Source organism: Phyllobates terribilis, unplaced genomic scaffold, assembly GCF_046119375.1.
Source record: "Phyllobates terribilis strain yellow unplaced genomic scaffold, ASM4611937v1 Scaffold_12__6_contigs__length_324123572, whole genome shotgun sequence".
NCBI classification, from domain to species: domain Eukaryota; kingdom Metazoa; phylum Chordata; class Amphibia; order Anura; family Dendrobatidae; genus Phyllobates; species Phyllobates terribilis.
The window spans coordinates 298,760,947-299,023,575 of record NW_027362772.1 but is presented as its reverse complement, the minus strand read 5'-3'; the positions used below and the strand labels follow the sequence as shown (position 1 = coordinate 299,023,575).

The window sequence follows — 262,629 nt, the reverse complement described above, 5'->3', positions numbered from 1 at the left end:
TTGCCCTAGGAAGCATTTCTGACCCCCAGGTCACTGCTGTCAACAACGTGGTCAGAGGTATTAAGCCACTTTTACGGGCTCACAATAAAACGTTCAAAAACAAAACTGAAACTGTTTTCCTGTGAAATATGTTAAGGAACATCCTTTCCAGGGTAAAGACTTGTAAATAAGGTAAAATAAATAACCCAAAACAAAAATACTCCTCCACACCTTGGGCTATGTTCACAAGTAGCATTTTTTATGCGTTTTTACACTTTTGTATTGCTTTCAACCGTGACAAATGCATTCACCGGGAAATGTCATTTTAACATATTACAACCTTATCTGGCCATGTGCTGTGTGACACATGCATACAGTGCTGAAAAGACATGGGAACAGCATGGGGAAGACCCCTGGAAGCATATCTGACACCCAGGTCACTGCCTAAAAGTGTGCCAATCAGAAGTGATCCTTGCCGCATCAGAAGATGCAGACTTGCAACTATCCCCATGCAAGTCCTTGTCCCAGGGCAGTGTTCAATTGTACCTCCCCCATTCCTTGCAATACAAGCGCAAATATGCAGCCAACCACCCACCCGCAGGGTGCAATACTAAACTGCTAGCTTGCACTTGAAATGGGGCCTTTTAGTTTGGAGGAGGCCGAAGCTGGCCACTACCTCATGGCGAGGTCTCCATACTCAGTCCCCAGCAGCCACTATTTGTCCCGGTAACCTTCCCCACACTTTTCTTAGCCTGGCCTGCTTTAGGACAGCATAGGACGAGCCCACCAGACAACCAGACTCCTCCGGTGGGCCCTGGCTTCTCCATCAGGGGAGTTGAGAGTGCCAAGGTGAGGAGCATGATGATGATGATAGAAGTTAGCATCTGCTTTGTTTTCTTGGAATGCAAGCGTAAGTGTGCAGCCTGCTACCCACCCAACCCCAGGCTGCAATACCATACTGCTAGCTTGCTTGCACTTGAAATGAGGCCTTTTAGGCTTGTGGAGGCAGATGCCGGCCACAATGTCATAGCTGCGTCGGCGGCCTGGTATACATACTCAGTCCCCAGCTGCCCGGCGGCCGGGTGTCCACACTCAGTGCCCAGCCGCCAGGGGGCGGCCGGGTGTCCATACTGGGTCCCCAGCCACACCTATTTGTCCCAGTGCGCCTTATGCACAAGCGCTCATACCAAAACATTACCTGTGCCCTCCCCAGTGCATTTAGTGGGAAGGACAGCCTATTCCGCTGTAGTGTGTGCACGCCAACCTCCTGTTCATGGAACATGCGAAGATTCCTCCCACCCTGCACCTGTCGTTGCAGATTTGCAACTATCCCCGTTCACATCCTTGTCCCAGGGCAGTGTTCAATTGTACCTCCCTCATTCCTTGCAATGCAAGCGCAAGTATGCAGCCTGCCACCCACCCACCCCCAGGCTGCAATACCATACTGCTTGCTTGCACTTGAAATTGGGCCATTTAAGCATGTGGAGGCGGAATCTGGCCACCACGTCATGGCTGCGTCGGCGACCTGGTATCCATACTCAGTCCCCAGCCGCCTGGCAGCCGGGTGTCCACGCTTGGTCCGCAGCCGCCAGGGGGCGGTCAGGTGTCCATACTCGGTCCCCAGCTGCTCCGTGGCCGGGTGCCCACACATGGTCCCCAGCCTCCTGAGGGCGGCAGGGTGTCCATAAACGGTCCCCAGCTGCTTCTATTTGTCCCGGTGCGCCTTAATCACAAGCGCGCATACCAAAACATTACCTGTGCCCTCCCCAGTGCATTTAGTGGGAAGGACAGCCTAACCACAAACATGTGGACAAGTGAATGTGGCCAGGGATAGTCCATCTCACTGACGCCTTCACACTGGGTTAATATTGTGGAAGCCGGGACACAGTTGGACACTGGGATGCAACACGTCCTCCAGACATAGAGGATTGCGGGTCCTGGGTCAATCAGGCTTCAACACAAAGTTCAGAAGGTAGACAGCAGCAGTGGTCGGTCTCCTACGCAACAAGTAAATTATTCATGATCATGAGGCCATCCATCTCCTAAGCTTTCTGTTCCTTGGAATGCAAGCGCATGTATGTAGTAGCGGCTAGGACTGAGATGGTCAGCGTTTTGGCGCATATCCTACCTCCTCCGAGGATTGCTGGATGTTTTCCTGCTACTATCCCAGTTCTATAACTCACGTTAAAACTAAGCTTCAGGTGATGAATGATGGATGAGGTGGTGACAAAGGAGAAAGAGCAGGAGGAACAGGGACCATTCACATCAATATCAGGCCAGTCAACCACACATGTCTTGTAGGATTTGTTTCTGTACCAAAAGGAGCAGTTCAGCTGCACAGTTATAGGGCATGCAGCGAGTGCAATGCCTAACAAAAATTTCGAGGCACTCCAATGCCCCTTGGAAGTGACATGGATGTCAGAGGGCATTAACTAAACTGTTTTTTCCATTTATAGCAACTGGGTCTACTGTACACTGTTGGCCTAAGCAGTGAATGGAAGGCTTTCCAAAAATTATGAGGAACTGCAATGCCCCTTGAAACAGGCGTGGATTACAGCGTACTAAAAACCTTCTACTTATTATTGGGGAGTGGGTCTCCCTTAGTGTTCGCCTATGCATTGAAAAGCAAAAGCTGACTAAAATTAGGAGGAAATGCAATGCCCGTTGGAAGAGTCGTGGAGGTTAGAGGTAATTAAAAACAACATTTCAATGCCCCTTGGAAGAGCTGTGGAGTTCAGAGTGGTTTAACAAGACGGTTTTAATGCCCCTTGGAAGAGACGTGGAGGTCACAGTAGCTTAACTAGACGGTTTTAATGTCCCTTGGAAGAGTGGTGGAGGTTACAGTGGAATAAAAAGACAATATCAATGCCCCGTGGAAGAGACGTGGAGGTCACAGTAGCTCAATAAGATGGTTTTAATGCCCTTGTAAGAGTGGTGGAGGTAGCAGTGGAATAAAAAGACAATATCAATGCCCCTTGGAAGAGTGGTGGAGGTTACAGTGGAATAAAAAGACAATATCAATGCCCCTTGGAAGAGACGTGGAGGTCACAGTAGCTTAACAAGATGGTTTTAATGCCCCTTGGAAGAGTGATGGAGGTCACAGTGGAATAAAAAGACAATATCAATGCCCCTTGGAAGAGACGTTGAGGTCCCAGTGGAATAAAAAGACAATATCAGTTACTATTGGAAGAGACGTAGAGGTCACAGTAGCTTAACAAGATGATTTTAATGCCCCTTACAAGAGCCATGCAGTACAGCATATTAAAAACATTATTCCCAGTATTGGGGAGTGGGTCTCCCATAGTCTTTGCCTATGCCTTCCAAGCAAAAGCTGCCAAAAATTAGGATGGAGGAACTTGCAATGTCCCTTAAAAGAGCCATGCAGTACAGCATATTAAAAACATTATTCCCATTATTGCGGAGTGGGTCTCCAAAAGTCTTTGCCTATGCCTTCCAAGCAAAAGCTGCCAAAAATTAGGACGGAGGAACTTGCAATACCCCTTACAAGAGCCATGCAGTACAGCATATTAAAAACATTATTCCCATTATTGGGGAGTGAGTCTCCCATAGTCTTTGCCTATACCTTCCAAGCAAAAGCTGACAAAAATTAGGACAGAGCAACTTGCAATGCTGGCAACACAGACCATGGTCCCTCTGGTGGTATAGTGGTGGCAGAGGCTGAGGATAAGGAGAAAAGCAAAAAACAGCCGAAATGAGGAAGCATATACCCATGTGTGGGTGTGAAGCGGTGCATGGGAATACACCTGCCAAAATAACACAGTGGATTTGACTTTATGTAACTCTGCTGTCATTTGGTGGTGATGAGAAGTCTGGCCCAATACAGCCCTTGTTCATTTTGATAAGGGTCAGCTTGACAGCATTGTCAGTTGACAGGCGAGTGCGCTTATCAGTTATAATTCCCCCAGCGGCACTAAAAGCACGCTCCGATAACACGCTAGAGGCAGGGCAGGCCAGGACCTCCAAGGCGTACAGAGCGAGTTCATCCCAAGTGTCCAGCTTGGATACCCAATAATTAAAAGTCACAGAGGAATCACGGAGGATGCTGGTACGGTCAGCAAGGTACTCCCTCACCATCTTTTGAAACTTTCCACTCCTTGTGAGAGTACCCCGCGCCTCAGGGCCTGTAAGCTGGGCGGGTCTCAGAAAACTGTCCCAGAATGTTGACAGTGTTCCCCTGCCTCTGCTGGATTGGAGTTGAGTCTTTTTCGCCTGTACGCCTTGATTGGGCAACGAACTGTGACCTCTGACGCTAGCATGTTCAGATGGGAATTTTTTTATCAGTTCTGAAGCAAGGGCCTTCTTGTACTGCCCCATTTTTGTAGACCTCTCCACCTCAGGAATAAGAGAGTGAAAGTTCTAGTTGTAGCAGGGGTCTAAAAGTGTCACCAACCAGTAATGACTGTCACCCAACATTATGACAACACGAGGGTCACGGTTAAGGCAATGTAACATAAAGTCAGCCATGCGTGCCAGACTGGTAATGGGCAAGACTTCCGTGTCCTCACCAAGATGACGACTGACCATGCTCTCCTCCTCCTCCTCCCCCCTGTACTCAGGCCACCCACGCAGAACCAACGGTGTGACAGTTTTACAGGTACTACCGTCTACAGCACATGATACCTGCTCCTGTTCTTTCTCCTCCTCCTCCTCTCCCTCATTGTCCCGAAATGCACGTTGGGATAAGATGAAGCTGGGCTGTGTGTAATCGCCCGCTACGGCTTCTTGATCCATCTCATCATACTCTGGCTGCAATGCCTCCTCTTTAATTCTCTGCAGAGAGCGTTGCAAAAGACAGACAAGTGGAATGTTGACGCTAATGATGACGTCATCACCACTCACCATCTTGGTGGAATCCTCAAAGTTTGTCAGGAAGGTACATATGTCAGACATCCAGGTCCACTCCTGAGGTCTTATGTGTGGAGTTTGACCTGAATATCGATGGCCTTGTTGCAGCTGGTACTCCACAACTGCTCTCTTCTGCTCACAAATCCTTTGCAACATGTGGAGGGTAGAGTTCCAACATGTGGGGACATCACACACCAGTCGATATGCCGGAAGCTGCAAATGCTGCTGCAACACAACAAGGGCGGCGGAAGCTGTAGCCAACTTCCGAAAATTAGCTGACAGGTGGCGTACTTTGACGAGCAGATCTGGCAACTCGGGGTTCGATTTAAGAAACCGCTGAACCACGAGGTTAAGCACATGAGCCAGGCATGGTACGTGTGTGTTCTCGACTTGCCTCAGAGCTGCCACCAGGTTACGGCCAATGTCACACATGACCATGCCTGGATGTAGGTTCAGCGGTCTCAGCCACAGATCTGCCTGCTCTTTCACAGCTGTCCATTACTCACAAGCAGCGTGAGGTTTATCACCTAAGCTTATGAGTTTCAGCACAGCCTGTTGCCGCTTGCCTGAGGCAGTGCTGCAGTGCTTCCAGCTTGTAACTGATGTGGTGATATCTGAGATGGAGGCTGAACATGAGGAGGAGGAGGAGGATGATGCACAGGAGCTGTACACTGTGGGGGCAACTCTGACTGACATAGGGCCCGCAATCCTCGGTGTGGGGATTATGTGTTCGGTCCGACTGGGTCCCGGCTTCCACTATTTTTACCCAGTGTGCCATCAGAGAGATGTACCATCCCTGGCCACAAGCACTTGTCCACGTGTCCGTTGTCAGGTGGACTCTCCCAGTAACTTCGTTGTTGAGGGCACAGCAGATGTTTTGGGACACGTGCTTGTGTAGTGCTGGGAAGGCACACCGGGCAAAATAGTGTCGGCTGGGGACCGAGTACCGAGGGACGGCCACCGCCATAAGGTTGCGGAAGGATTCCGACTCCACCAGCCTAAAAGGCAGCATTTCCAATGCAAGCAGTCATGAAATGTGCGAATTTAGGACTGTGGCCTGTGGGGCATTGGCTGCGAATTTGCGCTTTCATTCAAAGGTCTGGAATATGGACAATTGAACGCTGCGGTGGGACGTGGACGTTGATCCTGTTTCTTGAGAAACTGCCATAACAAGTGAAGACTGAGAGGAGGGGGCAACTTTGCATGCAGTATGGACAGGGGATTGCCTTGCACGCACAACAGGGAGTTCTATTACACGCACAACAGTGGAAGAAGCAGTGGTGACATCCGCTGACACTGGTCGTGGACCCTGGGGTTTGCCCCACAAAGTCGAGTGCTTTGCTGACATGTGCCTGATCATGCTGTTGGTGGTCAGGCTGGTAGTTTTGTCACCCCTGCTGATGCTGGCCTGGCAGGTGGTGCAAATGGCCTTTTTGGGGTTATCAGCAGAGTCTTTAAAAAAATTCCAGACTCTGTAAGACCTACCGGTTGTACTGGCAACATCCCTCATGTTGTTGTTACGGGGAATGGTTGCCCGCATTCTGTCTGCGGCCACCACACTGCTTCTTCCTGCCTGTTGGGGTACTCTGCCTCCCTCCCCCTGTGTGCTGCTGGCCTCGCTCTGCGTGACCTCCTGCCACGTTAGGTCAGTTACTAGATCATCCATCACCACCTCCTCTTCCAATTCCGCACCACGGTCCTCCTCCTCACTTCGTGGCAATTGTGTCTCGTCATCGTCCACCTCTTGTGACAAATTGCCAGCGTCGACTTCCTGTGGCCGTGGCTGTTCAAATATTTGGTGATCGCTACATGGGATCTCCTCTTCCACCACTTCAAGCATTGCAGGCGAGGGGCCCAAATATGGAAATGGACCAGTGAACAGCTCTTCAGAGTGTCCAACTGTGGGATCAGTTGCTGTCTGACGACACTCGGCATGGTGGGAGGAAGGAGCATCAGGGTGAGGAGGAGTATGCGGTCGAGACTCACGGCTACTAAGACTTGACCGTGTGGAAGACAGACCAGAGGTGGTGGTGCTCAGGTGACTGGAAGTATTATCTGTTATCCAATTAATAACCTGTTCACACTGATCAGTTTGCAATAGTGTTGTTGTGTGCTTCCCTAGTAATTCGGTTTTGAACTGGGAGTGAGAACATGTGGCTCTTGGTTGTGGCACATTTTCACCTTGGCCACGGCCCCATCCTCTTCACGCACCATCTCCAGAACGTCCAGTTCCACGTCCCTTGCCACGCGCCTTGCACATTGTAAATGAAGTAAAATAGCTTACACTTGCACTATCAATGTCAAAAGGGTAATTAAAAGGAGATTAGAACCGTGGAAGAGGAAAGCCACAGTTCTAGTTCTCTGGCCTACACCAGAATCTTTTAAACAGAGATATTTGTGTCTGAATAGTCAGCGAGACACTAAAACTGATTTTTTTTATGTAAAAAAGGCAAAAAGGTAAATTACACCCAGATTTGAACCGTGGAAGAGGAAAACCACAGTTCTAGTTCTCTGGCCTACACCAGAATCCTTTAAACAGATATATTTGTGTCTGAATACTCAGCGAGACACTCAAACTGATTTTTTTTATGGAAAAAATCCTAAAAGGTGGATAACACCCAGATTTGATCCGTAGAAGAGGAAAACCACAGTTCTATTTCTCTGGCCTACACCAGAATCGTTTAAACAGATATATTTGTGTCTGAACAGTCAGCGAGACACTCAAACTGTTTTTTTTATGTAAAAAAGGCAAAAAGGTGGATTACACACAGATTTGAACCGTGAAAGAGGAAAACAACAGTTGTTGTTCTCTGGCCTTCACCAGAATCTTTTAAACAGATATATTTGTGTCTGAACAGTCAGCGAGACATTCAAATGTTTTTTTTAATGTAAAAAAGGCAAAAAGGTGGATTACACCCAGATTTGAACCATGGAAGAGTAAAACCACAGTTCTATTTCTATGGCCTACACCAGAATCTTTTAAACAGATATATTTGTGTCTGAACAGTCAGTGAGACACTCAAACTGATTTTTTTTATGTAAAAAAGGCAAAAAGGTGGATAACACCCAGATTTGAACCATGGAAGTGGAAAACCACAGTTCTATTTCTCTGGCCTACACCAGAATCTTTTAAACAGATATATTTGTATCTGAACAGTCAGTGAGACACTCAAACTGTTTTTCTTTATGTAAAAAAGGAAAAAGGTGGATTACACTCAGCTTTGAACCGTGGGAGAGGAAAACCACAGTTGTAGTTCTCTGGCCTACACCAGAATCTTTTAAACAGATATATTTGTGTCTGAACAGTCAGCGAGACAATCCAACTGTTTTTTTTTTATGTAAAAATGGCAAAAAGGTGGATTACACCCAGATTTGAACCGTGGAAAAAGAAAACCACAGTTCTAGCTCTCTGGCCTACACCAGAATCTTTTAAACAGATATATTTGTGTCTATACCGTCAGCGAGACCATCAAACTGTTTTTTTTTATGGAAAAAGGCAAAAAGGTGGATAACACCCAGATTTGAACCGTGGAAGAGTAAAACCACAGTTCTATTTCTCTGGCCTACACCAGAATCTTTTAAACAGATATATTTGTGTTTGAAAAGTCAGCGAGACACTCAAACTGTTTTTTTTATGCAAAAAAGGCAAAAAGGTGGATTACATCCAGATTTGAACCGTGGAAGAGGAAATCCATAGTTCTAGTTCTCTGGCCTACACCATAATCTTTTAAACAGATATATTTGTGTCTAAACATCTGAACAGTCAGCGAGACACTCAAACTGATTTTTTTTATGGAAAAAAGGCAAAAAGGTGGATTACACTCAGCTTTGAACCGTGGGAGAGGAAAACCACGGTTGTAGTTCTCTGGCCTACACCAGAATCTTTTAAACAGATATATTTGTGTCTGAACAGTCAGCGAGACAATCCAACTGTTTTTTTTTTATGTAAAAATGGCAAAAAGGTGGATTACACCCAGATTTGAACCGTGGAAAAAGAAAACCACAGTTCTAGCTCTCTGGCCTACACCAGAATCTTTTAAACAGATATATTTGTGTCTGTACCGTCAGCGAGACCATCAAACTGTTTTTTTTTATGGAAAAAGGCAAAAAGGTGGATAACACCCAGATTTGAACCGTGGAAGAGTAAAACCACAGTTCTATTTCTCTGGCCTACACCAGAATCTTTTAAACAGATATATTTGTGTTTGAAAAGTCAGCGAGACACTCAAACTGTTTTTTTTATGCAAAAAAGGCAAAAAGGTGGATTACATCCAGATTTGAACCGTGGAAGAGGAAATCCATAGTTCTAGTTCTCTGGCCTACACCATAATCTTTTAAACAGATATATTTGTGTCTAAACATCTGAACAGTCAGCGAGACACTCAAACTGATTTTTTTTATGGAAAAAAGGCAAAAAGGTGGATAACACCCAGATTTGAACCATGGAAGTGGAAAACCACAGTTCTATTTCTCTGGCCTACAATAGAATCTTTTAAACAGATATATTTGTGTCTGAGCAGTCAGCGAGACACTCAAACTGTTTTTCTTTATGTAAAAAAGGCAAAAAGGTGGATTACACCCAGATTTGAACCGAGGTAGAGGAAAACCACATTTCTAATTCTGTGGCCTACACCAGAATCTTTTAAACAGATATATTTGTGTCTGAACAGTCCGTGAGACACTCAAACTGTTTTTCTTTATGTAAAAAATGCAAATAGGTGGATTACACCCAGATTTGAACCGTGGAAAAGGAAAACCACAGTTCTATTTCTCTGGCCTACACCAAAATCTTTTAAACAGATATATTTGTGTCTGAAGAGTCAGCGAGACACTCAAACTGTTTTTTTTTATGTAAAAAAGGCAAAAAGGTGTATTACACCCAGATTTGAACCGTGTAAGAGGAAAACCATAGTTCTAGTTCTCTGGCCTACACCATAATCTTTTAAGCAGATATATTTGTGTCTGAACAGTCAGCGAGACACTCAAAGTGATTATTTTTATGGAAAAAAGGCAAAAAGGTGGATAACACCCAGGTTTGAACCGTGGAAGAGGAAAACCACAGTTCTATTTCTCTGGCCTACACCAGTATCTTTTAAACAGATACATTTGTGTCTGAACTGTCGGCGAGACACTCAAACTGTTTTTTCTTTATGTAAAAAAGGCAAAAAGGTGGATTGCACCCAGATTTGAACCGTGGAAAAAGAAAACCACAGTTCTAGCTCTCTGGCCTACACCAGAATCTTTTAAACAGATATATTTGTGTCTATACCGTCAGCGAGACCATCAAACTGTATTTTTTTATGGAAAAAGGCAAAAAGGTGGATAACACCCAGATTTGAACCGTGGAAGAGTAAAACCACAGTTCTATTTCTCTGGCCTACACCAGAATCTTTTAAACAGATATATTTGTGTTTGAAAAGTCAGCGAGACACTCAAACTGTTTTTTTTATGCAAAAAAGGCAAAAAGGTGGATTACATCCAGATTTGAACCGTGGAAGAGGAAATCCATAGTTCTAGTTCTCTGGCCTACACCATAATCTTTTAAACAGATATATTTGTGTCTAAACATCTGAACAGTCAGCGAGACACTCAAACTGATTTTTTTTATGGAAAAAAGGCAAAAAGGTGGATTACACTCAGCTTTGAACCGTGGGAGAGGAAAACCACAGTTGTAGTTCTCTGGCCTACACCAGAATCTTTTAAACAGATATATTTGTGTCTGAACAGTCAGCGAGACAATCCAACTGTTTTTTTTTTATGTAAAAATGGCAAAAAGGTGGATTACACCCAGATTTGAACCGTGGAAAAAGAAAACCACAGTTCTAGCTCTCTGGCCTACACCAGAATCTTTTAAACAGATATATTTGTGTCTGTACCGTCAGCGAGACCATCAAACTGTTTTTTTTTATGGAAAAAGGCAAAAAGGTGGATAACACCCAGATTTGAACCGTGGAAGAGTAAAACCACAGTTCTATTTCTCTGGCCTACACCAGAATCTTTTAAACAGATATATTTGTGTTTGAAAAGTCAGCGAGACACTCAAACTGTTTTTTTTATGCAAAAAAGGCAAAAAGGTGGATTACATCCAGATTTGAACCGTGGAAGAGGAAATCCATAGTTCTAGTTCTCTGGCCTACACCATAATCTTTTAAACAGATATATTTGTGTCTAAACATCTGAACAGTCAGCGAGACACTCAAACTGATTTTTTTTATGGAAAAAAGGCAAAAAGGTGGATAACACCCAGATTTGAACCATGGAAGTGGAAAACCACAGTTCTATTTCTCTGGCCTACAATAGAATCTTTTAAACAGATATATTTGTGTCTGAGCAGTCAGCGAGACACTCAAACTGTTTTTCTTTATGTAAAAAAGGCAAAAAGGTGGATTACACCCAGATTTGAACCGAGGTAGAGGAAAACCACATTTCTAATTCTGTGGCCTACACCAGAATCTTTTAAACAGATATATTTGTGTCTGAACAGTCCGTGAGACACTCAAACTGTTTTTCTTTATGTAAAAAATGCAAATAGGTGGATTACACCCAGATTTGAACCGTGGAAAAGGAAAACCACAGTTCTATTTCTCTGGCCTACACCAAAATCTTTTAAACAGATATATTTGTGTCTGAAGAGTCAGCGAGACACTCAAACTGTTTTTTTTTATGTAAAAAAGGCAAAAAGGTGTATTACACCCAGATTTGAACCGTGTAAGAGGAAAACCATAGTTCTAGTTCTCTGGCCTACACCATAATCTTTTAAGCAGATATATTTGTGTCTGAACAGTCAGCGAGACACTCAAAGTGATTATTTTTATGGAAAAAAGGCAAAAAGGTGGATAACACCCAGATTTGAACCGTGGAAGAGGAAAACCACAGTTCTATTTCTCTGGCCTACACCAGTATCTTTTAAACAGATACATTTGTGTCTGAACTGTCGGCGAGACACTCAAACTGTTTTTTCTTTATGTAAAAAAGGCAAAAAGGTGGATTGCACCCAGATTTGAACCGTGGAAAAGGAAAACCTCAGTTCTAGTTCTCTGGCCTACACCAGAATCTTTTAAACAGATATATTTGTGTCTGAAGAGTCAGCAAGACACTCAAACTGTTTTTTTTTTATGGAAATAGGCAAAAAGGTGGACAATAGTGTTGAGCCACCCCCGTAGTGTTCGAGTTCGGTTCGGTTCGTCGAACACCCGTGTGTTCGCCGAACTGTTCGTCGAACTGTTCGTCGAACACCTTCGAACACCGTTAAAACCAATGGCAGGCAAACAAAAACACATAGAAACACATAGAAAACACCTTCAAAGGTGTCCAAAAGCTGACAAACTGCTCAGAAGACACAACTAACACATGGAAAAGTGACAAGTACATATAGTCATGCGAAAAGAAAAGAGGTGGAGGAGTAAAAGGAGGGGGAGACACAGATATAGGCATGTCATGCCCTTCTAAAATCCAAAAAGTGAGAAGCCGAGACGGCCAGTCCGCTCCTGCCCGTGCCACCTCCGTGTCGCCGGGTTTGTGCCAGAGCCGCGGTGAACCCTGACGGCCAGCCCCCCTCTCCCAATACTGGTGCCTGTCCGCTGGTGGGTCGAGAGAGCCCCCCTGTGGTGGAGGCAGCTCTAAGCTTTTTAATTTAAATTGTCCCTCTAATTTAAATGAATACACTTTAAATCCATTTACAAGGATCTATTGGAGGGCAAGTCTCATGCCAGCAGCCGCGTAATTCCAGCTCCAGTAGTGTCCACTAAAGCTGCTGCAGGTAAAAAGATTTTATAAGGATCGAGCTCGGCTGTCCACCGCAAGGCATCCTAGTGCCAGTCCCAGCCCCTATGCCTTGGGGTGCCTCCTGATGCTCTTCACTAAGTATCCCGTGGTCCCGAAGCATTTCCTTTGAAAAAATTAAGTGTCCAAACTACAGGTGGTGTAGCTTGCTTAACAGCCGGGATAATCCGCTGACTAGCAGACACTGCTACTAGGCACAAAGTATTTCCTGGGCTAGATGCAGTTAAAAATTTGTAAGTAGATACTCTCGTTGGATGCTGAGAAAGCATTCCATAGAGTCTCCTGGCACGCCATATATGATTCTCTTAAAAAGCTTGGGGTAGGGGTCTAGGGGACCCTTTTATAGCCAAAATCACGGCCCTGTATCACAATACGTCACCTAGGCTGAAGATAAATGGAACTGTAGCACCGAGGGCTCGGTTGCTACAGACGTATTGCACCTCACCCAGAGGTGTGATATCTCACTCTCAGATAAGGATGGAGTGTGGATCAGGACCCGACACCTGCATGCATTACACCACATTGCCGTGGGGCAGGGCGACCAATATGCCCCTGAGATGGGCACGACAGTCCCTGTCCCTGGCTGGAGTGGGGGGAGGGAACACTGAGGAAGGGGAACCCTGCAGTGCAGGAGCAGGGAGGAAGCAGTTCCTGGGTGCATTGAGAAGGGAGTATAAAAGGTGGGCACCATCTTAGTTCAGTGCAGAGAAGTCTGAGCAGAAGTGGCAGGGAGCAGGGGCTCTGCATGAGCTCTGCTCCGGAGGCGGGCCTAGTAACAGAGGCCCAGGCCTGCAAGAGGGAGAAGGAAGGAAGAGGAGCGGAGAAGGCTCCAGGAACGAGGAATGAAGGGATCCCAGGGGTGCGGACGGGCGAGTCGCCACCGCACGCCCGAATCCACCTGCGTGGAGGGGTCAGGCCAAAGGGGGAGACCGGTCCCCGAACTAGTGGAGGCAGGAAACGACCCTCAGCTAGAAACCGGAGGCTCTGACATTTTATGTGGCGCAGCCCCTTGCTCCACCCGCTAGGAAGGCACCACATAGGGTCAGGGAAACTGGCGCCAAGTTTACCAAGAGGAGGCCCAAGGCAGCCGGACAGAAGTGTTGGTAAGAAAGGCCAGACAAAGGACACACAAAGGGGGTCCTGTGAAGCGCTCCAAAGTTATCTGGGAGTTGTCTGAGCCCCTCACCTGGTGAGCACAGTACGACGTGGGCAGCCGTTACCTGCAGACGTGGTCTGGATAATAAGAACTGTGAGTAAAGGCCCTGAACTGCATCACGGACTCCGTGTCGTTACTGCTGCTGCCCTGCACCATCACCCCCATCCTCCGCATACACTGCCCTGAGGCTATACTCCTCCCGTGGGGAGTTATGCTACGCTCTGCTGCACCCACAACACCAGCCTTAGCGGTCTGCCCTGTAGCGGCGGTTCACTCTGACCGCAATCCACGGGTGGCGTAGTCAGACATTTAAACATCAAAACCACATAAATAGTTCCGCCACTGGTTTGACCGCCCTGAGCCACGGAACCGGATCGCCGCCACGAAGACTACAACCACCAGCATCCACCAAAAAGGGTCCGGCTCCGGGTGTCCCAAGGCCCAGGGGGTGCGTCAGAACATTTTCATAGCCTTTCACAATCACCAATGGGACAAGGCAGGGATGTCCTCTGTCCCCTCTCTTATACATCCTAGTGACGGAGCACCTGCTCTCATCAATTCGCCATAACCCCAATATTAGGTGGATTGAGGTGGGAGGCACCGAGTACAAGTGCTCTCTATTTGCTGATGATGTCCTAGTATATATCACTCAATCACATATATCCATCCCTGCTGTTATGGCTGAAATAGATCACTTTGTTACATGGTAAAATTTTAAAATCAATGCAGCGAAGTCTGAGGCCCTCGATGTCTCCCTCCCTAAATCCATATAGGATTCCATCCAGTCCAACTTTCCCTTTGCCTGGCCCTCACAGGGTATCAAATACTTAGGAATTCCTATTCATAGAGACCTCTCCCATCTATGTTATCTTAATTTTGGGCCCTTTATTGAACAATTCCATACAGACCACGGTTGGCAAGTTAGAACTGTAAGATTCACTACGTGAACCACTGGTGTTTTGTGGAAAAGCACATGTACACCGCGTTCCAAATTGTAACGGGTCCGGGAGGCGGAACCTCTGAGCTACTATACAAGGGGGCGGCCATTGTAAGGGAGCGGGTGGCAGTCTCTGGGTGAACGGACAGGGAGTTACGGCAAGTGATCAGGGCAGTCTCTGGGTAAGGGGTAGGTACGACCTGTGATGGCAGAGCCTCCGGGTAGGCTAGCAGGCAGATGGTAGATGTGTGCTCCCAGGTGAGCAAGCGAGAGTCTCTGGAATAGCAGGTGGTCACGGCACGTGACGGCGGAACCTCCGGGCTGGCAGGCAGGTAGGTAACGGAGAAGCGCTCCCAGGTGAGCGGGCAAGAGTCTCTGGAATAGCTGGTGGTCACCGCACGTGACAACGGGACCTCCGGGCTGGCAAGCAGGCAGGTAACGGAGATGCGCTCCCAGGTGAGCGGGCAGGAGTCTCTGAGATAGCTGGTGGTCACAGCACGTGACAACGGAGCCTCCGGGCTGGCAAGCAGGCAGATAACGGAGAAGCGCTCCCAGGTGAGCGGGCAAGCTGGTCCATAGACAGACTGACCGGAGTAGTAAGGCAGACCGTCGGACCTCAGGCAAGCAGGCAGGTAGCTGATATGCGCTCCCAGGTGAGCGGGCAGGCTGGTCCTTTAGACAGACTGACAGGAGTAGTAAGGCAGACCGTCGGACCTCAGACTGGCAGACAGGTAACAAGTATTCAGGCAGGAATCAGGCAGGTAACTGGCAGGTAACTAGCAGGAAACTGGCAGGTAACTGGCAACGGGACCTGAGGGCTGAAGCACAGGTGAGACACAGGTGCAAACAACATTGCTCGGGCACCTCCATTTTGGAGGAGGTGCCTTATATATGATGAAGTCCTCCGGCCATTGGCCGGGGACTCCTTAGGACGGCGCGCGCGGCCCCTTTAAGAGGAGGGGAGCGCGCGCGCGCGCGCCCTAAGCACAGGGGCCGGGAAGGAGCGCGCGCTGAGAGCAGAGCGGGAGGAGGACGCCGGGAAGGAGCGCGCGCTGACAGCAGAGCGGGGAGAGGACGCCGGGCACGGAGCAGAGCGGTGAGGGGAGCAGCGTCCCTGCCTAGCAGAGGGCAGGGACGCCAGCGCTACAGTACCCCCACCTTTAGGCCCCCCCTTTTTTAGGCCAGACAGAAATTTAGCTAGGATGAGAGGGGCATGGATGTTCTCCCGGGGCTCCCACGTTCTCTCCTCAGGACCAAACCCCTTCCAATCTACCAGAAAAAAGGTCCTTCCTCTTACCCTTTTGGTGGCAAGAATGTTCTCTACCTCAAACTCGTCCTCAGCAGAAACCGGAGCAGGAGGCGTACCTGTAGACTTGGAAAAAGAGTTAAGCACCACAGGTTTGAGGAGAGACACATGGAAGGAGTTAGGGATCCGTAAGTTGGCCGGGAGTTTCAATTTATAGGCCACCGGGTTGATCTGACTGATGACCTCCAGTGGGCCGATGAACCGAGGCCCTAATTTATAGGAAGGGATCTTGAGCCGGACATATTTGGACGAGAGCCAGACTTTATCCCCAGGGCGGAATTGAGGAGGGTCCAGACGTTTTTTGTCAGCGTGTCTTTTCATACGCTCGGATGACAGAAGGAGTGCGGACCGGGTACTCTCCCATATGGAGGAAAATTTGTTAACAAGAGATTCCGCAGTCGGATTGTCCGCCGAGGTGGAGACGGGAAACGGGATCCGAGGATGCTGACCGTAGACTACAAAAAACGGGGATTTGGAGGAAGACTCGCTCTCGTGATTGTTGTACGAGAATTCGGCCCATGGCAGGAGATCCACCCAGTCAGAATGGTGGGCATTAACGAAGTGCCGAAGGTAACTGGTCAGGTTCTGATTGATCCGCTCCACTTGACCAATAGACTGTGGGTGGTAAGCGGAGGAGAAGTCCAGGGTGACGTCCAGCAATTTACAAGTGGCTCTCCAGAAACGGGAAGTGAACTGTACCCCACGATCCGACACGATGTGACGGGGCAGGCCATGAAGACGGAAGATGTGGCGGATAAAGTCTTTAGCCAGCTCGGGTGCAGACGGAAGACCTGGCAGTGGAATGAAGTGAGCCATCTTGGAGAAGCGGTCAGCGACCACCCAAATGACCGTACAACCGGCAGAGATGGGCAGATCAGTAATGAAGTCCATCGCTATATGCTGCCAGGGGGCAGCAGGTACTGGCAGAGGTAGGAGGCGGCCGGCCGGCAGGTGTCTCGGAACTTTGTTGCGGGCGCAGGACACACAGGCAGAAACAAAGTCTATTACATCTTTGTGCAGGTTAGGCCACCAGTAGTGCCGGGTAATAAGCTGGAGGGTCTTTTTCTGACCGGCGTGGCCAGCTAGTTTAGACGAATGACCCCAGTGTAGGATCTTCTCCCGATCAGGTACTGGTACGAACGTCTTACCAGGAGGAAGACGATTTAGACTCACGGGAGCCACCTGCATTACTCTGGCGGGATCGATGATATGTTTCGGATCCTCCTCGAGATCAGACACCAGAAAGGACCGAGACAAGGCGTCCGCCTTGACGTTTTTGTCAGCCGGGCGAAAATGAAGGACAAAATCAAAACGAGCAAAAAACAAGGACCACCGGGCTTGGCGCGGGTTAAGTCTCTGGGCATGCTGGAGGTAAGCCAAGTTCTTGTGGTCAGTGTAAATTATTACCGGGTGAAGAGCCCCCTCGAGCAGGTAACGCCACTCCTCCAATGCCAGTTTGATGGCCAATAACTCTCGGTCTCCTATGGAATAGTTGCGCTCAGAGGAGGAGAAGAGTTTAGAGAAGAAGCCACAAGTTACCATCCTCCCGGAAGATGATTTTTGAGTAAGTACCGCTCCGGCTCCAGAGGAGGAGGCGTCAACTTCCAGGAAGAACTGCTTGTTGCCATCTGGGCGATGCAGCACCGGGGCGGAAGAGAAGGCCTGTTTAAGGGAAAGAAAGGCCTCCTCTGCTTCGGGTGGCCACTCTTTGGGATTAGTACCTTTACGGGTGAGCGCAGAAATTGGGGCCGTCCGGGAAGAGAAGTGTGGTATGAAGAGGCGGTAGTAGTTGGCGAAGCCCAGGAATCGCTGAATGGCCTTCAACCCCTCCGGTCGGGGCCATTTCTCGATGGCAGACAGTTTCTCAGGATCCATTTGTAGGCCGGTCTGAGAGATAATGTAGCCCAGAAACGGAAGCGAGGTCTGCTCAAAGAGGCACTTCTCAAATTTAGCGTAGAGATGGTTCTGCCTTAGCCTGAGCAGGACCTGACGAACGTCCCTCCGGTGAGTCTGGAGATCCGGAGAGAAGACCAAGATGTCGTCCAGGTACACCACTACGCAGGAGTAGAGAAGGTCCCGGAAGATGTCATTGACCAACTCTTGAAAGACAGCAGGAGCGTTACAGAGACCAAAGGGCATTACCAGGTATTCATAGTGGCCGTCTCGGGTGTTGAATGCCGTCTTCCATTCATCCCCCTGACGAATACGAACCAGGTTGTACGCCCCACGAAGGTCCAGTTTGGTGAAGATCCTAGCCCCCCTCAGACGATCAAATAATTCTGGAATGAGCGGAAGGGGGTACTTATTCTTCACCGTGATCAGGTTTAGGCCTCTATAGTCTATACAGGGACGGAGAGAGCCGTCCTTCTTTTTGACGAAAAAGAAGCCTGCTCCCGCCGGGGAGGTAGATTTCCGGATGAATCCTCTGGCCAGATTCTCCTCAATATATTCGGACATTGACCGGGTCTCAGCAGCGGATAAAGGATAGATACGCCCACGGGGAGGAGTAGTACCGGGTAGCAGATCGATGGGACAGTCGTATGGTCTATGTGGTGGTAATGTCTCTGCCTCCTTTTTATTAAAGACATCTGCATAAGACCAATAAGGAATCGGAAGTCCAGGTAGATTAGCTGGAGTAGGAGAGGGACGGACGGGATGGACGGGAACCAGGCAGGTTTTATGACAGTCTTGTCCCCAGCGAAGGACCTCTCCGGTTTGCCAGTCTAGCACGGGTGCATGTCTCTGGAGCCAGGGCAGACCTAGCAAGAGGGTGTGAGAGAGTCCAGGCAGAACATGAAAGGAGATACTTTCAGAATGCAGCATTCCCACCTGCAGGGTAATGGATTCGGTGATGAGTTGAATGGGGCGAGGTAAGAGGCCCCCATCCACAGACAAGGGTACAGCCAGAGGTTTGGTGGGGATGCGGTATTTCTCAACCAGGGACTGTGAAATAAGGTTCCCGGCTGCTCCAGAGTCAAGTTGGGCTAGTTCGAAATAACGGTTCTCCCCGTAGATGATCGAAACTGACAACAGCAGGGATGGAGAGGATTTATTCTTGTCTAGGTGGACCTCTCTGAGCGAACCTAGACACAGGCGTTTCCCGACCTCTCCGGGCAGGCACGGATCCGGTGCTCCTTACTGCCACAGTAGAAGCAGCTCCACTCGGCACGGCGTGAGTCCTGACGGGTTTTGACCATCTTGGTCTGGTCGACCTGCATAGGCTCAGGAGAGTGTACCTGGGAAGAGATGGAGGGAATGACGGGTTTCTGGAAAGTAGGAGCTAAACGTGGAATCCTTCTCTCACGGGTGACCTCTTTGGCACGCTCCTGGAACTGTAGGTCAATCCGGGTGGCAAGGGTTATTAGATCATCGAGAGAGGTAGGAATGTCCCGACCAGCAAGTTCATCTTTAATACGACCGGACAGACCCTCCCAGAAGACGGATACCAGAGCGTCGTTATCCCAGGCCAGCTCCGAGGCAAGGGTGCGGAACCGTATGGCATATTGGCCCACGGTGAGACCCTCCTGACGGAGGCGTAGCAGAGAGGATGCGGATGAGGTCTTCCGTCCGGGTTTGTCGAAGACTTTCCGGAAAGCCGAGAGAAAAGCAGGCAAGTTGGACACCAGGGGGTCTCCTCTCTCCCATAGAGGATTTAGCCAGGCCAGGGCCTCCCCGGTGAGATGGGACATGATAAAGGCAATTTTGGCCCGGTCGGAATTAAACTGATGGGACAAAAGTTCAAAGTGCAGGGTGCACTGATTTATGAAGCCCCGAGCCTGGACGGAGTCGCCTCCGAAGCGAGGAGGTGCAGACAGCCGGGGACCGGGATAGGTTACCATGGTATTAGTGGGTAGCGGAGCTGCCGGGTTGCGAGTCATGGTACTGGCAGTGGCTGCAGGTGGTGCAGTCAGAGTGTCCAGGCGAGTATTGACATTCCGCAGGTGACCCAGGATGGACTCCTGTTGGGACCTTTGACGGGACAGTTCATGACACAGGTCCGTGAGCGAGGGAGCTTGGGTGCCACCGGGTTCCATGGCCCGAGCAAACTGTAACGGGTCCGGGAGGCGGAACCTCTGAGCTACTATACAAGGGGGCGGCCCTTGTAAGGGAGCGGTTGGCAGTCTCTGGGTGAACGGACAGGGAGTTACGGCAAGTGATCAGGGCAGTCTCTGGGTAAGGGGTAGGTACGACCTGTGATGGCAGAGCCTCCGGGTAGGCTAGCAGGCAGATGGTAGATGTGTGCTCCCAGGTGAGCAAGCGAGAGTCTCTGGAATAGCAGGTGGTCACGGCACGTGACGGCGGAACCTCCGGGCTGGCAGGCAGGTAGGTAACGGAGAAGCGCTCCCAGGTGAGCGGGCAAGAGTCTCTGGAATAGCTGGTGGTCACCGCACGTGACAACGGGACCTCCGGGCTGGCAAGCAGGCAGGTAACGGAGATGCGCTCCCAGGTGAGCGGGCAGGAGTCTCTGAGATAGCTGGTGGTCACAGCACGTGACAACGGAGCCTCCGGGCTGGCAAGCAGGCAGATAACGGAGAAGCGCTCCCAGGTGAGCGGGCAAGCTGGTCCATAGACAGACTGACCGGAGTAGTAAGGCAGACCGTCGGACCTCAGGCAAGCAGGCAGGTAGCTGATATGCGCTCCCAGGTGAGCGGGCAGGCTGGTCCTTTAGACAGACTGACAGGAGTAGTAAGGCAGACCGTCGGACCTCAGACTGGCAGACAGGTAACAAGTATTCAGGCAGGAATCAGGCAGGTAACTGGCAGGTAACTAGCAGGAAACTGGCAGGTAACTGGCAACGGGACCTGAGGGCTGAAGCACAGGTGAGACACAGGTTCAAACAACATTGCTCGGGCACCTCCATTTTGGAGGAGGTGCCTTATATATGATGAAGTCCTCCGGCCATTGGCCGGGGACTCCTTAGGACGGCGCGCGCGGCCCCTTTAAGAGGAGGGGAGCGCGCGCGCGCGCGCCCTAAGCACAGGGGCCGGGAAGGAGCGCGCGCTGAGAGCAGAGCGGGAGGAGGACGCCGGGAAGGAGCGCGCGCTGACAGCAGAGCGGGGAGAGGACGCCGGGCACGGAGCAGAGCGGTGAGGGGAGCAGCGTCCCTGCCTAGCAGAGGGCAGGGACGCCAGCGCTACACAAATTATTATGCAAAAAGTGTTTAGGAGTGATAAGGGAAGAATTTGGTTGTTTGTCAGTTAAACTCATTGATGGTGATGTGTGTCAGGGCTCTTTATATCACTGTAAGCAATTGCAGACACCTGTGCTAATTAGTTTGGCAGGTGTGTCCAATGAAAGGCAAGACTACTTAAGAAGGCTCTCTCACATTATTAAGCAGATTACATTTTCTGCCAAAATGGGAAAGAAAAAGGATGTGTCGGCTGCTGAGAAGCAACAAATTGTGGAGTGTTTAGGTCAAGGCATGACTACAATCAACATTGTGCGATGATCAGGATGAAGTGTCTTGGCAATCAAGAAGTATGTAGCTGATTCACAGTACACACGTGTGCGTGCTGATAAGGGCAAATTGAGGACTCTTTCCTACAGGCAATTACGTCAGGTTGAAATAGCAGCGGCAAAAAAGCCTTGTCATAGCAGCAGACAAGTTTTTGAAGCTGCTTGTGCCTCCAACGTCCCCCGAACAGCAAGATGCAGGGTCCTTCAGAGGTTTGCAGCTGTGCATATGCCATCCTGTCGACCTCCTCTATCCACTTCACACAAGCAGAAACGGCTCCAGTGGGCCAAACATTACATGAAGACTGATTTCAAAACTGTTTTGTTCACGGATGAGTGCCGTGCAGCGCTCGATGGTCCAGATGAATGGAGTGGAGGATGGCTGGTTGATGGACACCCCACGCAAACATGGCTACAGCGCCAACAAGGAGGAGGTGGAGTAATGTTTTGGGCTGGAATCATGGGGAGAGAGATTGTCGGCCCCTTTAGGATCCCTGAAGGCGCTAAAGATGAACTCCATAATGTATGTGGATTTTCTCAAACAGCACTTCCTGCCATGGTTCAAGAAGAAGAACCGTGTATTTCACAGCAAGATCATTTTTCTGCATGATAATGCACCATCTCATGCTGCACATAAAACATCTGCATCTCTGGCTGATATGGGCATAAAAGGGGACAAACTTATGGTGTGACCCCCATGCTCCCCTGACCTCTACCCCATTCAGAACCTTTGGAGCATCATTAAAAGGAGTGTCTATGATGGCGGGAGGCAGTTCACATCTAAGCAACAGCTCTGGGAGGGTATTCTGTCCTCATGCAAAACAATTGAAGCAGAAACCATCCAAAACCTGACAAATTCAATGGACGAGAGAGTTCAGAAGCTCCTTTCGAACAAGGGGTCCTATGTGAAAATGTAACATCACCTAGAATAAAGTTTTGAGTTGAAAACTGTTTGATTTCAGTTTCTAACAACCTGCTAATGCTTATAATTTCAAAAATGACCATTTTTTTGGTCTTTATTAAAATGAAAAGGTTGATCGAAAAGTTTGGGGGATCTAAGAGTGTGGCAACCCAGTAGTCATGATTACTTCGAATTCTGACAATATGAGGGTCATGCTGCAGGTAGTGCAGCAAGAAGGCACTTATGTGTCTTGCGCATCTCGGAGCCCCAAAATTATTTTCCGGGCTAGATGCAGCTAAAAATTATTTTTAATTTTAAATCTGGTGAAGCTTATTATAGATGGCCTAATAGGATCAGTGCTGCACACTGCTACAAAGCCCAAATTATTTTCCAGTCAAGATACAGATAAACATGATTAGTAATTTGAAAGCTTAAAACGGTTGGTAGGGTGATTTTAACCAATCATCAAGCTTTTACTCTCCCCAGGATGACACAGGGGTAGAAAAGTCGTTTCGGATCCATGATTTGTTCATCTTTATGAACGTGAGTCTGTCTACATTATCAATGGAGAGCCGCGTGCGCTTATCTGTCAGCACACCACCAGCAGCGCTGAACACACGTTCAGACAGAACGCTGGCTGCGGGGCATGACAAGATCTCCAAGGCGTAAGTGGCTAGCTCCGGCCATTTATCCAGATTGGAAGCCCAAAAAGAGCAAGGGTCCAGTGACACAGTCGTGGCTTCAATGTTTACTTGGAGATACTCCTGTACCATCGTCTCTAGGCGTTGACTATGTGTCAGACTTCTTGACTCCTGTGGCCTTGCAAAGGATGGGCTAAAAAAGTGGTGAAATGATTCCGCAAAATTGATGTTACCAGCAGATACTGTGGTTCTGTTACGGTTTGAGTGCTGAACACTTGACGGTCCCACGGTTGGCAAGTTGGAACTGTGAGATTCACTACGTGCACCACTGGTATTTTGTGGAAAAGCACATGTAAGATTCTGCAACAGTCTCTGCTGATACTCCTGCATGCGTGCATCCCTTTCTATGGCAGGAATAATTTCTGCAAATTTACTTTTGTACCGGGGATCTAACAGTGTGGCAACCCAGTAGTCAGGATTATTTCTAATTCTCACAATTCGAGGGTCATGTTGCAGGTAGTGCAGCAAGAAGGCACTCATGTGTGTTGCGCATCCAGGAGCACCAAGTCCCTGTTGTGTTGGTGGCGAGGTAGCAATCATGCTTCCTTCCTCTGTCCTCTCCCCCCAACCTCGCACAACAGAAATGTGATCAAGGTCTCCCTCATCTGATGAGTCTTCCATCAGTTCGTCCTCCACTTCTTCCTGGGCTCCTGCACCTTCCTCACTAGTTTGGCTGCTACCATGCGCCCTGGTAAAATCATCTCCCCCACCCTCACATGCCTGCCGCCTTGGTGCTGCCGACCGTCTGGACCTTGCAGATGTTAGCCCTTCCGCATACAACTCCTCCTCCTCTACTTCCTCCACCTCCTCTTGTGCCACCACCTGACTCCGAATTCTGTTTAACATGTGCTCCAGCATGTAAATCACCGGAATAGTCATGCTGATAATGGCATCGTCAGCACTAAACATCTTCGTCGCCATTTCAAAACTGTGCAGAAGGGTGCATAGGTCCCTGATCTGAGACCACTCCTCCAGCGTGATTTGCCCCACCTCTGAATCTCGTTGGCCCAGGCTATAAGTCAGAACGTATTGCACCAGGGCTTGTCGGTGCTGCCACAGTCGCTGCAACATGTGCAGAGTTGAATTCCACCGGGTAGGCACATCGCATTTTAGCCGGTGAAGTGGCAGGCCCAACGACTTCTGTAGAGATGTAAGTCGCTGAGCTGCGGGATGCGAACGGCGGAAGTGAGCACACAGCGACCGTGCCCTCTGCAGAAGGCCATCTAGTCTGGGATAGTGGGCTAAAAATTGCTGGACAACCAGGTTCAACACGTGAGCCATACAAGGCACGTGTGTGACATTGCCCCGGCGAAGGGCCGCACCCAGGTTTGCAGCATTGTCGCACACGGCCTTCCCTGGTTTCAGGTCCAGTGGAGACAACCATTCATGAAATTGGTTCTCCAGAGCTGACCACAACTCCTCAGCTGTGTGACTCACATTTCCCAGACATTTCAATGTAAAAACCGCCTGATGACGTTGAGCCCTACTGCCAGCATAGTAAGGAGGTGTGCAGGATCCCTTCTGCGCAGTTAGAAAGCTTGTGGCATGACCAGACAGGCTTTGGGTGCAGGTGGAAGACCGAGAGGAGGTTGAGGAGGCAGAAGCAGTGGAGGAAAAATGACATAAAGAGGATTGACGCACAACTCGTGGGGACGGCAAGACTTGGACAGCAGCCCCTTGTCCTGCTGTCACCATAGTTACCCAGTGCCCAGTCAGCGACATGTAACGCCCCTGTCCATGCCTACTCGTCCAAGTGTCTGTGGTGAAATGCACCCTGTCACACACAGAGTTTCTCAAAGAAGCGGTGATGTTGTGTGCGACATGCTGGTGGAGCGCAGGCACACCTTTCTTTGAGAAGTAGTGCCGACTGGGCATCTGGTACTGGGGCACTGCGACGGACATAAGGTCTCGAAAATCCTCTGTGTCCACCAGGCGGAAAGGCAGCATTTCTGTAGCCAAGAGCTTGCAGATGGTGAAATTCAACCTCTTAGCTTTCTCATGGCTAGGAGGAAATGGTCTTTTACTTGTCCACATCTGAGGGACCGAGGGCTGGCTATTGTGCTTAGACGGGGTTGATAAGGGTGTCCCCGGCAAACTGCCGGTCTGTGAGGAAGATGCAGGCGGACATGTTAGGTTGCCTTGATCCAAAGGTGGTGCTATCGATGTCGGACAGCGCTCAAGACCAGCTGGTGTTACCACCTCCAAAGAAAATGATGACCTGCCAATCACGCTGGCTGTTGCGGGTAAAGAGGTGGCAGGTCTGCGCCCCAAAACAGATGTGACTGCTGTCCCCCCAGTCACAGAGGATGAAGAGGCCGCGGATGCACAAGATATGGCAGACGGTGGTTGGCCCGGCCGGCTAGACCGCATTGTAGCACACTGAGCTTCCCACTGCAACTTATGCTTCATGTCCATGTGCCGGTTCATGCATGAAGTACTCAAACTATGTATTTTTTGGCCTCTACTTAGCTTTTGCTGACAAATGTTACAGATAACACGAGTTGGGTCATCTTTATCGATCTGAAAAAATGCCCAGGCTATGCAAGGCTTAGCACCCATGCGACCTGAAGAGCCACCACGACTTGTGGTGAGAGGCAGAGTTGTGTTTGAGGATGCAGTTGTTGACGTGCTTCCAGTACTACGTCTCTGTCCAGGAAGGCGCAACCTGACCTCGTCGTCACTAGCATCTTCCTCCACCTCCTCTGCTGACCTCATCTCTTGGCTGACTGTGGGTTGACAGTAAGTGGGATCTCCGACCTCATCATCATCACCCTGTGCGTTATCACACCCGTCGTCCTCAGAGCCAACCTGTTCCTGCCCTGACAAAAAACTAAAGTTGTCGCTCCAATCAGGTATTTGAGTCTTATCATCGTCTTCCTCATTGTCTCCACCAACAGGAGTTACAGTTTGGGAATGAGGGTCTACATTATGGTCAGAACCTTCTGCGTCTGGTCCTGGATCCGACTCATAAAGATTCTGGGCATCAGTGCAGATCATTTCCTCGTCTGGATTCACAGAAGCGCTGGAGTCGACCTCTGATTCCCAGGCTATAGTATGAGTAAACAGCTCTGCAGACTCAACCATCTGTTCTACCTCATACTCAGACGGGCAGCTGGAGATTTGGGAGCTGTGAGGAAGCAAGTGCGATTTGGGTGACACCTTTGAAGACTGGAGTATTTGTGATGTTGAAGTTGATGTGGAGGAGAGCCCACTTAAAGGAGCACTTGATATCCGTTGAAGCACCTGCTGTTTTTGTGCCTCATCTGGAATTTGTAGCGATTGGCGTGGCCGTAAGAAAGGGATCTTATCACATTGTCCGCTAAAAGAAGTAGACATTTTAGTTTGGCTGGAAGATGGTCTTTCTTCTGCACCTACCCCACGGACACAACCTTTTTTCCCCTTCCCAACACGCCTATTCCCCTTTCCACCAGCAGCAGGCCTTTCTCCACTCATTTTGGTGGTTAACTAATTCACAACTCTGGAGTTGTTTGCACAAAAAAACAATGGATGGTAACCGAGCAGAGCTGAGTGGCCAAACTGTGGTATTAGGCCAAAACTATTGGCTGGGTTAGATGCAGAAAAAAATTATTTTTAATTTGCAACCTGATGGAGGTCAGTATAGATGGACTAATAGACCAAGTCCCACACACCGCTAGAAGCCCAAATATTTTTTCAGAGCTAGATGCAGAAATTTTTTTTATTCAATTTGCAACCTGATGGAGGTCAGTATAGATGGACTAATAGACCAAGTCCCACACACTGCTAGAAGCCCAAATATTTTTTCAGAGCTAGATGCAGAAAAAAATTATTTTTAATTTGCAACCTGATGGAGGTCAGTATAGATGGACTAAAAGACCAAGTCCCACACACCGCTAGAAGCCCAAATATTTTTTCAGAGCTAGATGCAGAAATTTTTTTTATTCAATTTGCAACCTGATGGAGGTCAGTATAGATGGACTAATAGACCAAGTCCCACACACTGCTAGAAGCCCAAATATTTTTTCAGAGCTAGATGCAGAAAAAAATTATTTTTAATTTGCAACCTGATGGAGGTCAGTATAGATGGACTAATAGAACAAGTCCCACACGCTGCTAGAAGCCCAAATATTTTTTCAGAGATAAATGAAGAAAAAAATTATTTTTAATTTGCAACCTGATGGAGGTCAGTATAGATGGACTAATAGACCAAGTCCCACACACTGCTAGAAGCCCAAATATTTTTTTCAGAGCTAGATGCAGAAAAAAATTATTTTTAATTTGCAACCTGATGGAGGTCAGTATAGATGGACTAATAGACCAAGTCCCACACACCGCTAGAAGCCCAAATATTTTTTCAGAGCTAGATGCAGAAAAAAATTATATTCAATTTGCAACCAGCTGGAGGTCAGTATAGAAGGACTAATAGAACAAGTCCCACACACTGCTAGAAGCCCAAATATTTTTTCAGAGCTAAATGAAGAAAAAAATTATTTTTAATTTGCAACCTGATGGAGGTCAGTATAGATGGACTAATAGACCAAGTCCCACACACTGCTAGAAGCCCAAATATTTTTTCAGAGCTAGATGCAGAAAAAAATTATATTCAGTTTGCAACCTGATGGAGGTCAGTATAGATGGACTAATAGAATGATGCTATGCCCAAAAGATTTTACTTCACTAGGTGCAGTAAAAAAATTGGTATTCTATACACAGGTGGTATATCTTGCAACACAGATAGGCTACTCCACTGACTAACACACTCTGCAATAGGCCAAAAAGGATTAGCTTTGCTAGATTCAGCCAAATGCTGTGAAAAAAACTTGCACAGCACTGGCACAGACCTGCCTGGCAAAAACTGATAGGAACTGATGTAACCTAGTCCTGAAAAGGACTCCAATTACAATTAGTCTTTACTCCCACAATCTATCTATTTAAGAGCACAGACCTGCCTGATAAAAGTCGTAGGAAATGCTGTAACCTAGTCCTTAAAAGGACTGCAATCACAACTATTCCCTACTCCCAAGCTATCTGTATATTTGTGCGAAAATTGGCTTGAAATTAACAAGGTATAGCGCACACAGCAACAGCGGTGCCGTCTAACACGCAGCTGCAGCAGTGAGAAAATGGTGGCGACGGGGAAAATGGCTTGGTCTTATAGGGCAAGGACATGTGACATACACTGCCAATGACACATGCCCTTGCTTGTGTGAAAAAAAGCACTTCGCTCCGTGTGTGCGCTGCTGATAGTCTGACAGATTGCACCTCCCCACTGCAAATGCGGGAAAGAGAAAAAAAAATGGAGATCTTCATTGTTCCTGCAGAGATCCATCCCCTGCCCCTCCCCCTGCCCCGCTGTACAATCAAACTGCGTATTAACATTAATTTTCATCATTACTGAGAAAAAATCCAGTTATGATTTTGGTGCACGAACAGTTATCGAACATAACCTCGAACAGCTGAATTTTTCTCAAATTGTTCGTGTTCGCCGATCGGCTCGAACACCGCCCAAAACAGCTCGAATTTGAGATTGGCGAACAGTTCGAGTAGAACAACGCTCATCTCTAGTGGACAACACCCAGATTTGAACCGTGGAAGAGTAAAACCACAGTTCTATTTCTCTGGTCTACACCAGAATCTTTTAAACAGATATATTTGTGTCTGAAAATTCAGCGAGACACTCAAACTGTTTTTTTTTATGTAAAAAAGGCAAAAAGGTGCATAACACCCAGATTTGAACTGTGGAAGAGGAAAACCACAGTTCTAGTTCTCTGGCCAACACCAGAATCTTTTAAGCAGATATATTTGTGTCTGAACAGTCAGCGAGACACTCAAACTGTTTTTTTAATGTAAAAAAGGCAAAAAGGTGGATTACAGCCAGATTTGAACCATGGAAAAGGAAAACCACAGTTCTATTTCTCTGGCCTACACCAGAATCTTTTAAACAGATCTATTTTTGTCTGAACAGTCAGCGAGACACTCAAACTGATTTCTTTTATGGAAAAAAGGTAAAACGGTGGATAACACCCAGATTTGAACCATGGAAGAGTAAAACCACAGTTCTATTTCTCTGGCCTACACCAGAATCTTTTAAACAGATATATTTGTGTTTGAAAAGTCAGCGAGACACTCAAACTGTTTTTTTTATGGAAAAAGGCAAAAAGGTGGATAACACCCAGATTTGAACCGTGGAAGAATAAAACCACAGTTCTATTTCTCTGGCCTACACCAGAATCTTTTAAACAGATATATTTGTGTTTGAAAAGTCAGCGAGACACTCAAACTGTTTTTTTTATGCAAAAAAGGCAAAAAGGTGGATTACACCCAGATTTGAACCGTGGAAGAGGAAATCCATAGTTCTAGTTCTCTGGCCTACACCATAATCTTTTAAACAGATATATTTGTGTCTGAACATCTGAACAGTCAGCGAGACACTCAAACTGATTTTTTTTATTGAAAAAAGGCAAAAACGTACCCAGATTTGAACCATGGAAGTGGAAAACCACAGTTCTATTTCTCTGGCCTACACCAGAATCTTTTAAACAGATATGTTTGTGTCTGAACAGTCAGCGAGACACTCAAACTGTTTTTCTTTATGTAAAAAAGGCAAAAAGGTGGATTACACCCAGATTTGAACCGAGGTAGAGGAAAAACACATTTCTAATTCTGTGGCCTACACCAGAATCTTTTAAACAGATATATTTGTGTCTGAACAGTCGGTAAGACACTCAAACTGTTTTTCTTTATGTAAAAAATGCAAATAGGTGGATTACACCCAGATTTGAACCGTGGAAGAATAAAACCACAGTTCTATTTCTCTGGCCTACACCAGAATCTTTTAAACAGATATATTTGTGTTTGAAAAGTCAGCGAGACACTCAAACTGTATTTTTTTACGTAAAAAAGGCAAAAAGGTGCATAACAACCAGATTTGAACTGTGGAAGAGGAAAACCACAGTTCTATTTCTCCGGCCAACACCAGAATCTTCTAAGCAGATATATTTGTGTCTGAACAGTCAGCGAGACACTCAAACTGTTTTTTTTATGTAAAAAAGGCAAAAAGGTGGATTACACCCAGATTTGAACCGTGAAAGAGGAAAACCACAGGTGTTGTTCTTCGGCCTTCACCAGAATCTTTTAAACAGATATATTTGTGTCTGAACAGTCAGCGAGACATTCAAACTGTTTTTTTTATGTAAAAAAGGCAAAAAGATGTATTACACCCAGATTTGAACCATGTAAGAGGTAAACCACAGTTCTATTTCTCTGGCCAACACCAGAATCTTTTAAACAGATATATTTGTGTCTGAATAGTCAGCGAGACACTCAAACTGTTTTTCTTTATGTAAAAAAGGCAAAAAGGTGGATTACACCCAGATTTGAACCGAGGTAGAGGAAAACCACATTTCTAGTTCTCTGGCCTACACCAGAATCTTTTAAACAGATATATTTGTTTGAACACTCAGGGAGACACTCAAACTGTTTTTTTTAATGGAAAAAGGCAAAAAGATGGATTACACCCAGATTTGAATCATGGAAAAGGAAAACCACTGTTCTAGTTCTCTGGCCTACACCAGAATCTTTTAAACAGATATATTTGTGTCTGAACAGTCAGCGATACACTCCAATTGTTTTTTTTTTTATGTAAAAATGGCAAAAAAGTGGATTACACCCAGATTTGAACCGTGGAAAAAGAAAACCTCAGTTCTAGCTCTCTGGCCTACACCAGAATCTTTTAAACAGATATATTTATGTCTGAACCATCAGCGAGTCCATCAAACTGTTTTTTTTTATGGAAAAAGGCAAAAAGGTGGATAACACCCTGATTTGAACCGTGGAAGAGTAAAACCACAGTTCTATTTCTCTGGCCTACACCAGAATCTTTTAAACAGATATATTTGTGTTTGAAAAGTCAGCGAGACACTCAAACTGTTTTTTTTATGCAAAAAAGGCAAAAAGGTGGATTACACCCAGATTTGAACCGTGGAAGAGGAAATCCATAGTTCTAGTTCTCTGGCCTACACCATAATCTTTTAAACAGATATATTGGTGTCTGAACATCTGAACAGTCAGCGAGACACTCACACTGATTTTATTTATGGAAAAAAGGCAAAAAGGTGGATAACACCCAGATTTGAACCATGGAAGTTGAAAACCACAGTTCTATCTCTCTGGCCTACACCAGAATCTTTTAAACAGATATATTTGTGTCTGAACAGTCAGCGAGACACTCAAACTGTTTTTCTTTATGTAAAAAAGGTAAAAAGGTGGATAACACCCAGATTTGAACCATAGAAGAGTAAAACCACAGTTCTTCTTTCTCTGGCCTACACCAGAATCTTTTAAATAGATATATTTGTGTCTGAACAGTCAGTGAGACACTCAAACTGTTTTTTTTATGTAAAAAAGGCAAAAAGATGGATAACACCCAGATTTGAACCATAGAAGAGTAAAACCACAGTTCTTCTTTCTCTGGCCTACACCAGAATCTTTTAAATAGATATATTTGTGTCTGAACAGTCAGTGAGACACTAAAACTGTTTTTTTTATGTAAAAAAGGCAAAAAGATGGATTACACCCAGATTTGAACCGTGGAAGAGGAAAACCACAGTTGTAGTTCTCTGGCCTTTACCAGTATCTTTTAAACAGATATATTCGTGTATGGACAGTCAGTGAGACACTCAAACTGTTTTTCTTTATGTAAAAAAGAAAAAAAGGTGGATTACACCCAGATTTGAACCGTGGGAGAGGAAAACCACAGTTGTAGTTCTCTGGCCTACGCCAGAATCTTTTAAACAGATATATTTGTATCTGAACAGTGAGCGATACATTCCAACTGTTTTTTTTTTATGTAAAAATGGCAAAAAAGTGGATTACACCCAAATTTGAACCGTGGAAAAAGAAAACCACAGTTCTAGCTCTCTGGCCTACACCAGAATCTTTTAAACAGATATATTTGTGTCTGAAAAGTCAGCGAGACACTCAAACTGTTTTTTTATGCAAAAAAGGCAAAAAGGTGGATTACACCCAGATTTGAACCGTGGAAGAGTAAATCCACAGTTCTAGTTCTCTGGCCTACACCAGAATCTTTTAAACAGATATATTTGTGTCTGAACAGTCAGCGAGACACTCAAACTGTTTTTTTTAATGGAAAAAGGCAAAAAGATGGATTACACCCAGATTTGAATCATGGAAAAGGAAAATCACAGTTCTAGTTCTCTGGCCTACACCATAATCTTTTAAACAGACATATTTGTGTCTGAACATCTGAACAGTCAGCGAGACACTCAAACTGATTTTTTTTAAGGAAAAAAGGCAAAAAGGTGGATAACACCCAGATTTGAACCGTGGAAGAGTAATACCACAGTTCTATTTATCTGGCATACACCAGAATCTTTTAAAGAGATATATTTGTGTTTGAAAATTCAGCGAGACACTCAAACTGTTTTTTTTAATGTAAAAAAGGCAAAAAGGTGTATTACACCCAGATTTGAACCGTGTAAGAGGAAAACCATAGTTCTAGTTCTCTCGCCTACACCATAATCTTTTAAGCAGATATATTTGTGTCTGAACAGTCAGTGAGACTCTGAAACTGATTTTTTTTATGGAAAAAGGGCAAAAAGGTGGATAACACCCAGATTTGAACCGTGGAAGTGGAAAACCACAGTTTTATTTCTCTGTCCTATACAAGAATCTTTTAAACAGATATATTTGTGTCTGAACAGTCAGCGATACACTCCAATTGTTTTTTTTTTATGTAAAAATGGCAAAAAAGTGGATTACACCCAGATTTGAACCGTGGAAAAAGAAAACCTCAGTTCTAGCTCTCTGGCCTACACCAGAATCTTTTAAACAGATATATTTATGTCTGAACCGTCAGCGAGTCCATCAAACTGTTTTTTTTTATGGAAAAAGGCAAAAAGGTGGATAACACCCTGATTTGAACCGTGGAAGAGTAAAACCACAGTTCTATTTCTCTGGCCTACACCAGAATCTTTTAAACAGATATATTTGTGTTTGAAAAGTCAGCGAGACACTCAAACTGTTTTTTTTATGCAAAAAAGGCAAAAAGGTGGATTACACCCAGATTTGAACCGTGGAAGAGGAAATCCATAGTTCTAGTTCTCTGGCCTACACCATAATCTTTTAAACAGATATATTGGTGTCTGAACATCTGAACAGTCAGCGAGACACTCACACTGATTTTATTTATGGAAAAAAGGCAAAAAGGTGGATAACACCCAGATTTGAACCATGGAAGTTGAAAACCACAGTTCTATCTCTCTGGCCTACACCAGAATCTTTTAAACAGATATATTTGTGTCTGAACAGTCAGTGAGACACTCAAACTGTTTTTTTTATGTAAAAAAGGCAAAAAGATGGATAACACCCAGATTTGAACCATAGAAGAGTAAAACCACAGTTCTTCTTTCTCTGGCCTACACCAGAATCTTTTAAATAGATATATTTGTGTCTGAACAGTCAGTGAGACACTAAAACTGTTTTTTTTATGTAAAAAAGGCAAAAAGATGGATTACACCCAGATTTGAACCGTGAAAGAGGAAAACCACAGTTGTAGTTCTCTGGCCTTTACCAGTATCTTTTAAACAGATATATTCGTGTCTGGACAGTCAGTGAGACACTCAAACTGTTTTTCTTTATGTAAAAAAGAAAAAAAGGTGGATTACACCCAGATTTGAACCGTGGGAGAGGAAAACCACAGTTGTAGTTCTCTGGCCTACGCCAGAATCTTTTAAACAGATATATTTGTATCTGAACAGTGAGCGATACATTCCAACTGTTTTTTTTTTATGTAAAAATGGCAAAAAAGTGGATTACACCCAAATTTGAACCGTGGAAAAAGAAAACCACAGTTCTAGCTCTCTGGCCTACACCAGAATCTTTTAAACAGATATATTTGTGTCTGAAAAGTCAGCGAGACACTCAAACTGTTTTTTTATGCAAAAAAGGCAAAAAGGTGGATTATACCCAGATTTGAACCGTGGAAGAGTAAATCCACAGTTCTAGTTCTCTGGCCTACACCAGAATCTTTTAAACAGATATATTTGTGTCTGAACAGTCAGCGAGACACTCAAACTGTTTTTTTTAATGGAAAAAGGCAAAAAGATGGATTACACCCAGATTTGAATCATGGAAAAGGAAAACCACAGTTCTAGTTCTCTGGCCTACACCATAATCTTTTAAACAGACATATTTGTGTCTGAACATCTGAACAGTCAGCGAGACACTCAAACTGATTTTTTTTAAGGAAAAAAGGCAAAAAGGTGGATAACACCCAGATTTGAACCGTGGAAGAGTAATACCACAGTTCTATTTATCTGGCATACACCAGAATCTTTTAAAGAGATATATTTGTGTTTGAAAATTCAGCGAGACACTCAAACTGTTTTTTTTAATGTAAAAAAGGCAAAAAGGTGTATTACACCCAGATTTGAACCGTGTAAGAGGAAAACCATAGTTCTAGTTCTCTCGCCTACACCATAATCTTTTAAGCAGATATATTTGTGTCTGAACAGTCAGTGAGACTCTGAAACTGATTTTTTTTATGGAAAAAGGGCAAAAAGGTGGATAACACCCAGATTTGAACCGTAGAAGTGGAAAACCACATTTCTAGTTCTCTGGCCTACACCAGACTCTTTTAAACAGATACATTTGTGTCTGAACTGTCGGCGAGACACTCAAACTGTTTTTCTTTATGTAAAAAAGGCAAATAGGTGGATTACACCCAGATTTGAACCGTGGAAAAGGAAAACCACAGTTCTAGTTCTCTGGCCAACACCAGAATCTTTTAAACAGATATATTTGTGTCTGAAGGGTCAACGAGACACTCAAACTGTTTTTTTTTTATGGAAATAGGCAAAAAGGTGGACAACACCCAGATTTGAACCGTGGAAGAGTAAAACCGCAGTTCTATTTCTCTGGTCTACATCAGAATCTTTTAATCAGATATATTTGTGTCTGAAAATTCAGCGAGACACTCAAACTGTTTTTTTTTATGTAAAAAAGGCAAAAAGATGTATTACATCCAGATTTGAACCGTGTAAGAGGAAAACCATAGTTCTAGTTCTCTGGCCTACACCATAATCTTTTAAACAGATATATTTGTGTCTGAACACTCAGCGAGACACTCAAACTGATTTTTTTTAAGGAAAAAAGGCAAAAAGGTGGATAACACCCAGATTTGAACCGTGGAAGTGGAAAACCACAGTTTTATTTCTCTGTCCTATACAAGAATCTTTTAAACAGATATATTTGTGTCTGAACAGCCATCGAGACACTCAAACTGTTTTTCTTTATGTAAAAAAGGCAAAAAGGTGGATTACAACCAGATTTGAACCGAGGTAGAGGAAAACCACATTTCTAGTTCTCTGGCCTACACCATAATCTTTTAAACAGATATATTTGTGTCTGAACAGTCAGCGAGACACTCAAACTGTTTTTTTTATGTAAAAAAGGCAAAAAGGTGGATTACAACCAGATTTGAAGCGAGGTAGAGGAAAACCACATTTCTATTTCTCTGGCCTACACAAGAATCTTTTAAACAGATATATTTGTGTCTGAACAGTCGGTGAGACACTCAAACTGTTTTTCTTTATGTAAAAAAGGCAAATAGGTGGATTACACCCAGATTTGATCCGTGAAAGAGGAAAACCACAGTTGTAGTTCTCTGGCCTTCACCAGAATCTTTTAAACAGATATATTTGTGTCTGAACAGTAAGCGAGACACTCAAACTGTTTTTCTTTATGTAACAAAGGCAAATAGGTGGATTACAACCAGATTTGAACCGTGAAAGAGGAAAACCACAGTTGTAGTTCTCTGGCCTTTACCAGAATCTTTTAAACAGATATATTTGTGTCTGAAAAGTCAGCGAGACACTCAAACTGTTTTTTTATGCAAAAAAGGCAAAAAGGTGGATTACACCCAGATTTGAACCGTAGAAGTGGAAAACCACATTTCTAGTTCTCTGGCCTACACTAGACTCTTTTAAACAGATACATTTGTGTCTGAACTGTCGGCGAGACACTCAAACTGTTTTTCTTTATGTAAAAAAGGCAAATAGGTGGATTACACCCAGATTTGAACCGTGGAAAAGGAAAACCACAGTTCTAGTTCTCTGGCCAACACCAGAATCTTTTAAACAGATATATTTGTGTCTGAAGGGTCAACGAGACACTCAAACTGTTTTTTTTTTATGGAAATAGGCAAAAAGGTGGACAACACCCAGATTTGAACCGTGGAAGAGTAAAACCGCAGTTCTATTTCTCTGGTCTACATCAGAATCTTTTAATCAGATATATTTGTGTCTGAAAATTCAGCGAGACACTCAAACTGTTTTTTTTTATGTAAAAAAGGCAAAAAGATGTATTACATCCAGATTTGAACCGTGTAAGAGGAAAACCATAGTTCTAGTTCTCTGGCCTACACCATAATCTTTTAAACAGATATATTTGTGTCTGAACAGTCAGCGAGACACTCAAACTGATTTTTTTTAAGGAAAAAAGGCAAAAAGATGGATAACACCCAGATTTGAACCGTGGAAGTGGAAAACCACAGTTTTATTTCTCTGTCCTATACAAGAATCTTTTAAACAGATATATTTGTGTCTGAACAGCCAGCGAGACACTCAAACTGTTTTTCTTTATGTAAAAAAGGCAAAAAGGTGGATTACAACCAGATTTGAACCGAGGTAGAGGAAAACCACATTTCTAGTTCTCTGGCCTACACCAGAATCTTTTAAACAGATATATTTGTGTCTGAACAGTCGGTGAGACACTCAAACTGTTTTTCTTTATGTAAAAAAGGCAAATAGGTGGATTACACCCAGATTTGAACCGTGAAAGAGGAAAACCACAGTTGTAGTTCTCTGGCCTTCACCAGAATCTTTTAAACAGATATATTTGTGTCTGAACAGTAAGCGAGACACTCAAACTGTTTTTCTTTATGTAAAAAAGGCAAAAAGGTGGATTACACCGAGATTTGAACCGTGGGAGAGGAAAACCACAGTTCTATTTCTCTGGCCTACACCAGAATCTTTTAAACAGATAAATTTGTGTCTGAAAATTCAGCGAGACACTCAAACTGTTTTTTTTTTATGTAAAAAAGGCAAAAAGGTGTATTACACCCAGATTTGAACCGTGTAAGAGGTAAACCAGAGTTCTAGTTCTCTGGCCTACACCATAATCTTTTAAACAGATATATTTGTGTCTGAACAGTCAGCGAGACACTCAAACTGTTTTTTTTATGTAAAAAAGGCAAAAAGGTGGATTACAACCAGATTTGAAGCGAGGTAGAGGAAAACCACATTTCTATTTCTCTGGCCTACACAAGAATCTTTTAAACAGATATATTTGTGTCTGAACAGTCGGTGAGACACTCAAACTGTTTTTCTTTATGTAAAAAAGGCAAATAGGTGGATTACACCCAGATTTGATCCGTGAAAGAGGAAAACCACAGTTGTAGTTCTCTGGCCTTCACCAGAATCTTTTAAACAGATATATTTGTGTCTGAACAGTAAGCGAGACGCTCAAACTGTTTTTCTTTATGCAACAAAGGCAAATCGGTGGATTACACCCAGATTTGAACCGTGAAAGAGGAAAACCACAGTTGTAGTTCTCTGGCCTTCACCAGAATCTTTTAAACAGATATATTTGTGTCTGAACAGTCAGCGAGACACTCAAACTGATTTTTTTTTTTGGAAAAAAGGCAAAAAGGTGGATAACACCCAGATTTGAACCGTGGAAGAGGAAAACCACAGTTCTAATTTCCACACTTTTTTAAATAGATATATTTGTGTCTGAACAGTCAGCGAGACACTCAAGCTGTGTTTTTTTAATGAAAAAATAGGCAAAAAAGTAGATAATAATGGGATTTGAACAGTTGGACTGCAAAACCACAGTTCTAGTTATCTTGCCGAAAGCAGACTCTTTTAAACAGGTATATTTGTGTCTGAACACTCACAGACACACTCATTTTTTTAGGGGGGGGGGAGAAAATGCCAAAAGGTGAATAAGACGGGTATTTGTACAGTCTGACTGAGGAAAAAAAAAAAAAGAGGATTTTGATGAAAAAAAAGGATTTTTCGTGGCCTCTGAGACCTGGGGCTAAGTCTAGCAATTTGAACAGCAGCAGCACACAGGACTGTAATGCAGTGTTTGTTGGTATAACCACTGCGTTTCCTATACAGCCTGCCTGCCTGATTTCTGGGATGGATATTAGCCCTCAGAAGGACTGTTTGTTTGATTTTGCAGGCTTTAGAGACCCTACACTAACTATTTCACAGTATAAATCTCTCCCTAGCTCTGCAGCACTCTCCCTACACTGTCTGATCCGGAGCGACTGTGTCCAAGATGGCGGCGCCCTGTTTTAAATACTCGAGGTGACGCTGTGCGGCCAGCCAATCACTGTAATGCCCACAAGCAACATGGCTGTGGCATTACAGTGACTGGCTGGCAATCCCTGCATTTTCATTCGCTCTGTAAAGAGCGCAAAAGATGCAGGGCGGAGACCCGAGCTCCCGCTCGAGTAACCCGAAAATGGTCAGTGCTCACCGAACATCCCGAGTAGTGAGATGCTCGGGCGAGTACCGAGCAGTGTCGAGCATGCTCGCTCAACACTAATGAGAAAGAAAGTAAAGAAAAAAATAGAAGATGTCTAGTGATAGGCCAGGTGTCCGAGGGGCTGTCTATAAGGTGCTATCCCATTAATTATGTGCCAGCCGTGTGTAGTACACCTGTTTGCAAAAGGGACTTTCGGGTAGTGCACAGTGGAACGCATGTGTGGAATTCACGCGGTCCACATGAGGCGCACCCCTGGAAGTCAGTAGGTGATGTCACACGCGTGTGCGTACAGCTCCCATGGTCCGCACGCCGCTATGCAGTGAGAAGACACCGTGGGGTAAAGCCTATCTATACAGAGCAGTGGAACGCATGTGTGGAAAGCATGTGGACCACATCGGGTGCAACCAAAGAAGTCCATTGCCACTTCATGGACCATAAACCTATAGGATGTGGCACGCATATTAAAAGATGACAAAGGAAGGGAGGGAACGGGGGAGGGGGGAGGAGGATGGAGGGGAAATAAACCAAAAATGAAAGGGAAGAAAAACACACAAAAAGCAATGGAAATAAATGCTGTGGAGGACACCCATTGCCATAGGTGAAATATGAAAAAATAAAAAGAAATAAAAAGAAAAAGAAAAATCATGTGTATGTGAGAATATGTGAAAATATACTATTAATAAAGTGAAATATATAAATGCACAAAAAATGATATATGTGTTTAAAAAAAAAATAAAATAAAAAATAAAATAAATAAAATAAAATAATAAAAAAATTATATGAGAAATATAAATGTGTGTTGAGATATGATATAATCAAAAAAAGTGCTGAAGATAAAAATTTAAAAACTGTTAATTGTGCAAAGGTTTTGTGCAGCATAATCACGGAGAATGAGGTAAAGAGCCTACTATTCTGCAAGTGTTAACCATCGTATATAAAGTACATGTTCTTCCCAAAGGGGACCGCCCAGCTCACTCCTAAAATCGCATATTATAAATAATTCACTTGTTGAAGAAACACAGCGAGTCCAAATTTATAGTCCATGCTTATCATTAATGCATAATTCCAATCCAATATTTCTTAATTAAATTGTCCATCACCATGGATTTCCGTGGGGAGTACCACAAATTTCAAAGATATCCCACATGTTTCAAATTGCAAGAATTTCACTTGTTAAAGAGACACAGCGCCATCCATTATTATAGTCCATGCCTGTCATTAGTAGATAGTTCCAAGCTAATGTTTCTTGATTCTAATTGTCCATCGTCATGGATTTCCATGGAAGGCACCACGAACACCATCCCCTCCAAAAAAAGGAACCAACCAAATCACCAGACTCCACCCAGAGTAGCCAAGGCAAAAGGTAAGTAAATAGTAGATGTGAGTAAGTCTTTAATCTATGGTATAAAAGTACAAATCAATTAGTGATACATAATAGTTTGCAAAGAGGACTACTCATCCTTTACAGTACCCATGATACACAAGTGTGAAAATAGGGGAGAAGGGGGGGGAGGGGACAAGAAGAGGGAGATTGAACCTAAAACACACTCAAAAGCTGGTTACAGCATAATACTCGGCTGCCTTCTGAACGACCTCACAGACATCAGAGAAATTTTTGCTGGGGTTAAAAATGGAAAATTAAAAGGGTATTCAAAATACCATATTAATTAAAAACATTAAAAATGAATTTGGATATTTTGATGAAAGCTCTCAACAATAATAATCTCAACATCAAATTGACGTATCACCATGGTAGAGAGCAGGACTGTTTGGATCTCAAAATCCATATTTCTGATGAAGGACGTGTCATTACGGACATATATTGCAAGTCTACGGCCACTAACCCACAGCTACATGCAGAATTGTCTCTTTGCAAACTATTATGTATTACTAATAGTGTTGAGCATTCCGATACTGAAAAATCGGGTATCGACCGATATTCGCTGTATCGGAGTTCCGATACTGAGTTCCGATACTTTAAGAATATCGAATACCGGAACCGGAAGTTCCCATAATGCAATGAGCCAGTTTCATTTTATTCAGCCAATGAGGATCCTAAGAATTGTGGGCACATCCTGTTATGCATGTTAGGCATGTTAACTAATGGCATGGCTGTGATTGGCTGTAGTGTTGAGCGAGCACTAAAATGCTCGGGTGCTCGAAGCTCAGGCTGAGCTCGCCGTGATACTCGGGTGCTCGACCCGAGCAACGAGCCCAATGTTAGTCTATGGGAGACTCGAGCATTTTTGCGGTGGCACCCCCGGCAGTCTTTTAAAAGCCTAACAAGTGCCCAAAACGATAGTGACAGTGCTCAAATGACATGGGGACAGCATGGGGATCGCCCCAGGAAGCATTTCTGACCCCCAGGTCACTGCTGTCAACAACGTGGTCAGAGGTATTAAGCCACTTTTACAGGCTCACAATAAAACGTTCAAAAACGAAAGTGAAACTTTTTTCCTGTGAAATATGTTAAGGAACATCCTTTCCAGGGTAAAGACTTGTGTATAAGTTTAAATAAATGACCAAAAACAAAAATACTCCTCCACACCTTCGGCTATGTTCACAAGTAGCATTTTTTATGCGTTTTTGCACTTTTGTATTGCTTTCAACTATGACAAATGCATTCACCGTGAAATGTCATTTTAACATTTTACAACCTTATCTGGCCATGTGCTGTGTGACACATGCATAAAGTGCTGAAAAGACAAGGGAACAGCATGGGGAAGACCCCTGGAAGCATCTCTGACTCCCAGGTCACTGTCTAAAAGTGTGCCCATCATAAGTGATCCTTACCGCATCAGAAGATGCAGACTTGCAACTATCCCCATTCAAGTCCTTGTCCCAGGGCAGTGTTCAATTGTACCTCTCCCATTCCTTGCAATGCAAGCGCAAGTATGCAGCCTGCCACCCACCCACCCCCAGGCTGCAATACCATACTGCTTGCTTGCTTGCACTTTAAATTGGGCCTTTTAGGCATGTGGAGGCGGAATCTGGCCACCACGCCATGGCTGTGTCGGCGGCCTGGTATCCATACTCAGTCCCCAGCCGCCTGGTGGCCGGTGTCCCCGCTTGCTCCCCAGCCTCCAGGGGGTGGCCGGGTGTCCATACTCGGTCCCCAGCCACCCCTATTTGTCCCGGTAACCTTTCCCACACTTTTCTTAGCCTGGCCTGCTTTAGGGCAGCATTGGCCGAGCCCACCGGACTATCAGACTCCTCCGGTGGGCCCTGGCTTCTCCATCAGGGGAGTTAAGAGTGCCAAGGTGAGGAGCATGATGAGGATGATAGAAGTTAGCATCTGCTTTGTTTTGTTGTAATGCAAGCGTATGTATGTAGTAGCGGCTAGGCCTGAGGTGGTCAGCGTTTTGGCGCATATCCTACCTCCTCCGAGGATTGCTGGATGTTTTCCTGCTACTATCCAAGTTCTATGACTCCCGTTGAAACAAAGCTTCAGGTGATAAATGATGGATGAGGTAGTGGCAAAGGAGAAAGAGCAGGAGGAACAGGGACCATTCACATCAATATCAGGCCAGTCAACCAGATATGTCTTGTAGGATATGTTTCTGTAACAAAAGGAGCGGTTCGGCTACACAGTTATAGGGCATACAGTGAGTGCAATGCCTACCAAAAATTTCGAGCCACTCCAATGCCCCTTGGAAATGACATGGAGGTCAGAGGGCGTTAACTAAACCTTTTTTTCCATTTATAGCAACTGGGTCTCCTGTGCACTGTTGGCCTAAGCAGTGAATGGAAGGCTTTCCAAAAATTATGAGGAACTGCAATGCCCCTTACAAGAGCCATGTGTGGCACCCCAGGGGTCTGGTCACCACAGTAATAGAGATATTACGTCGGAGAGCAAGTGGGAGGTTTCCTGGTCAGGATCCCTTAAACATGCAACATCCTCCTGCCCCAATCCTGGGAGGGGAGAATTCTGCCCTTATAAACTGGATCTGGGGCGGGGTTGAGTGAGAGAGAGAACAGTCAGAGTCAGAGTGAGAGCAAGGGAAAGTAACAGCAAGGAGCTCTGTAGGAGCTAGGAGCTAAAGACCAGGGGCTGGAAGCTGAGCAGAGCTCGCCCTGGCAGAAGACAATAGGAACCGGACACAGGAGTCCGAAGCTGTGAGGACTTATATATCCAGCAGCAGAAACCAGCCGGCAGGGGATTTCAGGTTCTCTGGCCATAGAAGCTCAGAGGCTCAGTCACAAGCAAGGGACCAGCACCGCCATCGTGGAGCGGAGGCTAACAGAAGGCCCCAAGTCACCAGCCATACGGGTGAGCACTACACGGTACACTCAGGGACGTGGGCTACTTCTACCCGCTTACAGCAAGGTAGCCATGAAGAGTGCAGACAGACGGGGAGGCCTACAACTCCACCTGGCCAGGGGAACTCCTGCTTGCTCACAGACTGACCAGGCCTTTTATGCTAGCCAGTACTCCCGGGAGGGTCTACCTTATAATCATCAGTAAAGACCCTGAACTGCACTGCAAAGACTCTGAGTCATTCCTGCTGCGCTCGTGCACCATCACCCCCATCATCCACACTCACTGCCCTGAGGCTATACTCCTCCCGAGGGGAGTTATCCCATTCTATGCTGCGCACACAACACCAGCCTCAGCGGTCTGCCTCGCAGCGGTGGTACTCCTTGACCGCAATCCACGGGTGGCGCAGTCGGACAATTAACCTCAAAACCTAAGAAAGACTGCCACTGGTTTGACCAGCCTGAGCCACGGGACAGGGTCACCGCCACGGAGACTACAGACCCCAGAGACCCGGCACCGGGTATCCCACACACGTGTACACACGGCCCAGGGGGCGCGTCACATGCAGTACAGCATATTACAAACATAAGTCCCATTATTGGGGAGCGGGTGTCCCATGGTATTTGCTTATGCTTTCCCAGCAAAAGCTGCCAAAAATTAGGATGGAGCAACTTGCAATGCCGCTTACAAGAGCCATGCAGTACAGCATATTACAAACATAAGTCCCATTATTGGGGAGTGGGTGTCCCATAGTATTTGCTTATGCTTTCCAAGCAAAAGCTGCCAAAAATTAGGACGGAGCAACTTGCAATGCCCCTTACAAGAGCCATGCAGTACAGCATATTGCAAACATAAGTCCCATTATTGGGGAGTGGGTGTCCCATAGTATTTGCTTATGCTTTCCCAGCAAATGCTGCCAAAAATTAGGACGGAGCAACTTGCAATGACCCTTACAAGAGCCAAGCAGTACAGCATATTACAAACATAAGTTCCATTATTGGGGAGTGGCTGTCCCATAGTATTTGCTTATGCCTTGCAAGCAAAAGCTGCCAAAAATAAGGACGGAGGAACTTGCAATGCTGGCACCCTGGTGGTATAGTGGTGGTGGAGGCTGAGGATAAGGAGAAGAAGATTAAACAGCCGAAACGAGGAAGCGTATACCCATGTGTGGGTGTGAAGCGGTGCATGTGAATACACCTCCCGAAATAACACAGTGGATTTGACTTTATGTTACTCTGCTGTCATTTGGTGGTGATGAGAAGTCTGGCCCATTCCAGCCCTTGTTCATTTTGATAAGGGTCAGCTTGTCAGCATTGTCAGTTGACAGGCGAGTGCGCTTATCAGTTATAATTCCCCCAGCGGCACTAAAAACACGCTCCGATAACACGCTAGCGGCAGGGCAGGCCAGGACCTCCAAGGCGTACAGAGCGAGTTCATTCCAAGTGTCCAGCTTGGATACCCAATAATTAAAAGGCACAGAGGAATCACGGAGGACGCTGGTACGATCGGCAAGGTACTCCCTCACCATCTTTTGAAACTTTCCACTCCTTGTGAGAGTACCCCGCGCCTCAGGGCCTGTAAGCTGGGCGGGTGTCAGAAAACTGTCCCAGAACATTGACAGTGTTCCCCTGCCTCTGCTGGATTGGAGTTGCATCTCTCTCGCCTGAACGCCTTGGTTGAGCAACGAACTGTGACCTCTGCCGCTAGCGTGTTCAGATGGGAATTTTTTTAAGAGTTCTGCAGCAAGGGCCTTCTGGTATTGCCCCATTTTTGTAGACCTCTCCACCTCAGGAATAAGAGAGTGAAAGTTCTCCTTGTAGCGGGGGTCTACAAGTGTCACCAACCAGTAATGACTGTCACCCAACATTTTGACGACGCGAGGGTCACGGTTAAGGCAGCGTAACATAAAGTCAGCCATGCGTGCCAGACTGGTAACGGGCAAGATTTCCGTGTCCTCACCAAGATGACGACTGACCATGCTCTCCTCCTCCTCCTCCTCTTCCTCCTTCCCACTGTCCTCAGGCCACCCACGCTGAACCGACGGTATGACACTTGTACAGGTACTACCGTCTACAACGCATGATAGAAGCTCCTGTTCTTCCTCCTCCTCCTCTCCCTCATTGTCCCCCAATGCACGTTGGGATGAGATGAGGCTGGGCTGTGTGTAATCGCCCTCTACGGCTTGTTGATCCATCTCATCATACTCTGGCTGCAATGCCTCCTCTTTAATTCTCTGCAGAGAAAGTTGCAAAAGACAGACAAGTGGGATGCTGACACTAATGATGGCATCATCGCCACTCACCATCTTGGTGGCCTCCTCAAAGTTTGTCAGGATGGTACATATGTCAGACATCCAGGTCCACTCCTGAGGTCTTATGTGTGGAGTCTGACCTGAATATCGACGGCCTTGTTGCAGCTGGTACTCCACAACTGCTCTCTTCTGCTCACAAATCCTTTGCAACATGTGGAGGGTAGAGTTCCAACGTGTGGGGACATCACACACCAGTCGGTGTGCCAGAAGCTGCAAACGCTGCTGCAACACAGCAAGGGCGGCGGAAGCTGTAGCCGATTTGCAAAAATGAGCTGACAGGCGGCGTACTTTCACGAGCAGATCTGGCAACTCAGGGTACGATTTAAGAAACCGCTGAACCACGAGGTTAAGCATATGAGCCAGGCATGGTACGTGTGTGATCTCACCTCGCCTCAGAGCAGCAACCAGGTTACGGCCATTGTCACACACGACCATGCCGGGATGTAGGTTCAGCGGTCTCAGCCACAGATCTGCCTGCTCTTTCACAGCTGTCCACAACTCTCAAGCAGTGTGAGGTTTATCACCTAAGCTTATGAGTTTCAGCACAGCCTGTTTCCGCTTTGCGGAGGCAGTACTGCAATGCTTCCAGCTTGTAACTGATGTGGTGATATCTGAGATGGAGGCTGAACATGAGAAGAAGGAGGAGGAGGAGGATGCGCAGGAGCTGTACACTGTGGGGGCAACTCTGACTGACATAGGGCCCGCAATCCTCGGTGTGGGGAGGATGTTTTCCGTCCCAAGGTCCGACTGGGTCCCGGCTTCCACTATGTTTACCCAGTTTGCCGTCAGAGAGATGTACCGTCCCTGGCCACAAGCACTTGTCCACGTGTCCGTTGTCAGGTGGACTCTCCCAGTAACTGCGTTGTTGAGGGCACGGCAGATGCTTTGGGACACATGCTTGTGTAGTGCGGGGATGGCACACCGGGCAAAATAGTGTCGGCTGGGGACCGAGTACTGAGGGACGGCCACCGCCATAAGATTGCGGAAGGATTCCGTCTCCACCAGCCTAAAAGGCAGCATTTCCAATGCAAGCAGTCATGAAATGTGCGAATTTAGGACTGTGGCCTGTGGGGCATTAGCTGCGAATTTCCGCTTTCGTTCAAAGGTCTGGGATATGGACAATTGAACGCTGTGGTGGGACGTGGACGTGGACGTTGATGCTGTTTCTTGAGAAACTGCCATAACAAGTGAAGACTGAGAGGAGGGGGCATCTTTACATGCAGTATGGACAGGGGATTGCCTTGCACACACAACAGGGGGTTCTATTGCACGCACAACAGTGGAAGAAGCAGTGGTGACACCCGCTGACACTGGTCGTGGACCCTGGGTTTCGCCCCACAAAGTCGGGTGCTTTGCTGCCATGTGCCTGATCATGCTGGTGGTGGTCAGGCTGGTAGTTTTGTCACCCCTGCTGATGCTGGCATGGCAGGTGGAACATATGGCCTTTTTGGGGTTATCAGCAGAGTCTTTAAAAAAATTCCAGACTCTGGAAGACCTACCGCTTGTACTGGCAACGTCCCTCGTGTTGGTGTTACGGGGAACGGTTGCCTGCCTTCTGTCTGCGGCCACCACACTGCTTCTTCCTGCCTGTTGGGGTACTCTGCCTCCCTCCCCCTGTGTGCTGCTGACCTCACTCTGCATGTCCTCCTTCCACGTTGGGTCAGTTACTAGATCATCCACCACCTCCTCCTCTTCCACTTGCGCACCACGATCCTCCTCCTCACTTCCTGGCAATTGTGTCTCATCATCGTCCACCTCTTGTGACAGATTGCCAACGTCGACTTCCTGTGGCCGTGGCTGTTCAAATATTTTGGCATCGCAACATGGGATCTCCTCTTCCACCACTTCAAGCGTATCAGGCGAGGGGCCCAAATATGGAAATGGACCAGTGAACAGCTCTTCAGAGTGTCCAAGTGTGGGATCACTTGCTGTCTGATGACTCTCGGCATGGTGGGAGGAAGGATCATCAGGGTGAGGAGGAGTATGCAGTCGAGACTCACGGCTACTAAGAGTTGACCGTGTGGAAGACAGACCGGAGGTGGTGGTGCCCAGGTAACTGGAAGTATTGTCTGCTATCCAATTAATAACCTGTTCACACTGATCAGTTCTCAATACTGGTGTTGTTCTGTGCTTCCCTAGTAATTCGGTCAAGAAGTGGGAGCGAGAAGATGTGGCTGTTTGTTGTGGCACATTTTCACCTTGGCAACGGCCCCGTTCTCTGCACGAACCATCACCAGAACGTCCACTTCCACGTCCCTTGCCACGCGCCTTGCCCATTGTAAATGAAGTAAAATAGCTTACACTTGCACTATCAATGGAAAAAGGGTAATAAAGAGTAGATTAGAACCGTGGAAGAGGAAAACCACAGTTATTGTTTACTGGGGTATACCACACTTTTTTAAATAGAGATATTTGCGGCTGAACAGTGAGCGACACACTCAAACTGCTTTTTTTTTAGATACCTAAGGCCCAAAACTGGATAGTACAGCGATTTGACCAGTGGAACTGCGAAACCACACTGGGATGTTGGGCCTACACAAGACTATTTTCAACAGATATATTTTTGTGTCACAACAATCAGGAGACACTACTGTTTTTCTTTACGGAAAAAACTACCAAAAGCTGAATAATAGAGATTTTTTACCATGGGATAGCAAAACCACAGTTATTGTTTACTGGGGTATACCACACTTTTTAAAATAGAGATATTTGCGGCTGAACAGTGAGCGACACACTCAAACTGCTTTTTTTTTAGATACCAAAGGCTCAAAACTGGATAGTACAGCGATTTGACCCGTGGAACTGCGAAACCACACTGGGATGTCGGGCCTACACAAGACTATTTTCAACAGATATATTTTTGTGTCACAACAGTCAGGAGACACTACTGTTTTTCTTTACGGAAAAAACGACCAAAACCTGAATAATAGAGATTTTTTACCGTGGGATGGCAAAACCACAGTTATTGTTTACTGGGGTATACCACACTTTTTTAAATAGAGATATTTGCGGCTGAACAGTGAGCGACCCACTCAAACTGCTTTTTTTTTAGATACCAAAGGCCCAAAACTGGATAGTACAGCGATTTGACCCGTGGAACTGCGAAACCACACTGGGATGTCGGGCCTACACAAGACTATTTTCAACAGATATATTTTTGTGTCACAACAATCAGGAGACACTACTGTTTTTCTTTACGGAAAAAACGACCAAAACCTGAATAATAGAGATTTTTTACCGTGGGATGGCAAAACCACAGTTATTGTTTACTGGGGTATACCACACTTTTTTAAATAGAGATATTTGCGGCTGAACAGTGAGCGACCCACTCAAACTGCTTTTTTTTTAGATACCAAAGGCCCAAAACTGGATAGTACAGCGATTTGACCCGTGGAACTGCGAAACCACACTGGGATGTCGGGCCTACACAAGACTACTTTCAACAGATATATTTTTGTGTCACAACAATCAGGAGACACTACTGTTTTTCTTTACGGAAAAAAATACCAAAAGCTGAATAATAGAGATTTTTTACCGTGGGATGGCAAAACCACAGTTATTGTTTACTGGGGTATACCACACTTATTTAAATAGAGATATTTGCGGCTGAACAGTGAGCGACACACTCAAACTGTTTTTTTTTTTAGATACAAATGGCCCAAAATGGATAATACAGAGGTTTGAACCGTGGAAGTGCAAAACAACACTTCTGTTTCTCTAGCCTACACCAGACTATTTTCAACAGTTATATTTGTGTCTGAAAAATCAGAGACACGCTTTTTTTTTGGTGGGGGGGGGACACACCAAAAGGTTAATAAGACGGGTATTTGTACAGTGTGAAGGAGGAAAAAAAAAGGAGGATTTAGATGGCAAAAAAAGGATTTTTCCTGGCCCCCGACTCCTGGTGCTAAGTCCAGCAATTTCAGCAACAGGAGCACACAGGACTGTAATGCAGCGTTTGCTGGTATAACCACTGTGTCTCCTATACAGCCTGCTTGCCTGGTATCTGGGATGGATATTAGTCCTGAAAAGGACTGTTTGTTTGTTCTGGCAGCCTTTACAGACCCTACACTAACTATTTCGCAGTTTATATCTCTCCCTAAATCAGCAGCGCTGTCCCTACACTGTCTAATCCGGAGCGACTGTGTCCAAGATGGCGGCGCCCCGTTTTAAATACTCGAGGTGACGCTGTGCGGCCAGCCAATCACTGTAATGCCCACAACCAACATGGCTGCAGCATTACAGTGACTGGCTGGCAATCCCTGCATGTTCATTGGCTCTGTAAAGAGCGCCAAACATGCAGGGCGGAGATCCGAGCTCCCGCCCGAGTAACCCGGAAATGCTCGGTGCTCGCCGAACATCCCGAGTAGCGTGATGCTCGGGCGAGTACCGAGCAGTGTCGAGCATGTTCGCTCAACACTAATTGGCTGCTAAAATGATGTCATGATGCACTATAAAAGCCGCCGCCGCCATTTTGGGTTCACTCTGCTGTGAATTCAGTTAGGGATAGGACGCTGCTGTTCTGAGGGACAGCTTTAGGTACCGATTTGCTTTATTGTGCTTTACCCAGGCTACTTTATAAGCTTTCCTTTGCCTTGCAGCGCTAGTGCACAGTTCTCTGCACTGTTCACGGCTGTCTGCGAGGTCTCTGTGTGTGAGTGCAGGTGATGCTGTAGTGTGTTCTGCAGCCACGTCCGGTTGTAGTCCGCTCAGCGTGCGTCACTGCCTCATACATTGTCCTTTTTTGATTGCTCATTTTTCTTGATTTCTCCTATTAGTGTGGTTCCATCAGTATCCAGCTAGATTGCTTCCAAAAACACTATATAGGAGTAGATAGAGAAGCTTTCTTTTGCCTTGCAGCGCTAGTGCACAGTTATCTACACTGTTCATGGCTGTCTGCGAGGTCTCTGTGTGTGAGTGCAGGTGATGCTGTAGTGTGTTCTGCAGCCACGTCCGGTTGTAGTCCGCTCAGCGTGCGTCACTGCCTCATACATTGTCCTTTTTTGATTGCTCATTTTCCTTGATTTCTCCTATTAGTGTGGTTCCATCAGTATCCAGCTAGATTGCTTCCAAAAACACTATATAGGAGTAGATAGAGAAGCTTTCTTTTGCCTTGCAGCGCTAGTGCACAGTTATCTACACTGTTCATGGCTGTCTGCGAGGTCTCTGTGTGTGAGTGCAGCTCACGCTGCAGTGTGTTCTGCAGCCACGTCCGGTTGTAGTCCGCTCAGCGTGCGTCACTGCCTCATACATTGTCCTTTTTTGATTGCTCATTTTTCTTGATTTCTCCTATTAGTGTGGTCCCACCGTATCCAGCTAGATTGCTTCCAAAAACAATATATAGGAGTAGATAGAGGAGCCTTTCGGCAGCCTTGTGCCCTGCAGCCCCAGCCAGATTAATATTAGCCTATTTTTTGTAGCCTCATCTATTGCATTGTGGGTTACCTTCCTGCATTGTAATAGCTACAAAAAGTTTGTGATACTATTGGTTTTACATCTTTGGGCACATCCAGTGTCTTTTCGTGAAAAAAAAACATAAATAAAGTTCACCAAACACTCCACTTTACAGTTGTGTAGGTCACATTAGCTCATATTAAAGTCTAGTCCACACTTTATAAAATTAGTGTTTCTTATATCTGTTAGCAGCTGTTCAGGAATAAGCACACTAAGCCCTTAGTACTTTTCTGCCTATCTTTATCAGTCTACCAAGAAGAGTAAGGCAGGGAGTAAGGCTCGTGGGCATGGGCGTGGGCGTGGAGTTTCTGCAGGGAGAAGACATGGGGATTCTGTGCCTGCTGCGGGCACCAGTGACTCAGCATCCTCCAGTTTTACCAGGCAACAGTCCTTTATTTGCAGCTTTGTAGGAGCTCGCTCTACTGCACTGCTGCGGGAGGACCAAATTGAAGCCGTTGTCGGATGGATAGCAGCTAACGCATCAACTTCAATTAGTTCCAGATCCTCTCAGGTCCTGAGCACTGAAGAGCACCCATCTGTCTCTTCACTACCTGTCAAATTGCCCAGGCAGTCAGAGAGCCCTGGACAGGAGCCATCTCTACTTCTGTTCTCTGAATTTCTTGGCTTGGAAAGAGGGGGCCAGCCAAGCATAATTCTAGAATTAGAAGAAGAGGTAGTATGCAGTGATGTGCAACTGCTTTGTCTCTCTGAATCTGAAGAGGCGGGTGGGCCAGTGCCTATGGTCAGCACACCTCAGTACGCATCTGATGATGAGACTCAGGTGCCACTTTCTGGTGCGTACTGTGCTCTCGAGACTATCCAGGAGAAGCAGTTGTTTGAAGAGGGTAGTGTAGATGATGAGGTCCTTGACCCATCATGGCGTGAGGTACAGGAAGGTGGTGGGAGCAGCTCTGAGGAAGAGATTCCCCGAACGGCCCAAAAAGGAGGGAGAGGGAGGGGGCAGACTTGGTTGCCTGTAGCCTCCACTTCGGCACCCATTAGGAGCATGCCTCTTCCAAAACCCAAAACGGGCGCTACCAAGACTTGCAGCGCCTGGTCCTTTTTTGACACAGTTGCAGATGACATTTTCTTTGTCAAATGTAAGCTGTGTAATCAGAAAGTGAAAAGAGGGAAAAGTGTCTTCAACCTCAATACCACAAATATGTTGAAACATGTGCGGACCAAGCATGTGGTGGAGTTACAAAGACACACTGAAGACCTAGGCCAACCTACAGTGCCACCTACCACCTCTTCAACTCGTGTTGTAGCCTCTTCCTCCAGCTCACACACAGCTGGTTCGGCTTCCTCACAGGATCACCATGGAAGAACCTCTAGCACTGTTGTACAGAGAAACAGTGTCATTCCACCCACAGCACCATGTTCCCTGTCATCCTCACGCTCCCAGGCCAGTCTACAGCCATCGTTAGCACAGACATGGGAGAAAAGGCGCCCATACTCGGCAAACCAACCCCAAGCACAGGCTCTGAATGCTGACATTGCAAAACTACTGGCCTTTGAAATGCTATCATTCAGGCTGGTGGAGACTGACACCTTCCGTAACTTGATGGCATTGGCAGTCCCACAATACAACGTGCCCAGATGCTTTTATTTCAGCAGGCAAGCCATCCCTGCCCAGCAACAGCATGTGGAGGGAAAAATTAAACATGCACTACAAAACGCCGTCAGTAGCAAGGTCCAGCTGACCACCGATGCGTGGACCAGTAAGCATGGACAGGGATGATACCTTTCCCTCACTGCCCATTGGGTAAATGTTGTGGAGCCAGGTACAGATCTTGAGAGTGGCGCTGTATGTGTTTTGCCAACTCAAAGGACTGCATGAATCCAGTCTGTACACATTGACTCCTCCTCATACTCCAGTTCCTCTGAATCAGCGCTGCAGGAGCTGTCACGGTCTACCTCCACATCGACCCGTGAACGGTTACCTGTTACGACCGATATGAGCACTGCCGTGGCCAAACGTCAACAGGCCGTATTGAAATTAATTTCTTTGGGGAATCGAAGCCACACAGTGCAGGAGCTCTGGAATGCCATCAAGCAGCAGAGCGACGTGTGGTTTGTGCCAGCGAATCTCCAGCCAGGCATGGTAGTGTGTGACAATGGCCGAAATCTGGTGGCACCTCTGGGCCTAGGCAACCTCACTCACATCCCATGTCTGGCACATGTGCTCAACTTGGTCGTGCAGCGTTTTTTGAGGGACTATATGGATCTTGATGCAGTGCTGCACAAGGTTCTCATAGAGTGCTCTCACTTGTGGCGTTCCAGCATCGCAAGATTGCACATTGCAGCTCTGCAGCGCTGATTATGCCTTCCGGAACATCGCATCATATGTGACCTACCAACTAGTGTTGAGCCACCCCTGTAGTGTTCGAGTTCGGTTCGGTTCGTCGAACACCCTTGTGTTCGCCAAAGTGTTCGTCGAACTGTTCATCGAACACCTTCGAACACCGTTAAAACCAATGGCAGGCAAACAAAAACACATAGAAACACATAGAAAACACCTTCAAAGGTGTCCAAAAGCTGACAAACTGCTCAGAAGACATAACTAACACATGGAAAAGTGACAAGTACATATAGTCATGCGAAAAGAAAAGAGGTGGAGGAGTAAAAGGAGGGCGAGACAGATATAGGCATATCATGCCCTTCTAAAATCAAAAAAATGAGAAGCACTTTAAATCCTTTTACAAGGATCTATTGGAGGGCAAGTCTCATGCCAGCAGCCGCGTAATTCCAGCTCCAGTAGCGTCCACTAAAGCTGCTGCAGTTAAAAAGCTTTTATAAGGATCGAGCTCGGCGGTCCACCGCAAGGCGTCCTACCGCCAGTCCCAGCCCCTATGCCTTGGGGTGCCTCCTGATGCTCTTCACTGAGTATCCCGGGGTCCCGAAGCATTTCCTTTGAAAAAATTAAGTGTCCAAACTACAGGTGGTGTAGCTTGCTTAACAGCTGGGATAATCCGCTGACTAGCAGACACTGCTACTAGGCAAAAAGTATTTCCTGGGCTAGATGCAGTAAAAAATTTGTAATTAGATACTCTCGTTGGATGCTGAGAAAGCTTTCCATAGAGTCTCCTGGCACACCATATATTATTCTCTTAAAAAGCTTGGGGTAGGGGTCTAGGGGACCCTTTTATAGATAACATCACGGCCCTGTATCGCAATATGTCACCTAGGCTGAAGATAAATGGAACTGTAGCACCCTGAGGGCTCGGTTGCTACAGAGGTATTGCACCTCACCCAGAGGTGTGATATCTCACTCTCAGGTAAGGATGGAGTGTGGATCAGGACCCCGACACCTGCATGCATTACACCACATTGCCGTGGGGCAGGGCGACCAATATGCCCCTGAGATGGGCACGACAGTTACTGTCCCTGGCTGGAGTGGGGGGAGGGAACACTGAAGAAGGGGAACCCTGTAGTTCAGGAGCAGGGAGGAAGCAGTTCCTGGGTGCATTGAGAAGGGAGTATAAAAGGTGGGCACCATCCTAGTTCAGTGCAGAGAAGTCTGAGCAGAAGTGACAGGGAGCAGGGGCTCTGAATGAGCTCTGCTCTGGAGGCAGGCCTAGTAACAGAGCCCAGGCCAGGAACGAGGAACGAAGGGATCCTAGGGGTGCGGACGGGCGAGTCGCCACCGCACGCCCGAATCCACCTGCGTGGAGGGGTCAGGCCAAAAGGGGAGACCGGTCCCCGAAACTAGTGGAGGCGGGAAACGACCCTCAGCTAGAAACCGGAGGCTGTTAAATTTTATGTGGCACAGCCCCTCGCTACACCCGCTAGGAAGGCACCACATAGGGTCAGGGAAACTGGCGCCAAGTTTACCAAGAGGAGGCTCGAGGCAGCCGGACAGAAGGGTTGGTAAGAAAGGCCAGACAAAGGACACACAAAGGGGGTCCTGTGAAGCGCTCCAAAGTTATCTGGGAGTTGTCTGAGCCCCTCACCTGGTGAGCACAGTACAACGTGGGCAGCCGTTACCTGCAGAAGTGGTCTGGATAATAAGAACTGTGAGTAACGGCCCTGGACTGCATCACTGACTCCGTGTCATTACTGCTGCTGCCCTGCACCATCACCCCCATCCTCCGCATACACTGCCCTGAGGCTATACTCCTCCCGTGGGGAGTTATACTACGCTCTGCTGCACCCACAACACCAGCCTCAGCGATCTGCCCTGCAGCGGCGGTTCACTCTGACCGCAATCCACGGGTGGCGTAGTCGGACATTTAAACATCAAAACCACATAAATAGTTCCGCCACTGGTTTGACCGCCCTGAACCACGGAACCGGGTCGCTGCCACAGAGACTACAACCACCAGCATCCACCAAAAAGGGTCCGGCTCCGGGTGTCCCAAGGCCCAGGGGGCGCGTCAGAACATTTTCATCACCTTTCATAATCACCAATGGGACAAGGCAGGGATGTCCTCTGTCCCCTCTCTTATCCATCCTAGTGACGGAGCACCTGCTCTCATCAATTCGCCATAACCCCAATATTAGGTGGATTGAGGTGGGAGGCACCTAGTACAAGTGCTCTCTATTTGCTGATGATGTCCTAGTATATATCACTCAATCACATATATCCATCCCTGTTGTTATGGCTGAAATAGATCACTTTGTTACATTGTCAAATTTTAAAATCAATGCAGCGAAATCTGAGGCCCTCGATGTCTCCCTCCCCAAATCCATACAGGATTCCATCCAGTTCTACTTTCCCTTTGCCTGGCCCTCACAGGGTATCAAATACTTAGGAATTCCTATTCATAGAGACCTCTCCCGTCTATGTTATCTTAATTTTGGGCCCTTTATTGAACAACTCCATACAGACCACGGTTGGCAAGTTAGAACTGTAAGATTCACTACGTGTACCACTGGTGTTTTGTGGAAAAGCACATGTACACTGTGTTCCAAATTATTATGCAAAAAGTGTTTAGGAGTGATAAGGTAAGAATTTTTTTGTTTGTCAGTTAAACTCATTGATGGTGATGTGTGTCTGGGCTCTTTATATCACTATAAGCAATTGCAGACACCTGTGCTAATTAGTTTGGCAGGTGTGTCCAATGAAAGGCAAGACTACTTAAGAAGGCTGTCCCACATTATTAAGCAGCCTACATTTTCTGCCAAAATGGGAAAGAAAAAGGATGTTTCGGCTGCTGAGAAGCAACAAATTGTGGAGTGTTTAGGTCAAGGCATGACTACAATCAACATTGTGCTATGATCAGGATGAAGTGTCTTGGCAATCAAGAAGTATGTAGCTGATTCACAGTACACACGTGTGCGTGCTGATAAGGGCAAATTGAGGACTCTTTCTTACAGGCAATTACATCAGGTTAAAAGAGCTGCGGCAAAAAAGCCTGGTCATAGAAGCAGACAAGTTTTTGAAGCTGCTGGTGCCTCCAACGTCCCCTGAACAACAAGATGCAGGGTCCTTCAGAGGTTTGCAGCTGTGCGTAAGCCATCCTGTCGACCTCCTCTATCCACTGCACACAAGCAGAAACGGCTCCAGTGGGCCAAACAATACATGAAGACTGACTTCAAAACTGTTTTGTTCACGGATGAGTGCCGTGCAACGCTCGATGGTCCAGATGGATGGAGTGGAGGATGGCTGGTTGATGGACACCCCACGCAAACACGGCTACAGCGCCAACAAGGAGGAGGTGGAGTAATGCTTTGGGCTGGAATCATGGGGAGAGAGATTGTCGGCCCCTTTAGGATCCCTGAAGGGGTAAAGATGAAATCCATAATGTATGTGGAGTTTCTCAAGCAGCACTTCCTGCCATGGTTCAAGAAGAAGAATCGTGTATTCCACAGCAATATCATTTTCATGCATGATAATGCACCATCTCATGCTGCACATAACACATCTGCATATCTGGCTGATATGGGCATAAAAGGGGACCAACTTATGGTGTGACCCCCATGCTCCCCTGACCTCTACCCCATTCAGAACCTCTGAAGCATCATCAAAAGGAGTGTCTATGATGGCGGGAGGCAGTTCATATCTAAGCAACAGCTCTGGGAACGTATTCTGTCCTCATGCAAAACGATTGAAGCAGAAACCATCCAAAACCTGACAAATTCAATGGACGAGAGAGTTCAGAAGCTCCTTTCGAACAAGGGGTCCTATATGCAAATGTAACATCACCTAGAATAAAGTTTTGAGTTGAAAACTGTTTGATTTTAGCTTCTAATAACATGCTAATGCTTATAATTTCAAAAATTACCATTTTTTTGTTCTTTATTAAAATAAAAAGGTTGATAGAAGAGTGTGGGGGATCTAAGAGTGTGGCAACCCAGTAGTCAGGATTACTTCGAATTCTGACAATCTGAGGGTCATGTTGCAGGTAGTGCAGCAAGAAGGCACTCATGTGTCTTGCTCATCTAGGAGCCCCAAAATTATTTTCCGGGCTAGATGCAGCTAAAAATTATTATAAATTTTAAATCTGGTGGAGCTTAGTATAGGTGGCCTAATAGAATCAGTACTACACACTGCTACAAAGCCCAAATTATTTTCCAGCCAAGATACAGATAAACATGATTAGTAATTTTAAATCTGGTGGAGCTTAGTATAGATGGCCTAATAGAATCAGTACTGCACACTGCTACAAAGCCCAAATAATTTTCCAGCCAAGATACAGATAAACATGATTAGTAGTGTTGAGCCACCCCCGTAGTGTTCGAGTTCGGTTCGGTTCGTCGAACACCCGTGTGTTCGCCGAACTGTTCTTCGAACTGTTCGTCGAACACCTTCGAACACCGTTAAAACCAATGGCAGGCAAACAAAAACACATAGAAACACATAGAAAACACCTTCAAAGGTGTCCAAAAGCTGACAAACTGCTCAGAAGACACAACTAACACATGGAAAAGTGACAAGTACATATAGTCATGCGAAAAGAAAAGAGGTGGAGGAGTAAAAGGAGGGGGAGACACAGATATAGGCATGTCATGCCCTTCTAAAATCCAAAAAGTGAGAAGCCGACACGGCCAGTCCGTTCCTGCCTGTGCCACCTCTGTGTCGCCGGGTTTGTGCCAGAGCCGCGGTGGACCCTGACGGCCAGCCCCCCTATCCCAATACTGGTGCCTGTCCGCCGGTGGGTCGAGGCCCCCCACGGTGGGGGGGGGAGTAACATCTGCAGAAGAAAGAGCATCTTCCAGCCAAACTAAGATGTCAACTTCTTTTCGTGGACAATGTGATACGATCCCATTCTTACGGACACGCCCATCGCTACAAATTCTAGATGAGGCACAAAAACAGCAGGTGCTTCAACGGATATCAAGTGCTCCTTCAAGTGGGCTCTCCATCACCTCAATTTCAACATCACAAATACTCCAGTCCTCAGAGGTGTCACCCCAATCGCACTTGCTTCCTCACAGCTCCCAAGTCTCCAGCTGCCCGTCTGAGTATGGGGTAGAACAGATGGCTGAGTCTGCCCAGCTGTTTACTCATACTATAGCCTGGGAAACGGAGGTCTGCTCCAGAGCTTCTGTTAATCCAGATGAGGAAATGAACTGATCCGATGCCCAGAATCTTTATAAGTTGGATCCAGGACCAGATGAAGAAGGTTCTGAGCATAATGTAGACCCTTGTTCCCAAACTGTAACTCCTGTAGGTGGAGACAATGATGAAGACGATGATGAGACTCAAATACCTGATTGGAGCGACAACTTGACTTTTCGGTCAGGGCAGGAAGAGGTTGGCTCTGAGGGCGACGGGTGTGATAACACACAGGGTGATGATGATGAGGTTGGAGATCCCACTTACTGTCAACCCACAGTCAGACAGTCGATGAGGTCAGCAGAGGAGGTGGAGGAGGATGTGACTAGCCCTGGGGATGGGGATGACTCGGTACCCGGGCATTTGCCTGGCCTTGTGGATGTCGCGGTGGTCGGCTCCCTGGCCCGTACCCTGGGGTCTCTCTTTAAAAGGGTGGATAATTGTTAATTTTATAAGAGTTCATGACGCCACCTGTGGTATCTGGTGACAAGCACCAGCGCTGCAGCAGTCCACTGAGGCCGGTGATAAGGCAGCTCGATGGTATAGCTCCCCACAGGTGGAGCTAGGTCTCAGGGCAGCGTATGCAGCGGGAATGCAGGACAGGCGAGACCCAGCTGGGTCAGAGCAAGAACGGGAACGGACACGGTAGTCACTTCAGTACCTTTTACTGGTGGAAATTCAGGCACATCCCGGAGCACTGTAGGGTGAAGGGTGCATATCAGGATCCTCCCAAATGAGCGGGTGTAGGGCCTCCTGTTTCTTGCCTCTGCGTAGTAAGTTTCTGACCTGCCTGGAGCTAGGCCTAACTTTGTCTCTCTCCTGCGCTGGCTGACCTTGTGGTCGGGCCTTCTCTTGGAGTTCACGCTCCCAGTATGCGGGGCCTAAGCGTCTCCTGGCTCTGTTACATATCAGCACCTGAGCGATCCTGGGACTTGTAGTTCTCCAGGGATTCCGGTTATGCCTTACTGGGTCATAGAGATACCGGTAAGCTCGGATCCTGTGTCCGGTAAATGCTTCTGGGTGAGCTGGTTAAGCTCCTCTGCCCCTTATGTACTAACTCGCCACTCGCCTTCGGCCTACTCGGGCCCTCACTAGGCTATACACACTAACAGCAGCTTGCCGCGCTTCACTGATCTTACGGCACCGGCACACCTTAAGCTCTATCTGGGCTCCCTGAATCTAGCAAGCAGGAGCCTCGTGCTCCACTGCTGAACTATTAACTGCGTTCTCTAGACTAGACTGAGCTCCACTGCAGACTGACCTCTCTTAGGCTTCTCTACTGCAGGAACTCTTCAGAGGAACTGAACTGCCTAGCTCCACCTTCCCTATTTATATCCCTAACGAGCTCCCTCTGCTGGTCTGAGGTGGAAGGTGGAGATGTGTGAATGTTTATGGGGGCCTCTTGTGGAGGATTCCATCAATGCACTCTTGTAGGATCTGTGATACCAAGCGCAGCGGGGCATCACAGATGCTATTGAGGACGAGGTTAGGTTGCACCTTCCTGAACAGAGACGGAGTACTGGAAGCACGTCAACAACTGCATCCTCAACCACAACTCTGCCTCTGACCACAAGTCGTAGTGGCTCTTCAGGTCACATGGGCTCTAAGCCTTGCATAGCCTGGGCATTTATTCAGATCGATAAGGATGACCCAACTCGTGTTATCTGTAATATTTGTCAGCAAAAGCTAAGTAGAGGCCAAAAAATACATAGTTTGAGTACTTCATGCATGTACCGTCAAATGGATATGAAGCATAAGTTGCAGTGGGAAGCTCACTGTGCTACAATGCGGCCTAGCCGGCTGGGCCAACCACCGTCTGCCCCATCTTGTGCATCCGCAGCCTCTTCATCCTCTGTGACTGGGGGGACAGCAGTCACACATGTTTTTGGACGCAGACCTGCCACCTCTTTACCCGCAACAGCCAGTGTGATTGGCAGGTCGTCAGTTCATTGGGAAGTGGAAACACCTGCTAGTGTTGAGCGCTCTCTGACATCGAGAGCACCACCTTTGGATCAAGGCAACCTAACATGTCCGCCTGCAACTTCCTCACAGACCGGCAGTTGCCGGGGACACCCTACTCAACACCGTCTAAGCACAACAGCCAGCCCTCGGTCCCTCAGATGTGGAAAAGTAAAAGACCATTTCCTCCTAGCCATGAGAAAGCTAAGAGGTTGAATTTCACCATCTGCAAGCTGTTGGCTACAGAAATGCTGCCTTTCCACCTGGAGGACACAGAGGATTTTCAAGACCTTATGTCCGTCACAGTGCCCCAGTACCAGATGCCCAGTCGGCACTACTTCTCAAAGAAAGGTGTGCCTGCGCTCCACTAGCATGTCGCACACAACATCACCGCTTCTTTGAGAAACTCTGTGTGTGACAGGGTGCACTTCACCACAGACACTTGGACGAGAAAGCATGGACAGGGGCGTTACATGTCGCTGACTGGGCACTGGGTAACTATGGTGACAGCAGGACAAGGGGCTGCTGTCCAAGTCTTACCGTCCCCACGAGTTGTGTGTTAATCCTCTTTATCTCGAACTTCCTCCACTGCTTCTGCCTCCTCAACCTCCTCTCGGTCCTCCACCTGCACCCAAAGCCTGTCTGGTAATGCCACCTGCTTTCTAACTGCGCAGAAGGAATCCTGCACACCTCCTTACTATGCTGGCAGCAGGGCTCAACGCATCAGTGTTTACTTTGAAATGTCTGGGAAATGTGAGTCACACAGCTGAGGAGTTTTGGTCAGCTCTGGAGACCCAGTTTCATGAAAGGTTGTCTCCACTGGACCTGCAACCAGGGAAGGCCATGTGCGACAATGCTGCAAACTGGGTGCGGCACTTCGCCGGGGCAATGTCACACACGTGCCTTGTATGGCTCACGTGTTGAACCTGGTTGTCCAGCAATTTTTAGCCCACTATCCCGGACTAGATGGCCTTCTGCAGAGTGCACGGTCGCTGTATGTTCACTTCCGCCGTTCTTATCCCGCAGTTCAACGACTTACATCTCTACAGAAGTCGTTGGGCCTGCCAGTTCACCGGCTGAAATGCGATGTGCCGACACGGTGGAATTCAACTCTGCACATGTTGCAGCGACTGTGGCAGCACCGACAAGCCCTGGTGCAATACGTTCTGACGTATAGCCTGGGCCAACGAGATCCAGAGGTGGGGCAAATCACGCTGGAGGAGTGGTCTCAGATCAGGGACCTATGCAACCTTCTGCACAGTCTTGAAATGGCGACGAAGATGTTTAGTGCTGACGATGCCATTATCAGCATGACTATTACGGTGATTTACATGCTGGAGCACATGTTAAACAGAATTCGGAGTCAGGTGGTGGGACAAGAGGAGGTGAAGGAAGTAGAGGAGGAGTCGTATGCGGAAGGGATAACATCTCCAAGGTCCAGACGGTTGGCAGCACCAAGGCGGTAGGCATGGGAGGGTGGGGGAGAGGGATTAACCAGGGCACATGGTAGCAGCCAAACTGTTGAGGAAGGTGCAGGAGCCGAGGAAGAAGTGGAGGACGAACTGGCAATGGGCATGGAAGACTCATCAGATGAGGGAGACCTTGATCACATTTCTGTTGTGCGAGGTTGGAGGGAGAGGGCAGAGGAAGGAAGCATGATTCTTACCTCGCTACCAACACAACAAGGACTTGGTCCTTCTGGATGCGCAAGACACATGAGTGCCTTCTTGCTTCACTACCTGCAACATGACCCCCGGATTGTCAGAATTCGAAGTAATCCCGACTACTGGGTTGCCACACTCTTAGATCCCCGGTACAAAAGTATATTTGCCGAAATAATTCCTGCCATAAAAAGGTATTGATGAATGCAGGAGTATCTGTTGCAGAATCTTACATGTGCTTTTCCACAAAACACCAGTGGTGCACGTAGTGAATCTCACAGTTCTAACTTGCCAACGGTGGGACTGTCGAGTCTTCATCACTCAAACAGTAACAGTAACACAGTATCTGCTGATAACAGCAATTTTGTGGAATCGTTTCACCACTTTTTTAGACCATCCTTTGCAAGGCCACAGGAGACAAGAAGTCTGACACATAGTCAATGCCTAGAGAGGATGGTACAGGAGAATCTCCAAGTGAACATCGAAGCCATGACTGTGTCACTGGACCCTTGCTCATTTCGGTATTCCAATCTTGAAAAATCGCCGGAGCTCGCCACTCACGCCTTGGAGATCTTGTCATGCCATGCAGCCAGCGTTCTCTCTGAACGTGTGTTCAGCGCTGCTGGTGGTGTGCTGACAGATAAGCGCACGCGGCTGTCCACTGAGAATGTAGACAGACTCACGTTCATAAAGATGATCAAATCATGGATTCGCAAGGACATTTCTACCCCTGTGTCATCCTTGGGAGACTAAAAGCTTGGGGATTTGGTAAAATCACCTCACCAACCGTTTTAAGCAACAGTGGGGCAATTGATGCCACTTAACGCTAGAACGCATGACCATAAAAATCTACACTTTCACATACCTGGGGCCCTTTAGGCCCGTGTGCAAATAACATGGAATAACTCAAACTCAAATGACAAACAACTATATACATGAAGAATACCTAGAGTTTCAAAATTCTAACTAAAGCAATCTTGCAGAAAATAGAAAACAATTAACTGGGCGGGCCTGCAAGGCCACAGGTATGCGTTCTAGGGTTAAGTGGTGTCTGTGCCACAATTTTGGGAGTCCCCTTGCTGTGTCTTACGTGACGTTGGCATCGTCAATTCCAGGTGGGTTGGGTCGCACCCCCCCCTTTTAACTGTAAGAAACTACATACACTATGGCTTGGGGTAACACAGATGGTTGAGTCTGAAGAGCTTTTTACTCAGAGGTCTGCTCCAAATCTTCAGTGTCTGCTAGTCAGCGTAGAATTTTTAACTGCATCTAGCCTAGGCAATACTTTGGGCGTAGTAGCCCAGCTGCGAAGCAAGCTGCACCGCCTGTGTATCTAATAAGAATTTTTAAATTAATCTAGCCTAGGCAGACTGTGGGGACCCCCAACCAAACCCAGATGCTCAGCCCCCCTACCGCCCCCCTTTCATGGACAACCCAATAATGTAACTCTTACAACTGGATGGGTGAGGATCGGTCACAGCTTTATTAACTCTTTATACTCATTCCATTAGAAAGGCATTTTATTTCTAAAATAATTCAGCTTGTTACAGCATGCCCTGGGTCCCCACTCCGGCAAGTTGGCCAACAAGTGTAACTCTCCAACATGTCCTTTCTATTTCCAGGCCACGGAGGATCCAGCATACTCGTATGCAGGACTCTGACCCCCACCCATCACTCTTAACGCTTGTTCCACTCCATCCTGGAGTCCTGACAGGAATATGTCCAGTCCAATATCTATTAAGTGAACACCGTCGGGCCGTATGAGGCCTGCTTTATCTCCTTCCAGTTGTCGGTGTCGTATCACTACACCGCCTCTGTCTCTTCTAAATTTTGCCATCCGAATATTTATTACCCGCCTTGTCCATTCGATGGCCGTGATGTCTCGCGCACCTTGCTATACCGCTATCGGCACAATCTCTGACCATACTATAGCTAATTTTGTGAAAAATTCTCTGAAGCGCTCATTGTCTAGTTTCATTATTGCCATTAGTTATGCGCTCTTGTGATGACCTAGGTTGTTTCCCCCGGCCTGTATAACTAAGATGACCGGACCTCTTGCCTCTCTCCCTACCTTGATTACCTCCATTAGTACCTGTGGCCATAGCAGGCCTCTAATACCTCTCCAGTTGAAATATGTGTTATGAAACTCTAATTTCCTCCCGCCTGGGCGGACTTTCGCCCTTTTTTGTGCCCAATATATATACGAGTGGCCTATCACTCACACTGTTGGCTTAGCGTCACCTGTAAAAGAAACAAACCACGTTAGGATAACAAGTCCGGTCTTATGTATCTCGCCAAACACGTGGATCGCCATCTCCCTATCCTCTGAACTTCCGTTTCTGACAGTCCTGCTCTTGCTGCTTCCGTGGCCGCACCTATGCGGAATGAGTGTGTCCCGTAATCTTTGGGGTGGTTCTCTGCCGATGTTATGCATTTATTAAATATAGCTTGGAACAGGTATCTTGATAATGGCGTTCCATCAATGTGTGATACGAAGAAATTACTTTGTGATCTGATGGTTAGATATTTTTTTACTATTGTTACCCGACTCAGTGTACCGTTTGTGGGTTGTAGAAGTACCCAAGTACCCCTGCCCGCTGGAACCGTTTTCGATTGGTGTATGCGTACACGTATTGCATTATTGGCTATGACTACTTCCTGGTGTAATAAGCGTCCACTGGTGGTAATTTTGGATTGAGGGACTAATTCGCTTATACATAGCGCCCCGAAGAAGGCGATCACAAATGCAGTAGACATTAGTGTTGCTTCAAATTGTGAGTGTCATGTTAATGGTGTTAGGGATAAGATGCAAGACAATTAAACAAACTTGCTTCCAGGTCATCTTTTTGGCAAACAGTATTCACCATTTGTATCTGTGCCATTTATACTCTGGTTGCTACAATCATCCACATTCACCGTTCTCCCACAAATGCGGCACACTTCATCCATATTAATCCCTCACTCCTCTCTTCTCCTATGTACAGTTGTCATGCTCTCTTCACAATGTTATACCACGCAGATCCATTCATTCCCACCATACAACGCAGGAAACGCTCTCACAAATCACTCAATCATCTGCTCACTCTCTGTATCTTCCTTCTATTAGTCGCAGGTGATATTTCTCCCAACCCAGGACCCTCCAGTAATAATAACACTAACTCTTTCCCTGTTACATTCAGAAACCCTGCTAATCTCATTAATATTCCCTGCATATCTTCTGTCTCATTCAACTGTGCCCTTTGGAATGCACGCTCAGCTTGTAATAAACTCTCTTACATCCATGACTTTTTCCTCTCTAATTCCCTCAACCTTCTGGCTCTCACTGAAACCTGGATCCAGCAGTCGGACACCACCGCCGCTGCAGCTCTCTCCTATGGTGGCCTACATTTCTCTCATACCCCGCGACCTGACAACAGATCAGGTGGAGGTGTTGGTCTGCTTCTTTCAACAAAATGTACTTTTCAGGTTATCCCCCCTGTACCCTCCCTTATCTTCCCGTCCTTTGAGGCCCACACAGTCAGACTCTACCGGCCTTTCTCCCTGCGAGTGGCGGTTGTCTATCGCCCCCCAGGTCCCCTCCGTCAATTCCTGGATCACTTTGCTGCCTGGCTTACAAATTTTCTATCCTGCGACATCCCCACGATAATCATGGGAGACTTTAACATCCCAATTGGCGATCCTCTTTCCCCATCTGCCACGCATCTTTTATCATTAACCTCCTCCTTCGGCCTTTCACAGCTTGCTAATTCTCCTACACATGAGGACGGGAACACATTGGACCTGATCTTCTCCCGGCTTTGCTCAGTACATGACTTTACTAACTCTCCCCTTCCACTCTCTGACCATAATCTTCTTTCATTCTCTGTCAAGAACTGTGACTCTACTCAAGACACTCCCACCGTCCACACTTATAGAAATTTACGCGCCATTAACACCCAGAAATTTATAAAAAGGTTGCAATCATCATTGGCCCCAATCTCCTCCCTCTCATGTCCCGAATCTGCATTGAAGCATTATAACAAAATAATGCTATGCGCCCTGGATGAAGCCACACCTCCTACACAAAGAACAATTCGGCATAGACGGCGACAACCCTGGCACACGCCTCAAACACGTCTTCTCCAGAGGTACTCCAGGTGCGCTGAACGGCTGTGGAGAAAATCAAATCTGCCCGAAGATTTCCTCCACTATAAATTTATGCTGAAAACATATAACTCTGCCCTTCACCTCTCCAAACAAACCTACTTTAACAACCTCATCATCTCACTTTCCAATAATCCTAAACGACTCTTTGACACGTTTCATTCTCTCCTCAATCAAACAGCACAGGCCCCGACCACCGACCTCAGCGCTGACGATCTGGCTAACTATTTCAAAGAAAAAATTGACCATATCCGACAGGAAATTTTCTCCCAATCCCCAAATGTTATGCATGCTCCCCCCCGCCACATTGTATCTTGCTCATTTTCTGACTTCGAACCAGTCACGGAAGATGAAGTGATCAGGCTCCTTGCATCTTCTCGCCCTACCACCTGCACCAGCGACCCTATTCCCTCACATCTCCTTCAGTCCCTTGCTCCAGCTGTCACCTCTCACCTAACTAAAATTTTCAACCTTTCCCTCTCATCTGGTATCTTTCCCTCTTCTTTTAAACACGCCAGCATACAACCATTACTTAAAAAACCATCCCTCGACCAGAACTGCACGGTAAACTACAGACCTGTTTCCAATCTTCCCTTTATCTCTAAACTCCTGGAACGCCTGGTCCACTCCCGTCTAATCCGCTATCTCTCAGACAACTCTCTTCTTGACCCTTTACAATCTGGTTTCCGCTCTTTACATTCTACTGAAACTGCCCTCACTAAAGTCTCTAATGATCTACTAACAGCTAAATCTAATGGTCACTACTCCCTGCTGATTCTCCTGGATCTCTCTGCAGCATTCGACACTGTGGATCATCAGCTCCTCCTCACTATGCTCCGTACTATTGGCCTCAAGGACACGGTTCTCTCCTGGTTCTCCTCTTATCTCTCTGACCGCTCCTTCTCTGTGTCTTTTGCCGGCTCCTCCTCCTCCTCCCTACTTCCTCTTACTGTCGGGGTTCCTCAAGGATCAGTCCTAGGCCCCCTTCTTTTCTCCTTATACACCGCTCCTATTGGACAAACAATCAGTAGATTCGGTTTTCAGTACCATCTCTATGCTGATGACACCCAATTATACACCTCTGCTCCGGACATCACCCCTGCATTACTACAAAAGACCAGTGATTGTCTTTCTGCTGTGTCTAACATTATGTCCTCCCTCTACCTAAAACTGAATCTGTCAAAAACTGAACTACTCGTCTTTCCTCCCTCCATTAATCTACCTGTGCCCGATATTGCCATCTCCGTTTGTGGCTCAACCATTACTCCCCAGCTACAAGCCCGCTGTCTTGGGGTCATTTTTGATTCAGATCTTTCTTTCACTCCTCACATCAAATCACTCGCTCGTTCATGTCACCTACACCTCAAAAACATCTCAAGAATCAGGACTTTTCTCACCTTTGACTCGGCAAAAACTCTTACTGTCGCTCTTATTCATTCTCGTCTTGACTATTGCAACGCTCTACTAATCGGTCTCCCTCTTACTAAACTCTCCCCTCTCCAATCCGTCCTGAACGCAGCAGCCAGGATCATATTCCTCGCCAACCGCTACTCAGATGTCTCTTCCCTGTGCCAGTCATTGCATTGGTTGCCCATCCAATATAGAGTTCGTTTTAAACTTATCACGCTTACCCACAAAGCGCTCCATGCTTCAGTACCCCCCTACATCTCCTCCCTTGTCTCAGTCTACCACCCTACACGTGCCCTCCGTTCTGCAAATGACTTGAAACTAAAATCCTCCATAATCCGAACTTCCCACTCCCGTCTCCAAGATTTCTCGCGTGCTGCGCCAATTCTCTGGAATGCACTACCCAGGACAGTTCGATTAATTCCCAATACCCACAGTTTCAAGCGAACCCTAAAAACACATTTCTTTAGACTGGCGTATCACCTAAACACACTCTGTCCATCCCAGCTTTCCCCCATATTAAAATCTTCTTCAACTTCGGGTTCAAACCAACCATGCACATAAAAGCCTCTGTCAGGACTGCACACATACTGGCTGGCGACCAGTCCATGTATTATTATTTATCCTATTCAGTACATCAAGGCTGCATTATACAATATATGTACTTTTTACCTTTTGTGTCTCCCCCACTTCCTCATAGACTGTAAGCTCGCGAGCAGGGCCCTCGCTCCGTTCAATATGAGATATGCTTATTCTGTATTGTCTGTATAAGTCCCCCCTAAAATTTGTAAAGTGCTGCGGAATATGTTGGCGCTATAAAAATAAACTATTATTATTATTATTATTATAGATGTGAGAAATCAGTTTTAGTGACACGGGACGGGACGTCTACATTCCTGACTTGACTGACCCCTTTTCCACCCTTTTATGGATTGTCTGATGATGAATCTTTGTCACATCTCCCCAATTCAGTAGTTGGAAGTGAAATGCTACTCCGGTCAGACACCGCTGCGCTGACGCCCCTGATATGCCCCTCATCATTAGCTGGTGGAGAAATTCTATGGTGACTTGTGATCTGGCTTGTTCACATTGGTCAACCCGTCTGCCTGCTACTAGTCGTGTCCACTCTTCCCATGCCTTACCGTATGCTTGCCACGTTGACGGGGCAACTGACGCTCTGATTAATGGCATCAACTATTCGCCACTAGATCCCATAGGGAGGGTGGGCAACTGTTGCCCGATGGGTGGGCGTTGTGGAAGAGCTCTGTGAAAATCTGCGAATTGAATTGTTATAAAGCGTTAGCAGCAGCTTTATACCCCTCAGCATAGTGGCTAGTGCGGACCCATACATTGTGTTTTAGGCACAGGAATACTAGCCTGCGTAGTAGGCCTAGCACTGGGAGAGACGATGATGCCATCTTATTAATGCAGTGCGCTAGGCTGGTGTTTTGTGTTATGAAGCGTATATTTTTGTTAGCCAGGCGCGCGCCCCATATTTCTATTGCTACCACTATTGGGAAAAATTATTTTCAGGGCTACATGCAGTTAAAAATTATTATTAATTTCAAAGCTGGTGGAGCTTGGTATAGATGGCCTAATACAATGAGTCCCACACACTGCTAGAAGCCCAAATATTTTTTCAGAGGTAGATGCAGATAAAAATTATTTTTAATTTGCAACCTGATGGAGGTCAGTATAGATGGACTAATAGAGAAAGTCCCACACACTGCTAGAAGGCCAAATATTTTTTCAGAGCTAGATGCAGATAAAAATTATATTCAATTTGCAACCTGATGGAGGTCAGTATAGATGGACTAATAGAGAAAGTCCCACACACTGCTAGAAGGCCAAATATTTTTTCAGAGCTAGATGCAGATAAAAATTATATTCAATTTGCAACCTGATGGAGGTCAGTATAGATGGACTAATAGAGAAAGTCCCACACACTGCTAGAAGGCCCAATATTTTTTCAGAGGTAGATGCAGAAAAAAATATATTCAGTTTGCAACCTGATGGAGGTCAGTATAGATGGACTAATACAACAAGTCCCACACACAGCTAGAAGCCCAATATTTTTTCAGAGGTAGATGCAGAAAAAAATATATTCAGTTTGCAACCTGATGGAGGTCTGTATAGATGGATTAATAGAACAAGTCCCACACACAGCTAGAAGCCCAATATTTTTTCAGAGGTAGATGCAGAAAAAAATATATTCAGTTTGCAACCTGATGGAGGTCTGTATAGATGGATTAACAGAACAAGTCCCACACACAGCTAGAAGCCCAATATTTTTTCAGAGGTAGATGCAGAAAAAAATATATTCAGTTTGCAACCTGATGGAGGTCAGTATAGATGGACTAATACAACAAGTCCCACACACAGCTAGAAGCCCAATATTTTTTCAGAGCTAGATGCAGACAAAAAATTATTTTGAATTTGCAACCTGATGGAGGTCAGTATAGATGGACTAATAGAGAAAGTCCCACACACTGCTAGAAGGCCACATATTTTTTCAGAGGTAGATGCAGAAAAAAATATATTCAGTTTGCAACCTGATGGAGGTCTGTATAGATGGATTAATAGAACAAGTCCCACACACAGCTAGAAGCCCAATATTTTTTCAGAGGTAGATGTAGAAAAAAATATATTCAGTTTGCAACCTGATGGAGGTCAGTATAGATGGACTAATACAACAAGTCCCACACACAGCTAGAAGACCAATATTTTTTCAGAGGTAGATGCAGAAAAAAATATATTCAGTTTGCAACCTGATGGAGGTCTGTATAGATGGATTAATAGAACAAGTCCCACACACAGCTAGAAGCCCAAATATTTTTTCAGAGGTAGATGCAGATAAAAATTATTTTTAATTTGCAACCTGATGGAGGTCAGTATAGATGGACTAATAGAGAAAGTCCCACACACTGCTAGAAGGCCAAATATTTTTTCAGAGCTAGATGCAGATAAAAATTATATTCAATTTGCAACCTGATGGAGGTCAGTATAGATGGACTAATAGAACAAGTCCCACACACAGCTAGAAGCCCAATATTTTTTCAGAGGTAGATGCAGATAAAAATTATTTTTAATTTGCAACCTGATGGAGGTCAGTATAGATGGACTAATAGAGAAAGTCCCACACACTGCTAGAAGGCCAAATATTTTTTCAGAGCTAGATGCAGATAAAAATTATATTCAATTTGCAACCTGATGGAGGTCAGTATAGATGGACTAATAGAACAAGTCCCACACACAGCTAGAAGCCCAATATTTTTTCAGAGGTAGATGCAGAAAAAAATATATTCAGTTTGCAACCTGATGGAGGTCAGTATAGATGGACTAATACAACAAGTCCCACACACAGCTAGAAGCCCAATATTTTTTCAGAGGTAGATGCAGAAAAAAATATATTCAGTTTGCAACCTGATGGAGGTCTGTATAGATGGATTAATAGAACAAGTCCCACACACAGCTAGAAGCCCAAATATTTTTTCAGAGGTAGATGCAGATAAAAATTATTTTTAATTTGCAACCTGATGGAGGTCAGTATAGATGGACTAATAGAGAAAGTCCCACACACTGCTAGAAGGCCACATATTTTTTCAGAGGTAGATGCAGAAAAAATATATTCAGTTTGCAACCTGATGGAGGTCTGTATAGATGGATTAATAGAACAAGTCCCACACACAGCTCGAAGCCCAATATTTTTTCAGAGGTAGATGCAGAAAAAAATATATTCAGTTTGCAACCTGATGGAGGTCAGTATAGATGGACTAATACAACAAGTCCCACACACAGCTAGAAGCCCAATATTTTTTCAGAGGTAGATGCAGAAAAAAATATATTCAGTTTGCAACCTGATGGAGGTCTGTATAGATGGATTAATAGAACAAGTCCCACACACAGCTAGAAGCCCAAATATTTTTTCAGAGGTAGATGCAGATAAAAATTATTTTTAATTTGTAACCTGATGGAGGTCAGTATAGATGGACTAATAGAGAAAGTCCCACACACTGCTGGAAGGCCAAATATTTTATCAGAGCTAGATGCAGATAAAAATTATATTCAATTTGCAACCTGATGGAGGTCAGTATAGATGGACTAATAGAACAAGTCCCACACACAGCTAGAAGCCCAAATATTTTTTCAGAGGTAGATGCAGATAAAAATTATTTTTAATTTGCAACCTGATGGAGGTCAGTATAGATGGACTAATAGAGAAAGTCCCACACACTGCTACAAGGCCAAATATTTTTTCAGAGCTAGATGCAGATAAAAATTATATTCAATTTGCAACCTGATGGAGGTCAGTATAGATGGACTAATAGAACAAGTCCCACACACAGCTAGAAGCCCAATATTTTTTCAGAGGTAGATGCAGAAAAAAATATATTCAGTTTGCAACCTGATGGAGGTCAGTATAGATGGACTAATACAACAAGTCCCACAAACAGCTAGAAGCCCAATATTTTTTCAGAGGTAGATGCAGAAAAAAATATATTCAGTTTGCAACCTGATGGAGGTCTGTATAGATGGATTAATAGAACAAGTCCCACACACAGCTAGAAGCCCAAATATTTTTTCAGAGGTAGATGCAGATAAAAATTATTTTTAATTTGCAACCTGATGGAGGTCAGTATAGATGGACTAATAGAGAAAGTCCCACACACTGCTAGAAGGCCACATATTTTTTCAGAGGTAGATGCAGAAAAAATATATTCAGTTTGCAACCTGATGGAGGTCTGTATAGATGGATTAATAGAACAAGTCCCACACACAGCTCGAAGCCCAATATTTTTTCAGAGGTAGATGCAGAAAAAAATATATTCAGTTTGCAACCTGAGGGAGGTCAGTATAGATGGACTAATACAACAAGTCCCACACACAGCTAGAAGCCCAATATTTTTTCAGAGGTAGATGCAGAAAAAAATATATTCAGTTTGCAACCTGATGGAGGTCTGTATAGATGGATTAATAGAACAAGTCCCACACACAGCTAGAAGCCCAAATATTTTTTCAGAGGTAGATGCAGATAAAAATTATTTTTAATTTGCAACCTGATGGAGGTCAGTATAGATGGACTAATAGAGAAAGTCCCACACACTGCTAGAAGGCCAAATATTTTTTCAGAGCTAGATGCAGATAAAAATTATATTGAATTTGCAACCTGATGGAGGTCAGTATAGATGGACTAATAGAACAAGTCCCACACACAGCTAGAAGCCCAAATATTTTTTCAGAGGTACTGTAGATGCAGATAAAAATTATTTTTAATTTGCAACCTGATGGAGGTCAGTATAGATGGACTAATACAACAAGTCCCACACACAGCTAGAAGCCCAATATTTTTTCAGAGCTAGATGCAGACAAAAAATTATTTTGAATTTGCAACCTGATGGAGGTCAGTATAGATGGACTAATAGAGAAAGTCCCACATACTGCTAGAAGGCCAAATAATTTTTCAGAGCTAGATGCAGAAAAAAATTATATTCAGTTTGCAACCTGATGGAGGTCAGTATAGATGGACTAATAGAGAAAGTCCCACACACTGCTAGAAGGCCACATATTTTTTCAGAGGTAGATGCAGAAAAAAATATATTAAGTTTGCAACCTGATGGAGGTCTGTATAGATGGATTAATAGAACAAGTCCCACACACAGCTAGAAGCCCAATATTTTTTCAGAGGTAAATGCAGAAAAAAATATATTCAGTTTGCAACCTGATGGAGGTCAGTATAGATGGACTAATACAACAAGTCCCACACACAGCTAGAAGCCCAATATTTTTTCAGAGGTAGATGCAGAAAAAAATATATTCAGTTTGCAACCTGATGGAGGTCAGTATAGATGGACTAATACAACAAGTCCCACACACAGCTAGAAGCCCAAATATTTTTTCAGAGGTAGATGCAGATAAAAATTATTTTTAATTTGCAACCTGATGGAGGTCAGTATAGATGGACTAATAGAGAAAGTCCCACACACTGCTACAAGGCCAAATATTTTTTTCAGAGCTAGATGCAGATAAAAATTATATTCAATTTGCAACCTGATGGAGGTCAGTATAGATGGACTAATAGAACAAGTCCCACACACAGCTAGAAGCCCAATATTTTTTCAGAGGTAGATGCAGAAAAAAATATATTCAGTTTGCAACCTGATGGAGGTCAGTATAGATGGACTAATACAACAAGTCCCACACACAGCTAGAAGCCCAATATTTTTTCAGAGGTAGATGCAGAAAAAAATATATTCAGTTTGCAACCTGATGGAGGTCTGTATAGATGGATTAATAGAACAAGTCCCACACACAGCTAGAAGCCCAAATATTTTTTCAGAGGTAGATGCAGATAAAAATTATTTTTAATTTGCAACCTGATGGAGGTCAGTATAGATGGACTAATAGAGAAAGTCCCACACACTGCTAGAAGGCCACATATTTTTTCAGAGGTAGATGCAGAAAAAATATATTCAGTTTGCAACCTGATGGAGGTCTGTATAGATGGATTAATAGAACAAGTCCCACACACAGCTCGAAGCCCAATATTTTTTCAGAGGTAGATGCAGAAAAAAATATATTCAGTTTGCAACCTGATGGAGGTCAGTATAGATGGACTAATACAACAAGTCCCACACACAGCTAGAAGCCCAATATTTTTTCAGAGGTAGATGCAGAAAAAAATATATTCAGTTTGCAACCTGATGGATGTCTGTATAGATGGATTAATAGAACAAGTCCCACACACAGCTAGAAGCTAAAAATTTTTTCAGAGGTAGATGCAGATAAAAATTATTTTTAATTTGCAACCTGATGGAGGTCAGTATAGATGGACTAATAGAGAAAGTCCCACACACTGCTAGAAGGCCAAATATTTTTTCAGAGCTAGATGCAGATAAAAATTATATTGAATTTGCAACCTGATGGAGGTCAGTATAGATGGACTAATAGAACAAGTCCCACACACAGCTAGAAGCCCAAATATTTTTTCAGAGGTACTGTAGATGCAGATAAAAATTATTTTTAATTTGCAACCTGATGGAGGTCAGTATAGATGTACTAATACAACAAGTCCCACACACAGCTAGAAGCCCAATATTTTTTCAGAGCTAGATGCAGACAAAAAATTATTTTGAATTTGCAACCTGATGGAGGTCAGTATAGATGGACTAATAGAGAAAGTCCCACATACTGCTAGAAGGCCAAATAATTTTTCAGAGCTAGATGCAGAAAAAAATTATATTCAGTTTGCAACCTGATGGAGGTCAGTATAGATGGACTAATAGAGAAAGTCCCACACACTGCTAGAAGGCCACATATTTTTTCAGAGGTAGATGCAGAAAAAAATATATTAAGTTTGCAACCTGATGGAGGTCTGTATAGATGGATTAATAGAACAAGTCCCACACACAGCTAGAAGCCCAATATTTTTTCAGAGGTAAATGCAGAAAAAAATATATTCAGTTTGCAACCTGATGGAGGTCAGTATAGATGGACTAATACAACAAGTCCCACACACAGCTAGAAGCCCAATATTTTTTCAGAGGTAGATGCAGAAAAAAAAATATTCAGTTTGCAACCTGATGGAGGTCAGTATAGATGGACTAATACAACAAGTCCCACACACAGCTAGAAGCCCAATATTTTTTCAGAGGTAGATGCAGAAAAAAATATATTCAGTTTGCAACCTGATGGAGGTCTGTATAGATGGATTAATAGAACAAGTCCCACACACAGCTAGAAGCCCAAATATTTTTTCAGAGGTAGATGCAGATAAAAATTATTTTTAATTTGCAACCTGATATAGGTCAGTATAGATGGACTAATAGAGAAAGCTCCACACACTGCTAGAAGGCCAAATATTTTTTCAGAGCTTGATGCAGATAAAAATGATATTCAATTTGCAACCTGATGGAGGTCGGTATAGATGGACTAATAGAACAAGTCCCACACACAGCTAGAAGCCCAAATATTTTTTCAGAGGTACTGTAGATGCAGATAAAAATTATTTTTAATTTGCAACCTGATGGAGGTCAGTATAGATGGACTAATAGAGAAAGTCCCACACACTGCTAGAAGGCCAAATATTTTTTCAGAGCTAGATGCAGATAAAAATTATATTCAATTTGCAACCTGATGGAGGTCAGTATAGATGGACTAATAGAACAAGTCCCACACACAGCTAGAAGCCCAAATATTTTTTCAGAGGTGCTGTAGATGCAGATAAAAATTATTTTTAATTTGCAACCTGATGGAGGTCAGTATAGATGGACTAATACAACAAGTCCCACACACAGCTAGAAGCCCAATATTTTTTCAGAGGTAGATGCAGAAAAAAATATATTCAGTTTGTAACCTGATGGAGGTCTGTATAGATGGATTAATAGAACAAGTCCCACACACAGCTAGAAGCCCAATATTTTTTCAGAGGTAGATGCAGAAAAAAATATATTCAGTTTGCAACCTGATGGAGGTCAGTATAGATGGACTAATACAACAAGTCCCACACACAGCTAGAAGCCCAATATTTTTTCAGAGCTAGATGCAGAAAAAAATTATATTCAATTTGCAACCTGATGGAGGTCAGTATAGATGGACTAATAGAATGATGCTATGCCCAAAAGATATTACTTCACTAGGTGCAGTAAAAAATTGGTATTCTATACACAGGTGGTATATCTTGCAACACAGATAGGCTACTCCACTGACTAACACACTCTGCAATAGGCCAAAAAGGATTAGCTTTGCTAGATTCAGCCAAATGCTGTGAAAAAAACTTGCACAGCACTGGCACAGACCTGCCTGGCAAAAACTGATAGGAATTGATGTAACCTAGTCCTGAAAAGGACTCCAATTACAATTAGTCTTTACTCCCACAACCTATCTATTTAAGAGCACAGACCTGCCTGATAAAAGTCATAGGAAATGCTGTAACCTAGTCCTTAAAAGGACTGCAATCACAACTCTTCCCTACTCCCAAGCTATCTGTAGATTTGTGCGAAAATTGGCTTGAAATTAACAAGGTATAGCGCACACAGCAACAGTGGTGCCGTCTAACACGCAGCTGCAGCAGTGAGAAAATGGTGGCGACGGGGAAAATGGCTTGGTCTTATAGGGCAAGGACATGTGACATACACTGCCAATGACACATGCCCTTGCTTGTGTGAAAAAAAGCACTTCGCTCCGTGTGTGCGCTGCTGATAGGCTGACAGATTGCACCTCCCCACTGTAAATGCGGGAAAGAGAAAAAAAAAATGGAGATCTTCATTGTTCCTGCAGAGATCCATCCCCTGCCCCTCCCCCCACCCCGCTGTACACTCAAACTGCGTATTAACATTAATTTTCATCATTACTGAGAAAAAATCCAGTTAAGATTTTGGTGCACAAACAGTTATCGAACATAACCTCGAACAGCCAAATTTTTCTCAAATTGTTCGTGTTCGCCGAACGGCTCGAACACCGACCAAAACAGCTCGAATTTGAGATTGGCGAACAGTTCGAGTAGAACAACGCTCATCTCTAATGATTAGTAATTTGAAAGCTGAAAACGGTTGGTAGGGTGATTTTAACAAATCATCAAGCTTTTACTCTCCCCAGGATGACACAGGGGTAGAAAAGTCGTTTCGGATCCATGAGTTGTTCATCTTTATGAACGTGAGTCTGTCTACATTATCAGTGGAGAGCCGCATGCGCTTATCTGTCAGCACACCACCAGCAGCGCTGAACACACGTTCAGACAGAACGCTGGCTGCGGGGCATGACAAGATCTCCAAGGCGTAAGTGGCTAGCTCCGGCCATTTATCCAGATTGGAAGCCCAAAAAGAGCAAGGGTCCAGTGACACAGTCATGGCTTCAATGTTTACTTGGAGATACTCCTGTACCATCGTCTCTAGGCGTTGACTATGTGTCAGACTTCTTGTCTCCTGTGGCCTTGCAAAGGATGGGCTAAAAAAGTGGTGAAATGATTCCGCAAAATTGATGTTACTAGCAGATACTGTGTTTCTGTTACGGTTTGAGTGCTGAACACTCGACAGTCCCACGGTTGGCAAGTTGGAACTGTGAGATTCACTACGTGCACCACTGGTGTTTTGTGGAAAAGCACATGTAAGATTCTGCAACAGTCTCTGCTGATACTCCTGCATGCGTGCATCCCATTCTATGGCAGGAATAATTTCTGCAAATTTACTTTTGTACCGGGGATCTAACAGTGTGGCAACCCAGTAGTCAGGATTATTTCTAATTCTCACAATTCAAGGGTCATGTTGCAGGTAGTGCAGCAAGAAGGCACTCATGTGTCTTGCGCATCCAGGAGCACCAAGTCCCTGTTGTGTTGGTGGCGAGGTACCAAGCATGCTTCCTTCCTCTGTCCTCTCCCCCCAACCTCGCACAACAGAAATGTGATCAAGGTCTCCCTCATCTGATGAGTCTTCCATCAGTTCGTCCTCCACTTCTTCCTGGGCTCCTGCACCTTCCTCACTAGTTTGGCTGCTACCATGCACCCTGGTAAAACCATCTCCCCCACCCTCACATGGCTGCCGCCTTGGTGCTGCCGACCGTCTGGACCTTGCAGATGTTAGCCCTTCCGCATACAACTCCCCCTCCTCTACTTCCTCCACCTCCTTTTGTGCCACGACCTGACTCCGAATTCTATATAACATGTGCTCCAGCATGTAAATCACCGGAATAATCATGCTGATAATGGCATCATCAGTACTAAACATCTTCGTCGCCACTTAAAAACTGTGCAGAAGGGTGCATAGGTCCCTGATCTGAGACCACTCCTCCAGCGTGATTTGCCCCACCTCTGGATCTCGTTGGACCAGGCTATACGTCAGAACGTATTGCACCAGGGCTTGTCGGTGCTGCCAGTCGCTGCAACATGTACAGAGTTGAATTCCACTGGGTAGGCACATCGCATTTTAGCCAGTGAAGTGGCAGGCCCAACGACTTCTGTAGAGATGTAAGTCGCTGAGCTGCGGGATGCGAACGGCGGAAGTGAGCACACAGCGACCGTGCCCTCTGCCGAAGGCCATCTAGTCCGGGATAGTGGGCTAAAAATTGCTGGACAACCAGGTTCAACACGTGAGACATACAAGACACGTGTGTAACATTGCCCCGGCGAAGGGCCGCACCCAGGTTTGCAGCATTGTCGCACACGGCCTTCCCTGGTTTCAGGTCCAGTGGAGACAACCATTCATGAAATTGGTTCTCCAGAGCTGACCACAACTCCTCAGCTGTATGACTCACATTTCTCAGACATTTCAAAGTAAAAACCGCCTGATGACATTGAGCCCTTCTGCCAGCATAGTAAGGAGGTGTGCAGGATCCCTTCTGCGCAGTTAGAAAGCTTGTGGCATGACCAGACAGGCTTTGTGTGCAGGTGGAGGACCGAGAGGAGGTTGAGGAGGCAGAAGCAGTGGAGGAACTTCGAGATAAAGAGGATTGACGCACAACTCGTGGGGACGGCAAGACTTGGACAGCAGCCCATTGTCCTGCTGTCACCATAGTTACCCAGTGCCCAGTCAGCGACATGTAACGCCCCTGTCCATGCCTACTCGTCCAAGTGTCTGTGGTGAAATGCACCCTGTCACACACAGAGTTTCTCAAAGAAGCGGTGATGTTGTGTGCGACATGCTGGTGGAGCGCAGGCACACCTTTCTTTGAGAAGTAGTGCCGACTGGGCATCTGGTACTGGGGCACTGCGACGGACATAAGGTCTCGAAAATCCTCTGTGTCCACCAGGCGGAAAGGCAGCATTTCTGTAGCCAAGAGCTTGCAGATGGTGAAATTCAACCTCTTAGCTTTCTCATGGCTAGGAGGAAATGGTCTTTTACTTGTCCACATCTGAGGGACCGAGGGCTGGCTATTGTGCTTAGACGGGGTTGATAAGGGTGTCCCCGGCAAACTGCCGGTCTGTGAGGAAGATGCAGGCGGACATGTTAGGTTGCCTTGATCCAAAGGTGGTGCTATCGATGTCGGACAGCGCTCAACACCAGCTGGTGTTACCACCTCCAAAGAAAATGATGACCTGCCAATCACGCTGGCTGTTGCGGGTAAAGAGGTGGCAGGTCTGCGCCCCAAAACAGGTGTGACTGCTGTCCCCCCAGTCACAGAGGATGAAGAGGCCGCGGATGCACAAGATATGGCAGACGGTGGTTGGCCCGGCCGGCTAGGCCGCATTGTAGCACACTGAGCTTCCCACTGCAACTTATGCTTCATGTCCATGTGCCGGTTCATGCTTGAAGTACTCAAACTATGTATTTTTTTGCCTCTACTTAGCTTTTGCTGACAAATGTTACAGATAACATGAGTTGGGTCATCTTTATCTATCTGAAAAAATGCCCAGGCTTTGCAAGGCTTAGCACCCATGCGACCTGAAGAGCCACCACGACTTGTGGTCAGAGGCAGAGTTGTGTTTGAGGATGCAGTAGCTGACGTGCTTCCAGTACTACGTCTCTGTCCAGGAAGGCGCAACCTGACCTCGTCATCTCTAGCATCCTCCTCCACCTCCTCTGCTGACCTCATCTCTTGGCTGACTGTGGGTTGACAGTAAGTGGGATCTCCAACCTCATCATCATCACCCTGTGTGTTATCACACCCGTCGTCCTCAGAGCCAACCTGTTCCTGCCCTGACAAAAAACTAAAGTTGTCGCTCCAATCAGGTATTTGAGTCTCATCAATGTCTTCCTCATTGTCTCCACCAACAGGAGTTGCAGTTTGGGAACGAGGGTCTACATTATGGTCAGAACCTTCTGCGTCTGGTCCTGGATCCGACTCATAAAGATTCTGGGCATCAGTGCAGATCATTTCCTCGTCTGGATTCACAGAAGCTCTGGAGCCGACCTTTGATTCCCAGGCTATAGTATGAGTAAACAGCTCTGCAGACTCAACCATCTGTTCTACCCCATACTCAGATGGGCAGCTGGAGATTTGGTAGCTTTGAGGAAGCAAGTGCGATTGGGGTGACACCTCTGAGGACTGGAGTATTTGTGATATTGAAGTTGAGGTGGAGGAGAGCCCACTTAAAGGAGCACTTGATATCCATTTTTGTGCCTCATCTGGATTTTGTAGCGATTGGCGTGGCCGTAAGAACGGGATCTTATCACATTGTCCACTAAAAGAAGTAGACATTTTAGTTTGGCTGGAAGATGCTCTTTCTTCTGCAGATGTTACTGTTGCTTTAACACCTACCCAACGGACACAACCTTTTTTCCCCTTCCCAACACGCCTATTCCCCTTTCCACCAGCAGCAGGCCTTTTTCCACTCATTTTGGTGGTTAACTAATTCACAACTCTGGAGTTATTTGCACAAAAAAACAATGGATGGGAACCGAGCAGAGATGAGTGGCCAAACTGGGGTATTAGGCCAAAAGTATTGGCTGGGTCAGATGCAGATGAAAAAGATATTGAATTTGCAACCTGATGGAGGTCAGTATAGATGGACTAATAGAACAAGTCCCACACACTGCTATAAGCCCAAATATTTTTTCAGAGCTAGATGCAGAAAAAAATTATACTGAATTTGCAAACTGATGGAGGTCAGTATATATGGACTAATAGAAAAAGTCCCACACACTGCTAGAAGCTCAAATATTTTTTCAGAGCTAGATGTAGAAAAAAATGATATTGAATTTGCAACCTGATGGAGGTCAGTGTAGATGGACTAATAGACCAAGTCCCTCACACTGCTAGAAGCCCAAATATTTTTTCAGAGCTAGATACAGATAAAAATTATTTTTAATTTGCAATATGGTGGAGGTTCGTATAGATGGACTAATAGACCAAGTCCCACACACTGCTAGAAGCCCAAATATTTTTTCAGAGCTAGATGCAGAAAACAATTATATTGAATTTGCAACCTGATGGAGGTCAGTATAGATGGACTAATAGACCAAGTCCCACACACTGCTAGAAGCTCAAATATTTTTTCAGAGCTAGATGCAGATAAAAATTATTTTTAATTTGCAACCTGGTGGAGGTTAGTATAGATGGACTAATAGAACAAGTCCCACACACTGCTAGAAGTCCAAATTTTTTTTCAGAGCTAGATGCAGATAAAAATTATATTGAATTTGCAACCTGATGGAGGTCAGTATAGATGGACTAATAGAACAAGTCCCACACACTGCTAGAAGCCCAAATATTTTTTAAGAGCTAGATGCAGATAAAAATTATTTTTAATTTGCAACCTGGTGGAGGTTAGTATAGATGGACTAATAGACCAAGTACCACACACTGCTAGAAGCCCAAACATTTTTTCAGAGCTAGATGCAGAAAAAAACTATATTGAATTTGCAACCTGATGGAGGTCAGTATAGATGGACTAATAGACCAAGTCACACACACTGCTAGAAGCCCAAATATTTTTTCAGAGCTAGATGCAGAAAAAATTATTTTTAATTTGCAACCTGGTGGATGTTAGTATAGATGGACTAATAGACCAAGTACCACACACTGCTAGAAGCCCAAATATTTTTTCACAGCTAGATGCAGAAAAAAATTATATTGATTTTGCAACCTGATGGAGGTCAGTATAGATGGACTAATAGACCAAGTCCCACACAATGCTAGAAGCCCAAATATTTTTTCAGAGCTAGATGCAGATAAAAATTATTTTTAATTTGCAACCTGGTGGAGGTTAGTATAGATGGACTAATAGAACAAGTCCCACACACTGCTAGAAGCCCAAATATTATTTCAGAGCTAGATGCAGATAAAAATTATATTGAATTTGCAACCTGATGGAGGTCAGTATAGATGGACTAATAGAGCAAGTCCCACACACTGCTAGAAGCCCAAATATTTTTTAAGAGCTAGATGCAGATAAAAATTATTTTTAATTTGCAACCTGGTGGAGGTTAGTATAGATGGACTAATAGACCAAGTACCACACACTGCTAGAAGCCCAAACATTTTTTCAGAGCTAGATGCAGAAAAAAACTATATTAAATTTGCAACCTGATGGAGGTCAGTATAGATGGACTAATAGACCAAGTCACACACACTGCTAGAAGCCCAAATATTTTTTCAGAGCTAGAGGCAGATAAAAATAATTTTTAATTTGCAACCTGGTGGAGGTTAGTATAGATGGACTAATAGACCAAGTACCACACACTGCTAGAAGCCCAAATATTTTTTCAGAGCTAGATGCAGATAAAAATAATTTTTAATTTGCAACCTGGTGGAGGTTAGTATAGATGGACTAATAGAACAAGTCCCACACACTGCTAGAAGCCCAAATATTTTTTCAGAGCTAGATGCAGAAAAAAGTAATATTGAATTTGCAACCTGATGGAGGTCAGTGTAGAAGGACAAATAGAACAAGTCCCACACACTGCTAGAAGCCCAAATATTTTTTCAGAGCTAGATGCAGAAAAAATTATTTTTAATTTGCAACCTGGTGGAGGTTAGTATAGATGGACTAATAGACCAAGTACCACACACTGCTAGAAGCCCAAATATTTTTTCACAGCTAGATGCAGAAAAAAATTATATTGATTTTGCAACCTGATGGAGGTCAGTATAGATGGACTAATAGACCAAGTCCCACACAATGCTAGAAGCCCAAATATTTTTTCAGAGCTAGATGCAGATAAAAATTATTTTTAATTTGCAACCTGGTGGAGGTTAGTATAGATGGACTAATAGAACAAGTCCCACACACTGCTAGAAGTCCAAATATTTTTTCACAGCTAGATGCAGAAAAAAATTATATTGAATTTGCAACCTGATGGAGGTCAGTGTAGATGGACTAATAGAACAAGTCCCACACACTGCTAGAAGCCCAAATATTTTTTCAGAGCTAGATGCAGATAAAAATTATTTTTAATTTGCAACCTGGTGGAGGTTAGCATAGATGGACTAATAGACCAAGTACCACACACTGCTAGAAGCCCAAATATTTTTTCAGAGCTAGATGCAGATAAAAATTATTTTTAATTTGCAACCTGGCGGAGATTAGTATAGATGGACTAATAGAACAAGTCCCACACACTGCTAGAAGCCCAAATATTTTTTCAGAGCTAGATGCAGAAAAAAATAATATTGAATGTGCAACCTGATGGAGGTCAGTGTAGATGGACTAATAGAACAAGTCCCACACACTGCTAGAAGCCCAAATATTTTTTCAGAGCTAGATGCAGAAAAAAATATTTTTAATTTGCAACCTGGTGGAGGTTAGTATAGATGGACTAATAGACCAAGTACCACACACTGCTAGAAGCCCAAATATTTTTTCACAGCTAGATGCAGAAAAAAATTATATTGAATTTGCAACCTGATGGAGGTCAGTATAGATGGACTAATAGACCAAGTCCCACACAATGCTAGAAGCCCAAATATTTTTTCAGAGCTAGATGCAGATAAAAATTATTTTTAATTTGCAACCTGGTGGAGGTTAGTATAGATGTACTAATAGCACAAGTCCCACACACTGCTAGAAGCCCAAATATTTTTTCAGAGCTAGATGCAGAAAAAAATTATATTGAATTTGCAACCTGATGGAGGTCAGTATAGATGGACTAATAGACCAAGTCCCACACACTGCTAGAAGCCCAAATAGTTTTTCAGAGCTAGATGCAGATAAAAATTATTTTTAATTTGCAACCTGGTGCAGGTTAGTATAGATGGACTAATAGACCAAGTACCACACACTGCTAGAAGCCCAAATATTTTTTCAGAGCTAGATGCAGAAAAAAATTATATTGAATTTGCAACCTGATGGAGGTCAGTGTAGATGGACAAATAGAACAAGTCCCACACACTGCTAGAAGCCCAAATATTTTTTCAGAGCTAGAGGCAGATAAAAATAATTTTTAATTTGCAACCTGGTGGAGGTTAGTATAGATGGACTAATAGACCAAGTACCACACACTGCTAGAAGCCCAAATATTTTTTCAGAGCTAGATGCAGATAAAAATAATTTTTAATTTGCAACCTGGTGGAGGTTAGTATAGCTGGACTAATAGAACAAGTCCCACACACTGCTAGAAGCCCAAATATTTTTTCAGAGATAGATGCAGAAAAAAGTAATATTGAATTTGCAACCTGATGGAGGTCAGTGTAGATGGACAAATAGAACAAGTTCCACACACTGCTAGAAGCCCAAATATTTTTTCAGAGCTAGATGCAGAAAAAATTATTTTTAATTTGCAACCTGGTGGATGTTAGTATAGATGGACTAATAGACCAAGTACCACACACTGCTAGAAGCCCAAATATTTTTTCACAGCTAGATGCAGAAAAAAATTATATTGATTTTGCAACCTGATGGAGGTCAGTATAGATGGACTAATAGACCAAGTCCCACACAATGCTAGAAGCCCAAATATTTTTTCAGAGCTAGATGCAGATAAAAATTATTTTTAATTTGCAACCTGGTGGAGGTTAGTATAGATGGACTAATAGAACAAGTCCCACACACTGCTAGAAGCCCAAATATTTTTTCAGAGCTAGATGCAGATAAAAATTATATTGAATTTGCAACCTGATGGAGGTCAGTATAGATGGACTAATAGAACAAGTCCCACACACTGCTAGAAGCCCAAATATTTTTTAAGAGCTAGATGCAGATAAAAATTATTTTTAATTTGCAACCTGGTGGAGGTTAGTATAGATGGACTAATAGACCAAGTACCACACACTGCTAGAAGCCCAAACATTTTTTCAGAGCTAGATGCAGAAAAAAACTATATTAAATTTGCAACCTGATGGAGGTCAGTATAGATGGACTAATAGACCAAGTCACACACACTGCTAGAAGCCCAAATATTTTTTCAGAGCTAGAGGCAGATAAAAATAATTTTTAATTTGCAACCTGGTGGAGGTTAGTATAGATGGACTAATAGACCAAGTACCACACACTGCTAGAAGCCCAAATATTTTTTCAGAGCTAGATGCATATAAAAATAATTTTTCATTTGCAACCTGGTGGAGGTTAGTATAGATGGACTAATAGAACAAGTCCCACACACTGCTAGAAGCCCAAATATTTTTTCAGAGCTAGATGCAGAAAAAAGTAATATTGAATTTGCAACCTGATGGAGGTCAGTGTAGAAGGACAAATAGAACAAGTCCCACACACTGCTAGAATCCCAAATATTTTTTCAGAGCTAGATGCAGAAAAAATTATTTTTAATTTGCAACCTGGTGGAGGTTAGTATAGATAGACTAATAGACCAAGTACCACACACTGCTAGAAGCCCAAATATTTTTTCACAGCTAGATGCAGAAAAAAATTATATTGATTTTGCAACCTGATGGAGGTCAGTATAGATGGACTAATAGACCAAGTCCCACACAATGCTAGAAGCCCAAATATTTTTTCAGAGCTAGATGCAGATAAAAATTATTTTTAATTTGCAACCTGGTGGAGGTTAGTATAGATGGACTAATAGAACAAGTCCCACACACTGCTAGAAGTCCAAATATTTTTTCACAGCTAGATGCAGAAAAAAATTATATTGAATTTGCAACCTGATGGAGGTCAGTGTAGATGGACTAATAGAACAAGTCCCACACACTGCTAGAAGCCCAAATATTTTTTCAGAGCTAGATGCAGATAAAAATTATTTTTAATTTGCAACCTGGTGGAGGTTAGCATAGATGGACTAATAGACCAAGTACCACACACTGCTAGAAGCCCAAATATTTTTTCAGAGCTAGATGCAGATAAAAATTATTTTTAATTTGCAACCTGGCGGAGATTAGTATAGATGGACTAATAGAACAAGTCCCACACACTGCTAGAAGCCCAAATATTTTTTCAGAGCTAGATGCAGAAAAAAATAATATTGAATGTGCAACCTGATGGAGGTCAGTGTAGATGGACTAATAGAACAAGTCCCACACACTGCTAGAAGCCCAAATATTTTTTCAGAGCTAGATGCAGAAAAAAATATTTTTAATTTGCAACCTGGTGGAGGTTAGTATAGATGGACTAATAGACCAAGTACCACACACTGCTAGAAGCCCAAATATTTTTTCACAGCTAGATGCAGAAAAAAATTATATTGAATTTGCAACCTGATGGAGGTCAGTATAGATGGACTAATAGACCAAGTCCCACACAATGCTAGAAGCCCAAATATTTTTTCAGAGCTAGATGCAGATAAAAATTATTTTTAATTTGCAACCTGGTGGAGGTTAGTATAGATGGACTAATAGCACAAGTCCCACACACTGCTAGAAGCCCAAATATTTTTTCAGAGCTAGATGCAGAAAAAAATTATATTGAATTTGCAACCTGATGGAGGTCAGTATAGATGGACTAATAGACCAAGTCCCACACACTGCTAGAAGCCCAAATAGTTTTTCAGAGCTAGATGCAGATAAAAATTATTTTTAATTTGCAACCTGGTGCAGGTTAGTATAGCTGGACTAATAGACCAAGTACCACACACTGCTAGAAGCCCAAATATTTTTTCAGAGCTAGATGCAGAAAAAAATTATATTGAATTTGCAACCTGATGGAGGTCAGTGTAGATGGACAAATAGAACAAGTCCCACACACTGCTAGAAGCCCAAATATTTTTTCAGAGCTAGATGCAGAAAAAATTATTTTTAATTTGCAACCTGGTGGAGGTTAGTATAGATGGACTAATAGACCAAGTACCACACACTGCTAGAAGCCCAAATATTTTTTCACAGCTAGATGCAGAAAAAAATTATATTGATTTTGCAACCTGATGGAGGTCAGTATAGATGGACTAATAGACCAAGTCCCACACAATGCTAGAAGCCCAAATATTTTTTCAGAGCTAGATGCAGATAAAAATTATTTTTAATTTGCAACCTGGTGGAGGTTAGTATAGATGGACTAATAGAACAAGTCCCACACACTGCTAGAAGTCCAAATATTTTTTCACAGCTAGATGCAGAAAAAAATTTTATTGAATTTGCAACCTGATGGAGGTCAGTGTAGATGGACTAATAGAACAAGTCCCACACACTGCTAGAAGCCCAAATATTTTTTCAGAGCTAGATGCAGATAAAAATTATTTTTAATTTGCAACCTGGTGGAGGTTAGCATAGATGGACTAATAGACCAAGTACCACACACTGCTAGAAGCCCAAATATTTTTTCAGAGCTAGATGCAGATAAAAATTATTTTTAATTTGCAACCTGGCGGAGATTAGTATAGATGGACTAATAGAACAAGTCCCACACACTGCTAGAAGCCCAAATATTTTTTCAGAGCTAGATGCAGAAAAAAATAATATTGAATGTGCAACCTGATGGAGGTCAGTGTAGATGGACTAATAGAACAAGTCCCACACACTGCTAGAAGCCCAAATATTTTTTCAGAGCTAGATGCAGAAAAAAATATTTTTAATTTGCAACCTGGTGGAGGTTAGTATAGATGGACTAATAGACCAAGTACCACACACTGCTAGAAGCCCAAATATTTTTTCACAGCTAGATGCAGAAAAAAATTATATTGAATTTGCAACCTGATGGAGGTCAGTATAGATGGACTAATAGACCAAGTCCCACACAATGCTAGAAGCCCAAATATTTTTTCAGAGCTAGATGCAGATAAAAATTATTTTTAATTTGCAACCTGGTGGAGGTTAGTATAGATGGACTAATAGCACAAGTCCCACACACTGCTAGAAGCCCAAATATTTTTTCAGAGCTAGATGCAGAAAAAAATTATATTGAATTTGCAACCTGATGGAGGTCAGTATAGATGGACTAATAGACCAAGTCCCACACACTGCTAGAAGCCCAAATAGTTTTTCAGAGCTAGATGCAGATAAAAATTATTTTTAATTTGCAACCTGGTGCAGGTTAGTATAGATGGACTAATAGACCAAGTACCACACACTGCTAGAAGCCCAAATATTTTTTCAGAGCTAGATGCAGAAAAAAATTATATTGAATTTGCAACCTGATGGAGGTCAGTGTAGATGGACTAATAGAACAAGTCCCACACACTGCTAGAAGCCCAAATATTTTTTCAGAGCTAGATGCAGTTAAAAATTATTTTTAATTTGCAACCTGGTGGAGGTTAGTATAGATGGACTAATAGAACAAGTCCCACACACTGCTAGAGGCCCAAATATTTTTTCAGAGCTAGATGCAGAAAAAAATTATATTGAATTTGCAACCTGGTGGAGGTAAGAATAGATGGACTAATAGACCAAGTCCCACACACTGCTAGAAGCCCAAATATTTTTTCAGAGCTAGATGCAGAAAAAAATTATATTGAATTTTCAACCTGGTGGAGGTTAGTATAGATGGACTAATAGACCAAGTCTCACACACTGCTAGAAGCCCAAATATTTTTTCAGAGCTAGATGCAGATAACAATAATTTTTAATTTGCAACCTGGTGGAGGTTAGAATAGATGGACTAATAGACCAAGTCCCACACACTGCTAGAAGCCCAAATATTTTTTCAGAGCTAGATGCCGAAAAAAACTATATTGAATTTGCAACCTGATGGAGGTCAGTATAGATGGACTAATAGACCAAGTCCCACACACAGCTAGAAGCCCAAATATTTTTTCAGAGCTAGATGCAGATAAAAATTATTTTTAATTTGCAACCTGGTGGAGGTTAGTATAGATGGACTAATAGACCAAGTCCCACACACTGCTAGAAGCCCAAATATTTTTTCAGAGCTAGATGCAGAAAAAAATTATACTGAATTTGCAACCTGATGGAGGTCAGTATAGATGGACTAATAGAACAAGTCCCACACACTGCTAGAAGCCCAAATATTTTTTCAGAGCTAGATGCCGAAAAAAATTATATTGAATTTGCAACCTGATGGAGGTCAGTATAGATGGACTAATAGACCAAGTCCCACACACTGCTAGAAGCCCAAATATTTTTTCAGAGCTAGATGCAGAAAAAATTATATTTAATTTGCAACCTGATGGAGGTCAGTATAGATGGACTAATAGACCAAGTCCCACACACTGCTAGAAGTACCAAATATTTTTTCAGAGCTCGATGCAGAAAAATATTATATTGAATTTGCAACCTGGTGGAGGTTAGTATAGATGGATTAATATAATGATGCTATGTCCAAAAGATTTTACTTCACTAGTTGCAGTAAAAAAATTGGTATTCTATACACAGGTGGTGTAGCTTGCAACACAGATAGGCTACTCCACTGACTAACACACTCTGCAATAGGATTTACTTTGCTAGATTTAGCCAAATGCTGTGAAAAAAACTTGCACAGCACTGGCACAGACCTGCCTGTCAAAAACTGATAGGAACTGATGTAACTTAGTCCTGAAAAGGACTGCAATTACAATTGTCTTTACTCCCAACCTATCTATTTAAGAGCACAGACCTGCCTGATAAAAGTCATAGGAAATGCTGTAACCTAGTCTTTAAAAGGACTGCAATCACAACTATTCCCTACTCCCAAGCTATCTGTAGATTTGTGAGAAAATTGGCTTGAAATTAACAAAGTATAGCGCACACAGCAACAGCGGTGCCGTCTAACACGCAGCTGCAGCAGTGAGAAAATGGTGGCGATGGGGAAAATGGCTGGGTCTTATAGGGCAAGGACATGTGACATACACTGCCAATGACACATGCCCTTGCTTGTGTGAAAAAAAGCACTTCGCTCCGTGTGTGCACTGCTGATAGGCTGACAGATTGCACCTCCCCATTGTAAATGCGGGAAAGAGAAAAAGAAATGGAGATCTTCATTATTCTTGAAGAGATCCATCCCCTGCCCCTCCCCCCGCCCGGCTGTACACTCAAACTGCGTATTAACATTAATTTTCAGCATTACTGAGAAAAAATCCAGTTATGATTTTGGTGCACGAACAGTTATCGATCATAACCTCGAAGAGCCAAATTTTTTTAAAACCGTTCATGTTCGCCGAACGGCTCGAACACCGCCCAAAACAGCTCGAATTTGAGATTGGCGAACAGTTCGAGTCGAACACCGCTCATCTCTACTACCAACCAGGTGGAATTCAACATTACATATGTTGGAGGTTGTGTAAGCAGCAGGCAGCACTAATTGAGTACCAGCTGCAGCTGGCGCAAACAAGTCGCACTGCGCGCCGTTCACACTTCACCACCACTGAGTGGGCCTCTATGAAGGACATCTGCCACGTTTTGCGTGCCTTTGATTATTCCACGTGGATGGTGAGTGCAGATGATGCACTAGTCAGCATGACTATCCCTCTTATCTGCCTGCTTGAAAAAAACACTGCAGCACTAAGGGAGGAGGTTTTGGAAGAGGTGGAGGATGAGGAGACACAAATGCCATCTGCTTCTGTACAGTCTGCGCAACATGTATCCTCACAAAGGCCTAGGCAGGGGACACTTTGTGAGGAGGATGAGGAGGAGTCAATGGAGGAGGAAGACATCTGTACAGAGGAGGGAGGTACACAATGCTCTAGTAGTCAGTATCTAGAGCGAGGGTGGGGTGATGCAGAGCAGGCAGAGATCATGCCTCAAGCAGGGGACAGAGTTTCTTGGCCAGTTGGCAGTCTGCAGCACATGGTTGATTTCATGCTGCAGTGCCTGAGAAACGACCGCAGCATCGTCCACATACTCAACACGGCTGATTATTGGGTGTCCACCCTCCTAGATCCTTGCTATCGGGACAACTTACAAAGCCTCATAACACCGTTGAACCGGGAGCGTAAAATGCGGGAGTACCAAGACACACTGGTGCATTCCATCATGTTCTCCATTCCAACAGAGAGCAGTGCTGCTAGTGCTTTACAAAGCAGCTCAGTGCGTCGAGGCAGTGGAGGAAGCTCTGCACAAAGAGGGAGCAGAAGCAGAGCCTCAGCACAAGGCAAGACCAGTATGGCCCAAATGTGGCAAAGTTTTGTGTCGGAAAGCGTCTTTAGTTCCTCCGATAACGTTGACTTGCTTACTTTTCTGAAAATGAACAAGGCCTGGATCTCGCATGACTTTGCCAGACCTCTTCCAGATTAAATAATTGGTTGTCAACAGTATCCAGGTCTCCTGTTGTGTTCATGTTTCTACCACCTGAACTGTAATCTCTGGGCTCCAACACCGCCAGTTGCTGCTCAGAAGTGCCGTCTGCGCAGTCAACACTTGCTCCAGTGTTATTGGGGTTCAGTAATGTCAGCTGATCCCCTGCTGTATGTCCGGCAATTTCTCCTGCTCTGTCCAAATTCACACTACTACTGATTTCAAACTTGCTCCAATTAGGCCTCTGGCTCCACTCTGCTTTTAGTATTTACCCTGGGTTCCAGCACCGCCAGCTGTTTCCCAGTAGTGTCTTTTGCACGGGTACTCCCTCCTGCCCAGCCTGGTTCCAGCACGTCAGCTGTTTCCGGGTAGTGTCAACGTCACTTTGCCTCCAATACGTTGTCCTGTCGTATTGCGGTCGGGTTAGCCGACTCTATGGTGCCTGTAGTTTAGGTGACTCCTATGTGGGCTGCAGGATCTCGCAATGAAGGCTGGTTCCATAGTGCCAATAGGACAAGTATCCCCTGTAGGACTGAGGGTTTCGGTAACTCCGGCCGGCTTGCGGCCTTGCAATTTTTTTTTTCATTGGTACCTTCTGCTGCCTATCTGAGTTCCAGTACCGTCAGCTGGTCCTCGGTAGTTCCATTGGCTCTTGTACCTTCTGCTACCCATCCTGGTTCCAGTACTGTCAGCTGGTCCTCGGTAGTTCCATTTGCTCTTGTACCTTCTGCTACCCATCTGGGTTTCAGTACCGTTTGCTGGTTTTCGGCAGAGCCTTTGGCTTAGGTGCCTCCTTCTCGGTATCTGAGTTCCACCAACATCTGCTGGTTCTTGGTAGTGCTTTCTGGCACAGGTACCTCCTGCTTAGTAACTGGGTTCCAGTACCGTCAGCTGGTCCTCGGTAGTTCCATTGGCTCTTGTACCTTCTGCTACCCATCCAGGTTCCAGTACCATTAGCTGGTCCTCGGTAGTTATATTTGCTCTTGTACCTTCTGCTACCCATCCGGGTTCCAGCACCGTCAGCTGGTTCTCGGCAGTGTCTTTGGCACGGGTACTCTCTCCTGTCCAGCCTGGTTCCAGCACGCCAGCTGTTTCCGGGTAGTCTCAACGTCACTTTGCCTCCAATACGTTGTCCTGTCGTTTTGCGGTCGGGTTAGCCGACTCTATGGTGCCTGCAGTTTAGGTGACTCCTATGTGGGCTGCGGGATCTCACAATGAAGGCTGGTTCCATAGTGCCAATAGGACAAGTACCCCCTGTAGGACTGTGGGTTTCGGTAACTCCGGCCGGCTCGAGGCCTTGCAACTTTTTTTTCATGGGTACCTTCTGCTGCCTATCTGAGTTCCATAACCATTAGCTGGTCCTCGGTAGTTCCATTTGCTCTTGTACCTTCTGCTATCTATCCGGGTTCCAGTACCTTCAGCTGGTCCTCGGTAGTTCCATTTGCTTTTGTACCTTCTGCTACCCATCCGGGTTCCAGTACTGTCAGCTGGTTCTCGGCAGTGTCTTTGGCACGGGTACTCCCTCCTGCACAGTCTGGTTCCAGCACGCCAGCTGTTTCCGGGTAGTGTAAACGTCACTTTGCTTCCAATACATAATCCTGTTGTGTTGCGGTCGGGTTAGCCGACTCTATGGTGCCTGCAGTTTAGGTGACTCCTATGTGGGCTGCGGGATCTCGCAATGAAGGCTGGTTCCATAGTGCCAATAGGACAAGTACCCCCTGTAGGACTGTGGGTTTCGGTAACTCCGGCCGGCAGGCGGCCTTGCAACTTTTTTTTTCATGGGTACCTTCTGCTGCCTATCTGAGTTCCAGTACCATTAGCTGGTCCTCGGTAGCTCCATTTGCTCTTGTACCTTCTGCTACCCATCTGGGTTCCAGTACCGTTAGCTGGCTCTCGGCAGTGCCTTTGGCTTAGGTGCCTCCTTCTCTGTATCCGAGTTTCACCAACGTCTGCTGGTCCTTGGTAGTGCTTTCTGGCACAGGTACCTCCTGCTTATTAACTGGGTTCCAGTACCATCAGCTGGTCCTCGGTAGTTCCATTGGCACTTGTACCTTCTGCTACCCATCCGGGTTCCAGTACGGTCAGCTGGTCCTCGGTAGTTCCATTTGCTCTTGTACCTTCTGCTGCCCATCCGGGTTCCAGTACCGTTAGCTGGTTCTCGGCAGTGCCTTTGGCTTAGGTGCCTCCTTCTCGGTATCCGGGTTCCACCAACGTCTGCTGGTCCTTGGTAGTGCTTTCTGGCACAGGTACCTCCTGCTTAGTAACCGGGTTCCAGTACCGTCAGCTGGTCCTCGGTAGTTCCATTGGCTCTTGTACCTTCTGCTACCCATCCAGGTTCCAGTACCATCAGCTGGTTCCAGGCAGTGCCTCAGCCTTCTTGTAACTTCTGCTACATTTCCAAGTTGAAGCTTTTTGAAATGGTTTTTGGTAATCACTCTGGATCTCCCTGACGACGAACCTGAAGACGATGACCCTGAAGACCACCCCGAAGAAGCCGAGTTCCCCGAAGACGTTGACCCTGAAGACGACGACCCTGAAGACCACCCCGAAGAAGACGAGGACCCCGAACACGAGGACCCCGAACACGACGATCCTGAAGATGACGACCCTGAAGACCACCCCAAAGAAGACCATGAAGATGACCCTGAAGAAGATGACCAAGAGGACCAAGAACAAGAAGACAACCACCAAGATACAGAAGAACAAGAGACAGAAGACCAAGAAGCAGAAGAACAAAAAGCAGAAGAACATTAAGCATAAGACTAAAAATCAGAGCAAAAGATATTATCTAAATTATAATCAGAAGAAGACTAAGCAGTGTATGGGAGTGAGTCCGTTCCTCCTCGTGGTGCCCCTGGAAAAGACGGGGACAAATCCTGTTGTAAATCTTTTGTGACAGGCAGAACGGAAGGTGTAATCTTCAAACTTTTATAGATAACAACTACAGCAATGCCTGTCACAAATAAGAATATGATGAAGAAGAAGAAGATGAAGAAGTAGAATATGAAGAAGAATAATAGTTGAATAAGAAGAATATGAAGAATGTAAAAAAAAGAATAATAGGAAGATGGTGAAGAAGAAGAAGATGAATAAGGTGAAGAAGAAGTTGATGAAAAAGATGCTGCTGCTGAGGATGATGAAGGAGAAAGTGTGGGAGAAGTAAAAAAGAAGGTGAAGAGCATGGAAGTAGTGAAACATAAATATCTGACAAAATATAAAAAAGCTTAACATAGTCAATATCTTTGTAACTCCGAACATCTTAAAAAAAATATTAATTCCTGCTATTTCATTTGATTGGGCTAAACCTCTATGCCTTTAATGTCTCCTCCACCTCCCCCAATACATTCTACATTATTATTAGTTGTTTTCCTTCATGTAGAATTAACCTACAAGGAAAGAAAGGGTTTATTTTCATTCCGATATTTGTGTCCCATTGACTTGCATTGGTTTCCGGTATCGGAATCGGCGATATCCGATATTTTTTGGGTATCAATCCCATCCAATCCGATCCGATATTTCCCGATATTGGAAGGTATCACTCAACACTAATTACTTATTGATTTGTACTTTCATACCATAGATAGAGTTTGCCAAAAAATGTTCTCATCTTATTAACATATTTGAATAGCTTGTTGCACATTGGGTATGGGCAAGCAGTTCAGTGACTAAAAGAAATGAGCTAATCATTCTCCAGGCATTTCCTGCTCTGAAGATGCTCCATACTTACAAATCAAGTCAATACCAAGGTTCAACAGACACCCAGAAGATGTTGGGCATCTTTTTAAGCATTTTGCCATCGTTCTTGCTTAAAAAATTGCTAGCGGTTTCTTTATTGTTGGATGAAGTTCAAGAAAATATCATCTTGAAAAAGCCAGTAAAAAGATGCCCCCAAAATTGCTGTAAAAAAGACTCAGGAAATTATCAAAAAACATTAAAAAAGACACTTCAGGAAAAAAAAACTCCCTGGTTTCCTGAAGCGTCTTCCTTTGAAAAATGTCACCGTTTGTCCGGCTGAGAAAAATATTGTTTGCACATACTCTAAAAGCGACTTGTTTATAGAAAGATCATACAGTTTTCATGTGAATGTTTAATCCCATGACTCTACACATTAAAATGAGGTCTCATCACCTGATAATTCTTACAAGCTTTGAAAATTATATAAAGACCTCAAGAGCCAGTGTAGAGAGAAACAACTCATCTGTGACACAAGATTACACAATGGATTCCTGTTACTACAAGATCTACCATGAAGATGGCTTTGATGCCAGACTAAGTTTAGAAGATTATTTTTCAGATAAACCTAAAATGAGTTTTAAAGAGGATTCCATAATATTTCCCATTGAAAATCTTGTAAAAACTTTCACAGAGGGTATGTATCTTATTAATCTTTCTATATTGAATTAGTTTTAAACATTTTTAAATAATACAAATTTGTAAAAAAAAATGTTAGTAGTTTGAGTGAACAGAAGGAGAAAGCACCCTATCGAGGGAGCAGAACAAAACTCCGGTCTTGAATATGATGAAAGTGTAGGGTCCCTGGAATTAGTAATGGAATTGATTTCCCATCTATAATTTCAAGAACCCTGGAAAATATATTGAGGGTGAAAAAATCAAAAATTACAATAGTAGGCGCAATTTACAAATCTAATCTAAGGATACACAGACACAGAATGTTTCACAAAATCCACATCTACGTTGGCAAGAGAACTTGCATGAGAAGCAGATTCACAATAAGCTTGTAGTGTAAATGCAGCTTTACAGTTAGATTAACCCACAGATTGCTGCTGATAAACACCTTAACTCCTTCACGACATTTGACGTACCTATACGTCATGGTCACATAGGGGTTCCTGACCGATGACATATAGGTACATCATGACGATCGTGCGTGGCACAGGAGTGATCACCACCTGGAGTTTAGCATTTACAGCCAGGTCCGCTTCGGCTGTTTAAACCCCTAAATGCTGCAATCGATATCAAACGCAACATTTAGGAGCGTGGAGATGAAAGGGGCTCCCTCTCCCATCTCATCGGTGACCCCACAATGTGATCGTGATGGCCTGATCATCGTCATGGCAACCCGAGGTTGTCATGAAGACCCCTACATCTACCAGCTATAGCAAGTCTGTTAGATCATGCTGAGAGCATGGTCTAAGAGGCTTCTGTCAAAGGTTTAAAGCATTGCAATGCATTAGACCAACAATCAGAGTGATAAAAGTTAAGTCCCATGAAGGGACTTAGTAAAAAAGTTTAAAAAAAGTTAAAAAAAAAATTAAAAATATTTTTCTAAAAAATCACAAAATAATAAAAAAAATGAAAAACAATATATTCATGAATACATATTTTTATGGAAAAACAAAAATAAACAGAAAAAGTACACATATTTAGTATCTCCACATCTGGAAAGACCTGATCTATAAAACTGTCACACTAGTTAACCACTTCAGTGAACACGGTGTCGTTTGTAAAATGGGGTTACTTGTGGGGTTTCTGCTGTTCTGGCACCTCAAAAGTTCTGGCAATGTGACATGGCACTCTCAAAACATTTCAGCAACATCTGAACTCAAATATGGCACTTCTTCCATTCTGAGCTTTGCACTGTGCCTCAAAAGTAGCTTTTGACATTCTCACAAGAAATTGCATAAAAATTGTACTATTCAATTTCTCCTATTATCTTTTTGAAAATGAAAAACTTGGGGCCAAAGCAACATTTTAGTGGAAGAAATTGTAATTTTCCATTAACAGAGCAAAATGTTATACAATTCTGTGCATCGCTTAAGAGTTAACAATTCTCACTACACCCCTTGAGAGGTGTAGTTTCCAAAATGGGGTCACTTGTGGGGGGTTTCAGCTGTTTTTGCATGTCAGGGGCTTTTCAAATGTGACATGACATCCGCAATCTACTCCAGCCAAAATTGTGCTCCAGAATTCAATTGGAGCTCCTTCCCTTGTGAGGCCTGCCTCATGCCCAAACAGTATTTTTTTTGCCACATAATGGGTTATCGGTGTACTCAAGAGAAATTGCACAACAAATTGTATAGTCTATTTTCTTGTGTTACCCTTGTAAAAATTAAAAACTTGGGCTGAAGCAACATTTTTGGGGGGAAAATGTATTTTTCCATTTTCAGAACTCAACATTATCAAATTCTGTGAGGCACCTGTGGGTTTAAGGTGCTCACTACACCTCTAGATAAGTTACTTGAGGGGTGTAGTCTGCAACATGTGATCACTTGTGGGAGGTTTCCTCTATTTAGGCACATCAGGGTCTCTGCGTCCCCTATCTATCCAGTGATTTTTGCACTCCAAAAGTCAATTGGCGCTCATTCCCTTCCGAGAAAGTAGATTTCCACCACATATGGGGTATCGGTGTACTCAGAAGAAATTGCACAACAAATTGCATGGTTCCTATTATTCTGTTACCCTTGTAGAAAATATAAATGCATATATTCTGGGAATCACAGAAGGAAGATGAGGATGAAAATCTGCAATTTAAGTCAAAGCAGGCAGAGGGTGAAGATCCCCAACAGGAATAGGGACCTGAAACACACCTAACATTCAGGACATTTTAGGGAACATGGAAAATAACATAACGCACCCTGATGTAAGTAATGTGTGCTCAAAGGATGTTACGAAAATCATATTAAGCTAAACCATTGAGGGAGGTCTAAAAATTTGTAAGTTATTCACCTTAACTTCTGGGAGGATGTATGGACTTTCCAAAAAGGAATCTGCAGATGTCTATCCCCAGAGTGGTCTTCAACACCAAGCCTAATCCAGGCCCTTGTTCTCAAAGATGAAAAACGGTAAATTTTAGCATGAGTTCTCCAATGTGATTTTTGTTGTCCATTTGTGCCAATGTAAGAAGATTTAACTACTTGACAAATATTGTAGCTGTTCAGTATTTGATGTACCCATTCTGCTTGCCCATTGCCCATTCAGCAGGAGAACTTTGCTGTATGTATTCTCTCTTGTTGCATTTATCCAACATTTGTCCAAAAGAAGTGACAGCACAGCAACCCAATACTGGCCACTGATGGGCTGCGGGTGTTTTTATTTTACAAGGGGTAAACCTCTTTATAAAATGGTGTGTTCAGATAGTGGATAGTCTGTTTAGGAGATGTATAGTGGAAGTAGTGAATATACTGTAGATAATGACGAATCATCACTTTTTCCTCTTGTATGTACATAACAATATTCAGACATTTTTTCTGTAGGTCACAGTCAAGGAAACATTTTGATTGATCTCAGTGCTAGTTGATTTATGAGTAATAATTATATTGAGTTGGATGTACTATGTGAAAGCAGACTGTTTTGCTCATGAAGGTGTAACAAGGGAAGAGACAGTGACGCGCCCCTGGGCCTGTGTCGCGCTGCGTTGCGCACGCGGGAGCTTACCCGGAGCCGGATCTCTTGAGGGTTGTAGTCTCGTGGCGGCGACCCGGTCCGTGCCCAGGGAGTCAAACTGAGCGGCGATGTACTAGCAGTAGATGGTTGGTGACTACGCCACCCGTTGAATGCAGCTATGGAGCTGCCGCTGCAGGGCAGACCGCTGAGGCCGGTGGAAGGATGGTGCAGCGTGGATGGTATAACCCCCAACGGGAGGGGTATGGCCTCAGGGCAGCCGACGTGGATGATGGGGGTAGCAGGAACCACTCAGAGACGGTGCGGTGTAGTTCAGGGTCTTTACTGGTGACAAAGATAGACCCTCCCGGAGTACTTGCTAGTGATAGGGGCCTGGTCAGTCCTTGAGCAGATGGGATTTCCCCTGGCCAGGCGGAGTTGTAGGCCTTCCCAACTAACTGTACTCTTCTGGCTACCTTGCTAGAGGCGGGAATAAGTAGCCCACGTCCCTGAGTGTACCGTGTGGTGCTCACCCGTATGGCCGGTGACTCGGGGCCTTCTACTGGCTTCCGCTCCACGATGGCGGTGCTGGTCCCACGCGTGTGACCGTGCCTTCGGGCTTCTGGGCCAGAGGACCTGAAATCCTCTGCCGGACGGTTTCTGCTGCTGGGTAGGAGTTAGTCCCCACAGCCTCGGACTCCGGGTCCGGTTAGAAATCTTCTCAGTCAGGGCGAGCTCTGCAGCTGCCAGCCCCTGACTCCTTGTAACACTGCTCCCCACAGAGCTCCTGATGTTTCTTGCTATGCTGCTTCTCTTCTCTACTCTTGTTCTGTCTTTCTCACTCACTCTGCCTCAGCCCCGGGTTTATATAAGGGAAGTCCTTCCCCTCCCAAGACTGGGCAGGAGGTGTGGCATGCACAGGATCCCTGACCAAAGGACCTCCCACCTGCTCTCAGACGTAATATCTCTATCACTGTGGCAACCAGACCCCTGGGGTGTCACATTCCCCCCTAGTGAAATTTAGTACTCCGGGACTAAACATATTTTTTTTTAGAAAAACATAACAAGGTATAGCAATAACAATACAATAAGAAAAACACATAAGATGGTTACGGCGTGTCCGCAACCGGGTGCAGTTTTGAAAAGCAAGGTGTCCATTTCACCAAAACAGGGAGACGTAACCAGGTAGGGGCCTGTCCTGCCCCGAGTCCTTAACAGTCTTTAGTCCATCCTGGGTTACGCTCCAACTATGTACAAGGATTCCCGGTAAATCCACCAAGGACTCCTAAAAAGAACTAGAAACACAAAATTATACACAAGCAACTATAAACAAGTAAACATTATAAGATAACTTAAACATTTAGATCCTCCAACGTGCGGGTAGCTGGCCTCTAGTGGCCCTAGTGGACCTACGGAGCTGACTGTCTGGCCCTGAACTACAGGGTGTAGGAGCTGTCAAGGGTAAACTGGGCAGCTGTCTATGGGCCCTCTGGCTCACTAGGGGTATGGCAGGCTCACTATAAGCAGAGGGTTGGTTTTCCGGGTCTGCTTGTGTAGAGTCTTCTGCCTCCTGGACCGGCTGTTCTTCCAGCTCTACCGGTTGCTCCGTAGGTTCTTGGGATGATGGTTGGAGGAAGGTGAGTACGGGTACCACAACTGCACCATTGACTTGAGTCCAAGACCGAGGGAAGTCCCCGAGCACGGTACTAACCATATCTTCCCTTTCCTCTACGGGTCGATGGTCTTCTTGTTCCTCTTCAGGGTTCCTCAGTTGTTCGGGACACTTCTTCAAGTGGTCCCGGGATACAATGGCTGTGGTTTCCCCTCCGTCTTTACTGATGGTACAGACCTTCGGGTTTTCGTGGCTTGAGGGCAGTACGGTGTACGGGTCCTTCTCCCACTGGTCGTCCAACTTGTGGAGCCGTCTCTTCCTCTTCAAGACCTGGTTGTAAGTTTTCTCTTGTCTTTCCCTAGCCTGACAGAGACTTCGCTCCACGCTCTCCTGTACTCTCCGGTACTGCTGCTGCCTCTCTGTGTCCCAGTCTGTTTCTGGTGAAGTGTCCTCGGGTGTCAGGACTCCCATTTCCAGGTCAACAGGTAACTTACCAGGTCTTGCCCTCATTAGGTAAGCCGGGGTACAGTTGGTGGAACCTACCGGGATGTGGTTGTATAGGTCCACCAGATCGGGCAACTTTTCAGGCCACAGACTGCGTTCTTCCAGGGGCAACGTTTTTAGAAGATCCATTACCACCTGGTTCATTTTTTCACAAAGTCCATTAGTCTGCGGATGGTAGGGTGTCGTCCTTATCTTCCGGCAGCCATACAGATTGCAGAATTCCTGGAAGACCTCCGCTTCAAAGGCAGGTCCCTGGTCCGTCAGCACTCGGTCCGGGTACCCGTGTGGACGGCAAAAGTGCTGCTGGAAGGCTCTAGCTGCTGTTTGAGCCGTTAAGTCCTTGACGGGGACGACAACCAGAAACCGGGAGTAATGATCCACGATGGTTAACGCGTAGACGTAGCCACTTCTGCTTGGGGTCAGTTTTACATGATCCAAGGCTACCAGTTCCAACGGTTGCCGGGTGACAATGGACTGCAGGGGAGTCTTCTGGCTGGCGCGGTCCTTCCTTCTCAGGTTGCACGGGCCACAGTCTCTGCACCACTTCTCAATGGTTCCCCTCATGCCTACCCAGTGGAATCGCTCGCGCAGCAGGAACTCCAGCTTCTTCCACCCGAAGTGTCCAGCTCCGTCGTGGTATGCCTCCATCACCATGGCTGCGTCTCTTCGTGGCACCACTACTTGCCAGAGTAATTCATGCGTCCGGGAGTTAACCATTCTGCGGCACAACTTCCCTTTGTAAAGGAACAGTCGACTCTTCTCTGCCCATAGTTGTTTGGCTTCCTCCGGAGCGTCTGGTTCAAGGCGAGCCTCCGGCCGAGTCAGCATCTCCTTCACCAGTCGGACGGCAGGGTCGCTGTCTTGCGTTTCCGCCCAGTTGTAGTGAGGTAAGGGGTTCAACGTAGCAGCCTGCTTACTCCTTACCCGGTGGGAATACTGGATAGTCCCATGACGGTGGAACGCAGGGAGTTCAATCTCTTCCAGTCCCTCCGGATCTTCTCCTTCGTCCGGCAGGTTGGGCATCCTGGACAGGGCGTCCGCGTTAGTATTGGAGCGCCCTGCCCGGTATTTGATTATGAACTCGTAGTTGGACAGACGGGCCATCCACCTCTGCTCCAGGGCACCGAGTCTTGCCGTGTCCAGGTGTGTCAACGGGTTGTTATCCGTGTACACGGTGAACCGGGAAGAAGCAAGGTAATGCTTAAAGCGCTCAGTGACTGCCCATACCACGGCCAGGAACTCTAGCTTGAATGAGCTATAATTCTCGGGGTTCCTTTCAGTGGGTCGCAGTTTTCGGCTGGCGTAGGCGATTACTCGTTCTTTCCCCTGCTGGATCTGGGACAGTACGGCTCCTAGCCCGATGTTACTGGCGTCGGTGTAGAGGATGAAGGGCTGGCTATAATCCGGGTACGCCAAGATTTCATCCCCCGTGAGGGCCATCTTCAGCTGGCGGAAGGACTCTTCTTCTAGCTCTTCCCATTTGAAGGGCGGCTTCTGGTTCTTGGCCTTCCGGGACTGGCCTATCAGGAGGTCCTGCATAGGCGCTGCCTTTTTGGTGAAACCGGGAATAAACCTTCGGTAGTAGCCTACCAACCCGAGGAACTGCCGCACTTCTTTTACGCTGGAGGGGCTTGGCCATCCCTTAATTGCGGTGATCTTATCGGGGTCGGGAGCCACTCCGTCAGCGCTCACCACGTGTCCCAGGTACTGCACCTTTGGTTTCAGGAGGTGACACTTGGAGGGTTTCACCTTTAGGCCGTAACTCGCCAGAGCTTCGAACACCTCCGCCAGGTGTTTCAGGTGGTCCTCATAAGTTTTGGAGTATACGATGACATCGTCCAGGTACAACAGGACCGTCTCGAAGTTTCTGTGGCCCAGACAGCACTCCATTAATCGTTGGAAGGTTCCTGGGGCGTTGCAGAGTCCGAACGGCATGCAGGTGAACTCGCTAAGTCCCATCGGGGTGGTGAATGCGGTCTTCTCCCGGTCCGCCTCTGCTACAGGAACCTGCCAGTACCCGCTAGTGAGATCCAAGGTAGAGAAGAAGTTAGCAGACCTTAAAGCAGCCAATGACTCCTCTATCCTTGGTAAGGGGTACGCATCCTTGTGTGTGATACGGTTGATTTTCCGGTAATCTACACACATCCTCATGGTGTTGTCTTTCTTTCTGACTAAAACTAGCGGGGCTGCCCAGGGGCTACAGCTATCCCGGATTACCCCAGCCTCCTTCATGTCTCTAAGCATCCCCTTGGCATGTTGGTAATGTGCAGGGGGTACGGGTCGATACCTCTCTTTTATGGGAGGATGATCTCCCGTGGGGATGCGGTGTTCTACCCCCTTGACTCGCCCGAAGTCTAACGGGTGTTTACTAAACACTCTCTCATACTCTTGAACCACCCGGTAGACTCCCTGTTTCTGGTGGGAGGGAGTGGAGTCAGTTCCCAAGTGTAGTTGCTGACACCAATCCTCCATTACTTTCTTAGAGCCGTTACCTTCCTCCGGGTGAGATGGAGGCAAGGGTTCCACAGACTGTATAGAGTTTTGGTTGATGGTATATAATTTTGCTAGCGTGGCATACCGGGGCAGGTACACTTCCCTCTCCCCGATATTGATTATGCGAACGGGCACCCTCCCATGGCGTACATTGACCACCCCCCGTGCCGTCAAAATGGTGGGCCTACTGTCTGAGTAAACTGGTTCTACCATTGCCTGGTAATCTCTACCTCTCAGACCAATAGCTGCCCGGCACCAAATCATCATTTCACTTTTTGGGGGCATGGCAATAGGGAAAGGGTCACACATTCTTACGCTACCAATCTCACCGCCGGAGAGTTCCACCTGTTGCCGTCGCATCAGTGCCCGGATCTCTTTCTGGAGCACTCGCTGCTCGCCGGAGCTGGCGTTCTTGGCAACCTGCTGTAGAAGGAAAATCACCTCTGCAAGACAATTCTCAATTACATTAGTTCCTAGAGTTATTTTTGGGTGGCTCTCATGTTTGTCAATGTCTACAATGATCAGTCCCTGTGCTGCCAGTTCGACTCTACCGATTTTGATGGTCACCTCTTTAAATCCGATTTGTGGCACGGGCTGGCCATTGCTGGCGATGATACTCAAGTCGTCGTCAGGGTAGCGGGTAATATCCGAGTCATTCCAGTACTGCTTAAAGAGCACGTACGGGATGGTGGTGACCTGTGACCCGGTGTCCAGTAGGGCACTCATGGGAATGCCATCCAGTACCACAGGCAAGACTGGATGTCCTCCCACATATCTGTCGCGCCAGTTCGATGGGCCTGGTGATCTTTTTCCTGGGGGTTGGCCCTCTACCCCAGGTTGTGCCCGTTTAAAGAACAGTACCTTTCCATATGTCCGGGTTGATTGCAGCGGCGGCAGATGGGTCGTCCGTCCTCGCTGTATCGGTCACTGGGTCTTCCTCTGGCCGGTGGGGTCCTCCTTGGTCGACGCCACGGGATGTCCTCCGGTCCGGATGCCAACTGGATCTTCCCTGGGGTGGAAACCTGTAAAGACTGCACAGTTCGGGTTAGCGCAGCAACGCTCTTAGCTAGCTCTTGGACCTGATGGCGTAGGTCTGGAGCCGGGTCATTGTCCAAAGCCTGCGCATCAGCTCCCACAGGCCCTGCCGACAAGGGCGCCGCCTCCTGGTGGTAAGTGATAGCTGGGCGCCTGTGGGTCACAACGCCACCCGGTGCCGGTTCTCGGAGCACCCGGATGGCTCTGTCCTTGAACTGTGCAAAGTCTAGATGGGGATCCTGTAAGGCCATTGCCCGCAACTGGGTTCGGTGGGCATTGCAATATAAACCCTCTATAAATTGTTCAGTCAACAGCCTGTCCTCGTTTCCCACCCCATCAGGGTCGGTCTGCTTTATGGCCCTCAGGGCCTCTTGTAGGTTTAGTGCATAGTCCCTTATACTCTCATGCGCTCGCTGCTTGCACCCGTAGAATCTAAGCTTAATCTCAGCTGAGGTGCGGGTATCAAAGGTGTCCTTCAGCCGGGTTAGTATCCCTGCGACAGTCTTCCTCCCAGGTGGCCAGGATTTTACTTCCCTTTTGGCTGCCCCAGTTAGTTGGGCCACCAGGATGCTCACTTTTTGCTCTTCTGTGAGGGGGTACACCTGGAAGAGGCTATCCAGCTTTTCTCTAAAGTCATGCAGGGTATGTGACTCCCCTGAGTACTGGGGTAGCCAAGCTGCTCCCGGGATATAGGGCATGGTGAAGGGCATAACTGCAGCAGCGGTGGCGCTGGCGGGGGTTGAGGCAGTGAAGCTCTCCTCCGTATCCGACATCTTCCTCCCCCCTAGTGGACCGTGGCCTACCTTGCGATGATCCTGTTCCGTAGGCCGCGGCTCTGCAGTGGATCGTCAGGGTTGAGGACCTTCCGTCGCGCTCCGGTGACGTCGGCGTCTGCTGGGCTCCTTCCAGGACCTTACGCAACGTCCGGACGTGAGGCGGGGCTTCAGTTCTCGCGCGCTTTCGGAGTCCACGCCCCTCTTCTTCCCGCGCGGCGTCCTCAAGATGGCGTCCAATGGCGGGAAAACTCCACGGATGGCGGGAAGAAGGTCGAAGATGGCGCCGGATGGCGGGAAAACTTCGCGGATGGCGGGAAGAAGGTAGAAGATGGCGCCGGATGGCGGGAAACCTCCACGGATAGCGGGAATCTTCACCACTGGTAAGTTTGAACAGTCTTTGCTTTTCAGGCACGCAGTACCCGGTGGTTGCGGGCACGAGATCCTGCCGACTACGCCAAAGTTGACGCGCCCCTGGGCCTGTGTCGCGCTGCGTTGCGCACGCGGGAGCTTACCCGGAGCCGGATCTCTTGAGGGTTGTAGTCTCGTGGCGGCGACCCGGTCCGTGCCCAGGGAGTCAAACTGAGCGGCGATGTACTAGCAGTAGATGGTTGGTGACTACGCCACCCGTTGAATGCAGCTATGGAGCTGCCGCTGCAGGGCAGACCGCTGAGGCCGGTGGAAGGATGGTGCAGCGTGGATGGTATAACCCCCAACGGGAGGGGTATGGCCTCAGGGCAGCCGACGTGGATGATGGGGGTAGCAGGAACCACTCAGAGACGGTGCGGTGTAGTTCAGGGTCTTTACTGGTGACAAAGATAGACCCTCCCGGAGTACTTGCTAGTGATAGGGGCCTGGTCAGTCCTTGAGCAGATGGGATTTCCCCTGGCCAGGCGGAGTTGTAGGCCTTCCCAACTAACTGTACTCTTCTGGCTACCTTGCTAGAGGCGGGAATAAGTAGCCCACGTCCCTGAGTGTACCGTGTGGTGCTCACCCGTATGGCCGGTGACTCGGGGCCTTCTACTGGCTTCCGCTCCACGATGGCGGTGCTGGTCCCACGCGTGTGACCGTGCCTTCGGGCTTCTGGACCAGAGGACCTGAAATCCTCTGCCGGACGGTTTCTGCTGCTGGGTAGGAGTTAGTCCCCACAGCCTCGGACTCCGGGTCCGGTTAGAAATCTTCTCAGTCAGGGCGAGCTCTGCAGCTGCCAGCCCCTGACTCCTTGTAACACTGCTCCCCACAGAGCTCCTGATGTTTCTTGCTATGCTGCTTCTCTTCTCTACTCTTGTTCTGTCTTCTTTCTCACTCACTCTGCCTCAGCCCCGGGTTTATATAAGGGAAGTCCTTCCCCTCCCAAGACTGGGCAGGAGGTGTGGCATGCACAGGATCCCTGACCAAAGGACCTCCCACCTGCTCTCAGACGTAATATCTCTATCACTGTGGCAACCAGACCCCTGGGGTGTCACAACAGCATAATAATATTAATAATAATAATAATTATAATGATGATGATGAAGAAAAGAGAGTGGAATTGTCTTTTGGGGAGTAAATACAATAAAATTGTGTTGCCCTCTATAAGAGTTGCCACTTTATTTACTTTTCTCTGGGACAGCAAGTTGGTCTGGTGATATCATCATTTAAGGAGATCAACAAATTTATATTTATTTCTTTTATTTGCTTATCTAGTATCTTTATTTTACACAGCACTTTACAATCTCGGTATGCCTTTGGAGTGTGGAAGGAAACCTAGAGAACCAGGAGGAATCCCACACATACATAGGAAAGAACATACAAGCTCCTTGCAGATGCTGTCCTTGGTGGGACTTTAACTCAGGACCCCAGTAGCGCAATGCTACAGTACTAACCACTGTGCCAAGTATCACCATACCAAGTATCACAGCCACACAAAGTCAATATCAACACAGTGCCTGAATAATATATACAGTTTTAAAGTAAGGAAGGGGTTAATGTCTTGAAGCCTGCCAAATATTACCCAATGTGGAAGCTTTCAGAGAATACTAGAACAAAGAACTGATGAAGGGCATGACTAAGTTGGGCGGACTAAGCAGTATCTTTTACTTATTATGCAGCTATTTTCTAATTTGTGCAGAGAATACGTATATTAATGAAGGTTATAAATTAATCGTTCACTCAAACAAGGTTTGGAGATTGTTGGAAATCATAGCCTGTGCACTTTTTATTCTCAGTGGTCATAAACTAAATCCCAGAAACTTTTACGTTAAGGTTAGGGTTGCTCTAACAGTTTGGAGGCACTGCTGAGATCCACAAAACACCACGTGAATCTGAAAAAAAGGCCACTTTTTTTTTCTCCAGGAATCAGTCCTCTGTCAGTTTTGATAGGTTAGTACGGGGATTTGGAAAAAAATTCCCTTATATTATGCATGATTCAATTGTTATTAGTAGTGTTGAGCGAGTATGTTCTATTAACCCTTTCGCCGAGTATGCTCGGGCCGAGCTCCGAGTATTTACAGCTGCTCGGTGATATGTTTGAATCGCTCACATGTGCATGGTTTGCAATTGTTTGACAGCTGTATTACATGTGAGGAATCTCTATTTCTTACACATTCCTCACATGTAATAAAGCTGTCAAACAGTTGCAAACCATGCACATGGGAGCGATTCAAATATATCACCGAGCAGCTGTAAATACTCGGAGCTCGGCCCGAGCATAATCGGACAGAACATACTCGCTCAACCCTAGTTATTAGGCATGTGAATGAGTAAGTGATTTAGGTAAGTTGAATTCACGACTTTTATATTTCCCCTTGGTCAGGAGAATGTTAAATGTTTAGACAGTCCTTTGTCTTGTCCTCAGTATGTGTGTGTTCCTGTTAGTGGCATGCTATCTTCTGTACAAACACAATAGATAACTCATTTGCAGTCATAGAAGGATATCAGAACCCAGGAAAGGAATATAGGGACTGAGATAGATAATACATAATGCACCCTCACTATGAGATTTGGGGTTGGATTTTAAAACAATAAATGGTTCTAAGGCGTTTGAAATCAGTTTCATGCATCTAGAAAATACTTCAAGGTGTTTAAAATTTGTTTCATAAGAGACTAGAAATTATTCTATGGTACCTGGAATAAGTCTCATTACACCCATGAGGAACCTCAAGTGGCAAGATATATCAGATATATCCATAGATATATTGAGTGATAGAATGGGCAGTAATGTTATAAAGAACATACAAAAGGGCTTTAAGAAGACTTGCTTGCTTATAATTCTTGTGGTAAGAATTTCAAAGTCTGCTTGTATAACACGAATATTTATTAATTGTGAGAATGGAATATATTATTGTGTTCTGTAATGGATAGCATAATTATTGTAAATGTTTTTCATATGGTATAATTGTACTTCAGTGAAAATAATTTGGCACAGAAAATACTTAATTCTAAAACAGATAAGAATGAGTAAAAGAGTTGAAGTTAGGGTCAAAACTAAAAGCCTTTTTTCTAAAGAATATCTTGAATGTGTGTTAAGACGTATTAATTGTATCATCATGGTCATCTTATATAAATTGCTTTAAAGAGAAATCAATGAATAAGATCAATTCCTCCCATCCCTTAAACCGCACATGTGAGTATGCAGGTCTTTAAAATGTAAATCCATCAATTCCTTTATATCTGCTGCTGTATTCCTGAGTAATTAGCATTTTTATTCATACTCAAATGAGACATTAAAGGCTCTGGCCATTAGAGGGCAGTTAAGGAGTCATTGACTCCTTTGGAAGTTTTCCCACCCAGCACCAGCCTCTTTAGCTTTATTAGTAACTCACTGTCTAATTTCCTTTCTTGCTGCCTGACTTAACACAGGCAGTGAACTATGAATCAAGCTAAAAAAGGCTGGTACGGGGAGGGGAAACAACCTGAGGGGAAATAGTGCAATTGTGGCACCCCAGGGGTCTGGTTGCCACAGTAATAGAAATATTACGTCTGAGAGCAAGTGGGAGGTTTCCTGGTCAGGAGCCCTAAAACATGCAACACCTCCTGCCCAGCCCTGGGAGGGGAGGAATCTGCCCTTATAAATTGGGTCTGGGGAGGGGTTAGTCAGACAGTCAGAGCCTGGAGACAGTCCAGACACAGGGAGAGTTACAGCTAGGAGCTCTGTAGGAGCAGGAGCTGAAGACCAGGGGCTGGAGCTAAGCAGAGCTCGCCCTGGCAGAAGAGACTACGACCGGACCACGGAGTCCGAGGCTGTGGGAACCTCTAAGTCCAGCAGCAAAACCCAGCCGGCAGGGGACTCCAGGTCCTCTGGCCATAGAAACCCGGAGGCTCAGTCACAAGGAAGGGACCAGCACCACCATCGAGGAGCGGAGGCTATCAGAAGGAGCCGTTTCCCACCATCTTCAGTCGGTTCCCGCCATCTTCAGCCGCTTCCCGCCATCTTCAGCCGTTTTCCCACCTTCCGCAGCTGTTTTCCCACCATCGGACGCCATCTTCAGGATGCCGCACGGGAAGAAGAGGGGCGTGGACGCCGAAAATGCGCAAGACCTGAAGCTTCACCCTATGCACCGACGCTGCGCAAGGTCCTGGAAGGAGAGGGAGTGACGCTGACGTCACCAGAGCGCGACGCAAGGTCCTCCACCCTGACAATCGTCTGCGGAGCTGCGGCCTACGGAGAAGAAGCAACAGAAGGTAGGCCACACTTAACTAGGGGGGAGGAAGATGACGGACACGGAGGGACCCTCTACAACCAGCGCGGCCGCTGCCGCTGTAATGCCGTTCACCATGCCTTACATCCCCGGAGCGGCCTGGCTGCCCCAATACTCAGGGGAGTCGCATACCCTAAGCGACTTTAAAGAGAGACTGTACAGCCTGTTTTAAGTCTACTTCCTGACGGAGGGACAAAAAGTGAGCATATTTGTAGGCCAGCTAACCGGCGCAGCCCAACGTGAAGTAAAGTCCTGGTCAGTCAGGGACAAGGAGACCGTGAAGGAGATCTTAGCCCGTCTGAGGGACACTTTTGATACCCGCACCTCAGCAGAGATCAAAATTAAATTCTTTGGGTGCAAGCAGCGGGCCCAAGACAGTATAAGAGACTATGCTTTGAATTTGCAAGAGGCCCTGGGAGCCATTAAACAGGCAGACCCTGACAGTGTGCGGAATGCAGATGAACTGTTAACTGAGCAATTCATTGAGGGTCTGCTGTCCAATGCCCACCGAACCCAGTTACGTGCAATGGCCTTGCAGAACCCTGGGTTAGACTTTGAAAAGTTCAAAGACAGGGTCATCCGGGTGCTCCGAGAACCGGCACCGGGTAGTGCTGTAACCCACCGGCGCCCTGCTATTACCTATCATCAGGAGGCGGCGCCCTTGTCTGCAGAGCCTATAATAGCTGGTGCGCAGGCTTTGGACAACAACCTGGCTACAGACCTGAACCATCAGGTCCAAGAGCTAACTAAAAGCGTAGCCGCGCTAACCCGAACTGTACAGTCTTTACAGGTCTCTCCTCCAGGAAGGATCAAGCTGGCCACCAGTCCGGAGGACGTCCCGTGGCACCGACAGAGGAGGATCCCATCGTCCAGAGGAAGACCCAGCGACATATACAACGAGGACGGACAACCCATCTGCCGCCGCTGCAATCAACCCGGACACATGGCAAGGTACTGTCATTTAAACGGGCACAACCTGGGGCAGAGGGCCAACCCCCAGGCATAAGATCATCAGGCCCATCGAACTGGCGTGATAAATACGTAGGGGGACGTCCGGTCTTGCCTGTGGTACTGGATGGCATTCCTATGACGGCCCTAATAGACACTGGGTCACAGGTGACTACCATCCCGTACGTGCTCTTTAAGCGGTACTGGAATGATTCCGACATAACCCGCTACCCAGATGACGACCTGAGTATCATCGCCAGCAATGATCAGCCCGTGCCGCAGGTGGGGTTCAAAGAGGTGACCATTAAGGTCGGTAAGGTCGAACTGGCGGCACAAGGACTGATTATTGTGGACATTGACCGTCATGAGAGTCACCCTTAAATAACCTTGGGAACTAACGTAATTGAAAATTGTCTTGCACAGGTAATTCTCATTTTGCAGCAGGTTGCCAAGAACGCCAGTTCCAGCCAGCAGCGTGTTCTCCAAAAAGAGATCCGGGCGCTGATGAAACGGCAACAAGTGGAACTATCTGGTGGTGAGATTGGTAGCGTGAGAATGTGTGACCCGTTCCCTATTGCCATGCCCCCGAAAAGTGAGATGATGATCTGGTGCCGGGCAGCTATTGATCTAAGAGGTAGAGACTACCAAGCAATAGTACAACCCGTCTACTCAGACAGTAGGCCCACCATTTTGACAGCACGGGGGGTGGTCGATGTACGCTATGGGAGGGTGCCCGTCCGCATCATAAATATCGGGGAGAGAAAAGTATACCTGCCCCGGTATGCAACGCTACCCAAATTGTTCACCATAAACCAAAATTCTGTAAGGGCCGTGGAACCCTTGCCTCCATCTCAACCAGAGGAAGGTAACGGCTCTAAGAAACAAATGGAGGACTGGTGTCAGCAACTGCATGTGGGTACTGACTCCACTCCCTAACACCAAAAACAGGGAGTCTACCGGGTGGTTCAGGAGTACGAAAGAGTCTTTAGTAAACACCCGCTAGACTTCGGGCGAGTAAAGGGGGTAGAACATCACATCCCCACAGGAGACCATCCACCCATAAAGGAGAGATACCGGCCGGTACCCCCTCCACACTATCAGCATGCAAAGGGGATGTTGTGGGACATGAAGGAGGCTGGGGTAATCAGGGACAGCTGTAGCCCCTGGGCAGCTCCACTAGTTCTAGTGAAAAAGAAGGACAACACAATGACAATGTGTGTAGACTACAGAAAGGTCAACCGTATCACACACAAAGATGCGTACCCATTACCTAGAATAGAAGAATCTTTAGCTGCATTAAAATCTGCTAACTTCTTCTCCACTTTGGATCTTACTAGCGGGTACTGGCTGGTTCCTGTAGCAGAGGCAGACAAGGAGAAGACAGCATTCACCACCCCGATGGGTCTCAGCGAATTCAACTGTATGCCGTTCGGGCTCTGCAACGCACCAGGAACCTTCCAGTGGTTGATGGAATGCTGTCTGGGACACCAGAATTTCGAGACGGTCCTGTTATACCTGGACGATGTCATCGTTTATTCCAAAACCTACGAGGACCATCTGAAACACCTGGCAGAAGTGTTTGACGCCCTGGCAAGCTACGGCCTAAAGGTGAAACCCTCCAAGTGTCACCTCCTGAAACCAAAGGTGCAGTACCTGGGACACGTGGTGAGTGCTGACGGAGTGGCTCCCGACCCCGAAAAGATCACCGTGATTAAAGACTGGCCAAGACCCTCCAGCATAAAGTAAGTGCGGCAGTTCCTCGGGTTGGTAGGCTACTACCGAAGATTCATTCCCGGTTTCACCAAAATGGCAGCCTCTATGCAGGACCTCCTGATAGGTCAATCCAGGAAGGCCAAAAACCAGAAGCCACCCTTCAGGTGGGAAAAGCTGGAAGAGGAGTCCTTCCGCCAGCTGAAGATGGCCCTCACGGGGGATGAAATCCTGGCGTACCCTGACTACAGCCAGCCCTTTATCCTCCACACGGACGCGAGCAACATCGGGCTAGGAGCCGTACTGTCCCAGATCCAGCAGGGGAAAGAACGGGTAATCGCTTATGCCAGCCGAAAACTACTGTCCACAGGGAGAAACCCTGAGAATTATAGCTCATTCAAGCTAGAGTTCCTGGCAGTGGTGTGGGCAGTGACCGAACGTTTCAAGCATTACCTTGCCTCTTCCAAGTTCACCGTGTACTCGGATAACAACCCGTTGACACACCTGGACACTGCAAAACTTGGTGCCCTAGAGCAGAGATGGATGGCCCGCCTGTCCAACTATGAATTCACCATCAAATACCGGGCGGGACGCTCAAATGCCAACGCGGATGCCCTGTCCAGAATGCCAAACTTACCGGACGTAGGGGAAGATCCAGAAGAACTGGAAGAAGTCGAACTCCCTGCGTTCCACCATCATGGGATTACCCTGTATTCTCACCGTGTGAGGGACCGGCGCTCTGCTACGATCAATCCCTTACCCCACTACAGCTGGGCGGAAACACAAGACAGTGATCCCGCAGTCCGTCTGGTAAAGGAAATGCTGACACAGGCTGATGCCCGTCTTGACCCAGACGCTCCGGAGGAGACCAAGCAACTGTGGAAGGAGAAAAGTAAGCTGTTTCTCTACAAGGAGAAGCTGTGCCGGACAATGGTCAACTCTCGAACACATGAGCTGACCTGGCAGGTAGTGGTCCCAAGACGAGACGCAGCTATGGTTCTGGAGGCATACCATGACGGAGCAGGGCACTTCGGATGGAAGAAGCTGGAGTTCCTGTTGCGTGGACGGTTCTACTGGGTAGGCATGAGAGGAGCCATCGAGAGATGGTGCAGAGACTGTGGCCTGTGCAACCTAAGAAGAAAGGACTGTGCCAGCCAGAAGACTCCCCTGCATTCCATCATCACCAGGCAGCCACTGGAACTGGTAGCCCTGGACCATGTGAAACTGGCTCCAAGCAGGTCTGGGTATGTCTACGCCCTCACCATCGTAGATCACTACTCCCGGTTCCTGGTGGTGGTCCCTGTCAAAGACTTAATGGCTCAAAAAGCAGCCAGAGCCTTCCAGCTGCATTTCTGCCGTCCACACGGGTATCCGGAGCAAGTGCTGACGGACCAAGGACCAGCCTTCGAAGCGGAGGTCTTCCAGGAGTTCTGCAACCTGTATGGCTGCAGGAAGATAAGAACAGCACCCTATCACCCTCAGACCAATGGACTATGTGAGAAAATGAACCAGGTGGTGATAGACTTGCTAAAAACATTGCCCCTGGAAGAATGCAGTCTGTGGCCTGAAAAACTGCCTGATCTGGCGGACTTGTATAATCACATCCCCGTAGGTTCCACCAACTGTACCCCGGCTTACCTAATGAGAGCAAGACCTGGTAAGCTGCCTATTGACCTGAATATGGGAGTCCTGACACCTGAGGACACCTCGCCAGAGGCAGACTGGGATACAGAACGGCAGCAGCAGTATCGGAAAGTACAGGAGAGCGTCGAGCGAAGTCTGTCTCAAGCAAGAGAAAGGCAGGAGACGGCTTATAACCAGCATGCTCCCGCTGTTCCCCTGGTACCTGGAGAGCAGGTCTTGAAGAGAAAGAGGCGGCTCCACAAGTTGGACGACCAGTGGGAGAAGGACCCGTACACCGTACTGCCCTCAAGCCATGAGAACCCAAAAGTCTGCGTAATCAGTAAGGATGGAGGAGAGACCACAGCCATTGTCTCCAGAGATCACCTGAAAAAGTGTCCCGAGCAGCTGCGAAGCACTGACGAAGATCAAGAGAACCCTCAACTCGCAGAGGAAATGGAAGAAATGATCAGTACAGTACTCGGAGACTTTCCCCGGTCCTGGACACAAATCAACAACACTATCGTGGTACCCGTCCTCACCTTTCTCCAGCCAGCCCCTCAAGGGCCTACAGAAGAACAGTAAGTGTCGGGAGAGCAGCCGGCCCAGGAGGCAGAAGAACCATACCAGCAGACCAGGAGAATCAACCCTTTGCTAGTAGTGAGCCTGTCGTGCCCCTAGTAAGCTAAAGAGTACGCAGGAAGCGGCCAGGCCTACCCGCAACACCTTCTACACCCTGTAGTGCAGAACCAGATAGTGGGTTACGTAGGTCCACCAGGAGCACTAGAGGACAAATGCCTGCTCACTGGAGAGTCTAATGGCAAGTATATATTTACCTGTACATACGTAAATACTGAAAAAGGTTTATGTTTTTGTTGCCTGGTTATTAATTATGCTTCTCTAGTTACCCTTCAGGTTCATTTGGACTGACAGGTTATGGACGCTGAATAACCGGAACTACAATGTAGATGGTTGCACCTTGGTGCCTCTTGCGAAGATGGCCGCGGAAGAAAAAACCTGTCTGGAGTGGCCTCCTTGTGGCCCAAAGTAGCTAGCCTCAGCCTTGCAGCCACGCCCAGGGCCAACATTTCGGGCTTGCTTTGGACAGGTCCCCTACTCTGTGCCAAAACTTCACCTTGTTGGGTGACATGGACACCCGGTCACGGACATGCCGTGACTTCTAAAGACTAAAGCTTCTTATATATATGTTGTTGTATTATTGTTTATACCCTGTATTTGTGTTTTCTTAAAAATGTGTTTAGTCCCGGAGTACTAAATTTCACTAGGGGGGAATGTGGCACCCCAGGGGTCTGGTTGCCACAGTAATAGAAATATTACGTCTGAGAGCAAGTGGGAGGTTTCCTGGTCAGGAGCCCTAAAACATGAAACACCTCCTGCCCAGCCCTGGGAGGGGAGGAATCTGCCCTTATAAACTGGGTCTGGGGCAGGGCTAGTCAGACAGTCAGAGCCTGGAGACAGTTCCAGACACAGGGAGAGTTACAGCTAGGAGCTCTGTAGGAGCAGGAGCTGAAGACCAGGGGATGGAGCTAAGCAGAGCTCGCCCTGGCAGAAGAGACTACGACCGGACAACGGAGTCCGAGGCTGTGGGAACCTCTAAGTCCAGCAGCAGAACCCAGCTGGCAGGGGACTCCAGGTCCTCTGGCCATAGAAGCCCAGAGGCTCAGTCACAAGGAAGGGACCAGCACTGCCATCGAGGAGCGGAGACTATCAGAAGGCCCCAAGTCACCAGCCATATGGGTGAGCACCACACGGTATACTCAGGGACGTGGGCTACTTCCACTCGCTTACAGCAAGGTAGCCAGGAAAAGTGCAGATAGACGGGGAGGCCTACAACTCCACCTGGCCAGGGGAACTTCGGCTTGCTCGCAGACTGACCAGGCCCCTTATGCTAGCCAGTACTCCCGGGAGGGTCTGCCTTAATATCATCAGTAAAGACCCTGAACTGCACTGCAAAGACTCTGAGTCGTTCCTGCTTTCTCACCGCATACAGCACTACTAGTACTGGGACTCCCGTGCACCATCACTCCCATCATCCACATTCTCTGCCCTGAGGCTATACTCCTCCCATGGGGAGTTATCCCATCCTTTGCTGCACACACCACACCAGCCTCAGCAGTCTGCCTCGCAGTGGCGGTACACCCTGACCGCAGTCCACGGGTGGATTAGTTGGACAATTAACCTAAAACCCATAAAAGACTGCCACTGGTTTGACCACCCTGAGCCACGGGACCGGGTCGCCGCCACGGAGACTACAACCCCCAGAAACCCGGCTCCGGGTATCCCACGCACGTGCACGCTCGGCCCAGGGGGCGCATCACAAAGATGTATGTGTATACAATAGCAAAAGATAGATCAGCAAACATCTACACCAATTCCAGGTATGCATTTGAGGTGGCACATAACTATGGACCAATCTGGAAGAGCAGGAATTTTGTTGGCTCTTAAGGTAAGCCCATAAGCAATGCTGACAGTATCAGACAGCAATTTAGAGCTCTGGAGCCACTCAATCACTTGGCTATAATAAAAATCCAGGCTCATACAAGGGAAAATACATGGTAAGCCCAGAGTAATGCCCTAGAAGACACTGCTGTTAAAGCAGCTGTAATTTTGCTACTAGCAGAGAAATACATATGTAGTTTGCAGTATGATTTACCCATGTATTCTGAGCTGTAAGATAAACTACAGCAGCAGTCCTCAGACAAAGAAAAATAAAAATGGAAGAGTAAAGAAGCAACATAAATGTGATGTGTGAAAATTGGATGAAAAGTCTTCTCTTCCCAGATCACTCTTCCCTATTATGATTCACTTTACATATGGTCCATGGTTCGACTGTGCTAAAGAAGCCATGATAAGTATGGTAAATAAACATGGACTTGTACAAGGATTCAATCATCCACTACTACCTATGTTTCTGCCTTTACTATCCAGGCCCTGCACAACCCATTAGTCAAGGTCCTATAAGGATGCAGGCAAAGGCCATTTTATGAAGGAAGAACCCTTCAATACAATCTTCTCACTGCAAAAAGGTTTTATAATGGTCAACAGCAGTCAGACCTCATCATGCATGTGTTTCAGATAAGTGTTTTTCTATCAGTTCTGATCACAATTGAAGCTATATACAAGTATCTCCTGGGTGAGGAGGATAATAAAGTCATAAAACACCATCAGACTATAGTTGGATTGACTAATCATACTGACTGTTGCCATTGTGCTGAATCTCCTATATTGGCCACGTCAATGCTTTTTTTAGCCATCCCTTTCATGGAAGAGGATTATTTGTCACCAATTGTTGGAACATGATATAACTGAACTTAATGAGTAAATTCGGAAACGTGGTAGTAGCATCCCAAGTGGCGTGGTAGGTCAAGAAACTAAAGTGACATGTTAACTGCACCATGAAAGTGGAGAACAAACTTGATTAGAAGAAGAATAACTTAAAATGAAGTAATATACAAATAAAGCTCATAAATTTGGGGAAAGTACTTTATAGATGCAATGAAGTGAATTTCTGTGCCCAGGAAGAAAACACACAGGAAAACAAAGAATGAGACCATAAGTAATGCACAAAGAGATATGTTAATTGCTCATGGACAAGGTATCATTGTTTCTCTGAACAAATGGGGCATAATGTGATGGAGTATTATTTCTAATCAATAAAATACGGCTCCTGAAAAAACATATATAGACAAACGATATAAAAACAGTGACCTACTTAGTCCACCAATAACCAATCATATATGGAAATATAAAATGGAACAGTCTCACCAAGTGGACATCCTGTGCAAGTAAATCCAGGTAGAGTCCAGGTAAGGCAGTTAAATCAGATGCCTGGTCTGGATAGGAAAGGGGGGGCATTATCATAAGCATACCACACATTTCCCCAAAGTCCCATAGCAAGCCTGGAAAACAAAGTGCCCCTTATGACTCCCGACTAGTGATGAGCAAGCACTAACATGCTCGGGTACTCGTTGCTCGGGTCAAGCAAATTGGAATACTCGGGTGCTCGACCCGAGCAACGAGCCCAATGTAAGTCTATAGGAACCCAAGCATTTTTCGGACGGCTCCCCCCAGCGGTCTGCAGAGGGCCTAAAAATTGCCCAAATTGATGGGAACAGTGCTCAAATGATATGGGAACAGCATGGGGAAGACCGCTGGAAGCATTTCTGACTCCCAGGTCACTGCTGTTAACAACGTTGTCAGAGTATTGCACCACTTTTACGGACTCACAATAAAACATACAAAAACAAAACCAAAATGGATTTTCCTGGGAAATATGTTAAGGAACATCCTTTCCAGGGTAATGACTTGTATAGAAGGCAAAATAAATAACCAAAACCAAAAATACTCCTCCACACCTTGGGCTATGTTCACACATTGCGTTTTTGATGCGTTTTTGCACTTTTGCATTGCTTTCAACCAAGACAAATGTATTCACCAGGAAATGTAATTTTAACATTTTACAACCTTATCTGGCCATGTGGTGTGTGACACATCATCGGACACATGCACACAGTGCTGAAAAGACATGGGAACAGCATGAGGAAGACCTCAACATTACCCGTGCCCTCCCCAGTGCACTTACAGGTGAATGTGGCCAGGGACAGTAGGGAGCCAGTCCACAACTTTTTTTGCTGACAGTTGTATTTAGCTCGGTGAAAGGACTGGCATAGGGGAAAACCCTATCTAGCCTGCATGTCATTTCTCACAGGAAATCCTATAAAGCAGCTTGCACTTGAAATGTGGCCCTTTAGGCTCATGGAGGCGGAAGCTTTTCACAACTACATGCCTCATGCCTCGTGTCCATGCTCGGTCCCCAGCCATCGCTATTTCTCCCGGTGTTGTCTCCGTCTTCTACAAGCGCGGGTCCCTGAACATTACTGCTGGTACTTTTCTGTGGGAATTTGCTTGCCTCCTACCAGCCTGGAATATTTCCAGCAAACCATGGTACGACGCCAAGGTATTAGCACTGACCCCAGTACCAGTAGCAAAGCCATCCCCAATTTCCTTCTCAGGAATTTTATTTGGTAGACTGAGTGGCTGCCCAAATACATTTTCTCACAAAGGAGCTGAAGATAGAGTGGTAAGGGGTGCAAGTTTCTCCTGCCTGTTAGATATTAGAGGGTGAACGGCAGCACATTGGATCAGTGGTTAGCACTGAAGACTTGCAGCGCTGGGATCCTGGGTTCAAATCCCAGAAAGGACAACATCTGCAAGGACTTTGTATGTTCTCCCCATGTTTGCGTGGGTTTCCACCTCAGTAAAAAAACAGCCATAGAGTGTCCAGGAACCTTTCCACACACTTTTCTTAGCCAGGACTGCTTCTCGGCAGGGTTGGACGGTCCCACCAGAAAATCCTCTGGTGTGCCTTGGCTTCTACCTCAGGAGAGATCATGATAGCGCTAACTTTGCAGCTGCTATGGGGCTCTTGAGCGGGGGAGAAAGGTTAGCCCTCAGAATCAAATCCTCTGGTGGGCACAATGTTTTTCAATCTGAAACAGCTTCTCAGTGGGAGTTGTATTTCACCACAGCAATATTCTTTAGCTCGCTGAAAGGACTGGCATAGAGGGAAACCGTATCTACCCCGGCTGTCATTTCTCCATCAGCAGGTTCCGCCCATTGTCACACACGACCATGCCTGGCTGTATGTTCAGCGGTGAGAGCCACAGATTAGGCTGCTGTGTTACAGCTTTCAACAACTCTGCAGCGCTGGGTGGTTTGTCAATTAAGCATTAAGCATGTTATCTTCAGCACAGCCTGTTGCCACTTGGCCAAGGCAGTGCTGCAGTGCTGTCAGCTTATGACTGATGTGGTCATTTCGGAGATGGAGGAGGAGGTGCATGAGCTGAACAATGTGATTACATTGTTGTTAAATTGGTGACGCTGTTTTTTATACTAAAGAAAGATCCTATTGTTTTGTTTTTTTTAAGTTTTTTTTTAAGACAAATGCATTCACCGGGAAATGTAATTTTAACATTTTACAACCTTAGCTGGCAATGTGGTGTGTGACACATCATCAGACACTTCCTGTTTTATTTATGATGGAGGGACTCTGAAAGTCATAAAGCCTATTTTTATAGGGACATCAGATGGCCCTTACTATTCTTAAAAGGCCAGCAGTCGGCCCTAGCTATTGCTAGAGAGCCATCAGCCGGCTATGCTTTGTTGTTCCCATTATTAACAAGTGGGTCTCCTATACTGTTATTGCGTATCCTGTGACTGCAAGGGCTGCCAAAAATTTGGACGCAACCCAAAACCCCTTTGAAGAGACATAGAGGAGGGTCTCAGTAAAAAAAATGTTCCCATTATAAAGGAGCGGGTCTCCTATTGTGGTAATGCCCATGATGTGACTGCAAGGGCTGGCAAAATTTGGGAAAAACCCCACTAAGAATTTAAAGACACACGGAGCAGGGCCACAGTAACAAAGTACAACATGTTCCCATTAGAAAGGAGAGGGTCTGCTATACAGTTATAGGGTATGCAGTGAGTCCAACGACTGACTAATTTTAGGAAAAACCCCACTAAGAATTTAAAGACACACGGAGCAGGGCCACAGTAACAAGGTATGACATGTTCCCATTAGAAAGGAGAGGGTCTGCTATGCAGTTATAGGGTATGCAGTGAGTCCAACGGCTGACTAATTTTAGGAAAAACCCCACTAAGAATTTAAAGACACACGGAGCAAGGCCACAGTAACAAGGTACGACATGTTCACATTAGAAAGGAGAGGGTCTGCTATACAGTTATAGGGTATGCAGTGAGTCCAGCGGCTGACTAATTTTAGGAAAAACCCCACTAAGAATTTAAAGACACACGGAGCAGGGCCACAGAAATGACAAATTCCCATTAGAAAGGAAAGTGTCTCCCATAGTGTTGGCATATGCAGTGAATGCAAGGGCTGCCAAAAATTTGGAGGCACTTCAATGCCCCTTGGAAGAGACGTGGAGGAGGGCCTCATAAAAAAATGCTCCCATTAGAAAGGATCGGGCCTCCCATACTTGTAATGCCCATGCACTAAGTGTATGAGCTGACAAACATTTACCCCTGGAGGGTATACATGAACATACTGTATCAAAAATTTTTTTTACGGGCATCATAAACACCCTTTAAAAAAATGATGGGTCTGAGAAAACTTTCCCAGAACTTTGACAGTGTTCCCCTGCCTCTGCTGGATTGAAGTTGTGTCTCTCTCACCTGTACTCCTTGGTTGTCCAACGAAGTGTGCCCTCTGCCACTAGCGTTTTCAGATGGGAATTTTTCTAATAGTTCCGCAACAAAGGCCTTCCGGTACAGCCCCATTTTTGTAGACCTGTCCACCTCAGGAATAAGAGATATAAAGTTCTCCTTGTAGTGTGGGTCTAGAAGTGTCACCAACCAGTAATGGCTGTCACCCAAAATTTTGAGAACACGAGGGTCATGGGAAAGGCAGCATAACATAAACTCAGCCATGCGTGCCAGACTACTAACAGGCAAGACTTCCGTGTCCTCACCAAGAGGATGACTGACCATGCTCTCCTCCTCCTCTTCCCCCTCTCTGTCCTCTGGCCATCCACGCTGAACAGACGGTATGACAGCTGTGCAGGTAGTACCGTCTATAGTGCATGAAACTAGCTCCTGTCCTTCCTCCTCCTCCTCCTCCTCTTCCTCATTGTCACCCAATCCACGTTGGGATGAGATGAGGCTTGGCTGTGTGTAATCATCCTGTATGGTTCCTTGCTCCATCTCAATGTGCTCCGCCTGTAATGCATTCTCTTTGATTGTGAGGAGAGAGCATTTCAGAAGACAGATAAGAGGGATGGTGATGCTAATTATGGCGTCATCACCGCTCACCATCTTGGTGGAGTCCTCAAAGTTTTGGACGATGTTACATATGTCTGAAATTCATGTCCACTCCTGAGGTCTTATGTGTGGAGTCTGAACTGAATACCGATGGCCTTGTTGATGCTGGTACTCAACAACTGCCCTCTTCTGCTCACAAATCCTTCCCAACATCTGCAGTGTAGAGTTCCAACACATGAGGACATCACACACCAGTCTGTGAGCTGGAAGCTGCAAACGCTGCTGAAACACTGCAAGGGCGGCGGAAGCTGTAGCTCACTTTCCAAAATGGGCACACAGGCAGCGTACTTTAACAAGCAGATCCGGCAGCTCTGGGTAGGATTTGAGAAACCGCTGAACCATGATGTTAAGCACATGGGCCAGGCATTGTATATGTGTGAGCTCGCCTTGCCTCAGAGCTGCCACCAGTTTCCCGCCATTGTCACACACGACCATGCCTGGCTGTAGGTTCAGCGGTGTGAGCCACAGATCAGAGCTGTCCACAACTCTTCAGCATTGTGCGTTTTTCCACCTAATCATATTAGCTTCAGCACAGCCTGTTGCTGCTTGTCCGAGGCAGTGCTGCAGTGCTTCCAGCTTGTGACTGATGTGGTCATTTCGGAGATGAATATATATCAGCCAAGAGGAAAAACTTTTAAAATATAAGCTTTATTAGATCCTTAAAATAATTAATTTTTTGTACCTCCAATGTCCAATATAAACCGCTCATAAACCCCTATTGCATCATAGGCAAGCTCCCTATACACTAGAAGGAGTCAGCACAAAATACTTCTAACCTTATTAAGGACACAGTACACTAAAACAAGACACTGTGCAACCCTCTTATACACCATTGGAAGGAACCAGAAATATATAATGTCAATCCCATCTGGTCCATATAAAACTTAGACATAGTGATAAAAAACTGTAAATAATATATGTAGATCTCACCCATTCTCTTGTCCATGGGCATCCTCCAGGGATTTTTTCTCCAGTTCAGTAATCTTCAAATATTAAGGATAAATCTACCCTGTCGTGCCCCTGGTGATTGCTCCCACCCTGACAAGGGCAGCACCCAAGTGTATCTATTACCCCACAAAATGCCTCCCGACGCGTTTCTTCCTCCTCAAAAAAGATTCATCAGGTGAGTGTAACTCGTATCTTGGGGAGTACTACAAAAAAGTGACTAAGTGCTATGGGGTTCAAAAGATATATCGTCTAATGGATCTCACAATAGTGAGTGTCCATTTTTTGTGGTACAGAGTACTGTTACCACCTTCAAAAATTCAGATATGCAAAGAGAAAAGGGGAGTCTCCACATCTGTCTTCTCTATTTAAATATACTCCTTTTCCCTCCATTTTGGGCTTCTCATGTCACTTCCGGGGTGGGGCTTGATTTGTTTTATCATTATCACTAATTAACAACCTTTTTGTTATAGAGTATTACCCCTTGTATTTCTTAGGTAACAGTTTTCGTTTTCATAAAGGTCCCTTTCTACTTTTAATATCGCGGTGGCTTCCCATTGATCGCTTAAAAAATGCCCATGTGATCCTTTCCCTTGTATTGTGTCCATCTCTTAATGTCACCAAACTCCCACGTGTCAAAATGTGGGGGTCATATATTTGTTTTCTAGCGTTCATTATTAGTGTTGAGCGAGCACTAAAATGCTCGGGTGCTCGAAGCTCGGGCCGAGCTCACCGTGATACTCGGGTGCTCGATCCGAGCAACGAGCCCAATGTTAGTCTATGGGAGACCCGAGCATTTTTGCAGCGGCACCCCCGACAGTGCGCAAATGACATGGGGACAGCATGGGATTCGCCCCAGGAAGCATTTCTGATCCCCAGGTCACTGCTGTCAACAACGTGGTCAGAGGTATTAAGCCACTTTCAACCGTGACAAATGCATTCACCGGGAAATGTCATTTTAACATTTTACAATCTTATCTGGCCATGTGCTGTGTGACACATGCATACAGCGCTGAAAAGACATGGGAACAGCATAGGGAAGATCCCTGGAAGCATCTCTGACACCCAGGTCACTGCCTAAAAGTGTGCCCATCAGAAGTGATCCTTGCCGCATCAGAAGATGCAGACTTGCAACTATCCCCGTGCAAGTCCTTGTCCCAGGGCAGTGTTCAATTGTACCTCCCCCATTCCTTGCAATGCAAGTGCAAATATGCAGCCAACCAACCACCCACCCACCCGCAGGCTGCAATACCATACTGCTAGCTTTCATTTGAAATGGGGCCTTTTAGTTTGGAGGAGGCCGAAGCTGGCCACTACCTCATGGCTGCTTTGGCAGTGAGGGATCCATACTCAGTCCCCTGCCGCCCGGCGGCCGGGTGTCCACGCTCGGTCCCCAGCTGCAAGGGGGCGGCCGGGTGTCCATACTTGGTCCCCAGCCGCCCCTTTTTCTCCTGTTACCTTCCCACACACTTTTCTTAGCCTGGCCTGCTTTAGGGCAGCATTGGACGAGCCCACCAGAGAACCTGACTCCTCCGGTGGGCCCTGGCTTCTCCATCAGGGGAGTTGAGAGCGCCAAGTTGAGGAGCATGATGATGATAGAAGTTAGAATTAGAGATGAGCGTTGTTCTACTCGAACTGTTCGCCAATCTCAAATTCGAGCTGTTTTGGGCGGTGTTCGAGCCGGTCGGCGAACACGAACAATTTGAGAAAAATTCGGCTGTTCGAGGTTATGTTCGATAACTGTTCGTGCACCAAAATCATAACTGGATTTTTTCTCAGTAATGATGAAAATTAATGTTAATACGCAGTTTGAGTGTACAGCGGGGCGGGGGGAGGGGCAGGGGATGGATCTCTGCAGGAACAATGAAGATCTCCATTTTTTTTTCTCTTTCCCGCATTTGCAGTGGGGAGGTGCAATCTGTCAGCCTATCAGCAGCGCACACACGGAGCGAAGTGCTTTTTTTCACACAAGCAAGGGCATGTGTGATTGGCAGTGTATGTCACATGTCCTTGCCCTATAAGACCAAGCCATTTTCCCCGTCGCCACCATTTTCTCACTGCTGCAGCTGCGTGTTAGACGGCACCGCTGTTGCTGTGTGCGCTATACCTTGTTAATTTCAAGCCAATTTTCGCACAAATATACAGATAGCTTGGGAGTAGGGAATAGTTGTGATTGCAGTCCTTTTAAGGACTAGGTTACAGCATTTCCTATGACTTTTATCAGGCAGGTCTGTGCTCTTAAATAGATAGATTGTGGGAGTAAAGACTAATTGTAATTGGAGTCCTTTTCAGGACTAGGTTACATCAGTTCCTATCAGTTTTTGCCAGGCAGGTCTGTGCCAGTGCTGTGCAAGTTTTTTTCACAGCATTTGGCTGAATCTAGCAAAGCTAATCCTTTTTGGCCTATTGCAGAGTGTGTTAGTCAGTGGAGTAGCCTATCTGTGTTGCAAGATATACCACCTGTGTATAGAATACCAATTTTTTTACTGCACGTAGTGAAGTAAAATCTTTTGGGCATAGCATCATTCTATTAGTCCATCTATACTGACCTCCATCAGGTTGCAAACTGAATATAATTTTTTTCTGCATCTAGCTCTGAAAAAATATTTGGGCTTCTAGCGGTGTGTGGGACTTGGTCTATTAGTCCATCTATACTGACCTCCATCAGGTTGCAAATTAAAAATAATTTTTTTCTGCATCTAGCTCTGAAAAAATATTTGGGCTTCTAGCAGTGTGTGGGACTTGGTCTATTAGTCCATCTATACTGACCTCCATCAGGTTGCAAATTAAAAATAATTTTTTTCTGCATCTAGCTCTGAAAAAATATTTGGGCTTCTAGCAGTGTGTGGGACTTGGTCTATTAGTCCATCTATACTGACCTCCATCAGGTTGCAAATTAAAAATAATTTTTTTCTTCATTTATCTCTGAAAAAATATTTGGGCTTCTAGCAGCGTGTGGGACTTGTTCTATTAGTCCATCTATACTGACCTCCATCAGGTTGCAAATTAAAAATAATTTTTTTCTGCATCTAGCTCTGAAAAAATATTTGGGCTTCTAGCAGTGTGTGGGACTTGGTCTATTAGTCCATCTATACTGACCTCCATCAGGTTGCAAATTAAAAATAATTTTTTTCTGCATCTAGCTCTGAAAAAATATTTGGGCTTCTAGCAGTGTGTGGGACTTGGTCTATTAGTCCATCTATACTGACCTCCATCAGGTTGCAAATTAAAAATAATTTTTTTCTTCATTTATCTCTGAAAAAATATTTGGGCTTCTAGCAGCGTGTGGGACTTGTTCTATTAGTCCATCTATACTGACCTCCATCAGGTTGCAAATTAAAAATAATTTTTTTCTGCATGTAGCTCTGAAAAAATATTTGGGCTTCTAGCAGTGTGTGGGACTTGGTCTATTAGTCCATCTATACTGACCTCCATCAGGTTGCAAATTAAAAATAATTTTTTTCTGCATCTAGCTCTGAAAAAATATTTGGGCTTCTAGCAGTGTGTGGGACTTGGTCTATTAGTCCATCTATACTGACCTCCATCAGGTTGCAAATTGAATAAAAAAAATTTCTGCATCTAGCTCTGAAAAAATATTTGGGCTTCTAGCAGTGTGTGGGACTTGGTCTATTAGTCCATCTATACTGACCTCCATCAGGTTGCAAATTGAATAAAAAAAATTTCTGCATCTAGCTCTGAAAAAATATTTGGGCTTCTAGCGGTGTGTGGGACTTGGTCTATTAGTCCATCTATACTGACCTCCATCAGATTGCAAATTAAAAATAATTTTTTTCTGCATCTAGCTCTGAAAAAATATTTGGGCTTCTAGCAGTGTGTGGGACTTGGTCTATTAGTCCATCTATACTGACCTCCATCAGGTTGCAAATTAAAAATAATTTTTTTCTTCATTTATCTCTGAAAAAATATTTGGGCTTCTAGCAGCGTGTGGGACTTGTTCTATTAGTCCATCTATACTGACCTCCATCAGGTTGCAAATTAAAAATAATTTTTTTCTGCATCTAGCTCTGAAAAAATATTTGGGCTTCTAGCAGTGTGTGGGACTTGGTCTATTAGTCCATCTATACTGACCTCCATCAGGTTGCAAATTAAAAATAATTTTTTTCTGCATCTAGCTCTGAAAAAATATTTGGGCTTCTAGCGGTGTGTGGGACTTGGTCTATTAGTCCATCTATACTGACCTCCATCAGGTTGCAAATTAAAAATATTTTTTTTCTGCATCTAGCTCTGAAAAAATATTTGGGCTTCTAGCAGTGTGTGGGACTTGGTCTATTAGTCCATCTATACTGACCTCCATCAGGTTGCAAATTAAAAATAATTTTTTTCTGCATCTAGCTCTGAAAAAATATTTGGGCTTCTAACAGTGTGTGGGACTTGGTCTATTAGTCCATCTATACTGACCTCCATCAGGTTGCAAATTAAAAATAATTTTTTTCTTCATTTATCTCTGAAAAAATATTTGGGCTTCTAGCAGCGTGTGGGACTTGTTCTATTAGTCCATCTATACTGACCTCCATCAGGTTGCAAATTAAAAATAATTTTTTTCTGCATCTAGCCCAGCCAATAGTTTTGGCCTAATACCACAGTTTGGCCACTCAGGTCTGCTCGGTTACCATCCATTGTTTTTTTGTGCAAACAACTCCAGAGTTGTGAATTAGTTAACCACCAAAATGAGTGGAAAAAGGCCTGCTGCTGGTGGAAAGGGGAATAGGCGTGTTGGGAAGGGGAAAAAAGGTTGTGTCCGTGGGGTAGGTGCAGAAGAAAGACCATCTTCCAGCCAAACTAAAATGTCTACTTCTTTTAGCGGACAATGTGATAAGATCCCTTTCTTACGGCCACGCCAATCGCTACAAATTCCAGATGAGGCACAAAAACAGCAGGTGCTTCAACGGATATCAAGTGCTCCTTTAAGTGGGCTCTCCTCCACATCAACTTCAACATCACAAATACTCCAGTCCTCAAAGGTGTCACCCAAATCGCACTTGCTTCCTCACAGCTCCCAAATCTCCAGCTGCCCGTCTGAGTATGAGGTAGAACAGATGGTTGAGTCTGCAGAGCTGTTTACTCATACTATAGCCTGGGAATCAGAGGTCGACTCCAGCGCTTCTGTGAATCCAGACGAGGAAATGATCTGCACTGATGCCCAGAATCTTTATGAGTCGGATCCAGGACCAGACGCAGAAGGTTCTGACCATAATGTAGACCCTCATTCCCAAACTGTAACTCCTGTTGGTGGAGACAATGAGGAAGACGATGATAAGACTCAAATACCTGATTGGAGCGACAACTTTAGTTTTTTGTCAGGGCAGGAACAGGTTGGCTCTGAGGACGACGGGTGTGATAACGCACAGGGTGATGATGATGAGGTCGGAGATCCCACTTACTGTCAACCCACAGTCAGCCAAGAGATGAGGTCAGCAGAGGAGGTGGAGGAAGATGCTAGTGACGACGAGGTCAGGTTGCGCCTTCCTGGACAGAGACGTAGTACTGGAAGCACGTCAACAACTGCATCCTCAAACACAACTCTGCCTCTCACCACAAGTCGTGGTGGCTCTTCAGGTCGCATGGGTGCTAAGCCTTGCATAGCCTGGGCATTTTTTCAGATCGATAAAGATGACCCAACTCGTGTTATCTGTAACATTTGTCAGCAAAAGCTAAGTAGAGGCCAAAAAATACATAGTTTGAGTACTTCATGCATGAACCGGCACATGGACATGAAGCATAAGTTGCAGTGGGAAGCTCAGTGTGCTACAATGCGGCCTAGCCGGCCGGGCCAATCACCGTCTGCCATATCTTGTGCATCCGCGGCCTCTTCATCCTCTGTGACTGGGGGGACAGCAGTCACACCTGTTTTGGGGCGCAGACCTGCCACCTCTTTACCCGCAACAGCCAGCGTGATTGGCAGGTCATCATTTTCTTTGGAGGTGGTAACACCAGCTGGTGTTGAGCGCTGTCCGACATCGATAGCACCACCTTTGGATCAAGGCAACCTAACATGTCCGCCTGCATCTTCCTCACAGACCGGCAGTTTGCCGGGGACACCCTTATCAACCCCGTATAAGCACAATAGCCAGCCCTCGGTCCCTCAGATGTGGACAAGTAAAAGACCATTTCCTCCTAGCCATGAGAAAGCTAAGAGGTTGAATTTCACCATCTGCAAGCTCTTGGCTACAGAAATGCTGCCTTTCCGCCTGGTGGACACAGAGGATTTTCGAGACCTTATGTCCGTCGCAGTGCCCCAGTACCAGATGCCCAGTCGGCACTACTTCTCAAAGAAAGGTGTGCCTGCGCTCCACCAGCATGTCGCACACAACATCACCGCTTCTTTGAGAAACTCTGTGTGTGACAGGGTGCATTTCACCACAGACACTTGGACGAGTAGGCATGGACAGGGGCGTTACATGTCGCTGACTGGGCACTGGGTAACTATGGAGACAGCAGGACAAGGGGCTGCTGTCCAAGTCTTGCCGTCCCCACGAGTTGTGCGTCAATCCTCTTTATGTCAAAGTTCCTCCACTGCTTCTGCCTCCTCAACCTCCTCTCGGTCTTCCACCTGCACCCAAAGCCTGTCTGGTCATGCCACAAGCTTTCTAACTGCGCAGAAGGGATCCTGCACACCTCCTTACTATGCTGGCAGTAGGGCTCAACGTCATCAGGCGGTTTTTACATTGAAATGTCTGGGAAATGTGAGTCACACAGCTGAGGAGTTGTGGTCAGCTCTGGAGAACCAATTTCATGAATGGTTGTCTCCACTGGACCTGAAACCAGGGAATGCCGTGTGCGACAATGCTGCAAACCTGGGTGCGGCCCTTCGCCGGGGCAATGTCACACACGTGCCTTGTATGGCTCACGTGTTGAACCTGGTTGTCCAGCAATTTTTAGCCCACTATCCCAGACTAGATGGCCTTCTGCAGAGGGCACGGTCGCTGTGTGCTCACTTCCGCCGTTCGCATCCCGCAGCTCAGCGACTTACATCTCTACAGAAGTCGTTGGGCCTGCCACTTCACCGGCTAAAATGCGATGTGCCTACCCGGTGGAATTCAACTCTGCACATGTTGCAGCGACTGTGGCAGCACCGACAAGCCCTGGTGCAATACGTTCTGACGTATAGCCTGGGCCAACGAGATTCAGAGGTGGGGCAAATCACGCTGGAGGAGTGGTCTCAGATCAGGAACCTATGCACCCTTCTGCACAGTTTTGAAATGGCGACGAAGATGTTTAGTGCTGACGATGCCATTATCAGCATGACTATTCCGGTGATTTACAAGCTGGAGCACATGTTAAACAGAATTCGGAGTCAGGTGGTGGCACAAGAGGAGGTGGAGGAAGTAGAGGAGGAGGAGTTGTATGCGGAAGGGCTAACATCTGCAAGGTCCAGACGGTCGGCAGCACCAAGGCGGCAGGCATGTGAGGGTGGGGGAGATGGTTTTACCAGGGCGCATGGTAGCAGCCAAACTAGTGAGGAAGGTGCAGGAGCCCAGGAAGAAGTGGAGGACGAACTGATGGAAGACTCATCAGATGAGGGAGACCTTGATCACATTTCTGTTGTGCGAGGTTGGGGGGAGAGGACAGAGGAAGGAAGCATGATTGTTACCTCGCCACCAACACAACAGGGACTTGGTGCTCCTGGATGCGCAACACACATGAGTGCCTTCTTGCTGCACTACCTGCAACATGACCCTCGAATTGTGAGAATTAGAAATAATCCTGACTACTGGGTTGCCACACTGTTAGATCCCCGGTACAAAAGTAAATTTGCAGAAATTATTCCTGCCATAGAAAGGGATGCACGCATGCAGGAGTATCAGCAGAGACTGTTGCAGAATCTTACATGTGCTTTTCCACAAAATACCAGTGGTGCACGTAGTGAATCTCACAGTTCCAACTTGCCAACCGTGGGACCGTCAAGTGTTCAGCACTCAAACCGTAACAGAACCACAGTATCTGCTGGTAACATCAATTTTGCGGAATCATTTCACCACTTTTTTAGCCCATCCTTTGCAAGGCCACAGGAGACAAGAAGTCTGACACATAGTCAACGCCTAGAGACGATGGTACAGGAGTATCTCCAAGTAAACATTGAAGCCACGACTGTGTCACTGGACCCTTGCTCTTTTTGGGCTTCCAATCTGGATAAATGGCCGGAGCTAGCCACTTACGCCTTGGAGATCTTGTCATGCCCCGCAGCCAGCGTTCTGTCTGAACGTGTGTTCAGCGCTGCTGGTGGTGTGCTGACAGATAAGCGCACGCGGCTCTCCACTGATAATGTAGACAGACTCACGTTCATAAAGATGAACAAATCATGGATCCGAAACGACTTTTCTACCCCTGTGTCATCCTGGGGAGAGTAAAAGCTTGATGATTGGTTAAAATCACCCTACCAACCGTTTTAAGCTTTCAAATTACTAATCATGTTTATCTGTATCTTGACTGGAAAATAATTTGGGCTTTGTAGCAGTGTGCAGCACTGATCCTATTAGGCCATCTATAATAAGCTTCACCAGATTTAAAATTAAAAATAATTTTTAGCTGCATCTAGCCCGGAAAATAATTTTGGGGCTCCGAGATGCGCAAGACACATAAGTGCCTTCTTGCTGCACTACCTGCAGCATGACCCTCATATTGTCAGAATTCGAAGTAATCATGACTACTGGGTTGCCACACTCTTAGATCCCCCAAACTTTTCGATCAACCTATTCATTTTAATAAAGACCAAAAAAATGGTCATTTTTGAAATTATAAGCATTAGCAGGTTGTTAAAAATTAAATCAAACAGTTTTCAACTCAAAACTTTATTCTAGGTGATGTTACATTTTCACATAGGACCCCTTGTTCGAAAGGAGCTTCTGAACTCTCTCGTCCATTGAATTTGTCAGGTTTTGGATGGTTTCTGCTTCAATTGTTTTGCATGAGGACAGAATACCCTCCCAAAGCTGTTGCTTAGATGTGAACTGCCTCCCGCCATCATAGACACTCCTTTTAATGATGCTCCAAAGGTTCTGAATGGGGTAGAGGTCAGGGGAGCATGGGGGTAACACCATAAGTTTGTCCCCTTTTATGCCCATATCAGCCAGAGATGCAGATGTTTTATGTGCAGCATGAGATGGTGAATTATCATGCAGAAAAATGATCTTGCTGTGAAATACACGGTTCTTCTTCTTGAACCATGGCAGGAAGTGCTGTTTGAGAAAATCCACATACATTATGGAGTTCATCTTTAGCGCCTTCAGGGATCCTAAAGGGGCCGACAATCTCTCTCCCCATGATTCCAGCCCAAAACATTACTCCACCTCCTCCTTGTTGGCGCTGTAGCCGTGTTTGCGTGGGGTGTCCATCAACCAGCCATCCTCCACTCCATTCATCTGGACCATCGAGCGCTGCACGGCACTCATCCGTGAACAAAACAGTTTTGAAATTAGTCTTCATGTAATGTTTGGCCCACTGGAGCCGTTTCTGCTTGTGTGAAGTGGATAGAGGAGGTCGACAGGATGGCATATGCACAGCTGCAAACCTCTGAAGGACCCTGCATCTTGTTGTTCGGGGGACGTTGGAGGCACAAGCAGCTTCAAAAACTTGTCTGCTGCTATGACAAGGCTTTTTTGCCGCTGCTGTTTCAACCTGACGTAATTGCCTGTAGGAAAGAGTCCTCAATTTGCCCTTATCAGCACGCACACGTGTGTACTGTGAATCAGCTACATACTTCTTGATTGCCAAGACACTTCATCCTGATCATCGCACAATGTTGATTGTAGTCATGCCTTGACCTAAACACTCCACAATTTGTTGCTTCTCAGCAGCCGACACATCCTTTTTCTTTCCCATTTTGGCAGAAAATGTAGGCTGCTTAATAATGTGAGAGAGCCTTCTTAAGTAGTCTTGCCTTTCATTGGACACACCTGCCAAACTAATTAGCACAGGTGTCTGCAATTGCTTACAGTGATATAAAGAGCCCTGACACACATCACCATCAATGAGTTTAACTGACAAACAAACAAATTCTTCCCTTATCACTCCTAAACACTTTTTGCATAATAATTTGGAACGCGGTGTACATGTGCTTTTCCACAAAACACCAGTGGTTCACGTAGTGAATCTTACAGTTCTAACTTGCCAACCGTGGTCTGTATGGAATTGTTCAATAAAGGGCCCAAAATTAAGATAACATAGATGGGAGAGGTCTCTATGAATAGGAATTCCTAAGTATTTGATACCCTGTGAGGGCCAGGCAAAGGGAAAGTTGGACTGGATGGAATCCTATATGGATTTAGGGAGGGAGACATCGAGGGCCTCAGACTTCGCTGCATTGATTTTAAAATTTTACCATGTAACAAAGTGATCTATTTCAGCCATAACAGCAGGGATGGATATATGTGATTGAGTGATATATACTAGGACATCATCAGCAAATAGAGAGCACTTGTACTCGGTGCCTCCCACCTCAATCCACCTAATATTGGGGTTATGGCGAATTGATGAGAGCAGGTGCTCCGTCACTAGGATGTATAAGAGAGGGGACAGAGGACATCCCTGCCTTGTCCCATTGGTGATTGTGAAAGGTGATGAAAATGTTCTGACGCACCCCCTGGGCCTTGGGACACTCGGAGCCGGACACTTTTTGGTGGTTGTAGTCTTCGTGGCGGCGATCCGGTTCCGTGGCTCAGGGCGGTCAAACCAGTGGCGGAACTATTTATGTGGTTTTGATGTTTAAATGTCCGACTACGCCACCCGTGGATTGCGGTCAGAGTGAACCGCCGCTACAGGGCAGACCGCTAAGGCTGGTGTTGTGGGTGCAGCAGAGCGTAGCATAACTCCCCACGGGAGGAGTATAGCCTCAGGGCAGTGTATGCGGAGGATGGGGGTGATGGTGCAGGGCAGCAGCAGTAACGACACGGAGTCAGTGATGCAGTTCAGGGCCTTTACTCACAGTTCTTATTATCCAGACCACGTCTGCAGGTAACGGCTGCCCACGTCGTACTGTGCTCACCAGGTGAGGGGCTCAGACAACTCCCAGATAACTTTGGAGCGCTTCACAGGACCCCCTTTGTGTGTCCTTTGTCTGGCCTTTCTTACCAACACTTCTGTCCGGCTGCCTCGGGCCTCCTCTTGGTAAACTTGGCGCCAGTTTCCCTGACCCTATGTGGTGCCTTCCTAGCGGGTGGAGCAAGGGGCTGCGCCACATAAAATGTCAGAGCCTCCGGTTTCTAGCTGAGGGTCGTTTCCTGCCTCCACTAGTTCGGGGACCGGTCTCCCCCTTTGGCCTGACCCCTCCACGCAGGTGGATTCGGGCGTGCGGTGGCGACTCGCCCGTCCGCACCCCTGGGATCCCTTCATTCCTCGTTCCTGGAGCCTTCTCCGCTCCTCTTCCTTCCTTCTCCCTCTTGCAGGCCTGGGCCTCTGTTACTAGGCCCGCCTCCGGAGCAGAGCTCATGCAGAGCCCCTGCTCCCTGCCACTTCTGCTCAGACTTCTCTGCACTGAACTAAGATGGTGCCCACCTTTTATACTCCCTTCTCAATGCACCCAGGAACTGCTTCCTCCCTGCTCCTGCACTGCAGGGTTCCCCTTCCTCAGTGTTCCCTCCCCCCACTCCAGCCAGGGACAGGGACTGTCGTGCCCATCTCAGGGGCATATTGGTCGCCCTGCCCCACGGCAATGTGGTGTAATGCATGCAGGTGTCGGGTCCTGATCCACACTCCATCCTTATCTGAGAGTGAGATATCACACCTCTGGGTGAGGTGCAATACGTCTGTAGCAACCGAGCCCTCGGTGCTACAGTTCCATTTATCTTCAGCCTAGGTGACGTATTGTGATACAGGGCCGTGATTTTGGCTATAAAAGGGTCCCCTAGACCCCTACCCCAAGCTTTTTAAGAGAATCATATATGGCGTGCCAGGAGACTCTATGGAATGCTTTCTCAGCATCCAACGAGAGTATCTACTTACAAATTTTTAACTGCATCTAGCCCAGGAAATACTTTGTGCCTAGTAGCAGTGTCTGCTAGTCAGCGGATTATCCCGGCTGTTAAGCAAGCTACACCACCTGTAGTTTGGACACTTAATTTTTTCAAAGGAAATGCTTCGGGACCACGGGATACTTAGTGAAGAGCATCAGGAGGCACCCCAAGGCATAGGGGCTGGGACTGGCACTAGGATGCCTTGCGGTGGACAGCCGAGCTCGATCCTTATAAAAGCTTTTTAACTGCAGCAGCTTTAGTGGACGCTACTGGAGCTGGAATTACGCGGCTGCTGGCATGAGACTTGCCCTCCAATAGATCCTTGTAAATGGATTTAAAATGTATTCATTCAAATTAGAGGGACAATTTAAATTAAAAAGCTTAGAGCTGCCTCCACCACAGGGGGGCTCTCTCGACCCACCAGCGGATAGGCACCAGTATTGGGAGAGGGGGGCTGGCCGTCAGGGTTCACCGCGGCTCTGGCACAAACCCGGCGACACGGAGGTGGCACGGGCAGGAGCGGACTGGCCGTCTCGGCTTCTCACTTTTTGGATTTTAGAAGGGCATGACATGCCTATATCTGTGTCTCCCCCTCCTTTTACTCCTCCACCTCTTTTCTTTTCGCATGACTATATGTACTTGTCACTTTTCCATGTGTTAGTTGTGTCTTCTGAGCAGTTTGTCAGCTTTTGGACACCTTTGAAGGTGTTTTCTATGTGTTTCTATGTGTTTTTGTTTGCCTGCCATTGGTTTTAACGGTGTTCGAAGGTGTTCGACGAACAGTTCGACGAACAGTTCGGCGAACACACGGGGGTGGCTCAACACTAGTTAGAATGTGCTTTGTTTTCTTGGAATGCAAGCGCATGTATGTAGTAGCGGCTAAGCCTGAGGTGGTCAGCGTTTTGGCGCATATTCTACCTCCTCCGAGGATTGCTGGATGTTTTCCTGCTACTATCCCAGTTCTATGACCCCCGTTAAAACAAAGCTTCAGGTGATAAATCATGGATGAGGTGGTGGCAAAGGAGAAAGAGCAGGAGGAACAGGGACCATTCACATCAATATCAGGCCAGTCAACCACACATGTCTTGTAGGATATGTTTCTGTACCAAAAGGAGCGGTTCGGCTACACAGTTATAGGGCATACAGTGAGTGCAATGCCTACCAAAAATTTAGAGGCACTCCAATGCCCCTTGGAAGTGACATGGAGGTCAGTGGGCCTTAACTAAACCATTTTTTCCATTTATAGCAACTGGGTCTCCTGTGCACTGTTGGCCTAAGTAGTGAATGGAAAGCTTTCCAAAAATTATGAGGAACTGCAATGCCCCTTGAAGTAGATGTGGATTACAGTGTACTAAAAACCTTCTACCCATTATTGGGGAGTGGGTCTCCCATAGTGTTCGCCAATGCATTGAAAAGCAAAAGCTGACTAAAATTAGGGGGAAATGCAATGCCCGTTGGAAGAGTCATGGAGGTCGCAGTAGCTTAACGAGACGGTTTTAATGCCCCTTGGAAGAGATGTGTAGGTCGCAGTAGCTTAACAAGACTGTTTTAATGCCCCCTGGAAGAATGGTGGAGGTCGCAGTAGCTTAACAAGAAGGTTTTAATGCACCTTGGAAAAGTGGTGGAGGTCACAGTAGCTTAACAAGACAGTTTTAATGCCCCAAGGAGAAGTGGTGGAGGTCGCAGTAGCTTAACAAGACGGTTTTAATGCCCCTTGGACAAGTGGTGGAGGTCACAGTAGCTTAACAAGACGGTTTTACTGCCCCTTGGAAAAGTGGTGGAGGTCACAGTAGCTTAACAAGACAGTTTTAATGCCCCTTGGAAAAGTGGTGGAGGTCGCAGTAGCTTAACAAGACGGTTTTAACGCCCCTTGGAAAAGTGGTGGAGGTCGCAGTAGCTTAACAAGACGGTTTTAACGCCCCTTGGAAAAGTGGTGGAGGTCGCAGTAGCTTAAAAAGACGGTTTTAATGCCCCTTGGAAAATTGGTGGAGGTCACAGTAGCTTAACAAGATGGTTTTAATGCCCCTTGGAAAAGTGGTGGAGGTCACAGTAGCTTAACAAGACAGTTTTAATGCCCGTTGGAAAAGTGGTGGAGGTAACAGTAGCTTAACAAGACGGTTTTAATGCCCCTTGGAAGAGATGTGGAGGTTGCAGTAGCTTAACAAGATGGTTTTAATGCCCCTTACAAGAGCTATACAGTACAGCATCTTAAAAATATTATTCCCATTATTGCGGAGTGGGTCTTCCACAGTCGTTGCTTATGCCTTCCAAGCAAAAGCTGACAAAAATAAGGACGGAGGAACTTTCAATAATGGCAACACGGACCACGGTCACCCTGGTGGTATAGTGGTGGTGGAGGCTGAGGATAAGGAGAAGAACATAAAACAGCCGAAATGAGGAAGCGTATACCCATGTGTGGGTGGGAAGGGGTGCATGTGAATACACCTCCCAAAATAACACAGTGGATTTGACTTTATGTTACTCTGCTGTCATTTGGTGGTGATGAGAAGTCTGGCCCAATCCAGCCCTTGTTCATTTTGATAAGGGTCAGCTTGTTAGCATTGTCAGTTGACAGGCGAGTGCGCTTATCCGTTATAATTCCCCAGCGGCACTAAAAACACGCTTCGATAACACGCTAGCGGCAGGGCAGGCCAGGACCTCCAAGGCGCACAGAGCGAGTTCATTCCAAGTGTCCAGCTTGGATACCCAATAATTAAAAGACAACGAGGAATCACGGAGGATGCTGGTTCGGTCGGCAAGGTACTCCCTCATCATCTTTTGAAACTTTCCACTCCTTGTGAGAGTACCCCGCGCCTCAGGGTCTGTCCGAAGGGAGGGTCTGAGAAAACTGTCCCAGAATGTTGACAGTTTTCCCCTGCCTCTGCTGGATTGGAGTTGCGTCTCTCTCGCATGTACGCCTTGGTTGGGCAACGAACTGTGACCTCTGTCGCTAGCGTGTTCAGATGGGAATTTTTTTAACAGTTCTTTAGCAAGGGCTTTCTGGTACTGCCCCATTTTTGTAGACCTCTCCACCTCAGGAATAAGAGAGTGAAAGTTCTAGTTGTAGCGGGGGTCTAAAAGTGTCACCAACCAGTACTGACTGTCACCCAGCATTTTGACAATGCGAGGGTCACGGTTAAGGCAGCGTAACATAAAGTCAGCCATGCGTGCCAGACTGGTAACGGCAAGACTTCTGTGTCCTCACCAAGATGACGACTGACCATGATCTCCTCCTCCTCCTCCCCCCTGTCCTCAGGCCACCCAGGCTGAACCGACTGTATGACAGTTGTACAGGTACTACAGTCTACAGCGCATGATACAAGCTCCTGTTCTTCCTCCTCCTCCTCCTCCTCCTCTCCCTCATTGTCCCCCAATGCACGCTGGATGCAATGCCTCCTCTTTAATTCTCTGCAGAGACCATTGCAAAAGACAGACAAGTGGAATGCTGACGCTAATGATGGCGTCATCGCCACTCACCATCTTGGTGGACTCCTCAAGATTTGTCAAGATAGTACATATGTCAGACATCCAGGTCCACTCCTGAGGTTTTATTTGTGGAGTCTGACCTGAATATTGATGGCCTTGTTGCAGCTGGTACTCCACAACTGCTCTCTTCTGCTCACAAATCCTTTGCAACATGTGGAGGGAAGAGTTCCAACGTGTGGGGACATCACACACCAGTCGGTGTGACCGAAGCTGCAAACGCTGTGGCAACACAGCAAGGACGGTGGAAGCTGTAGCCGACTTGCAAAAACGAGCTGACAGGTGGTGTAGTTTGACGAGCAAATCTGGTACGATTTAAGAAACCGCTGAACCATGAGGTTAAGCACATGAGCCAGGCATGGTACTTGTGTGATCTCGCCTCGCCTCAGAGCCGCCACCAGGTTACGGCCATTGTCACACACGACCATGCTTGGATGTAGGTTCTGCGGTCTCAGCCACAGATCTGCCTGCTCTTTCACAGCTGTCCACAGCTCAAGCAGTGTGAGGTTTCTCACCTAAGCTTATGAGTTTCAGCACAGCCTGTTACCGCTTGGTGAAGGCAGTACTGCAGTGCTTCCAGCTTGTAGCTGATGTGGTGATTTCTGAGATGGAGGCTGAACATGAGGAGGATGAGGAGGATGATGCACAGGAGCTGTACACTGTGGGGGCAACTCTGACTGACGGTGTGGGGAGGATGTGTTCCGTCTCAAGGTCCGACTGGGTCCCGGCTTCCCCTATGTTTACTCAGTGTGCCATCAGGGAGATGTACCGTCCCTGGCCACAAGCTCTTGTCCACGTGTCCGTTGTCAGGTGGACTCTCCCAGTAACTGCATTGTTGAGGGCACGGCAGATGTTTTGGGACACGTGCTTGTGTAGTGCGGGGATGGCACACCGGGCAAAATAGTGTCGGCTGGGGACCGAGTACCGAGGGACGGCCACTGCCATAATGTTGCGGAAGGATTCAGTCTCCACCAGCTTAAAAGGCAGCATTACCAACGCAAGCAGTCGTGAAATGTGCGAATATAGGACTGTGGCCTGTTGGGAGTAGGGACTAATTTTAATTGCATTCCTTTTGAGGACTAGGTTACAGCATTTCCTAGGACTTTTTGCCAGGCAGGTCTGTGCCAGTGCTGTGCAAGTGTTTTTCACAGCATTTAGCTAAATCTAGATAAGCAAATCCATTTTGGCCTCTTGCAGTGTGTGTTAGTCAGTGGAGTAGCCTATCTGTGTTGCAAGCTACACAGCCTGTGAATAGAATACAATTTTTTTTACTGCACCTAGCCAAGTAAAACCTTTTAGGCATAGCAGCATTCTATTAGGCCATCTATACTAAACTCCACCAGCTTGCAAATTAGTAATAATTTTTATCTGCATCTAGCTCGGAAAATAAATTTGGGCTTGTAGCAGTGTGTGGGACTTATTCTTAGTCCATCTATACTAAGCTCCACCAGCTTGCAAATTACAAATAATTTTTAGCTGCATCTAGCTTGGAAAATAATTTTGGGCTTGTAGCAGTGTGTGGGACTTATTCTTAGTCCATCTATACTAAGCTCCACCAGCTTGCATATTACAAATAATTTTTAGCTGCATCTTGTCTTGAAAATAATTTTGGGCATATTAGCAGTGTGGGGTACTCATTCTATTAGGATATCTATACTAAGCTCCACCAGCTTTCAAATTACTAATAATTTTTAGCTGCATCTTGCCTGGAAAATAATTTTGGGCATTGTAGCAGTGTGTGGTACTCATTGTATTAGGCAATCTATACCAAGCTCCACCAGCTTTGAAATAAATAATAATTTTTAGCTGCATCCTGCCTGTAAAATAATTTTGGGCATATTAGCAGTGTGTGGTACTCATTCTATTAGGCCATCTATACTAAGCTCCACCTGCTTTCAAATTACTAATAATTTTTAGCTGCATCTTGCCTGTAAAATAATTTTGGGCATATTAGCAGTGTGTGGTACTCATTCTATTAGGCCATATAAACTAAGCTCCACCAGCTTTCAAATTATAAATAATTTTTAGCTGCATCTTGTCTAGAAAATAATTTTGGGCATAGTAGTGTGTGTGGTACTCATTCTATTAGGCCATCTATACTAAGCTCCACCAGCTTTCAAATTACTAATAATTTTTAGCTGCATCTTGTCTGGAAAATAATTTTGGGCATAGTAGCAGTGTGTGGTACTCATTCTATTAGGCCATCTATACTAAGCTCCACCAGCTTGCAAACTACAAATAATTTTTAGCTGAATCTTGTTTGGAAAATAATTTTGGGCATAGTAGTAGTGTTTGGTACTCATTGTATTAGGCCATCTATACCAAGCTCCACCAGCTATGAAATTAATAATAATTTTTAGCTGCATCTTGCCTGTAAAATAATTTTGGGCATATTAGCAGTGTGTGGTACTCATTCTATTACGCCATCTATACTAAGCTCCACCAGCTTTCAAATTACAAATAATTTTTAGCTGCATCTTGTCTGGAAAATAATTTTGGGCATAGTAGCAGTGTGTGGTACTCATTCTATTGGGCCATCTATACTAAGCTCCACCAGCTTGCAAATTACAAATAATTTTTAGCTGCATCTTGTCTGGAAAATAATTTTGGGCATAGTAGCAGTGTGTGGTACTCATTGTATTAGGCCATCTATACTAAGCTCCACCAGCTTTGAAATTAATAATAATTTTTAGCTGCATCTAGCCCGGAAAATAATTTTTCTTCCCAATAGTGGTAGCAATAGAAACATGGGGCGCGCGCCAGGCTAACAAAAATATACGCTTCATAACACAAAACACCAGCCTAGCGCACTGCATTAATAAGATGGCATCATCGTCTCTCCCAGTGCTAGGCCAACTACGCCGGCTAGCATTCCTGTGCCTAAAACACAATGTATGGGTCTGCGCTAGCCACGATGCTGAAGGGTCTAAAGCTGCTGTTAACGCTTTATCACAATTCAATTAGCAGATTTTCACAGAGCTCCTCCCCAACGTCCACCCTCCCTATGGGATCTAGTGGCGAATAGTTGATGCCATTAATCAGAGCGTCAGTTGCCCCGTCGACGTGACAAGCATACGGTAAGGCATGGGAAGAGTGGACATGACTAGCAGCAGGCAGACGGGTTGACCAATGTGAACAAGCCAGATTACAAGTCACCATAGAATTTCTCCACCAGCTAATGATGAGGGGCATATCAGGAGGTCAGCACAGCGGTGTCTGACCAGAGTAGCATTTCACTTCCAACTGCTGAATAGGGGAGATGTGACAAAGAGATTCATCATCAGACAATCCATAAAAGGGTGGAAAAGGGGTCAGCCAAGTCAGGAGTGTAGACATCCCGTCCCGTGTCACTAAAACTGATTCCTCACATCATATCCCTAACACCATTAACATGACACTCACAATTTGAAGCAACACTACTGTCTACTGTATTTGCGATCGCCTTCTTCGGGGCGCTATGCATAAGAGAATTAGTCCCTCAATCCAAAATTATCACCAGTGGAGGTTTATTACACCAGGACGTAGTCATAGCCAATAATGCAATACGTCTACGCATACGCCAATCGATAATGGTTCCAGCGGGCAGGGGCACTTGGGTACTTCTACAACCCACAAACGGTACACTGAGTCAGGAAACAATAGTAAAAACATATATAACCATCAGATCACAAAGTAATTTCTTCCTATCACACATTAATGGAATGCCATTATCAAGATACCAGTTCCAAGCTATATTTAATAAATGCATAACATCAGCAGGGAACCACCTCAAAGATTATGGGACACACTCATTCAGCATAGGCGCGGCCACGGAAGCAGCAAGAGCAGGACTGTCAGAAACGGAAGTTCAGAGGATAGGGAGATGGCGATCCACGTGTTTGGCGAGATACATAAGACCGGACTTGTTATCCTAATGTGATTTGTTTCTTTTACAGGTGACGCTAAGCCAACAGTGTGGGTGATAGGCCACTCGTATATATATTGGGCAGAAAAAAGGGCGAAAGTCCGCCCAGGGGGGAGGAAATTAGAGTTTCATAACACATATTTCAACTGGAGAGGTATTAGAGGCCTGCTATGGCCACAGGTACTAATGGAGGTAATCAAGGTAGGGAGAGAGGCAAGAGGTCTGGTCATCTTAGTTATACAGGCCGGGGGAAACGACCTAGGTCATCACAAGAGCGCATAACTAATGGCAATAATGAAACTAGACACTGAGCGCTTCAGAGAATTTTTCACAAAACTAACTATAGTATGGTCAGAGATTGTGCCGATAGCGGTATGGCAAGGTGCGCGAGACATCACGGACATCGAACGGACAAGGCGGGTAATAAATATTCGGAAGCAAAATTTAGAAGAGACAGAGGCGGTGTAGTGATACAACACCGACAACTGGAAGGAGATAAAGCAGGCCTCATATAGTCCGACGGTGTTCACTTAATGGATATTGGACTGGACATATTCCTGTCAGGACTCCAGGATGGAGTGGAACAAGCGTTAAGAGTGATGGATGGGGGTCAGAGTCCTGCATACGAGTACGCAGTATCCTCCGTGGCCTGGAAATAGAAAGGACTTGTTGGAGAGTTACACTTGTTGGCCAACTTGCCGGTGTGGAGACCCAGGGCATGCTGCAACAAGCTGAATTATTTTAGAAATAAACTGCTTTTCTAATGGAATGAGTATAAAGAGTTAATAAAGCTGTGACCGATCCTCACCCATCCAGTTGTAAGAGTTACATTATTGTATTGTCAAGGAAAGGGGGGCGGGCGATAGGGGGCTGAGCGTCTGGGTTTGGTTGGGGGTCCCCACAGTCTGCCTAGGCTAGATGCATTTAAAAATTCTTATTAGATACACAGGCGGTGCAGCTTGATTTGCAGCTGGGCTACTACGCCCAAAGTATTGCCTAGGCTAGATGCAGTTAAAAATTCTACGCTGACTAGCAGACACTGAAGCTTTGGAGCAGACCTCTGAGTAAACAACTCTTCAGACTCAACCATCTGTGTTACCCCAAGCCATAGTGTATGTAGTTTCTTACAGTTAAAAAGGGGGGGGGGCGACCCAACCCACCTGGAATTGACGATGCCAGCGTCACGTAAAACACAGCAAGGGGACTCCAAAAAGAGTCTCCATTTTTTCCAAAAATTGTAGCACAGACACCACTTAAGTGGTATCAATTGCCCCAGAGTTGATTAAAACAGTTGGTGAGGTGATTTTACCTAATGCTCAAACTTTTAGTCTCCCCAGGATGACACAGGGGTAGAAAAGTCCTTGCGGATCCATGATTTGATCATCTTTATGAACGTGAGTCTGTCTACATTCTCAGTGGACAGCCGCGTGCGCTTATCTGTCAGCACTCCACCAGCAGCGCTGAACATACATTCAGAGAGAACGTTGGCTTCAAGGCATGACAAGATCTCCAAGGCGTGAGTGGCGAGCTCCGGACATTTTTCCAGATTGGAATCCCAAAATGAGCAAGGGTCCAGTGGCACAGTCATGGCTTCGATGTTCACTTGGAGATACTCCTGTACCATCCTCTCTAGGCGTTGACTATGTGTCAGACTTCTTGTCTCCTGTGGCCTTGCAAAGGATGGGCTAAAAAAGTGGTGAAACGATTCCACAAAATTGCTGTTACCAGCAGATACTGTGTTACTGTTATGGTTTGAGTGATGAAGACTTGACAGTCCCACGGTTTGAAAGTTAGAACTGTGAGATTCACTATGTGCACCACTGTTGTTTTGTGGAAAAGCACATGTAAGATTCAGCAACAGCCTCTGCTGATACTCCTGCATGCTTGAATTCCTTTCTATGGCAGGAATTATTTCGGCAAATTTACTTTTGTACTGGGGATCTAAGAGTGTGGCACTGGCAACCCAGTAGTCAGGATTACTTCGAATTCTGACAATCCAAGGATCATGTTACAGGTAGTGCAGCAAGAAGGCACTCATGTGTCTTGCGCATCCAGGAGGACCAAGTCCTTGTTGTGTTGGTAGTGACGTAAGAATCATGCTTACTTCCTCTGCCCTCTTCCCCCAACCTCACACAACAGAAATGTGATCAAGGTCTCCCTCATCTGATGAGTCTTACATGCCCATCGCCAGTTCGTCCTCCACTTCTTCCTCGGCTCCTGCACCTTCCTCAACAGTTCGCCATTTCAAAACTGTGCAGAAGGGTGTGTGGCACCCCTGAGGGTTAAGTCGCCACAGATGTACTTGATCTCACTCAGAGGTGTGGTATCTCACCCTCAGGTAAGGAAGGAGTATGGCTCGGGACCCTAACACCTGCATTCAACACATACCCACGGTGGGGGTAGGGTGAGATTGCTCCTAAGGGAGAGCAGAGTCCCAGGTCCCTAGCTGGCGGGAGGGTACTATATAGTGGGTGTGGGTGGAGAAAGCAGCTTACGGGAGCACATGACTAGAGATGAGCGGTGTTCGACTAGAACTGTTCGCCAATCTCAAATTCGAGCTGTTTTGGGCGGTGTTCGAGTGGTTCGACGAACCAGAACGATTTGCAAAAAATTCGGCTGTTCGAGGTTATGTTCGATAACTGTTCGTGCACCAAAAGCTTGTCCTGCATGTCTGGCGCTATTTAGAACACCAATCATGCAGGGATTGTCTGCCACTCACTGTAATGCCACAGCCATGGTGGTTGTGGCATTACAGTGATTGCCCAAATCGATGGGAACAGTGCCAACAGTGAAACATGAAAAGCCGGCAATTCAGCAGCGGCATACACCGGTACCCGACAATTTAGAACTGAAAGAATAGAGCTTCACACATAGATTAGATAGATAGAAACATGTCAGCCACATATATATGAAGTACAGTGACAGTGTTGCTTACTGTACTTGTCATTTAGTGTAAAGGATTTATCAAAAAAAATAATAGTGTTTTCATGCACCGTCTCTTTAAAAAAGCCGGCCGGCAATTCAGCAGCGGTACCCGACAATTTGGAATAGAAAGAATAGAGAATCACACATAGATTAGATAGATAGAAACATGTCAGTCACATATATATGAAGTACAGTGACAGTGTTGCTTACTGTACTTGTCATTTAGTGTAAAGGATTTATTAAAAAAAATAATAGTGTTTTCATGCACTGTCTCTTTAAAAAAGCCGGCTGGCATTTCAGCATCTGTACCCGACAATTTAGAATAGAAGGAATAGAGCATCACACATAGATTAGATAGATAGAAACATGTCAGTCACATATATAAGAAGTACAGTGACAGTGTTGATAACTGTACTTGTCATTTAGTGTTAAAATAAAGGATTTATTTAAAAAAAAATTGGCGTGGGGTTCCCCGTAATTATAGGCTCTAGCGGAGGTTAAGCAGATGGCTGGGGCAGATGTTTGAAGCCTGGGAAGGGGGTAATACCCACGGAGCTTCCCAGGCTACTAATATCAGCCCCCAGCGGAATACCTAGCCTTTACTAGCTATTAAAATGGGGAACTCCCCCCAAAAAATGACGTGGGGTCCCCCCTATTTTAATAGCTAGCAAAGGCTAGGCAGACAGCTGGGGGCTGATATTAATAGCCCATCAAGGGTGCCATGAATATTGGCCCCCTCCCAGGCTAGAAACACCAGCCGTCAGCTGCCCCAGAAATGGCGCATCCATAGGATGCGCCAATTCTGGCACTTAGCCTCGCTCTTCCCACTGCCCTGTAGCGGTGGCAGTGGGGTAATAGGGCTGGGGTTGATGTCAGCTTATAATGCCAGCTGACATCAAGCCCAGGTTAGTAATGGAGAGGCGTCTATAAGACACCCCCATTACTAACCCCATAGTCAAAGTTAAAAGAAAACACAAACACCCAGAATAAAGTCCTTTAATTGAAATAAAGACACAATCCTTTATTGTTCTAAATTAAACCATACTTACCACCACGCCCATTCCAGCTGAAGCCAACGATCTCCTGCAATAAAAGTAAAATAATAAAGCAACCTCATCCTTACCTTTCCATGGTTCCCAGGAAAGCTTCAGCTCAGCTACATTGAGATGACAGGCTGGACCGCAGCAGAACGCTGCCATCCAGCCTGTCATCCCGCAGACACTGAGAAGCGCAGGCATGCTTGCGCTCCTCAGTGTCTCGCTGTGACGGCATAAAGATGAGCCGACAATGAACTCGGCTCACCTCATGCACGTCACTGACAGCGTGGGAGAATTCTCCTGCACTCAGCGCTTCAGCGTGAGAATTTTCCCACACTGTCAGTGACGTGCATGAGGTGAGCCGAGTTCATTGGACATGAATGAGCTCACCTCATGCACGTCACTAACAGCGTGGGAAAATTCTCACGCTGAAGCGCTGAGTGCAGGAGAATTTTCCCACGCTGTCAGTGACGTGCATGAGGTGAGCTCATTCATGTCCATTGAACTCAGCTGACCTCATGTACGTCACTGACAGCGTGGGAGAATCCTCACGCTGAAGCGCTGAGTGCAGGAGAATTCTTCCACGCTGTCAGTGACGTACATGAGGTGAGCTGAGTTCATTGGACATGACCTCGGCTCATCTGGATGCCGTCAAAGCGAGACACTGAGGAGCGCAAGCATGCCTGTGCTTCTCAGTGTCTGCGGGATGACAGGCTGGATGGCAGCGTTCTGCTGCGGTCCAGCCTGTCATCTCGATGTAGCAGAGCTGAAGCTGTCTGGGAACCATGGAAAGGTAAGGATGAGGTTGCTTTATTATTTTACTTTTATTGCAGGAGATCGTTGGCTTCAGCTGGAATGGGCGTGACGGTAAGTATGGTTTAATTTAGAACAATAAAGAATTGTGTGTTTATTTCAATTAAAGGACTTTTTTCTGGGTGTTGTGTTTTTTTTAAATACAGCTGATAATGCCAAGCTGGCCCTAACCCCTTTATTACCCAGTGAGCCACCGCACCAGGGCCCTGGATGAGTTGGGTACAGCGCCAGAAGATGGCGCTTCTATGAACGCGCCATTTTCCGGGGTGGCTGCGGACTGCAATTTGCAGCTGGGGGGACCCAGAAAGCTTGGGCCTCCCTGCGCTGCAGATTCCAGCCCCCAGCTTCCTAGTTGTACCTGGCTGGACACAAAAATAGGGCGAAGCCCCACGTATTTTTTTTTTAAATTATTTCATGAAATTCATGAAATAATTAAGAAAAAAAGGGCTTCCCTATATTGTTGTGTCCGGCCAGGTACAAATAGGCAGCTGGTGGTTGGGGGCAGCCCGTTCCTGCCTGCTGTACCTGGCTGGACACAAATATAGTGCGAAGCCCCACGTCAATTTTTTTTTAAATTATTTCATGAAACTAGATGGTGGCCCGATTCTAACGCATCGGGTATTCTAGAATATGTATGCGGCAGACCCGGCGCAATCAGCAGAGCGGTGTTTAAATTTGGTGCCAAAATCGCTGACTGGTCGCGACCAGCAACCGCAACCAATCAGCAAAGCGGTGTTGAAATTTGGCGACTATATCACTGATTGGTCACGGCCGGCGGTCGCGACTAATCAGCAGAGCGGGGTTTAAATTTTGCGCCAATAATGCTGATAGGTTGTGGTCGCGACCAATCAGCAAAGCGGTGTTTAAATTTGGCGCCAATAATGGTGATTGGTCACGACCTCGACCATTCAGCAGAGCGGTGTTTAAATTTGGCGGCAACAATGTTGATTAGTCGCGGCCGGCGGTCACGACCAATCGGCAGAGGGGGGTTTAAATTTGGCGTCAAAATCGCTGATTGGTCGCGGAAGGCAACTGTGACCAATCAGCAGAGCGGGGTTTAAATTTGGCGCCAATACTACTGATTGGTCGCGGACGGCGACCGCGATCAATCAGCAGAGCGGTGTTTAAATTTGGCGCCAATAATGCTAATTAGTCGCGGCCGGCATCCGCGACCAATTAGCAGAGCGGGGTTTAAATTTGGCGCCAATCTCGCTGATTGGTCGCGGCTGGAGTCCGCGACCAATCAGCAGAGCGTTGTTTAAATTTGGCGCCAATCTCACTGATTGGACGCGTCTGGCGTCCGCGACCAATCAGCAGAGCGTTGTTTAAATTTGGCGCCAAGCTCGCTGATTGGTCGCGGCCGCTATTTAAATGTGGCGCCCAAATCGGTGATTGGTCGCGGGCAGCGTCCGCGACCAATCAGCAGAGCGGTGTTTAACTTTAGCGCCAAGATCACTGATTGGTCGCGTGCGGAGAGCGCGACCAATCAGCTAATCGTATTGGTGAGGACCGGGGAGCGCCGCTGCCTGGTCGGATACTTCCGTTGCGAGAAGCCGGGAGATGAGCGACTGCTCGCAGCAGAAGTATCCCGACCCGCAGCGCCGCTCCCCGGTCCTCCCTTGACACCCTAGCCGCTGATGTCCCCACAGTATCCGCATGGTGTTACAAAGATCTGGACATTTGTGTTAAAAATCGCTGATTGGTCGCGGGCGCTGCCCGCGACCAATCACCGATTTGGGCGCCAAATTTAAATATCGGCCGCAACCAATCACCAATCTTTGCTCCACATTTAAACACCGCTGTGCTGATTGGTCACCGACGCTGTTCGCGACCAATCACCGATTTTGGCGCCACATTTAAATAGCGTCCGCGACCAATCAGTACAGCGGTGTTTAAATGTGGAGCCAAGATGGGTGATTGGTCGCGGAGGATATTTAAATTTGGCGCCCAAATCGGTGATTGGTCGCGGCTGATATTTAAATTTGGCGCCCAAATCGGTGATTGGTCGCGGGCAGCGCCAGCGACCAATCAGCGATTTTTAACACAAATGTCCGGACCTTTGTAACACCATGCGGATACTGTGGGGACATCAGCGGCTAGGGTGTGAAGGGAGGACCGGGGAGCGGTGCTGCGGGTCAGGATACTTCTGCTGCGAGCGCCCGCTCATGTCCCGGGTTCTCGCAGCGGAAGTATCCGCACAGGCAGCGCCGCTGACATCCATGCGGCTAGGGTGTGAAGGGAGGACCGGGGAGCGGCGCTGACATCCAATTGGTCGCGGCCGCGACCAATCACAGATTTGTGCGCCAAATTTAAATATCGGCCGCGACCAATCACCGATCTTGGATCCACATTTAAACAACGCTGTGCTGATTGGTCGCGGCCGATATTGAAATGTGGCGCCCAAATCGGTGATTGGTCGCGGTCTTGGCGCGCGACCAATCACTGATCTTGCCGCCAAAGTTAAACACTACCGTGCTGATTGGTCGCGGACGCTGCCCGCGACCAATCACCGATTTGTGCGCCAAATTTAAATATCAGCCTCATGCACGTCACTGACAGTGTGGGAAAATTCTCCTGCACTCAGCGCTTCAGCGTGAGAATTCTCCCACGCTGTCAGTGACGTACATGAGGTGAGCTGAGTTCATTGGACATGAGCTCACCTCATGCACGTCACTGACAGCGTGGGAAAATTCTCACGCCGAAGCGCTGAGTGCAGGAGAATTTTCCCACGCTGTCAGTGACGTGCATGAGGTGAGGTCATGTCCAATGAACTCAGCTCACCTCATGTACGTCACTGACAGCGTGGGAGAATTCTCACGCTGAAGCGCTGAGTGCAGGAGAATTCTGCCACACTGTCAGTGACGTGCATGAGGTGAGCTGAGTTCATTGGACATGACCTCGGCTCATCTTTATGCCGTCACAGAGAGACACTGAGGAGCGCAAGTATTCCTGCACTTCTCAGTGTCTGCGGGATGACAGGCTGGATGGCAGCGTTCTGCAGCGGTCCAGCCTGTCATCTCGATGTAGCAGAGCTGAAGCTGTCGTGGGAACCATGGAAAGGTAAGGATGATGTTGCTTTATTATTTTTCTTTTATTGCAGGAGATCGTTGGCTTCAGCTGGAATGGGCGTGATGGTAAGTATGGTTTAATTTAGAACAATAAAGAATTGCGTGTTTATTTCAATTAAAGGACTTTATTTTGGGTGTTTGTGTTTTTTTTTTTAACTTTGACTATGGGGTTAGTAATGGGGGTGTCTTATAGACGCCTCTCCATTACTAACCTGGGCTTGATGTCAGCTGGCATTATAAGCTGACATCAACCCCAGCCCTATTACCCCTGCCACCGCACCAGGGCAGCGTGGAAGAGCGAGGCTAAGTGCCAGAATTGGCGCATCCTATGGATGCGCCATTTCTGGGGCAGCTGACGGCTGGGGTTTCTAGCCTGGGAGGGGGCCAATATTCATGGTACCCTTCCTGGGCTATTAATGTCTGCCTAGCCTTTGCTAGCTATTAAAATAGGGGGGACCCCACATCATTTTTTTGGGGGGGTCCCCCATTTTAATAGCTAGTAAAGGCTAGGTATTCAGCTCGGGGCTGATATTAGTAGCCTGGGAAGCTCCGTGGGTATTACTCCCTTCCCAGGCTTCAAACATCTGCCCCAGCCGTCTGCTTAACCTCCGCTAGAGACTAAAATTACGGGGAACCCCACGCCAATTTTTTTTTTAATAAATCCTTTATTTTAACACTAAATGACAAGAACAGTAATCAACACTGTCACTGTACTTCATATATATGTGACTGACATGTTTCTATCTATCTAATCTATGTGTGATGCTCTATCTTTCTGTTCTAAATTGTCGGGTACAGATGCTGAATTGCCGGCCGGCTTTTTTAAAGAGACGGTGCATGAAAACACTATTATTTTTTTAAATAAATCCTTTACACTAAATGACAAGTACAGTAACCAACACTATCACTGTACTTATTATTAGTGTTGAGCCACCCCCGTAGTGTTCGAGTTCGGTTCGGTTCGTCGAACACCCGTGTGTTCGCCGAACTGTTCGTCGAACTGTTCGTCGAACACCTTCGAACACCGTTAAAACCAATGGCAGGCAAACAAAAACACATAGAAACACATAGAAAACACCTTCAAAGGTGTCCAAAAGCTGACAAACTGCTCAGAAGACATAACTAACACATGGAAAAGTGACAAGTACATATAGTCATGCGAAAATAAAAGAGGTGGAGGAGTAAAAGGAGGGGGAGACACAGATATAGGCATGTCATGCCCTTCTAAAATCCAAAAAGTGAGAAGCCGACACGGCCAGTCCGCTCCTGCCCATGCCACCTCCGTGTCGCCGGGTTTGTGCCAGAGCCGCGGTGAACCCTGATGGCCAGCCCCCCTCTCCCAATACTGGTGCCTGTCCGCTGGTGGGTCGAGTGAGCCCCCCTGTGGTGGAGGCAGCTCTAAGCTTTTTAATTTAAATTGTCTCTCTAATTTGAATGAATACACTTTAAATCCATTTACAAGGATCTATTGGAGGGCAAGTCTCATGCCAGCAGCCGCGTAATTCCAGCTCCAGTAGCGTCCACTAAAGCTGCTGCAGTTAGAAAGCTTTTATAAGGATCGAGCTCGGCTGTCCACCGCAAGGCATCCTACTGCCAGTCCCAGCCCCTATGCCTTGGGGTGCCCCCTGATGCTCTTCACTGAGTATCCCATGGTCCCGAAGCATTTCCTTTGAAAAAATTAAGTGTCTAAACTACAGGTGGTGTAGATTGCTTAACAGCCGGGATAATCCGCTGACTAGCAGACACTGCTACTAGGCACAAAGTATTTCCTGGGCTAGATGCAGTTAAGAATTTGTAATTAGATACTCTCGTTGGATGCTGAGAAAGCATTCCATAGAGTCTCCTGGCACGCCATATATGATTATCTTAAAAAGCTTGGGGTAGGGGTCTAGGGGACCCTTTCATAGCCTAAAATCACGGCCCTGTATCACAATACGTCACCTAGGCTGAAGATAAATGGAACTGTAGCACCCTGAGGGCTCGGTTGCTACAGAGGTATTGCACCTCACCCAGAGGTGTGATATCTCACTCTCAGGTAAGGATGGAGTGTAGATCAGGACCCGACACCTGCATGCATTACACCACATTGCCGTGGGGCAGGGCGACCAATATGCCTCTGAGATGGGCACGACAGTCCCTGTCCCTGGCTGGAGTGGGGGGAGGGAACACTGAGGAAGGGGAACCCTGTAGTGCAGGAGCAGGGAGGAAGCAGTTCCTGGGTGCATTGAGAAGGGAGTATAAAAGGTGGGCACCATCTTAGTTCAGTGCAGAGAAGTCTGAGCAGAAGTGGCAGGGAGCAGGGGCTCTGCATGAGCTCTGCTCCGGAGGCGGGCCTAGTAACAGAGGCCCAGGCCTGGAAGAGGGAGAAGGAAGGAAGAGGAGCGGAGAAGGCTCCAGGAACGAGGAATGAAGGGATCCCAGGGGTGCGGACGGGCGAGTCGCCACCGCACGCCCGAATCCACCTGCGTGGAGGGGTCAGGCCAAAGGGGGAGACCGGTCCCCGAAACTAGTGGAGGCAGGAAACGACCCTCAGCTAGAAACCGGAGGCTGTGACATTTTATGTGGCGCAGCCCCTCGCTACACCCGCTAGGAAGGCACCACATAGGGTCAGGGAAACTGGCGCCAAGTTTACCAAGAGGAGGCCCGAGGCAGCCGGACAGAAGGGTTGGTAAGAAAGGCCAGACAAAGGACACACAAAGGGGGTCCTGTGAAGCGCTCCAAAGTTATCTGGGAGTTGTCTGAGCCCCTCACCTGGTGAGCACAGTACGACGTGGGCAGCCGTTACCTGCAGACGTGGTCTGGCTAATAAGAACTGTGAGTAAAGGCCCTGGACTGCATCACTGACTCTGTGTCGTTACTGCTGCTGCCCTGCACCATCACCCCCATCCTCCGCATACACTGCCCTGAGGCTATACTCCTCCCGTGGGGAGTTATGCTACGCTCTGCTGCACCCACAACACCAGCCTCAGCGGTCTGCCCTGCAGCGGCGGTTCACTCTGACCGCAATCCACGGGTGGCGTAGTCGGACATTTAAACATCAAAACCACATAAATAGTTCCGCCACTGGTTTGACCACCCTGAGCCACGGAACCGGGTCGCCGCCACGAAGACTACAACCACCAGCATCCACCATAAAGGGTCCGGCTCCGGGTGTCCCAAGGCCCAGGGGGTGCATCAGAACATTTTCATCACCTTTCACAATCACCAATGGGACAAGGCAGGGATGTCCTCTGTCCCCTCTCTTATACATCCTAGTGACGGAGCACCTGCTCTCATCAATTCGCCATAACCCCAATATTAGGTGGATTGAGGTGGGAGGCACCGAGTACAAGTGCTCTCTATTTGCTGATGATGTCATAGTATATATCACTCAATCACATATATCCATCCATGCTGTTATGGCTGAAATAGATCACTTTGTTACATGGTCAAATTTTAAAATCAATGCAGCGAAGTCTGAAGCCCTCGATGTCTCCCTCCCCAAATCCATATAGGATTCCATCCAGTCCAACTTTCCCTTTGCCTGGCCCTCACAGGGTATCAAATACTTAGGAATTCCTATTCATAGAGACCTCTCCCATCTATGTTATCTTAATTTTGGGCCCTTTATTGAACAACTCCATACAGACCACGGTTGGCAAGTTAGAACTGTAAGATTCACTACGTGAACCACTGGTGTTTTGTGGAAAAGCACATGTACACTGCGTTCCAAATTATTATGCAAAAAGTGTTTAGGAGTGATAAGGGAAGAATTTGTTTGTTTGTCAGTTAAACTCATTGATGGTGATGTGTGTCAGGGCTCTTTATATCACTGTAAGCAATTGCAGACACCTGTGCTAATTAGTTTGGCAGGTGTGTCCAATGAAAGGCAAGACTACTTAAGAAGGCTCTCTCACATTATTAAGCAGCCTACATTTTCTGCCAAAATGGGAAAGAAAAAGGATGTGTCGGCTGCTGAGAAGCAACAAATTGTGGAGTGTTTAGGTCAAGGCATGACTACAATCAACATTGTGCGATGATCAGGATGAAGTGTCTTGGCAATCAAGAAGTATGTAGCTGATTCACAGTACACACGTGTGCGTGCTGATAAGGGTAAATTGAGGACTCTTTCCTACAGGCAATTACGTCAGGTTGAAAGAGCAGCGGCAAAAAAGCCTTGTCATAGCAGCAGACAAGTTTTTGAAGCTGCTTGTGCCTCCAACGTCCCCCGAACAACAAGATGCAGGATCCTTCAGAGGTTTGCAGCTGTGCATACGCCATCCTGTCGACCTCCTCTATCCACTTCACACAAGCAGAAACGGCTCCAGTGGGCCAAACATTACATGAAGACTGATTTCATAACTGTTTTGTTCACGGATGAGTGCCGTGCAGCGCTCGATGGTCCAGATGGATGGAGTGGAGGATGGCTGGTTGATGGACACCCCACGCAAACACGGCTACAGCGCCAACAAGGAGGAGGTGGAGTAATGTTTTGGGCTGGAATCATGGGGAGAGAGATTGTCGGCCCCTTTAGGATCCCTGAAGGCGCTAAAGATGAACTCCATAATGTATGTGGATTTTCTCAAACAGCACTTCCTGCCATGGTTCAAGAAGAAGAACCGTGTATTTCACAGCAAGATCATTTTTCTGCATGATAATGCACCATCTCATGCTGCACATAAAACATCTGCATCTCTGGCTAATATGGGCATAAAAGGGGACAAACTTATGGTGTGACCCCCATGCTCTCCTCACCTGTACCCCATTCAGAACATTTGGAGCATCATTAAAAGGAGTGTCTATGATGGCGGGAGGCAGTTCACATCTAAGCAACAGCTCTGGGAGGGTATTCTGTCCTCATGCAAAACAATTGAAGCAGAAACCATCCAAAACCTGACAAATTCAATGGACGAGAGAGTTCAGAAGCTCCTTTCGAACAAGGGGTCCTATGTGAAAATGTAACATCACCTAGAATAAAGTTTTGAGTTGAAAACTGTTTGATTTCAGTTTCTAACAACCTGCTAATGCTTATAATTTCAAAAATGACCATTTTTTTAGTCTTTATTAAAATGGAAAGGTTGATCGAAAAGTTTGGGGGATCTAAGAGTGTGGCAACCCAGTAGTCATGATTACTTCGAATTCTGACAATATGAGGGTCATGCTGCAGGTAGTGCAGCAAGAAGGCACTTATGTGTCTTGCGCATCTCGGAGCCCCAAAATTATTTTCCGGGCTAGATGCAGCTAAAAATTATTATTAATTTTAAATCTGGTGAAGCTTTAGTATAGATGGCCTAATAGGATCAGTGCTGCACACTGCTACAAAGCCCAAATTATTTTCCAGTCAAGATACAGATAAACATGATTAGTAATTTTAAATCTGGTGGAGCTTATTATAGATGGCCTAATAGAATCAGTGCTGCACACTGCTACAAAGCCCAAATTATTTTCCAGCCAAGATACAGAAAAACATGATTAGTAATTTGAAAGCTTAAAACGGTTGGTAGGGTGATTTTAACCAATCATCAAGCTTTTACTCTCCCCAGGATGACACAGGGGTAGAAAAGTCGTTTCGGATCCATGATTTGTTCATCTTTATGAACGTGAGTCTGTCTACATTATCAGTGGAGAGCCGCGTGCGCTTATCTGTCAGCACACCACCAGCAGCGCTGAACACACGTTCAGACAGAACGCTGGCTGCGGGGCATGACAAGATCTCCAAGGCGTAAGTGGCTAGCTCCGGCCATTTATCCAGATTGGAAGCCCAAAAAGAGCAAGGGTCCAGTGACACAGTCGTGGCTTCAATGTTTACTTGGAGATACTCCTGTACCATCGTCTCTAGGCGTTGACTATGTGTCAGACTTCTTGTCTCCTGTGGCCTTGCAAAGGATGGGCTAAAAAAGTGGTGAAATGATTCCGCAAAATTGATGTTACCAGCAGATACTGTGGTTCTGTTACGGTTTGAGTGCTGAACACTTGACGGTCCCACGGTTGGCAAGTTGGAACTGTGAGATTCACTACGTGCACCACTGGTATTTTGTGGAAAAGCACATGTAAGATTCTGCAACAGTCTCTGCTGATACTCCTGCATGCGTGCATCCCTTTCTATGGCAGGAATAATTTCTGCAAATTTACTTTTGTACCGGGGATCTAACAGTGTGACAACCCAGTAGTCAGGATTATTTCTAATTCTCACAATTCGAGGGTCATGTTGCAGGTAGTGCAGCAAGAAGGCACTCATGTGTGTTGCGCATCCAGGAGCACCAAGTCCCTGTTGTGTTGGTGGTGAGGTAACAATCATGCTTCCTTCCTCTGTCCTCTCCCCCCAACCTCGCACAACAGAAATGTGATCAAGGTCTCCCTCATCTGATGAGTCTTCCATCAGTTCGTCCTCCACTTCTTCCTGGGCTCCTGCACCTTCCTCACTAGTTTGGCTGCTACCATGCGCCCTGGTAAAACCATCTCCCCCACCCTCACATGCCTGCCGCCTTGGTGCTGCCGACCGTCTGGACCTTGCAGATGTTAGCCCTTCCGCATACAACTCCTCCTCCTCTACTTCCTCCACCTCCTCTTGTGCCACCACCTGACTCCGAATTCTGTTTAACATGTGCTCCAGCATGTAAATCACCGGAATAGTCATGCTGATAATGGCATCGTCAGCACTAAACATCTTCGTCGCCATTTCAAAACTTTACAGAAGGGTGCATAGGTCCCTGATCTGAGACCACTCCTCCAGCGTGATTTGCCCCACCTCTGAATCTCGTTGGCCCAGGCTATACGTCAGAACGTATTGCACCAGGGCTTGTCGGTGCTGCCACAGTCGCTGCAACATGTGCAGAGTTGAATTCCACCGGGTAGGCACATCGCATTTTAGCCGGTGAAGTGGCAGGCCCAACGACTTCTGTAGAGATGTAAGTCGCTGAGCTGCGGGATGCGAACGGCGGAAGTGAGCACACAGCGACTGTGCCCTCTGCAGAAGGCCATCTAGTCTGGGATAGTGGGCTAAAAATTGCTGGACAACCAGGTTCAACACGTGAGCCATACAAGGCACGTGTGTGACATTGCCCCGGCGAAGGGCCGCACCCAGGTTTGCAGCATTGTCGCACACGGCCTTCCCTGGTTTCAGGTCCAGTGGAGACAACCATTCATGAAATTGGTTCTCCAGAGCTGACCACAACTCCTCAGCTGTGTGACTCACATTTCCCAGACATTTCAATGTAAAAACCGCCTGATGACGTTGAGCCCTACTGCCAGCATAGTAAGGAGGTGTGCAGGATCCCTTCTGCGCAGTTAGAAAGCTTGTGGCATAACCAGACAGGCTTTGGGTGCAGGTGGAAGATCGAGAGGAGGTTGAGGAGGCAGAAGCAGTGGAGGAACTTTGACATAAAGAGGATTGACGCACAACTCGTGGGGACGGCAAGACTTGGACAGCAGCCCCTTGTCCTGCTGTCACCATAGTTACCCAGTGCCCAGTCAGCGACATATAACGCCCCTGTCCATGCCTACTCGTCCAAGTGTCTGTGGTGAAATGCACCCTGTCACACACAGAGTTTCTCAAAAAAGCGGTGATGTTGTGTGCGACATGCTGGTGTAGCTCAGGCACACCTTTCTTTGAGAAGTAGTGCCGACTGGGCATCTGGTACTGGGGCACTGCGACGGACATAAGGTCTCGAAAATCCTCTGTGTCCACCAGGCGGAAAGGCAGCATTTCTGTAGCCAAGAGCTTGCAGATGGTGAAATTCAACCTCTTAGCTTTCTCATGGCTAGGAGGAAATGGTCTTTTACTTGTCCACATCTGAGGGACCGAGGGCTGGCTATTGTGCTTATACGGGGTTGATAAGGGTGTCCCCGGCAAACTGCCGGTCTGTGAGGAAGATGCAGGCGGACATGTTAGGTTGCCTTGATCCAAAGGTGGTGCTATCGATGTCGGACAGCGCTCAACACCAGCTGGTGTTACCACCTCCAAAGAAAATGATGACCTGCCAATCACGCTGGCTGTTGCGGGTAAAGAGGTGGCAGGTCTGCGCCCCAAAACAGGTGTGACTGCTGTCCCCCCAGTCACAGAGGATGAAGAGGCCGCGGATGCACAAGATATGGCAGACGGTGGTTGGCCCGGCCGGCTAGGCCACATTGTAGCACACTGAGCTTCCCACTGCAACTTATGCTTCATGTCCATGTGCCGGTTCATGCATGAAGTACTCAAACTATGTATTTTTTGGCCTCTACTTAGCTTTTGCTGACAAATGTTACAGATAACACGAGTTGGGTCATCTTTATCGATCTGAAAAAATGCCCAGGCTATGCAAGGCTTAGCACCCATGCGACCTGAAGAGCCACCACGACTTGTGGTGAGAGGCAGAGTTGTGTTTGAGGATGCAGTTGTTAACGTGCTTCCAGTACTACGTCTCTGTCCAGGAAGGCGCAACCTGACCTCGTCGTCACTAGCATCTTCCTCCACCTCCTCTGCTGACCTCATCTCTTGGCTGACTGTGGGTTGACAGTAAGTGGGATCTCCAACCTCATCATCATCACCCTGTGCGTTATCACACCCGTCGTCCTCAGAGCCAACCTGTTCCTGCCCTGACAAAAAACTAAAGTTGTCGCTCCAATCAGGTATTTGAGTCTTATCATCGTCTTCCTCATTGTCTCCACCAACAGGAGTTACAGTTTGGGAATGAGGGTCTACATTATGGTCAGAACCTTCTGCGTCTGGTCCTGGATCCGACTCATAAAGATTCTGGGCATCAGTGCAGATCATTTCCTCGTCTGGATTCACAGAAGCGCTGGAGTCGACCTCTGATTCCCAGGCTATAGTATGAGTAAACAGCTCTGCAGACTCAACCATCTGTTCTACCTCATACTCAGACGGGCAGCTGGAGATTTGGGAGCTGTGAGGAAGCAAGTGCGATTGGGGTGACACCTTTGAGGACTGGAGTATTTGTGATGTTGAAGTTGATGTGGAGGAGAGCCCACTTAAAGGAGCACTTGATATCCGTTGAAGCACCTGCTGTTTTTGTGCCTCATCTGGAATTTGTAGCGATTGGCGTGGCCGTAAGAAAGGGATCTTATCACATTGTCCGCTAAAAGAAGTAGACATTTTAGTTTGGCTGGAAGATGGTCTTTCTTCTGCAGATGTTACTGTTGCTTTAACACCTACCCCATGGACACAACCTTTTTTCCCCTTCCCAACATGCCTATTCCCCTTTCCACCAGCAGCAGGCCTTTTTCCACTCATTTTGGTGGTTAACTAATTCACAACTCTGGAGTTGTTTGCACAAAAAAACAATGGATGGGAACCGAGCAGAGCTGAGTGGCCAAACTGTGGTATTAGGCCAAAACTATTGGCTGGGTTAGATGCAGAAAAAAATTATATTCAATTTGCAACCTGATGGAGGTCTGTATAGATGGATTAATAGAACAAGTCCCACACACAGCTAGAAGCCCAATATTTTTTCAGAGGTAGATGCAGAAAAAAATATATTCAGTTTGCAACCTGATGGAGGTCAGTATAGATGGACTAATACAACAAGTCCCACACACAGCTAGAAGCCCAATATTTTTTCAGAGGTAGATGCAGAAAAAAATATATTCAGTTTGCAACCTGATGGAGGTCTGTATAGATGGATTAATAGAACAAGTCCCATACACAGCTAGAAGCCCAATATTTTTTCAGAGCTAGATGCAGAAAAAAATATATTCAGTTTGCAACCTGATGGAGGTCTGTATAGATGGATTAATAGAACAAGTCCCACACACAGCTAGAAGCCCAATATTTTTTCAGAGGTAGATGCAGAAAAAAATATATTCAGTTTGCAACCTGATGGAGGTCTGTATAGATGGATTAATAGAACAAGTCCCACACACAGCTAGAAGCCCAATATTTTTTCAGAGGTAGATGCAGAAAAAAATATATTCAGTTTGCAACCTGATGGAGGTCTGTATAGATGGATTAATAGAACAAGTCCCACACACAGCTAGAAGCCCAATATTTTTTCAGAGGTAGATGCAGAAAAAAATATATTCAGTTTGCAACCTGATGGAGGTCAGTATAGATGGACTAATACAACAAGTCCCACACACAGCTAGAAGCCCAATATTTTTTCAGAGGTAGATGTAGAAAAAAATATATTCAGTTTGCAACCTGATGGAGGTCTGTATAGATGGATTAATAGAACAAGTCCCATACACAGCTGGAAGCCCAATATTTTTTCAGAGCTAGATGCAGAAAAAAATATATTCAGTTTGCAACCTGATGGAGGTCTGTATAGATGGATTAATAGAACAAGTCCCACACACAGCTAGAAGCCCAATATTTTTTCAGAGGTAGATGCAGAAAAAAATATATTCAGTTTGCAACCTGATGGAGGTCTGTATAGATGGATTAATAGAACAAGTCCCACACACAGCTAGAAGCCCAATATTTTTTCAGAGGTAGATGCAGAAAAAAATATATTCAGTTTGCAACCTGATGGAGGTCTGTATAGATGGATTAATAGAACAAGTCCCACACACAGCTAGAAGCCCAATATTTTTTCAGAGGTAGATGCAGAAAAAAATATATTCAGTTTGCAACCTGATGGAGGTCAGTATAGATGGACTAATACAACAAGTCCCACACACAGCTAGAAGCCCAATATTTTTTCAGAGGTAGATGTAGAAAAAAATATATTCAGTTTGCAACCTGATGGAGGTCTGTATAGATGGATTAATAGAACAAGTCCCACACACAGCTAGAAGCCCAATATTTTTTCAGAGGTAGATGCAGAAAAAAATATATTCAGTTTGCAACCTGATGGAGGTCTGTATAGATGGATTAATAGAACAAGTCCCACACACAGCTAGAAGCCCAATATTTTTTCAGAGCTAGATGCAGAAAAAAATTATATTCAATTTGCAACCTGATGGAGGTCAGTATAGATGGACTAATAGAATGATGCTATGCCCAAAAGATTTTACTTCACTAGGTGCAGTAAAAAAATTGGTATTCTATACACAGGTGGTATATCTTGCAACACAGATAGGCTACTCCACTGACTAACACACTCTGCAATAGGCCAAAAAGGATTAGCTTTGCTAGATTCAGCCAAATGCTGTGAAAAAAACTTGCACAGCACTGGCACAGACCTGCCTGGCAAAAACTGATAGGAACTGATGTAACCTAGTCCTGAAAAGGACTCCAATTACAATTAGTCTTTACTCCCACAATCTATCTATTTAAGAGCACAGACCTGCCTGATAAAAGTCGTAGGAAATGCTTTAACCTAGTCCTTAAAAGGACTTCAATCACAACTATTCCCTACTCCCAAGCTATCTGTAGATTTGTGCGAAAATTGGCTTGAAATTAACAAGGTATAGCGCACACAGCAACAGCGGTGCCGTCTAACACGCAGCTGCAGCAGTGAGAAAATGGTGGCGACGGGGAAAATGGCTTGGTCTTATAGGGCAAGGACATGTGTGATACACTGCCAATGACACATGCCCTTGCTTGTGTGAAAAAAAGCACTTCGCTCCGTGTGTGCGCTGCTGATAGGCTGACAGATTGCACCTCCCCACTGCAAATGCGGGAAAGAGAAAAAAAAATGGAGATCTTCATTGTTCCTGCAGAGATCCATCCCCTGCCCCTCCCCCCACCCCGCTGTACACTCAAACTGCGTATTAACATTAATTGTCATCATTACTGAGAAAAAATCCAGTTATGATTTTGGTGCACGAACAGTTATCGAACATAACCTCGAAGAGCCGAATTTTTCTCAAATTGTTCGTGTTCGCCGAACGGCTCGAGCACCGCCCAAAACAGCTCGAATTTGAGATTGGCGAACAGTTCGAGTAGAACAACGCTCATCTCTACTTATTATATATGTGATTGGCATGTTTATATCTATCTATGTGTGATGCTCTATTCTTTCTGTTATAAATTGTCGGGTACCGCTGCTGAATTGCCGGCCGGCTTTTTTAAAGAGATGGTGCATGAAAACACTATTATTTTTTTAAATAAATCCTTTACACTAAATGACAAGTACAGTAAGCAACACTGTCACTGTACTTCTTATATGTGTGACTGACATGTTTCTATCTATCTAATCTATGTGTGAGGCTCTATTCCTTCTTGTCTAAATTGTCGGGTACCGGTGTATGCCGCTGCTGAATTGCCGGCCGGCTTTTTTAAAGAGAGCGTCTTCTGAGCAGTTTGTCAGCTTTTGAAGGTGTTTTCTATGTGTTTCTATGTGTTTTTGTTTGCCTGCCATTGGTTTTAACGGTGTTCGACGGTGTTCTAAGGTGTTCGACGAACAGTTCCTCGAACATCCCGGTGTTCGACGAACCGAACCGAACCCGAACACTACGGGGGTGGCTCAACACTACACATGACAGGGATAGTATAAATAGGAAGCCATCTTAGAAAGAGCAAGCCAGTCAGAGGAGGAGAAGTGACAGGAACAGAGGCTCTGCATGAGCTCTGGTCCGGAGGCGGGCCTAGCCTGGGAGGCCCAGGACTGAAGAAGAGAAGAGAGGAGTGGGAGCAGGAAGGCTCCAGGAACCGAAGGGACCCTAGGGGTACGGGCCGTGCAGAAGGCCACCCGTACGCCCGCTGCTACCAGGAGGTAGAGGGGTCAGGCCAGATAAGGGGAACCGGTCCCTCAACTAGCGGAGAAACAGCAAGGCTCAACTAGAAACCGGAGGCTGCAGCATTTCATGTACTGCAGGCCAAACTCCACACCAGTCTCACTAAGAAGGTAGCCACATAGGAACCAGGGGACGGAACACACTTCGCCCGCCAAGGCCCGAGGATATCGGATAGAAGTGTCACTGGGTGTGAGGTGCAGGGAGAAGGCCAGAGAAAAGACACTCAGAAAGGGGTCCTGCTAAGTTCTCGAGAGCTATCTGGGGGTGGACTGAGCCCCTCGATGAGTACGCACAGCACGACGGGGGAGATTGCTCTGGTACCTGTAATCTGGACTGCAACAACTGTGAGTAAAGATCTTAGGACTGCATCACACGGACTCTGTGTTCATTACTGACTCCCTGCACTACAACCACCATCATCCACCCACACTGCCCTGAAGCTACACTCTTCCTGTGGGGAGCAATAATACCATTGCTGCAAAACCACCAGCTTCAGAGGACTGTTCTGCAGTGGCGGCCCCTTTGGCCGCACTCCACAGGTGGCGTAGTCGGACATTCTAAAATCCATATATACAAATTACCCTTGGATTGACCGCCCTGGGTCATGGATCGGGTCACCGCCACAGTGACTACAACCTCCAACATCTACCGGCCCGGCTCCGGGTACCCCACGGCCCAGGGGGTGCGTCAACTTCATAGGTGCCTGATCTGAGACCACTCCTGCTGCGTGATTTGCCCCACCTCTGGATCTCGTTGGCCCAGGCTATACGTCAGAACGTATTGCACCAGGGCTTGTCTTTGCTGCCACAGTCGCTGCAACATGTGCAGAGTTGAATTCCACCGTGTCGGCACATCGCATTTCAGCCGGTGAACTGGCAGGCCCAACGACTTCTGTAGAGATGTAAGTCGTTGAGCTGCGGGATGCGAACGGCGGAAGTGAGCAGACAGCAACGGTGCCCTCTGCAGAAGGCCATCTAGAACAGGATAGTGGGCTAAAAATTGCTGGACAATCAGGTTCAACACGTGAGCCATACAAGGCACGTGTGTGACATTGCCCCGGCGAAGGGCCGCACCCTGGTTTGCAGCATTGTCGCACACTGCCTTCCCTGGTTGCAGGTCCAGTGGTAACGACCATTCATGAAACTGGGTCTCCAGAGCTGACCACAACTCCACAGCTGTGTGACTTACATTTCCCAGACATTTCAAAGTAAACACCGCCTGATGCCGTTGAGCCCTGCTGCCAGCATAGTAAGGAGGTGTGCAGGATTCCTTCTGCGCAGTTAGAAAGCAGGTGACATGACCAGACAGGCTTTGGGTGCAGGTGGAGGACCGAGAGGAGGTTGAGGAGGCAGAAGCAGTGGAGGAACTTCTAGATAAAGAGGATTGACGTACAACTCGTGGGGACGGCAAGACTTGGACAGCAGCCCCTTGTCCTGCTGTCACCATAGTTACCCAGTGCCCAGTCAGCGACATGTAACACCCCTGTCCATGCCTACTCGTCCAAGTGTCTGTGGTGAAATGCACCCTGTCACACACAGAGTTTCTCAAAGAAGCGGTGATGTTGTGTGCGACATGCTGGTGTAGCGCAGGCACACCTTTCTTTGAGAAGTAGTGCCGACTGGGCATCTGGTACTGGTGCACTGCGACGGACATAAGGTCTCGAAAATCCTCTGTGTTCACCAGGCGGAAAGGCAGCATTTCTGTAGCCAACAGCTTGCAGATGGTGAAATTCAACCTCTTAGCTTTCTCATGACTAGGATGAAATGGTCTTTTACTTGTCCACATCTGAGGGCTGGCTGTTGTGCTTAGACGGGGTTGAGTAGGGTGTCCCCGGGAAACTGCCGGTCTGTGAGGAAGATGCAGGTGGAAAGGTTAGGTTGCCTTCATCCAAAGGCGGTGCTCTCGATGTCGGAGAGTGCTCAACACCAGCTGGTGTTTCCACTTCCAAATGAAATGATGACCTGCCAATCACACTGGCTGCTGCGGGTAAAGAGGTGGCAGGTCTGCGTCCAAAAATATGTGTGACTGCTGTCCCCCCAGTCACAGAGGATGAAGAGGCCGCGGATGCACAAGATGGGGCAGACGGTGGTTGGCCCTGCCCGCTAGCCGCATTGCAGCAAAGTGAGCTTCCCACTGCAACTTATGCTTCATATCCATGTGACAGTTCATGCATGAAGTACTCAAACTATGTATTTTTTGGCCTCTACTTAGCATTGGGTGACAAATATTACAGATAACACGAGTTGGGTCATCCTTATCGATCTGAAAAAATGCCCAGGCTATGTAAGACTTAGAGCCCATGCGACCTGAAGAGCCACAACGACTTGTGGTCAGAGGCATAGTTGTGGTTGACGATGCAGTTGTTGACGTGCTTCCAGTACTCCTGCAGTGGATCTCAGTCTAGTCTAGAGAACTCAGTTAATAGTTCAGCAGTGGAGCACGAGGCTCCTGCTAGCTAGATTCAGGGAGCCCAGTTAGAGCTTAAGGTGTGCCGGCGCCATAAGATCAGTGAAGCGCGGCAAGCTGCCGTTAGTGTGTATAGCCTAGTGAGGGCCCGAGTAGGCCGAAGGCGAGTGGAGAGTTAGTACATAGGGGGCAGAGGAGCTTAACCAGCTCACCCCGAAGCATTTACCGGACACCGGATCCGAGCTTACCGGGATCTCTATGACCCAGTAAGGCATAACCGGAATCCCTGGAGAACTACAAGTCCCAGGATCGCTCAGGTGCTGATATGTAACAGAGCCAGGAGACGCTTAGGCCCCGCATACTGGGAGCGTGAACTCCAAGACAAGGCCTTACCACAAGGTCAGCCAGCGCAGGACAGAGACAAAGTTAGGCCTAGCTCCAGGCAGGTCAGAAACTTACTACCCAGAGGCAAGAAACAGGAGGCCCTACACCCGTTCATTGGGGAGGATCCTAATATGCAACCTTCACCCTCCAGTGCTCTGGGATGTGCCTGAATTTCCACCAGTAAAAGGTACTGAAGTGACTACCGTGTCCGTTCCCATTCTTGCTCTGACCCAGCTGAGTCTCGCCTGTCCTGCATTCCCCCTGCATACGCTTTTCTGAGGCCTAGCTCCACCTGTGGAGAGCTATACCATTGAGCTGCCTTATCACCGGCCTCAGTGGACTGCTGCAGCGCTGGTGCTTCTCATCAGATACCACAGGTGGCGTCACAAACTATTATAAAATTAACAATTATCCACCCTTTTAAAGAGTGACCCCAGGGTACGGGCCCGGGAGCCGACCACCGCGACATCCCCAAGGCCAGGCAAAGGCCCGGGTACCGAGTCATCCCCATCCCCTGGGCTAGTCACAGCCTCCTCCACCTCCTCTGCTGACCTCATCGACTGGCTGACTGAGGGTTGATAGTAAGTGGGATCTCCAACCTCGTCATCATCACCCTGTGTGGTCACACCCGTTGTCCTCAGAGCCAACCTCTTCCTTCCCTGACCGAAAAGTCAAGTTGTCGCTCCAATAAGGTATTTGAGTCTCATCATCGTCTTCATCATTGTCTCCACCAACAGGAGTTACAGTTTGGGAATGAGGGTCTACATTATGCTCAGAGCCTTCTTCATCTGGTCCTGGATCCGACTCATAAAGATTCTGTGCATCAGTGCAGATCATTTCCTCGTCTGGATTAACAGAAGCTCTGGAGCAGATCTCCATTTCCCAGGCTATAGTATGAGTAAATAGTTGTGCAGACTCAACCATCTGTGTTACCCCATACTCAGACGGGCAGCTGGAGACTTGGGAGCTGTGAGGAAGCAAGTGCGATTGGGGTGACACCTCTGAAGACTGGAGTATTTGTGATGTTGAAGTTGAGGTGGAGGAGAGCCCACTTAAAGGAGCACTTGATATCCGTTGAAGCACCTGCTGTTTTTGTGCCTCATCTGAAATTTGTAGCGATGGGCGTGTCTGTAAGAAAGGGATCGTATCACATTATCCACGAAAAGAAGTAGACATCTTAGTTTGGCTGGAAGATGGTCTTTCTTCTGCAGATGTTACTCCCCCCCACCACGGAGGGGCTCGACCCACCAGCAGACAGGCACCAGTATTGAGACAGGGGGGCTTGCCGTCAGGGTCCACCGCGGCTCTGGCACAAACCCGGCGACACGAAGGTCGCACGGGCAGGAACGGACTGGCCGTGTCGGCTTGGCACTCCAGCATAGTCCCTCTGCCCGCTTGCGCCCGTAACCTCAAAGGGATGCGCAAGCGGCTTTTCTTCCCAGGGCTGTTCCCCGCCCAGCAGGAACGTGGGGGAGCTCAGGTCGGCCTTCCACTCTACTCCCTTACCTCCCTCGCCCTCTTTCCTTCTTCCGTTCTCCATCCATCCCCTCGGCTCTGTGGTGTCCACTCTCCCTCCAGCTCTCTCCTCACAGGTGGACTACTGCGTGTATTCACACTGTGGCGAATCTTTTGGGCCCAGGCATAAGAAGTTGTCGAGGTAATGGATAATATGTGCCCCCTTAGAAACGTCCATTACAACTCATTCGAGGAAGCTACTAAACGCCTCAAATAGTGAGCAGTATCTGGACCACCCCATGGGCAAACATCTGTATAGTATGCTCCTTCCCAGAAGCAGCCCAATAGGTGGACACTATTCGGAGGCACAGGTAGTAAGTAACCGGAAAGCCGCATCAATGTCTGATTTGGCCATTAGGGTGACCCTTCCCAACTTCTTGATCCGCCTGATTGCCTTGTCAAAGGATATATAGTATATACTACTGTACTTGGTTCCCCGTTGATGTTGTCGCTTACGGACCTGCCCCTTGGATATGACAAATGGTGGATTAGTCCGAATGCATTGGGTTCCATTTTTGGCACAACTCACAATGGGGATACCACTACATCTTGTAAGGAAAGTGTTCTGAATGGAACCGCCATTCTACCTAAAGATATTTCTTTTTTTAATTTTATTGTCACGACGTCTGGGTGTTGGTAGGCTGATTTTAGATTTTTACTCCAGCCTTTCTTGATTTTAGAAGGGCATGACATGCCTATATCTGTGTCTCCCCCTCCTTTAACTCCTCCACCTCTTTTCTTTTCACATGACTATATGTACTTGTCACTTTTCCATGTGTTAGTTGTGTCTTCTGAGCAGTTTGTCAGCTTTTGGACACCTTTGAATTGTTTTCTATGTGTTTTCTATGTGTTTTTGTTTGCCTGCCATTGGTTTTAACGGTGTTCGAAGGTGTTCGACGAACAGTTCGATGAACAGTTCGACGAACATACGGGTGTTCAACGAACCGAACCAAACTCGAACACTACGGGGGTGGCTCAACTGTAGTGGTCAGGCTTGTAGTTTTGTCACCCCTGCTGATGCTGGCATGGCAGGTGGTACAAATGGCCTTTTTGGGGTTATCAGCAGAGTCTTTAAAAAAATTCCAGTCTCTGGAAGACCTACAGGTTGTACTGGCAACGTCATTCATGTTGGTGTTGCGGGGAACTGTTGCCTTCCTTTTGTGTGCGGCCACCACACTTCTTCTTCCTGCCTGTTGGGTACTCTGCCTAACTCACCCTGTGTGCTTCTGGCCTCGCTCTGCATGTCCTCCTGCCACGTTGGGTCAGTTACTAGATCATCCACCACCTCCTCCTTTTCCACTTGCGCACCATGATCCTCCTCCTCACTTCCTGGCAATTGTGTCTCGTCATCGTCCACCACTTGTGACAAATTGCCAGCGTTGACTTCCTGTGGCCGTGGCTGTTCAAATATTTGGGCATCGCTACATGGGATCTCCTCTTCCACCACTTCAAGCGGAGCAGATGAGGGGCACAAATATGGAAATGGACCAGTGAACAGCTCTTCAGAGTGTCCAACTGTGGGATCAGTTGCTGTCTGACAACACTCAGCATGGTGGGAGGAAGAAGCATCAGGGTGAGGAGGAGTATGCGGTCGAGACTCACGGCTACTAAGATGTGACCATGTGGAAGACAGACCGGAGGTGGTGGTGCCCAAGTAACTAGAAGTATCTGCTATCCAATTAATAACCTGTTCACACTGATAAGTAGAGATGAGCGTTGTTCTACTCGAACTAGAATAGCATCATTCTATTAGTCCATCTATACTGACCTCCATCAGGTTGCAAATTGAATATATTTTTTTTCTGCATCTAGCTCTGAAAAAATATTTGGGCTTCTAGCAGTGTGTGGGACTTGTTCTATTAGTCCATCTATACTGACCTCCATCAGGTTGCAAACTGAATATAATTTTTTTCTGCATCTAGCTCTGAAAAAATATTTGGCCTTCTAGCAGTGTGTGGGACTTTCTCTATTAGTCCATCTATACTGACCTCCATCAGGTTGCAAACTGAATATAATTTTTTTCTGCATCTACCTCTGAAAAAATATTTGGGCTTCTAGCTGTGTGTGGGACTTGTTCTATTAGTCCATCTATACTGACCTCCATCAGGTTGCAAATTAAAAATAATTTTTATCTGCATCTACCTCTGAAAAAATATTTGGGCTTCTAGCTGTGTGTGGGACTTGTTCTTTTAGTCCATCTATACTGACCTCCATCAGGTTGCAAACTGAATATAATTTTTTTCTGCATCTAGCTCTGAAAAAATATTTGGCCTTCTAGCAGTGTGTGGGACTTTCTCTATTAGTTCATCTATACTGACCTCCATCAGGTTGCAAATTAAAAATAATTTTTATCTGCATCCAGCTCAGAAAAAATATTTGGCCTTCTAGCAGTGTGTGGGACTTTCTCTATTAGTCCATCTATACTGACCTCCATCAGGTTGCAAATTAAAAATAATTTTTTGTCTGCATCTAGCTCTGAAAAAATATTTGGCCTTCTAGCAGTGTGTGGGACTTTCTCTGTTAGTCCATCTATACTGACCTCCATCAGGTTGCAAACTGAATATATTTTTTTTCTGCATCTACCTCTGAAAAAATATTGAGCTTCTAGCTGTGTGTGGGACTTGTTCTATTAATCCATCTATACAGACCTCCATCAGGTTGCAAACTGAATATAATTTTTTTCTGCATCTACCTCTGAAAAAATATTTGGGCTTCTAGCTGTGTGTGGGACTTGTTCTATTAGTCCATCTATACTGACCTCCATCAGGTTGCAGATTCAATATTATTTTTTTCTGCATCTAGCTCTGAAAAAATATTTGGGCTTCTAGCTGTGTGTGGGACTTTCTCTATTAGTCCATCTATACTGACCTCCATCAGGTTGCAAATTAAAAATAATTTTTTGTCTGCATCTAGCTCTGAAAAAATATTTGGCCTTCTAGCAGTGTGTGGGACTTTCTCTATTAGTCCATCTATACTGACCTCCATCAGGTTGCAAACTGAATATATTTTTTTTCTGCATCTACCTGTGAAAAAATATTGGGCTTCTAGCTGTGTGTGGGACTTGTTCTATTAATCCATCTATACAGACCTCCATCAGGTTGCAAACTGAATATAATTTTTTTCTGCATCTACCTCTGAAAAAATATTTGGGCTTCTAGCTGTGTGTGGGACTTGTTCTATTAGTCCATCTATACTGACCTCCATGAGGTTGCAAACTGAATATAATTTTTTTCTGCATCTAGCTCTGAAAAAATATTTGGGCTTCTAGCTGTGTGTGGGACTTTCTCTATTAGTCCATCTATACTGACCTCCATCAGGTTGCAAATTAAAAATAATTTTTTGTCTGCATCTTGCTCTGAAAAAATATTTGGCCTTCTAGCAGTGTGTGGGACTTGTTCTATTAGTCGATCTATACTGACCTCCATCAGGTTGCAAACTGAATATAATTTTTTTCTGCATCTAGCTCTGAAAAAATATTTGGCCTTCTAGCTGTGTGTGGGACTTTCTCTATTAGTCCATCTATACTGACCTCCATCAGGTTGCAAACTGAATATATTTTTTTTCTGCATCTACCTGTGAAAAAATATTGGGCTTCTAGCTGTGTGTGGGACTTGTTCTATTAATCCATCTATACTGACCTCCATCAGGTTGCAAACTGAATATAATTTTTTTCTGCATCTAGCTCTGAAAAAATATTTGGGCTTCTAGCTGTGTGTGGGACTTGTTCTATTAGTCCATCTATACTGACCTCCATCAGGATGCAAACTGAAAATATTTTTTTGTCTGCATCTAGCTCTGAAAAAATATTTGGCCTTCTAGCAGTGTGTGGGACTTTCTCTATTAGTCCATCTATACTGACCTCCATCAGGTTGCAAATTAAAAATAATTTTTTGTCTGCATCTAGCTCTGAAAAAATATTTGGCCTTCTAGCAGTGTGTGGGACTTTCTCTATTAGTCCATCTATACTGACCTCCATCAGGTTGCAAACTGAATATATTTTTTTTCTGCATCTACCTCTGAAAAAATATTGGGCTTCTAGCTGTGTGTGGGACTTGTTCTATTAATCCATCTATACAGACCTCCATCAGGTTGCAAACTGAATATAATTTTTTACTGCATCTACCTCTGAAAAAATATTTGGGCTTCTAGCTGTGTGTGGGACTTTCTCTATTAGTCCATCTATACTGACCTCCATCAGGTTGCAAATTGAATATAATTTTTTTCTGCATCTAACCCAGCCAATAGTTTTGGCCTAATACCACAGTTTGGCCACACAGCTCTGCTCGGTTCCCATCCATTGTTTTTTTGTGCAAACAACTCCAGAGTTGTGAATTAGTTAACCATCAAAATGAGTGGAAAAAGGCCTGCTGCTGGTGGAAAGGGGAATAGGCGTGTTGGGAAGGGGAAAAAAGGTTGTGTCCGTGGGGTAGGTGTTAAAGCAACAGTAACATCTGCAGAAGAAAGACCATCTTCCAGCCAAACTAAAATGTCTACTTCTTTTAGCGGACAATGTGATAAGATCCCTTTCTTATGGCCACGCCAATCGCTACAAATTCCAGATGAGGCACAAAAACAGCAGGTGCTTCAACGGATATCAAGTGCTCCTTTAAGTGGGCTCTCCTCCACATCAACTTCAACATCACAAATACTCCAGTCCTCAAAGGTGTCACCCCAATCGCACTTGCTTCCTCACAGCTCCCAAATCTCCAGCTGCCCATCTGAGTATGAGGTAGAACAGATGGTTGTGTCTGCAGAGCTTTTTACTCATACTATAGCCTGGGAATCAGAGGTCGACTCCAGCGCTTCTGTGAATCCAGACGAGGAAATGAGCTGCACTGATGCCCAGAATCTTTATGAATCGGATCCAGGACCAGATGCAGAAGGTTCTGACCATAATGTAGACCCTCATTCCCAAACTGTAACTCCTGTTAGTGGAGACAATGAGGAAGACGATGATGAGACTCAAATACCTGATTGGAGCGACAACTTTAGTTTTTTGTCAGGGCAGGAACAGGTTGGCTCTGAGGACGACGGGTGTGATAACGCACAGGGTGATGATGATGAGGTTGGAGATCCCACTTACTGTCAACCCACAGTCAGCCAAGAGATGAGGTCAGCAGAGGAGGTGGAGGAAGATCCTAGTGACGACGAGGTCAGGTTGCGCCATCCTAGACAGAGACGTAGTACTGGAAGCACGTCAACAACTGCATCCTCAAACACAACTCTGCCTCTCACCACAAGTCGTGGTGGCTCTTCAGGTCGCATGGGTGCTAAGCCTTGCATAGCCTGGGCATTTTTTCAGATCGATAAAGATGACCCAACTCGTGTTATCTGTAACATTTGTCAGCAAAAGCTAAGTAGAGGCCAAAAAATACATAGTTTGAGTACTTCATGCATGAACCGGCACATGGACATGAAGCATAAGTTGCAGTGGGAAGCTCAGTGTGCTACAATGCGGCCTAGCCGGCCGGGCCAACCACCGTCTGCCATATCTTGTGCATCCGCGGCCTCTTCATCCTCTGTGACTGGGGGGACAGCAGTCACACCTGTTTTGGGGCGCAGACCTGCCACCTCACCTCTTTAACCGCAACAGCCAGCGTGATTGGCAGGTCATCATTTTCTTTGGAGGTGGTAACACCAGCTGGTGTTGAGCGCTGTCCGACATCGATAGCACCACCTTTGGATCAAGGCAACCTAACATGTACGCCTGCATCTTCCTCACAGACCGGCAGTTTGCCGGGGACACCCTTATCAACCCCGTCTAAGCACAATAGCCAGCCCTTGGTCCCTCAGATGTGGACAAGTAAAAGACCATTTCCTCCTAGCCATGAGAAAGCTAAGAGGTTGAATTTCACCATCTGCAAGCTCTTGGCTACAGAAATGCTGCCTTTCCGCCTGATGGACACAGAGGATTTTCGAGACCTTATGTCCGTCGCAGTGCCCCAGTACCAGATGCCCAGTCGGCACTACTTCTCAAAGAAAGGTGTGCCTGCGCTCCACCAGCATGTCGCACACAACATCACCGCTTCTTTGAGAAACTCTGTGTGTGACAGGGTGCATTTCACCACAGACACTTGGACGAGTAGGCATGGACAGGGGCGTTACATGTCGCTGACTGGGCACTGGGTAACTATGGTGACAGCAGGACAAGGGGCTGCTGTCCAAGTCTTGCCGTCCCCACGAGTTGTGCGTCAATCCTCTTTATGTCAAAGTTCCTCCACTGCTTCTGCCTCCTCAACCTCCTCTCGGTCTTCCACCTGCACCCAAAGCCTGTCTGGTCATGCCACAAGCTTTCTAACTGCGCAGAAGGGATCCTGCAGACCTCCTTACTATGCTGGCAGTAGGGCTCAACGTCATCAGGCGGTTTTTACTTTGAAATGTCTGGGAAATGTGAGTCACACAGCTGAGGAGTTGTGGTCAGCTCTGGAGAACCAATTTCATGAATGGTTGTCTCCACTGGACCTGAAACCAGGGAAGGCCGTTTGCGACTATGCTGCAAACCTAGGTGCGGCCCTTCGCCGGGGCAATGTCACACACGTGCCTTGTATGGCTCACGTGTTGAACCTGGTTGTCCAGCAATTTTTAGCCCACTATCCCAGACTAGATGGCCTTCTGCAGAGGGCACGGTCGCTGTGTGCTCACTTCCGCCGTTCGCATCACGCAGCTCAGCGACTTACATCTCTACAGAAGTCGTTGGGCCTGCCACTTCACCGGCTAAAATGCGATGTGCCTACCCGGTGGAATTCAACTCTGCACATGTTGCAGCGACTGTGGCAGCACCGACAAGCCCTGGTGCAATACGTTCTGACGTATAGCCTGGGCCAACGAGATCCGGAGGTGGGGCAAATCACGCTGGAGGAGTGGTCTCAGATCAGGGACCTATGCACCCTTCTGCACAGTTTTGAAATGGCGACGAAGATGTTTAGTGCTGATGATGCCATTATCAGCATGACTATTCCGGTGATTTACATGCTGGAGCACATGTTAAACAGATTTCGGAGTCAGGTGGTGGCACAAGAGGAGGTGAAGGAAGTAGAGGAGGAGGAGTTGTATGCGGAAGGGCTAACATCTCCAAGGTCCAGACGGTCGGCAGCACCAAGGCGGCAGGCATGTGAGGGTGGGGGAGATGGTTTTACCAGGGCGCATGGTAGCAGCCAAACTAGTGAGGAAGGTGCAGGAGCTCAGGAAGAAGTGTAGGACGAACTGATGGAAGACTCATTAGATGAGGGAGACCTTGATCACATTTCTGTTGTGCGAGGTTGGGGGAGAGGACAGAGGAAGGAAGCATGATTGTTACCTCGCCACCAACACAACAGGGACTTGGTGCTCCTGGATGCGCAACACACATGAGTGCCTTCTTGCTGCACTACCTGCAACATGACCCTCGAATTGTGAGAATTAGAAATAATCCTGACTACTGGGTTGCCACACTGTTAGATCCCCGGTACAAAAGTAAATTTGCAGAAATTATTCCTGCCATAGAAAGGGATGCACGCATGCAGGAGTATCAGCAGAGACTGTTGCAGAATCTTACATGTGCTTTTCCACAAAACACCAGTGGTGCACGTAGTGAATCTCACAGTTCCTACTTGCCAACCGTGGGACCGTCAAGTGTTCAGCACTCAAACCGTAACAGAACCACAGTATCTGCTGGTAACATCAATTTTGCGCAATCATTTCACCACTTTTTTAGCCCATCCTTTGCAAGGCCAAAGGAGACAAGAAGTCTGACACATAGTCAACGCCTAGAGACGATGGTACAGGAGTATCTCCAAGTAAACATTGAAGCCATGACTGTGTCACTGGACCCTTGCTCTTTTTGGGCTTCCAATCTGGATAAATGGCCGGAGCTAGCCACTTACGCCTTGGAGATCTTGTCATGCCCCGCAGCCAGCGTTCTGTCTGAACGTGTGTTCAGCGCTGCTGGTGGTGTGCTGACAGATAAGCGCACGCGGCTCTCCACTGATAATGTAGACAGACTCACGTTCATAAAGAAGAACAACTCATGGATCCGAAACGACTTTTCTACCCCTGTGTCATCCTGGGGAGAGTAAAAGCTTGATGATTGGTTAAAATCACCCTACCAACCGTTTTAAGCTTTCAAATTACTAATCATGTTTATCTGTATCTTGACTGGAAAATAATTTGGGCTTTGTAGCAGTGTGCAGCACTGATCCTATTAGCCCATCTATACTAAGCTCCACCAGATTTAAAATTAATAATAATTTTTAGCTGCATCTAGCCCGGAAAATAATTTTGGGGCTCCGAGATGCGCAAGACACATAAGTGCCTTCTTGCTGTATTACCTGCAACATGACCCTCATATTGTCAGAATTTGAAGTAATCATGACTACTGGGTTGCCACACTCTTAGATCCCCCAAACTTTTCGATCAACCTTTTCATTTTAATAAAGACCAAAAAAATGGTCATTTTTGAAATTATAAGCATTAGCAGGTTGTTAGGAACTGAAATCAAACAGTTTTCAACTCAAAACTTTATTCTAGGTGATGTTACATTTTCACATAGGACCCCTTGTTCGAAAGGAGCTTCTGAACTCTCTCGTCCATTGAATTTGTCAGGTTTTGGATGGTTTCTGCTTCAATTGTTTTGCATGAGGACAGAATACCCTCCCAGAGCTGTTGCTTAGATGTGAACTGCCTCCCGCCATCATAGACACTCCTTTTGATGATGCTCCAGAGGTTCTGAATGGGGTAGAGGTCAGGGGAGCATGGGGGTCGCACCATAAGTTTGTCCCCTTTTATGCCCATATCAGCCAGAGATGCAGATGTTTTATGTGCAGCATGAGATGGTGCATTATCATGCAAAAAAATGATCTTGCTGTGAAATACATGGTTCTTCTTCTTGAACCATGGCAGGAAGTGCTGTTTGAGAAAATCCACATACATTATGGAGTTCATCTTTAGCGCCTTCAGGGATCCTAAAGGGGCCGACAATCTCTCTCCCCATGATTCCAGCCCAAAACATTACTCCACCTCCTCCTTGTTGGCGCTGTAGCCGTGTTTGCGTGGGGTGTCCATCAACCAGCCATCCTCCACTCCATCCATCTGGACCATCGAGCGCTGCACGGCACTCATCCGTGAACACAACAGTTTTGAAATCAGTCTTCATGTAATGTTTGGCCCACTGGAGCCGTTTCTGCTTGTGTGAAGTGGATAGAGGAGGTCGACAGGATGGCATACGCACAGCTGCAAACCTCTGAAGGACCCTGCATCTTGTTGTTCGGGGGACGTTGGAGGCACCAGCAGCTTCAAAAACTTGTCTGCTGCTATGACAAGGCTTTTTTGCCGCTGCTCTTTTAACCTGACGTAATTGCCTGTAGGAAAGAGTCCTCAATTTGCCCTTATCAGCACGCACACGTGTGTACTGTGAATCAGCTACATACTTCTTGATTGCCAAGACACTTCATCCTGATCATCGCACAATGTTGATTGTAGTCATGCCTTGACCTAAAAACTCCACAATTTGTTGCTTCTCAGCAGCCGACACATCCTTTTTCTTTCCCATTTTGGCAGAAAATGTAGGCTGCTTAATAATGTGAGACAGCCTTCTTAAGTAGTCTTGCCTTTCATTGGGCACACCTGCCAAACTAATTAGCACAGGTGTCTGCAATTGCTTACAGTGATATAAAGAGCCCTGACACACATCACCATCAATGAGTTTAACTGACAAATAAACAAATTCTTCCCTTATCACTCCTAAACACTTTTTGCATAATAATTTGGAACACAGTGTACATGTGCTTTTCCACAAAACACCAGTGGTTCATGTAGTGAATCTTACAGTTCTAACTTGCCAACCGTGGTCTGTATGGAGTTGTTCAATAAAGGGCCATAAATTAAGATAACATAGATGGGAGAGGTCTCTATGAATAGGAATTCCTAAGTATTTGATACCCTGTGAGGGCCAGGCAAAGGGAAAGTTGGACTGGATGGAATCCTATATGGATTTGGGGAGGGAGACATCGAGGGCCTCAGACTTCGCTGCATTGATTTTAAAATTTGACCATGTAACAAAGTGATCTATTTCAGCCATAACAGCATGGATGGATATATGTGATTGAGTGATATATACTAGTACATCATCAGCAAATAGAGAGCACTTGTACTCGGTGCCTCCCACCTCAATCCACCTAATATTGGGGTTATGGCGAATTGATGAGAGCAGGTGCTCCGTCACTAGGATGTATAAGAGAGGGGACAGAGGACATCCCTGCCTTGTCCCATTGGTGATTTTGAAAGGTGATGAAAATGTTCTGATGCACCCCCTGGGCCTTGGGACACCCGGAGCTGGACCCTTTTTGGTGGATGCTGGTGGTTGTAGTCTTCGTGGCGGCGACCCGGTTCCGTGTCTCCGGGTGGTCAAACCAGTGGTGGAATTATTTATGTGGTTTTGATGTTTAAATGTCCGACTACGCCACCCGTGGATTGCGGTCAGAGTGAACCGCCGCTGCAGGGCAGACCGCTGAGGCTGGTGTTGTGGGTGCAGCAGAGCGTAGCATAACTCCCCACGGGAGGAGTATAGCCTCAGGGCAGTGCATGCGGAGGATGGGGGTGATGGTGCAGGGCAGCAGCAGTAACGACACAGAGTCAGTGATGCAGTCCAGGGCCTTTACTCACAGTTCTTATTATCCAGACCACGTCTGCAGGTAACGGCTGCCCACGTCGTACTGTGCTCACCAGGTGATGGGCTCAGACAACTCACAGATAACTTTGGAGCGCTTCACAGGACCCCCTTTGTGTGTCCTTTGTCTGGCCTTTCTTACCAACCCTTCTGTCCGGCTGCCTCGGGCCTCCTCTTGGTAAACTTGGCGCCAGTTTCCCTGACCCTATGTGCTGCCTTCCTAGCGGGTGTAGCGAGGGGCTGCGCCACATAAAATGTCACAGCCTCCGGTTTCTAGCTGAGGGTCGTTTCCTGCCTCCACTAGTTTCGGGGACCGGTCTCCCCCTTTGGCCTGACCCCTCCATGCAGGTGGATTCGGGCGTGCGGTGGCGACTCGCCCGTCCGCACCCCTGGGATCCCTTCGTTCCTCGTTCCTGGAGCCTTCTCCGCTCCTCTTCCTTCCTTCTCCCTCTTCCAGGCCTGGGCCTCTGTTACTAGGCCCGCCTCCGGAGCAGAGCTCATGCAGAGCCCCTGCTCCCTGCCACTTCTGCTCAGACTTCTCTGCACTGAACTAAGATGGTGCCCACCTTTTATACTCCCTTCTCAATGCACCCAGGAACTGCTTCCTCCCTGCTCCTGCACTACAGGGTTCCCCTTCCTCAGTGTTCCCTCCCCCCATTCCAGCCAGGGACAGGGACTGTCGTGCCCATCTCAGGGGCATATTGGTCGCCCTGCCCCACGGCAATGTGGTGTAATGCATGCAGGTTTCGGGTCCTGATCCACACTCCATCCTTACCTGAGAGTGAGATATCACACCTCTGGGTGAGGTGCAATTCCTCTGTAGCAACCGAGCCCTCAGGGTGCTACAGTTCCATTTATCTTCAGCCTAGGTGACGTATTGCGATACAGGGCCGTGATTTTGGCTATAAAAGGGTCCCCTAGACCCCTACCCCAAGCTTTTTAAGAGAATCATATATGGCGAGCCAGGAGATTCTATGGAATGCTTTCTCAGCATCCAACGAGAGTATCTAATTACAAATTTTTAACTGCATCTAGCCCAGGAAATACTTTGTGCCTAGTAGCAGTGTCTGCTAGTCAGCGGATTATCCCGGCTGTTAAGCAAGCTACACCACCTGTAGTTTGGACACTTAATTTTTTCAAAAGAAATGCTTCGGGACCACGGGATACTCAGTGAAGAGCATCAGGAGGCACCCCAAGGCATAGGGGCTGGGACTGGCAGTAGGATGCCTTGCGGTGGACAGCCGAGCTCGATCCTTATAAAAGCTTTTTAACTGCAGCAGCTTTAGTGGACGCTACTGGAGCTGGAATTACGCGGCTGCTGGCATGAGACTTGCCAACCAATAGATCCTTGTAAATGGATTTAAAGTGTATTCATTCAAATTAGAGAGACAATTTAAATTAAAAAGCTTAGAGCTGCCTCCACCACAGGGGGGCTCGCTCGACCCACCAGCGGACAGGCACCAGTATTGGGAGAGGGGGGCTGGCCGTCAGGGTTCACTGCGGCTCTGGCACAAACCCGGCGACACGGAGGTGGCACGGGCAGGAGCGGACTGAACGTGTCGGCTTCTCACTTTTTGGATTTTAGAAGGGCATGACATGCCTATATCTGTGTCTCCCCCTCCTTTTACTCCTCCACCTCTTTTCTTTTCTCATGACTATATGTACTTGTCACTTTTCCATGTGTTAGTTGTGTCTTCTGAGCAGTTTGTCAGCTTTTGGACACCTTTGAAGGTGTTTTCTATGTGTTTCTATGTGTTTTTGTTTGCCTGCCATTGGTTTTAACGGTGTTCGAAGGTGTTCGACGAACAGTTCGACGAACAGTTCGGCGAACACACGGGTGTTCGACGAACCGAACCGAACTCGAACACTACGGGGGTGGCTCAACACTACTGATAAGTTCACAATACTGGTGTTGTTCTGTGCTTCCCTAGTAATTCGGTCAAGAAGTGGGAGCGAGAAGATGAGGCTGTTGGTTGTGACACATTTTCACCTTGGCCACGGTCCCATCCTCTGCACACACCATCACCAGTACGTCCAGTTCCACGTCCCTTGCCACACGCCTTGCCCATTGTAAAGGAAGTAAAATAGCTTACACTCGCACTATCAATGGAAAAAGGGTAATAAAAAGTAGATTAGAACCGTGGAAGAGGAAAACCACAGTTCTATTTCTCTGGCCTACACCTGACTCTTTTAAACAATCTGAACAATCAGGGAGAAACTATTAATGTTTTTCTTTACGGAAAAAATACCAAAAGCTGAATAATACAGTTTTTTTACCGTGGAATGGCAAAACCACAGTTATTGTTTACTGTGGTATACGAGACAATTTTAAATAGATATATTTGCGGCTGAACAGTGAGCGACACACTCAAACTGTTTTTTTTTAGGTAAAAATGGTCCAAAAGTGGATAATACAGAGGTTTGAACCGTGGAACTGCAAAACCACACTTCTGCTTCTCTGACCTACACCAGACTATTTTAAACAGATATATTTGTGTCTGAACAATCAGGTAGACACTATTACTGTTTTTCTTTACGGCAAAAAATGGCAAAAGCAAGGAAAATGCAGAGATTTTACCCGTGGAACTGCAAAACCACAGTTCTACTTCTCTGGCCTACAACAGAGTATTTTAAACAGATATATTTGTGTCTGAACAATCAGGGAGACACTATTACAGTTTTTTTTTTACGGCAAAAAATGACAAAGGCAGGATAATGGAGATTTTTTACCGTGGAACAGCAAAACCACAGTTATAATTTACTGGTGTATACCAGACTTTTTAAAATATATATATTTGCGGCTGAACAGTGAGTGACACACTCAAACTGTTTTTTTTTAGGTACAATTGGCCCAAAAGTGGATAATACAGAGGTTTGAACCGTGGAACTGCAAAACCACACTTCTGTTTCTCTGGCCTACACCAGACTATTTTAAGCAGATATATTTTTGTCTGAACAATCAGGGAGACACTATTACAATTTTTTTCACGGCAAAAAAATTCCCAAAGCAGGATTGTTAGGCGTCGGTCTGGTGCTGGATTTGAAACGGGTCCAGGACCTTCTGTGGTCTCCATTTCAGTCCAGCCGGGGCTGATGCTGCTCAGCATCGCTGTCAGCCCCAACGCCTAGCTGGTCCGCGAGCCCTGTTTGTCGAAGACAGGGCTACAGCTCCTAGTCCGGTCACACGTCTCCCTGCGGTTCTTGGAGACTGTGTGAACCGCTTTAGCACCAATCCCCATAGCGTAGCGCCTGTATTAAAGACAGGGCTACTGCTTTTCCCACGGTCGCACATCTTCCTGTGGTTCTTGGAGATTGTGTGAACCGTCTTACCCTTCCGCGTGCTTTAACACGAAGGGCTAAGATTGTTGTTAGGTGCGTCGCCGGTCGCTCTCCCTCCGTGCAGTTAATGGAGATAGAGCGTACCGCTTTACCCGTTCCTGTGTCAAGAAACACGGAAGTGTTTTACATTTAAGTTGTCGTTTGCCTTTCCGCCCAGAAAGTGTTTGGCAGCAGTCCTCTAGGCTGCATGGCGGACCCCGGGGTCGGTTGCGTTCCATTAAATAAAGTTGTCTGCAACCGCCCTCCTAACAAGGATAATAGAGATTTTTTTACCGCGGAACAGCAAAACCACAGTTATAATTTACTGGTGTATACCAGACTTTTTAAAATTTATATATTTGCGGCTGAACAGTGAGCGACACACTCAAACTGGTATTTTTTAGGTACAAATGGCCCAAAAGTGGATAATACAGAGGTTTGAACCGTGGAACTGGAAAACCACACTTCTGTTTCTCTGTCCTACACCAGACTATTTTAAACAGATATATTTGTGTCTGAACTAGTGTTGCGCCACTCCTGTAGTGTCCGGGTTCTGTTCGGTTCGTCGAACACCGGGATGTTCGTGGAACTGTTCGTCGAACACCGTCGAACACCGTTAAAACAAATGGCAGTCAAGTAAAAACACATAGAAAACACCTTCAAAGGTGTCCAAAGCTGACAAACTGCTCAGAAGACACTCTCTTTAAAAAAGCCGGCCGGCAATTCAGCATCGGTACCCGACAATTTAGACCAGAAAGAATAGAGCATCACACATAGATAAGTTAGAAAGAAACATGTCAGTCACATACAGTACAGATGAAAGGTTTGGACACACCTTCTCATTTAAAGATTTTTCTGTATTTTCATGACTTTGAAAATTGTGCATTCACACTGAAGGCAACAAAACTATGAATTAACACATGTGGAATTATATTCTTAACAAAAAAGTGTGAAACAACTGAAAATATGTCTTATATTCTAGGTTCTTCAAAGTAGCCACCTTTCGCTTTGATGACTGCTTTGCACACTCTTGGCATTCTCTTGATGAACTTCAAGAGGTAGTCACCGGAAATGGTCTTCCAACAATCATGAAGGAGTTCCCAGAGATGCTAAGCACTTGTTGGCCCTTTCACCTTCACACTGCGGTCCAGCTCACCCCAAACCATCTCGATTGGGTTCAGGTCTGGTGACTGTGGAGGCCAGGTCTTCTGGCGTACCAACCCATAATTTTCCTTCTTGGTTAAATAGCCCTTAAACAACCTGGAGGTGTGTTTGGGGTAATTGTCCTGTTGAAAAATAAATGATGGTCCAACTAAACTCAAACCGGATGGAAGAGCATGCCGCTGCAAGATGCTGTGGTAGCCATGCTGGTTTAGTATGCCTTCATTTTGGATTAAATCCCCAACAGTGTCACCAGCAAAGCACCCCCACACCATCACACCTCCTCCTCCATGCTTCACGGTGGGAACCAGGCATGTAGAGTCCATCTGTTCACCTTTTCTCCGTCGCACAAAGACACGGTGGTATGAACCAAAGATCTCAAATTTGGACTCATCAGACCAAAGCACAGATTTCCACTGGTCTAATGTCCATTCCTTGTGTTCTTTAGCCCAAACAAGTCTCTTCTGCTTGTTGCCTGTCCTTAGCAGTGGTTTCCTAGCATACCATGAAGGCCTGCTGCACAAAGTCTCCTCTTAACAGTTGTTGAAGAGATGTGTTTTCTGCTAGAACTCTGTGTGGCATTGACCTGGTCTCTAATCTGAGCTGCTGTTAACCTACGATTTCTGAGGCTGGTGACTCGGATAAACTTATCTTCAGAAGCAGAGGTGACTCTTGGTCTTCCTTTCCTGGGGTGGTCCTCATGTGAGCCAGTTTCTTTGTAGCGCTTGATGGTTTTTGCAACTGCACTTGGGGACACTTTCAAAGTTTTCCCAATTTTTTGGACTGACTGACCTTCATTTCTTAAAGTAATGATGGCCACTCGTTTTTCTTTACTTAGAATTTGTATTATGGCAAGAAAAAAGCAGCTAACAGTCTTTTCAGTAGGACTATCAGCTGTGTATCCACCAGTCTTCTGCACACCACAACTGATCGTCCCAACCCCATTTATAAGGCAAGAATTCTCACTTTTTAAACCTGACAGGGCACACCTGTGAAGTGAAAACCATTTCCGGTGACTACCTCTTGAAGCTCATCAAGAGAATGCCAAGAGTATGCAAAGAATTCATCAAAGCAAAAGGTGGCTACTTTGAAGAACCAAGAATAAAAGACATATTTTCAGTTGTTTCACACTTTTTTATTAAGTATATAATTCCACATGTGTTAGTTCATAGTTTTGATGCCTTCAGTGTCAATGTACAATTTTCAAAGTCATGAAAATGCAGAAAAATCTTTAAATGAGGTGTGTCCAAACTTTTGGTCTGTACTGTATATAAGAAATACAGTGACAGTGTTGGTTACTGTACTTGTCATTTAGTGTTAAAGTATTTATTTAAAAAAAATAGTGTTTTCATGCACCCTCTATTTAAAAAAGCCGGCCAGCAATTCAGCATCGGTACCCGACAATTTATAACAGAAAGAATAGAGCGTCACACATAGATTAAATAGAAACATTTCAGTCACATATATAATAAGTACAGTGATAGTGTTGATTACTGTACTTGCCATTTAGTGTTAAAATTAAGGATTTATTAAAAAGAAAATTGGCGTGGGGTTCCCCATAATTTTAGTCTCTAGCGGAGGTTAAGCAGATGGCTGGGGCAGATGTTTGAAGCCTGGGAAGGGGGTAATACCCATGGAGCTTCCCAGGCTACTAATATCAGCCCCCAGCTGAATACCTAGCCTTTAATAGCTATTAAAATGGGGGGACCCCCCCAAAAAAATGACATGGGGTCCCCCCCTATTTTAATAGCTAGCAAAAGCTAGGCAGACAGCTGGGGGCTGATATTAATAGCCCAGGAAGGGTGCCATGAATATTGGCCCCCTCCCATGCTAGAAACACCAGCCATCAGCTGTCCCAGAAATGGTGCATCCATAGGATGCGCCAATTCTGGCACTTAGCCTCGCTCTTCCCACTGCCCTGTAGCGGTGGCAGTGGGGTAATAGGGCTGGGTTTGATGTCAGCTTATAATGCCAGCTGACATCAAGCCCAGGTTAGTAATGGAGTGGCGTCTATAAGACACCCCCATTACTAACCCCATAGTCAAAGTTAAAAAAACCCATAAACACCCAGAATAAAGTCCTTTAATTTAAATAAACACATAATTCTTTATTGTTCTAAATTAAACAATACTTACCATCACGCCCATTCCAGCTGAAGCCAATGATCTCCTACAATAAAAGTAAAATAATAACCCAACATCATCCTTACCTTTCCATGGTTCCCAGGATGGCTCCAGCTCTGCTACATCGAGATAACAGGCTGGATCGCAGCCGAAACCAGACATCCAGCTTGCCATGCCGCAGACACTGAGAAGCACAGGCATGCTTGCGCTCCTCAGTGTCTGGCTGTGGCGGCATCCAGATGAGCCGAGTGCATGTTCAATGAACTCAGCTCACCTCATGCACGTCACTGACAGCGTGGGAGAATTCTCCTGCGCTTGCCGTGAGCGCAGGAGAATTTATTCTGGGTTTTGTGTTTTTCTTTAACTTTGACTATGTGGTTAGTAATGGGGGTGTCTTATAGACGCCTCTCCATTACTAACCTGGGCTTGATGTCAGCTGGCATTATAAGTTGACTTCAACCTCAGCCCTATTACCCCACTGCCACCGCTACAGGGCAGTGGGAAGAGCGAGGCTAAGTGCCAGAATTGGCGCATCCTATGGATGCGCCATTTCTGGGGCGGCTGATGGCTGGTGTTTCTAGCCTGGGAGGTGGCCAATATTCATGGCACCCTTCCTGGGATATTAATATCAGCCCCAAACTGTCTGCCTAGCCTTTGCTAGCTATTAAAATAGGGGGGACCCCATGTCATTTTTTTGGGGGGTCCCCAATTGTAATAGCTAGTAAAGGCTAGGTATTCAGCTGGGGGCTGATATTAGTAGCCTGGGAAGCTCAATGAGTATTACCCCCTTCCCAGGCTTCAAACATCTGCTCCAGCTGTCTGCTTAACCTCCGCTAAGGACTAAAATTACGGGGAACCCCACGCCAATTTTTTTTTAATAAATCCTTTATTTTAACACTAAATGACAAGTACAGTAATCAACACTATCACTGTACTTATATATGTGACTGACATGTATCTATCTATCTAATGTATGTGTGATACTCTATTCTTTCTATTCTAAATTGTCGGGTACCGATGCTGAATTGCTGGCCAGCTTTTTTAAAGAGACGGTGCATGAAAACACTATTATTTTTTATAATAAATCCTTTAACACTATATGACAAGTACAGTAAACAACACTGTCACTGTACTTCTTATATACAGTACAGACCAAAAGTTTGGACACACCTTCTCATTTAAAGATTTTTCTGTATTTTCATGACTTTGAAAATTGTTCAATCACACTGAAGGCATCAAAACTATGAATTAACACATGTGGAATTATATACTTAACAAAAAAGTGTGAAACAACTGAAAATATGCCTTATATTCTAGGTTCTTCAAAGTAGCCACCTTTTGCTTTGATGACTGCTTTGCACACTCTTGGCATTCTCTTGATGAGCTTCAAGAGGTAGTCACCGGAAATGGTCTTCCAACAATCTTGAAGGAATTCTCAGAGATGCTTAGCACTTGTTTGCCCTTTTTCCTTCACTCTGCGGTCCAGCTCACCCCAAACCATCTCGATTGGGTTCAGGTCTGGTGACTGTGGAGGCCAGGTCATCTGGTGTAGCACCCCATCACTCTCCTTCTTGGTCAAATAGCCCTTACATAGCCTGGAGGTGTGTTTGGGGTCATTGTCCTGTTGAAAAATAAATGATGGTCCAACTAAACTCAAACCGGATGGAACAGCATGCCTCTGCAAGATGCTGTGGTAGCCATGCTGGTTTAGTATGCCTTCAATTTTGAATAAATCCCCAACAGTGTCACCAGCAAAGCACCCCCACACCATCACACCTCCTCCTCCATGCTTCACGGTGGGAACCAGGCATGTAGAGTCCATCCGTTCACCTTTTCTCCGTCGCAGAAAGACACGGTGGTTGGAACCAAAGATCTCAAATTTGGACTCATCAGACCAAACAAATTTCCACTAGTCTAATGTCCATTCCTTGTGTTCTTTAGCCCAAACAAGTCTCTTCTGCTTGTTGCCTGTCCTTAGCAGTGGTTTCCTAGCAGCTATTTTACCATGAAGGCCTGCTGCACAAAGTCTCCTCTTAACAGTTGTTGAAGAGATGTGTTTGCTGCTAGAACTCTGTGTGGCATTGACCTGGTCTCTAATCTGAGCTGCTGTTAACCTGTGATTTCTGAGGCTGGTGACTCGGATAAACTTATCCTCAGAAGCAGAGGTGACTCTTGGTCTTCCTTTCCTGGGGAGGTCCTCATGTGAGCCAGTTTCTTTGTAGCGCTTGATGGCTTTTGCAACTGCACTTGGGGACACTTTCAAAGTTTGCCCAATTTTTCACACTGACTGACCTTTATTTCTTAAAGTAATGATGGCCACTCGTTTTTGTTTACTTAGCTGCTTTTTTCTTGCCATAATACAAATTCTAACAGTCTATTCAGTAGGACTATCAGCTGTTTATAGACCAGACTTCTACACAACACAACTGATGGTCCCAACCCCATTTATAAGGCAAGAAATTACACTTATTAAACCCGACAGGGCACACCTGTGAAGTGAAAACCATTTCCGGTGACTACCTCTTGAAGCTCATCAAGAGAATGCCAAGAGTGTGCAAAGCAGTCATTAAAGCAAAAGGTGGCTACTTTGAAGAACCTAGAATATAAGACATATTTGCAGTTGTTTCACACTTTTTTGTTAAGTATATAATTCCACATGTGTTAATTCATAGTTTTCATGCCTTCAGTGTGAATGTACAATTTTCATAGTCATGAAAATACAGAAAAATCTTTAAATGAGAAGGTGTGTCCAAACTTTTGGTCTGTACTGTATGTGACTGACATGTTTATATCTATCTAATCTATGTGTGATGCTCTATTCTTTCTGTTCTAAATTGTCGGGTACCGGTGTATGCCGCTGCTGAATTGCCGGCTTTTCATGTTTCACTGTGAGCACTGTTCCCATCGATTTGGGCAATCACTATAATGCCACAACCACCATGGCTGTGACATTACAGTGAGTGGCAGACAATCCCTGCATGATGTAAAAAAATCCAGTTACGCTTTTGGTGCACGAACAGTTATCGAACATAACCTCAAACAGCCGAATTTTTTGCAAATCGTTCGCGTTCGTCGAGCAGCTCGAACACCGCCCAAAACAGCTCGAATTTGAGATTGGCAAACAGTTCTAGTCGAACACCGCTCATCTCTAGTCTGAACAATCAGGGAAACACTATTACAGTTTTTTTTTATGGAAAAAAATGGCAAAAGCAGGATAATAGAGATTTTTTACCGTGGAACAGCAAAACCACAGTTATAATTTACTGGTGTATACCAGACTTTTTTAAATAGATATATTTGCGGCTGAACAGTGAGAGACACACTCAAACTGATTTTTTTTAGGTACAAATGGCCCAAAAGTGGATAATACAGAGACTTGGACTGTGGAACTGCAAAACCACACTTCTGTTTCTCTGGCCTACACCAGACTATTTTAAACAGATATATTTGTGTCTGAACTGTCACAGACACACTTTTTTTTTTTTGGGGGGGGGGAGAAGGGGGGGGACACCAAATGGTTAATAAGAGTTGTATTTGTACAGTGTGAAGGAGGAAAAAAAAAAAGAGGATTTAGATGAAAAAAAAGGATTTTTCCTGGCCCCCCAGGACCTGGAGCTAAGTCCAGAAATTTCAGCAACAGGAGCACACAGGACTGTAATGTAGCATTTTCTGGTATAACCACTGCGTCTCCTATACAGCCTGCCTGCCTGCCTGATATTTGGGATGGAAATTAGTCCCAAGAAGGACTGTTTGTTTGATTTGGCAGCCTTTACAGACCCTACACTAACTATTTCGCAGTATAAATCTCTCCCTAGCTCAGCAGCGCTTTCCCGACACTAGCTGATCTGGAGCGACTGTGTCCAAGATGACGGCGCCCGGTTTTAAATACTCGAGGTGACGCTGTGCGGCCAGCCAATCAATGTAATGCCCACAACCAACATGGCTGTGGCATTACAGTGACTGGATGGCAATCACTGCATGTTCATTGGCTCTGTAAAGAGCGCCAAACATGCAGGGCGGAGACCCGAGCTCCCGCCCGAGTAACCCGGAAATTCTCGGTGCTCGCCGAACATCCCGAGTAGCGTGATGCTGTGTCGAGCATGTTCGCTCAACACTAGTAATAGTGTCTCCCTGACTGGTCAGACACTAATATATCTGTTTAAAAGAGTCTGGTGTACGCCACATAACTATAACTGTGGTTTTGCAGTTTCACGGGTCAAATCTCTGAATTATCCTGCTTTTTGCATTTTTCGCTGTAAAAAAAAACAGTAATAGTGTCTCCCTGACTGTTCAGACACCAATATATCTGTTTAAATGAGTCTGGTGTAGGCCAGAAAAATATAACTGTGGTTTTGCAGTTCCACGGGTCAAATCTCTGTATTATCCTGTTTTTGGCATTTTTTGCCATAATAAAAAAACTGTAATAGTGTCTCCCTGACTGGTCAGACACCAATATATCAGTTTAAAAGAGTCTGGTGTACGCCACATAACTATAACTGTGGTTTTGCAGTTCAAAGGGTCAAATCTCTGTATTATCCTGTTTTTGGCATTCTTTGCTGTTAAAAAAACTGTAATAGTATCTCCCTGACTGGTCAGACACCATTATATCAGTTTAAAAGAGTCTGGTGTACGCCACATAACTATAACTGTGGTTTTGCAGTACCAAGGGTCAAATCTCTGTATTATTTTGCTTTTTACATTTTTTGCCGTAAGAAAAAAGAGTAATAGTGTCTCCCTGACTGTTCAGACACCAATATATCTGTTTAAAAGAGTCTGGTGTAGGCCAGAAAAATATAACTGTGGTTTTGCAGTTCCACAGGTCAAATCTCTGTATTATCCTGTTTTTGGCTTTTTTTGCCATAATAAAAAAACTGTAATCGTGTCTCCCTGACTGGTCAGTTACCAATATATCAGTTTAAAAGAGTCTGGTGTACGCCACATAACTATAACTGTGGTTTTGCAGTTCGAAGGGTCAAATCCCTGTATTATCCTGTTTTTGGCATTCTTTCCTGTTAAAAAAACTGTAATAGTATCTCCCTGACTGGTCAGACACCAATATATCAGTTTAAAAGAGTCTGGTGTACGCCACATAACTATAACTGTGGTTTTGCAGTACCAAGGGTCAAATCTCTGTATTATCCTGCTTTTTACATTTTTTGCCGAAAGAAAAAAGAGTAATAGTGTCTCCCTGACTGTTCAGACACCAATATATCTGTTTAAAAGAGTCTGGTGTAGGCCAGAAATATAGAACTGTGGTTTTGCAGTTCCACGGGTCAAATCTCTGTATTATCCTGTTTTTGCCATTTTTTGCCGTAAAAAAAAACTGTAATAGTGTCTCCCTGACTGATCAGGCACCAATATATCTGTTTAAAAGAGTCTGGTGTACGCAACATAACTACAACTGTGGTTTTGCAGTTCCATGGGTCAAATCTCTGTATTATCCACTTTTGGGTCTTTTTTACATAAAAAAAACAGTTTGAGTGTGTCACTGACTCTTCAGCCCCAAATATATAATTTTAAAAAGTCTGGTATACGCCAGTAAATTAGAACTGTGGTTTTGCAGTTCCACAGTTCAAAACTCTGTATTATCCAGCTTTTGGCCTGTTTTACGTAAAAAAAAAACATAATAGTTTCTCCCTGTCTTTTCAGTCACAAATATATCTGTTTAAAAGATTCTGGTGTAGGCCAGAAAAATAGAACTGTGGTTTTCCTCTTCCACGGTTCTAATCTGCTTTTTATTACCCTTTTTCCATTGATAGTGCGAGTGTAAGCAATTTTACTTCACTTACAATGGGCAAGGCGCGTGGCAAGGGACATGGAACTGGACGTTCTTGTGATGGTGCGTGTAGAGGACAGGGCCGTGGCCAAGGTGAAAATGTGCCACAACCAACAGCCACATCTTCTCGCTCCCACTTCTTGACCGAAATACTAGGGAATTACTAGGGAAGCACACTACAACACCAGTAACGCAAAATGATCAGTGTGAACAGGTTCTTAATTAGATAGCAGATAATACCTCCAGTTACTTGGGCACCACTACCTCCGTTCTGTCTTCCACATGGTCAAGATTTAGTAGCCGTGAGTCTCGACCGCATACTCCTCCTCACCCTGATGCTCCTTCCTCCCACCATGCTGAGTGTCGTCAGACAGCAACTGATCCCACACTTGGACACTCTGAAGAGCTGTTGACTGGTCCATTTCCATATTTGTGCCCCTCGCCTGCTCTGCTTGAAGTGGTGGAAGAGGAGATCCCATGTAGCGATGCCCAAATATTTGAACAGCCACGGCCACAAGAAGTCGACTCTGGCAATTTGTCACAAGAGGTGGATGATGACGAGACACAATTGCCAGGAAGTGAGAAGGAGGATTGTGGTGCGCAAGTGGAAGAGGAGGAGGTGGTGGATGATCTAGTAATTGACCAAACGTGGAAGGAGGACACGCAGAGCGAGGCCAGCAGCATACAGGGGGAGGGAGGCAGAGTACCCCAACAGGCAGGAAGAAGCAGTGTGGTGGCCGCACACAGAAGGCGGGCAACAGTTCCCCGTAACAACAACACGAAGGACATTGCCAGTACGACCGGTAGGTGTTCCAGAGTCTGGAATTTTTTTAAAGACTCTGCTGATAACCCCAAAAAGGCCATTTGTACCACCTGCCATGCCAGCATCAGCAGGGGTGACAAAACTACCAGCCTGAACACCACCAGCATGATCAGGCACATGGCAGCAAAGCACCGGACTTTATGGGGCGAACCTCAGGGTCCACGACCAGTATTGTACGTGTAAATGAACCCCCTGTTGTGCGTGCAAGGCAATCCCCTGTCCATACTGCATGCAAAGATGCCCCCTCCTCTCAGTCTTCACTTGTTATGGCAGTTTCTCAAGAAACAGCATCAACGTCCACATCCATGTCCCACCGCAGCGTTCAATTGTCCATATCCCAGAGCTTTGAACGAAAGCGCAAATTCGCAGCCAACGCCCCACAGGCCACAATCCTAAATTCACACATTTCACGACTGCTTGCATTGGAAATGCTGCCTTTTAGGCTGGTGGAGACAGAATCCTTCCGCAACCTTATGGCGGTGGCCGTCCCTCGGTACTCGGTCCGCAGCCGACACTATTTTGCCCGTTGTGCCATCCCCGCACTACACAAGCACGTGTCCCAAAACATCTGCCGTGCCCTCAACAACGCAGTTACTGGGAGAATCTACCTGACAATGCACACGTGGACAAGTGCTTGTGGCCAGGGATGGAACATCTCCCTGACGACACACTGGATAAACATAGTGGAAGCTGGGACCCAGTTGGACCTTGGGACTTAACACATCCTCCCCACACCGAGGATTGCGGGTCCTATTTCAGTCAGAGTTGCCCCCACAGTTTACAGCTCCTGCGTATCATCCTTCTCCTCCTCCTCATGTTCAGCCTTCATCTCAGATATCACCACATCAGTTACAAGCTGGAATCACTGCAGTACTGCCTCAGCCAAGCGGCGACAGGCTGTGCTGAAACTCATAAGCTTAGGTGATAAACCTCACACTGCTTGTGAGTTGTGGACAGCTGTGAAAGAGCAGGCAGATCTGTGGCTGAGACTGCTGAACCTACATCCAGGCATCGTCGTATGTGACAATGGCCGTAACTTGGTGGCGGCTCCGAGGTGAGGCGAGATCACACACGTACCATGCCTGGCTCATGTGCTTAACCTCGTGGTTCAGCGGTTTCTTAAATCGTACCTCGAGTTGCCAGATCTGCTCATCAAAGTACGCCTGTCAACTCATTTTCGCAAGTGGCCGACAGCTTCCACCGCCCTTGCTGTGTTGCAGCAGCGTTTGCAGCTTCAGGTACACCGATTGGTGTGTGATGTCCCCACACGTTGGAACTCTACCCTCCACATGTTGCAAAGGATTTGTGAGCAGAAGAGAGCTGTTGTGGAGTACCAGCTGCAACAAGGCAGTCGATATTCAGGTCAGGCTCCACACATAAGTCCTCAGGAGTGGACCTGGATGTCTGACATATGTACCATCCTGACAAACTTTGAGGAGTCCACCAAGATGGTGAGTGGCGATGACGTCATCATTAGCGTCAGCATCCCACTTGTCTGTCTTTTGCAACGCTCTCTGCAGAGAATTAAAGAGGAGGCATTGCAGCCAGAGTATGATGAGATGGATCAAGAACCCTTAATGGGTGTTTACACACAGCCCAGCCTCATCTCATCCCAACATGCATTGGGGGACAATGAGGGAGAGGAGGAGGAGGAGGAGGAAGAACAGGAGCTGGTATCATGCGCTGTAGACGGTAGTACCAAAATTTTGTGGGTGTTGCATCGAGGACCACAGTCACCCTGGTGATATGGTGGTGGAGCATGTGGAGAAGGAGGAGGACAAGAGCAAATAGCCAAAATCAGGAAGCGTATACCCATGTCTGGGTGTGAAAAGTGCATCGGAATACACCTCCCAAGAAAAGACACTAGATTTGAGTTTATTTACGCTGCTATCATTCGGTGATGTTGAGAAGTCTGGCCCAATCCAGCCCTTGTTCATTTTTATAAGAGTCAGCCTTTCAGCACTTTCAGTTGAAAGGCGGATGCACTTATCAGTTATAATTCCATCAGTGGCACTAAAACCCTGCTCTGATAAAATGCTGGCAGCAGGGCATGCCAGGACCTCCAAGGCATAGAGAGCCAGTTTATTCAATGTATCTATCTTGGAAACCCAATAATTAAAAGTCACAGAGGAATCATGGAGGACGTTGGTACGGTCGGCAAGGTACTGCCCTCAGCATCTTCCCAAACTTTGCACTCCTTATTAGAGTACCCCGTGCCTCAGGCCTTGTGCGATGGGAGGGGCTGAGAAAATTCTCCCAGAACTTTGACAGTGTACCCCTGCCTCTGCTGGATTGAAGATGTGTCTTTCCCGCCTGTACTACTTGTTTGTCCAACGAAGTGTGACCGCTGATGACAGCGTTTTCAAATGGGATCTTTTTAATATTTCCGCAACAAAGGCCTTCTGGTACAGCCCCATTTTTGTAGACCTGTCCGCCTCAGGAATAAGAGATATAAAGTTCTCCTTGTAGTGTTGGTCTAGAAGTGTCACCAACCAGTAAAGACTGTCAAAAATTTTGAGAATGCGAGGGTCATGGGAAAGGCAGTGTAACATAAATGCAGCCATGCGTGCCAGACTACTAACAGGCAAGACTTCCGTGTCCTCACCAAGAGGATGACTGACCATGCTCTCCTCCTCCTCCTCTCTGTCGTCTTGCCATCCACGCTGAACAGACGGTATGACAGCTGTGCAGGTAGTACCGTCTCTAGCACATGAAACTACCTCCTGTTTTTCCTCCTCCTCCTCCTCCTCTTCCTCATTGTCCCCCAATCCACGTTGGGATAAGATGAGGCTGGGCTGTGTGTAATCACCCTGTATTGTTCCTTGCTCCATCTCATCATGCTCCGCCTGCAATGTGTCCTCTTTGATTGTCAGAAGAGAGCATTTCAGAAGACAGATAAGCGAGATGGTGACGTTAATTGTGGCATAATCGCCGCTCACCATCTTGGTGGAGTGCTCAAAGTTTTGGAGGATGGTACATATGTCTGACATCCATGTCCACTCCTGAGGTCTTATGTGTGGAGTCTGAACTGAATACCGACGGCCTTGTTGATGCTGTTACCCAACAACTGCCCTCTTCTGCTCACAAATCCTTCCCAACATCTGCAGTATAGAGTTCCAACGTGTGGGGACATCACACACCAGTCTGTGAGCCAGAAGCTGCAAATGCTGCTGAAACACTGCAAGGGCGGTGGAAGCTGTAGCAGACTTTCTAAAATGGGCACATAGGCAGCGTACTTTAACAAGCAGATCCGGCACCTCTGGGTAGGATTTGAGAACCGCTGAACCACGAGGTTAAGCACATGGGCCAGGCATGGTAGGTGTGTGAGCTCGCCTCGCCTCAGAGCCGCCACCAGGTTCCGGCCATTGTCACACACGACCATGCCTGGCTGTAGGTTCAGCGGTGTGAGCCACAGATCTGCCTGCTCTTTCAGAGCTGTCCACAACTCTTCAGCATTGTGCGGTTTGTCACCTAAGCATATTAGCTTCAGCACAGCCTGTTTCCACTTGGCCGAGGCAATGCTGCAGTGCTTCCAGCTTGTGACTGATATGGTCATTTCGGAGATGGAGGCTGAAGAGGAGGAGGAGGCTGAGGAGGATGAGGTGCAGGAGCTGTAGACCGTGGGGGCAATACTGATTGACAAAGCGCCCACAATCCTTAGCATCGGGAGGACGTGTTACGTCCCAAGGTCCAACTGGGTCCCTGCTTCCACTATGTTAATCCAGTGTGCCGTCAGCGAGATGTACGGTCCCTGACCACAAACACTTGTCCACGTGTCCGTGGTTAGGTGGACTTCCCCGGTAACTGCATTGTTGAGGGCACGGCTAATGTTTTGGGACACGTGCTTGTGTAATGCGGGGACAGCACACCAGGAGAAATAGTGGCGGCTGGGGACCGAGTACCGAGGGACAGCCGCCGCCATTAGGTTGTGGAATGCTTCCGTCTCCACGAGCCTAAAAGGCAACATTTAGAGCGCAAGTAGTAGTGAAATATCAGAATTAAGTAGTGTGGCCTGTGGGGCATAGGCTGAGTGTTTTCGCTTGCGTTCCAAGGACTGGGGTAGGGACAACTGAATGCTGATCTGGGACAAGGACATGGACGTGCTTCCTGATGCTGCTACTTGAGAGTGTGCAACGACAGGTGCAAGGCAGGAGTCATCTTCGCATGCACCATGGACAGGGGATTGGCTTGCATGCACAAAAGTGGAAGAAGCAATGGTGCCACCCGCAGACACTGTTCCTGGACCCTGGGGTTCGGCCCACAAAGTCGGGTGCTTTGCTGACATGTGCCTGATCATGCTGGTGGTGGTCAGGCTGGTCGTTTTGCCACCCCTGCTGATGCTGGCCTGGCAGGTGGTGCAAATGGCCATTTTGGGGTTATCGGCAGAGTCTTTAAAAAAACAACCATACTCAGGAAGACCTAACAGTTGTACTGACAACTTCCTTCGTGTTGGTGTTAGAGGGAATGGTTGCCTGCCTTCTGTCTGCGCCACCACAATGCTTTTTCCTGCCTGTTGGGGTGCTCTGCCTCCCTCACCCTGTGTGCTGCTCTCCTCACTCTGCATGTCCTCCTGCCAGGTTGGGTTAGTTAATATATCATCCACCACTTCGTCTTCCACTTCCACAACCTGGTCCTCCTCCTGACTTTCTGGCAATTGTGTCTCATTATTGTCCAGCTCTTGTGAAACTTTCCTACCGTCGCCTTCATGTGACTATGGCTGCTTAAATATTTGGGCATCGCTACATGCGATCTCCTTTTGCCTCCCTTCAAGTGGACCGCGCGAGAGGCCCGAATCTATAAATGGAAAAGCTAACAGCTCTTCAGAGTGTCCAAGTGTGGGATCATTTGTAACTGGGCACTAAGCATGGTGGGAGGAAGGAGGATCAGGGTGAGGAATATGCGGTCCAGACTCACGGCTACTGAGACTTGACCGTGTGGAAGACAGGGTGGTGGTGGTGTTGGTGGCTAAGTGACCTGAAGAATTATACGCTATCCAACCAACAACCTTTTGACACTGCTTTGGGTTCAATAGTGGTGTGCTGTAGTCCTCTAGGAATTGGGACAGGAAGGTCGGGTGAGAAGATGTGGGTGTTTGTTGTGGCACAATTTCAGCTTGCCCACGGTCTTGGCCTCTGCATTCACCATCACCATCACGTCCAGCTCCCCGTCCCTAGCCATGTGACTTGCCCATTTTAAATGTAGGGCAAAATCTTCCACCTTACTACATATGACTGAATTTGGAGTGAACTTATATGTGATCCGTGTGATGAAGAAACCACAGTTTTAAATATCTGACATAAATAATTAAATATCTGTAGGTAACTATTTTGAACAGCAATCTGGTGTCAATTGCTTCACTGACACACTGAAACAAATTTTTAATGGAGGTCAGAAATGACACTATTTTCTGAAAACGTATATGTGATCCATGTGACGGAGAACGCACAGTTTTAAATATCTGGCCTGTAGGTAACTATTTTGAGCAGCCATCTGCTGTCAATTGCTTCTCTGACACACTGAAACAAATTTTATTGGACTTAGAAATGGCAGTATTTTCTGAAAATGTATATGTGATCCGTGTGACGGAGAAAACACAGTTTTAAATAGCTGTATTTTTAGTGCTGTAATATGGAAAGGACCTCGCTGTATTCTGCAGTGCCAATAAGCAAATAGCGCAGAAAAACGGTGTTCTCTGGATTGCTTTTGAAGCATATACTGAGGTTTAAGATTCAAATACAATTATATTCCTGGTCCCTGAGACCTGGGCCTTTGTCTAGAAATATCTAGCAGCATCAGAAGGCAGAACTGGAATTGAGCCTCTTGTGCTATATGCACTGTAGTCTGCTATATACACTGCCTGCCTGCCTATATATACTGCCTGCCTGATATCTCTGCAGATGGATTAGTCCTCAGACGGACTGTTTGTTGAGATGGATATGTGTAATGTACGTGTTTTTGTCCCTACACTACCAAATACACAATCAAATCTCTCCCTAGCTCAGCAGCACCTCTCCCTACTCTGCCTGATTCCAGAGTGACTGTGACGAGCATGGCGGCGCCAGGTCTCATATAGACCTGATGATGCTGTGCGGCCATCCAATCACTGTAATGCCACAACCACCATGGCTGTGGCATTACAATGAGTGGCAGGCAATCCCTGCATGTTGATTGGCGCTCTAAAGAACGCCAACATGCAGGGAGGGGACCCGAGCATCCGCCCGAGCATCTTGCAAGTACTCGGCGAGCTCTGAGCATCTCGTGTACTGAGGTGCTCGGGCGAGTACCGAGTACTTGCGAGTATGCTCGCTCATCACTAGTTGTAAAATTTTAAAATGACATTTCCCAGTGAATGCATTTGTCTTGGTTGAAAGCCAATGCCAAAGTGCAAAGACGCATCAGAAACGTTACGTGTGAACATAGCCCAAGGTGTGGAGGAGTATTTTTGGTTTTGGTTATTTATTTTGCCTTATATACAAGTCATTACCCTGGAAAGTCATACTTATCTAGTCCCGCTAGTTCCTGCACATCATGTAACAGATAAAATGGGATATTCAAATTAGAACATAATTGTTTCTCTTGTTGTATAAAGTATTTACGCCATCTTAATCTGCGAGCAAATAGATTAAGATTTTTAACCCAGTCAAAGAGATTGAAATCACTTGTCGGTACTTATGTTAATCCCTTATTTAGAACTGGCCACATTCACCTGTCCACGTGTTTGTGGTTAGGCGGTCATACCCAGTAAGTGCACTGGGGAGGGCTTCAGCCTCCATGAGCTTAATATGCCACATTTCAAGCGCAAGCAGCTGTCAAAAATTTGGCAGTATAGTATTTCAGCCTGTGGGTGGGTGGGTGGCTGGCTGCCTGCATACTTGCGCTTACATTCCATGGAATGGGGTAGGGACAACTGAACACTGCAGTGGGACAAGGACGTGGACGGTGATTGTTGCAAGTCTGCAACGACAGGTGCATGGCGGGAGGCATCTTCGCATGCGCCAAGGATCACTTATGATGAGCACACTTTTAGGCAGTGACCTGGAAGTCAGAGATGCTTCCAGAGGTCTTCCCCATGCTGTTCCCATGTCATTTGAGCACTGTTCCCATCGACTTGGGCAATTTTTAGGCCCTCTGCAGACCGCCGGGGGGAGCCACCTGAAAAATCCTCGAGTTTCCCATAGACTTACATTGGGCTCGTTGCTCGGGTCGAGCACCCGAGTATTCCAATTTGCTTGACCCGAGCAACGAGTACCCGAGCATTTTAGTGCTCGCTCATCACTAGTCGGGAGTCATAAGGGGCACTTTGTTTTCCAGGCTTGCTATGGGATTTTGGGGAAATGTGTTGTATCCTTACGATAATGCCCCCCTTTCCTATCCAGACCAGGCATCTGATTTAATTGCCTTACAAAGATTCTACCTGGATTTACCTGCACAGGATGTCCACTTGGTGAGACTGTTCCATTTTATATTTCCATATATGATTGGTTATTGGTGGACCAAGTAGGTCACTGTTTTTATATCGTTTGTCTATATATGTTTTTTCAGGAGCCGTATTTTATTGATTAGAAATAATACTCCATCACATTATGCCCCATTTGTTCAAAGAAACAATGATACCTTGTCCATGAGCAATTAACATATCTCTTTGTGCATTACACATGGTCACATTCTTTGTTTTCCTGCGTGTTTTCTTCCTGCGCCAGAAACTCACTTCACTGTATCTATAAGGTACTTTCCCCAAATTTATGAGCTTTATTTGTACATTACTTCATTTTAAGTTACTCTTCTTCTAATCAAGTTTGTTCTCCACTTTCATGGTGTGGTTAACATGTCACTTTAGGTTCTTCACCTACCACGAAACTTGGGATGCTACTACCACATTTCCAAATTTACTAATTAAGTTCAGTTATATCATGTTCCAACAATTGGTGACAAATAATCCTCTTCCATCAAAGGGATGGCTAAAAAAGGCATTGATGTGGCCAATATAGGAGATTCAGCACAATGGCAACAGTCAGTATGATTAGTCAATCCAACTATAGTCTGATGGTGTTTTAGGACTTTTTTATCCTGCTCACCCTGGAGATACTTGTATATAGCTTCAATTGTGATCAGAACTGATAGAAAAACACTTATCTGAAACACATGCATGATGAGGTCTGATTGCTGTTGACCATTATAAAACCTTTTTGCAGTGAGAAGATTGTATTGAAGGGTTCTTCCTTCATAAAATGGCCTTTGCCTGCATCCTTACAGGACCTTGACTAATGGGTTGTGCAGGGCCTGGATAGTAAAGGCAGAAACATAGGTAGTAGTGGATGATTGAATCCTTGTACAAGTCCATGTTTATTTACCATACTTATCATGGCTTCTTTAGCACAGTCGAACCATGGACCATATGTAAAATGAATCATAATAGGGAAGAGTGATCTGGAAAGAGAAGACTTTTCATCCAATTTTCACACATCACATTTATGTTGCTTCTTTACTCTTCCATTTTTATTTTTCTTTGTCTGAGGACTGCTGCTGTAGTTTATCTTACAGCTCAGAATACATGGGTAAATCATACTGCAAACTACATATGTATTTCTCTGCTAGTAGCAAAATTACAGCTGCTTTAACAGCAGTGTCTTCTAGGGCATTACTCTGGGCTTACCATGTATTTTCCTTTGTATGAGCCTGGATTTTTATTATAGCCAAGTGATTGAGTGGCTCCAGAGCTCTAAATTGCTGTCTTATACTGTCAGCATTGTTTATGGGCTTACCTTAAGAGCCAACAAAATTCCTGCACTTCCAGATTGGTCCATAGTTATGTGCCACTCCAAATGCATACCTGGAATTGGTGTAGATGTTTGCTGTTCTCTCATTTGCTATTGTATACATATGCATCTTTTGTCATTGCATTGTTTCCCCTCAGGTTGTTTCACCTCCTCGTACCAGCCTTTTTAGCTTGATTCATAGTTCACTACCTCTGTTAAGTCAGGCAGCAAAAAAGGAAATTAGACAGTGAGTTACTAATAAAGCTAAAGAGGCTGGTGCTGGGCGGGAAAACTTCCATAGGAGTCAATAACTCCTTAACTGCCCTCTAATGGCCAGAGCCTTTAATGTCTCATTTGAGTATGAATAAAATGCTAATTACTCAGGAATACAGCAGCAGATATAAAGGTATTGATGGATTTACATTTTAAAGACCTGCATACTCACATGTGCGGTTTAGGGGATGGGAGGAATTGATCTTATTCATTGATTTCTCTTTAAAGCAATTTATATAAGATGACCATGATGATACAATTAATACGTCTTAACACACATTCAAGATATTCTTTAGAAAAAAGGCTTTACTATATGGTGGGACTTTTATTTTTGACCCTAACGTCAACTCTTTTACTCATTCTTATCTGTTTTAGAATTAAGTATTTTCTGTGCCAAATTACTGGAGTACAGTTATAGCATATGAAAAACATTTACAATAATTATGCTATCCATTACAGCACACAATAATATATTCCATTCTCACAATTAATAAATATTCATGTTATACAAGCAGACTTTGAAATTCTTACCACAAGAATTATAAGCAAGCAAGTCTTCTTAAAGCATTTTTGTATGTTCTTTATAACATTACTGCCCATTCTATCACTCAATATATTTATGGATATATCTGCTGTATCTTGCCACTTGAGGTTCCCCAAGGGTTTAATGAGACTTATTCCAGGTACCATAGAATAATTTCTAGTCTCTTATGAAACAAATTTTAAACACCTTGAAGTATTCTCTAGATTCATGAAACTGATTTCAAATGCCTTAGAACCATTTATTGTTTCAAAATCCAACCCCAAATCTCATAGTGAGGGTGCATTATGTATTATCTATCTCAGTCCCTATATTCCTTTCCTGGCTTCTGATATCCTTCTATGACTGCAAATAAGTTATCTATTGTGTTTGTACAGAGGATAGCATGCCACTAACAGGAACACACACATACTGAGGACAAGACAAAGGACTGTCTAAACATTTAACATTCTCCTGACCAAGGGGAAATATAATAGTCATGAATTCAACTTACCTAAATCACTTACTCATTCACATGCCTAATAACTAGGGTTGAGTGAGTATGTTCTGTCCGAGTATGCTCAGGCCGAGCTCCAAGTATTTACAGCTGCTCGGTGATATGTTTGAATCGCTCACGTGTACATGATTTGCAACTGTTTGACAGCTTTATTACATGTGAGGAATGTGTAAGAAATACTTGGCGAAAGGGTTAATAGAACATACTCGCTCAACACTACTAATAACAATTGAATCATGCATAATATAAGGGAATTTTTTTCCAAATCCCCGTACTAATCTATCAAAACTGACAGAGGATAGATTCCTGGAGAAAAAAAAGTGGCCTTTTTTTCAGATTCACGTGGTGTTTTGTGGATCTCAGCAGTGCCTCCAAACTGTTAGAGCAACCCTAACTTTAATGTAAAAGTTTCTGGGATTTAGTTTATGACCACTGAGAATGAAAAGTGCACAGGCTATGATTTCCAACAATTTCCAAACCTTGTTTGAGAGAACTATTAATTTATAACCTTCACGAATATACGCATTCTCTGCATAAATTAGAAAATAGCTGCATAATAAGTAAAAGATACTGCTTAGTCCACCCAACTTAGTCATGCCCTTCATCAGTTCTTTGTTCTAGTATTCTATGAAAGCTTCCACATTGGGTAATATTTGGCAGGCTTGAAGACATTAACCCCTTCCTTACTTTAAAACTGTATATATTATTTAGGCACTGTTGATATTGACTTTGTGTGGCTGTGATACTTGGTATGGTGATACTTGGCACAGTGGTTAGTACTGCAGCATTGCGCTACTGGGGTCTTGAGTTAAAGTCCCACCAAGGACAGCATCTGCAAGGAGCTTGTATGTTCTTTCCTATGTATGTGTGGGATTCCTCCTGGTTCTCTAGGTTTCCTTCCACACTCCAAAGGCATACTGAGATTGTAAAGTGCTGTGTAAAATAAAGATACGAGATAATCAAATAAAATAAAAAAAATATAAATTTGTTGATCTCCTTTAATGAAGATATCACCAGACCAACTTGCTGTCCCATAGAAAAGTAAATAAAGTGGCAACTCTTATAGAGGGCAACACATTTTTATTGTATTTACTTCCCAAAAGACAATTCCATTCTCTTTTCTTCATCATCATCATTATAATTATTATTAATATTATTATGCTGTCTCTTCCCTTGTTACACCTCCATGAGCAAAACTGTCTGCTTTCACATGGTACATCCAACTCAATATAATTATTACTCATAAATCAAATTCTGGAAAACTTTACCAGTAAGCACAAAAATCTTGCTTTAGTAAATAACACAAACAACTATGATATGATCTCTTTATTTCATTATTCGTATAAAGCAGATGGAAAACAGATCAGCAATTAAAATCAATGAACAATCTGTTAGCTCGCATATTGCACTACTTAATCTTTTGACTTTTGCTTTATGTGCCTTTAGAATATTAGGCTTCCACGCCCCTCATGGATGTTCATCTGTATTTTGCAATTTTGAATACATGCGACATCTTTGGTACAGTAAACAAAATTCCTGCCTGTCTGCTTTGGTGTTTTAGTCATAGAAATTATATTTCTCCTTGAATACATCCTAAACAGCACCTCTTTTACTAAACGCTAAGCAGTTATATTTTTATACATATATATGTTTGTGTAGGTATTTTATGATTATTCAACTTTAAAGCTATACATAGAAACTCTTGACATACAGACCTCATCTATAAGTTTCTACTTCTCTTTGTGAGCTGTAATGAATAGCACGCCCTTATAATCAGTGAGGTCACTCACAGCCATTCTCTTCTTAACCTTACAGGTAACAATAACAAAACCTTCTTCAACTAGAGCTTTCCTGGCAAAATCCTCATCATAATTGAGAACATGAAACTTATCTTTCCCAATTATGACATATGTTGCATCTAAAATCCCCAAAATTATGAGGTGTCCTCCAAGTTTCAGCAACTTTGTGACCTTCCTAAGATAATTTTTGAATACATCTTGATTTTTGCTTAGAAATTCTAGGAGCGTACCAATGATGATGCAATCTGCTGGTGGGAGATCTATTGGCTCTACGATATTTTCTTTCTCGAAGTCACATTTCACAACATGTCTAAGGGCTCTTCTCACTTTTTCACCTTTGTCCTCAAATTGGTCACTGAAATAAATGGAAACATGAAGAATGTGATTGTAGCACTGGACTACTGGTTTTCAGTTTTTGGAAAAAGCTTAAATTTAACCAAGATTGATGCATTGCATTTTAGTTTTGAAAGCTGTCTTCACACTATGTTTGGATGGCTATGTATGATGCATGCCCTGGGAGCTTCAGTAGTATACATATACTAAAAGTATCCATAAGCCCGCATTCACTCAATAGGATCCAAAACAATGTAATAATCTCTTTCAGCCAATTTTTATTAACTGCATATGAAAGAGTGGAAAACTGCACAGATAGTGCCCATTCCTTGGCTTTGGGTAGAGGGGGAGGGTATGTAGAAAAGCAAGTTAGGACAGTGTTAAAACTTAGTACTGGAGGTCCTGATTACGTGCACTTGGCTAGGTATTTCTACAGCTAGGCCCCATGTTCATTTGTTGGGCAGTCAGCTGGTGGGAGCTGGGTAGAGTTGGCTGTGTTGGACCTGCAGAGAGAAAAGTCAGAATCTCTCTGAGAGGAGACTGCATGGGTTGTGTGCAACATGCTGCAGGTATCACTGGTTGCCATGGACAACAGCCATTTTGTGTGACTGAACTGAGACTAGCTCAGCCATGTCTGAGTCACCAATGAATGTGAGCAGCACCTCAATTGTTATCTGTGTGAGACCCTGTTATTGCTTTGCTTTCATTGGAAAAAGAACTGTGATTTTTGCTATTTCATATGTGCCGGGAAAAGGCTATATTCTTTTAAAGAGCTTTAAAAATTTATGGAGTTCAATAAACCTCACATTGTCTGGACACAAGAATCTGGTGCCTGTGTGAAGTCTAATGCCGACCTGAGAGCGTGAATCCCTTCAATTGGTATACTCTAAATTGTGGTCAATGAGTAATTTACAGTATGTAAATATAAGGAAAATCAGAGGCATTCATGGAGGTAAACGCAGAGCTGTACTAATGGGATTCTCCCGATTATACCTCTGACCCAAATGTGATGTGATCATAGCCTTGCTGTGTCCTTTCACAAAAACACAATGATTAAGAATTTTGATCTGAAGTAGACCTTTTTACTGACAGCTGAAATTTAATTTGCAATAGAATAATATTTTAAAATAAGGTTGGCGGAAGATATGAATTGACTTTTGGAGTACAAAAATAACTTGAGCTCTATTTGCCTCCTGGAGCACAGATTTTTTTTAAAAAACAGTATTCAGACTCCATACACAGAACACCAAAGTGCTGGTAGAGCAGAATCCCCCTTCAAGTGACCCCATTTGGGAAATAACACCCCTTTAGGAATTTATCTACAGGTGTAGTGATGATTTAACTCCATGAGTATTTTTCAGAAACAATCAGGAGTGAATATTGCAGAGTGAAAATTGCAAATCTGCCATTATAGTGCCCATACGTTGTAGTGCCTAGTACATTGTAGTAGCCAGTACATTATGCCCAGCTCGTGCTTCTGGAGACTCACACCTATAAATTATGCAGGCTTGCATCGCTACGGAAATGCCAAACATGTGAATGCTAAATGTTGTTTAGGCACACTGGGGCTCAGAAGGGAGGGGGACATTTGCATTTGGAAGTGCAGAATTCGCTGAATTTCTTTTTGGGGACGAGAAGCCATTTCACTTTTTCAGAGTCTTTGTGCTTCCAGTAACATGGAAGCCCTCTATATTTCCATTAATAGATGATGGACCTGAGTGGAGACTCCGTCTACCCTCTGTTCAGCCGTGTCCTTTATTTCAGAAACGCAAAAAACTGGCCAGTCCGCAGGCTTAAAAAGACGAATACCACTGAATTATAGGCCAGACAGTGTCCACAGTGCCTCCATCTGCCTCATTAAAGGGAATGTTCTGCCAGAGGTTCCACCTGAATCATGTATTTCAAAGATTTACACTGAAACCCCGGTGTAAGCGCTCAACGTAGAGCTCAGGATAAATGTTCACCGAACCTTGCTTGGGAAGCAGAATGCACAAATCAACAGCAAGCGAAGAAATGGTTTTATTTTTTACATCGTTCCTCGTGATACCAGGTTTATATAGTTTTTTATGTTTGGCTACTGTCACACACTAAAGGACGCTTTTATTTTTTGCAAAAGCAATTTTTTTCATTGCCATATTTTGAGAGCTATAATTTTTCTATATTTCTACCTACAGAGTTACATGATGACTTGTTTTTTTGCGGGACGAGTTGACATTTTTATTAGTACCATTTTCGGGCACATGACATTTTTTGATCGCTTTCTATTCCGATTTTTGGGTGGCAGAATAAACAATGCCCAGCAATTCAGGGATAGTTTTTTTTATGCCGTTCCGCGTTTGGTAAAACTGATAAGGCAGCTTTATTCTTCGGGTCAGTATAATTACAACGATACTACATTTATTTCTTTTTTTATGATTTGCCACTTTTACACAATAAAAACTATTTTATAGAAAAATGGAACTGATTTTGCATCGCTGTATTCTGAGATCTGCAGCTTTTTTTATTTTTCCACAGATGGAGCTGTATGGTGACTTGTTTTTGAGGGACAAGATGTTTTTTTCAGTTTTACCATTTTTATTTACTTTTGTCGTTTTCATCCCGTTTTATTCTACTTTTTTTGGGTGGGTATGATGAAAAAGCATAGTTTTTTTAACTCCTTTTTTAATTTTATTTTTTAAGGTGTTCACTGAAGTGGTTAACTAGTGTGACAATTTTATAGATCAGGTCTTTACAGATGTGGAGATACTAAATATGTGTACTTTTTCTGTTTATTTTTGTTTTTCCAAAAAAATACGTATTCATGGATATATTATTTTTTCATTTTTTTTATTTTGTGATTTTTTAGAAAAATATTTTTAATTTTTTTAAACTTTTTTACTAAGTCCCTTCATGGGACTTAACTTTTATCACTCTGATTGTTGGTCTAATGCATTACAATGCTTTAAACCTTTGACAGAAGCCTCTTAGACCTTGCTCTCAGCATGATCTAACAGACTTGCCATAGCTGGCAGACGCAGGGGTCTTCATGACATCCTCGGGTTGCCATGACGATGATCAGGCCCTCACGATCACATTGTGGGGTCACCGATCAGATGGGAGAGGGAGCGCCCTCCCTTTCCACGCTCCTAAATGTTGCGTTTGATATCGATTGCAGCATTTAGGGGTTTAAACAACCGGAGCGGACCTGGCTGTAAATGCTAAACTCCCAGTGGTGATCACTCCTGTGCCATGCACGATCGTCATGATGTACCTATATGTCATCGGTCAGGAACCCCTATGTGACCATGACGTATAGGTACGTCAAATGTCGTGAAGGAGTTTATCAGCAGCAATCTGTGGTTTAATCTAGCTGTAAAGCTGCATTTACACTACAAGCTTATTGTGAATCTGCTTCTCATGCAAGTTCTCTTGCCAACGTAGATGTGGATTTTGTGAAACATTCTGTGTTTGTGTATCCTTACATTAGATTTGTAAAATGCGCCTACTGTTGTAATTTTAGATTTTTTCACCCTCAATATATTTTCCAGGGTTCTTGAAATTATAGATGGGAAAACAATTCCATTATTAATTCCAGAGACCTTACACTTTCATCATACTCAAGACCGGAGTTTTGTTCTGCTCCCTCGGTAGGGTGCTTTCTCCTTCTGTTCACTCAAACTATTAACATTTTTTTTTACAAATTTGTATTATTTAAAAATGTTTAAAACTAATTCAATGTAGAAAGATTAATAAGATACATACCCTCTGTGAAAGTTTTTACAAGATTTTCCATGGGAAATATTATGGAATCCTCTCTAAAACTCATTTCAGGTTTATCTGAAAAATAATCTTTTAAACTTTGTCTGGCATCAAAGCCATCTTCATGGTAGATCTTGCAGTTACAGGAATCCATTGTGTAATCTTGTGTCACGGATAAGTTGTTTCTCTCTACACTGGCTCTTGAGGTATTTATATAATTTGCAAAGCTTGTAAGAATTATCAGGTGATGAGACCTCATCTTAACATATAGAGTCATGGGATTATACATTCACGAGGAAACTGTATGATCTTTCTATAAACAAGTCGCTTTTAGAGTATGTGCAAACAATATTTTTCTCAGCCGGACAAACGGTGACATTTTTCAAAGGAAGACGCTTCAGGAAACCAGGGAGTTTTTTTCCTGAAGTGTCTTTTTTAATGTTTTTTGATCATTTCCTGAGTCTTTTTTACAGCATTTTTGGGGGCATCTTTTTACTGGCTTTTTCAAGATGATATTTTCTTGAACTTCATCCAACAATAAAGAAACCACTAGCAAATTTTTAAGCAAAAACGATGGCAAAATGCTTAAAAAGTTGCCCAACATCTTCTGGGTGTCTCTTGAACCTTGGTATTGACTTGATTTGTAAGAATGGAGCATCTTCAGAGCAGGAAATGCCTGGAGAATGATTTGCTCATTTCTTTTAGTCACTGAACTGTTTGCCCATACCCAATGTGAACCAAGCTATTCAAATATATTAATGATGTGAGAAGAATTTTTGGCAAACTCAAATCAAAACTACAAATCAATTAGTAATACATAATAGTTTGCAAAGAGACAATTCTGCATGTAGCTGTGAGTTAGTGGCCGTAGACTTGCGATATATGTCCATAATGACACGTCCTTCATCAGAAATATCGATTTTGAGATCCAAAAAGTCCAGCTCTCTACCATGGTGATACGTCAATTTTATGTTGAGATTATTATTGTTGAGAACTTTCACCAAAATATCCAAATTAATTTTTAATGTGTTTATTTAATATGGTATTTTGAATACCCTTTTAATTTTCCTTTTTTAACCCCAGCAAAAATTTCTCTGATGTCTGTGAGGCCGTTCAGATGACAGCCGAGTATTATGCTGCAACCAGCTTTTCAGTGTGTTTTAGGTTCAATCTCCCTCTTCTTGTTCCCCCCCACCTTCTCCCCTATTTTCACACTTGTGTATCATGGGTACTGTAAAGGATGAGTAGTCCTCTTTGCAAACTATTATGTATCACTAATTGATTTGTACTTTTATACCATAGATTAAAGACTTACTCACATCTACTATTTACTTACCTTTTGCCTTAGCTACTCTGGGTGGAGTCTGGTGATTTGATTGGTTCCTTTTTTCGAAGGGGATGGTGCTCGTGGTGCCTTCCGCGGAGATCCATGACGATGGACAATTAGAATCAAGAAACATTAGCTTGGAACTGTCTACTAATGACATGCATGGACTATAATTATGGATGGCACTGAGTCTCTTTAACAAGTGAAATTCTTGCAATTTGAAACATGTGGGATATCTTTGAAATTCGTGGTACTCCCCACGGAAATCCATGGTGATGGACAATTTAATTAAAAAATATTGGATTGGAATTATGCATTAATGATAAGCATGGACTATAAATTTTGACTTGCTGTGTTTCTTCAACAAGTGAATTATTTATAATATGCAATTTTAGGAGTGAGCTGGGGGGTCCCCTTTGGGAAGAACATGTATTTTATATACGATGGTTAACACTTGCAGAATAGTAGGCTCTTTACCTCATTCTCCGTGATTATGCTGCACAAAACCTTTGCACAATTAACAGTTTTTTTATTTTTATCTTCAGCATTTTTTTTTGATTATATCATATCTCAGCACACATTATATTTCTCATATAATTTTTTATTATTTTATTTTTTTATTTATTTATTTTTTTTTATACACATATATCATTTTTTGTGCATTTATATATTTCACTTTATTAATAATATATTTTCACATATTCTCACATACACATGATTTTTCTTTTTCTTTTTCTTTCTTTTTCTTTTCATTTTTATTTTTTCATATTTCACCTATGACAATGGGTGCCCTCCACAGCATCTATTTCCATTCCTTTGTGTGTGTTTTTCTTCCCTTTTATTTTTGGTTTATTTCCCCTCCTTCCTCCTCCCCCATTCCCTCTGTTCCTTTGTCATCTTTTAATATGCGTGCCACATCCTATAGGTTTATGGTCCATGAAGTGGCGATGGACTTCTTGGGTTGCGCCCTATGTGGTCCGCATGCGTTCCACACATGCGTTCCACTGCTCTGTATAGATAGGCTTTACCCCACAGTGTCTGTTTACTGCATAGCGGCGTGCGGCCCATGGGAGCTGTGCGCACGCGCGTGTGGCATCACCTACTGACTTCCGGGGGTGCGCCTCATGTGGACCATGTGCGTTCCACACATGCATTCCACTGCCACTACCCGGAAGTCCCTTTTGCAAACAGGTGTACTATACACGTGCACGATGCGCCATCAAAGCACCTCACGGCTGGCACATAATTAATGGGATAGCACCTTATAGACAGCCCTTCGGACGCCTGGCCTATCACTAGACATCTTCTATTTTTTTCTTTACTTTCTTTCTCATACATTGATCAATGCAATTGGCTAGATGGCTTTATATATACCCAAGCCCCTCAGTGGAAAGACACACCCCCTGAAGAAGCTTAACAGCGAAACGGCGTAGGGGTACTGAGAGGTAAATGCTGTTAATATGGTCAGTTTGTCGCAATTTTAAATAGGCATATTAACTATCCCATGGCACTTGGCATATTTGTAAACATTTTTTTCTGCATACTGCATATGTAGCTGCGCATTCCACGCATTTCAATGTGCAGATGGTACCCGGGTCTAGAGGACAGGAGACTCTCCTCCGGACCTGGGTACCATACAACCTGTGAAAAAAAGAATAAAATAAAAAATAAATGTTATGTTTACCTTCTGACGGCTCCCGCTGCGCTCGTCCTCCCTTGCCGGCAGATCGTGGTGGACTGTAGGACCTGCACTGACGTCATAGTCATGTGACAGCAGGTCCTTCAGTGTACCGCGATCTGCCAGTAGCCAGGATGGAGTGAAGCAAGACTGCGGGGGCCACCGGAAGGTAAGTATAGATTTATTTTTTTATTTTTAACCATTCTTTCGGTCACACTATATAAATCCAAGCCGGTTGCATGGATTTATATAGTGTGACCAAGTTGACAAGCACTTTCCAAGTGATGCTAAAATCGTTTGAAAAGCGCTTGTCAATGCGCATGCGGAAATGCATGTGAAGAACGCTTCACATCCGCTTGTCCCTGGCAGAAAAAATGCATGTACAATTCGCATGCATTTTTTTCTGCCAGGGAGATGCAGGAACGCTCAGGAAAAATCCGGAGCATTTCTGCAACGTGGGCACATAGCCTTTTCCTGTTTTTTATTTTTAATATGAATCATGAATAAAAATATTAATTTTTAATTTAAACCAGAGTCTCTGTTATCCGATGGGTTTAAAATGAATAACCACATGGGATTAAGTGTATAGCAGTCAGACTTGAGCCAAGAGAAGCAGAAAGGACATGTGCTTCTGTTGCAGAGACTTGGGATAGAGAATCAAGGAACATCAGAAAGACTTTAGAAGGAGAATGAGAGACATCCTTCAGGACAGTAGATGGATTGCATGGCATTACCCAAAGGGACACAGATTTGAATTCTATTTGATTCTAGCCTAAGGGTATCGGCCCTGACTGGAAAGATTCGTATCTTCTTCATTAACCATCAGAGAGACATGGATGCATTTTGGGGAGACCAGGAGAGGATGAAGAAGTCACCTGGCCCCATGGATATGTTGTTTTGGGGTTGCTAGGAGGGACCCACCGGTCGCCTAGAACCCATGGAGACATTTGGAGTTGCCAGGAGGGACCCACCGGTCGCCTGGCCCCATGGAAACTCTCGGAGATGCCAGGGTGTGACCCTTGGGTCTCCTGGCCTTGTACCTCGATGGACTGCTAGCTTCCTAAGCTTGCCTCTACCTTCTCTCTGTGGGGGCCCGCCAGAAGCGGGGGGCCACTGGGTGAGGTAGTCGGCCCTGGAAGTCTCCAAAGTCGCAGCTGTTCTATCCCAGGCTGGAGGAGAAGGAAGGGTGAGGCTGTGTAATGCTGGACCATCTAGGGTATTTGCTGGGATTGTCCTGTGTGTTTATTGTCCGCTTTGTGGTTCAATAAAGTATTGCCATGCTGTTTTACCCTCATCCTGTGTTTTCTGAGTAGCGTTACTCCCATGGAAGACCCCGGGTCTTCACACTCATCATGAGATATTTCTTGATTGGCACCCTGGTAATGAGACACCTTTTTATAGGCCATTAGTTAAACCAGTTAATATTATTTTTCACTTAGTGGAAGGAATGCTTTCTCAATTACTGATAGATTTCATCTGGTGTCATGACTTTCCATTGCTTTTTGCACCTCTCTTTCTTTATGTGTTCAATATTTTTTCCTGTTTCATTTTTCATTATCCTTGTGGAGTGTGACATACCAAGCCTGGCATGCCAATGTGAGGAGACTTTTAAGCCTTGCAAAACTCCTGAGGGAAATTAAGATACCCCAGTAAAAATAAAATTTACCCCCCAAAGAAACAAAACCAAAACAGTCTAGTCTTGACCTTGATTGCACATGCTTGACCGTTCCCATGGATCATTAAGATCAACCAACACCATTATCTTTTTTAAATGTTTACAAACAACAAATGATAGCAAAAATTCAGGATTTCAAAGAGAAAAGAAAAAGAACAACAAATGTGCTGTGAGAAAAGAGATCAGCATTGCTAAAAGCTGTAGAAGGAAGAAAAAAAGTGCTGGGAGGGGGCCAAATATATAAAAGCCCAGGGGCCGTCTATAGGTTAATATGGCCCTGCTTAGATGCAGTTACTTTCACATGGTACATCCAACTAAATACAATTATTACTCATAAATCAAATTCATTAAAACTTTAGAAGTTGAATCTTAAGGGACAAATATTTTTACCTAAGTAAAGGACACAAACATTTAATTATGTTATAATTCGCTTTATTTCATTATTCATATAAAGCTGATGAAAAACAGAACATCAATTAAAATCAGTGAACAAGCTGTTAGCCAGAATATTGCATTACACATAATCTTTTGACTGTTACCTTATACACACTTTGCATGCACTTAGAATATTAGGCATCCACGCCCCTCATGGATGTTCATCTGTATTTTGCACCTCTGTGACATCTTTGGAACAGTAAATCATCGGTGCCTGTCTGAATCCCGCAGTGAATTGGTGTTTTAATCATATTAATTATATGTCTCCTGGTATACATCATAAACAGCACCTCTTATACTAAAGGCTAAGCAGTTATATTTTTATACATTTATAGGTTTGTGTCGGCATTTTATAATTATTTAACTTTAAAGCTTTACATAGAATCTCTTGGCATTAAGACCTAATTTATAAGTTTCTACTTCTCTTTGTGAGCTGCAATGAATAGCATGCCCTTGTAGTCCATGAGGTCACTCACATTCGTTCTCTTTCTAACCGTACAGTTATCAATAACAAAACCTTCTTCAACTAGAGCTTTTCTGGCAAAATCCTCATCATATTTGAGAATATGGAACTTGTCTTTCCCAATTGTAATATATGTTGCATCTAAAATCCCCACAATTATGAGGTGTCCTCCAGGTTTCAGCAACTTTGTGACCTTCCTAAGATAATTTTTGAATGCATCTTGACTTTTGCTTAGAAATTCTAGTAGCGAATGTAACGGGTCTGGGAGGTGGAATCTCTGAGCAACTATACAAAGGGGAAGTCCCTGTAAGGAAGCGTGTGGCTCCCAGGGAAGGCGGGCAGTTAGTCTCGGCAAGAGACAGGGACAGTCTCTGGGTAGAAGGGCAGGACGGTCACAGCAAGTGACGGGGACAGTCTCTAGACAAGCAGGTGGTCACGGCAAGTGACGGCAGAGCCTCCAGGTAGGCTAGCAGGCAGGTAGCAGGTGAGCGCTCCCAGGTGAGCGAGTAAGAGTCTCTGGACAGGCAGGTGGTCACAGCAAGTGACGGCTAAGCCTCCAGGTAGGCTAGCAGGCAGGTAGCAGGTGAGCGCTCCCAGGTGAGCGAGTAAGAGTCTCTGGACAGGCAGGTGGTCACAGCAAGTGATGGCTGAGCCTCCAGGTAGGCTAGCAGGCAGGTAGCAGGTGAGCGCTCCCAGGTGAGCGAGTAAGAGTCTCTGGACAGGCAGGTGGTCACAGCAAGTGACGGCTGAGCCTCCAGGTAGGCTAGCAGGCAGGTAGCTGGTGAGCGCTCCCAGGTGAGCGAGTAAGAGTCTCTGGACAGGCAGGTGGTCACAGCAAGTGACGGCTGAGCCTCCAGGTAGGCTAGCAGGCAGGTAGCAGGTGAACGCTCCCAGGTGAGCGGGTGAGAGTCTCTGGGCAGACAGGCAGGTATCAGGCAGGTATCTGGCAGGTACTTCCTGGGCCGCAGGCGGACTGATCCATAGACAGACTGGCAGGTGCTGGTAGGCAGACTGTCGGACCACAGGATTGCAAGCAGGTAGGCAGATATCAGGCAGGTATCAGGCAGGAATCTGGCAGGTGACTGGCAGGTAACTGGTAATGGGACCTGAGGGCTGAAGCAGAGTTGATAGGCTTTGCAACAACATTGCTCGGGCACCTCCATTTTGGAGGAGGTGCCTTATATACGGTGAGATCCTCCGGCTGTTGGCCGGGGACTCCTTAGGACGGCACGCGCGCCCCTTTAAGAGAGGGGGAGCACGCGCGCCATAAGCACAGTGGCCGGGAAGCAGCGCGTGCTGCCAGCAGAGCGGGAGGAAGACGCCGGGCACGGAGCAGAGAGGTGAGGGGAACGGCATCCCTGCCTAGCAGGAGGCATGGACGCCGACGCTACAGTACCCCCCTCCCTTTAGGTCCCCCCTTTTTAGGCCAGAGAGAAATTTATCAAGGATAAGAGGGGCATGGATGTTCTCCCGGGGCTCCCACGTTCTCTCCTCAGGACCTAACCCCTTTCAATCTACTATAAAAAAGGTCTTTCCTCTTACCCTTTTGGTGGCCAGAATGTTCTCTACCTCAAACTCGTTTTCAGCGGAAACCGGAGCAGGAGGCGTACCTGTAGACTTGGAAAAAGAGTTAAGTACCACGGGTTTGAGTAGAGATGCATGGAAAGAGCTAGGAATCCGCATGTTGGCCGGGAGTTTCAATTTATAGGCCACCGGGTTGATTTGTTTGATAACCTCCAGTGGGCCGATGAACCGAGGCCCTAACTTGTAGGAAGGAATCTTGAGCCGGACATATTTGGACGAGAGCCAGACTTTATCTCCAGGGTGGAATTGTGGTGGATCCAGACGTCTTTTGTCAGCCTGTTATTTCATCCGCTCGGATGACCGAAGAAGTGCGGATCTGGTACTTTCCCAAATGGAGGAAAATTCGTTAACGAGAGATTCCGCAGCCGGATTGTCCACCGAGGTGGAGATGGGAAACGGGATCCAAGGATGCTGACCGAAGACTACAAAAAACGGGGATTTGGAGGAAGATTCGCTCTCGTGATTATTGTAGGAAAATTCGGCCCACGGTAAAAGATCCACCCAGTCAGAATGGTGAGCATTAACAAAGTGCCGGAGAAAACTGGTTAAAATTTGGTTGATCCGCTCTACTTGGCCATTGGACTGTGGGTGATAGGCAGGAGAAAAGTCCAAGGTGACCCCCAGCAATTTACACATGGCTCGCCAAAAGCGAGAGGTGAATTGAACCCCTCGGTCGGATACAATGTGGAGAGGTAGACCATGAAGACGGAAAACATGATGGATAAAGTCTTTAGCTAACTCAGATGCAGACGGGAGACCCGGCAGGGGAATGAAGTGAGCCATCTTGGAAAAGCGGTCAGCGACCACCCAAATGACCATACAACCAGCAGAGACAGGGAGATCCATTATAAAGTCCATAGCTATATGCTGCCACGGGCAGCAGGTACAGGAAGAGGAAGGAGGCGACCGGCTGGCAGGTGTCTCGGAACCTTGTTGCGGGCGCAGGACACACAGGCTGAAACAAAGTCTATTACGTCCTTGTGCAGGGTAGGCCGCCAGTAATTCCGGGTAATAAGTTGGAGGGTCTTTTTCTGACCAGCGTGGCCAGCTAGCTTAGACGAGTGAACCCAGTGTAGGACCTTCTCACGGTCAGGTACTGTTACGAACGTCTTACCGGGAGGAAGACGATTTAGATTCACGGGGGCCACCTACATTACTCTGGCGGGGTCAATGATGTGCTTAGGCTCCTCCTCTAGATCAGAGACCAGAAAGGATCGGGACAAGGCATCAGCTTTGATGTTTTTGTCTGCCGGGCGAAAATGAAGAATGAAATCAAAGCGGGCGAAAAGCAAGGACCACCGGGCTTGGCGCGGGTTAAGTCTCTGGGCGCTCTGGAGGTAAGCCAAGTTCTTGTGGTCCGTGTAAATTATTACCGGGTGAAGAGCCCCCTCGAGCAGGTAACGCCACTCCTCCAGTGCCAGCTTAATAGCCAATAATTCTCGGTCTCCTATAGAATAAGGGTTATAAGGGGCAGCTGGTTGGACATCAAGTCCTTTGGAAGTGCATTGAGGTGAAGAGTACATTGCTGGAAAAGGAAGAAAAAAAAAAAAAAAAAAAAAACCTCTTTAAATCTCTTAGTTTGCGAGTGTGAACGAGCTGCGTGTGTCCGGAGCGTAAGTGCGAACGAAAGTAAGTGTGTGACTTGTTTTTCAGTGACTTTGGATTCAGGGAGTTTGGAAAGGAGGACTTAGGACTGAATTGCTGACTGTATTTCATTCTTTCTTTACTTTACTTTTTACTTAATTAATCCACCTGACCTACTTATCTGATTCCCCCGTCCATACTTGATACTTAATTGATCCCCCGTCCATACTTAACTGATCCCCCGCCGATATCTAATTGATACACTTGCACATCCCTAATAGATCCCCGTCCATACACCTATATATAAATAATTGTGTTTTGTACTTGTATATATATACTGCCTGTATCCCCATATTTAGAATGACGTCCATTTTGGCGGGAGCCGTGCAGTGTACATCTTGCGCAATGTATGCATTCCGTGAGCAACCGCTCGAGGATCCATACTGCTGCGAGAGATGTGAGCATATCATGCACTTGGAAGCCCAAATTCTGGATCTAAGGGCTCAGATAGCGGTACTGAGGAGCATCGACAACATGGAACGGAGTTTGCTGCTCACCGAGCAGACACTCAATGGGTCAATACTGGGGGTGGACCATAGAGGGGAAGTGCAGGCTGAACAGGCAGGGAGCTGGATAACAGTTAGGAGGGATAGAGGGAAGAAGTATAGGAAGGCTGGTTCAGAACCGGCATTATTGGAGCACGACAGATCCTCTGACCGCCGGGGGAGTGTATGCTCCAGTAATGAGGGGGAGGGGGGAAGTGTAGGGCAGGCAAGACAGGTTCTGGTAGTGGGTGACTCTATTATTAGGGGGACAGACAGGGCAATCTGTCACAAAGACCGGGATCGCCGAACGGTGTGCTGTCTCCCTGGCGCTCGAGTCCGGCACATCGCGGGTCGGGTTGACAGGTTACTGGGTGGGGCTGGCGAAGACCCAGTGGTCATGGTCCACATCGGCACCAATGACAAAGTGAGTGGTAGATGGAGGGTCCTTAAAAATGATTTCAGGGACCTAGGTAGGAAGCTTAGGGCAAGGACCTCCAAGGTAGTTTTCTCAGAAAAACTACCAATCCCGCGAGCCACACAGGAGCGCCAACGGGAAGTTAGGGAGGTGAATAAGTGGCTAAAGAGTTGGTGCAAGGCAGAAGGGTTTGGGTTCATGGAGAACTGGGCCGACTTCGCGGTCGGCTACAGGCTCTACCGTAGGGACGGGCTGCACCTCAATGGGGAGGGTGCAGCGGTTCTGGGGAAGAAGATGGCTAATAGGTTGGAGGAGTTTTTAAACTAGAGACGGGGGGGGACCAAGGAAATAGGTGGGATGTGAGGCAAGCAAGGGGGAAGGGGAGAAGTGAATATAATGAGGGTGGAGAGGGGGGTGGGGATAGTACAGTTAGATCGTTAGAGAAGAATAGGATGCTAAATAACCCCAAAGTTTTATCTTGCATGCTGACCAACGCAAGAAGCCTGACCAATAAGGCGGATGAGCTGCAGGCGCTTATATCGGAGGAGAGGTATGACATCGTAGGTATAACAGAGACTTGGCTAGACGATAGCTACGACTGGGCGGTAAATTTATTAGATTATAGTTTATTTAGAAGGGACCGGAAACAGGGGAAAGGCGGAGGAGTCTGCTTATATGTAAAGTCATGTCTAAAACCCAGACTAAGGGAAGATATAGGAGAGGGAGAAGAGGGGGTCGAGTCCATGTGGGTAGAGATAGAGGGAACTAAAAATAATAATAAAATATTACTGGGGGTCTGCTATAAGCCACCCAATATAACAGAGGAGAATGAGAATCTGCTATTAGGACAAATAGACAAAGTAGCAAAACATAATGAAGTGATTGTAATGGGGGATTTCAACTACCCAGATATTGACTGGGAAACAGAAACCTGTAGATCTCAGAAAGGAAAAAGGTTCTTGACAAATATTAAGGATAATTATCTCTCCCAACTAGTGCAGGAACCAACGAGAGGGAAGGCCGTGTTGGACTTAATATTGACTAATAGGCCTGATAGAATAACTGAGGTACAGATAGGGGGGCACCTAGGTAATAGCGACCATAATATTATCGACTTCAAAATGCCCTTCAGTAGGGTTATCAATAAGGGAACAACAAAAACATTAAACTTTAGGAGGGCGAAGTTTGATCAGCTGAAAGAAAGCCTTCAACTTATTGACTGGGACAAAGTTCTTAAAGGAATACGAATAGTAAATGGGAAACCTTCAAAAGAATTCTGAATACTCAGTGCGAGAGATATATACCGTATGGAAATAAAAGGGCCAGAAATAAGAGGAAACCAATATGGTTGAACAAGAACGTAAAAGGGGCGTTAAATGGCAAAAAAGAGGCATTCAAGAGATTAAAACAGGAAAACAGTAAGGAGGCACTAATGTGTTACAAGGAAAAAACGAGAACCTGTAAAAAACAAATAAAAATAGCAAAGGAGGAAACAGAGAGACGTATTGCTAGGGAAAGTAGATCAAATCCCAAACTGTTCTTTACGTATATAAATAGTAAAAGGATTAAATCGGATAATATTGGACCGATAAAAAGTGAGGAAGGCAAAATCATAGAGAAAGATGAGGATAAAGCTAATCTATTAAATAATTTTTTTTCGACAACTTTCACAAAGGAAATCGAACTAACAGGAGAAATGAGAAGTGACAAACTTAATCTTCCACTAAGTATGACAAATCTAACCCAAGCTGGGGTACAGAAACGCCTCAGTAACATTAAAATAAACAAATCACCAGGACCTGATGGCATACACCCACGGGTACTAAGGGAACTAAGTAATGTGATAGACAGACCGTTATATCTTATATTTAAGGACTCTGTTGAGACTGGGTCTGTGCCGCTTGATTGGCGACAGGCGAATGTAGTGCCAATATTCAAAAAGGGAGCGAAAAGTGACGCCGGAAACTATCGGCCGGTGAGTCTGACGTCCGTTGTGGGCAAAATTTTTGAAAGCTTCATTAAAGAGGCAATTACGGAGCATCTTGATGCTAATAAGGAATCGCTCCTTCCAAACAAACCTGATTGACTTCTACGAGGAGGTTAGCTCTCGAGTAGATCAGGGGGAACCAGTGGATGTCGTGTATCTCGACTTCTCAAAAGCGTTCGATAGCGTGCCACATAATAGGTTGGTATACAAAATGAGAATGATGGGGCTGGGGGAAAATGTCTGCAAGTGGGTAGCTAACTGGCTAAAGGATAGAAGGCAGAGGGTGGTTATAAATGGAATATACTCAGATTGGGTAAGCGTCACTAGTGGGGTACCACAGGGGTCTGTACTAGGCCCAATGTTATTTAATATCTTTATTAACGACATAGTCAATGGGATAAATAGTAAAATATCAATATTTGCAGATGACACAAAGTTATGTAAAACAATTAATACAAAAGAGGACAGTGCAGACCTACAGAGGGATTTGGATAAGCTGGGTAGGTGGAGCATTAAATGGCAAATGAGGTTTAACGAGGAGAAATGTAAGGTCATACATATGGGAAGGAAAAATGGAAGTCACCAGTACTCACTGAATGGGAAATCATTGGGGAATTCAGAGATGGAGAACGACTTGGGCATCTTGATTGATAGCAAACTAAATTGGAGTGCCCAAAGTCAGGCCGCTGCTGTAAGGGCAAACAGGGTAATGGGATGTATCAGAAGAGGTATAGCTGCAAAGGATGAGAACATTGTTCTTCCACTGTACAAAGCACTGGTCAGACCACACTTGGAATACTGTGCTCAGTTATGGGCCCCAATATATAGAAAGGATATAAATGAGCTTGAAAAGGTACAAAGGAGGGCAACAAAATTAATAAAGAGAATGGAGCGACTGCAATACCCAGAGAGGTTGGCAAAACTAGAACTATTCAGCCTGGAAAAGAGAAGGTTGAGGGGGGACATAATAAATGTGTACAAATATGTTAGGGGACAGTATAGAGATCTTGCCCGGGATTTGTTCAAAAGGAGGGATATTACGGTAACAAGAGGGCACTCACTAAGACTGGAAGAGAAAAGGTTTCAGCACCAGCATAGGAAGGGGTTCTTTACGGTAAGAGCAGTGAGAATATGGAATTCACTGAGTGAGGAGACGGTAATGTCGGATTCACTACACCAGTTCAAGCGGGGACTGGATGCATTTCTAGATACCAGGCAGATTTCAGCATATACTTAAAAATAAAATAAAATAGTAGGTTAATACAGGGATTTATTCTGACTGCTGGTTTCAGAGTCGGGAGGGAATTTTTCCTCAGGTGAAGATTGGCCAAATCATTTGGGGTTTTTGCCCTTCTCTGGATCAACTTTAGCAATTACAGAACTAACAGGTCGAACTTGATGGACGCAAGTCTTTATTCGGCTTTACAAACTATGTTACTATAATTGCGCTCAGAAGAGGAGAAAAGTTTTGAGAAGTAGCCGCAGGTTACCATTCTTCCGGAAGATGACTTTTGGGTAAGTACCGCTCCGGCTCCGGAGGAAGCGTCAACTTCTAGGAAGAATTGTTTGTTGCCGTCCGGACGATGCAGCACCGGAGCGGAGGAGGAAGCTTGTTTTAAGGAAAGGAAGGCTTCCTCTGCTTCGGGCGGCCATTCTCTGGGATGAGCGCCCTTACGGGTGAGCGTAGAGATAGGGGCAGTCCGGGTAGAGAAGTGCGGTATGAAGAGGCGGTAGTAGTTGGCGAAGCCCAGGAACCGCTGAATAGCCTTCAACCCCTCTGGTCGGGGCCACTTCTGGATGGCAGACAGTTTCTCAGGATCCATTCGTAGGCCGGTCTGAGAGATTATGTAGCCCAGAAACGGAAGTGAGGTCTGCTCAAAGAGGCACTTCTCATATTTAGCGTAGAGGTGGTTCTGCCTGAGCCTGAGCAGGACCTGACGAACGTCCCTCCGGTGAGTGGGAAGATCCGGAGAGAAGACAAGGATGTTGTCCAGGTACACCACCACGCAGGAGTAGAGAAGGTAATGGAAGATGTCATTGACCAACTCTTGAAAGACGGCGGGAGCGTTACAGAGACCGAAGGGCATTACAAGGTATTCATAGTGGCCGTCCCGGGTGTTGAATGCCGTCTTCCACTCATCCCCCTGACGGATACGGACCAGGTTATACGCCCCACGGAGGTCCAGCTTGGTGAAGATTCTAGCCCCCCTCAGACGGTCAAATAATTCAGGAATGAGCGGAAGGGGGTATTTATTTTTCACTGTGGTCTGGTTAGGGCCTCTATAGTCTATACAGGGACGGAGTGAGCCGTCCTTCTTTTTGACGAAGAAGAAGCCTGCTCCTGCCGGGGAGGTAGATTTCCGGATAAATCCCTGGGCCAGATTCTCCTCAATATATTCAGACATGGATCGGGTCTCAGCAGCGGACAAAGGGTAGATACGCCCACGGGGAGGAGTAGTGCCGGGTATCAGGTCGATTGGGCAGTCATATGGTGTATGAGGGGGTAATGTCTCTGCTTCTTTTTTATTAAAGACGTCCGCATAAGACCAATAGGGAACCGGTAGGCCGGGTAGATTGGCTGGGGTAGGAGAAGGATGGGCAGGATGAAAGGGAACTAAACAAGTCTTATGGCAGTCCTATCCCCAGCGAAGGACCTCTCCGGTCTGCCAATCAAGCACGGGTGCATGTTTCTGAAGCCAAGGTAGGCCTAGCAAGAGGGCGTGAGAGAGTCCAGGCAGAACATGGAAGAAGATGCTCTCAGAGTGCAGCATTCCCACCAGCAGAGTTATGGATTCGGTGATGAGTTGGATGGCATGTGGTAAGAGACCCCCATCCACGGCGGCGACAGATAAGGGTACAGCCAGAGGTTTGGTGGGAATGCGGTATTTTTCTACCAGGGACTGAGAAATGAGATTTCCAGCAGCTCCAGAGTCAAGTTGAGCCAGTTCAAAATAACGGTTCTCCCCGCAGATGATAGAGACCGACAGCATCAGAGATGGAGAGGGTTTACTTTTGTCTAGGGCGACCTCTCTGAGCGATCCTAGACACAGGCGTTTCCCGACCTCTCCGGGCAGGAACGGATCCGGTGCTCCTTACTGCCACAGTAGAAGCAGCTCCCCTCGGCACGGCGTAATTCTTGACGGGTTTTGACCATCTTGGTCTGGTCGACCTGCATAGGCTCGGGTGAGTGCGCCTGGGGAGTAACGGAGGAAGTGACGGGTCTCTGGAAGGTAGGGGCAAGGCATGGAAACCTCCTCTCACGGGTGACCTCTTTGGTGCGCTCCTGGAACCGGATGTCAATCCGGGTGGCAAGTGTAATTAAGTCATCGAGAGTGGCAGGAATGTCCCGACCGGCGAGTTCATCTTTAATACGGCCGGACAGACCCTCCCAGAAGACGGACACCAGTGCGTCGTTATCCCAGGCAAGCTCCGAAGCAAGGGTAAGGAACCGTATGGCATATTGGCCCACGGTGAGACTTCCTTGGCGGAGGCGTAGCAGAGATGAGGCGGATGAGGTCTTCCGTCCTGGTTCGTCGAAGACTTTCCGGAAAGCCGTGAGAAAGGCTGGCAGGTTGGACACCAGGGGGTCTCCTCTCTCCCATAGAGGATTTAGCCAAGCCAGTGCCTCCCCCGTGAGATGGGACATGATGAAGGCTACTTTGGCTCGGTCGGTGGAAAACTGGGGTGCCAACAGTTCGGAGTGCAGAGTGCACTGGTTAATGAAGCCCCGTGCCTGGCCAGGATCTCCGCCAAAATGAGGCGGGGCGGAGATGCGGGGACCGGGAAGAGATGCCATGGTATTGATGGGCAGCGGCGGCGCCGGGGTAGTAAGTGTGCGAGTGGAGGCCGCTCCCGATGAGGCAGACAATGTGTCCAGGTGGGAGTTAACACTATGCAGGTGACTCAGGATGGAGTCCTGTTGGGACCTCTGACGGGAAAGTTCATGACATAGGTCCGAGAGCAAGGGAGCTTGGGTGCCACCGGGTTCCATGGCCCCTAGCAAACTGTAACGGGTCTGGGAGGTGGAACCTCTGAGCAACTATACCAAGGAGCAGTCCTTGTAAGGAAGCGGGTGGCTCCCAGGGAAGGCGGGCAGGTAGTCACGGCAAGAGACAGGGACAGTCTCTGGGTAGAAGGGCAGGACGGTCACAGCAAGTGACGGGGACAGTCTCTAGACAAGCGGGTGGTCACGGCAAGTGACAGCTGAGCCTCCAGGTAGGCTAGCAGGCAGGTAGCAGGTGAGCGCTCCCAGGTGAGCGAGTAAGAGTCTCTGGACAGGCAGGTGGTCACAGCAAGTGACGGCTAAGCCTCCAGGTAGGTTAGCAGGCAGGTAGCAGGTGAGCGCTCCCGGGTGAGCGAGTAAGAGTTTCTGGACAGGCAGGTGGTCACAGCAAGTGACGGCTGAGCCTCCAGGTAGGCTAGCAGGCAGGTAGTTGGTGAGCGCTCCCAGGTGAGCGAGTGAGAGTCTCTGGATAGGCAGGTGGTCACAGCAAGTGACAGCTAAGCCTCCAGGTAGGCTAGCAGGCAGGTAGCAGGTGAACGCTCCCAGGTGAGCGGGTGAGAGTCTCTGGGCAGACAGGCAGGTATCAGGCAGGTATCTGGGAGGTACTTCCTGGGCCGCAGGCGGACTGATCCATAGACAAACTGGCAGGTGCTGGTAGGCAGACTGTCGGACCACAGGATTGCAAGCAGGTAGGCAGATATCAGGCAGGTATCAGGCAGGAATCTGGCAGGTGACTGGCAGGTAACTGGTAACAGGACCTGAGGGCTGAAGCAGAGTTGATAGGCTTTGCAACAACATTGCTCGGGCACCTCCATTTTGGAGGAGGTGCCTTATATATGGTGAGATCCTCCGGCCATTGGCCGGGGACTCCTTAGGACGGCGTACGTGGCCCCTTTAAGAAAGGGGGAGCACGCAAGCCCTAAGCACAGTGGCCGGGAAGCAGCGCGTGCTGCCAGCAGAGCGGGAGAAAGACGCCGGGCACGGAGCGGAGAGGTGAGGGGAACGGCGTTCCTGCCTAGCAGGAGGCAGGGACGCCGACGCTACAGTGAACAAATTATTATGCAATCTGCTGGTGGGAGATCTATAGGCTCTACGATATTTTCTTTCTCGAAGTCACATTTCCCAACGTGTCGAAGGGCTGTTCTCACTTTTTCACCTTTGCCCTCAAATTGGTCACTGAAATAAATGGAAACATGAAGAATGTGATTTTATCACAGCCAATTTTGAAGAGAAAAGCATTAGGGCCCATGGTTAGCACTGGACTATTGGTTTTCAGTCTTTTGGAAAGGCTTAAATGTAACCAAGATTGATGCATTGTGTTTTAGTTTTGAAAGCTATATTCATACTATGTTTGTGTGATTATGTGCGATGCATGTCCTGTGGGATCCAGTAGTATACATATACTAAAGGTAACCATAAAACTGCATTCACTCAATAGGAGTCAAAACAATGTAATAATCTTTTTCATCAAAACTTTGCTATTTGCATACGAAATAGTGGAAACTGCACAGATGGTGCCCAGTCCTCAACTTTGGGCAGAGGGGGAGGGTATGTAGAAAAGCCAGATGGGACAGAGTCTGAGTGAAACTCTTTGCTTTCATTGGAAAACGACTGTGGTTTTGTTATTACGTATGTGCCAGGAAAAGGCTGTTTACATTTAAAGAGCTGTGCAATTCAATAAACCTCATATTGTCTGGACACAAGAATCCATTGCCTCTGTGAAGTCTAATGCCTACCTGAGAGCACGAATCCCTACAATTGATTTACTGTTTTTTTTTAATTGTAGTCAATGAGTGATTTACAGTATGTCACTATAAGGAAAATCAGAGGCATAGAGGTAAATGCAGAGCTGTACTTATGGGATTCTCCCGATTATACCTCTGACGCAAATGTGATGTGATCATGGCCTTTCTGTGTTCTTTCAGAAGAACCCAATGATTAAGAATTTTAATCTGAGAGGATAATAGTAGACCTTTTTACTGACAGCTGAAATTTCATTTGCAATAGAATAACATTTTAAATTATGGTTGGTTTAAGATATCTAATATTTAACATGTTTCCATATATTTCACCTTTTTCCTTCTATGTCTGCATGATGTTTTGCAACATAGTCCCACTCAAATGCTCCTGTACGTTCATCCACCCATCTTTTCACCTCCATGATGCATCTGTCATTGGCCTTCAGCACGATGATGTGTTTGAAAAAATCACAGGCTGCATAGAGGTGATGAATTGTGGAACTAGCACTGAGATCAATCAAAATGTTTCCTTAAATGTGACCTACAGAAAAAATGTCTGAATATTGTTATATGCATACAATAGGAAAAAGTGATGATTCTTCATTATCTACATTATATTCAATACATCCACTATATATCTCCTAAACAGACTATCCATTTTCTGAACACCCCATTTTATAAATGAGGCTTACCCCTTGTAAAATAAAACACCTGCAGCCCATCAGTGGCCAGTATTGGGTTGCTGTGCTGTCACTTCCTTTGAACAAATGTTGGATAAATGCAACAAGAGAGAACACAACAGCCCAATAATAGACCTCATGTGACATAACAAATGTCATGGGAGACCCAGTTCTGACATTGCTGGAAGGCGCCAGTCTGGGAGTTGAGTATATGGTGTTTTTATTTTAAAAGGGGACTACTTAATTTAAAAGCGGTTGTCCAGGTTGTAGATGGCCCCTTTAAGACTGAAGGGGAAGATTTAAACATAATTCTCAAAATACATACACCTCTAACCCCTTCCCTCCCATGTATATATACTATATATCCATTTACTGCACAACTGGAAGATCAGTAAAGCAATAAGACCTGCCATACATTTACTGCACTTACATGGCACGGGCTCAGAATCTATAACATACAGCATAGTTTTCTGCTGAATGGGCAATGGGCAAGCAGAATGGGTGCATCAAATACTTAAGAGCTATTTGTTAAGCAGTTAAATCTGCTTACATTGGCACAAATCGACTACAAAAATCACATTGGAGAATTCACTTTTAAAATTTACATTTTTTTCATCAAGATTGGGTCTAGTTCTCCTCTAAATATATCCATGTTACAAGCTTTTTTCTTGTCCCATATACTGTTTTTAAACAAATTATTTTCCGTATCTAATAAGCTGCACATTCCAGCATTTTTTCCAATTCCCAATTATTCTCATGTATCAATCCTTAAACCTCTGGTTCTCAGTAGCTGCTCCAGGAAGTCTTCTGGGACCCCAATCTCATCAACTGGTCCAGATGCAGAGTTTACAGCCAATGAAATCATAGAGTCCAAAGATCCAGAAGCAATTGTACAAATCTTTGTGTCATCAAGAATTTTGTATCCGAAAGAAAGTTGCACATCGCCACAGTTGCTGTCATCGCCTAGACTTCCACTTGCTGCTAGTCCTCCCTTCCTTTGCAATTTGCAGCCTGCCATCACCTCCTGCTTGTATAGTTCAGTGAAAGTATCCACCTGCCTGTATCTATTTTACAATTTTCTGCCTTGGTTCCACTAATCTCTATCGCCTACGCAGACTTAAGTGTTGGTAATGTAGACCACTCTGGGATAGACATCTGCAGATTCCTTTTTGGAAAGTCCATACATCTTCCCAGAAGTAACAGTGAATAACATAAACTTTTAGACCTCCCTCAATAGTTTAGCTTAATATCATATTCGGAACACCCTATGAGCACACATTACTTACAGCAGGATGTGTTTTTTTACTTTCCATGGTCCCCTAGAATGTCATGAATATCAGGAGGGTTCCAGGAACCTATTCTTCTTGGGGAGCTGCACCATCTGCCTACTTTGACTTAACTTCAAAGCTTCAATAATTGCAGTTCTTCATCCTCATCTTCCTTCTGTGATTCCAGCTGGCACAATCTTTGCAGTTCTGATGTCATTACAGTTAGATATCTAAATCTTTCAAGCAGGAGAGGCTCATCAGATTGTCCATCTGTTGTTTCACTTCATCCGATGAGTCTTTAGTCTTTCTTGAAAAGAACGAGAAAGCTTTTTGAGAAATTCCAATTATGCCACCTTGGCCTTGGTTCAAGTTACACGGGAAGCCATTACGATCAGCAGCTCAATTTTGATTTTTAATAGTCTGAAGCCTGGGGGCATATTAAGCAATGATTCAGGTTTGGCATTTACTTTAAGGGCTCAGTTGGTTCAGTTCCCTCATTTCCTGAGTTAACGCTTCACTCTTAACAATTTCCGATATGTAGAAAAAAAAAATTACGCTTCTGGACCCTGCCTGCATTCAAGAATACTTTTTTTGTGCAGTTTGTCTTCTTGAAGTCTGGTATGATTCTATGATGTAAAGTAATCTTTCTCTTGACATATCATCTTTAGTGATGAGCGAGCACTAAAGTGCTCGGGTGCTCGATGCTCGGGTCGAGCAAATTGAAATACTTGGGTGCTTGAACCGAGCAACGAGCCCAATGTAAGTCTATGGGAAACTCGATCATTTTTCATGCGGATCCCCCCGGCGGTCTGCAGAGGGCCTAAAATTGCCCAAATCGATGGGAACAGTGCTCAAATGACATGGGAACAGCATGGGGAAGACCCCTGGAAGCATTTCTGACTCCCAGGTCACTGTTGTCAACAACGTTGTCAGAGTATTAAGCCACTTTTATGGACTCACAATAAAACATACCAAAACTAAACCAAAATGGATTTTCCTGGGAAATATTTTAAGGAACATACTTTCCAGGGTAATGACTTGTATATAAGGCAAAATAAATAACCAAAACCAAAAATACTCCTCCACACCTCGGGCTATGTTCACACGTAGCGTTTTTTATGCGTCTTTGCACTTTGGCATTGCTTTCAACCAAGACAAATGCATTCACTGGGAAATGTCATTTTAACATTTTACAACTAGTGATGAGCGAACATACTCGCAAGTACTCGGTACTCGCCCGAGCATCTCAGTACACGAGATGCTCGGAGCTTGCCGAGTACTTGCGAGATGCTCGGACGGATGCTCGGTTCTCCTCCCTGCATGTTTGGCGCTCTTTAGAGCACCAATCAACATGCAGGGATTGCCTGCCACTCATTGTAATTCCGCAGCCATGGTGGTTGTGGCATTACAGTGATTGGCTGGCCACACAGCATCATCAGGTCTATATCAGACCTGGCGCTGCCATGCTCGTCACAGTCACTCTGGAATCAGGCAGAGTAGGGAGAGGTGCTGCTTAGCTAGGGAGAGATTTGCTTGTGTATTTGGTAGTGTAGGGCAAAAACACATACATTACACATATCCATCTCAACAAACAGTCCGTCTGAGGACTAATCCATTTGCAGAGATATCAGGCAGGCAGTATATATAGGCAGGCAGGCAGTGTATATAGCAGACTGCAGTGTATATAGCATAAGAGGCTCAATTCCAGTTCTGCCTTCTGCTGCTGTTAGATATTTCTAGACAAAGGCCCAGGTCTCAGGGACCAGGAATAATTTTTTTTGAATCTTAAACCTCATTATTTGCTTCAAAAGCAATCCAGAGAACACCGTTTTTCTGCACTATTTGCTTATTGGCACTGCAGAATACAGCCAGGTCCTTTCCATATTACTGCGCTAAAAATCCAGCTATTTAAAACCGCGTTTTCTCCGTCAAATGGACCACATATACGTTTTCAGAAAATACTGCCATTTCTAACTCCATTAAAATTTGTTTCACTGTGTCAGTGAAGCAATTGACACCAGATGGCTGTTCAAAATGGTTTCCTACAGGCCAGATATTTAAAACTGTGCATTCTGCGTCACATGGATCACATATACGTTTTCAGAAAATACTGCCATTTCTGACCTCCATTAAAAATTTGTTTCGGTGTGTCAGTAAAGCAATTGATACCAGATTGCTGTTCAAAATAGTTACCTACAGATATTTAAATATTTATGCCAGATATTTAAAACTGTGCTTTCTCCGTCACATGGATCACATATAAGTTCGCTCCAAATTCAGTCATATGTAGTAAGCGTGGAAGATTTTGTCCTACAATTAAAATGGGCAAGGCATGTGGCTAGGGACGGGGAACTGGACGTGATGGTGCATGCAGAGGCCGAGACCAAGACCGTGGCAAGCTGAAACGGTGCCACAACAAACACCCACATCTTCTCACCTGACCTTACTGTCCCAATTCCTAGGGGACCACAGCACACCGCTATTGAACCCAAAGCAGTGTCAAAAGGTTGTTGGTTGGATAGCGTATAATGCTTCAGGTCACTTAGCCATCAACACCACCACCACCCTGTCTTCCACACGGTCAAGTCTCAGTAGCCGTGAGTCTGGACTGCATATTCCTTACCCTGATCCTCCTTCCTCCCACCATGCTGAGTGCCCGGTTACAAATGTTCCCACACTTGGACACTCTGAAGAGCTGTTCGCTTTTCCATTTATAGATTCGGGCCTCTCGCGCGGTCCGCTTGAAGCGAGGCAAGAGGAGATCGCATGTAGCGATGCCCAAATATTTAAGTAGCCACAGTCACATGAAGGCGATGGTGGGAAAGTATCACAAGAGGTGTTACTATGTTACAATTGCCAGAAATTCAGAAGGAGGATCAGGTTGCGGAAGTGGAAGATGAGGTGGTGGATGATATATTAACTAACCCAACCTGGCAGTAGGACATGCAGAGTGAGGAGAGTGGCATACATCGGGAGGGAGGCAGAGCAGAACACCCCAACAGACAGGAAAAAGTAGTGTGGTGGCGCAGACAGAAGGAAGGCGACCATTCCCCGTAACACCAACACGAAGGAAGTTGCCAGTACAACTGTTAGGTCTTCCTGAATATGGTTGTTTTTTAAAGACTCTGCAGATAACCCCAAAAAGGCCATTTGCACCACCTGCCAGGCCAACATCAGCAGGGGTGGCAAAACGACCAGCCTGACCACCACCAGCATGATCAGGCACATGGCAGCAAAGCACCCGACTTTGTGGGCCGAACCCCAGGGTCCAGGAACAGTGTCTGCGGGTGGCACCATTGCTTCTTCCGCTGTTGTGCATGCAAGCCAATCCCCTGTCCATGGTGCATGCGAAGATGCCTCCTGCCCTCCACCTGTCGTTGCACACTCTCAAGTAGCAGCATCAGGAAGCACGTCCACATCCTTGTCCCAGAGCAGCGTTCAGTTGTCCCTACCCCAGTCCTTGGAACGCAAGCGCAAACACGCAGCCTATGCCCCACAGGCCACACTACTTAATTCTGACATTTTACGACTGCTTGCGCTCGAAATGTTGCCTTTTAGGCTCGTGGAGACGGAAGCATTCCACAACCTGATGGCGTCGGCTGTCCCTCGGTACTCGGTACCCAGCAGCCACTATTTCTCCTGGTGTGCTGTCCCCGCATTACACAAGCACGTGTCCCAAAACATTAGCCGTGCCCTCAACAATGCAGTTACCTGGAAATTAACCTAACCATGGACACGTGGACAAGTGTTTGTAGTCAGGGACAGTGCATCTCGCTGACGGCACACTGGATTAACATAGTGGAAGCAGGGACCCAGTTGGACCTTGGGACGGAACACGTCCTCCAGATGCTAAGGATTGCGGGCCCTAAGTCAATCAGGATTGCCCCCACGGTCTACAGCTCCTGCACCTCATCCTCCTCAGCCCCCTCCTCCTCTTCAGCCTCCATCTCCGAAATGACCACATCAGTCACAAGCTGGAAGAATTGCAGCATTGCCTCGGCCAAAGGGAAACAGGCTGTGCTAAAGCCAATATGCTGAGGTGACAAACCGCACAATGCTGAAGAGTTGTGGACAGCTCTGAAAGAGCAGGCAGATCTGTGGATCACACCGCTGAACCTACAGCCAGGCATGGTCGTGTGTGACAATGGCCGGAACCTGGTGGCGGCTCTGAGGTGAGCTCACACACATACCATGCCTGGCCCATGTGCTTAACCTCGTGCTTCAGCGGTTCTCAAATCCTACTCAGAGGTGCCGGATCTGCTTGTTAAAGTACGCCGCCTATGTGCCCATTTTAGAAAGTCAGCTACAGCTTCCGCCGCCCTTGCAGTGTTTCAGCAGCATTTGCAGATTCCGGCTCACAGACTGGTGTGTGATGTCCCCACACAATGGAACTCTACACTGCAGATGTTGGGAAGGATTTGTGAGCAGAAGAGGGCAGTTGTTGGGTACCAGCATCAACAAGGCCGTCGGTATTCAGTTCAGACTCCACACATAAGACCTCAGGAGTGGACATGGATGTCAGACATATGTACCATCCTCCAAAACTTTGAGGACTCCACCAAGATGGTGAGCGGCGAAGATGCCACAATTAGCGTCACTATCCCACTTCTCTGTCTTCTGAAATGCTCTCTTCTGACAATCAAAGAGGACACATTGCAGGCAGAGCATGATGAGATGGAGCAAGGAACAATACAGGGTGATTACACACAGCCCAGCCACATCTCATCCCAACGTGGATTGGGGGACAATGAGGAAGAGGAGCTAGTTTCATGCGCTCTAGACGGTACTACCTGCACAGCTGTAATACCGTCTGTTCAGCGTGGATGGCCAGAGGAAAGAGAGGAGGAGGAGGAGAGCATGGTCAGTCATCCTCTTCATGAGGACACGGAAGTCTTGCCTGTTAGTAGTCTGGCACGCATGGCTAAGTTTATGTTACGCTGCCTTTCCCATGACCCTCGCATTCTCAAAATTTTAGGTGACAGTCTTTACTGGTTGGTGACACTTCTAGACCCACACTACAAGGAGAACTTTATATCGCTTATTCCTGAGGCAGACAGGTCTACAAAAATGGGGCTGTACCAGAAGGCCATTGTTGCGGAAATATTAAAAAGATCCCATCTGAAAACGCTGGCGTCAGAGGTCACACTTCATTGGACAAACAAGGAGTACAGGCGGGAGAGACACAACTTCAATCCAGCAGAGGCAGGGGAACACTGTCAAAGTTCTGGGAGAATTTTGTCAGCCCCTCCCATCGCACAAGCCCTGAGGCACGGGGTACTCTAACATGGAGTGCAAAGTTTGGGAAGATGCTGAGGGAGTACCTTGCCAACTGTACCAACGTCCTCCATGATTCCTCTGTGCCTTATAATTATTGGGTATCCAAGATGGATACGTGGAATAAACTGGCTCTCTACGCCTTGGAGGTCCTGGCGTGCCCTGCCGCCAGCATTTTATCAGAGCGGGTTTTTAGTGCCGCTGATGGAATTATAACTGATAAGTGCATCCGCCTGTCAACTGAAAGTGCTGACAGGCTGACTCTTATAAAAATGAACAAGGGCTGGATTGAGCCAGACTTCTCAACACCACCGAATGATAGCAGCATAAATAAACTCAAATCCAGTGTCTTTTCTTGGGAGGTGTATTCCCATGCACTTTTTACACCCAGACATGGGTATACGCTTCCTGATTTTGGCTATTTGCTCTTGTCCTCCTCCTTCTCCACATCCTCCCCTACCATATCCCCAGGGTGACCGTGGTCCTCGATGCAACACCCACATATTTTTTTTAAAGGGTGTTTATGATGCCCGTAAAAAAAAAATTTTTATACAGTATGTTCATGTATACCACCCAGGGGTAAATGTTTGTCAGCCCATACACTTAGTGCATGGGCATTACAAGTATAGGAGGCCCGCTCCTTTCCAATGGGAACATTTCTTTATGAGGCCCTCCTCCACGTCTCTTCCAAGGGGCATTGGAGTGCTTCCCAATTTTTGGAAACCCTTGCATTCACTGCATAGGCAAACACAATGGGAGACCCACTTCCTAATAATGGGAACATTTTTTCTTCAGGCCCTCTACGTCTCTTCCAAGGGGCATTGGAGTGCCTCCCAATTTTTGGCAGCCCTTGCATTCACTGCATAGGCCAACACAATGGGAGACCCACTTTCTAATAATGGGAATATTTTTTTATGAGGGCATCTATGTCTCTTTATAGAACTATTGACTTTTTTATTTTCTTTTTCTATCACTTCTTCAACATGTCGTCTTCTTTGTAGGACAAGTTGTAGTTTCTACACATATCATGTTAGGCTCCATGAATGTTTGTATTTAATTTTTCTCAAATAACCATAATTTTGCCTTGTCTTTTTAACAGTAATCATGGATGACCTACAATAATAGAAGAATATCACCAACCCATTGTTGAAACCTTCTACAACACATGACCACTTCATTACCTTGTCATTGTTCCCAAATACCCCAGTAAATACAAGAACCTCTTAATATATAAAATATATACAAAATGTTTTTTGCCTAGTTCATAAAATACCCCAGACACTAAACATAAAAAATGGATGAAGCAACATCATGTAATCATCTGATTCCTCATAACTTCTTTGTCTACAGAATAAACAATTTATTTTGTTTATTTAAGTCATTGTCAACAATTACTGACAGCGCATGATGATCAGGAGAACTGACTATCCACGAATAACAAAGTATGTTCATGAATGCTCTCGCATTGCTGTCTATAGCACAAGCGTTAAGATGATTGCAGCTTCAAGTCTCCTAAGAGGACTAACAAATGCTGTGAAAAGTAAAAACAATGTTTTAAAAAATATAAAGAAAGAAAAAATATAGAAGTTCAAATCATCCACCTTTTCCTCCATTAAAAATTAAGAAATAAAAACAGTTAAAAAATACACATATTTGATATTGTTGTGCTCATAAAAGTCCAATCTATGAAAATATAAAATAATTTAATCCAATTGGTAACTGCTAGTGTTGAGCGAGCACTAAAATGCTCGGGTGCTCGAAGCTCGGGCCGAGCTCGCCGTGATACTCGGGTGCTCGACCCGAGCAACGAGCCCAATGTTAGTCTATGGGAGACTCGAGCATTTTTGCGGTGGCACCCCCGGCAGTCTTTTAAAAGCCTAACAAGTGCCCAAAACAATAGTGACAGTGCTTAAATGACATGGGGACAGCATGGGGATCGCCCCAGGAAGCATTTCTGACCCCCAGGTCACTGCTGTCAACAACGTGGTCAGAGGTATTAAGCCACTTTTACGGGCTCACAATAAAACGTTCAAAAGCGAAAGTGAAACTTTTTTCCTGTGAAATATGTTAAGGAACATCCTTTCCAGGGAAAAGACTTGTGTATAAGTTAAAATAAATGACCAAAAACAAAAATACTCCTCCACACCTTTGGCTATGTTCACAAGTAGCATTTTTTATGTGTTTTTGCACTTTTGTATTGCTTTCAACTATGACAAATGCATTCACCGGGAAATGTCATTTTAACATTTTACAACCTTATCTGGCCATGTGCTGTGTGACACATGCAGAAAGTGCTGAAAAGACATGGGAACAGCATGGGGAAGACCCCTGGAAGCATCTCTGACTCCCAGGTCACTGTCTAAAAGTGTGCCCATCATAAGTGATCCTTGCCGCATCAGAAGATGCAGACTTGCAACTATCCCCATGCAAGTTCTAGTCCCAGGGCAGTGTTCAATTGTACCTCCCCATTCCTTGCAATACAAGCGCAAGTATGCAGCCTGCCACCCACCCTCCCCCAGGCTGCAATACCATACTGCTTGCATGCTTGAACTTGAAATTGGGCCTTTTAGGCATGTGGAGGCGGAATCTGGCCACCACGTCATGGCTGATTTGGCGGCCTGGAATCCATATTCAGTCCCCAGCCGCCCGGCGGCCGGGTGTCCATACTTGGTCCCCAGCCGCCCCGCGGCCGGGTGTCCACACACGGTCCCCAGCCGCCTGGGGGCAGCCGGGTGTCCATAAACGGTCCCCAGCCGCCCCTATTTCTCCTTGGAGCATCCCCCCACACACTTTTCTTATCCCGGCCTGCTTTAGGCAGCATTGGACGAGCCCACCAGAGAACCAGACTCCTCCGGTGGGCCCTGACTTCTCCATCGATGGAGTTGAGAGTGCCAAGGTGAGGAGCATGATGATGATGACAGAAGTTAGCATCTGCTATGTTTTCTTTTAATGCAAGTGTAAGTGTGCAGCCTGCCACCCACCCACCCCCAGACTGCAATTCCATACTGCTAGCTTGCACTTGAAATGGGGCCTTTTAGTTTGGAGGAGGCCGAAGCTGGCCACTACCTCATGGCTGCTTCGGCAGCGAGGTATCCATACTCAGTCCCCAGCCGCCCCTATTTGTCCTGGTGTGCCTTATACATAAGATTAAGCGCATATACCAAAACATTACCTGTGCCCTCCCCAGTGCATTTAGTGGGAAGGAGAGCATATTCCGCTGTAGCGTGTGCATGCCAAACCCCTGTTCATGGTACATGCGAAGATGCCTCCCACCTTGCACCTGTCGTTGCAGACTTGCAACTATCCCCATTCAAGTCATTGTAACAGGGCAGTGTTCAATTGTACCTCTCCCATTCCTTGCAATGCAAGCGCAAGTATGCAGCCTGCCACCCACCCACCCCCAGGCTGCAATACCATACTGCTTGCTTGCACTTTAAATTGGGCCTTTTAGGCATGTGGAGGTGGAATCTGGGCACCACGCCATGGCTGTGTCGGCGGCCTGGTATCCATACTCAGTCCCCAGCCGCCTGGTGGCCAAGTGTCCCCGCTTGCTCCCCAGCCTCCAGGGGGTGGCCGGGTGTCCATACTCGGTCCCCAGCCACCCCTATTTGTCCCGGTAACCTTTCCCACACTTTTCTTAGCCTGGCCTGCTTTAGTGCAGCATTGGCCAAGCCCACCGGACTATCAGACTCCTCCAGTGGGCCCTGGCTTCTCCATCAGGGGAGTTGAGAGTGCCAAGGTGAGGAGCATGATGAGGATGATAGAAGTTAGCATCTGCTTTGTTTTGTTGTAATGCAAGCGCATGTATGTAGTAGCGGCTAGGCCTGAGGTGGTCAGCGTTTTGGCGCATATCCTACCTCCTCCGAGGATTGCTGGATGTTTTCCTGCTACTATCCAAGTTCTATGACTCCCGTTAAAACAAAGCTTCAGGTGATAAATGATGGATGAGGTAGTGGCAAAGGAGAAAGAGCAGGAGGAACAGGGACCATTCACATCAATATCAGGCCAGTCAACCAGATATGTCTTGTAGGATATGTTTCTGTAACAAAGGAGCGGTTCGGCTACACAGTTATAGGGCATATAGAGAGTGCAATGCTTACCAAAAATTTCGAGGCACTCCAATGCCCCTTGGAAATGACATGGAGGTCAGAGGGCGTTAACTAAACCTTTTTTTCCATTTATAGCAACTGGGTCTCCTGTGCACTGTTGGCCTAAGCAGTGAATGGAAGGCTTTCCAAAAATTATGAGGAACTGCAATGCCCCTTACAAAAGCCATGTGTGGCACCCCAGGGGTCTGGTCACCACAGTAATAGAGATATTACGTCGGAGAGCAAGTGGGAGGTTTCCTGGTCAGGATCCCTTAAACATGCAACATCCTCCTGCCCCAGTCCTGGGAGCGGAGAATTCTGCCCTTATAAACTGGATCTGGGGCGGGGTTGAGTGAGTCAGAGAACAGAGAACAGTCAGAGTCAGAATGAGAGCAAGGGAAAGTAACAGCAAGGAGCTCTGTAGGAGCTAGGAGCTAAAGACCAGGGGCTGGAAGCTGAGCAGAGCTCGCCCTGGCAGAAGACAATAGGAACCGGATACAGGAGTCCGAGGCTGTGAGGACTTATATATCCAGCAGCAGAAACCAGCTGGCAGGGGATTTCAGGTCCTCTGGCCATAGAAGCCCGGAGGCTCAGTCACAAGCAAGGGACCAGCACCGCCGTCGTGGAGCGGAGGCTAACAGAAGGCCCCAAGTCACCAGCCATACGGGTGAGCACTACACGGTACACTCAGGGACGTGGGCTACTTCTACCCGCTTACAGCAAGGTAGCCAGGAAGAGTGCAGACAGACGGGGAGGCCTACAACTCCACCTGGCCAGGGGAACTCCTGCTTGCGATCGTGCACCATCACCCCCATCATCCACATTCACTGCCCTGAGGCTATACTCCTCCCATGGGGAGTTATCCCATTCTCTGCTGCGCACACAACACCAGCCTCAGCGGTCTGCCTCACAGCGGTGGTACTCCCTGACCGCAATCCACGGGTGGCGCAGTCGGACAATTAACCTCAAAACCTAAGAAAGACTGCCACTGGTTTGACCTGCCTGAGCCACAGGAACGGGTCACCACTACGGAGACTACAGACCCCAGAGACCCGGCACCGGGAATCCCACACACGTGTACACACGGCCCAGGGGGCGCGTCACATGCAGTACAGCATATTACAAACATAAGTCCCATTATTGGGGAGTGGGTGTCCCATAGTATTTGCTTATGCCTTGCAAGCAAAAGCTGCCAAAAATTAGGACGGAGCAACTTGCAATGCCCCTTACAAGAGCCATGCAGTACAGCATATTACAAACATAAGTCCCATTATTGGGGAGTGGGTCTCCCATAGTATTTGCTTAAGCCTTGCAAGCAAAAGCTGCCAAAAATTAGGATGGAGCAACTTGCAATGCCCCTTACAAGAGCCATGCAGTACAGCATATTACAAACATAAGCCCCATTATTGGGGAGTGGGTGTCCCAAAGTATTTGCTTATGCTTTCCAAGCAAAAGCCGCCAAAAATTAGGACGGAGCAACTTGCAATGCCCATTACAAGAGCCATGCAGTACAGCATATTACAAACATAAGTCCCATTATTGTGGAGTGGGTCTCCCATAGTATTTGCTTATGCCTTGCAAGCAAAAGCTGCCAAAACTTAGGACGGAGCAACTTGCAATGCCCCTTACAAGAGCCATGCAGTACAGCATATTACAAACATAAGTCCCATTATTGGGGAGTGGGTGTCCCATAGTATTTGCTTATGCCTTGCAAGCAAAAGCTGCCAAAAATTAGGACGGAGCAACTTGCAATGCCCCTTACAAGAGCCATGCAGTACAGCATATTACAAACATAAGTCCCATTATTGGGGAGTGCGTGTCCCATAGTATTTGCTTATGCCTTGCAAGCAAAAGCTGCCAAAACTTAGGACGGAGCAACTTGCAATGCCCCTTACAAGAGCCATGCAGTACAGCATATTACAAACATAAGTCCCATTATTGGGGAGTGGGTCTCCCATAGTATTTGCTTATGCCTTGCAAGCAAAAGCTGCCAAAATTTAGGACGGAGCAACTTGCAATGCCCCTTACAAGAGCCATGCAGTACAGCATATTACAAACATAAGTCCCATTATTGGGGAGTGGCTCTCCCATAGTATTTGCTTATGCTTTCCAAGCAAAAGCTGCCAAAAATTAGGACGAAGCAACTTGCAATGCCCCTTACAAGAGCCATGCAGTACAGCATATTACAAACATAAGTCCCATTATTGGGGAGTGGGTGTCCCATAGTATTTGCTTATGCCTTGCAAGCAAAAGCTGCCAAAAATAAGGACGGAGGAACTTGCAATGCTGGCACCCTGGTGGTATAGTGGTGGTGGAGGCTGAGGATAAGGAGAAGAAGATAAAACAGCCGAAACGAGGAAGTGTATACCCATGTGTGGGTGTGAAGCGGTGCTTGTGAATACACCTCCCGAAATAACACAGTGGATTTGACTTTATGTTACTCTGCTGTCATTTGGTGGTGATGAGAAGTCTGGCCCAATCCAGCCCTTGTTCATTTTGATAAGGATCAGCTTGTCAGCATTGTCAGTTGACAGGCGAGTACGCTTATCAGTTATAATTCCCCCAGCGGCACTAAAAACACGCTCCGATAACACGCTAGCGGCAGGGCTGGCCAGGACCTCCAAGGCATACAGAGCGAGTTCATTCCAAGTGTCCAGCTTGGATACCCAATAATTAAAAGGCACAGAGGAAACACGGAGGATGCTGGTACGGTCGGCAAGGTACTCTCTCACCATCTTTTGAAACTTTCCACTCCTTGTGAGAGTAACCCGTGCCTCAGGGCCTGTAAGCTGGGCGGGTGTCAGAAAACTGTCCCAGAACGTTGACAGTGTTCCCCTGCCTCTGCTGGATTGGAGTTGCATCTCTCTCGCCTGTACGCCTTGGTTGGGCAACGAACTGTGACCTCTGCCGCTAGCGTGTTCAGATGGGAATTTTTTTAAGAGTTCTGCAGCAAGGGCCTTCTGGTACTGCCCCATTTTTGTAGACCTCTCCACCTCAGGAATAAGAGAGTGAAAGTTCTCCTTGTAGCGGGGGTCTACAAGTGTCACCAACCAGTAATGACTGTCACCCAACATTTTGACAACGCGAGGGTCACGGTTAAGGCGGCGTAACATAAAGTCAGCCATGCGTACCAGACTGGTAACGGGCAAGATTTCCGTGTCCTCACCAAGATGACGACTGACCATGCTCTCCTCCTCCTCCTCTTCCTCCTCCCCCCTGTCCTCAGGCCACCCACGCTGAACCGACGGTATAACACTTGTACAGGTACTACCGTCTACAACGCATGATAGCAGCTCCTGTTCTTCTTCCTCCTCCTCCTCCTCCTCTCCCTCATTGTCCCCCAATGCACATTGGGATGACATGAGGCTAGGCTGTGTGTAAACGCCTGCTACGGCTTCTTGATCCATCTCATCATACTCTGGCTGCAATGCCTCCTCTTTAATTCTCTGCAGAGAGCGTTGCAAAAGACAGACAAGTGGGATGCTCACACTAATGATGGCGTCATCGCCACTCACCATCTTGGTGGCCTCCTCAAAGTTTGTCAGGATGGTACATATGTCAGACATCCAAGTCCACTCCTGAGGTCTTATGTGTGGAGTCTGACCTGAATATCGATGGCCTTGTTGCAGCTGGTACTCCACAATTGCTCTCTTCTGCTCACAAATCCTTTGCAACATGTGGAGGGTAGAGTTCCAACGTGTGGGGACATCACACACCAGTCGGTGTGCCGGAAGCTGCAAATTCTGCTGCAACACAGCAAGGGCGGCAGAAGCTGTAGCCGACTTGCGAAAATGAGCTGACAGGCAGCGTACTTTCACGAGCAGATCTGGCAACTCGGGGTACAATTTAAGAAACCGCTGAACCGCAAGGTTAAGCACATGAGCCAGACATGGTACGTGTGTGATCTCACCTCGCCTCAGAGCCGCCACCAGGTTACGGCCATTGTCACACACGACCATGCCGTGATGTAGGTTCAGCAGTCTCAGCCACAGATCTGCCTGCTCTTTCACAGCTGTCCACAACTCACAAGCAGTGTGAGGTTTATCACCTAAGCTTATGAGCTTCAGCACAGCCTGTTGCCGCTTGGCGGAGGCAGTACTGCAATGCTTCCAGCTTGTAACTGATGTGGTGATATCTGAGATGGAGATATCACCAAAAGATGAATAATAGACATTTTTTACCGTGGGAAGGCAAAACCACAGTTATTGTTTACTGGGGTATACCACACTTTTTTAAATAGAGATATTTGCGGCTGAACAGTGAGCGACACACTCAAACTGCTTTTTTTTTAGATACCAAAGGCCCAAAACTGGATAGTACAGCGATTTGACCCGTGGAACGGCGAAACCACACTGGGATGTCGGACCTACACAAGACTATTTTCAATAGATATATTTTTGTGTCACAACAGTCAGGAGACACTACTGTTTTAATTACGGAAAAAACTACCAAAAGAGGAATAATAGAGATTTTTTACCGTGGGATGGCAAAACCACAGTTATTGTTTACTGGGGTGTACCACACTTTTTTAAATAGAGATATTTGCGGCTGAACAGTGAGCGACACACTCAAACTGCTTTTTTTTTAGATACCAAAGGCCCAAAACTGGATAGTACAGTGATTTGACCTGTGGAACTGCGAAACCACACTGGGATGTCGGGCCTACACAAGACTATTTTCAACAGATATATTTTTGTGTCACAACAGTCAGGAGACACTACTGTTTTTCTTTATGGAAAAAACTACCAAAAGCTGAATAATAGAGATTTTTTACCGTGGGATGGCAAAACCACAGTTATTGTTTACTGGGGAATACCACACTTTTTTAAATAGAGATATTTGCGGCTGAACAGTGAGCGACACACTCAAACTGCTTTTTTTTTTAGATACCAAAGGCCCAAAACTGGATGGTACAGCGATTTGACCCGTGGAACTGCGAAACCACACTGGGATGTCGGGCCTACACAAGACTATTTTCAACAGATATATTTTTGTGTCACAACAGTCAGGAGACACAACTGTTTTTCTTTACGGAAAAAATACCAAAAGCCTAATAACAGAGATTTTTTACCGAGGGATGGCAAAACCACAGTTATTGTTTACTGGGGTATGCCACACTTTTTTAAATAGAGATATTTGCGGCTGAACAGTGAGCGACACACTCAAACTGCTTTTTTTTTAGATGCCAAAGGCCCAAAACTGGATAGTACAGCCATTTGACCCGTGGAACTGCGAAACCACACTGGGATGTTGGGCCTACACAAGACTATTTTCAACAGATATATTTTTGTGTCACAACAGTCAGGAGACACTACTGTTTTTCTTTACGGAAAAAACTACAAAAAGCTGAATAATAGAGATTTTTTACCGTGGAATGGCAAAACCACAGTTATTGTTTACTGGGGTATACCAGACTTTTTTAAATAGAGATATTTGCGGCTGAACAATGAGCGACACACTCAAACTGCTTTTTTTTTAGATACCAATGGCCCAAAACTGGATAGTACAGCGATTTGACCCGTGGAACTGCGAAACCACACTGGGATGTCGGGCCTACACAAGACTATTTTCACCAGCTATATTTTTGTGTCACAACAGTCAGGAGACAATACTGTTCTTCTTTACGGAAAAAACTACCAAAAGCTGAATAATAGAGATTTTTTTACCATGGAATGGCAAAACCACAGTTATTGTTTACTGGGGAATACCACACTTTTTTAAATAGAGATATTTGCGGCTGATCAGTGAGCGACACACTCAAACTGCTTTTTTTTTTAGATACCAAAGGCCCAAAACTGGATGGTACAGCGATTTGACCCGTGGAACTGCGAAACCACACTGGGATGTCGGGCCTACACAAGACTATTTTCAACAGATATATTTTTGTGTCACAACAGTCAGGAGACACTACTGTTTTTCTTTACGGAAAAAAATACCAAAAGCCTAATAACAGAGATTTTTTACCGTGGGATGGCAAAACCACAGTTATTGTTTACTGGGGTATACCACACTTTTTTAAATAGATATATTTGCGGCTGAACAGTGAGCGACACACTCAAACTGCTTTTTTTTAGATACCAAAGGCCGAAAACTGGATAGTACAGCGATTTGACCCGTGGAACTGCGAAACCACACTGGGATGTCGGGCCTACACAAGACTATTTTCAACAGATATATTTTTGTGTCACAACAGTCAGGAGACACTACTGTTTTTTTTTGCGGAAAAAACTACCAAAAGCTGAATAATATAGATTTTTTACCGTGGGATGGCAAAACCACAGTTATTGTTTACTGGGGTATGCCACACTTTTTTAAATAGAGATATTTGCGGCTGAACAGTGAGCGACACACTCAAACTGCTTTTTTTTTAGATGCCAAAGGCCCAAAACTGGATAGTACAGCCATTTGACCCGTGGAACTGCGAAACCACACTGGGATGTTGGGCCTACACAAGACTATTTTCAACAGATATATTTTTGTGTCACAACAGTCAGGAGACACTACTGTTTTTCTTTACGGAAAAAACTACAAAAAGCTGAATAATAGAGATTTTTTACCGTGGGATGGCAAAACCACAGTTATTGTTTACTGGGGTATATCACACTTTTTTAAATAGAGATATATGCGGCTGAACAATGAGCGACACACTCAAACTGCTTTTTTTTTAGATACCAATGGCCCAAAACTGGATAGTACAGCGATTTGACCCGTGGAACTGCGAAACCACACTGGGATGTCGGGCCTACACAAGACTATTTTCACCAGATATATTTTTGTGTCACAACAGTCAGGAGACACTACTGTTTTTCTTTACGGAAAAAACTACCAAGAGCTGAATAATAGAGATTTTTTTACCATGGAATGGCAAAACCACAGTTATTGTTTACTGGGGTATACCACGCTTTTTTAAATAGAGATATTTGCGGCTGAACAGTGAGCGACACACTCAAACTGCTTTTTTTTTAGATACCAAAGGCCCAAAACTGGATAGTACAGCGATTTGACCCGTGGAACTGCGAAACCACACTGGGATGTCGGGCCTACACAAGACTATTTTCAACAGATATATTTTTGTGTCACAACAGTCAGGAGACACTACTGTTTTTCTTTACGGAAAAAAATACCAAAAGCTGAATAATAGAGATTTTTTACCGTTTGATGGCAAAACCACAGTTATTGTTTACTGGGGTATACCACACTTTTTTAAATAGAGATATTTGCGGCTGAACAGTGAGCGACACACTCAAACTGCTTTTTTTTTAGATGCCAATGGCCCAAAACTGGATAGTACAGCCATTTGACCCGTGGAACTGCGAAACCACACTGGGATGTCGGGCCTACACAAGACTACTTTCAACAGATATATTTTTGTGTCACAACAGTCAAGAGACACTACTGTTTTTCTTTACGGAAAAAACTACCAAAAGCTGAATAATAGAGATTTTTTTACCGTGGGATGGCCAAACCACAGTTATTGTTTACTGGGGAATACCAGACTTTTTTAAATAGAGATATTTGCGGCTGAGCAGTGAGCGACATACTCAAACTGCTTTTTTTTTTTGATACCAAAGGCCCAAAACTGGATAGTACAGCGATTTGACCCGTGGAACTGTGAAACCACACTGGGATGTCGGGCCTACACAAGACTATTTTCAACAGATATATTTTTGTGTCACAACAGTCAGGAGACACTACTGTTTTACTTTACGGAAAAAACTACCAAAAGCTGAATAATACAGATTTTTTACCGTGGGATGGCAAAACCACAGTTATTGTTTACTGGGGTATACCACACTTTTTTAAATAGAGATATTTGCGGCTGAACAGTGAGCGGCACACTCAAACTGCTTTTTTTTTAGATACCAAAGGCCCAAAACTGGATAGTACAGCGATTTGACCCGTGGAACTGCGAAACCACACTGGGATGTCGGGCCTACACAAGACTATTTTCAACAGATATGTTTTTGTGTCACAACAGTCAGGAGACACTACTGTTTTTCTTTACGGAAAAAACTACCAAAAGCTGAATAATAGAGATTTTTTACCGTGCGATGGCAAAACCACAGTTATTGTTTAATGTGGTGTACCACACTTTTTTAAATAGAGATATTTGCATCTGAACAGTGAGCGACACACTCAAACTGCTTTTTTTTTAGATACCAATGGCCCAAAACTGGATAGTACAGCGATTTGACCCGTGGAACTGCGAAACCACACTGGGATGTCGGGCCTACACAAGACTATTTTCAACAGATATATTTTTGTGTCACAACAGTCAGGAGACACTACTGTTTTTCTTTACGGAAAAAACTACCAAAAGCTGAATAATAGAGATTTTTTTACCGTGGGATGGCCAAACCACAGTTATTGTTTACTGGGGAATACCAGACTTTTTTAAATAGAGATATTTGCGGCTGAGCAGTGAGCGACATACTCAAACTGCTTTTTTTTTTAGATACCAAAGGCCCAAAACTGGATAGTACAGCGATTTGACCCGTGGAACTGTGAAACCACACTGGGATGTCGGGCCTACACAAGACTATTTTCAACAGATATATTTTTGTGTCACAACAGTCAGGAGACACTACTGTTTTTCTTTACGGAAAAAACTACCAAAAGCTGAATAATAGAGATTTTTTACCGTGCGATGGCAAAACCACAGTTATTGTTTAATGGGGTGTACCACACTTTTTTAAATAGAGATATTTGCATCTGAACAGTGAGCGACACACTCAAACTGCTTTTTTTTTAGATACCAATGGCCCAAAACTGGATAGTACAGCGATTTGACCCGTGGAACTGCGAAACCACACTGGGATGTCGGGCCTACACAAGACTATTTTCACCAGATATATTTTTGTGTCACAACAGTCAGGAGACACTACTGTTTTTCTTTACGGAAAAAACTACCAAAAGCTGAATAATAGAGATTTTTTTACCATGGAATGGCAAAACCACAGTTATTGTTTACTGGGGTACACCACGCTTTTTTAAATAGAGATATTTGCGGCTGAACAGTGAGCGACACACTCAAACTGCTTTTTTTTCAGATACCAAAGGCCCAAAACTGGATAGTACAGCGATTTGACCCGTGGAACTGCGAAACCACACTGGGATGTCGGGCCTACACAAGACTATTTTCAACAGATATATTTTTGTGTCACAACAGTCAGGAGACACTACTGTTTTTCTTTACGGAAAAAAATACCAAAAGCTGAATAATAGAGATTTTTTACCGTTTGATGGCAAAACCACAGTTATTCTTTACTGGGGTATAGCACACTTTTTTAAATAGAGATATTTGCGGCTGAACAGTGAGCGACACACTCAAACTGCTTTTTTTTCAGATGCCAATGGCCCAAAACTGGATAGTACAGCCATTTGACCCGTGGAACTGCGAAACCACACTGGGATGTCGGGCCTACACAAGACTACTTTCAACAGATATATTTTTGTGTCACAACAGTCAGGAGACACTACTGTTTTTCTTTACGGAAAAAACTACCAAAAGCTGAATAATAGAGATTTTTTTACCGTGGGATGGCAAAACCACAGTTATTGTTTACTGGGGAATACCAGACTTTTTTAAATAGAGATATTTGCGGCTGAGCAGTGAGCGACATACTCAAACTGCTTTTTTTTTAGATACCAAAGGCCCAAAACTGGATAGTACAGCGATTTGACCCGTGGAACTGTGAAACCACACTGGGATGTCGGGCCTACACAAGACTATTTTCAACAGATATATTTTTGTGTCACAACAGTCAGGAGACACTACTGTTTTTCTTTACTGAAAAAACTACCAAAAGCTGAATAATAGAGATTTTTTACCGTGGGATGGCAAAACCACAGTTATTGTTTACTGGGGTATACCACACTTTTTTAAATAGAGATATTTGCGGCTGAACAGTGAGCGACACACTCAAACTGCTTTTTTTTTAGATACCAAAGGCCCAAAACTGGATAGTACAGCGATTTGACCCGTGGAACTGCGAAACCACACTGGGATGTCGGGCCTACACAAGACTATTTTCAACAGATATGTTTTTGTGTCACAACAGTCAGGAGACACTACTGTTTTTCTTTACGGAAAAAACTACCAAAAGTTGAATAATAGAGATTTTTTACCGTGCGATGGCAAAACCACAGTTATTGTTTAATGGGGTGTACCACACTTTTTTAAATAGAGATATTTGCATCTGAACAGTGAGCGACACACTCAAACTGCTTTTTTTTTAGATACCAATGGCCCAAAACTGGATAGTACAGCGATTTGACCCGTGGAACGGCGAAACCACACTGGGATGTCGGACCTACACAAGACTATTTTCAATAGATATATTTTTGTGTCACAACAGTCAGGAGACACTACTGTTTTTCTTTACGGAAAAAACTACCAAAAGATGAATAATAGAGATTTTTTACCGTGGGATGGCAAAACCACAGTGATTGTTTACTGGGGTATACCACACTTTTTTAAATAGAGATATTTGCGGCTGAACAGTGAGCGACACACTCAAACTGCTTTTTTTTTAGATACCAAAGGCCCAAAACTGGATAGTACAGTGATTTGACCTGTTGAACTGCGAAACCACACTGGGATGTCGGGCCTACACAAGACTATTTTCAACAGATATATTTTTGTGTCACAACAGTCAGGAGACACTACTGTTTTTCTTTATGGAAAAAACTACCAAAAGCTGAATAATAGAGATTTTTTACCGTTTGATGGCAAAACCACAGTTATTGTTTACTGGGGAATACCACACTTTTTTAAATAGAGATATTTGCGGCTGAACAGTGAGCGACACACTCAAACTGCTTTTTTTTTTAGATACCAAAGGCCCAAAACTGGATGGTACAGCGATTTGACCCGTGGAACTGCGAAACCACACTGGGATGTCGGGCCTACACAAGACTATTTTCAACAGATATATTTTTGTGTCACAACAGTCAGGAGACACTACTGTTTTTCTTTATGGAAAAAAATACCAAAAGCCTAATAACAGAGATTTTTTACCGTGGGATGGCAAAACCACAGTTATTGTTTACTGGGGTATACCACACTTTTTTAAATAGATATATTTGCGGCTGAACAGTGAGCGACACACTCAAACTGCTTTTTTTTAGATACCAAAGGCCGAAAACTGGATGGTACAGCGATTTGACCCTTGGAACTGCGAAACCACACTGGGATGTCGGGCCTACACAAGACTATTTTCAACAGATATATTTTTGTGTCACAACAGTCAGGAGACACTACTGTTTTTCTTTGCGGAAAAAACTACCAAAAGCTGAATAATATAGATTTTTTACCGTGGGATGGCAAAACCACAGTTATTGTTTACTGGGGTATGCCACACTTTTTTAAATAGAGATATTTGCGGCTGAACAGTGAGCGACACACTCAAACTGCTTTTTTTTTAGATGCCAAAGGCCCAAAACTGGATAGTACATCCATTGGACCCGTGGAACTGCGAAACCACACTGGGATGTAGGGCCTACACAAGACTATTTTCAACAGATATATTTTTGTGTCACAACAGTCAGGAGACACTACTGTTTTTCTTTACGGAAAAAACTACAAAAAGCTGAATAATAGAGATTTTTTACCGTGGGATGGCAAAACCACAGTTATTGTTTACTGGGGTATATCACACTTTTTTAAATAGAGATATTTGCGGCTGAACAATGAGCGACACACTCAAACTGCTTTTTTTTTAGATACCAATGGCCCAAAACTGGATAGTACAGCGATTTGACCCGTGGAACTGCGAAGCCACACTGGGATGTCGGGCCTACACAAGACTATTTTCACCAGATATATTTTTGTGTCACAACAGTCAGGAGACACTACTGTTTTTCTTTACGGAAAAAAATACCAAAAGCTGAATAATAGAGATTTTTTTACCATGGAATGGCAAAACCACAGTTATTGTTTACTGGGGTATACCACGCTTTTTTAAATAGAGATATTTGCGACTGAACAGTGAGCGACACACTCAAACTGCTTTTTTTTTAGATACCAAAGGCCCAAAACTGGATTGTACAGCGATTTGACCCGTGGAACTGCGAAACCACACTGGGATGTCGGGCCTACACAAGACTATTTTCAACAGATATATTTTTGTGTCACAACAGTCAGGAGACACTACTGATTTTCTTTACGGAAAAAAATACCAAAAGCTGAATAATAGAGATTTTTTACCGTTTGATGGCAAAACCACAGTTATTGTTTACTGGGGTATACCACACTTTTTTAAATAGAGATATTTGCGGCTGAACAGTGAGCGACACACTCAAACTGCTTTTTTTTTAGATGCCAATGGCCCAAAACTGGATAGTACAGCCATTTGACCCGTGGAACTGTGAAACCACACTGGGATGTCGGGCCTACACAAGACTACTTTCAACAGATATATTTTTGTGTCACAACAGTCAGGAGACACTACTGTTTTTCTTTACGGAAAAAACTACCAAAAGCTGAATAATAGAGATTTTTTTACCATGGAATGGCAAAACCACAGTTATTGTTTACTGGGGTATACCACACTTTTTTAAATAGAGATATTTGCGGCTGAACAGTGAGCGACACACTCAAACTGCTTTTTTTTTTAGATACCAAAGGCTCAAAACTGGATAGTACAGCGATTTGACCCGTGGAACTGCGAAACTACACTGGGATGTCGGGCCTACACAAGACTATTTTCAACAGATATATTTTTATGTCACAACAGTCAGGAGACACTACTGTTTTTCTTTACGGAAAAAAATACCAAAAGCCTAATAACAGAGATTTTTTACCGTGGGATGGCAAAACCACAGTTATTGTTTACTGGGGTATACCACACTTTTTTAAATAGATATATTTGCGGCTGAACAGTGAGCGACACACTCAAACTGCTTTTTTTTAGATACCAAAGGCCGAAAACTGGATAGTACAGCGATTTGACCCGTGGAACTGCGAAACCACACTGGGATGTCGGGCCTACACAAGACTATTTTCAACAGATATATTTTTGTGTCACAACAGTCAGGAGACACTACTGTTTTTCTTTGCGGAAAAACTACCAAAAGCTGAATAATAGAGATTTTTTACCGTGGGATGGCAAAACCACAGTTATTGTTTACTGGGGTATATCACACTTTTTTAAATAGAGATATTTGCGGCTGAACAATGAGCGACACACTCAAACTGCTTTTTTTTTAGATACCAATGGCCCAAAACTGGATAGTACAGCGATTTGACCCGTGGAACTGCGAAACCACACTGGGATGTCGGGCCTACACAAGACTACTTTCACAAGATATATTTTTGTGTCACAACAGTCAGGAGACACTACTGTTTTTCTTTACGGAAAAAACTACCAAAAGCTGAATAATAGAGATTTTTTTACCATGGGATGGCAAAACCACAGTTATTGTTTACTGGGGTATACCACGCTTTTTTAAATAGAGATATTTGCGGCTGAACAGTGAGCGACACACTCAAACTGCTTTTTTTTTTAGATACCAAAGGCCCAAAACTGGATAGTACAGCGATTTGACCCGTGGAACTGCGAAACCACACTGGGATGTCGGGCCTACACAAGACTATTTTCAACAGATATATTTTTGTGTCACAACAGTCAGGAGACACTACTGTTTTTCTTTACGGAAAAAAATACCAAAAGCTGAATAATAGAGATTTTTTACCATGGGATGGCAAAACCACAGTTATTGTTTACTGGGGTATATCACACTTTTTTAAATAGAGATATTTGCGGCTGAACAGTGAGCGACACACTCAAACTGTTTTTTTTTTAGATACAAATGGCCCAAAATGGATAATACAGAGGTTTGAACAGTGGAAGTGCAAAACAACACTTCTGTTTCTCTAGCCTACACCTGACTATTTTCAACAGTTTTATTTGTGTCTGAATTATCAGAGATACGCTTTTTTTTGGGCGGGGGGCACACACCAAAAGGTTAATAAGTCGGTTATTTTTACACTGTGAAGGAGGAAAAAAAAGGAGGATTTAGATGAAAAAAAAGGATTTTTCCTGGCCCCCGACACCTGTTGCTAAGTCCAGCAATTTCAGCAACAGGAGCACACAGGACTGTAATGCAGCGTTTGCTGGTATAACCACTGTGTCTCCTATACAGCTTGCCTGCCTGTTATCTGGGATGGATATTAGTCCTGAAAAGCACTGTTTGTTTGTTCTGGCAGCCTTTACAGACCCTACACTAACTATTTCGCAGTTTATATCTCTCCCTAAATCAGCATCGCTGTCCCTACACTGTCTAATCCGGAGCGACTGTGTCCAAGATGGCGGCGCCCGGTTTTAAATACTCGAGGTGACGCTGTGCGGCCAGCCAATCACTGTAATGCCCACAAACAACATGGCTGCAGCATTACAGTGACTGGCTGGCAATCCCTGCATGTTCATTGGCTCTGTAAAGAGCGCCAAACATGCAGGGCGGAGACCCAAGCTCCCGCCCGAGTAACCCGGAAATGCTCGGTGCTCGCCGAACATCCCGAGTAGCGTGATGCTCGGGCGAGTACCGAACAGTGTCGAGCATGCTAGCTCAACACTAGTAACTGCACCTCAAGAAGCAAGCACTCATACAACTATAATGATAAAAAATGGATAAAAAAAAGGTTTTGGTCCATAACCACATGTCATCATTTACAAGAATCAACAAGTAGACTCCCATTGATGCAGCACAGTTTATGGCATTAAGGGGCTTTGTGCTGCATATAAGATTAGTGAAGAGGCCACTCGAGAATGGATATTTTGTGCAACACCAAAATATACGGTATGACAATCTTGCAAACACAGCTACAGCATATGGCAAATAATATGATGGCTGAGTAGTGTTCGAGGACTTTTATGCTGTTATACTTTAATTATTTCTTCTGATCTGGTCCAACATGTCGCATGTCAATACTGCTTTAGGCTGGATTCACACTTCTGGATATTTCCGGTACGGGAAAAACCCGTACCGGAGATATCCATGTCTGTATGTCCATATTCACCTGTGTGGCACACATGTGTTGCATCAGGAGCACATGTACGGGCATTTGGGAATCGGTGTACAGTTAGCGCTGTTCTCATGTGCCGAGTGCTAACACTGACCTCATCATTGTCCCCTGCTGTTGCTGCGATCAGCACCAGCAGGGGACAATGATGAGAGTAGTAGTCTGCTTCCGGTGTCTCCACCTGTAAAAATAAGAATAAAATAAAAAAATCCATATACTCACCTCTCCTAAGTGTCCCCCGCTGTAATCCATGCGACCGATCACGACGAGGAGGCGGTGATAATGACTTCTGCAGCGAGTGGCCCCGGACCTCCGCTGTGCTCAGTGAGTTACAGCTCTGGGGCCTGCTCGCTGCATGGGTCATTCTCCCCGGCTCCTCTGCTGAGCGGTTGCATGGACACTTAGAACAGGTGAGTATATGGATTTTTTTATTTTATTTTTACAGGTGGAGACACTGAGAGCAGACTACTACTCTCATCATTAACCCCTGCTGGTGAAGATCTCAGCGCCTGCAGGGCATTATGATGAGGGCAGTGTTCAGCACCTGGTGCATGGGAACAGCTCGTACTGTACCGCTTGTTCCCAAGCGCCGGTATGTGTCACTTGAATGGCATTTGTGTGCTGCACGTGTTTACACGGACCCATTGACTTGATTGGATCCATGTGATCCGTGCTGCCAGACAAAAAAGGACATGTCTACGTGTGGATCACACGGACACATGGTCCGTGGAAACACACTGATGTGTGCAGACCCATTGATTTATGGGTCTACGTGTGTCTGTCTCCAGTACCTGTGGAAACTGTCACCACACGTACAGGAAATACTGACGTGTGAATGAGGCCTTAGAGAGATGGTGACTCCCCAGAAGAAGCAATTAAGGGAGAATTTCATGGTCAGACTTGATGATCAGCTTGCCATTTGTTGAGTGTATGGAATAAGGATTTTAGAATTTAGCCTAAAGTGTTGGATGGCCAGTAATGATGGTGTGTGTAAAGTGCTGAGAAAATAATAAGCAAAAATATAAGTGAGTTAAATAGATAATCATATAATCAGTAAAAGTTTAGCTTTTTGGAGTGGTGGATAAAAGGCGTACTGGTTTGTCTGTGACTGTGAGTGAACTGAATGTGTTTTCTCTGCTTTACTTGATCTGCTAGTGAGAAAAACGTTTCTATGTGTCCAATCCTGTTTTTACAGATAAATTGAACCAGCGTTCCTCACTAGCACGCCACGCATACAGGAGTAACATTTTACCTGAATTTGACTAAAGCCTGCTTAATGTAACAGCTTAATGAAAGTACATTGATGAGCTTGTTTTATGCATACAAATGTGTTCTCATAGGGGTTTATAATCATGTCAGTTCATTAGACCCACAGTTGAGTCATAACTTGAAACTAGTCTTAATCTGAATTAGGTTTACTGCACTTGATTATTGCCAGGGAAGATCAATTTGCTGTCCTCCCAATATATATATACAGTATATATATTTTTTTCGTCTGAGTTATTTTCCTGGTGTATATAAATATTGTGTGTTTTTTTTTTTACTTTAAATAGTCAGTTTGGTAGGCAACATTTGTTACAGACCATTCCAGTGCTGCAACTTCACAGCAAATGTATCTATTGTTTTTGGTTTCATTTTATTGTATTTTCAACCTTAAAATAAATATAAATATGGTCAAAGATCAAGTAATCACTATTTATGACTCCCAAAACTCTAATGCTACTAAAGGACTGCTATTAAATTAATACAAAATCTGAATAATTACAAATATTAGTATGATATATGAAGTATGGTGATGACGTATATTGATATATCGCTGACAAGATTTAATCATAAGAATTTCTGTCTATTTTTTCAACTCACACATACAGTACAGACCAAAAGTTTGGACACACCGTCTCATTTAAAGATGTTTCTGTATTTTCATGACTATGAAAATTGTACATTCACACTGAAGACATCAAAACTATGAATTAACACATGTGGAATTATATACTTAACAAAAAAGTGTGAAACAACTGAAAATATGTCTTATATTCTAGGTTCTTCAAAGTAGCCACCTTTTGCTTTGATGACTGCTTTGCACACTCTTGGCATTCTCTTGATGAGCTTCAAGAGGTAGTCACCGAAAATGGTATTCCAACAATCTTGAAGGAGTTCCCAGTGATGCTTAGCACTTGTTGGCCCTTTTGCCTTCACTCTTCGGTCCAGCTCACCCCAAACCATCTCGATTGGGTTCTCGTCTGGTGACTGTGGAGGTCAGGTCATCTGGCATAGCTCCGTATAACTCTCCTTCTTGGTCAAATAGCCCTTACACAGCCTGAAGGTGTGTTTGGGGTCATTGTCATGTTGAAAAATAAATGATGGTCCAATTAAACGCAAACCGGATGGAATAGCATTCCGCTGCAAAATGCTGTGGTAGCCATGCTGGTTCAGTATGCCTTCAATTTTGAATAAATCCCCAACAGTGTCACCAGCAAAGCACCCCCACACCATCACACCTCCTCCTCCATGCTTCACGGTGGGAACCAGGCATGTAGAGTCCATCCGTTCACCTTTTCTGCGTCGCACAAAGACACGGTGGTTGGAACCAAAGATCTCAAATTTGGACTCATCGGACCAAAGCACAGATTTCCACTGGTCTAATGTCCATTCCTTGTGTTCTTTAGCCCAAACAAGTCTCTTCTGCTTGCTGCCTGTCCTTAGCAGTGGTTTCCTAGCAGCTATTTTACCATGAAGGCCTGCTGCACAAAGTCTCCTCTTAACAGTTGTTGAAGAGATCTGTCTGCTGCTAGAACTTTGTGTGGCATTGACCTGGTCTCTAATCTGAGCTGATGTAAACCTGCGAGTTCTGAGGCTTGTGACTCGGATAAACTTATCCTCAGAAGCAGAGGTGACTCTTGGTCTTCCTTTCCTGGGGCGGTCCTCATGTGAGCCAGTTTCTTTGTAGCACTTGATGGTTTTTGCAACTGCACTTGGGGACACTTTCAAAGTTTTCCCAATTTTTCGCACTGACTGACCTTCATTTCTTAAAGTAATGATGGCCACTCGTTTTTCTTTACCTAACTGCTTTTTTCTTGCCATAATACAAATTCTAACAGTCTATTCAGTAGGACTATCAGCTGTGTATGCACCTGACTTCTGCACAACACAACTGATGGTCCCAACCCCATTTATAAGACAAGAAATCCCACTTATTAAACCTGACAGGGCAAACCTCTGAAGTGAAAACCATTTCCGGTGGCTACTTCTTAAAGCTCATCAAGAGAATGCCAAGAGTGTGCAAAGCAGTCATCAAAGCAAAAGGTGGCTACTTTGAAGAACCTAGAATATAAGACATATTTTCAGTTGTTTCACACTTTTTTGTTAAGTATATAATTCCACATGTGTTAATTCATACTTTTGATGCCTTCAGTGTGAATGTACAATTTTCATAGTCAGGAAAATACAGAAAAATCTTTAAATGAGAAGGTGTGTCCAAACTTTTGGTCCGTACTGTATATGTTCTAATATCAGGATTGTTGCATACCACTTCAAACTAAATATAACCTTGCAACCCGAGATTGTAGTATTCCCGGGTTCAAAAAAGAGATATATGCTTAGAATATATTAAAATGATTTATTTTATTTGAGAAATATATTAAAAAAGTTACTACATAAAATAGCAGGGAGAGCCCGCATAAACAATCAACATGTTTAACTGTATAGGTATATCATAGCCTTGAGGACCTTATGCAGTGTAAAAATTGGCAACAATGATCCCATGTAAGGAACCATTCAGATTTAGATATGGTTAGATATCAATTAGGATACAGGATGATCAAGGTAAAAAGTACAAGTGTGAGGGATATCTAGATATTAACAGATAAAGTGCAGTGTAAACTAAGTAAAGTGCATAATGCGATTATGAACACCATTACATTATCTGAATATTAATCATAACACCTAAACCTAGATCCAAAATCAAAAAGCCAATATGCAGTTTCAACAGGGGTAAATAAGGTATAATATAGAACAGCCTAATATAAAGTGCTTAGTGCAATTTTAAAGGTATTTATTCTGTCCCCATGGCCTGTGGCTGTAAATATGGCTCTGTGAGATGCTGGGTCTCTTCACCTGTACTTACAATGGCGGTGGTCGCAGATAGCTTAACTCAGCTGCAAGCAGGCACATTGTGAAGAATCCAGAAGAGACTTTGTTTTCTTTAAAAACTCTCGTTAAATGCATGTAAGCAGCAGCTAAAAAATAACTTTTCCTGAGACAGGGTACAATCACATGAGCTTCCAATGGAGGATACATGAAGAATGTGAGGGGAGTCGGAACAAGAAGGGAGGGTTTTGTTACAGTCACATGAGAGGGAGACAGGGAGAGGGAAGGGACAAACTCTAGGAAAGTAAACATTACAGCTATACAAAGAACGATATATATGACAACTGTAAGAAGTCCATTATTGTCCATGAATGTCCCAATCATGGGACAGAACACTCCCCATCTGAAATCTTTAGATTTCAATAATACTTTTGACGTGATGTCTTCTGGGGATGTCATTGTTGACCTAAAAGACAAAAGAATTACACATCAAGAAACAATAACAACAACAGTTGTAGTCCAACTTTCAAATGGAGGCCTGAAGTCCTCAACAGCGGGATAATTTGAGTCCAAATGAAACCCATCTTTGAATTGGGGAAGCTGCAATGTGCAAATACTTCCACCAACCCAACAATCCACTGGAAAAGTTTCAGTGTTCCAACACAGCTGAAGTTATGTGGCGGTAAACTTCCCGCCATAAGCTGTGTCCAGAAGCGATGTCCTTCATGTGATGCCTTCACCTATGAAGCACTTGGCGCTATAAGTAAGGCGAATACCACCCTGCACAACCAGTAACCAGCTCTAGAAGCGTCTGGAGAGATGAGACCCTGCTTCAACTTTGGAGTCACAAGTATGCGGTGTGTAGAGAAGACCGGTCTGGTCTCTCCGTCAGTGACTGGTTCGTCAAATTCAAATGTGCTGCCAGCATTGACAGAACAAGGGTCCTCAGGAACCAAACTTGGAGACGACAGCCAGGTGTTGTCACAAAGTCTGGGTGCAGCCATGAGTCTTGTTTCTGCGTGAGTTGGATGCAAGTCAGTGGAGATGTGGCGCCACTGTCCAGGGGCTACTTCTACAACCTCCACTGCCAGTACAGCAGCACAAAGACCAAGTTTTGGTGCAGTGTGGGCGGACCTTGAGGCTAGATGGGTCCTGTCCAGGACAAATTCACTAAGTACCTTGTTGACGGCTTCTGAGGTCTTCAGGTAGGCTACTGCAGCTGTGATCCTTGTAGATGCGTCAGGAAGAATGTGGACTTCTCTTCTTGTAGTGGCTGAAAGGGACCTTAAGGCAGAGCCAGAGAGGAACGAGATGGGATGATCTAAGATCCTTAGAGACGTTTTCAATGTTTCCCACCTTTGTGGTTTCTGGTGCGGTAGTGGTGTGTTCCAATCTGTGTTCTCAGTGGTCAATTGCCTTAACAGAATCTTGCCTTGAATGGTGATGGGTGCTGTAAACCCGAGAGGATTGTAGATGCTGTTCACAACAAGTAAGACTCCTCATTTGGCAAAGGGTTTAATGCAGACTGACACCTAGAATGGGTAAATGTCCTATATAATGTCCCAGAGCAGACGAAGCCTGCATTGCATAGAAGGAACGTCAGAACCCAGATCAAGATCTTTTAAGCTTGTTATTCGGTCCTCAGATGGAAATGCCTTCATTACCTCCTGGATGCTGGAGATGGTCTTGTGAGGTCTGAGGTTTGCTGCTAACAACATTTCCTGTGCTTCAGAGAGCAGATCAAATGTCTCTTCACTTGTGGTTAGAGGTTTAAACACATCATCCACATAGAAGTTCTTCTCCACAGATAGAGGAGCATCAAATGCTTACTCGCTCTCACCTTCCTGGGCTGTCTGTCTCGGTCCTCAAATTGCTTTAGCAGGTGAGGGGCTATTCCCGAAGACATGTACCTTCGTACGGTAGTCTATGAACTCGTTGTGGATGTCATTGTCTTTATGCCATAGGAACCTGAAATAGTTTCCACTGTCTTCTCTTGCAGGTACCAGCCGGCTGTCTTCACCTGAAGAATTGATCGCCGTTGACCCGAGGTTGTCATCACAGGACGGGGACATGTTTATGATGTTAGGGTTTTCTTGCTGCCACTTACAGTTACTCGGCTTCTCTTTTTCTTTTTCACATAGTAATGATGTGGGCATGGTTGAGAGTGAGTGTTGCAACCATTTGGTGAGACATGAGTCTTAAATGAGAAGATCCTTGCAGGTCTCTTCATCCTTTCCATGCAGACATCACCTATGATAAGTTAGCCTAGATCAAAGCGTTGAGCAAATGGAACATCATGCGGCCCGTTGATTTGCAGACGTACCTTGTATAGCCGCAGAATGTCTGTGCCAAGCAGAATCAGGATGTTCGCGCTGTTGTCAAGAGCTAGAATCTTGTTGGCTATAGTCTTTAGATGGGGGTGACGAAAAGCAGCCTCTGGAGTAGGGATCTCCTCTCTGTTGGATGGTATCTGGTTGAACTCGACCAAAGTGGGTAGGGGTATGTTCACATTGTTCTCAAGAGAAAATACTATGAGTTCACTAGCTATTCTCCTAGAGACCTCTGTAACACCACTACAGGTTCCCAGAATGTAGGGGTGAGCATTTCCCTTTAAGTCAAATATATCAAAGAGTTCTGACCTTGCAAGGGATCGGTTGCTCTGATTGTCCAGAACGGCATACATCTTTATGGTTTTCTCTGGATGGTCCTTAGGATGCACGTTCACTAGACATATTTTGGCACTGGACTTGTCACATAGGTCTTCTGCGCAGACTTCTGTACATGAAGCAGATATTGTGGTAGAACTTGCTGGTTACTCTGCATTCTCCCCACCATGCCTTGTGGTGGGGAAGACGCAAGTGGTGCAGAGTCTGGTTGGGATGGATGGAGCGCTTGTTCGTGATCCTCACTGTCGCACTCGAAACACTTAATAAAGATTTTACAGTCTTTAGCAAAGTGTTCAGTAGACGCACATCTGTAACATACCCCAAACGTCTTTAGAAGATCCTTGTGTTCCTGGAGGGGTTTCTTTCTGAAGCCGATGCACTTCTTTAGGGGATGTGGCATCTTAGGAAAGGGACACATATGATTAGGATTTTTGATCTTTTCACATACCTCGCTCTTGTCTGAAGCTGGTGAAGGTGTGGGGAGAACATCAGTCTTCTTTGCTGACACTGGACTGCTGTGGTTTCTGATGCGTGAATGTGGACTTTTATACTTGCGAGGGAATGAACCAGGGCCGCTGGGTCTTTTGTGGAAGAAGCTTGAGTCAGTCTAACACTCTGTAATGTTTTTGATAAACTGACAGAAATAGGAAAATGGAGGAAAGGAGACTTGGTTTTACCTTTGTATTTTGATCCAAGCATGGCCCACCTATCTTGGATATAGGATGGTAGCTTAGAAGCTACTGGGATTACCCCACGAGCAGTGTCTAGGTAGCTGAGGCCAGGCAGGTGTGGGTCTGCTTTGGCCAGCTGAAGCTCTAACAGGAGGTCACTGAGCTCTTGGAATTTTAGACTGTCCTTACTGGATATTTTTGTAAAATCATCTAGATGCTTGAACATGGCATTTTCTATGGCCTCAGGACTACCATAGCTTCATTCTAGTCTCTCCCATGCAGCAGCGAGACCAGCCATTGGATTACTGATGTGGACAGATTTAAGTCTCTTGACCTGTTCTGTGGATTGTGGCCCAAGGCACCTGATCAACAGGTCTAGCTCTTCAGCAGCAGTGATGCCGAGGTCACTGATTGCAGTTTTAAAGGTACATTTCCAACCCCTGCAGTTTTCCGGTTGATCATCAAACTTTGTAAGACCAGTCTTAGTTAGATCATGGCGAATCATGTACCTTGCAAAGCCGGACATGTCAGCATTCTCTGATTTTGGAAAGTCAGTTACTGGCTGGGTAGCATTGTTCATGCAGTCTGTAGGTATTCAGTCCAGTAACCAGCTTAATGTGCACAGATTCTGCCACACACGGAGCTGGAACTGTGTGGCTGACAGGAATGTAATGACTTGCCTGCACATTGGCCTGCACGTGTGCTTCTGTGTATAGGGTTTGGTGAGGTGCAGAGGCCTGGTACATTCTGGTTCAATTGAGGGGGACCAGGGTGAATGGTTGGCAGTGTGTTGTACTGACCTTGTATACAAGATGCTGATACACGCTCTGTGTCCTTTTGCCTTAGAGGAATGTCTGTGGCATCAGGAATGATTGCTGGAATCAGGGGTGCACTATTTTGACTTTATACATAGTCTCTTGTACGATTAAGGGGGGTCTTCAGTATCAAACTCACTTAAACTGATGCTGTCTCTTTGACTTCCATTGATAGCTTGTTCCAGGACCTTTAACCTTGCCTTGGCTATGGCGTGTTCACATTCCTTCTCTAGGACCTCTATTTCTGGCTTTTTGCGAACTGCTTCGGCTTCTGAGCGCAGGGACATCTCTGGTCATGTGATGGTGAGGGGTCATGTGATGGCGGGGGGTCCTGCGGGGGGGCCCCATGAGGAGACGCACAAGAGGGGGGCCCCAACGGGGCTCCGATGGGGCCCCGACAGCCCGGGACCCATGCTGGAGTCAGGGCAGTCATGCCCTGATGGAGGCCCTACTGGAGGCTGGAGGGGCCCCCTCTCCCTTGGGGGCCCCCGTTCAATGAACCGGCTGCACGGGCGTTAGGTCCGCCCCTGCTTGTCACCATATTTACAAAAACATCAATTGCTGACAAGTCCCCAGTGGGTGGAGGCATTTTATTACTTTTATTCCTTAATGTTGTATGTGAGCCCATACCATCAGACCCATCTGGGTACTTATCTAGTCCCGCTAGTTCCTGTACATCAGGTAACATATCCAGTGGGATATTCAAATTAGAACATAATTGTTTCTCTTGTTGTATAAAGTATTTACGCCATCTTAATCTGCGAGCAAATAGATTAAGATCTTTAACCCAGTCAAAGAGATTGAAATCACTTGTCGGTACATATGTTAATCCCTTCTTTGGAACACTCATCTCTGCTAAAGCAGTCTGTGGCTAAATATCTTAGTTATTGGTCTGATGGCAGGTTTTTTGGAGGTGGGTCTGAACACAGAGCAATGGTTGTCTGAGGTGAAGGAGGCATTTTCTGACAAAATATTTACACAAAAAAAATATACCCCAACATTTAATGCAGCGTTTAAGGAACTGACTAAAACATATAAAGAATAAGTGTTTGCGTGGTGGGAGATACAGAGCATTGAAAATTATTTTAAGAATGGCTTAGTCCAAAGAGGTTTAAGAATCACATTGCTTCCCGGTCTGAGGAGTAGAAATACCCAACTTCTATCAAAGTGAGAACAGGAAGCCACAAATAGTCTTATACGGTTTATGCAATTGCTCTTAGAGGAAGAAAAAGAAAACCTATTAAGGTTAAATGAAAAATTAAAGGAACAAATAGAGGTTACAAAGCAATTCCAAAGTGAACCAGATTTCAAAAATAAGGAAACCTTATTGCAAAATACAATAGAGAGGTTTCAATACCATCTAAAAGAGCGTAAGCATAAACAGTATCAGAGGGACCTACAGGAGTTTAAGGAAAACACGGCCTATCGCTTCCTGGAGGAGAGACCAGAGCGGAAGGAGACAGTTACTGATCTCTCGTCCACTGAAACGGACTTCTCTGATAATGAAGACATAAGTAAACCCTTCAGAGATAGACAAAGAGGAAGGGGTAGAGGTAGATATGTTATGAACTGCTACAAGCACTAAGGAAAGATAGGAAAACTGTCCCTACAATAGGACTAAGCTGATTCCCTACGATACAGCGGGGGACCTGTTCCTTGTGAACAGACCCGCCTAAGTCGTTGGCTAGTCTGAACACAGACCTATAGATATAAGGGAGGGGTCCCTACATGAACTAAGGACTGGGATATAGTTGGACACCTCCTAACAGAAATTGTAGCAGAGCAAAGACAAACAAACAAAAAGTACTAGTGGTCCAAAGACCAAGCAAACTAGAGTTAGGTACAAGGCACCTGGCTAGCTTAAGAGTAAATGTAACACTGAAGTCCAGCAAGTCCAGAAGGGCGGAGCTGGATTATATAGGCAGAAAGTCATGTGACCAACAAAATAGAAAAATAACTAACAGGAGGGTTCTAACAAGATACAGAGGTGATAGAAATAATAGGCCTTCCCCAAATGTTTTTTTTTTAGAGAGGAATTACTACCTCAGGAATCGGAATACATAGATAAGTCTTCTATAATTAATCTATCCGCTCGCCCCCTCACATTAGCAGAGACAAGTGTTCTAAATAATGATTAACATACGTACCGACAAGTGATTTCAATCTCTTTGCCTGGGTTAAAGATCTTAATCTATTTGCTCGCAGATTAAGATGGCGTAAATACTTTATACAACAAGAGAAACAATTATGTTCTAATTTGAATATCCCATTGGATATGTTACCTGATGTGCAGGAACTAGCGGGACTAGATAAGTACCCAGATGGGTCTGATGATATGGGTCCACATACAACATTAAGGAATAAAAGTAATAAAATGCCTCCACCCACTGGGGACTTGTCAGTAATTGATGTTTTTGTAAATATGGTGTCAAGGGATCTGACAAAGTTAGATACCAAAGCTCGGAAACCAAACTGTTCAAGGGAAGAAAACCAAGCCCTTAAAACCCTGGAAAATGACGATAAAATAGTGATTAGAAAAGCAGATAAAGGGGGAAACACAGTCATTATGGGAGCAGAAATATATGAGAACATGTGTATGAATATTTTAGCTGATAAAGAGAATTTTACTCTATTGTTAAATAACCCCATTGTAGAAATGAGAACGAAATTGGAAAGGATTTTGAAGGAGGCTAGAGAAGAGGATTTGATAAGTAAAAATGAATTAAACTTTCTCCTACCTCAATATCCCAAACTGGCAACATTCTATGCATTGCCGAAGGTGCATAAGGGGCTGGATGTCATAAAAGGAAGGCCTATATCATCAGGCATTGACAGTTTGGGACAAAACGCAGGTATTTACCTAGATCAGATACTCCGACCTTTTGTGGAAGCACTCCCCTCTTACACAAGAGACACTACGGACCTCTTGTGTAAATTGGAAGGGCTACATTTAGATAAAGACGTCTGGATAGCAAGCATCGATGTCGATGCCCTATACTCTTCGATACCACATATAAAGGGCATTGAGGCTGTAGAGTTTTTTTGGGGGTCAAGAGGAAATCAGTTTCAAGCACACAATGTACTGATACTCACCCTGCTTGAATTTGTGCTTACAAACAATGTCTTTTTATTTAACGGTAAAACCTTCCACCAGCTCAGGGGCACCGCTATGGGCAATTCTTATGCGCCCACCTATGCTAATCTGTTCCTGGGCTGGTGGGAGGAAACCGTGGTATATACAGAGGAGAATCAGCGTTTCACACAGTGTATTGAATTGTGGACAAGGTATATCAATGATATACTAATATTCTGGAAGGGACCCAAAAGGGACGTTGAAAAATTTGTGGAAGCTTTGAATAAAAATGAGATAGGACTGACATTTACACATGAGATACACCAGACGAGCCTGCCCATTTTAGATGTACGGATCAATAAAAAAGAGGAGGGGGGTGCATACCACCAATTATTGAAAGCCTACGGCCACAAATTCCCTCCTCAGGTGGGAGAGCCATCATTCTCTCCCCCTGAGGAGGGCCAATATATAAGGCTTAGAAGGAACTGTTCCACTGATGAGTAATTTATACAGGAGGCAAAAGAGATGAGAGAAAGATTTAAAAGGAGGGGGTAACCTGACTGTGTTCTTAGAAGGGCGTACCAATTTGCTTTGAAACAAAGTAGAGAGACCTTACTTACCCCTAAAATCTTGGAGAAAGAAAAAGAAAATATGGATTGCACAAGATTTATAGCCACATTTGGCCTTGAAAGCTAGAAAGATTATAGAACAGTATTGGGGTATTCTAACAATGGATGAGGATCTGAAGAGAACTGTGTTCACTACACCACAGGTCATGTTCCGTAAAAGCAGAGCAATTGGAGAAAAAGTAATCAGGAGTCATTATGTGCCCCCAAGAAAAGACAAGTCATGGCTACCAATAAGACCTAAGGGCTGCTACAAATGTAGTGGCTGTGTA

General features: G+C 45.6%; 1 protein-coding gene and 1 long non-coding RNA gene across 2 annotated transcripts; one reads left to right on the top strand and one right to left on the bottom strand.

Annotated features, from left to right (window-relative positions):
- The first annotated feature begins 95,397 nt into the window (after positions 1 to 95,397).
- Positions 95,398 to 202,969, top strand: LOC141172744 (uncharacterized). The gene is made up of 2 exons (XR_012252529.1): positions 95,398 to 95,622; positions 202,596 to 202,969. It is a non-coding gene; the product is annotated as an uncharacterized lncRNA (long non-coding RNA).
- On the bottom strand, positions 201,902 to 254,785 carry LOC141172743 (indolethylamine N-methyltransferase-like). The gene is made up of 3 exons (XM_073657215.1): positions 254,544 to 254,785; positions 224,419 to 224,626; positions 201,902 to 202,934 (listed from the first exon to the last, which is right to left on the bottom strand). Exons 2-3 carry the CDS (start codon positions 224,505 to 224,507, stop codon positions 202,511 to 202,513), a joined length of 513 nt encoding a protein of 170 aa, XP_073513316.1. The 5' UTR covers positions 224,508 to 224,626; positions 254,544 to 254,785; the 3' UTR covers positions 201,902 to 202,510.
- Between the last annotated feature and the right edge of the window lie 7,844 nt (positions 254,786 to 262,629).

Excerpts from the sequence above, each read along its gene's own strand:
- LOC141172743 (XM_073657215.1), bottom strand. The coding sequence starts at position 224,507 with ATGGAGGTGAAAAGATGGGTGGATGAACGTACAGGAGCATTTGAGTGG. Across the intron at positions 202,935-224,418 it reads GCAGACATAGAAGGAAAAAG|TGACCAATTTGAGGACAAAG; the intron begins GTGAAATATATG and ends CATTTATTTCAG.